This window comes from Phascolarctos cinereus, unplaced genomic scaffold, assembly GCF_003287225.1.
Source record: "Phascolarctos cinereus isolate Bilbo 61053 unplaced genomic scaffold, phaCin_HiC Scaffold_2;HRSCAF=192, whole genome shotgun sequence".
Classification (NCBI taxonomy): domain Eukaryota; kingdom Metazoa; phylum Chordata; class Mammalia; order Diprotodontia; family Phascolarctidae; genus Phascolarctos; species Phascolarctos cinereus.
The window spans coordinates 252728711-252972503 of NW_027555625.1; the positions used below are offsets into that span (position 1 = coordinate 252728711).

Sequence of the window (243793 nt, forward strand, 5' to 3'; positions counted from 1 at the left end):
ACAAAGAATTTTTTAAAAAAGGAAAAAAACTGTTTAGCAAAATCAACCAACACATAAATGAAGTCTGGCTCTATATCCATATCCATATCCATATCCATATCCATATCCATATCCATATCCATATCCATATCCATATCCATATCCATCTATCTATCTATCTATCTATCTATCTATATCTATCTATCTATCTATCTATCTATCTATCTATCTATCTAGTGTTCCACATCCACAGTCTTCTCCCTCTCCCTGCCCCCAACCCAAGACTAAAGTGGAGGGAGAGTTGACAAGTGACTTTTGGTTCTCAGTTGATTGTACACTCAATGCAGTCTCTGAGGCTGAGATACAACAAAGTATGGTTCAATTCTCTTGCTTGTGCTGATCTTGGCCTAATAATTAACACCATCAAATAAACAAACAAATAAATAAATAAATAAATAAATGGATAAATAAATAGATGAATAAATAAATAAATAAAAGATTGATAAATAAATAAATAAAACACCAAGAAAACAAAGTTTATCCACCAGTCAGCCACCACATCACCCATGCATGGAACCATCAGTTACAGGAAATGGAGAAACTTTGAATGCTATGGATAAATTCACTTACCTTGGCAGTACACTTTCCAGGGATGTTACGCATAGATGATGAGATTGAGGCATGGATTGCCACAGCTAGCTCACGTTTGGGAGGCTCTGAAGGAAAGTATAGAAGAGAAGAGGAGACTGCTTACCAAGCTATTGTGCTGACCTCATTGTTGTCCTGTTTTGGATCAAGACTGATGATTATAGTTACACAGCATTCAGTTTTGATTTTTAAAGTTATTGTTCTTTCCATTTTCATTGTATTCATTATGTATGTTGTTTATCTGGAAGTGGGTATCATGCTTCATCATGAGTCCTTTGGAATTGTGGTTGGTCATTGTGTCAATCAGTGTTCCTAAGTCTTTCAAAGTCAATTATGTTTTCAATATGCTTGTTATTACTGGTTCTGCTCACTTCACTTTGCATCTGTTTATACAAGTCTTCCTAAGTTTCTCTTAAATAATTCTTGGCCTGAGCTTCTGTCCCCTTATGTCCTTCTGCTACTTTCACAGGTCAGATTGGGGGCTGATCTGGAATGAGGTCTGTTTGCTAGTTTGAACTACCCTGCTCTGAGCACTGAAAGTTCCTGACCCAGCTTTGGGCCAGTTTGTCCTTGGTTGGTAGTTTTGATAAGCACCTGCTGGACTTGGTTACTATTAATTAACCCACTGAGAGTCTCTGTTGGTTCAAAGCAACTGAATTGCTGGCTCCCTTTTGGTCTGGGACTCCTGCCTTGGTTATTCATTCCATTGAAGGCTTACATGCTAGGCAAAAGGTTAGAATGAAGTTCTGCTATGCTTCTAGGATTGGAGCCATACAGCCACTATTTACTTCTGAAACTTATTCCTTATTTAGTATACAGCTAGGGCCCATGTTTGTGACCACCCTTTTCTATCTTGGATCTGTGACTCAGAACTGGGTGGTGGGCAACACAGCTCCCAGATGATACCTGTTCTTGTACTCATCACTTGCTCAGGAGTCCTCAGGCTCCTCTTTCTGCCCCAGTGCTTCCTACTCTGGTGTCCCATCTCAGCCCTTTTTTAGTCCTTGGGTACTGGAATGTTCCCTACCATCGTCATGTATGTCTTTCTGGCCAGACTCCATTCCCAGTATCCATAGACCTCTCTGTCTCCCTAAGCTACCCTAGGCTAGAAAAATGACTCACTGTGACTTATTCTGGGTTTTCCCAATTAGAATTCAGCCTGGTGCATTTTCTAGATCTTTTCAATGAGCTATGCTGGGCAAACCGGGCTAATATGTCCCTTCTCTTTCTGCCATCTTGTCTCTATCTCACTCTCCACCCACGTACCAAAATTTCCATTTATCTCTTGCTCTATATCAGCTTTGGATTACTCATGCCATCCGTCTCTTTTGTTCTTACTCACAAGCTGCTGAATGTAGCTAGAAGCAACCATGTTGACTAGGTACATTACATATTCATGTTATTTAATGTCATACTGGCCCCCACGACAGCAAGGCAGCCCTTTTATTCCTCCCCATTGATAACCCATGTCTCTCTCAACAGAAGGTGTTCTAAACTTTCTCCTCCCTCCTTAAGGCTCCCATGCTTTCTCTTCTCTCCCCTTTGACAACTTACTTCTTAGGTTACTGACAAAATTAAATCTATTCAATGTGAGCTTCCTTTTGTCTCATTCTCCTTATCTCAAAACCCCTTGATATCATCCCGTTTTTTCTTTCTTTCCTCTGTCTCTGGCAAAGAGCTGCCATTCTCCCTGTCAAGGCCAACTTTTCTACATGTATGCTTGATCTCATTCTCTCCTGTCTGCTCCAGCAGAATACATTCTCAAAAATCATTCTCTCATATTCTATTTCTGTTGTTTCTTTCCCTACTGCCTTCAGACATGCCCAAATCTCCCCTAAACAAAATCCTAAAAACAAACCAAAAAAAAAAAACCCCAAACCCTTTCCTATCATCTTCTGTCACTTCTGGAGCTGTCGTCCTATATCTCTATTCCCTTTCTTGGTGAAATTTCTTGAAAAAGGCACATAGTAAGCACTTAATAAATGTGTGCTCTTTCTCTTCTACCCTTTGCCCTCATTCATGATCTGTTTGCAATATAGCTTCCAACCTTATCACTCAACTAAAATCACTTTCTCCAAAGTTGCTAGTGATCTCCCACACTCTGAGATCCAGCCAACTGACCTTCATTCTCTTCCTTTCCCATGGCAATCTCTCTCCTGTTTTGGCACTGGACATGCTACGTAGTTTGACTACAATCCCTCCTTACTTTGGCCTCTCTTCCTTAAAATGAGGCTCAAACACATTTTTCTGCATGAAGCTTTTCCTGATCTCTCTAATAGCTAGTTCTCTCTCTACCAAGCAACCTTGTATTTAACTACCTTGTATATATTGGTAACCATATGTCACTACATTAAGCTCTTATCAGATGAAAAAAAAGATTTAAAAATGGCTCAAGTTTGTAGAATTTTATCCTTGGAGGTGTGGTTACAAAATGACTTATTATCAAGCCCTCATTTAGAGATCAAAAATTCTCTAACAATGGGCTGGATGGTTGGGGGCTAAGGCAGTGGTGGTAGAATCACAATTGAGATCTCAGCCCTGCACTAGGAAAGGTCTAGTGTGAACTACTGTGTGGTTTCTGGAGTTATCTCAAACACTCTTCAGGAGGCCGAAGACAGGGTTAACCACCGGTGTTTATGGGGAAAAAAAGACAAAATCTATGAGATATAGTCTTTAGCAGAACTGTTAAAAGGACACAATTAAAAATAGATGTCTGTAGTGCCCAGCCCTTGCTGAAGTAAGGGTTGGGGAGGGGAGGAGCAAGGATCACCATTTCCTCCTTTTTTTCTCAGCATTCCAACTACTAAAACAAGCTTCCACAATTAAAACAAAACAACAACAATAACAAAATAACCATAGTCATATACTTCTCCATTTGTCTTTTCAGAAGTCATGTCTCATGGGGCAGCTAGGTGGCACAGTGGACAGAGCACTGGCCCTGGATTCAGGAGGACCTGAGTTCAAATCCAGCCTCAGACACATAACACTTACTAGCTGTGTGACCCTGGGCAAGTCACTTAACCCCATTGCCTAGCAGTCATCTCTCATGGTCTAACATGGAGAGTTGGGATTAGAAGGGGGACTGAAGCTGATCAACCTCCCTTGTAGCCTTGTTGCTCCATGTGTTGAAGGAAGCCCCACTACCTCTCTCTTTCCTCTTTGTCCTCTCTCCAGAGAGCCTCAAAATACTTTCTCTACAAGGGAAAAACCCTGCTCTTCAATCTCAATCTCTCATTAGCTTCCACTCTTCCCAAACCTGGAAGAAATATACTTTCAGATTCTTTGTGGCCATCCTAAGCCGGAAGAGAAAGCTGTTGGATAATTATATTTATTCACTTTGTATTATGCTGTGTGTATTTATTGAAGAACTTGCCATCTGTTCCAATTGAATGTAAATTCCTTGAGAGCAGAGATTGTTTCATTCTTTGTACTTGCATCTTCAGAATGCCTGGCACAAAGTAGTTGCTTCATTTGTATTTGTTGATTGATTATTGAATGATGGACATCAACTTTGTTTCCAGTTCTTTGTGACTACAAAAAGTGAAGCAGTAAGCATTCATTCTTAGCACCTACTTTTCAGAACCATCTCTTCCCACACTCCAGGCCTGAGAGTATTCAAGTTCACGTGTCCCAGCAGCCCATGCTACCTTCTGTGCATAGTGATTCAAGCTAGGCAGCAGAGTGTACCAACTTGAACATCACGCAAACACAAAAGCCTCAAGGACTGGTGGATGGTGCTGGTGTTTCAGTGGCTGAAATGAATTGCATCTTGGCATTAGAACTGTGAAACTTTGAAGCTTGTAAGCACGTTTTTTCAAGATGGGATCTACAGCTGGATGAAACCTGGAGTCTATAATACCACTGCCTTAATGTCCAAAAGTAGCTGCTGTCATGATCCAAGAAAATCCTATTATTATTAGCAACAGGACTTAAATAAAGCAAGGCAGACTCTTAACTAAGTGTCCATCTTGCTTATCGCTTTCACTTCTTTTTCTCCTTGTTTTCTTCCATTTCTCTCCAGCCTCAGTTTAGCTTTTCTTGAAGCTTGTCTGGTAACCCCTTTATGAATTTGCTCCCAGTCTCCCGCTAGGTACTCTGCAAATACTCCCAGCCAACTGGAGTCTCTACAGGGGCTGGGTGGGTTCATAACCTACTGAGCTTGTGCCTGAGTTTGTGAGGGACTTAGTTATCAAAGAGAATATGTCCTCTGCATGTTGAGAAGGACCTTAGCACAGCTGAGTTATGATAACTCCCTTAGGGACCATTGTCCAGGCTCTGAGTCTAATTGTATCCATTTATTCATACATGCCTAATTAAACTTATGTGGGGGGCTCCCATCATTTGCTAATGCTGTAGATTTTCAGTGAGACTTTTAAATGTAGCTCTTGTATAAAGACATTCATTGCTACTCTAAACTCCATCATCATTATCAACTCCCTCTCTCCTCTTTTCCTACTCAACTCAACCCCACTGCCAACATATACAGCAGATAATCTACCATCCTACTTTTCTGGGAAAGTTGAAGCTATCTGCCTTGATATCTCTTAGCCCTACCTCCTTATGTCTGGAGGAAAAACCCCACAGATCTGCCTTTTCACCTAATGTATGTTTTCAATGTATGACTTGAAGTGGGAACTGTACTATCTACTGTACTATCATTCTTCTGCCAGCTTACAGGAGAAGTGCCAGTGGCTAAGAACACTTCTTAGTATCCAGATAGTTTAAAATATTTGAGAGTCTCCCTGCAAAGACACACATGGGGATTATATGAGCATAATAATACTCTTTACACAAAGATAGATCTAAATAATTGGGAAAATATTAGTTGCTCCTGGGGAGGCTGAGCCAATATAATAAAAATAACAATACCATCTACATCAATTAGCTTATTCAGTGCATATGAATTAAACTACCAAAGAGCTAGAAAAAAAAATTCATCTGAAGGAGTAAAAGTTTAAGAACATCAAGGGAGGGGGCAGCTAGGTGGCACAGTGGATAGAGCACCAGCCCTGAAGTCAGGAGGACCTAAGTTCAAATCCCGCCTCAGACCAAACACTTGACACTTACTAGCTGTGTGACCCTGGGCAAGTCACTTAACCCCAATTGCCTAAAAGCAAAAAAAAAAAAAAAGAACATCAAGGGAATCAATGGGGAAAAGTGGAAAAGAAGAGCATCTAGCAGTACTAGATTTTAAACTTCATTACAAAGCCGTAGTCATCAAAACAATTTGGTAGTGGGAACAAATAGAGAGATTGGTCAGGGGAACAGTTTAGATATATAATATAAAGAAGAAAATGAGCAAAATGATCTAGTGTCTAATAAAGCCAAAGATGCCAGCTATTGGAACAAAAACTCACTCTTGTACTGGAAAACAGTCTGTTAAACTAGGTATAGACCAATATCTTATACTGCATTCCAAGAAATACTCCACATAAATAATGTGATTTAGATACAAGAGTCAACATTATAAACAAATTAGAGGAGCATGGAAGAAAATATCTGTTGAATCTATAGATAGGGGAAGAGTTCATAACTACACAAGTGATTGAGAGGTTCATAGGAGGTAAAATGGACAATTTTTAAATTTTTTAAAGTTTTTGCACAAACAAAACCAATGCATCTGAAATTAGAAGAGAAGGAAAACATTTTAAAAAAAGAGAAGAGAAGCAAGGAATTCGGAGAAAGTTTTTTTGCAGCAAATTTTTTTTGATAAAGATATTATTTCTAAGATGTATGGGGATTGAATTCAAATTTATGAGAATAAGAACCACTTCTCAACTGATAAATGGTCAAAGGATATAAATAGGTAGCTTTCATAGCAAGAAATCTAATCTATTACTAGCCATATGAAAAAATGCTCTAAATCACTATTAATTAGAGAAATCCAAATCTTCACCAATGGGCTTTGAGACAGGAGTTTTATCTGTCTGTCTGTCTGTCTATCTATCTATCCATCTAATGTCAGAATTTGTTTTCCTTGACCATACATGTTTATAATAGGTTTTGCTTTTCTTTCTCTCTCAATGTAGGGGGAGAAGGAGGTGGGAAAGACAGAATTCAGAACTGAAAATAAAATAAAATTGAACTTTAAAAATAAAGGAAAAAAACTCTTAAAAAAGAAAAGAAAAAAAGAAAAAAATCCTTCTCAACATCATCACTCTTAAAAAAGAAAAGAAAAAAATCCTTCTCAACATCATCACTCTCTCCATTACTCTGGTTAGAGTAAAAGAGGGATCCTTGCTAATGCCTCTTCCTGTATCCTTTATCTCATTTTCTCTCTCTTTCTTTCTCTCTCTCTCTCTCTCTCTCTCTCTCTCTCTCTCTCTCTCTTTGGTTCCATTAGTTATCCTCTCTCTCACACATCTTCAGTCTTTCCCTCTCCACTGTCTACTTCCTGTCTATAAATATACATTTTTTGGACTAGATCAGGTATTTCATTGGTATATGAGATTCCCAGGGAGGAAATTCCTTATACCAATGCGAAAATCATCAACTGTGCTGCAACTTATAACCTTTTCATGCATTTATTTATTATTCTAAACTTAATAAACACCAAGTAAAATGGATATTTCCATATGCATAGTAGAACAGAAAAACACAATTGTACATGAAATTACAGGTCTCTGTTATGTACAGCTTACTATTCTTTTAAAATATTGTAGTAAGTTCAACCTGTGGCTTTCAAAGCTGTCTTGCTTTTTACGCTTCTTTCTGGCCTTCTTTCTGTTTTCTTCTCTGCATTTTTAAAAAAACTTCAAGGAACATCTTTTCTTTTCTTTCTTTCTTTTTTTTGACATGCTGTTCCTGTTCTCCTCCACTCTCCAAATGCCCCTCATCTTTTAAAAAGCCCTTGGTAATGAAAATGTACAGCTGAACAAGACATTTCTACATTGTTTGTGCCTAAAAATATGCACTTTGTTCTTAAGTCCATCACCTCTCAATTAAGACATTTATGGAATGTTTTATCATTAATCATCTAGAATTGTATACTTTATGACTAGGGCTTTGAGAAGGTAAATTGCGCAGGATCATATAGCCAGCATGTATCAGAAGAGGGATTTAAACCCAGATCTTCCTGACCCCGAGGCCAGCTCTCTACCCATTACTCCATTCTGCCTCTCCTAGACATGCTCAGGTTTCCTTGATCAAAATAGAAGGCTTTCCTTTGACCCTTCTACTCCATCTGACCATTGTGCTATTTCTTTCCTCCACTTCACCATATAATTTCTTGAAAAAGTTGTTAATATACAATGCTATTTCCCTCCTCTCTCTTCGATGTCTTTCAGTCTGGCTTCTGACCTCATTACCCCACTGAGGCTATTCACTGAAAGATTATTGATGTCCCTCCCCCCACTCAATTGCCAAATCCAAAGGCCCCTTTTTGTCCTCGTCCTTTTTGACCTCTCTGCAGAGTTTGACACAGCTGAGCACTCCTTTTTCTTTGGATGCTGTACTTTCCTGGTTCTTACCCTTCCTCTTTAGCTATTCCTTCTGTCTCCTTTTCTGACTTCTAATTTTTTTCATGACCACTTAAGATGGCTATTCCTAAAGGGTCTCTTTTTGACCATTTTATCTTCTCTCTCTGCATTCTTTTCTTTGGCAATCTCATTCACTCTCATTGCTTCAACCACCACTTCCATAGAGATGACTCCAAGATCATTATCTCCAGCTCTGGTCTCTCTTCTAAATTCCAGACGTGCGTCTCCAACTACCTACTCGTCATCTCTACCTAGACATCCCACTAGAAATTGTCATGGAAAAAGACTGATTGCTTACAATTTAGGGCACTTGTAAGTGAAAAAAACCCTTTGTTTTATTCATAGACACAAACCATGGCATGAAAAATTATTACTTAACCCAATGAGAGAAGTCTCTATGGAGCAAGTAAGCTTCTAAATACGATCCATTTTCCAGAGGCATGTGTGGTATATAGAAAGCACATATAATGATACTGGGTCCACAAATGGTCAGCCAATGATCTGGGGCCAATGTGCTACATTCTAAGGAAGGGGAATAATACTTCCTAGTATGGTAGTGTGTCATTGGTCTTGAGGTCTAAAACAGATCAGATTTTGTCTTCTGCTCTTATACAAAAACCAATATAGAGGAAGATGAAAACATAGGAGGTGGACATGACTTTCTATTTATGATGAACTGGAGACTAATTCTAAAATAATTATTGATAAAAGAGGAAAAATACTATTGATAAAAGAGAAAAAATATGAGAACCTACCCTGCTATCACACACCTCAAACTCTTCCCCTTTTTATGACTACTATTTCCATTCACATCACCTCTCACATTCATACCTTTGAGAGTATCTTTTACTATTTTCTCTGATTCCTTTCTTGTAATGGTCCAAAAGATCTAGTCAGTGGACCTCTCTAACATCCATAAGGCTCACTTACAGAAGATTACCTCTGCCTTGGACACACCTATTCTTCCTGCAAAATACCCCTACCCTGTCACTGTCTGGAAATTTTCATACCCCAATTGATGGACTCCCTCTTTGGTCTAGCAGTCAGGGGAGGAGAACCTGTGGCTTTGAGGCCACATGTGGCCCTTTAGGTTCCCAAGTGTGGCCCTTTGTGTCCAAGTTTTATAGAGCAAATCTTTGTATTAAGGGGATTTGTTCTGTGAAGTTTGGATTCAGTCAAAGGGCCATACTTGAGGACCTAGAGGGCCATATGTGGCCTCAAGGCTGCAGGTTCTCCACCTAGTTGGTTAGCTTTTGGACACCTGTGACATGAAAAAACAATCAGCACCACCTGAGAAGGAGCCCAGCCCTTCTCTATAAAACCTTCAGCTACTTAAGGGAGCCGCTCTTCTGAGTAGGCAGTTAGGACCCTGGCATTTGGCAGGCTGCCTAGGAGGAGATGATGGGGAGCCCTGCCAAGCTGGGTATACGGAATCTGAAGGAAACTTTCAATGACTATTGCTGAATTCTCTTCCTTCTCCTGCTTGGAGTCTGAAGACCAGTGCATCAGAGGCTCACTGACTGAGCTGATCAGGACCATAGATTCATCACTGAAAGAGACCTTAAAGGCCATCTGGTCCAACCTCTTCATTTTGCAGATGAAGAAATGAGGTATGTAGAGGTTAGTGACTTGCCCAATGGGAATCACACAAGTAGCAAATGTGAGGCAGGATTTAAGCTCAAGTCTTCTGACTCCAAATTCAGTGCTCTTTCCACTGTACCATCTTTATCCCTGTTCCTCTTTGCTCCTACCACCTGTGTGTTTTGTTTTAGGCCCTGAGGCTCTCCTCATGTGAATTAAAATGTCCTTTAATGCAAATGTCTATTACAGTAATAATCTTTTCTCAATCCTCACCCTTCTTGACTTCTCATTCCTCACAGTCCTCCTCAGCTCAGTAGCAGGACTGCCTTGTCCATGCAGTTTCCCAGGCAATATGAATCTGGTCCCTAGCATTTTCCCATCCTCTTTTATAGTTTTTCCTTTTGCAAAATGAGGATTTAAAAAACCCAGCTCCTATGCATGCCTTCAGAAAGCTACCATTCCTTACCTCAGGTCACTCAAGCCTAACAGGAAGATAAGACAGAAAAGACAGATCCAAGCATCTGCTACACAAAAGTAAAAAATTAATTGCAGAAAATGAAATAACCAAAGTGCTTCTTAAGAGAGCAAAGCAACAAAAGACTACATCAGAGCTTCAGACAATGGTCCTCACAGCTTGTCATGGGAGAGGCTATTGTTGAGTAACCTCGATGGACTGAAGCCACACAAAGGACTTCTCAATGAACCTGCTCAGGGAGCTGCCTATCTAACTTTCTTTTGAGTTAGAAAGCTTCAATACTCTAGAATGAGTTATTACTTTGAGCTATTTCCACCTAGTTTATAGCTTGTTTTTTAAAAAAGCCAGTGGTTCCAATTTAAGATGAATAATCCCACTATTTAAGGAAACATTCTTATGTGTAGACTTTATTATTCCATTTCCCTATATTTACTTTAAATAGTAAATATCAGTATACTCCATTCACTGGAATGAAATTTCTCAAATGATTAACAAAACTCAAGCATCTCCAAATGCCAGGGACACTTAATTCTAGCATCTCTGGCCTTCTGGAATTAATCCTACAGTGCTTCTAGGATCACTCAAACTCCAATCAACTCCAGGATAAAATATCTTCCTTTAAACATTTTTATTTTGTGTAAATTTAAAAGGCATGCAATTATTAGCACAGTAGTAAACACACACACACATATACATACATATTTTAAAAATAAATAAACATACAGATATTAGGGGTCCATGCTCAAAAACTTAGGTGGTATGGTGGATAGGGCACTGGGCTTGGAATCAGGAAGACTCATATTCATGAGCTCAAATTCAACCTTAGACACTTACTAGCTGTATGACCTTGGGTAAGTCACTTAAACCCATTTACCTCAGTTTTCTTATCTGTAAAATGAGCTGGAGAAGGAAATGGCAAACTACTCCAGTATCTGTGCCAAGAATACCCTAAACGGGGTCTTGAAGAGTCAGAAACAACATAAATGACTGAACAACAACAAATAAGATGAAAGAAGTTTGGGGACTACTGTCCTACGATATATCTAAAGCTTTCTGAAAACATTTTCTATTTTTCCCCCTTTTTATGGAGATATTGGGTAGGAGAGAGAGTAATTAGGGGCCAATTTGTCTGCTGTATGTCTTATCCTCATACCTTGGGAAATTCCAGTGCAATTCCTTAGGGTATGCTCTAAAACCAACTGCTTCTGGATTATTCACATAATACTGCCTCCTTTGAAGCCCATCAATCAATAAAAAAGCAATCATTTGTTGTCCTACTATATTCTAGACATCATGCTAGAATACAAAGGTTAAAGTCAAGTTGACAAGCATTTTTTAAGGGCTTGCTATGTGCTAGATGCCGTGCTAAACACTGGGATTATGAAGAAGGGCAAAAATAATCCCTGTGCTCTTGAGTTCACAGTCTAATGGGGAAGAGAAGTAAACAACTATGTATATATAAGATATACACACACATATGTGGTAAATTGAAGGTAATGTCAGAGGGAAGACTAGAATTGAGGGGGACTGGAAAAGGCTTCTTACAGAAGGAGGGATTTTAGCTGAGACTTGAAGGAAGTCAGGGAAACTAGGAGGCAGAGATGAGCAGGGAGAACATTTCAGCGATGGGCAGCAGCCAGTGAAAAAGCTCAGACAAGAAGATGGGGTATTTTGTGTAAGACACAGTAAGAAGGATAGTTTCATTGGAATGCAGAGTACATGAAAGAGGGTAAAGTATAAGAAGAATGGAAGTGACCAGGTTGTGAAGGATTTTAAAATAGAGCATCTTATATTTGATTGTGGAGGTAACAGGAAGCCACTGGAGTTTACTGAATGGGGGTGGTGGTGGTAATTATGTGCAATCTACATTAGCACAGTGATTTTGGCAGTCGAGCATAGGATGGACCTGTTTAGGGAGAGGTGGCAGGAAAGCCAACTCAAAATATGTCACATAAGTTCAGGCATGAAGTGATGTGGGCACAGACCAGGGTGGTGGCATCATCAGAGAAGAGAAGGGGGCATATGTAAGATATGTTACAAAGGCAAAATAGGCAGGACTTAGCATCAGTTTCGATATGGAAAACGAGAGAAAGTGAGGAGCTGATGAACAATCAATCAACCAATAAACATTTGTTAAAGTGCCTACTATGTACCAGGCACTGTCCTAAGTGCTGGGAGTACATAAAGAGACCCAAGATAGTCCCTGCCTTCCAAGATCTTACCATCTAATGATGAAACCTGAGTTGCAAGTCTAGATGACTGGATAATGGCAGTGCCTTCAACAGTAATAGAAAATTTAGCAACAGGGGAAGGTTTAAGGGGGAAGAAAATAATTTAGCTTTGGACATGATGAGTTCAAGAAGTCTGTGAGACATCCATTTTAAGATATCCCATAGGCAAATGAGGGGGCAGCTGGGTGGCATAGTGGGTGGAGCACTGGAACTGGAGTCAAAAAGACCTCAGTTCAAATCTGGCCTCAGATACTTAACTAGCTGTGTTATCCTGGGCAAGTCATTTAACTATGTTTCCCTCAGTTTCCTTATCTGTAAAATCAACTGGAGAAGGGTATGGCAAGCCACTCCAGTATCTTCACCAAGAAAACCCCAAATGGGCTCACAAAGAGTTGGACATGACTGAAACAAATGAACAATAACAATATAGACAACTCAAGACATGAGACTGAAGGTCAGGATAAACTAGAGGTTAGAATTGGATAAATATATCTCATGATCATATGCCTAGAGATGATAATGAAATCTATGGGAGCTCATAAGATCACCAAGCAAGATAATATATTGAGGAAGAAGAGAAGAGGGCCCAGGATAGAAACTTGGGAGATACCCCAGATTAACAAGTATGACCTAGATGAAGATCCAGCAAAGGAAACAGTCTCTTCTCCCAAGGAATTTACATGTAGTAGAGGAAACAATGAGTAGGTAATATCGATGACTGCCCAATCCTGGAAGCTTGTACAAGTGGCTCTCTCTGATGCCAATCCACATGGTTCTTTGTGGAACCTGCTTCTGGAAATTCATGATGACATAGAATGGAGAAGCCTAGCTCTCCTTGTTAGAACACACACACAGTTTGTTCTGCCTGGTGACAACCCACAGAAACGCTTAGGGAGCCTGCTTCTGGAAAAGCAGAATGGAGGACTGTCCTCCATGTCACAGCATTGCACAGGTATTCTGTGACTTTCTTTTTTTAAAAAAACATATAATGGGTTTATTATTTTTTAAATGAATAAAATATTTTTAAAAGTGTATCAGTTTTAATATCGAATATGGTAAATATTAATAGATATAACTGGCATAAACAAAAGCTCTTTTTTATCTTTAATAATTTTCAAGAATGTTAAAGCGTCCTGAGACCAAAAAGTCTGAGAAGCTCTGCCTTAGAGAGCTGTCATGAGAACCAGATGTGATAATGTATGTAAAGTATTTTGCAAAACTTAAATCACTATATAAAGTCATTCTGTGATTTTCTTGTTGGTTAACTCTGTAATGTTGGAAAACTTTTTAATTGGCTATTGAGACAGAACTAGGTGCTCATACATAATGCACCAATACAACAAATCTCTCTTTCCTTCCTTCTCACCATAAGGTATTAGCAGCTTAAGGACAACTTTCTCAGTCCAGAGGGCTGGTGAGAATGGGATCTTTCTTACATCACTGTTTGAGCTGGCCTACTAGTGTATGGTCTCTTAGGCAAGTCTTTGTCTAGAATGGAGTCACTTCCTGTTTTTGTCTTCATTCTTTGGACATGAAGCCATACGAGGTCTCGCTGAACCAAGGAAAGAACCAGTCCTGAGGAGTGACCTGCTTGACCCAGGCCAGCAGGGGATCAACCCAACAGCTAAGACACTTAGTTTTTCCAATGAGGAACCAAATTGTCCATTGGCACCCAGAAGTGAACTTGGTGGTGTGAAGAATGTGGCTAACATCATATACAAAATCGATGCAAGTTAATCTTGAATGGCAAGGTGCTAGCAGCCAGCTGGGCCAAGAAAGGACTCATGGAGAGTTGATTCAACCTGAGTTGAATCATGAATCATGAAAAGGGCTTATAAGAGGCAGAGATGAAGAAAGGGTATTCTAGGCATAGGGAACAGCTAGTGAAGGGACACAGAAATGGGGGATGGAGTGCCCCTTTCTTTGAATCTTCCACTTGATAATTCCAGGACTTTATTTCACCAAGGGCATTTCCTTTGGGCATTCTTTGACCTCCACCCCCCTCCACCATGACCCCTACCCCCACCAAGAGCATTAATTTATACCTTCCTTGTCTAGCACATGGTTCCTGGTTCCAGTATGGGACCATCTGCTCGACCATCAGCTTAAACAAACCATAAAAATCTAGTGTTCTGCTCAGAGAAGAGTTGAATTAATGTATTTTCTCTATAGAGGATGTTAGAAGAAGCACACAGAGTTGAGAGCCTTCCTTTGGGGTCAGGTGAGAGAACCACATCTGTAGGCATTAATTTTGCATGTGGGTGTGCCTGGGTATGCATGTGCATGTCGTGTACGAGTGTAATTTTTACTTCTGAGAAATTGTGCTGAATCATGCATTCAAAATCATTCAATATCAACTCTGGCCTTGACCTTTCCCCTAGATGATGTGGTTTTCTCCCACAGTAACATCAGCAGATACAGGCAATGTATGGTCATGGAAAGATGACTAGATTTAGAATCAGAAGACCTGTGTGTGAACTCTAGGTATTACCATACTTACTAGCTATGTCACAATGGTAAGTGACTTAACCATTTTAGACCTTAGTTTCCCACTCTGTAAAATGAAGAGATTGAACTAGATGACTTTAAGTTTGTTTCCAGTTTGGAATCCTGCAATTCTGACACTGGGCTTAGACTTTTCCCGTAAGGGAAAGAGACATACAGGTTGTCCCAAAAGCCTTAGTGCATTTTCAAACTTCAATAACTCAAACTATCCTGTATTTTGGAGGAAATTAGAATGTGGGATGTGAGGGCAGTATTTATTACAGCTCTCAGTCCCAAGGCTAAGAGATTAGAGACATAACCCTTTTCTTCATCTAGGACAAAAACAGCTGGGAGTGGTGATGGCAGCAACAGTACAAAGGATGGTCTGACCATAGGTTCATGCAATACAGGGAGAGGAGGTGGTTTGGCCTTTGTTCCCATTGAGGTTGGAGGCATAGGATCAAGGAGCCTAGGAAAGGGATGTCATAACCATAGTACTTTGGGGATGGGGCCTCAAAGTCAGGCATAGGAACATGATTGCTATAAGGAAGAAGCTTATCCCCAACCTAGGTCAGTTCCCTGGAGCAAATCCCCACTCACCCTATACTAGTCTTGGCTTGTTTCTTTTTGAACTCTGAAAAACTTAGCCCTTTGGCTGACCTGAATGACCCTGGATTCATGTATTTAACAGTCTGGCTAACCAACTATGTCTAGTAAAATTTGAATTCTTTCTAGTATGTCTGGGCGAGAATTAAGCTTTCCCAATCATGCCTTTCAGTAAATGATTCTCTTAGACATTTAAATGAGTCAAGGGAGTGAGAAAGAGCGACATGGAAAAATATTGACCAGATCTTTTATGCCCATTCACAGATTAGGGATTTGAGAGAGTTAGGGCAGCAACTGTAAATATTGTAAGTCACTGTTAAACCCTGGCAGAATGTTGAGGTAGGGAAATAACCTAAGTGAGGAATATATTGTATGTTATCCTATAGCTCCTGGGGAGTTCTTGGAAAGTAAACTGTAATCATCAAGGGGTCATGCTTATTTTGTGGGGTACTACGGGGAAATGAGCTGGGCTCTGGATTCTGCTTTCCAATCCTACCTCTGATGATTATTTTCACCCAACACAATATATTTGTGTGATACTGGGCAAGTTTCTTACTCTCCTTGGGTCTTGGTTTCCTCATCTGTAAACTAAGGGAATTGGACTAGATGGTCTGGGGATTCTATTCCAGTTCTGCATCTATGAACCTATACTTTTCCTTCTCCAGCATCACCAGAGCCCTCTTGGGGAAAGTTGTTACAATATCTCCCTCATTATGAATTTGAATAACAGCCCAGGAAGCCTCTCCAAAGGTACTAGCCTTATTATCATTTTTGAACTGTCTCCTCTAGGACTACTGTTGAAGGCCTCCTGCAGGTATGATTTTAAATAGTAATGCCCATGACTTGCCTTCCTTACTTAACATTGTATTTTATGTTAATGATCAAGAAAACATCACATGCTTCCTTCCAGCTATAAATCTAAGATCTTACATGGCCACATAGAGTTATCACAGCCTATGCAGATAAATGGTGTCATAGGCTTATTCTTTTGGGGATATAAGAAGGCAAGGGTATTACTTTGATTGCTCTCATAAGCCACAGATAGTTGAGACAAATTAGTTTCCCACCCAGGATCCCTGTTTCTCCAAATACAGGCATAGTCCAACCTGTGAGCTTAAAACGTTAGGTAGTGACACTAACCACACACAGGACTAATCAGGATAAAACCCCAGGGTCCTCATAAGTACAGAAGCTGAAAATCCATAACTCTATCCTGATTTTGAATAGGGTGGTTGGGAATATAGGGACCAGACCACTGGACTTGGAGTCAGCAGAGATAGAGGTTGAAATTCCTCTGCTGACAGTTTAGTTATACACGACCTTGGACAAATCATTTCAAGCCTAAGCCCTCAGTTTTCTTATTTGTAAAATGGAAATAATAAAACCTCTGCTCCTCACCCCCAGAGGCTGTTAGGGCTCAAATGAGATAAATTATGTAAAGTACTTATCATATTTAAAGTGTTACTTAATGTCACAGGGAACTTGGTGCCATCTAGTCCAGCCCCTTCATTTATTGATTCATCAGTTCATTGATCTGTTCTTTTTTCTATTTTGTTGATGTAAGAATTTAGAGGAGTACATTTTTCCCTAAGTACTGCTTTGGCTGCATCACATAAATTTTAGTGTATTGTCTCATTGTGTCATTCTCTTTAATGCAATTATTGATTATTTCTATGATTTGTACTTTGACCCACTTATTCTTTAGGATTAGATTAGTTTACAATTAATTTCCACTGCCCTTTGTTGAGTGTAATTTTTATTGCATTATGATCCAAAAAGAATGCATTTAATATTTCTGCCTTTCTACATTTGATTTTGAGGTTTATGCCCTCTTACTTGGTAAATTTTTATGTAAGTGCCATGTCCTGCTGAGAAAAAGGCATGTTCCTTTATGTTCCCATTCATTTTTCTCCAAAGGTTTGTCATATCTAACTTTTCTAATATTCTATTTACCTCCTTAGTTTCTTTCTTGTTTATTTTTCGCTTGAATTTATCGAGTTCTGAAAAGAGACAGAGTTGAGGTCTCCTTTTAGTATAGTTTTGCTGTCTATTTCTCCCTGCAACTCACTTAAATCCTCCTTTAAGAATTTGGGTGCTATCCCACTTGGCACATATATGTTTAGTATTGATATTGCTTCATTGTCTATGGTACCTTTTAGCAACATGGACTTTCCTTCCTTATCTTGTCTAATTAGGTCTATTTTTGCTTTTACTTTGAGATCAAGATTGCTATCCCCACTTTTTTTTTTCACTTCAGCTTAAGCATAACAGATTCTGCTCCAGCTCCTTACCTTTATTCTGTGTGTGTCTCTCTGCTTCAAGTATGTTTCTTGTAAACAACATATTGTAGGATTCTGGTTTTTGATCCACTCTACTATCTGCTTCCATTTTATGGGAGAGTTCATCCTATTCACTTCACAGTTATGATTACTAACTGCATATTTCCCTCCATCCTATTCTTCCTCCTGTTTGTCCTCTCCTTTTACCCTTTCCTTCCTCAGCAGTGTTTTGCTTCTGTCTACACCTCCTCTGATTCACCTTCCCTTCTGTCAGGCCCTCCACCCCTTTACTTAATCTCCTCCCCTTCTACTTCCCTGATGGGGAAGATAGATTTCCATACTCAACTGATTGTGTATATTATTCCATCTTTGAGTCAATACTAACGAGAGTAAGGTTCAAGCGACTCCCATTGCCTATATTCCCATCTTCCTCTGCACTGTAATAGGTCTTTTGTGCCTCTTCATGTGAAATAATTTACCTGATTCTACCTCTCCCTTCCTTCTGTACCCAGCGTATTCCTCTTTTTCATCCCTTAATTTTTTTATGTCATTCCCTCAAGTTCACCTTATACCCACACCCCCGTCTATATATGTGTGTGTGTATGTGTGTGTGTGGTGTGTGTGTGTGTGTGTATGTTCCTTCTAGCTGTACTATTAGTGGCACAATTTTTAAGAATTATGAGCATTCAGCTCCATTGAATCCCTTACGTTTTCCTTTACCTTTTAACTGTTCGTGCTTCTCTTGGGTCTTGACATTGGAGATCAAATTTTTGGTTTAATTCTGGTGTTCTGATGAATGCTTTAAATCCTTCTATTTCATTGAATAGCCATTTTTTCCCTTGATGTAGTTTGCTTAATTTTACTGGGTAAGTGATTCTTGGTTGTAGTCCTCATTCTTTTGCCTTCTGGAATATCATGTTCCATGACCTCCAGTCTACTAATGCTGCAGCTGCTAAGTCCTGTGTAATCCTGATTGTGACTCCTTAATATTTGAATTGTTTCTTTCTGGCCCCTTGCAGTATTTTTTAGTTGACCTGATAGTTCTGTAATTTGGCTATGATCCTCCTTGGAATTTTTATTTTGGGATCTCTTTCCTGAGGTGATCAGTGGATTCTTTCAATGTCTATTTTGCCCTCTGGTTCCAGGATATTAGGGCAGTTTTCCTTGATAATTTCTTGAAAAATGCTGTCCAGGTCCTCCTTTTGATTATGACTTTCAAATAATCCAATAATTCTGACATTATCTCTCCTGGATCTATTTTCCAGGACAGTTAGTTTTCCCATGAGGTATTTTACATTTTCTTCTATTTTTTAATTCTTTTGAATTTGTTTGATTGATTCTTAATGTCTCATAAAGTCATTAGCTTCCACTTGCCCAATTCTAACTTTTAAGGAGTTTTTTTCCTCAATTAGCTTTTGTACTTTCTTTTCCATTTGGCCAATTCTACTTTTTAAGCAATTGTTTTCTTTTCCCAAGCTATTGACTCTTTTTTTTTTCATAATTCTCTTGTGTCACTCATTTCTTTCCCCAATTTTTCTTCTACTTCTATTATATGATTTTAAAGTTCCTTTACGAGCTCTTCCATGAGTTCTTTCTGGGCTTGAGACCACTTCCTGTTTTTCTTTGGGATTTTGCCCATAGGTGTTCTGACATTGTTGCCCTCTTTTCAGTTTGTGTCTTTATCTTCCTTGTCACCATAATAACTTTCTATGGTCAGATTCTTTGTTTGTTTGTTTTTTGCTCATCTTTTTTGGTCTTTTTCCTTTCTTTTAAATTTGAGTTCTGCTCCCAGGGTGGAAAGAGCACTGTCTCAGGCTTCTTATGCCAGGGGCTGCAGGCTCTGGTGGTTTACTTGGTGCAGCACTGATGTTGCTCTGAGGCCCTGGGGGAGCCTTGTGTCTGGTGCTACACTGAGGGAATGGGGTGTGGGGTGGCTGGTGCTGCTGGAGGCTGTTGGGGTTTGGCAGCATCACCTGGTGGTGATGTCTGAAGTGTGCTGAGGCCAGTTGGGTGTTTCTGCATTTCCCTGATACGCTGAAGCACTAGAAGTCTGGCCACTGGTGGCTGCCTGTTTGCCCCAGGCTATGCTGAAGCAGGTGGATGTCTGGCTTCTGGAGGTTGCCTGTTTGTCCAGAGCTATGCTAAAGTATGTGGTGGTTTTCAGAACTGGAGTCTGCCCATTCTCCTGGTTATGCTGAAGCACATGTGGGGTCCTGGTGTTAGCGTCTGCTGCTCCACTGCACTGGGGCTCAGGATCTGCCTCTGGTTTGCTGAGATGTGACTTGCTGGGATGCTTTCTGTCCTGGACTGAACTCCCCTTTTATCCAAGTGAGACAGACCTTTCCTTCAGATCTTTCATGTTTCTTGGGTTCAAAGATTGTTTCACTCCATCTTTTTTGCTGGTTCTGCTGTTCCAGGATTTGGTTTGGGGTGCTATTTTATGGTTGGTTGGCTGTGAATATGGGAGAGTTATGGCAATTTACTGCTTACTCTGCCATCTTGACTCCCAGAAATCCAGGATCCAAGCTTTTCTGCTGAAACGCATTGCCTCTTTATAAATGTCAGTCATATTTTTAGTCAGTCAATGAGCATTCGTTAAGTACCTACTATGTGCCAGATAGTGTCCTATGCACCAGGGATACATAGAAAAGCAAAAGATAGTCCCTGCTGTCAAGGATCTCACAGTTTTATGGGGAGACAATGTGCAAATGGCTATTTACAAACAAGCTATATACAGGATAAATTAGAAATAATCAACAGAGGAGAAGGAAGGCATCAGAAATAAGGGTGATCCAGAAAGACTTTCTGTAGAAGATGGGTTTTTTGCTGGGACTTGAAGGAAGCCAGGGAAACCAGGGATTGTGGGTGAGAATCCTAGGCATGGGAGACAGCCAGAGAAAATGCTACCAGGAGATGGAGTATCCTTTTTGAAGAACACCAAGGAGGCCAGGGGTCACCGAATCACCAAGTATACAGAGCAGAATAAGGAGTAAGAAGACTGAATAGGTTATTATAAAACTTAGTTCTCCAGACAGAAAATTTTCTGTTTTATCCTGGTGGTGATAGGGAGCCACTGGAGTTTAATGAATAAGGTAATTGCCATTATCCATGTGGAACAGCTGATCCAGTCTGACTTTCCTAGAACAGAGTGAGCTGAATCACCAATGTCGACTGACACCCTTTCACTCCCTTACAGAGCCCTCCTTTCAACCAATGACCCTGGAAAGGGATGGGTAGCAGATGTGAAGGCCACTGAAGCACCTGTACCATTTAGTGCCATTATATTATCCAAGACATGGGGGGACACTCTTGCCCCCTACATCAGCCCAGGAAGGGGCTGTTCCCTTTGAAATCATGGGCATCTCTCTATCACCTAAATGAAAGACTCTTAATATTTTTTTGATTCATGGATCCTTTTGACAATCTGGTGAAGCCTGTGGACCCTTTCTCAGAATAATTGCTTTAAATGTATAAAATAAAACACACAAGATTACAAAGGAATCCAATTCTATTGAAATAAAAATGTAATTTCCTTTCCCACCCAAGTTCCTGGATCCCCTGAAATATGGTCCATGGATTCTAAGTTAAGCATCCCTGGTCTGTATGAATACATTTCCCCTTCATTGCTGCTCTTTTTGCTGCCATAGAAAACATGACTCCTGGCAGGACTGTTATATGCCTTGTTGTACTTGAGCAGGGATTCTCCTTCTGTTATGCCTGCTGGGCCCCTGTTCCCACACCTCCTCTCAGGAAGTGCTCCCCCCAAAGCTGCATCAGACAAAGCCTTGTGGCTTCTGCCCACTGTAGTCCATCTGGCGTGATGGCTGATGGGCCCCATGCCCAAAACTGTTTGTCCTACTGTCTGCCTGAAATCCCATAATTTCTTTGGGTCTTAAAACTGTCTCTACTAAAATTCAAATACTTCTAGAAGGGTCAACTTCCTAAACATGATTGGCCTTGGTTATATAAGAAGATAGCAAGTATGGCAAAAGAAAGAATTGAGCATTGGGCCTAGAGTCAAAAACACCAGAGTTCAAATTTGACCTCAGCCTCTTACTAACTGTATGATCCTGGGCAAGTCACTTAATCTCTCTCTGCCTCAGTTTCCTCATCTGTAAAATGAAGATACTAATAACATACCTACCAGAGTTGTTATGAGGATAAAATAAGGCAATATTTGTAAAGCACTGTGTACACCTTAAAGTGCTACATAAATGTTAGCTATTATTATCATTATCATTATTATGGTATTTAGGAGTGTCTGGGGCAGGGAAGGAGGAATGAGAAATTCACCTCTTTCACTTGGGGGTAATCTTGGCTATTGAAGACTGTGTATCTCTAAAAACATTGCTAAATATGCAATTACTTGTGTGCTAACCTTTGTCTGTTCTTCAAGGTCAGGCCATCTCATGTTCAGCATGATGTTTATCTAATATTAATGAGAAGAAGGTGCAGATTGTGGAAAATGTGATGTAAACTGGGGGTAAGGAGTGGGGAGGGAGGGAGATTTACCATATTAGTAGTGAGGGAACTAAGTTTTATTGATGCTTTTTTTTTGTAGCAGATATTTCCAATATATGCCCACATCCCTCATTGAATCCTCACTTGTAAGAAAAGATAAATTAAGCAAAACCACTTTAAAAAATTTTCTCATTTGGTCTGACACAACCCAACTTTCCACAGTCTAACACTATTTACCCAAAGGAGGGAGATATGTTTCATCATCTAGTCTCTGGAACTAATATTGGTCATTATAATTCATCAGAGTTTGGCTGCTTTTTAGTGCTGTTTATATTGATATTATTGTCATCAGTGTACAATCTACTGATTCTGCTTACTCTAAACTGCTTTTTTTTTTTTACAGATCTCCACATATTGCTCAGAACTCATTATATTTATCATTTCTTAAGAGGTGATGGTGTTCTGTTAAATTCATGTGACTGAAAAAGCAGCCATATACGTATGAGACCTTTTCTGAAACAATTAACATCAGCAAAGTTACAGGGCATAAAATAAAACCACACAAATCATCAGCATTTCTGTATATTACCAACCAAACCCAACAGGAAGAGATAGAAACAGAAAAACTATTTAAAATAACTGTAGACACCATGAGATATTTGGGAGTCAATCGGCAAGACATATGTAGAGGTATATGAACATAAGTATAAAACACTTTTTATAAAAAAGACAGATCTAAATAACTGGGGAAATAGCAATTGCTGATGGGTAGGCAGAGCCAATATGATAGAAAATGACAATATTACTTAAATTAATTGACTTATTCAATGCCATATCAATCAAACTACCAAAGAATTCCTTTATAGAGCTAGAAAAATAATAACAAAATTCATCTGGAGGAATAAAAGGTCAAGAATATTAAGTGAAACAATGAAAAAAATGGAAAGGAATGGGGCCTAGCAGTAGTAGATATCAAACTATACCACAAAATTGTAGTCATCAAAACAATTTGGTACTGGATAAGAAATAGAGTAGTTGATCAATGGAGTAGATTAAGTACACAATATTCACAAATAAACGAACACAGTAACCTAGTGTTTTATAAACCCCAAAATCCCAGTTACTGTGGCAAAAACTCACTATTTTACAAAAACTACTGGGAAAACTGGAAAGTAGTCAGGAAGAAAGTGGGCCTAGGACATTATCTCGCACTATATGCCAAAATAAGCTCAAAATGGATACATGGTTTAGATATAAAGGGTGATATAAGACAATTAGTGGAGTACAGAAGAAATTACTTGTCAGATAAATAGATAGGGGAAGAGTTCATAACCAAGCAATAGATAGAAAGATGCATGGGAGGTAAAATGAATAATTTTGATTACATAATTTTTTCAAAAATTTTGCATAAACAAAACCAATGCAGTTAAAACTAGAAAAAAAAACACCAGGAAACTGGGGGAAAAGGGAATCTTTGCAGAAAGTTTCTTTGATAAAAGCCTAATTCCTCAAATATATGGAGAAGTTGAGCCAAATTTATAAAAATAAGATCCATTTGCCAATTGATAAATGGTCAAGTAATATGAACAGACAGTTTTCAGAAGAAGAAATCAAAGCTACCAATAGTCATACAAAAATACTCCAAATTACTAAATAATTAGAGAAGCACAAGTTAAGCAACTCAATTCTGAGGAACCACCTTATACCCATCAGATTGGCTAAGATGACAGAAAAGGAAAATGACAAGTGCTGGGGGTGGGGTTGCTGTAGGAAAATAGTGACACTTACATATTGTTGATAGATCTTTGAACTAGTCCAACCATTCTTATTTTTTTTTATTGGTAGGCAATGGAGTTAAGTGACTTGCCCAGGGTCACACAGCTAGTAAGTGTCAAGTGTCTGAGGTCAGATTCGAACTCAGGTCCTCCTGACTCCAAGGCCGGTGCCCTATCCACTATGCCACCTAGCTGTCTCCTGGTCCAACCATTCTTGAAAGCAATGTGGAACTATGTTCAAACAACCATTATACTATATGATGCCCAACCATACTGCAACTAGTTTTATATCCCAAAGAGATAAAAGAAAAAGGAAAAGGACTCATACATGCAAAAATCTTTAAAGCAGCTCTTTTTTTTTTTTAATGGAAAGAATTGGAAATGGAGGCAATGTCCATCATTTGGGCAATGGGTAAACAATTTATGGCATATGAATGTGATGAAATACTATTTTGTCATTAAAAAAATGATGAAGGGAATGATTTCAGAAAAACCTGGGAAGACTTATATGAACTAAAGCAAAGTGAAGTGAGCAGAACCAGAAGAACAACTTACACAGTAATAGCAATATTGCACAAATAATCAACTATGAAAGGCGTAATAACTCTGATCAACACACTGATCCACCACAGTTCCAAAGGACTCGATGATGAAAATTCTATCCACCTCCAAATAGAGAACTTACGGACTCAGAGTGAAGCTTGAAGCATATTTTTTCTCTTCCTTTTTCCTGTTTTTTCTTTCAAACATAGATAATATCGAAATTTGTTTGGCATGACTCCATATTTGTAATGGGTTTTATAAATTTAAGACCTTTCCCTTTCTCTGAACTTCTTTGAGGGTATATGACCAATTGTGAGAATACTGGGTTAGAGGCTATGAATAGTTTAGTGACTTTTCTTGCATAATTTCAAATTGTTTCCCAGAACCGTTGGACCAAATCACAGAGCCACCAACAGTGCATTGGCCCCTCTATAGTCCTTCTAACATCAATTCTGTCTACCTTTTATTATCTTTTCCAGTTTGATGGGTAAAATGAAATCCAGTTAGGTAATTTTAAAGGGTCAGGGTAATAAAAATAGTGGGAGTGTCCTTAGATGTTTTCATAAGACTTCCACTAAGCAAGTCTACAGTCACATCTTTAGGTGATGCCATATGTCTATGCCTATAAAAGCCCCCAAAGTTGGTGACTTTGCATACCTGTGGAAATCCTGAAGTGTAGCTAAGAGAAAATTGCCATTCAAGAAGCTATTGTCCAAGAGCTGGGTATGGAGGAATTCCACTTGGGCATCTCCCTTCTATTCCCTCATTTGATTGACCAGGGCCTACTACTCAAGCAACCCTGGTTTGTTCTAGTAGTAGACCAGTATTATTGTAATAAGGATATTATATAAGTGTGACATGAATTGTGTCAAAAAATAGATAAAGCACAAGCATTTTTTAAAGTGAGGTCTCTTATAACAAAGCAAAACAAATAAAAATAATAATATGGTGACCATATCTGAAAGTGCCCACAAGATTTCACATCTGTAGCATTCCTTCATGTCTCTCTTTTTTCAAATGAACAGAAATCCACTTCCATTCCATTAAAAAAGAAAAAAATAAAGAAATTTCCTGTTACAAATTCTTCCAATAGCTATGTATAATACATACGAATATATTTCAATATACACAAATATACATGCATATATCATTCTACACTCTAAATCCATCACCTCTGTATAATGGATATGTGTTATCATTGGTCTTCTGAAATTATGGTCGTTGTATTGATCACAGTTCTCATAGTTTTCAAAGTCTGTTTTTTTGCAGAGTTGTTTTTATTATATAAATGATTCTCTTGGTTCTGCTCATTTTATTCTTCATTAGTTTGCAAAACTTCTCAAACCTTTTCCTTTTAATTATATTGATGTCATAGCATATTTTTTTTCTTTTGGTTCTGCTCTTTTCATTTTGCATCAGTTCATATAAATATTTCTGTGTCTTTTTGAAATGATCTTTTTCTTCATTTCTTAAAACACAATAGTATTCAATTACGTTTGTATGCCTAACTTGTTCAGTCATTCCTTAATTGATGGGCATCCCCTTAATTTCCAGGATTTTGATGCCACTGCAAAAAGACCTGCTATAAATATTTTGTACATAAAAGACCCTTTCCTTTTTCTTTGATCTCTTTTGGGCATAGGCCTAGCAGTGGCATATTTGAGCACTTACTGTTTAGTAACTTTTTTCATATAAGTCTAATTGCTTTTCAGAGTGGCTGTACCCATTTACAAGGCCACCAAGAGTGTGTCAACACACAATATTTGAAAAGGCTAATTAGTTGTTGCCGCAGCCTTTAGGAATATGCTAAGAATTCAGATTCACAATAACTTGGTGAAGCTCTTCAATCAGTATGATACCTGGCCTTGAATCTGGCTGATTCACAACTAATTGCATTTCTAAAGGTAGATAAACTAGAGCTTGGAATGGTTGCAAAAGAATTCTTCATTGAGGACTATCCAATAAAGATATCCCAATCCAAATGTGATAGCACTCAGCTTACAATGATGTACATGAGAATATCCTGTCTTCCATTGCCACATGGAAGAAAACTTTAAATACTCTATTGAGAAGAAACCTGTAAGAGGTAACATTTATTAATTAAATTATTTCTAAATATTTCTGCTTAGAGAGAAAATCTAAAGCAGGGGTTCCTAACCTAAGGTCTATGAACTTGCTTTCTATAATATTTTGATAATTGTGTTTCAGTATAAATGGTTTCCTTTGTAATCTTGCATATTTTATTTATGAATTTAAAAACATTATCCAGAGAAAAGGTCCATAGACTTCACTGGACTGCCAAATGGGTCCATGATATAAAAAGGATAAGAATTTCTGCTTTAAAGAGACAAACATCAACATGTCCAAAACTAATCTCATTATCTTTCCTCAAAAATGAGTACCACCGTCCTCTGGAGCAGGCACCCAGATTCACAACCAACATGTCATTCTCAGCTTGTCATTCTCTCTTGCCTCCAATATCCAATCTGTTGTTGAGTCCTGGTGATTCTACCTTTGTAACATCTCTCATATATACCCCTTCTCTCCTCTGACACTGCTACCATCCTGGTATGGGTCCCTATACCTTACTCCTAGTCTATTACAATAGCCTGATAGGTGATCTCCCTGCACTCTCTCTTTACTCCAGTCCTTCCTCCACTTAGCTGTCAAACTGATCTTTTTAAAGTTCAGATCTGAAGTCATCTGTTATTCATCAAACTCCAATGGCTCCCTATGACCTTTAGAATAAAATATAAAACAACATGTTTGGCTTTTAAAGCCCTTTATAACCTACGCACCCCTACCTTTACAGGTTTTTTTTTAATTTCCTATCTTGCTCACCTCCACTGTACTCTGTGATCCAGTGACACTGGCCTCCTGACTACTCCCCACTCCAGGCATTTTCTTTCCTTTTTTTTTTTTTGTTTAGGCAATTGGGGTTAAGTGACTTGCCCAGGGTCACACAGCTAGTAACTGTCATGTTTGGTCTAAGGCTAGATCTGAACTCAGGTCCTCCTGACTTCAGGGCCAGTGCCCTATCCACTGTGCCACCTAGCTGTCTACAACTCTGGGCATTTTCGCTGGCTGTCCTCCTTGCCCGGGATTCTCCTCCTTGTCTCCACCTCCTACCTTCTCTGTCTTCCTTCAAGTCCCATTGAAATCCTCACATTCTACAGGAATATGACTTCTCCTAATTCTAGTACTCTCTGTTGACTATCTCCAATTTATCCTGTATATAACTTGTCTGTACTTAGTTGCTTATGCATTATCTCCCCCATTTGACTGTAATCCCCTTGACAGCAGGGAGTATCTTTTGCCTTTCTTTGTATTCCTAGCTCTTGGCACAATGTCTGGTACATAGAATTGCTTCATAAATGCTTGCTGACTGACAACTATCCTGCCTTTGAAATTCTCTCAGATGCAAGTCATTTTAATAGTATCTTATTTTCCCCCAATTACACGTCAAGACAATTTTAACATTCATTTTTACAAGATTTTACCAAATTTTTCTCCTCCCTTCCCTCTCCTCCCCTTTTTAGAAAATGGTAGGCAATTTAATATAAGTTATAAATGTGCTATCATGTAAAATTCCATATTAGTCACAGTTGTGAAAGAAGAAACAGATCAAAAGGGGGAAAGAACCATGAAAAAGAATAAAGTAAGTGGAAAAAATAAGCTTCAATCTGCATTCAGAGTCTGTCAGTTCTTTATCTGGATATGGATAGCATTTTCCTTGGTAAGTCCTTTGTATTTGTTTTGGATCATTGTGTTACTGAGAAGAGCTGAGTCATTCATAATAGATCATCACACAATGTTGCTGATACTGTGTACAAGGTTTTCCTGGTTCTGCTCACTTCACTTTGCATCAGTTTGTACAAGTCTTTCCAGGTTTTTCTGAAATCTGCCTGTTCAGCATTTCTTAATGCACGATAGTATTCCTTTACATTCGTATACCGTAGCTTGTTCAGTCATTCCCCAATTTATAAGCATCCCCTCAATTTCCAATATTTTGCCACCATAAAAAGACTGCTACGAATATATTTGCACATGTAGGGCCTTTTCCCTTTTTGATGATCTGTTTGGGATACAGGCCTAGTAGTGGTATTTCTGGATCAAAGGGTATGCACAGTTTTATAACCTTTTGGGAATACTTCCAAATTGCTCTCCAGAATGCTTGGATCAGTTCACAACTCCACTAATAGTGCATTAGTATACCAATTTTCCCACATCCTTTCCAACATTTATCATTTTCCTTCTTTGTCATATTAGTCAATCTGATAGGTATGCGGTAGTATTTCAGAGATGTTTTAATTTGTATTTTTCTAATCAAAAGTGATTTAGAGCTCTTCTTCACATGCCTGTAGATAGCTTCAATTTTTTCATCTAAAAACTGCCTGTTCATATCCTTTGATCATTTATCAATTGGAGAATGGCTTGCATTCTTATAAATTTGACTCTGTTCTCTATATATTTGAGAAATGAGGTCTTTATCAGAGACACTCGTATAAAGATTGTTTCCCATCTTTCTGCTTTACTTCTGATCTTGCATTGATTTTGTTCCTACAAATGTCTTTTATTTTAATATAATCAAAATTTTTTATTTTACATTTTGTAATGCTCTCTATCTCTTGTTTGGTCATGAATTCTTCCCTTCCTCGTAGACCTGACAGGTAGACTATTCCTTGCTCTTCTAATTTGCTTAGGGTATCATTCTTTATATCTAAATCATGTACACATTTTGACCTTATCTTGGTATCTGGTGTGAAACGTTGGTCTATGCCTAGTTTGTATACCATTACTTTCCAGTTTTCCTGGAAGTTTTTGTCAAATAGTGAGTTCTTATCCCAAAGGCTGGGTCTTTGGGTTTGTCAAACACGAGGTTACTATGGTCATTGACTACTGAGACACAAGTCATTTTGAAGTTACAATTTATAGTATTCCCAAAGACAAATTTCCATAATAAAATAAAAGTTGTTACAGATTTCAGGTAAACAATGTTGATTCACCAAACAGAGCAATGGTCACTTAAAATCTTATACATCCTGGGCAACAATTTTCCTAAACCACTCAGTCCTGGCAAGGGTTAGAGTACAGACAGATAAATGGTCCTAAATAGTACAAAATGTTCTCACTCTAAGGCCGGTATGCAGTGGATAGAGCACTGGCCCTGAAGTCAGGAGGACCTGAGTTCAAATCCGGCCTCAGACCAAACACTTGACACTTACTAGCTGTGTGACCCTGGATAAGACACTTAACCCCAACTGCCTAAGAAAAGGAGGGGGGGGGGGCTGGTAACTACCCTGATCTGGTTCCTCAGAGCATAGACTTCCTTCTTAAATTTTTATCCAGTGTTCTCTTCAGAAAGGGGTTAGACCTTTGGTAAGGGGCAAAAAAAATTTTAGTGCAGGAAATAATTTTCCTAGGAGTCTGTTTAAGTACTGATAAGGTTCTTTTTTTGTCAGGTAAGTCTGGAAAGGACTTCAGACTGAAGTGTTGCCCTTATATTAGTTTGTAATATGTAGCCTAAAGAGTGAAGGACTACACAGCTACACAAGTAATATTTGGGGTTGTCATTGTTGTTTTACTATGAGCCAAAACCTGGGGTATGATCACTTGGGTAGTGTATTTGTTTTATTGTAAGCCCATCATTGCATCCAAAAGCAAGTGGGTGAGCTATACTTTAAAATTTCAGTGCAACCCACCCATACTTTCTCATCTTGTCTGGTACCTCCTATGAATTATTTACAGGGGGCGTACCCAAAATTCTGGTGGGGGGGGCTTTTTCTGGATCTCTTGATATTATACAGGCACTGATTGATTACAGGGCTGCTTATTGGTAATTCTTCTTGTCTTCTTTGTAAACTAGCCCACCTCCCTTCCCATTTCTACATCCCTCTAATTTTATCCTTTATGCCATTTATTCTGCAAAACTCTTTGCTGGTAATGTAACCTATGGCCTAGGATCCACTCCCCCAAGACTGTAGACCCACGTGGATTGAGTCTAATCTTGGATGCTGACCCAAAAGGATCATATCCTCTTTGGCTCATTGCCTCCACTTGGAATTTTCTAGGGGAAAATCTCCAAGAATGGCTCATGGCTAGTTTCCACAAAAGAAGATGCTGAGTCTCCAGCTCCCAGATTCAAAGAAATCACAGGCTCTCATAAACATATATAGAAAACACAAGATACTCAAAGGCCTCAACTGAGACTGTAAGCAGAAACTAAAAATACATTAAGCACTAAGAGTAGTTCTTTTGGAAGGAGATGAATTTGGGATTACTATTAGGGTAACTCTGACATTCTAGTAAATTTCTTTCTAACATAGAGTCCCATACAACCCCCACCCCCAAGATTCATTTACTTTGTAATTTAGATCCCCAGAAAGCAACCATATTTGGGGATTGATAAACAAGCAACATTTCAACATTGCAGAGTCTTTTAACTGGAGGATAGAATTCAGGTATACTATCCATTAACTTTTCCTTTTAGCCAAACATGTCTGCTTTTCTCATGTGCTTCTGCAGGAATTTTAACACTGTTCCTGCTTTTGCCATCCATTGGACTGGGAAAGGCCTTCATTAGATCTCTGTTTCTCTCACCGGTGCTGAGAAAGGAAATAGAAAGGCAGAAGATGGCCAGGACTCAAGGTCCAAGATTCTCCCTCACAGATCACCTGGACATGAACATGCAGTCCTGGCAGGGGCAGTCCCAGTCACCGAAAACCAATCATGAGTTGTCTTCATTCTCTCGGGACGGCATCAGTAGGCATGCCCATATTCTGTATGGGGAGAAGTATATTTACACATTGGCATCTTATACACTCTAAGTGAGATAGAGTAAGCTTTTTCATACTGATCAGAGAGAATTTCTCTGATCAATCCTCCAGGACAGTATTATGCTGCAGCCTATTTGTGCTGACTATGGGTCTCTCCATTCCCCTTTGGTTGAACAGTGTCCTTGTGTTCAATAGTCTGAAGTTCCCATCCTGCAGACTGAATGGTAATATATTTAACTCCAAAGGGGTCAAAATCTATAGATAGTCTCTCTTCCCTTGGGACCTCCACAGCTTGAATATCGGGTTGGAGGGGAATGACCTTCGTAATAATCCATCCCACCCCCTATCTGTACAGAAGTTCCCATCAGATAGAGCAGGCTTGTAATTTCTCTCCAACTCCAAATGGACTACCAGAATTTAGTCCCTTCTTCATCCAAGATTTGACCCAGATCCTCCCCATATGGGCCACTGTTTGGTGCCAGCTATCCATCTGCAAGGGGCAGATGGATCCTTCTCAGGGATTAATCCCTCAACTTTTCTGTGCATCTATCCTGTTTAATGACTGATCTCTCTCCCTCATTTGCAAAGTTGCTTGTGAAGTATTTGCCTTTTATGGACCCCACTCTGTAATGATTTTGTAGACTGGTAGATTACCTAGTCTCATGAAATTGGAGTACAATGGCTCTTCACTGATCTGCTAACTGGTGTTTCTCTGGGACACTAAGATTTCATAGCTGGACTCTATCCCTTGGCTGAAGTTCCTGACAGTGAATTCAAATGTTATTAGCCTTGATTATTCATCCACCTGCTCTTCTTAAAAAATGTTTATTGATATCTACTGTTTTTTACATTATCATGGTTATCTCAATTATCCCCCTACTGCTCCTTCCAAGAGAGACATTCCATATAACAAATATTATTTTTAGAAAGAAACATCAGCACAATTGATAGATGCATATAAAAAGTCCAAAAATATATGCAATATGTAACACCTATGGAACTCCCACCTCTATGGAAGGGTGGGTTGAGGATGTCTTTCTTCATTCCTGCTTGATCTTTATAATTTTGACAAATTTACTTGGATTTTTTTGGTGTGTAGCTGTTATTTCCATTTCCATTGTAGTTATTGTTTATATTGCTTTCTTGGCTCTGCTTACTTCACTCTGCATCAATTCATATAGATCTTGCCATGCTTCTCTGTAGTCATCACACATCATTTCTTATAGCACTATAATATTCTATTACATTCATGTATCACAATTTGTTTAGCCATTTCCCAAATGATGGATATCTCCTTTGTTTCCAATTCTTAGCTATCACAAAAAGTGCTACTATAAATATTTTGTAGCACATGGAGACTTTCTTCTTATCAATGACTTCCTTTGGGTATAGGCCTAGTAATGAAGTCTCTAGTTCAACAGATCTGGGCATTTTAGTCACTCTGTTTGCATTATTCCAAATTGCTTTCCAAAGTGGTTACACCATTTCGCTGCTTTACCAACAACATATTAGTGTGCCTATCATTCCACAGTAACTCCTACATTGACTATTGACTTTTCTTTGTTATTTTTGTCAATTTTTCAGAGTATGAGGTGAAGCATCAGGTTGTTTTGATTTGTACTTTCCTAATTATTAGGGATTTGGAGCATTCTTTCATGTGGATGTGAATACTTTGCAATTCTTCTTTTGAGAATTGTTTGCCATAGCCTTTGACCACTGATCTATTGGGGAACAGTTATTGGTCTTAGTTTATTAATTATTTATGTGTCTTGGATACAAAACCTTAATCAGAGAAGTTTGATTCAAAGCTTTTTCCTCTCATTTGAACACTTTCCTTCTCATCCTAAGTGCATTAATTTTGTCTGTACTGACAAAATTAAGTTGAAGCTTTTCAGTTTCAAATAATCAAAGTTATTTGTTTTATCTTTTGTAATTCCTGCTATCTCTTGTTTGCTTAAGGATACATCTCCTTCGCATAGCAGTGAGAAGCATATTATCTTTTTGTTTCTAATATTTATAGCATGGTCTTTAATATTAAAATTGTATATCCATTTAGACTGTATTTTGGAATATGGTGAAAGGTGTTGATCGAACTAAGTCTAATTTCTGCTAACTTGTTTTCCACTTTTCCCAGGAACTCTTTATCAAATAGTTTTTTCCCTAGGTAATTCATGTTTTCTACTTTATAAACAATGGGTCATTGAGTTGTATTTTTTAAAATTCTCCCTTGTCTAATTTATTGCAGTGATCTACTTATTTTTTTAAACCAATACCAGGTGGTTTTGATGTCCCTGATCTTCTGAGCAGAGGTCATAACTTGGGGGAACCTCAGCTCTTCTCTCAGCTGAATGACATAGTTGTAAGTTACTAAATCTTTGCTATCTTTGAAGACTGCAAGGGACAGGTAAATAGACAATCACAGCACTCCCTGAAACATCAATATATAGGAAATAAAATCAGTGGAATTGTAGGCATATGTATCTCATTTGGTCAATACAAATCTGTGAGGTAGGTGTTGCTACTATTTTTATAGGTGAATAAACAGGCTGAGAGAGATTGTGACGTGGTCAAATAGTATCTTCCAGCTTCAGGGCTGTATCATTATAATATAATGTTAAGATGTTTTAATTTCTAATATGATAAATATCAATAGAAATAACCCACACAAGAAAAGTTTTTGGGCGGGGGTCCTCAATGATTTTTAAAAATATAAGGGGTCCTTAGACCAAAGGTTTGAGAAGTACTGTGTTGTACTACACTGCCTCTCAGGTAGAATTGTGCATACAAGATGAAGTGGTCCTTCACTGCTAGTTATTATTTGGGTTCTAATCTTCTCCCAGAGACAACCTCTATGAACAGCAGCACCCAAACCATGCTTCTGTTGATATTCTCCAAGTAAACAGCTTAAGTTAGTATCACTTTCCTTTGAACAAAACAGGCACTGATCTCACACTTGTTATAATACATTCACCACTCTCTGGAACCAATAAGAACCCATTCCCCACCAGATTCAGGGTTCATTTTTCACTCAGGTATCCAAAAACATTATGGAAAGGTACCATAGCAGTGAATTAGTAGGCTTTGTGTAATGCTAATTATTTTTTTCTCATAACTTATGTAACTTCTATTGGAGTACAATGCAATATTTTTGTATTGGATAGAAGATTCCAACTTTTCTATATACATATATATATATATATTATATATATATACACACACACACACATACACATATATATACACATATATAGACACACACATATATAGACACATATATATATATAAAATGTGTGTATATATATAATATAATATATATATATATATAATGTGTGTATATATATAATACATATATATATAGAAGCAAAAGGACTTCAGAGGTAATATAGTTTAGTATCCCCAATTTACAATTCACGTATTGCTACAAATCCTACCCATCTTTAGCTGGTAGCATCTTACTTGGTGATTCCCAATTGTCTTCTGTATCATGCCTATGAATTGTATGGATTGCAGGATTTCATGATGATGCCATTGAGTTTAGATCATTCCTGATGACCTACATTTGAGAGAGAGCAACTTTGTAGGATCACTTTTTAAACAAGTTTGGAGTTATGGAGATGAATTATGTGGATCACTTCACAGGCACATCCCACATTTCTCTCATACTATGAAAACAGCTTAGCACTTTCTTCCTCAGATGATGCTTTCCTTTGTAGAGTCTCTGAAGTGGAACTTCGCTGGATCTACACTTGCACTGTAGAGCTCATTGCTTCCTCTGCCAACACGAAGCTCTATCCTTCTGAATAGGAGGCATAGATAATAAGGGTGCTCAGGTACCAAATCACAGCCTGCTACCTGCAGTATTCTGCAATATTATACATAGACTAGACCACATTTAATCTGCAAAATCCTATTTGGTTTCTTCAGGTGTACTGTCTCGTGCCATCCATAAGGTGGGCAACATTGTCCTCTGAACCAGAATCATTTTGTTCCTCTGGGAGGAGAAACTTTGAAATATGGTCTAAAAGACAGCAGACAGGCCCTAACTTCTTTGTGAGATCGCTCTGGTCGAGGTAGGCCTCTACATTGGTGTCATTGGTCTACCCCTGAGGAAATGTCCTAGAGTCACTGAGGGACCATTTTTGCATCTTCTTTGACTGTAAGATCTACCTCTACCTCCTTCTCCCAGAATAGCTGGGGCATGGGGTGGGATTGTTACCCTGGTTCAGGCAACCATAAATGCAACAATAGTAGATTATATAGTCTCTCAATTGCTTGAGTCAGCCTAATGTGGTTCATGTACTCTCCAGACATTGCACCTTTGATCAAAGCTCTCTGTTCTAGTCTCTCCAAATTTGGCACAAGTGTGAAGCTTTGTTTTCTTTGTCTTGGGAGGTTCAGTAATTAGGAACTTCACATACAGATGTCCTCTGTTCTCTCAGTGCCACCAAATTGGCTATCCAGCAACAGCAAACATTTAAGTACTGTGACCTTAAGGCAGTTGTATCTTCAAGGTGTTTATCATGTCAAAGACAAGTTCCCTAAGCTCTCTGGCAACTTCCTACATCTCTCTGAATCAATTCCTTGAATTTTATCTATAGTATGCTGTAACTGGGCTCAAAAGTTTCCTTTCCAGGTAAGTGGACATATCCCTCTGAAAATAATTGTAATTGTCCATAATGGGTTCCCTGTGGCTGTACAGCTTGATTGACAGCCTGGCCCACAGTCTGAGTCCATGCCTTTGTTGATGACAGATTGTTGCCTGGAGGAAAGTGTCACACATCAACTGTCACCTTACGTCTTCCATAATCCATCCTTGTCTATGATGTACCTCCGTTTGTTTAGCAATTCTTTGCCAGAAATAAGAGCTTTAGTAACTAATTTCGAAGTACTCCCCTTTCTGGATAGCTCTCTGAGGATCTGGGAAAGTTCTGCATTATTGGAGAGCCCATACAATGAAGTAGCTACATTGTCTTCTTTTCAATTCCTTTCTCCATGTCTTATATTATTCCTGAAGGGTGCATAGCAGTGTGCAAAGTCCTTTCAATGGTGCCTTCATCATAGTTCATAAGCACCACCAATATTAATAATCCATAATGAGAGTTTACGACAGAGGTTCTTAAACTTTTTCATATTATTGGACCCCTTTGACAATCTGGGGAACTTGGACTCCCTTCTCAGGATTTTCCCCAAAAAAATTAATAAGGAAATGTTAAATTTTAGTTAGATGTTACCAAAAATAAAGACATACTTTTTTCCATCCAAGTTCACAGACCCCAGGTTAAGTACCCCTGCTTTGTGCACCAGCCCTTCAATAACCAAGCAGTCATGTTGGACACTCATACCCAATTCAGTTGCACAGTATTCTCAGTATCATGCCCTTTTGGGGGATGCTTTCAGGGTTTGTATTGACTAGTTTACTGGTAGTCATGGGAACCTACCAGGAGAATGCCAGTACATATAGCCTGGAACCTTTCTCTTCCCCCCACCCCGACCCCGCACACTAGTCATCATCCTAGATGAATTCCTAAAATATAACTCATGGCTCAGAACCACAGTTCTGTTCTCACACAGAACAGGTTCAACCTTAAGGGATTCTCAGTAATAATACTCTTTGGCATTTGCCTCAACACAGAAATATCCCTCTGGAAACATCTAAATTTGGGTTATTTCTCTCATAGACTCTCCAGCCCTGGAAGTAACAAGCTCCCAGAGCATTAACATAGGACACTTTTATTAAGCAACAGAGAAAGAAAGCAAAGAGACATATCTAAGCCTAGTTAGCCATAGAATAGTCTGCCTTCTTGCAAGTATCATTTCCTTCCCCTGCTACTGCAGTCACGCTTACCACAAAACTCATAGCACTATTAGGTAAAATCCAAGTAGCATGAATGGAATTACTCCTTCCAGGGCATGTCTAGAGTCTCTGCCTCCCTGTCACCTCAGTCTTTTTTGGGATCTTTAATCCATTTGCACTGGCTTCTGCTGCCTTCTTCCTATATCCTGATTACTGCTACCACCTATTCAGTGTCCTCCTGCTATCATTTAGTATGGCACTATAGCTCATGGCTAGTGTAATGCCCCTCAACAGTCAGTAATTTCCTCTATCTGCTGCTCTTTCATGTCCTCTTCCATCCAGTATATCTGGGAGAGGAGGGAATCACATATTTGTGGAACCATCAGCTCTTTTCAGTATTAATCCTCTTAGTGCCTGCCGACTTCATGATGATGATGATGATGATGATGATGACAAAGAAGGAGAAGAAGGAGAATCAACAATCATTTATTAAACACCTACTTCGTGCTAGGCATTATGATAATGATTACTCACACACAGATATTTCTATAGATATAGTGCCCCAAAGTTTTGATTTAACATAGCTCTTCTCATTTTAGTCTCACAATAATCCAGTAGGTAAGGCAGGGATTATTATCTTATTTTTTAATGAGGAAAGTGAGGACAAGATTGGTTAAATGAGTAGCCTGAGGTGACACAGTTATTGGGCAGCTAGATAACACAGTGGATGGAGTGCCAGGCTTAGAGTCAGGAAGACCCCTCTTCCTGAGTTCAAATCTGGCTTCAGACACTTACTAGCTCTGTGACCCTGGGCAAATTACTTAAACCTGTTTGCCTCAATTCCTCATCTGTAAAATGAGATGAGAAGAAAATGGTGCACAACTACAGCATCTTTGCCAAGAAAATCCCAAATTGTGTCAGGAAGAGGTGGATACAACTGGAAAAATTACTGAACAACAAAAATAAGGTTTCCAAGTGGCAAAGCAAGGTTTCAAGATCAGGCCTTCTGACTCCAAATCCATTGTTTTGTCCACTATAGCACAATTTGTATCAACTTTACATGGGCATTTCATTTTTCTGAACACTATATTATTCCTGCTATAGAACTAATTTTGATATCAACTTACCAAGTTGATTCTTTCTTGGTCCTAAAGGACAGTTTACCACATTCTATGAATGGCAAAGAATTTTATCATGGCAGGATATGATTCTGGGAATGAAATGAGGTAGCACCACAAGATATAGTAGCCCTGCAGAGAAGAAAATGAAAGAGATGTGTTTTCTTCTGTCAGCAACTGTCATGAACTAATAGGGGTATTCCCATTGTTCCTGGTGTTGAGCTACGGAACCAAACTTTTTGGAAAAAAAAAAAGGGAAAGCTCACGTAGCCAAGCCAAAGCCAAAGCTACTAAAAGCCTTTGGAGAATTTCAGTTTCCAAATTAGGGGTAGGGGAGTGAAGGGAGTCTGAAGGAGAGAGTATAAAGAGAATGAGAGGTTGGAGAAACAGTCAAGGTTTGTGAGACAGGGGCTTGGATGATGGGGAAAGGGGACAGGATAGTGAGTCCATAGGTATAGCAAGAGCCATTCAAAGGAAATCAGAATGGAGGGGAAAGAAGGAGGGGAGATAAAGGGGGTTTACAGGGAATGTGGCCCATTTGGGTAGGATGGAGGGAGCCTGATGACCAGGTAGAATTTTTTAATAGGGAATAGACCAGGTGATAATGGTTTTAAGAGGAGAGGGATAATAAAAACATGTTAGGTATTTGAAACCTGTCAACACTGCATAAATTCTTGCCATTTCCCATAGAGTCACATTACTTTTCCAGATGATCTAGGTGACCCACCCTTCTCCTCTTCTCTCAGCCTCATAAAACCTAGGTCATCTGTGGCACAGGAGAAAATGTTAGTTTTAGAGTCAGAACACCTAGGTTTAAATTGTAAAACTACCTAAGGATCTCTGTTTCTTCATATAAAAGAAGAGGATTGAACAAAATGATCTCTAATGTTTCATCCAGGTTTATAGCCAGTGATCCTATGATCATTCCCTTGATGCACAAGTGATCCTTCCCTGAAGGACTTAGCCCCCAGAGAATTCCCTATAGATGGTCATATAGCCTATAATGAAGAAATCAATAACTACAGTTGCATCCTAGCCATAAGTATGACTTATTCTTCAGTAGTTTGTCAGTGTGTGTACATCCCAACTATCAGCTGTAAGTGTACTTCAGATATCACCATGAGTACCCCTTTCTGTTAGTAAGATGGTACTTCATCAGTCAGTGTGTGTTCATCATGCTAATGGTCAGGGTATACTCACACTGATAGGATGAGCTCCTACTGACAGCTATGGTATAATCATTCTGCCAGCTAGAGTGTGTGAATGTTGATGGCAGGGTGTGCCCATGTTGATGGCAAGGACCACCAACACTGATGGCTGGAGCACTCATATATTAGGATGGAATGTTCCTACTGATAGATTGTACTGATAGTATAATCAAACTACTAGTTAGGATGGGATTACACTGATAGCTAGGATGTATTCTCACTGATAAATGATTCTGCCTGCACTGATGGCCAAAGTGTGCTCATGCTGATGGCTGTAGTATGCTTGCATATTATGATGTGCCCATTCTGTTGTCTGGGAGGTACTGACACTAAATTCCAGGGGTACCAAAGCTGATGGTCAGAGAGAGTCCACACTAATATCAGAGCATGCTAATGCTTACATACATGCACATCCAGGACTTTTTTCCCCTTTTTTCCTCTTTTTTTCTTCATTTACTTAAAGTTGCATATGCCCAGAAATAAATAAGCAAACAAGCAAATAAGTATATAAATAAATCTGAAATCTGCTTTTGAGGAGAGTTCACAACTCTGATGAAATCCGCAACTATTCCTGACCCCATTTGGGGATTTTTTTGCAAAGATACTCGATTGATTTGCCTTTTCCTTCTCCAGCTCATTTCACAGATGAAGAAACTGAGGCAAAGAGTTGAGTAACTTGCCCAGGGTCAGAGTTTGCTCATACTGATAAACAGGATATACCTATCATGATGCCTGGAACTATGGATATTTGTGCTTAGGTGCTCAAATTAATGGACACAACCTACCCATGCTGACAAAAGCAGATTGTACGCAGGGATGGCTGGTGTGTTCATGTCAGCATATTTATGATACGTGCACACTGATGACAGGGTATGCACATTAACACACAGGATGCACCCACTCTGCCAGCTGAAGTACACCCACTCTGTGAGCCAGGAGGTATCCTAACTGATAGCTGGAGTGTGCTTACATCAATGAACATGTGCTCATTCAAATGTCAAGAATGAACTCATGCCTGGACTTTGCCCATGTTGATAGCCAGAGGCAACCCACATGATGACTAGGATATGCTTACAGTAATTGGCTGAGTGTGCCCATGAGGACAGATGGAATGTTCCCACATTGATGACCAGAGTGAATCCACACTGACATCCAGGGGTACACATGCTGATGACTGGAGTGTACTCACTCTGGTATGCTCACAGTGATGAATTGGGATCATCTATACTGATGGACTGGTATGTCCACATTGCTGGCTGGGGTTATTTATACTAATAATAAGGGTCATCTATACTAATGAATGGGGTGTGCTTGTGATATCACCCATGTTGACAGCCAAGAGTATCTACACTGAATGTTAATATAAATCTATACTAACAGGCCTGGGTATCCACACTGAGGTCAGGGTACATTCATACTATTGCATAGGACATACTTATGCTAGTGGCCAGCCCCACTGAGAGTTAGGTTATATCCATGCTGATGGCTATGGTGCATTCACACTGATGGTTAGTACTTTCATACTAATGACCAGAAGTACCCACATTGATAGCCAAGGTATACTCACATTTATGGCCAAAGTATGCTCATGTTGATGACTGTGGTATGTTCAGTATATATTGCTAATACCCATGATTGAGATGTGCCTATATTGACAGCTAAGCTCCACCCATGCTGATCGCTGATGTACTAAAATACTGAAATCCAGGGTTACCTATGGTGACACCCTGAGTGTGGCCAAACTTATGGCCAGGTGTATTAATGATGGTGAATGAAGTGTGCTTATAATGATGGACAGGATGGATTTACACTGACATCCAGCATGCTCACACTGCTAAATTGGAATACTCATCCTGAAGGCCAGGATATCCTCCTGATGATGATCAGAATATGCTCATTCTGACAGATGGTAATAGTCACACTGATGACTTGCACCTGTACAGACCATGTGGATTGACAGCCTTGGTGCACTCGCACTGATGACCAGGGAACATTCATGTTTATGGCCAGAGTGTGCTCCCACTAATGGCTGGACTTCTCCCATGCAGATGACCAATGGTACTCATGCTGATAGTTAGGGGTACCTACACTATTAGCTTGTGTTATTGCCATAATGCTGATCTAATTCTGAGGTGTACTCACATCTTTGTCTACAATATGAGACATAGCTTGGTTGTCTAGTTTCTTCTCATGAAAACACCTTTTAAAAATTTTCTTCTTTAACCTTGGCTCCTTCCCCCTTTTCCCACCTTGGAACTAACCACTACCTAGATTGAGAGACTAGAACAGGGAGGAAAGATGGGGGTAAGAGTTGTCAGATCTGGATTACAGAGGATGGAATGGTTGCCTAAAGCAAAGGGAAGTTTTTCTTTAGTATTTCTTCTCCTTTTGAGTGTTCTTTCACAGCACTCTAATTCCCTCCATCGGTACATAGGAACATAGGTACAGATTGGTTTATCAAGGGAGCTAGTGAAACTTGTCATTCTAACAAAGGGTCTCAGAAGATCTTCTTCCAACTATTTCTTCCTCCCTATCTCTTCTCCTTCTTTTGTTATTCCCTATCTTTACCCCTACTCCTGCACTCTAGACAGAAAAATCCAGAGGCTTGAAATTAAAAATGAAGATGTAGCAATCCCATCCACCAAATTAGTTTCTTTTTTCTTTTTCTCTTTTCCTTCTTCCTTCTTTTCTTTCTTTCCTTTTTTTTTTTTTTTGCAGTTCTTTACTAATCTCATATCTTGTAAACAACCTTTAATCCACTAAAGGAAGACAAAAAAGTTCTGATGTGCTAAATTGCTCTAAATAAACTGCATCTACCATCATCTGTGTCTCCTTGCCCATCTGTGTCTCCACCTGTACCTCCTGAGCTCAGATATCTCCCTCATCTCTTTCCCTGCCCCCTTCCACCAGTGCCTGCTCCTTCCTTGGATGTGATGAGCAAGGTTACTATCAGCTTATCTAAGCTAAGTGTTTATACTAATCAGTTAAGGAGGTGGTTAAAGATAAGGGGTCAGCTAGGTGGTACAGTGGGTAGAGTGCCAGGCCTGGAGTTAGGAAGACTCATCTTCCTTATTTCAAGTCTGTCCTCAGATACTTTCTAGCTGAGTGACCCTGGGCCAGTCACTTAATCCTGTGTGCTTCAGTTTCTTCATCAGACAAAATGAGCTGGAGAAGGGAATTGTAAGCCATTCTAGTATCTTTGACAAGAAAACCCCAAATGGATTCACAAAGAATTGGACATGACTGAACATGACTGAAACAACAACAGAGAAAGGGTAATAGGTGAACATATCAAGGCCCTATGGAACACAGTCAAGGAGAGGGTCTTCCATATTCCCTCCAACTTCTCACACTGGGGAAGGGGAGGATATTATTGGTAACTCAAGTCATTCCTCTCCCATCTGGGAGGTTAGTCCTGGCCCTACGAGGACCTCCCAACAGTGGGTCCTACCATCTGTCTTCAGAGCCACCCACCTGACCTCTGACATTTGAGCTCTCCCTGCTGTCCCTAGCCATGTGAAAGGTCCCAGAGAGGTTTAGGGTTTGGAGTCTATCATGTTCCAAGCTCCCCTGGGAGAGACTAACTTGTCCATAGTTGCTTTATGCCTGATTCTGAAACTCCCCTTCCTTGGGAACAGGAGCTCTGAGCCCCAGGGGAAGGGTCAAACCCTAGGCCTCTGACAAGTTAGACTTCATGTGGCTAAAGACTCATTCTTAGTCTGTGACCCAACTCACTGAGGAAGGAAAGACCCCAGTATACTTCCCCCCCCCAACCTCATTACAGAGACTGTCAAAGGTGCCTGCTCTTTAAGGACACCAATAGATATCTAGTATTTAAGGATATTTGAAGGTTTGCCCACACCATTCCCCCATCCTAATTCCTTCCCTACAACATTCTTCCCAGTATCTCTATCCCGACTTTCCCCTACATTGTAATACTCTCTTCATGCCTCCTGTACTCTCTCACTCCCTGTCCTTTTCTTTCCCTATCTACAATGTTTCCTTGACACTGTCTCCCTATTCCATCCTGAAAAAATGAAATTGTGACTTAGGGGGACCCATAGCAGTAATATAGTGTCTGCTTAACCCTCCTATCTTTCAGTTCCTTCTCCCATTCTTTCGGCTGCCTACCTTTATTCTCCCTGTCTGCCCCCACCACTTCTAGCCCCATGTCTGTCGTCCTCCCCCGGCCCCCCCCCGCTTTGCCTCCTGACCCCAGTCATTTTCTTCTTTCTTCTCCTTGCTCCCTTCTCCTTGACTCCTGGCCCCTGCTCCCTTCCCCCCATCCCTGCTTCAGCCTCCTGTCTTTTGCTTCCTGCTTCCCCTTCCAACCTCCTGCACTTTGCTCCTTTCTTCCCGCCCATAACCACTAGCCTGCTTTCTGCTATCCTCTGCCCCTTCCCCCTTTCTCTTGCCTCTAGCTCCATGCCCCCTGCCCCTACCCCCTGCCTCCCGCCTCCTCATCCTGGGCCAGCTGTTTTTGTGTGTGCATGTGTGCGTTGGGGGGGCAAGTGGGTGGATTTTCATTGTCTCCCTCAGTCCCTATTGTGTGGGCTCGTGAGCTGTAGGCCCTCATTGGCCGGAGGCCTGCTGCTTTGATCTGTAATTATCAGCTCCCTGGGCTCTCATTGGATGGGCTGCAACTCTCCAGGCCTCTTAGACACATAAGTTTTGCTCTTGGCAGCAACTTTTCCAGGAATAAAATAAGTGGTGTCTGGGCTGTGGTTTGAGCAGAGGTGGCGCCTGAGCAAGCAGGAGAACAGAGCGAGAATGAAGCTGTGTGGAGCTTTCCTGGGTTCGTAAAAGTTTCTCTAAGCTCTCTTGACTCTCTCCCCTCCCCTGCAGCTGTTTCTTCTTTGGAGCTCCCGTCTGTCCGGGGTCCATGTTTCAGCTCATCTCAGCAAACAGACCAAATGAAATTAATTAGCTGAACTCAAGTCAGGCTGCCTTCTAATTGTTGTAATGTCTTTTTCTGGAATAGCGATATAGGTCCAGGTGCGGGCCAACCTGGGGACTGAGGGGGTAGATAACTCTCTCCTATATTTCCTCCACAACTGAAATTTGTATGACAAATCCCAGTTGAAAAATATATCTGTTTTGAAATCAGACCTTGTGTAATGGTTTAAAACTTTCATTTTCCAGACTAATTTGTATATGTTTGTAAATATTTTTGAATCACACATCTATCTTCTCCGCATCTCCCCCTCCCCCAAACACATTGTAAACTGAGACCTGGTGTCTTAGAAGCAATCAACCTGTGGGTTCAGGATTCAGGTTCTGTTAGTTTCTGCTAGGATCCCCCATCCATGTGGCTACAAAGTTAGGGAACAACTCCAATTTTTGCTTTTGGCCTTCCAAGGCTTATTAATTCACTTATACCAGCTTGAAACCATTGCCAAGATACTGACGTGGATTAGGCTAAAGGCAATGACTGCAATAGCTATAGGTGATGCAGTGAGTTTATTCCAGCAGAGTGGAGACAGCAGGGCTGTTGTCACCAACCTCTGCTTTGGTGCAATGAAGCTGCTGAAAAGATCAGATTGGTGTTAATATACTTGATTCTCCTCAAAATAGTCCATGGTTTGGGAGAGTGCAAGTGTCACTAAGGTGTCCAATTTTACTTTAGTGGTAGATTAAGGAGCAACTCATGGGATATATATTGTGTGTGTTTTGGTGTGATACAGTGAAAGACAGCCACACAATGTGTCACCGATTGCATGTACTAAGAAATGTTAATATGTTAGTTCAAAATGTATGTGTGTCCCTATCTTTGTGTACATATGTATGTGGGTAATGAGGTATTTGTGCATGTGCATATGTGCGTGTGTGTGTTTTAGTTCAAAGTGAGAGACATTCATATGATTTTAGCCCAAAGGGTATGGTGTGTTTGGGGGCAGGGAGAGGTGTCTGTGAAATGGTTCACAGTGAGAGGTGTTTCTATAGTATTACCTTGAAAGATTAGAGTGTATCTCTCTGTCTGCATATGTGTATGTGTGTGTGGTGGGGGTTGCAGTGAGATATGATTATACAATGTTAGCCCAAAGGGCTAGCGTGTGTGGTGTAGCTCCTTGTGAGAGATTCAGTGAGAGACATTCATACAGTGTTAGCCCAAAGGGTTAGTAAAAGTGGGGTTTTTTTTGTTTTGTTTTGTTTGCTCCATCTGCCAGGGGCCTGCTTGAGGCAGCTCCTCCCCAGCCCCTCAGCTGTTCCATATACAATATTAATGCTGACCATTTCTGTTGGGCACACAACGGCCCTAATTGTAGTCTGCAGCTTTAAGGCAGGCAGCCCATCTGCAGGGAAGCTTTCAAAAAGGAACAAGAAAAATCTTCACCCCCAGCTGGTCACCGGAGAAGTTGGTGCCAATTACAGATGCATAAAGTTTAGACTGAAATTACTTGAAAGAGTTTTTATAAAGCAAATGAACTGACACTTGGAATCCCTGTGTGTAGATTTGCACAAGTAATTAAACTTTATTTAAAATGATCTTCCCAGCCCAGCAGTCATTATGCAGGTTTTCATTCGACAAGTTTGCATCCTGGAGTGTGTGGTGGGACAACCCTCGCCCCCACCCCCAACTCACACAAAGCACTTATTTAAAAAGCACGATTATAGCCTCAAGTTTGGGTTTTTGCAAATCTTCCCTCTTTCACTATAGTGTTAGCACAGTGATTGCTTCTAGATCTATTTAAATCATAAAATGAAAAAGTTAGACAAGTCTTTCTCTAGTCTCTTATTTTATACTAAATCTTTAAATGAATGACAAATTTCCACTTGTGTCACGGAATTACCTTGTGACATGAAACATGGTTTACAATTTTAAAAGCTAAAGAATGTCTGTACCTTTCTTCATGACATAACATTCCTTTAGTCATTTTTGTATTAGAATGTGTTGTTGTTATTTGGAAGTGCTACGTTCAGGGGCCTTTTTTTTTTTTAATGCCTTGGATTCTGAATTGGCCCATCTCACATTATAAAGGCAGCTCGTATTTCATGGCTGAAAGACTTTGGTTAACAGCTCTGGTCTCACAGTGTTTATCCGAACTTCCAAACTTCTGTAGATAGAACAAAGGATCGTAGACACCCAGCTCTGGAGGGAGCTGTCCGCAGTGCTGACTAGCCAGCCTGCAGCTCAGCTTTCAGGCTGCATCGGTTGGTTTTTCTCCTAGGTGGTCAATCCATGTAGGAATGGTTTCCAACTTTCTAAATGCATTGGCCAAGTTCATCTTAGTGCTGCCTTTTTAGGAGTTCACTTGTATTGCTTTATTTCTTCCCTTGGCAAATGGTATCAGCCAAAGAGGTTGAGCTCAGACTTTCAAAGTCATCGGGCAATTGTTTAAGTGACATTTACAACATATTACCAAAAACTCCAGATCCCTTCCGAAAATTCCATATTTGTTTGAATTCCTTTGAGATTTTGAATAAATTTTGAATTGCCTATTAAAAACATTTTAAAGTAAAGTAGAGAAGGTGAAACAACATAGTTCCAACTCCGGCAGATAAATATACCTTAAGGTGCCAGTTGTCATGAATAGAAGGAAAATATTCTTGAAATACTTAAAATTATATAAATATTACTCCTGGCACCAAGAAAAATAATTTTTACATAAAGCTGTATTATACATAGATTCCTCCCCCCAACACACCCATGCATCCAGTTTTCCACTCCATCTGGTTTGTTGTTGTTTCTTAAGTTTGACTATTACATATATGAATTAAATAGCATTCATGTAACATGGGGGCATTGTTAAGAGAATAAGGCTGATTCAGCACGGACCCTCCCTTTGATTCTATCTTCAATGCAGAACAATGGAAATGCTGGGTAGCGCTGGGCCTGCTGACTGGCGATAAGAGTTTAATAGAATTTCTGAATGCCAAAGGTTTAGGATGTAAAATATCCCTGCACTCACAGCATGTCCAGAGGAGATAGAAAATGGCTTTTCAGGAGTGCTCTCAGCTGAATATGTCCTTTTATGCTAATGGATATGAGCTCACGAAAGAGCCAAAAAATGGTAGACAGTCATTAAAATAGACATTGCAGGAGTTTCAGAATATTCTTATGTGGCTAATTAATATTTTATTGTAAGCCCGGCCATTGCAGCTTTGCATTTATGCCTTCCCTACACAGTCTGAGATCAGGTCTTGCCTACATTTCATGCATTATTTTGCAAAGAAGCCACATTTGTAAGTATTTGGATTGATGTGAAAATGTGGGCTTAGAAATTGGAAGCAAAATTAATTCTTTCACTAATGCTTAGGTTGAAGCAGGTTGGTAATAAGTAATACAGTAGGACACACTGTGTGTAATGAATAAAAGGTGTGCATTTCAAAATATAACCTAAGAAGAACATCAATACTGCAATCTGTCTTCATGTTTATGATGTCTTGAGTTCTTCAGTGCCAATTGAGTCAGGGGCATTTTATTTCCACATAATTTTTACCAAGAAAGATAATTTAAATATGAGTTTCAGCCCCTACTGTGAACTTTTCATTTGGGTCTTTCTTAGCTATGAAATTGCTCTGTAATTAGTAACATTTTAGGAAGTATTTGAAATTTAGTCCCTTGTCATTCCAGGCATATCTCCTAAAATCCTGATTATGACAACAGAAACTTTATTTCTTCTACCAGGGACAAAGAGTCCCACCTTTTGATGGGACGATTTGAATTGTAATCAATATTGTTGTTACTTTCACTGCTAACTCTCCTATAGTTAACAACTAGGCAACTTGGAGTGGAAAGAGTATTTGACCAACAGCTTATTCAGGAAACCGTAAATGGCAAATGGAGAGACACAAGTTTAGTGTAGTGGAAAGAGTCCCTGGGTTTGTAGTATAAGGACCTGGCTTTGAGTCCTGGATCAGTCACTTTACCATCTGCATGACTTTTATCAACTCACTTACCCCTGGGGGTCTTTTAACCCGGAAATCCTATGAATGTGAAGAAACCACAAACTTACATGCAAGAAACATAATATTAGGATTTTATTATAGAATGGGTGAGAACTTTTATTAAGCATTTTATGGATCCTTCCCCTTGCTTTTTATTGGATAGACTATTTCAATGGAATTAAAATAGACCAGGATAAAGTCAAATTAAAAAAAAAACACAACTAGAGATGTGTATCTCTCTGGATGGAAACAGTTTATTTAGAGACAGAATATTTTCTTCCTAGGGAAAAGCACCTTTGCTTCTTAGATGGAGTTTATAAATACTTTAACAACGAAAAAATTTGTCAAAGTGAAAATGTAATGAGAGGAAACAGTCTCTTCCCTAGCCTTTTACTTTAAGGATCTTTTTTTTTTGTACTTTTTTGCACTTTTAAAAAAACACAGACCTTTTAAGTCACTGGCACTTGACTATGTAGATGAGCTAATATGCAATGCTACCAGTTTCATCTGGACAATAAATTTTGCAGTCTGTTCTTTATGATGATAGGTCATATTCCTAACCACCAATAAATATTGTAAAGTACTTTCGCTGCAGCTACGCTAACCTAGGGCATCTGTCATTCCCGGGTTGCTGCTATTAGGAATTATTGGACTGTACCACTGGGAGAGAAGACAGAGGGGGATGAGGATGGCAGTTGTAACACACTCTGCCCTTTTGTGTATTTTGCATGAAAGAACCTCTGATCATTCTGCATATTAATTATGAATCTGCATGGGTAAATTCAGTCGCCTTCTGTTGACTTGTTCTCAGAAGACAGGGACTGAGGCTCTTATGAGGCCTCGATACTCCCCTCGCTCCCAAAGTCAGCAGATCCATCTTTTTGATGCTATACTGTAAATTTATTTCACCTCGGAGAGTAAACAGATATATTGCAACCCCAAGGGTTCATGGGTAGTGTATTTACAAAGGCCGCCTCCGCCAGCCCTGTGCCGTTCCCTTTAATGAGAGCGGTCATTAAGTAAATGAGACATCCCCTTTAGCAGGCTTAGGAGTTCACACACTGAGGGGGAGCAGATATTTAATTGAAACCAACAAACAATCTTGCTCGCATGTGACTGGTGTAAGCGAAGTGGCTGCCCTCCAACTCCTCCCCCCACCTCCATCCACCCAGCCCCCCATGTAAATTTCATGATTGCTTTCCGTGATGTCATTTTGAAAGGGGAAAGACAATAGCTGTGGGGAAAGGTAAGTCAATATTATGTTCTTTCGCTGACAAAGGCAGATATCTAAGGCTGGAGCTTTCACCTTAGACTGATCAGGAAAAGGGCTTCCGAGAACACAGTTAATTTGTCAGATGAAGGCTTTCTTTGCAGGAAGAGCAGGTCTAGGGGTTGAATCTTTTAATTGCATTGGAGAACTGAGGGATTTGCTTCTTCTTCCTGAGTCTGTGTGGATTTTTTTTCCTCCTCTTTCTCCCTTCCTCCTCCCCCCCCCTGTGATATTCTAGTGGATATGTTATGCATCTGACAGAAAATACATTTACCAGGGGGGGAAAAGCCTTGTATCCAGCCAAGAAACTTTCTGAATATTTCTGGAAGAACAGCAGATATTATGTCTATGGCCACAGGATTTGGTGGCTCTCTATCTGGAGGAAACTCTACTCCTTTGAACAGAAGATCTCTCTGAAGCAAGGGAAAAACAAGATTCACAGTTTGCCTCCCTGGAATATCTCATATGGTAACTTCCAGTCCAAGGTACTGAACAGTGGTGATCGAAGTAAGCTTTTGATCTCTTGGTTGCCTATTTCTAAAATCCTAACAGAGGGCTTTAAGAAATCTACGGTGGGGGTGCTGGGGGTGCACAGAACACCTAACGGAACACTGCTTAGGTTTTCCTTTCAGCCAATCTTCAGAAATGCGGTTCTTTATAGGGATTGTTGTGAACAGATGTGGAAAGACAAGTAGTTTTTCTCTTTTAAAAACTAAAAACTAGGTTTTTCTCAAAGTTGAGTTTTGAGCTACATGACTTCCCCTAGTTTGGTGTTCTCTAGGATGAGAGACTTAGAGGTGCTGCCTTCTTGGGCTAAATTTGCTTTCCTTTTTATGGACAAGGAAAAAGACAAGAAAGTGCATCTTCCCCCCCCCCAGTAGGAGCTGTTTGTCATTGCAAACCTGCCCATGCTGATGGCAAGAAGGATTTTCTAGCTTTTTCTTTATCACATTTAGGATTTCACTCTGCATAGCACTACTACTAATTATCTGGGCTTGACCAAGAAAAGTAAAGTTGGGAATTCAATTTCTAGAGACAAAAAAAAAATGCCTCGTGAGTTAAGTTGAAAGGTTAGCTGAATGTGGGTTCAAATTCCAGGGTGGTCTGCTTGACCACAGTATATTAATTATCATTTGTATCATCATTACCACCTTCATCATCACCATGATTTTCCTTTTGGAAGAAAGATGTGAATAATTTTGCCCTGATTGGGGATGGGGGGTGGGTAGGAGAGACAGAGAGAGAAACCTCAGTTACTCTCTGTCATTGTGAGTGGTCTGAGTAAACAAAGGAGCCAATCGCAATGTACTGAAAACAAACCTTGGGAAATGCTTGGGCTGTCTGTGCTTAGCCAAGCTGAGTAAAGCACCCAGACAGGGGAGTCACTAGGAAATGCCCTTTTGACTTTTCCTTTTTGTAGAATGAGGCAAGTCCTTTTATGTTGAGACGACAACCTTCTTTGGGGTCTGTGGGCAAAAGTATTCTGGCTGCCTCTTACTTTCCTCTTGCCTCTGTCTTGTGTAGGAAAGCCGGCCATTTGTGAGATGCTCAGACAGAACTTGTGGCAGACCACAGTGCCAGAGGACACAAACACACAGGCTGGGGCTATGCTCACTCTCTCATCTATTGTTGGCTGAACTCTGCCAGGATCCCCTTTACTCGGAGCTGTCGGCAGAAGCCACTTCAGCCACGGGCTCCTCATAGTCCCCATTCCCTCCCTCATTGGCTCCTCAGCTGCCATTATCAGCTTCTTCCATATGGCCACTTTAATTAATGGCAAACAAAAGAGCAGGAATACAGGGATCTCAGCTTCAGACGATTTGTCTATTCCACTGTTATGGAAAGGAAGGCAGGCAGGATGAAGTCTCCTTTGTCCAGTTATGTTGCATTTATTGTTCCCTGAGCAGCAGGGATTGTGACTAAGAATACTTTGTTTGGAAAGAAAGAGAAGATGGCATCAAACAGATATTTCTTTCAACAACAACAATTCAACAAACATTTATTAAGTGTAAGGCCCTGTGCTCAGTGCTGGGAATACACACATGAAAAATGATACAGTTACTGACCTCAAGGAGCTTACAGTCTACTGGAGGAATATGGCATATATATATATATATATACATATATATATATATATATATACACACACACAAACGTATACATATATATGAATAAGTTTAATATAAGGTGGAGTGTGATAAACACAATGGAGAGGTCTAGGAAAGTGCTATGAGAAATGTGAAAAGGGAACGATCAATGTTATCTCTGGCCTGGTTGGCTAGATATCTAGGAAGGCTTCATGGAAGAGGTGGCTCCTGAGCTGAACCTTGAAGGGAGGCATTTCATATAGAGATGTGGGTTGAGAAGATTCTGTTTCTAGCACAGCTGGGAACATGAATAAAGACAAGTAAATGGGACAGTGCAGGACAAGAAAGAGAGGGAGGAATAGTCTATACATAGTTGATAAAGGAGTAGAAAGAGGTAAGGCTTCTCATTCATCTAGTGCCTACTATGTGTCAGGTACTGTGCTCAGTCCTTTACAATTATCTTGTTTGATCCTCACAACAGCCCTGGGATGTAGGTGCTATTATTATCCCCATTTTATTGATGAGGAAACTAAAGGAAAGTTAAGTGACTTGCCCAGGGTCACACAGCTAGTGAATGTCTGAGGCCAAATTTGGACTCAGGTCTTTCTGATTCCAGGCCCAATGCTCTACTCAGTGTGCTATCTAGCTGCCCCATTCTTGTTTCATATCTCTTATAGTTAGTTCTAAGTCCTATGATTTTTTTGTGTGGTCACTTCAGTTCTCATCTGATTGCTTTTGTGACTTGCATAGCCTTCCTTGGGGCTATCCTGCATTCTAAGCAGAAAAGAACGTTCAGAACCTGTTTGGAGCCCTGCTAATGGCACTTTCCACAGCATCACCTTCCACCTTTCTGGAAAGAAGGGGCCAAGTGGGAACCACACAGAGTTTGAGCAGACTCACAAAAAGGTGTCTCCAGGCTAGAAACCTCAAGTGCTTCTTATTTCTCCTGTTGTGGTCAGATTCAAGAGAGCTTCTGTTTTGAAGCAGAAGACCTTTTAACAGTTCCAACATCACTGTTGTTTCCTCCTGAGGCCTTCTGGGTCTTTTTTTGAATTGGATGTTACATCTGGGGGGACTCTGTAGCTGGTGTTATGTGAGATCTCCCATGACTTGGGGGCAAGGGAACCTGCTTTCCTGATGAACCTGCTCAGGGTGTCAGGGACCAGGGTTTCAGAGACAGCAGAATTGCTACGTGTGCAGAATTTCTGACCAACTAGGCACTGGAACCTCAGACTAAAGCAGCTGTTCTTAGCAACCATTTGACCACCTCTGAATGACCTGCAGGAAATACCTTCAGGGAAGGGAGCTGGGCTGAAGGATTTGTCCAATCATCAAAAATGTACTTGCAATAATGGGAGCATAGGAAGCATTTTCACCAGCCATTCCAAGGGGAATTTCCACTCCCATCTGGGCAGTAGACACCTGGTAATCTTCCTCATTTAGGCCTGGCTCTTAGGTTCTATTATAGACTTAGATGCAATATCAGTATCCCAAATACCCACTTTCTTTACAGCTAGACAGGTGGCCTAACAGTGTGAAATCAAGTTATTTTATTCCAACACTGATCTTTGCTCTACCCAGCCCCTTCTTCTCAGTGCTAATTATCTTCTTATTCCTCCCTGTCCTGCTTCAGGATGTGTTCAGGATGTGTGAGACAAATGCAACCTTAGTTACCTATTGGATAGTCCAATAAGGGTGACTAGGAAGGTGATGGACCTCAAAACCATGCCATAAGAGAATTCATTTAATTTTTAAAAAAACCTCTGGGGAGGTATTTAGAAGTGAAATATGATAGTTACCTTCAAATATTTAAAGGGTAGTCGTGTGTAAGAGTAGTAAGACTCATTCCTAGAGGATTCAACTAGGAGTAACAGGGTGGGAGTTGCTAAAAGGTAGCTTCAGCTGCATATGACGGGGAAAAACCTTCCTAATAATTAGAACCAACCTAAAGTGTACTGGGTTGCCTAGAGAGGTAGAGTTCCGGGTCTCTGAGGCATTTACAAGTTAGATATTTGCCTAAAGGCTATGTTGCAAAGGGGATTCCTGAGGTTCCTTTCAATGCTGAGACTTAAAAAAAAAAATTCTCATGCTGCTGAAGTCAGGGGCTCCGATTCACCTTGGAGCGTCTCTGCGTTTGTAGGGAGTCGCAAATTCTACTCAAGTTGACATTGACCCGGGCTCTAAAATCCCGACAGCAGGAGTTTTTCGGTCATTCTCCGTGGCTAGGGTCCCCATCCCCTTCTCTTCTTTTCGCTTCCTCCCTCACTCCCCCATCTTACTTTATGTATTCATGGCTGGGCTTTATAGCTTCCCTTAATGAGTTTGTGAAATGCTGATTTACATGGGTAATCACCGAGGCTGGAGCTGGAGAGGTGGAATGGGGGACGGGCAGAACCAGGTGACTTCTAGCTCGGAGCCCAAGGAAGTCATTATCCCAGCGAGTCTAACAGCTGGTCACTTAGGGCCCCGCTCTTAGGGCAGGAAATGCAGGTGGGGGTTGGGAATAGGAGGACCGGCCGGGGAGTTAACTCCGCCGCTCAACTCCGAGACTTGGATTGGAAAGTCTTCTTTGGAAGACGCACCCAGAACTATCCTTAGCACTCAAGCCCCTAAAAGGGCAATTGGAGGACAGAAGTTTCGGAGCCACTCACACTACTTTGGGTGAGGGGGAGTCAGATAATTAGACCTAGGGCCACAAGCTTGGGAAAGAAGAGCACTTGGGAAGGGCAGAATGAATCTTGACGGGAACAAACTGCTCTCGGGCTACTTACGGTCGGATCAGCAAGGATAGCTCCCCAACTTGGGGCCGCGCAGAGATTAGAGCGGCGCGACTCTGAGGGAGAGAAGGGGGTGCCGGAACGCTGATCCCCGGGATTTGAGTCCCGCGAGGTTCTTTGCATGGGGTAAGGGCCAGCGTTCATTGCCCCCATCTCCCCCTCTCTTACCCCCAGTGGGAGTATGCCTCCACTTTCCACCCGAAGGCTCTTAGTGGACTGGATTCTGGCCCCGGAAAGGGGCAAGGCAGTCCTGGAGTTATTCCTGCCGGTCACCGGATCGGGATCTGCTGAGACTCTGCGGGACGGCCATTTTATCCTGCTTCTGGAAGGACTAATCCTCTCTCTGCCGGGCTGCTGTCCCCTGATCTGTTTCCAAGGATTGTCCTGGGACTTTCTGAATCGGTTTTGGTTTTCTCTTCTCCCTTCCTTAGGGTCTTAGGATGAGGAGGGGCGGGGGGCGGGGAAGGGAGAAGAAACCGTGGTAGAAAAACTCAATTAGAGAGGCCTCCCGGTGTCGTTCAGAGTGTACATCGGAAGTGAAAGAAACTGGGCTCGGATCTCGCTTCTGCCATTGACTAGCGGTGTGACCCTGGATAAGTCGCTAGGCCTCTCTGAGCCTCAGTTTCCTCGTTTGTAAAATGGGAGGATCTATCTCACAGGATCGTTGTGAGAAAAGTGATTTGTGAGCCTTTAAGCAGAATAGAGATGTGAGCTATTATTAAGTTGACTAAGAATGTGTCATTTTAAAGTTAGTGCTTTCAGAGAATATAATGCAACTTCTTGCCCTCACTGCTCCTTTCTCTCCTTTTTCTGGGTCCCTCCCTTTCCCCCTGCTTTTCCTTTCCCTTCCCCTCCCTCGGGTGACCAGCGTGTCCTTGCCGTGAGTTATTGCAGGAGTTATTACCTAAGGGAGGACCCACACATCCCTCATAAATAAACCAGAAATTTGGTTTCTTAAAATATAATTTTAAGGGAAATTATGTAACGTATATTTACAGTAAGATGATGTGTGGGAAACAGCATCATCAGGAGTTAACTCAGTCCTAAAAGTGCCTTGTTTCCCAGAAAGACTGAAATCAGTCATTGCTGGGCGTCTTGACTCCATTCCTCTTGAAAATCTTCACCCCTGTTGTCCCAGGCATAGCAAGTCACCTGGCTCCAGAGATAGAAGTTTGTGTAGACAGTAATGCTGCTGGAGAGGATTCTGATTCTGGAGAACCAGGATCTAGTAGACTTAATATGGGAGGCTGGCTTGAGGATCCCTGCTTAGGAGTCTGGCTATGGTCCCTGTTTAATCCATGAATAAGTAGGTATATCTAACCTCTTTCTCTCTAGAACGGCCAAGTTTGCCTTGGAAGTGTAGTGACTGAGGTGTGGCCATCTGGCACTTAGCCTTCCAAAGGACTGGGCATTTTGTTTGAATAAAGCACAAACTCCTGTCATTTAAGGTTTTCTATGCCTTAGTCCCCACCTGCCTTTGCAGTTTTATCTCCCACTGATCCCCTACCAGTTGTGAGGTCCTTGGGAGCAGTTACTGATGTTTGTCTTTTTTTCCTCTCTCTCTCTCTCTCTCTCTCTCTCCTCTCTCTCTCTCTCTCTCTCTCTCTCTCTCTCTCTCTCTCTCTCTCTCTCTCTCTCTTTTTTCCACTAGGCAATGGGGTTAAGTGACTTGCCCAGAGTCACACAGCTAGTAAGTGTTATGTGTCTGAGGCTGGATTTGTACTCAGGTCCTCCTGAGTCCAGGGCCAGTGCTCTATCCACTGTGCCACCTAGCTGCCCCTGTCCTTCATTCTGTCCCCAGCTTTTAGCTTAGTGTCTGTGACATAGTCACAGCACTTAATAAATGCTTGTTGACTGACTGTTACTGTTCCCGAACACACTCTGGAATTTCCTATTTCTTGGCCCATGATCTGGTAAAATGTAAGTTGTTTGAGGCTGTTTTTCAGTTTGCCTTATCTCCTCAGTGCCAAACACAGTATGTTGACACTGTAGACACCTAAGAAATTCATTTTGAATTGTTTTCAATTGTTGGAATATTTTGCTCTCCCCACCTCTCCAGTCCCCATCAATACAGGTCAAAAATCCTTCCTATCCTTCAAGGTTCAGATCAAATGCCATCTCCTTCATTAAGCCTTTCTGGATTCTACCACTCCCTAATTATGCTATTTGCCTCTCTTATGATACTTTTGCTTTTTGTTGACTCTAGAGATTTTTAGATACTTCACTTATCCCTCCTCTTAGTGTAAGCACTGAGCTAGATGGTGTTATACATTTTGGGATCCTTCTCAGTATTTACTGCACACTCAATGACTAGTCATTTAGGTTAACAGAATATGGGTCTGCCACAACCAAAGGGCTCAATCCTTCCAGGATTACATGAATATTCTATTGAAACCAACATATACTAGCCACCAATTATGTGGAAAGCACTGTGCCCACTGGTGATACAAATACAAAAATGAAACGATCCCTTTTCCTGGAGGTGAGAAGAATAATGGATTTAGACTTAAAGAATCCGGGTTCAATTTCTGGCTTGGTTACTTAGCTACTTACTTGTGGAAGCTTTAGGAAATCACTTAATGTCTCAGTTTCCTGGACTGGATGATCCTTGGGGTTCCCTTCCAGCTCTAAATATATGATCTATCGATTCTAGCCAAATTAGCTGAGAGGATGGTCTTGCTGAATAGGGGTAAGAGAGTGGGAAAGGGGAACTAGCATTTATTAAGCACCAACTGTATGCCAGGCACTGTGCTAAACACTTTATAAATATTAACTAATTTGGTTCTCACAACAATCCTGGAAGGTAATGCTGGTATTATCCCCATTTTATAGTTGAGGAAACTGAGGCAAACAGAGATTAAGCGACTTGGCCAGGGTCACACACCTAGTAAGTGTCTGAGGCCTCAAGCCTTTCTGACTCCAGGCCCAGAGCAATGATCTGCCTAGCTGCCTTAGGACAGAAGTTGGTAGTATTTTATTTGACAAAGAAATCTTTACAGGTTTGGAGCTGGTCTTGGGAGTTGAAAGGGTAGCTTCGGAAAAGTATTGCTAAGGCCTTTCTAACATCTGGACACATACCCCTTCTATAACTAAAAGCTGAATTTCCCAAACATCAATTTTTTTATCTCACAATAAAAATGTTAAGAAAGCAGTTTCACCTAAATTAAAATGCCTTTGATCTTAGGCTTTCATTGAACTCCTAGCTTCATAGAGAATAGATTAATAAACACTTTCAAGTGGAAAATCCAGTTTGAAAAGGTCTTTATTTTTTATCTCTGGCAGCTTTAGAGATAACCCGGGTGCCTACCTCACACTGCTGCCCCCTTTTTTCTCTCTTCTTTTTTTTGTGAAGGAGAGGTAAGCATAGGACCTTCACTTGCTGTTGCCTCTGCATCTTCCTCGTTCATGTCTAGGTTAGAACAGAAAGAAAATGCAATGTTATTTTAATCAGATGGGCCTAAAAAGCAAATCAGAGGAAGTATTTTAATCTACCCCAAGCAAGGCTGCCTAGTACATCTGTCACCATGGGGATTAGTGCAACTCTTTAAAGATGTTGAAGACTTTCTAAAACTAAGTATTAGATATTTGTGACCTGGTTTCTGTCCTTACCAGCACAGATTATCACCAGAGCCCTGGGATGGCATCCATCAGAGGCTCGGTTATGGCAGCTCAGGTCACTAAACAAGAACTGATGTGTAACTTTCACATTCTTTTTTGTCTATATATAAAACATACTTTTTTAAAAATTAAAAATTCAATTTCATTTTATTTTAAATTCTGAATTTTCTCCCTCCCACCTTCTCCCTCACCCATTAAGAAAGCAAGAAAAACAAAACCTATTAGAAATATGTATAGTCAAACAAAACAAATTTCCTCATTAGCCATGTCAGGAAAGAAGAGAAAAGAAAAGACAATACATTGAGTCCATTACCTCTACCTGGAGATGAGCAGCATGCTTTAGCTAAATCCTCTAGAATTACAGTTGGTTCCATTGTATTGATCAGAGTTTCTAAGTCTTTCAAAGTTGTGTAACTTTCACACATCTTTTCCCTTCTACCCAAAGGTGTCAAATGAACCATTTCTGAACATATTTACGTTGAACAAAAATATGTGTGTGTATATATGTATGTAAATTTGTGTATGCATGCATGTGTGTATGTATATGTATGTATGGACACAGATACAGACATTATATCTACATATATGTATATGTGTGTGTGTATATACATATATTATAAAGAGTAGGTTGGGGCAGCCAGGTAGTACACTGCATAGAACACTGGGCCTGGAGTCAGGAATCCAGCCTCAGATGCTTTCTAGCTGTGTGACCCTGGGCAAGTCACTTAACTTTGTTTGCCCCAGTTGCCTCTTTAAATGATCTGGAGAAGGAAATGGCAAACCACTCCAGTATCTTTGCCAAGAAAACTCCAGATGGGATCACAGAGAGTTGGACAGGACTAAAACTACCCAGCAACAACAAAAGAGTAGGTTTGCAACAACCTGTTAGGTTCTGTTAGGAATGATATCAGAATTAGGACTATTTTATGAGCGAACTAAGTCCAAAATATTGCTTAAATCCCAAAGAATAAGCCACTTGAGAGTGAGGGTGGGTATAACAAGAAGAAGCATTTTTTAAAAGTGCCTACTATGTGTTAGGCACTGTGCTAAGTTCTGGAGCTGTACGTAAAGTCCACAAATTCCATTAAGTTGTAAGAAGGGGAGATAGTGTGATATAATAGGAAGAATATTTGTTATGGAATTATAGGACCTAAGTTCAAATGCCACTCCAGATGGTCCCTTTGTGTGTGATCTTGGGCAAGTCACTTAATCTCCATTAGCTTCTCTGTAAAATGAGGAGTTTAACTAGATGACCTCAGAGGTCCCTTCCAACTCTCTGTGATCCCTCCATAACCCCAATGACTAGCTAGCTGCTGTTGCAGGAAGCTCGATATCCTCTTTATGCTAGCTAAGTAAAATGTTAAGGAGGGCTTGTCCACTTTCAAGTCCTGGTGGGAAGTAGAGTCAGCAGGGAGGGGAAGACCATATGGTGCTAGCAGGCTGATGAACCTTTCCTACTCTGCTGCAAAACTGGCCTGCCCATGCTTCATGCCTGGCTGCTCAACTTGGATTGTCTTAAACATTAGTGGGAGGGCTCCCAACATAAGCAATCTGTGACTTCTGTTCCTCTCTTATTTTGTTACCTAAGAAATGAATGGGAATTGATGCTCAGGTGTGAGGTGTGGCCAGAGGAACAGTACTGCTGCTTCAGCTTCTTTGGGCTTCCAATTAAACTGAGTTATGGAGGAGGGCAGATGGACCATCTTCCTGTCTCTGCCCTCTTTCTCCTAATTGTAGTGACCCAATGGAAGCCCCAAGACTGGTTTCATTGAAAAGCTGGCCCTGGGAAAAAGCTTATTTTCTTTGAAACAAGGGAGAGAGAGAGGCTTCTGTCTTATTTTCTTAAGTGTCTTCTTCTGGCTTAGAATAAGTGGAGCACGTTTAGCTGAAACAAATTTCAGATTCCTTTAGAGAACAGTCATCTTGCCTGAGGTTTGTGGGGTACCTAGGTTGGGTTTCCAGATATGGTCTCTAGGACCAATAGCCTTGCTGGTTCAATTATCGTTGCCCCTGGTGGGATCTCCAACTAACATTTTGACTTATGCAGGCTTGCCACCTCTGTGATTTCCATGTGAAGTTTGCTGAGTTTTCTTGTCAAAACACTTATGTTTTAACACCTACAAGGTCTATTTAAGTCCTGGAAAGAAAATTGAGTTCCAGCAGCCACACTTTCTCCACCTGCCTTCAGTGGCCTAAAGCAGATGGTGCTGCCTATTTTCAGCACAAGTGATACCTCACCTGACCTAGGGCCTCTGTCTGTTAAATAAATAAAAGTTGTCCAATAGGCTGGGAATCTTGATCCTACAGGAGTTTTCACAAGCATTTGGTAACCCAGATATGGAAATAAAAACCAAGAAAGTTCCCAGACTGAGCCCGCTTAAATAAAAACAGAAAAAAAAATTTATGTGTCCTAAGGGCCTAGGCCAGGTGTTCTTAACCTTTTTTGTGTGTATCATGGACCACTTTGGTAATCTGGTGAATCCTATGGACCCCTTTGAAGATTAATGTAATGTTTTTAAATTCATGAAAACAAAATACATAACATTGCAAAAGAAACCAATCATATTGGTTATCAAAATATTTTAAAAAGCAAATTCAAGGACCCCAGATTAAGCACTCCAGAGGCTTGAATCTTTTTTATGATTCAGATAGGCCATGTGGTCTTTTTGACAGTGATGGCAAATCACTTGACATCTCTCAGCTTCCGTTTTTTAAAAATTTATTTACTTATTTGCCTAGGCAATGGGGTGAAGTGACTTGCCCAGGGTCACACAGCTAGTCAGTGTCAGGTGTCTGAGTCTGGATTTGAACTAAGGTCCTCCTGACTCCAAGGCCAGCACTCTATCCACTGTGCCACCTAGCTGCTCCACAACTTAACTTTTTCAACTATTTTCCTAAACTTAACCAGATAGGGAGATGAATGTAGATTCCCTAGCCTCAGGCTTTGTGGATCTCTTCTACCAATCAACTGGAAAGAGCTTTTGTTCTGTTGTTGGAAGACCTATCTGGGTTTAAATTCCATCTGTGACATTTACTGGGTGACCTTGAATAAGGCACCTAACTACCTGTGCCTCAAATTTTCTTTTCCTTCTATTTTTTTCTTTTGATAAGGCAATTAGGGTTAAGTGACTTGCCCAGGATCACACAGCTAGTAAGCGTCAAGTGTCTGAGGCTGGATTTGAACTCAGGTCCTCCTGACTCCAAGGTCAGATTTCTATCCACTGCACCACCTAGCTGCCCCTGTGCCCCTCATTTTCATTTCAAAAATGAGAGAATTGGGCTAGATGCCCTCTGAGGTCCTTCCAACTCCCTATCAATGGTCCAAAGGTTACTTTCATTATAATTTTATAACAAAAATCACATTTAATATGTTGGATTCCTAAACATATCACACCAGCCTTTCCAAAACATCTGCAATGTCCTTTAGCTCTCAACTTATCATCAAATCCCCTGTCTAGCCACTACAAAATCAAATCATTCCAGCCACCCTTGTGGAAACATTGAACATGCAAGTGTAATTTTGAAGGAAGTTTTAAAAACCTGCTCTTAATTCATTTCTGTCCTTGAGAGGAAACATGGTCCAAATTGGGTAGAGAATTGAAAGTCAAGACACATAGTCTGCATCCAGCCTTGAGAGGTGACTTGCTCTTCTGGCAAGATCTGTGAGGGCAGGATTGTGCAGGGGTCTCACTGGGCCTCCACATTTGTGAGCCGTACCACTTTGGCTCCTATAATTAACTGCATATGCAAGACAAAATTGCCTGCTCAATTACTAAGTTGCACCTGCTAATTGAGTGGTTAGTTGGCTAATCAGCCAATTTGCACATGGAATTTTTCAATGGCTCACACATTCTTCATTTACCAAAATAGCCTTTGGGTCAAAATGGGGACTATAAATTAGTGAGGGACCTCTTGCAATTACACTCATTCTTTCTTTGGGCTTGAGTCTTCTCATCTGGAAAATGGGAATGAAAGCACCCATCTGGTTTTCCCACATGAGAGGTTTGGATAGTAGAGTAGTATTATCTGTTACAAACAAAGACTTGCTCTAGTGAAAAGGGCCAAAGTCACAAGTGATGAATGGACCCAGTAATAAGTGAAAATATGTGCAAGCTTACTAAAGAAACATATAATCTTGGTGCTTTTCTGGGAAGAAGTGTGTTTCTTTCTAACTGTGAAGGTCTGGTCTTTTTGTCATATTAAATGCTGGATTGGTTGTAATGATTGAGGATTCCAAATCTAAAATGGGCTCAGAAACCATGAATTGGAGAGTGAAATTGCCTAAATGACTGGGTTGAGAAAATTTTAGTTTGATTCAACTTGGAGATGAAGGATAACAGAATTCTTGCCTTCAAAAAGCTTACACTCTCCTGGAGGGGAATGACATACAGATAAGTAGGTCATGGGAGGCAGGGCAAGGTTGGGGCAGTGGAGATCCAGAGAGTGTTCTAGGAAATTTCCAGGAGGGAGAGAACATTCAGAGATAAGGGATTCTTATAAGCTTGGTTTTAGATGCTTCCTAATAAAACAATTTACTATCTTTTCATTCAAGAAAAAATCAGAACTGGGCAGTCATTGTCAGTCTGTGCAATTCAAGCCAACAAATGTTAAGTTTACAAGCATTTATTAAACATCTTTTATGTGCTGGGAACTGTAAAGTTCCCACTGGGAATGGCAAAAACGGTCCCTGCCCTCAGGGAGCTTACAGTCTAACGGGAGACAACATGCAAAGAACAATATGCAAATAAAATGTGTACAGGATAAACTGTGGATAATCTCATAGGAAAGGCACTAGGATTAAGAAGGACTGGGAAAGTCTTTTTATATTTTATTTTTTGGCAGAAGTTGGGATTTAGCTGGAATTTCAGGGAAACCAGGCAGGCTAGGAGATGGACATGAGGAAGGAGAGAGTTTGATGTGGGGAATAGTCAGTGAAAATGCCCAGAGTCAGAAGGTAGAGTGTCCTTGTGCAAGAAAGAACAAAGAGGCCAGTCATATCACTTCTAAGTGCGGTGGTCTCGGGAGTGGGTGGTGGATGAAATAAATTGTAAGAAAACAGGAAAGGTGGGAAGGACCAAGGTTACAAAGGGCTTTAAAAGCCAGGCTGAAAGGTTTATCTGTCCCCTTTTTATTTTTTAAAAATAAATTGTTTCAATGCCTTTTGCTTTTGTATCAGCCATTTCTGGAAATCCCTATTTCCAGATTGAATTCTCCATTGTAGCAAAGAAAAATGAGTGAGCAAAAACACTTTGACTGCTTCTGACAATGTGTACAACATTTTATCCTAGTGGTTCCCCACCCCTCTGCCATAAGAAGGGAAAGATGCTTCCTTGTCTGTTTTCTGGGATTATTATTTCTTCCTTTTCCTTTTAAAAATAAGACAAGTTTTATTTTTCTTAGCCTGAATTTTCTGATCATAGCTTTCATGCAACTTCTTATTGCTTGAGTAGATGAAGCTTCAAACTCACACTTGAGAGTGGGGGAGACAGTGGACAAGAGCCTGGTTTGCCTCCATAATTTCATTCTTCTGTTGAACAGAGGTCAGCTACAGGAAGCTCTGAAAACAAACTGAGCTGCATTTTAAAATGACAGGCTAAGTGGCCAGCTTTCCTCCTTGTCAAGAAAAGGCTTCTCAGCCATTCTCTCCTTCAGCAATTTCATTCTCTCTTTACATAAGGTGGCTACATTAAAAATGGAACCCTGAGCTTGTTAGAAGATTGCTCATTAGAAGATTGGGAAAGGCTTTGCCGTGTTAGGAAGTCAGAATTCTAAATGAAATAATAGCATCAAAGGAAAAGGTACTTTGCATTTAAATTACATTTAAAAAACACAAAGATTTAGCATCAAAGGACCCAAGTTCTAATCCTGCCTCAGCTATTTATACAAGTTTTGTGACTTTAGGCAAGTTGCTTAACTGCTCCAGGCCTCAGTTTCCTCATCTGTAAAACAAGATGGGTGAGCTAGGTGGTCTCAAAGGGCTCATTCAAATAGCAATCCTATGACTTTTTTCTTTTGTAGTATTGCTAAGCTGCCTGGGTGACATATTCCCTTCCAATTCAGTCTGTGAGTCCAGTAGCTAGAGAGAACTCATCCTGCTGACTGTAGGAGACCCTCCTTTTATGGTCTATCTAACCCAGGAATCTTTAACCTTTTTTTGTGTTATGGACACCTCTGACTATCTGATGAAAACTGAGGACCTCTTCATAGAATAAATGCACAAAATAAAATGCATAGGATTACATAGGATACTAATTATGTTGAAGTATAATTATCAGAATATCTATTTTGAAAAACAAGTTCAATGATCTGGTGTTTTTAAACTAGTTGCCATCACTTGTCTACTAGGCTACTAGTGAGTATGGGTTTGTATATTTTAGAGACCACCAAGCCTCCTGGAAGCCTGGGTCCCTCAAGCGTACTGTCCACTTACTACTGGGCGTTTCCCCATGCTACACCACCTGAGTACCACACTAAGCCTTTTAAGCAGGTTTTTTTTTTTGTAAATTTTTAAAAGCTTAAATATAAAATGAGAAAAGAAAAAAAACATTGTCATGTACACAACGGACCATAAGAGAGGATTCAATATAAAACAATAAATTTCTATTTCAAGAAAACCTACATGATAAATACTACACGGTGTTTTCAAAGCTGCCCAGCTTCTTTCTTTTTGCTTCCTTGTTGGTTATCTTTTGTTTTCTGCTGTGCTTTTTTACTTTATTTTTCTCCTCCCTCCCCCTACCATCCTAAACAAGGCTGCAATTAAGCATGGATATGTATATATATCTCCATATACACATGTATATACAGATATCTATAAACATACACACACATACACATACACACTCATACACATATATGTAAGACTGTTCTATGCTTATTTCCTCCTATCTGTTTCTCTGAAGGTGGATAGCATCTTCCTTCATAAGTCCAAGTCTTTCCATGTTTTTCTAAATCAACCAGCACATCATTTCCTACACCACAGAAATATTCCGACCCAATCACATCCTGTCTGAGAGATTGTCTATGAAAGTTCCCTCCTCCCCAATTTTTTGCATTCCTTCTATTCCTGAGCACATATGTTTTATTTATACAAGAAAATTTTAATTTAAAATAATGGAAATTATCCTTTTTATACTTCAACAATTCTCTCACCTCATAATACAGTTTAAGGTCTGATATTGCTGAATCTACTTCCTTTGCATCTTTTCCCCCTGGTTTCTTTGAAGTTCCTGAGTTTGTTCTTCCAAATGAACTCTGTTAGTATTTTTTTCTCAGTAAAATAATTTTTTAGTAATTTAATTGGGATGACATTGAATAAATAGATTGGTTAGGTAAAACTGTCATTTAAAAATTATATTCGCCTTACCTACCCATGAACAATACATATTACTTCAATTATTTAGAGCTTATTTCTATAAAAAGTATTTTGTGTTTATGTTTATATAGTAGTTCCTGTGTCTGTTTTGACAGGTGTTTTATAGTGGCTTTCTTTTCAGGGCCAGCTCTTTCTCTTTAAAGCCAGTTGATGGACTGCTAAACGGGACATACACCAAAAGAAGGATATTAGCAAAGTTTCTTCATTTTATTCTACTTTCTCACTTTCCCCCTTTATTTCTTAAGGCTATAAACTGAGCCCAGTAGCAATGTTCTTAGTTGGCCCACTGAGGATGATCACAATCTGAAAATCAGGCAATGGAAGTCAAGTCTACTTTTTAATGAAGACTCTTTATGCATCATCTCACATCTCTTTAAGTCTTCCTAGAGGCTTAATGATGCTCCTAAAATCAGCTTAGAGGCCGGGAGGAATATATGCTGATTGGTCATTCGGCATTCTGAAGGAGGTGTGAATATTCAGCTCTGGCGTAGCAGTGTAACAATAACTGGGGACAATTAAAGTGATTTACTTGGTGGGGAGAGGGTATTGTCAGTGTTACAAAGAGGCCACAGTAAAAGAAACTGGGGATAGGGTGTAGGAAAATTGGGTGTTTGTCCAGATATTAACTATTCCTTTAAAGGATTAGTGTTGACTGGAGCTGAGTTGAAACAGCCCTGTAGGAGGAAGGATGGTCTCACCTACAAAAATGTCTCAGTGCTGAGATCGGTTTGGCTCTGGGGGTTATGGGTGGTACCATACTTCTCTGCTTTCAAAATGGGAGGAAAGTTGAGGTTTCGTGGTATGTCATGAAAACAAGCTTATCAGCTTGGAACATCCCAGTAAGGCCTTGAGCTTGGGACAACTGGACTAACAGTCAATGTGTTCTCTCTACTAGTCCTGTGGGCGTGTCCTCTTCAGACCCCTGAAATGCAGAATGGAATTGTGCTCTTCTTTTCCTCTTAAAAAGAGAATGGCTTTTACAGACTAAAAGAGGCCGTTCCTCTGTTCCTGGAGGGCCTGGGAGGAGGGCTGCCCTAGCAGGACCTCCTGGGAATTCATTTTAGTAATTTTCTTTTCTTCCGTTTTGGGTAACAGAAGGCTGGGGTAGGGAGCAAGAGAAGGGCAGAGCTGGATAGCTGTTAGAACTATTATCAGGTGTCTGAAGGGCAGAAAAAGGAAGTGTTTACTTTTCATCCTCTATGCAGGGGTTCTTAACTTGTGTAGGCTTCTGTAGCAGTTTGGTGAACCTATGGATTCCTTCTCAGAACAACATTTTTAAATGCGTAGGGTTATAAAGGAAGTGAATTATATTGAAATACAGTCCTCAAGATTTTTTTTAAAGTCCAAGAATCCTAGGATTATGAATCCCTGTTCTATGGGGAGGGGAAATGAGATTCAAGCTGCACTAAGAGATCTAAGAAATTGAGGGCACATGTTCTCTGAGGGAGTATTTTCTCAGCATAATAGAATTGCATAGCCCACCAAGAAAAGTTTGGACTCTGTAAGGAAGAGAAAGCAGCCAACCCTCAGAGGACCCATTTGGATGGTAGCTGAGACACAGGTGATAATCAGAACAAATGCCACATGAAATTGCTTTTAAATTTCTTATTTTGTTTCCTTCTGGCTAGGATTTACCTGGACCTGGATCCCATCCCCTCTAATAATCATTCCCTTCTCTGTCTTGTATCTTTCCCTCTGCTATTCCTTTGGCTCCTTTCCCTCTGCCTACAACCATGTCTAGCTCTCTTTTCTAAAAAGCCTTCCTCCTAACCTGCTATTCACATAAGCTTCCATTCTGTTTATCTCTTCACTAGTAAACTTCTAAAGCAGTTCTCAGCCCCTTGCAATGTGGCTTCTGTCCTATCACATCAGTAAAAAAATGCTCTCTCTTAGGTCTCCAGTGACCTCTTTAACTGTTAAATCCAATTACCTTTTTCATTCCTCATATTGAATTCTCTGCAGCTTAAAAATGTGTTTTTATTATCAAGTTAATAACCAACAGAAATAAATACTGAAACATATAAAACAAGAGGGAAAATCTTTCCCCCAAAGCCTTAGCCTTTTAGCTGCCAGTTAGCCTGGCTTAAAATCTAGAGCTATCATTGACTCTTCCCATTCTCCTCTCTCTCTCTTTCTCTCTCTCTCTCTCTGTCCATGTCCATTCAGTTGCCAAGTTCTGTAGGTTCTGTACCCACAACATTTCTTAAATCCATCAAGACTTTCTGCTCACACTGCTGCCATGATTTTTATTGCTGACTAATTGATGTCTCTGACCGCAGTTTCTCCCCATTCCTATCTATCCTTTCTAATGTTCAGAGCAATGTTCCTAATACAAGGTCTGACCATGGTACTCCTTGGCTTAAAAACATTCCTACTGCCAACAGGAAACAGTATATAATCTTGGCCGTCAAGACCACCCACCTTCTGATTGTAACTTATATTTCCAATCTTATTTCATTATACTCTTCACACTTTCTCTATGAGTTTGTTCACTCTCTCTCCCATGTCAGGTTTCCCCTACCTCCATCTCTGCCTATTAAAATCTCTCCTTTTCTTGAACACTGAGTTCAGGCACCACCTTCTCCATGAAAATTTCTGTGATCCTTCTCCAGGTAGAATGGTTTAATCAGCAAACATTTATTAAATATCTGCTGTGTCAGACTTTCTATTCGACGTAGAGACACAAAGACCTCCCCCCCACACACACACCTGCCAATGAAACAAATAATCCATACTCTCAAGGAGCTTACCTTCTATTGGGAGAGACAACTTATTCAGTATATACAGAATAAATGCAAATAAGTGATTTTTGAGTATGTTGAGTTCAGGGAACAGCTGATAGTTCAGTTTAGTCTGACTATAGATTTTGTGATAGAGAATAATATATATCTGGAAAAGTAGGCAGAAGCTAGATTATAGGGGACTTTAAAATGACAGACCAAAAACTTTACATTTTATCCTAAAGGCAATAGGGAGTCCTGAAGACTGTTGAATAGGAGAATGACATGATCAGGCCTGTGTGTTAGGAATATCAATTTGAAATCTATTCGGAGGATGGTTTGGAGAACTCTGGGCTTCGTTGCAAGTATTTCTACAAATTCATTTTGGTTTTCTTACTGCCATGTATACTTTCAGTCAAAATAAATCATAGCTCAAATTCTTTAATAGCCACATGTGTACATTTTTGCTTGGAAAATAGGACCTAGATACTCACACCAAGATGAACTGTCCAGGAAAGATGTTGACTTTCCTTTGAATTACTGGGAATTGAATTCTGTGTTACATATGCACCTACCTACTTTGGGAAAAGCTCATTGAAAAAGATTTTTTTTCCCATTTCACATACTTTGGCATCCAAGGGAAGTGCTTCGTTTCTGCCCTCTCTGCCTTCCCTTTCTCCTGCATTTACCTTACAGCAAATGGGGCAAATCCATTTTTTCCACTTTTAATTCTACTCATTCTTTCAGCCTGAATCTGCTTTCCTGTGGTTGGCAAGCCACTTTGGGATCCATTATCTCTTCTCCAAGACTGCCCTGTATCTGTTCGGAGCTTCCCCCTCACATCTTCATACCTTCCTGTGCACATCTCCTGCCGTCTCTAGCCTGCTTATCTTTGCCACGTTTCCCTACCTCAACCTGTGCTGCATCAGGTATCATCACCAGTGCCCCCTCCAAGTTCTCTTTTCCCAACTCTGCTTTCTCTTCTCTTGGAAATCTCATAGGGAAGTCAGTCCTTTTCTCACCCAAAACATGAATCCTGTCTTCAGTATCCTCCACAAGTGGGTATGGAAATTGTCCTAGGACTTCAGCCTTAGTTATGGTCAAGCATTCTGGTACAACACCCTCCTCCCCCACCAAAGAACAAATGCTATTGGCAACTTTCCCAACAACCTCCACTTGAAGATCTCTGCTGATGGGGAACTCACAGCCTGTTAGATGTTAATATATTGTAAAGAAATGTCTCTTCAAGTACAAGTTTGGGCCAGATGATGTCTGAGAGCCTTTAAATTCTGAGGTTCTGTGATTCTGTTACATTTTTCCTTAAATTATGGAAAAAATGTGCTTCTCTGCAACTGCCACCCAGATCCTAGTTCTCTGCTTTGGGGACAAGCAGAGAAAGTCTCAGCCCTCTTCCACATGACAATAATTCAAATATTTGAAGACAGTTCCCATGTCCTTCTATCCCACTCTCCAATCCCACTCTTCAGAAAATGGATTGTATTTCCTCATAGCCCCATTAAACCAGTGATACCACCCTTCCCCCAACAAAATCTTCTCTTTTCCAGGCTGAAAATACCTGTTCTTTAATCTTTCCATGGCATTGTCTTCAGTCCCTTCACCATCCTGGTTGTCTTTGTCTGGATATGTCCTTCCAAAAATATGGTATTGAGACTGAACGCCATACATATTAGCACATGGGATGTGACCAGGACATGATATATCAGGTCTACCACCTTTCATGCTATGACATGATGTTTCTATTATTTCACCTTAATGTTTAATAAACTTTTAAGCTAATTTATCATACTGTTGATTCCTGTTGAACCTTCAGGCCACTAAAATATTTTTTTCATGTTCTTTCAAATGAACTAATTTATACCCACATCTCCCTTACGTTATACCTGTTCGGCCTATGCTTTAAACCCAAGTGCAGGAGTTTCTATTCATTCCTATTAAATTTCATCTTACTAATGGCCCCCATTAGATCTCTCTCCCAGTTGACATTGGATGCTGAATAGGATCATAGAGCTTGGGAAGTTGAAGAAACTATAAGGTCCTCTGGCCAGACCTCTGATTCTGATTTTTTAAAAAATTATCCATCTCAAAAAAAAAAAAGAAAAGAAAATTATCCATCTTACATTGCCCTATCTTGTCTACAGGGATTGTCAGGAGAGACTTTGTCAAAGGTCTTGCTGAAATTCCATTATACTATCTTCAAACCTGTTTCAACTGCCTTGCTCTGGAGTCCCAAGTCTCTAAATTCTGTCTGCCCTGTTTGGCCTGGACAGCTGGGTAGAATAGAAGAAGGTGTTTGTCTAAGACTCAATTGGCTAGCGTAGCCAGGGGCAAATGAGTGAAAGAGTCCCTTTCAGAACCAAAAAGCCATATTACTATGCTACAGATATGCTATCTCTCTTTTGAAACCTGATAAAACATATTTCTGGTGCTAGCCTATGTGTGCTGAATGAAATACATCTTTACATATTGGTCAACACAGTCTATATTTCTCAAATCTCTCCTGTTTTGTGATATGTTAAAATTTTAATACACTATGGAATGTATTATGCACACAGGTGGTGGAGTTCTGCAGAAATTATGGAGTCATAATTTTCCCCAATGTGACATTGAAATACTAAGTCCAAGGCCCTTCCATTCTCCCAGGGTGATTTACCCCAGTAACCCCTGCGGTGGTCGTAGGTCTGGCATACAGCATCTTCTGTGAAATCCACCCTTCCCCAGCAGGGTGAATTTGCCTGCTACCGCTGATGGCACACACTGATTCTGAAGAGCCTTGTGATTTGGTACGGAAAGTAATTATCACTGTGGTGTGGTTTAGCAGTTGTTTCTGCAGTGCTGGTTAAAAGAAATAATAATAATAATATAAAAAAAGACAGTCAGAGTAACTGCTTGAAACGTGCTATTTGCATTTTTAAGGAAATACTTCTTTGAGACAGCCTGGGTGAAAGGTCAGTATTTGCATATAAATGGAAAAGAAAGTGTCTGATGCTGGAAGTTACATCTATATTATTTTCTCAGCTGCTGTTTGAGAGATTAAGGGACATGCCTTGCATTTGGCTTTTATTGAATAGAGAAAGTACCAGTGATGCTGAATTAGAAGCAAAATAATGGGCAAAATGTGCAGAGCTTTAAAATTACCAATTCCCCTTCTCTCTCTCTCTCTCTCTCTCTCTCTCTCTCTCTCTCTCTCTCTCTCTCTCTCTCTCTCTCTCTCTCTTTCTCCTCTCTTTCTTCGCCCTCTCTCTTCTCTATGTCTCTATCTCCATATCTATGTCTCTATCTCTGTCTCTCTTTCTCTTTCTCTCATTTTCAACCAAACTCAGCCAAAACAGATTTCTCTTTGCTTCATTCAGCAAATCTTCATTTTGCTTCCTTGAGTTTTAACTGAAAAAAAATCTACCAGAAAGAAAAAGAGCCATTTGTCTTCCTTTTTTCCTCTGGCCTTGTGTGCCTTCCTTTCAAGGAGTCCTTCTAGTTCTGGGAAGGAAAGCCCATTCCTTCAACCTTAGATTCACTAGACTAAGGAACAGAAATCCCCTGATGTTAAATACATTCTCTATGGGGTGTAGAGCTTTCAAAGAAGAAAAATCACCATATTTAAGAAAATGACATACATAAATAGTGCCACCATATGTGGGTGGCATGTGTTTTGCTCTTGAGGACCATGTGAGTGATATGAATGAATATCAGGCATTAGAAAAGAGAGGCCATTTTTAACCTTTTACAACCACTGATATTTTGGTCCTACTAGAGCAAAAATGACCCTTTTCAATATGCTGATGTCTGTGTTAGCTAAGAAGGATGTACTCACCAGGAATGAAGCAGACAGCTCTAATGAGCTCGGATCAGCCTTAGTCTAATGGTGCAGCAAAACTCCTTTCATTTCCCTTCCTACCACCGACATGAGACTCATCAGCCTGTCCTATTGCTTTGTTTGGATGAGAACTGGTTTGTTCTTTGCCTGTCACTAAAAACACACCTTCCCAGAGTTTCTAGCAATATCCATTGCATCCAAAGGAGCAAAATTCTTATGTGAACAAACATAGTGGTTACTAGACAGCTGGTCTCTGGTGTGACTGGGAGCTTAAAACAGAGTAGTTGGTTTTTTTCCAATTAAATTTTAGCTTTTTCTATTAAGAAAAATCTATTTCCCCTCTGCCCCCTCATTTAAAACAAAAAGAAAAAAGAAAAAAGAAAAAGAAGACCCTTGTAAGAAATATGCATAGTCAGGCAAAACAAATCCTTTCTTTGGCTATGTTAAAAAAAAAAGTCTCAATTTATACCCTGAGTCCATCAGCACTCTGTGAAGAAGTGGGAACCATGTATCAGCCCTCTGGATTTATGGTTTGTTATCCCATTGATCTGATCTTGAGTTTTGCAGTTATTTGCCTTTATAGTGCTATTATTGTTCTCATGGTTCTGTTCTCTTCACTCTTTATCAGTTCATACAAGTCTTGCGAGGCTTGTCTGAAAGTTGTCTCAGATTGGCTTTTCTAGGTTCATAGCCTGGTTTCTAGTTATAAGTTCTTAGGATTGTAGACGTAGAGATGAAAGTTGCTTTGGATGGCACCTACTCCAGCTCTGTAAGGTCAAGAAAGCTGAAGTGATTTGTTCAAGGTCACTAGGACTTCAACTCAGGAGAAAAATATAATTAACAGTAGAAAGAATTCTGATTTGGCACAAAACCTGGGTTCCAACTGAGGCTCTGCCATTTATTACCTATGTGACCTTAGCATGTCACTTTATCTCTCTCTATGCCTCATTTTTATCATTTGGCTTTGTGGAGTTATAGGATGAGGTTTAAAATCCTAACTCTTTATGATAACTATGTGTGGGACCTTGGGCAGATCACAACTTTTCTGAGCCTTCTTCTCATCTGTAAAATGAAGACATTGGTTTAGATGACCTCTGAAGTCCTTTCTAACTCTCAACACTTCTTCTAAACTTTACAATGCTATGACCTATGGCTTCTGATCCCAACAAATACTAAATAGCAAAGCCTGGTTTCCTTCCATCGGTTTGAGTCAAAGACAGAACATGGTGATGATCCAGATTTTGTTCTTTCAGGGACAGTTTCTCATGCCATTATCATATTACAAAGGGTTGCTGGGTTTAGGGGTGCTGTGAGCATCTTATTGGAAAATGCAACACATTTTCTGGAAATCACAAGATTAGTATACCTCCAGGATCCTTATATGATCTAAATTTTTTTGGAATTATCAAACTCTGTTCAAAAGTCCCTCAAAACACACGATGTATCTTAGATTTTACAATTTTAAAATAAGCCATAGATATATGGCTTATTCAGATGGTATACCTTTGCAGAGGACCATAAAATAAAGCTAGCTTTCTCTAGCTCCCTCTTAGAGGGGAAACCTAAGCCCACATTTCTGCCTTGTCTGTTCACTATTGATTTAGAGAATTAATCCTAGAGCTGTCAAGGCCACATCATGGTAAAATCTTAGATCTGGAGTCTGAGGACCAGCTCTGCCACTTAAAACCTATGTGACCTTGGATAAGTTATTTTACCTCACTGGACCTCAGTTTCCTCCTCTGTAAAATGAGAGCATTGTACTAGATGACTTTGAAGGTACCTGCCAGCTCTAGATCTATCTATCTAGATCTAGATTATATGTAATTAGAAGTCTGGGCTGGGCTAGTGAACAACTGTGTGAATCAGAGGATCTATAGAGAGAGGGATTATTCTATAGTGTTTGCTGGGGGAGGAGTAATTTAAAAATTAAATTACTTAAAGTGATAGAAGTCTATCAAATCCCACCTCAAGGCCTCCAACTATACATCTTTCTTCTTGGATTCTTTATTGTCACAAATGGAATGGGTCTGAGCATAGTTTCTAAGGTTTATAGGAAACAAAGACAAGTTTTGTCTTGTTGTTGTGAGGGTTGTGTGTGTGTGGGTGTGTGGTTTTTTTTAAAGAGAAAAACAGAACTAGAGAAGGTAATCATACCTGGAAATTTAGTCTCCTAATTATATCTTTCATTTAGATTTAAAAGCCAGTGATTGTGTATGCAAATAAGGGCTTGTTGGTTTTAAAATGCATATTTACTGACAACAGTAATGGCTGTGCTTGTCTTTTCCCATTGTTGCACCTACATAAATATGTTTACAAGGCTAATTATTATCTTTGCACATTCAATCGGCACCCTGCTAAAGCCTACCTTCACTGCCGGGTGGAAAATGCAATCCCAAATTTCATACTGCAAGTCACAATGGAGGGGGTGTTTTTGTGTGTTTCCATACACCTGTCCTCAGAGGCACTTTCTCATTCTCAATGACTTGAAGTACAGACCTCCCATCAAGCTGGTATCCTTACCACCTCCCCACTCATATAGCTCATCCCCTAGAGGAGCTTTAGAATGAAGCACTCCAGGACCTAGATTAGATCAGCCTGGCAAATTAAGCTGCTCCCAGGCTTTTCCAACCCACAAAGAAATTGTTTCCTAGCATCCTCCTTCCTTGGAGAGATGCCACAGGGAAATGAATGGTGTCACTGTGCCTTATGCCTCACCCAACATGAGTCATTATTCTTGTGGGGTAAGTAGGTAAGCACCGCAGAAAGAAGGAGAGATAGATTTTGTCTATTGAACAACACTTTGAACTCAGGTAACCCTTGACATGTGGGTGAGAAAATTTCCAGAAGAAAGATACAGGATTTGATTAAGGTGACAGCATCTCGAGTTTACATTCTCATTTTGTTGGAAGTGACATTGAAACCCAGAGAGATTCTCTGACTGATCCCTCAGTGAGTTAGTCAAAAGCCCTGGGAATTGGAATCCTATTGATTTTATTACAAGTTTATGTGCTACATTTTTGACCTCACTCTCACTAAAGTCAAATCTGAAAATCATTTCTCTGTTTGTACTTCCTAAGAGCAAAGTATGGAGCTGGTAGGAAATGTTGATTTTGTGTGTGTGTGTGTGTGTGTGTGTGTGTGTGTGTGTGTGTGCCCAGACTGAGTATTCATCTCTTAGAAGGTAAAAGCAGCAAGGAAGAAAAGTACTATTTAGGACCTGATCTTGAACCAGGAGGAGGAGCTAGGTGCTAAAGTAGAAAAGATGAGTGCCTTGGGAGGCAGTGATTATGACAGTTTGTAATAGATAAGGAGGGAACCAAAAGATATTTTTATATGTGTGTGTGTGTGTTTTATACATATACACATACATATACATATATACACAGACATGTATGTATACATATATACAGACTGTATATACATAAGTACACATGTGTGTATATACACACATACACATGAATATATATATATATACATATATATATATGCACACACTTATGTGTCTGTATATATAAATAGCTATCAGAATCTCTCTATCTATGTATCTCTTAGATTTTGGGAGAGCAGATTTCAAAGATGTCAGAGAAAGGGTAGAAGGTTTCTGTGTCCAAAGGGAAGTAAGCTTAAGAGGATGAAATGTTCTTAAGAACATCTTAAGAACAAATCTAGAGATGCAAACTCAAATAATTCCAATGAAGAAGAAAGGAAGGAGCTTTCAAAGATGCTGTAGATGTGCAGGATCAGTCCATATGTGTTAAAGACATATAGAAGATGGAAGCAAGGGCAGTTAAGTGAGGATAAAAGCAACATATTTCACAGATGTGTAAAGAGATGATCTCCTTGTGATGAATGCTAATGTGACACCTGTGAACTATATATGATATTTAGGGTACTGTAGTAGTAGCACTAGAGTATAAGCAATCCTGACTGTTTTCCATACTCTGTTCCTCAAGCCTGCAGGAAGTCAGTGGGCTATGTCAGTATTATCCATTGAGAGAGTACAATAGCTGTGTTGTCCAGTAGGTGGCACTCTCTCTGAGCCACCACCTCAGTAGCCCTTCACTTCCCTTGGAGGACATGTGTGGTCCAGCCTCCCATACAGAAGCAGAGACCCCATTGGCCACTGGTGAATTTTCAGCCAGCAATCTCTTGAGTGGCTCCTCGACTTCAAGGTGCACAGCTTCTTTCAATAGAATTGAGCAGTTTAAAACCCAAGATGGCTATGAAATTATAATATCCAAGCCTGGACCTGGAGAATTAAGAAAATGCATTTTCCTCTCTTTATTGCAGAAGCAGAGAGCTGGAATATCACAAATATTATCAGAAACAGTTGATGTGTTGGTTGATTTTGCTGAAGTTTTTTTTCTCTTTCATTTTAAATCTTTGTTACAAGGGAAGGCTCGCTAGGTGAGAAGGGAAAGGGATATATTCAGAAGTGAGTGTGATATAAAAAGGAAAAGGAAAACAACCAGCTGGCTTGTGTGGAATTTAAACTAGATAATTATGTGAACTATTGCTCAAAAATAATAAAAATGGGAATTGTGATTCCAGAGACCCTACTCCACATCTGGAGCTTCCTCTCCCAGCCCAAGTTCCCCTCGCCCCCACCCCACCCCCCTTACTCAACGTGTTGTAGCCACATAGTTTATTGAACATAACAAAAATGAAAGAAAAAAATGTTAGGTGCCCCTACATGGAACCCTCTGCTTCCAACAATCTTCTGAAACATCTCGCTCTTACCCTTCCAGCTCTTCAGGGTCGGCCAGGAAATTCCCCCAACTAGATTTGCCTGTAAGTGGTGGGAAGGGGATAAGCAGGGAGGGATACCTATCTAGGACCTTAGTTATAGGTCATATAGGAAAAGCACAGGGCTCCTTGTCCCACCCCCACCCCCAATTCACCAATTCACTCAGATTTATCACAGCTTTTAGTCTTACTTAGGACTTTCTCTTGTCCTTGTACTCCACTCCCTACCTTTATTTCAGGGTTTGGATGACCTCTGCAGCGTTGGCTTTGGATCTTCCTACTCTAGTCCTTACCACTGATAGGCAGATGGAGTCTTGGACAATGGCAACTGCGACCACTGCCACTTTGTAGCCCCTGTTTCCAAAGTTAGCTGTGGGGGAACAGAAAGCCTTAGTCTGATAATAGTGGCCCTGTACTCTCTGTTCCTAATATGACCATTGGGAAATCTGTACCTCAAACACAAAGGAAGCAAAAAAAGGAACTCTAGAAATAAGCAGAAGGTTCCGAAAGTCTTTTTTTGTGAGGCAATTGGTGTTAAGTGACTTGCCCAGAGTCACACAGCTAATAAGTGCTATATGTCTGAGGCTGGATTTGAACTCGGGTCCTTCTGACTCTAGGGCCAGTGCTCCATCCACTGTGCCACCTAGCTGCCCTGGTTCCAAAAGTCTTACTGCAACTTTAATATTTAGTAGCTTAAGCTTTAGAAGCTTGAAATGGCCCTAAGACCTTTGGGACGCCCTGTATATCTGGACACCGATCTTATCACTTCTCTGTCCTCTTTCATGGCTTACCTGTTGCTCTCAAGGTAGCATAGCTTCCTGGTGTCACTTTCCAAATTTCACTGTGAGAATCTCTTGACTCCTTGGGTCCTCAGAGAAATAAAATAGTCCTGTAGAAACTTATGTGACATTTTACTGAAAAAAAGGACTTAAAAAAAAACTCTGTGGGGGAAAAGAGGAAGAAGAACCTAGGGATAAGTCCACTGTTTGGGATGAATTCAACAAACAAATATTCATCAAATATTTATTATGTCTGTCCTATGTGGAGCACCATCCTAGGCACTGGGGGGAGATACAAATTTTACATGATGTTGCACCTGTGTTCATGGTACATAAAAATGGCCCATAAGATAATATGTATATATATGTGTGTATGGGGGTGTATAGGTATATATATGGGGATATATTTCATGTCATCTAGTCCAATCCCCTCATTTTATAGTTGAGGCCTAGGAAGGTCAAGGGACCCAATGTTACACATCATATGTCAGAGTTGAGATTTGGATACAGACCCAGGTTTCTCTGCTCAATGAGAATGATCTTCAGATTGAAAAGAACAGTGCCAAGATTTTTAATAGGGAGTCAGAACCCAAGATAATTGTGGAGAAGATAAGAGGGAACTCAGCTACCTCCAGTAAGAGCACATTATCCAACTTAAACAAACCATATCCCAGAGTTCAGAAAGGACTCACCAATACACCTTCTGAGCCACCATCAGAGATCTTTTTCAAATCCTGGAGGACAGCAGAGATGCTTCAGTAAAGGAGGAGCAGAAGTGGTCCCAAAAGATGAATTCTTCAGGCTATAGACTGTTGAGTTTGATCTTGGCCCTCAGCAAAATTCTAGAATATAGTGTTTTTTTTAAACATGGCTTGTGAGCACTTAAGAAAAGAAGAAATGATTATAATGAGGCAATATAGATTTATCAAGAACAAGTCACATCAGTCTCTTTTCATTTTTTGGGGGGGGGCAAGTTTGCTAGACTGGTAGAGCAGAGGAATTCTAGAAACAAAGTGTACCTGGATTTCAGCAAGGTATTTGACAGAATTTCTCACAATATCTTTGTGCACCAGATGTAAAGATGTGGGTTGGATGATAGTAAAATGAGTTGTATACAGAACTGGTTGAATGATTGGACCTCAAAAGTAATGTGATTTATGTATCAATGTCAACCTGGAAAAAGATCTCTAATGGGCTCTGTTCCTGGCCCCAGGGCTCTGTTCTTGGCCCTATTCTGTTCAACATCATTATCAGTGACTTGGATGAAGGCACAGATGTCTTGTTTACTGAAAATTGCAGGCAGCACAAAACTGGGAAGAATAGTAATTGCATTGGATAACAGTATTGGGATCCAAAGAGATCTCAACAGGCTGGAATTTAAGATGTAAAACATCTTCTTTAAAAGAAATTAGCTGCATGGGATGAGAGGGAGGTAAATAGACAATAGGCCTGGGTATTTGTAGACAGACTGTAGACTCAATGTGAGTTGGTAGCGTGATGTGGAATGGTGTGGTGTGGCACGGCAGCTAAAAAGCATTAATTCAATTAGACGTTGTGTTAACGGAACTACCATGTCCAGGTTGGGGGAGGTATCAGGTAACCACATCTGGGCCCCACATTTTAGAAAGGAAATTGGTAATCTGGACCAAGTCCAGATGAAAATGGCCAAGATGGTAAAGAAGTTGCCAAACGAGGATTAGTATAGTACAAAGAGCACAGGCTCTGGTGTCAGAGGACCTGGGTTCTAACCCTTCCTCTGATGCTTACTGTATGTATGACCTTGGGCAAATCACTTCCTGTGCCTGGACTTCAGTTTTCTTAACTGTAAAAATGAAAGATTTGTATTGGATGGCCTCTGAGGTCCCTTACAAGTCTATCTGATCCTGTTTGGTTAGAAAGACTACAGATTTTTAACCTAGATAAAAGTCTCTTCACTTCTGAGTCCCCAGGCAACTCTCTAGATTATAAATTGCAGAAAAAGTACTGACCTGCTTTGTTTGAGGATGTTTCCTGAGCTGGGAATTCCCTAGCAGAGGTGTCAGACTTGTAGCCCTCACTGAGTATGCCCTGAACCAGATTAAAATGTAATTGGGAAGTGTTTAGCAAAATAAATAAAAGTACGCAATGTAGATAATCTCAATCTGTGGTTTTCTAAGTAACTACATGGTCTTCGGGACACATTTCTACTGCAGTTTGATACCACTGCATACCAATGGAATCCCAGCTCTAGGCCCTATCTCACTTCCTATCCCTAAGAGAAGACCTGGGGGGAGAAGGGGGTAGAGAGGACTGGGGATAGTAGTTTTCTTCAACCGTTTGAAGGGCTGTTATGTGGAAGATGGATTAGCATTAGTGAATGGAAATTGCTAGGAGGCAAATTTTAGCCTCTTATAACTTTCATAGCAATTTAGAGGGGGCTGCTTCTAGAATGGGCTGCCTTAGAAAGTGAATTCCTATCACTGGGGGTCTTCAAGATTCGACTGAATGACTACTTGTCAGGCATGTTTAAATTGGATTCTTGCTCAGGTACTCTTTAGACTAAGTGATCACTGAGGTCTTTTTTTAACTCTGAGGTCCTATTACTTTATTCTCCCCAGCACAGGCTGGCACAGAAAGATCCAGATGATTGACTATTCTTCACCTCCCCAGAGTCTCAAACTTTTAGAACCTGAGGAAAATAATTTGAATTCCAGCTTTCCTGGAAGAGCGAGGTTGCACATACACACTCAAAGGCTAAATAGATACCTAGTAGCATTGCGATTGCCCCAGCTAATCTGTGTTCCCTGGTGAAGAGACTGAACTACAGGAAGCCATAATTAGTCACAATACAGTCTGTGCTCCTAGCAATGGGACCCATGGGCTCAGCTGGGCTTGAATCTCGAAGGTTAAAGATACATTCTGGTGACTATCCTGCCATGCATCTTACCTGTTGGGATGTCTGTTTCAGACAGTGATATAATGTCTATAAGCAGGGGCTTGTAAGGGAGGGAGGAAACATGCTGGACATTGTAAAAGGCATGGTCAAAAGGAACCAGATCTTCACCCCCAGGACATAATAAATAGTAAAAGTTATGGGAAATTAAGGATGGAGACCTTTCCCATATTCAGGTTCCCGACTCTCAGTAATGTTGGCTGCTGTCACTATGTCCTAGAGACCACAAAAGGTGGAAGATCAGACTGACGTGTGTGGTCATAAGTATCCAGAGATTGTTGATGGCCACAAGTACTTTTTTTTGTACTTTTTATAATTAGTCACATAGCAGTGAGCTGAATTCCAGTGAATTCCCTTCCATGCCCCACTTCCCCATTAGCTCAAATCTGTAGGTGATAAAGGCTAAAATATAAGCTTATTGGAAATTGTTCTTTTCCTCTATGGAGTTCTTAAACAGTTTAGGAAGCCTGTAAGAGAAGGCCTGTTTTCATCCTTCTTCTTGATCAAATGATGGCCCTTCTGTGGGAAATTGTGGTGCTCCTCTACAACCCCACCCCCACACCTGCTCCTCCACCCCAAAACACTAGTACAGGATTTGGGGGTAGGTGGGCTTTGGCAGCACTTGAACTTAATTCTGGTCTGAAGCCCACAGAAAATGTCCAAGTTCAAGTTTAGAAGTTGTATCTCCTTCCTCCCACGTTCCATTTCCTACTCATTTCTGATTCCTCCATGTCTGACTCTTTGGTTATAGTTCTTCATGATTTCACTTTTTGAACCTCATTCATCAGAAAACCTTGCCCTCGGCCCCTGTTTCTCCCACTACACGTCTTCCTAGTATGACTTGGCCTGTGTAGTCAGAATACTGATAGAATATCCTCAGAATAACACTTTGACAATGGCTGTACCTCTCCAGGTTTACAATGCCTTGTGGGACCCTAATACCACAGTTCACATACTGTTCCCCTTTCCCAGGTTCAGTCCCCAGGGAAGGATCCCGGATCTTCCCTACACCCCCGTACCTGAGGCAGAAAAGTATAGAATTCTAATATCTACTACCTCAATGCCTAACAAAATCTACCCACTTCAGGGCTCAATGGAGTGCCATTATGTAGGCAAAGTGGAAAATAGTTCTCCCAATATTTAGAATTCACTTCCCAGCCTTACTGGCACAAGGGAAAGAGTACTGACTGGCTTTGGAGTCAGAGGACCTGAGTTTGTGTCTCGACTCTGCCCTGACTACCTCTCTGACTCGGGACTCAGTTTCCTCTTCTGCAAAATGAAAGGGTTAGACAAGACAGTCAGAAGGCTCCTTCTAACTCTAAATCTATGACCCTTGGGCCCCCTGGTTACAGAAGCCACCTATTTCTGGCCTGAGCAACCAGATGGATTCTTGACCCAAGTCTAATTGTACCTCCAGTTTTGCACCCCCTCACCCCTACCCCCAAATTCCCCATTGCTCAAACAATTAGTGATTTACCTCTTACAGGGGCTTCCCTACCCTGGGCGGTGCCACTGATAACAAAAGAGGGCCCCCTGCTGGATGCCTTGAAGAATTTTGTGTTGAGTTCTAGAACTCGGAGGAGGTTCGCTTTCTGGGGGTCCTGTATCCTCTCAGCAGTGGGACTTGGCAGGCAGGGAACTAGTTGCCCTCTGGGTTGGATTGGCCTCAAAGGTTGGAAAAGGATGGGTGACAGTTTGTTAACATGACTAACAGCTCAGAGGCACAAGATCCTTCAATACATATAGCCATAGGGCAATCAGCCAAAGTCCTGAGGGGCAAGAGAGGAGACTTTTCCCTCTTAGACTAGCAGGCACTCAGCCCGAAGAGACTAACAACTCCCCAAGAGGGGTTTGGATTGAATAGGCGTTCAGGTGCAAAGTAATAAAAAGGTCAATAGCCTAGAGATAAGCTCTGTGCTTCAGTCAGACACCGAAAGAGCTGGAGGCTTATGCCTTCCCCTCCCCTGCCTCAGCCTGATGAGACACAGCCACTATTTCAGGCAGCAGTGGACACAGGCTGGGACCTCCCACAGGTCAACTCACAGCCTGGGGCGGTTGGAGAGGCCCCAGCTCAGGCACTGTCCACTTCAACCCTCCCTGAACAATGAGTCAGCACTAAGCCTGTATTAAATCCACTCTAATGGACCAATTTGTTGAAGGGCTTATAGACATAATTAAAGATGAACTCTGGAGTGGAGAGCTGGCCTCATATTTGCCTCTTTATTGGCAAAAGGAGCATCTTTTTTGAGACTTTGGACCCGTTCTCAGAGGATCAAGTACAGTGGATCCACCTTACTCCATCTTGACAAGACCTCCTCAGGAAAGGCTCAGAGGAGTCCATGTAACTAACTAGGTAGGGTCCAGTTCCATTTGACTTTATGGGACTAGGCCAGGAGGCTGGGTTGAGGACTATGTCTGGACTATGGATAGGTAGGCCATATCTGGACCAGTTGGCCTGCTGATGGATAGAGGATACAATGAGGAGTGGCAGGTCAGACCGGCTACCTGATAATGGAACTATTTACTAGAACAGAGTGGAACTACCTGCTTTGCAAGATGATAAGGGTTTGCTGACAAAAAAGGCTTCCTTTTAGACTGCATCATCAGCTCAATGGAACCATAAATTTAGTGAGTCCAGAGGCAGTGTGGCATGGTAGATACTATATAGTGCTGGAGTTATGAACACCTGGGTTCAAATCCTACCTGACATACTTACTATGTGACCCTGAGTAAGTAACTTAGCCTTTCTAAGCATCAGTTTCTTAATCTGTGAAATGGGGGCAATAATAGGACTGACCTCACAGGGTGGTTGTGCAGATCAAATAAGATGAAACATATAAAGAATCTGGCAGACTTTAAAGTACTATATAAATGTCAGCTATGATTGCCCATCTGAATATCGAACATTTGCACACCCGGAAACTCGATAAAAGACAGATCCAGTGATACCTAGTATTAGGGACAAATTTGGCTTCTGGCTCAAGGTTGGCAGAATCTCAAGCCAATGCCTTGTGATAGGGCCTGATCCCCTCCACTGTACACACAGCAGCAGTCCTCAGACCTGAGAACATGGTAGCTGCTCGGCTGCAGCCAGAGATAGTGGGATGAATTTGGGGAAGAGAGCAGCATCTATGACTTGGCTGACAGTCAGCAAGTCAACAAGCACTTACTGCATGCCAGGGACTGTGCTAAGCAATGGAAATCCAAATACAAGCAAAAAGAAGGTCCTTGATCTCCAGTATGTTAATGGGGGAAGACAACGTATACAAGAGAGTTGAAAAGGAAGGAGGAAGGAGAGGTTGATTCTCCCCAAGGAACATGCTGGCAAGTCCAAAGAAGAAAAGATCACCAGCCTTGGCCTTCCTCAAAACAGGAGCTCCAGGAAGAACAGTGAGAGAAGGGGGCCACAGGGGCTGAGGGAGAAGGAAACTGAAGCCTCGGGGCAAAGTCCCTTCTGCAGAGAAAGCAAGCAGCTCTGATGGGTTCACATACATGCTTCCTTTTATTTCTTTGCTTGCCAGAGAGAAGGTAAGGTGGTGGTGGGAGGAATGCTATGATATAATGCACAAGGCATGTGCTGATGTAGAAAACCCTCTTTCTCATCACTCAATATTTTTCTGATGGCAACAAGTCTGGCATAACGTATTATTTACATCTGCTTATGTACGGTCTATCCCTTGGCCAGAAATCTCATTGGATAGCCCGAAAGGGAGGAAGCATGGAACAGTGAATAGGAACTGAAGAAGATGGGTTCAAATCCTACCTCAGGCACTTACTAGCTGTGTGACCCTGGACAAGTCACATACCTTCTCTGTCCTCATTTTCTTCACCTGTGAAGTGAGAGAGTTGGACTAGGTGGCCTCTAAAATCCAGCTCTGAATCTGTGGTCTTACGATCCCTTGACCTTGGTCCTCTGCAGCAGTGAATGTTTCAGAATTTCCTTCCTTTGTCAGAACACTCACTATCAGGGTGATGGTAGGCACTTTGACTAACATGGCCTCATTCCCCTCCTGTGTCATTCTTCCTCACTGATGCAAAGGCTGAAACAGTAGTTTCTCCGGGAGAAATTCTAGCTGTACAGCCTTCCTCTTCACCTTATTTATGACCTTGAACTATAATTCATTTCTCATTTCTGGCTCACCTTCTTCTCTGCCTTGCACATTAGGGATTACCTTTCCACCATATATCACCCCAGACTGAGAGTCTGGTGGAAAGGATCAAGGATCTCCAACAATCCATTAATTGTTGTCAAGTTCCCTTCCCTGCCCCCCCAACACCCTCCCCCACGACCTGTACTAATGCTGAACTCAATATCAACAATGCCATTTGTGCCTCTGCTCAAAACATGTTTTTTTTCCTTTTCAAACTCTGGCTTCCATCATTACTTCTTTCCATCCCTCAGAATTCAGAGAGCACCATTGTGGTGGGCTACTGCTACATGGAAGTATTGGAAGCCAGTTAAGTAAACTTGAAAAATCTCCTTAGGAGAGACTAAAGTGAAGCATAGACATGTGGTCTTCATTCCTCCATTTGGTCCAACACATCACCTGAGCAGGAATCCCCTCAACATCATCCTTGATGAGTGGTCATTCAGCCTTATCTTGACTACCAGGGATGGGAACTTTACCATCTCCTGAGGCAGCCTATTCTACTCTTAAACTGTTCTAATTATAAGGAAGTTTTTCATTATATGACATTAAAATTTACCTCCCTACAACTTCCATTCACTGGTCCATACTCCAGTCAGTCAATAAACATTTATTAAGCACCTACTATGTGCCAGGCACTGTGCTAAGTGTTAAAGATATAAAGAAAAGCAAAAGACAGTCCCTGCTCTCAAGGAGCTCACAGTCCAATGTGGAAGACAACATGGAAACAACTATGTATAAACAAATAGAAATATTTATTTAATATATTATTAATTAATTTATATAATTACATTTAAAATTTAATTTAGTTAATATAATATTTAAATAGATAGGAATTTTTATAGGGATAAATAGCAACTAATCAACAGAGGGAAGGCATTAGAACTAAGAGGGACTGGGAAAGACTTTTTGTAAAAGGTGGGATTTTAGCTGTGATTTGAAAGAGGACGGAGAAGCCAGGAGGCAGAGGATGAGGGGGAGTATTCCATGCACAGGGGACAGCCAGTGAAAATGTCCAGAGTCAGGAGATAGAATGTCTTGTTCTATCAGACCCATTGCCATCAGACACCTGGCAAATCTTAAAAATTTTGGGTTGGGTTTTACTATCAACTAGGAACCTCCACATACACTAACCCTCCTGGACAACGGATGCCCTAAAAACTCAGTTCCTTTATGATAACGATAGCAGTGAGTTCAAATCTCAGATTTGACATTTACTAGCAGTGTAATCTTGGGTAAGTCATTTAAAGTCTCTCAGGCTGTTTTCCCAACAATAAAATGGAGAAAACAAAACTTACATTGTTTGTCACAGTGGTTTGTTGTGGGGAAGCTGCTTTATAAACCAAGTGTTTTAATGAACTTGAATTATTAGCCTTTGTTTTTTAAAAATATTGGGTCTCCCTACCTTATACAGGCTAGAAATATATAGGGGCTAATCACAGGCTTAATCCCACTCTGAGAAGCCCAGGAAATTTGACCTGTGCTCTTTCCAACTTGGGCTGGTTTGTCTCTCCTTAAATAACATAATATGACTTGCCATATTAATGCTCAACTAGATGCTAACACAGAATCAGCATAGCCCACAACAACTAAGAACTCTCTGGCTCAAGGAATGCACTAGCCTTAGCTTCTCCAGCAGTTGGGATTACAGGTATGCACCAGCACCTGCCTGGCCATTATTAAGCTATCAGACAAAGCAGAACCATTTGGGAATCATCTAGTTCCTACTCCAGAAATCTGGCAAGGACTATAATCTCCACTCCTAAACCCTATAATCTCCCCTGACAGTGATTAGTCATTAGGTTAAGTCTAGATGATACTGGACTCCAAGCATTGGCAGTACCTCATTACCTAGAATCTCACAGACTAGGAAGGCTATGGTCTGGATGAGTATATGTGGGAACCCCCCCCCCAAGAACTTCCACAGTCTTGATCAAGAATGTGCTTCCAATGTCAATCACCTTCAATAGCCCACAATCTTAGTAGTCCAAGGAAGTCACCCCAAAATGGTGAATAATATCCAGGTCTCATTTCAATCCCAGATACTGGACTTGTGGCATGGTGGGAGTATGCTTGCTCATGTGAACAGCTCAGAGGCCACAGGACCTTAATGCATTTCAATTTAGGCTGCCGACAACAATAGCTCCTGAATCCTATTTCCTGCTACATCACCCCGTGATGTCATTGGTCCTCTTAGAAAATGAAGGACCGTCATTATCAACAACAACAGCAGCAACAGTTATCGGTTCTTCTAAGTCTCACTCGTTGGCTACTACTTTTCTTTATCACTGAAAAATTTGTGCCCAAACCAGTTTCTACAGAGGAGGTTTTTGGATCATGGGCCGTTAACCTTTCAGCAGCCTTTCAGACAAAAATGCTTGCATTCTGTCATATCCAACATGATATACCCTTGGCTCGAGACAGCTAGGTGCTACAGTGGATAGAGCACTGGGCCTGGAGTAAGAAAGACCCAAGTTCAACTCTAGCCTCAGACATTTACTAGCAGTGTGTCCTTGGACAATTCACTTAATCTCTGTTTGCCTCATATTTCTTATCTATAGAATAGAGATGATAATAGCACCTACCTCCCAGAGTTGTTGTGAGGATCAAGTGAGATAATAATTGTAAAGCACTTAGCACAGTCCTTGGCACATAATAAGTGCTATATAAATATTACTATTATTATTGGCCTCCGAAGCTCCCCAAAGTAGATAGACTTTCTCCTGGGAGGCATCATACGTCCTTACTTGGAGTAAGGAAAAGAGGATCAGGTTGTGCTTCAGATAGTTATTGGTGACCTCCAGAAAGTCATTTAGATTATTTTGGCCTCAGTTTCCTCATCTGTAACATGAGAGGGCTAGACTTGATGGCTTCTAAAATTCCTTCTAGCTCTAAATTTAAGATTCAATGATCTTATGACAAATTTGAAGCCAGAACAACCAAAATACCAAGAGGAGGCATCGGAGAGAATATTGTCTCTTATGGCCTCACCGGGGGTGATTTGAATGGGGTCGGGGTGGGGTCAGGGAAATGAATGTAGACTCAAATTGGAACTGGAACCAGATCACTAAATAACATGAGCACATGATCTTGACCTCAGTATCTTTTTCAGAAGTTATCTAGCCCATTCTCTGTGTGAATAGGTGTTCCTTTATGGAGTCATTGACATGTAGCCATTTAGCCTCCGCTGGAAGACCTCAGGTGAGGGAAAACTCACTAACTCCAGTGGCAGTCCATTCTACTTTGGACAGTCCTAATTATTTAGAAATGTTCCCTGCTAGCAAGCCTAAATCTAGCTGGCTCTACCATGTCCACTGTGACCATGCAGAAGAAGTCTAAAACAGTCCTTCAAATGGTTGAGGAGAATCATGTTTCTGCTAAATCCTCTCTTTTCCAGGCTAGATAACCCTAGTTCCTTCAACAGATTCTTGAATGGCATGGTAATCCAGTCCCCTCACTACCCTCAGTACCTTTGTGCTCTTGTTTGTCAACATCCTTCCTGAAATGTGTTGCCCAAACTGAACATTCCATCTTGTCCATAAAGAAAGCTTTGTTAAAAGCTTTACTGAAATTGTGATATACTTTCTATAGAATTCCTGTGCTCTATACAAGCTTCCAAAAGTCACTCTTGTAGAGGAGCGGGTATCTCAGCCTCACTAGGTCCTACATAAAAGCCACTTTGCCTAGGTGCTTAGCTCATGGTTTTGGAGAATCTGTGCCTTTCCTCCACTAGAGGCACTTCTATAAGGAGGGACAAAACATAGAAATTCATTTGAAATAGAAAGCTCATTGAAATAGATCAATGAGCACAGTCTGAACCATAGGCTTCCCCACTAGGGATGCTGAAGAGCACCAATTTCTTTACCTATAAGAGCCCAGATCTACCATTTCATAGGTATGTTTTAGACCAGTCAAAGAAAAATACCTAACATTTCTGTAAAACAGGATTTCTCTCTTCAAAGTGGAACTTAAAAGCTAGAATCCTCATGATTGTTAAGGAAATGTGCTTAGAAATAGACATGTAGGGGCAGCTAGATGAAGCAGTGAATGGAGCAATGGCCCTGAAGTCAGAAGGACCTGAGTTCAAATCCAACCTCAGAAATTTTCTAGCTGTGTGACCTTGGGTGAGTCACTTAACTTGATTGCCTCCCTCACCTCCACCCTCCAAAAAAAGAAAAGAAATAGATGTGTACCTGAACAAAAACACTCACAAAAACATGGAGGCAGTTAGGTGGTACAATGGATAGAGGCATGACTTAGAGAGGAAGACCAGAGTTGAAATCCTGCCTCAGACATTTATGAGTTGTGTGACCCAGGGCAAGTCACTTAATCTTTCTCAACTTCAGTTTGTTCATCTGAAAAAAATGGGGATAATAGTGGCACTTGCCTCAAAAGATTATTATGAGGCTCAAATGAGTTAACACGTAAAGTGCTTTCCAAACTTTAAGGTCCTATATAAAAGCTAACTATTACTATTGAGCATTCACACTTAGAGATACTCTTGTACTCACCGGCAGTAATTAAGAGAGGATAGAACTGTTTCTGCCTTCCTCTTCCATATGGTCATCCTCTCAACTATGGCCATACCTTAAGTCAGAGCATACAGATTGGGTTTTTTAAGAGTAGAAAACATCTACCCTAGTGAATACATAAAGTGTTGTCAACTTAAGTACTGGCTGAGCAGTGAATGAACAAATCTGATATTTGGAGATATTCCTGTATTCTTGAAGAAGGAAGAGTGGCATAACAGCCTTGAGGTCAGATGCCCTGGGTTCAAATGCCCCCTCTGATCTCCACTACCTGAATGACCTTGAGTAAGTCACCTAATCCCTGTGAACCTCAGTTTCTTCATCTGTAAAATAGGAGGGTCAGAAAACAGTTTCTGAGGTCCCTTCTAGAACTAGGATTCTGGGTTGTCGTTTTTTTTTTCCTTGAGTGACAATAAGGAAAAGTCCCATTCCTTTATTTCAGCAGCAAGTGTAACATGATAAATGCTATTTTTAAATGCTCTGATGTCACAGACAGAATGATTGGAAGTTTCCATCCCTGAGAACTCATATGGTATTAAGAGAGTAGTCAATGTGGCCTGAGGCTGGGGAGGAGGAAGAAGAGAGAGGAAAAAGAAAGGAAAGGAAGTAGGAGGAGGGTCCTAGTGCTATTGCTCTTGTGCTAGAATCTAATTAAGGACAGTGTCTACTTAATTAAAAGACTACCCCCTGCTTTTATTTGGCATGGAGCCTTGAAAGTTGTTTATGATTTTCCTGACTTTCCTTTTCTTTTTGAGGCTCTCTCTGACCACTGTACAGTAAAAACATTGTTTCACTTATGACCTTTCAGAACCACTGTCCACAGTGCTGAACTGTGTCCCCAAGTAGTCAGGGTGGAGAGAACTGAGCAATCCACACTCTACTAGTCCCCTTGGGGCCAATGGAACATATCTGAGAGAACGATGGCTGAAACTGTGGCCCCATTAGCCTTAAGCACTAACCACTTGGTGGACAGTGAAGGGTAACAGAGTAATCAGCAATTTAGGATCAGTAACAACTGATCCAAGTAATTCAGGCCTGAAGTTGCATATGTTTGCTTTAGATTTAATTCAGTTTGATTCAACAAACATTTATTGCCCCATTCACCAGGTAATTGCTGTGGAGGCAGGCCTATTGCCAGTGGCAAATGATTTGCTTTGGTCTCAAAGGCTACATAATACTTGCTGCCCAAGCTATCTCTCAAACACAAGCCAATAGCCTCCCATTCTGTGTTAAAACCTCGTTATTCCTTTGTGGACCATCATGTCCTGGTCAATTGAAGACATGTTGTCCCAGAGAAATCAGGGTAGATCCTCTATCATCCAGAGTAAGATCTACATAAAACATTGCACAGAGATGATAATTAATAACTGAACTCAAGGCAGATGATGGCATTACCAAGGGAGAGCAGAAGGTTGGTCCTGGACAGAACATAGTGGGCAAGAGGATAATGATAATCTATCTAAGGAGACTGATAAGGAGCAGTCAGAAAGATAGTAGAACTAGGGTAGTATGATGGAAGCCAAGGTGAAAAAATGTCTAAGTTTGTGTGTGTGGCCAGGAGGGATGGTGGTGCGGCAGGACTGGCTAGCCAGTAGTGCAAAAGCTACAAAGAGTCTGGTAGAATAAGGTTTAGAATTAAGATGTTGCTGGTAACCTTTGAGAGATTCTAGTTGTATAATGGGGTCAAAAGCCAGATTGTTAGGAGATATGCTGGCCACTTCCACCTTGGCCTCATTCCCACCCTGAACATGTTCAGTCCAGCAACAAACATTTATTAAGTGGTTGCTATGTGCCAGGCAGTGTGCTAAAAACTGGAAATACAAAGAAAGGCAGAAACAGTACCTGTTCTCAAGGGGCTCACAATGGAGAGATGACGTACAAACAACTATGTAGATTCAAGATATAAACAGAGTAGATGGAAAGTCATCTGGGGAGAGATGGGGCAGAGCCTCCATCAGAATGAGACAGTAGCCCAGCTTCTCCATGACCACAGCTCCCTTGATCAGAAGTGGACTTATCCTGAGTCAGGAGATCTAAGGCGTGAAATTAGCATTTTTAATTAGCTCTGCTAACAAAGCCTCACAACCTTTGGCAAAGAGCTTAAAACTTCGCTTATGAAAGAGTACAGTCCATCCCTCCTCTCCCCCCACCCCCACCCCCACTCCGCCCCAGCCTGGAATGCACTCCGACTCTAAATTTATGATCCTGTAATCTCTTCACATTGTGGTTTTTTGAAATTTCCTCTCTTCAGCTGAAGCAATATCTCTTCACTAAAGCCTTTTCTGATCTCTCAACTGAAAGTGATCTTTTCTTCCTTATGCGTCTTAGACAACATTCAATTCAGTTCAACAATCACTTTTAAAAAGCATCTACTATGTGCCAACCCCATGCGTGGAGCTGGAGATACAGAAACAAACAAACAAAAAATGAAATGGTCCTTATCTCCAAGAGTGTTCTGCTGGGATGATTTTATTTGTCTAAATCTAATGGTGGGATCACAGATCTATCCCTGAAAGAGAACTTCCAGGGCATCTAACACAACTCCCTTATTTTACAGGGAGGAAACTAAGGCCCAGAAAGGTGGTGACTGGCCCAAGGTCCCACATACAATAAGTAGTAAGTGGCAACATCAGGATCAGATTCAGGTCCCACAAATCCACATTTAGTGCTCTCTCTACTGCTCCATGACCTTTCCTTTGGCAATATGATTTGCCAAGAAGGCAAAACCTTCTTGGTTGTGTCATATTGATTTAGTTGAAGGCAACACCATCCTTTTTGTCATCCAAGTTCACCACCTATACTCTTTTCTCTCCTTTGGCCCCTTTACCCATACTCATCAATCCCATAATATCTCTCTACTACTTTTCACATACAACCTCTCCCCTAATTCGGACCCTCTTCACCTCTTGCCCATATTATGTGACATTCCATTCCTGACCTCCAGGCCTTTGTATAAGGGCATGAATCCTCATGTGTGGAATGTACTTGCTCCTATTCTCCACCTCCTAGAATGCCCCCTTTTGTTGTCAGTCGTGTCCAACTCTCCATGACCCCATTTTGGGGTTTTCTTGGCAAAGACACTAGAGTAGCTTGCTAATTCCTTCTCCAGCTCATTTTACAGATGAGGAAACTGAGGCAAATAGGGTCAAATGACTTGCCCAGGGTCACACAGTTAGTAAGTGTCTGAGACTGGATTTGAACTCATAAAGATGAGTCTTCCTGATTCTAGGCCTGGTGCCCTATCCACTGCACCACCTAGCTGTCCAAGAATCCACCACTCCAAGATTCCTTTAAATCACTATTCCAGTGCCACCTTCTACATGAGATCTCTCCTGCTCCCCCAACATTCTCTTACTCTTGAAATTACTTTGTATTACTGTGTATGTCCTTCGTATTGATTCTCTCATGTACCTACTGTAACTTCCTCCAGTGTAATTTAAGCTTCTCACGGGCAGGGACTGTTTTTGACATTTCTTTGTACCCTCAGCACCCAGCACAGTCTCTTGCACATGATTAGTGGTTAATAGCTGTTAATGGAGTTGTTGGATTGAATATGTCAGCTGCCCTCAACAGATTGTAAGCTCCTTGAATGCAAGAACTGTCACTTTTTTAATCTTTATGTCTCCAGTGCCCAGCACATAGTGGGTGATTAATTAATGTTTGTACCATTGCGCCACTCTGAATTAATACTTCAGCCTCAAGTAGCATCTTTCACTCTAAGAAAATGTTGATGATGAACAGAATAATAGCTGACATTTGTGTAATGTTTTATGGTGACAAATCACTTCACCAATATGATCTCATTATCTTAGGATCTTGGAACCAAGCAGGCATTAATTAAATAGTCATCTCAGTGACTGTGGAACCTATGTCTTTGTGCTGATCATCAGACTTTATCTTCTCCCTAAGGGAAACTGAGGTAGCCAAGACGCCTATAGTTAGATGATGCTCAAGTTTTTGTTGGAGTTAGGCCCTCTTACCCAGTGCTTTTCCCTCTGTTAAGTTTTTCACTTGCTCCAAAATTTTCCTATCCTCAAAAGAGCTCAAACAAACAAAAATGGCAATTTTTAGCATAATGCTTACAGAAGCAAAAGCCGCTACCCCACTGGGGCCTCCAGTGTCAGCACTTTCCCAAAGTGGTCGTGGTTTGAGTAACAGCTCAGAGAGAAGAATCAGGTGGGCAGAGCTCCAGGGCTCCTTCCAGCTGATGACCCACCGCACTTCCCTCTGTTTCTATTGTAATCTTTTCCTCTGCTTCACTGGAGTCCAGTTCAGCCTGAAGCAGGGAGGACGATGAAAAGTAGGACAGATTTCCCTCCTTTCTATCAGAAGATACAAGTACTATATCTTGCATTTGGTAGGCACTTAAATGTTTGTTGATTTGAATTAAATTGTTTATACTGTGATCACAAGGCCTGCCCTTTGGGTACAGGTGTGCAGTTTATATTGCTGAAAGGAGACAATGAAATGCAGATTAAAGAAATGATTGTCAAAGTCTATAATATGCAAGAAATTAAGGCAGCTAAGGAAGGATTAACAGCAGAAAAGCCTCAGATACATAAGGCATATTCTGAACAAGCAAAATATTGGCACAGTGAACTGATTGCTTATGTGTATTATATCCCAGGCTGGTTGCAGAAACCAGACATACAAACAGGATAGAAAGGCACAAGCCCTTATTAATAATGAAAAATAATTGGCTGCAAACCACCACCCATTCTTGAAGCTCCCTGGACTGAGCTGGGTGGTTACCATTGTTGACACATTCTGATATGGAGGCTGGCAGTCTTTCAAATGACAGTGCTTGCATTTTGCTTGTTTTTATAAAGCCTCCCTGGTCATCTTAAGTTTGTATCCCCTTCCTTTGCTGAGTGCATAGGTTCCTTCTGTACTAGTGTTGACATCTGATTTTATCTATAGTTTTCTCTCTTCATTCCCCAGCTAAGAACTCTCCAACAGAGACAAGGACAGGAAGGCAAGGGGGATGACAAAGAAAGTAGCAATTTGATGTGTTTACTGAGTGCCTACTATGTGCAAGGTCCTGTTCTGTGTTAGGCTATGCCATGCAGAGAAGCTAAATACTGCTGAACAATTTCACTTAAACATTGACTTGGGCCTGCCAAGTTAAGACAAAGAAAGAAAGACCTACTCTTCACCCTCAATGAGTTCATAATCTAACTATCAGGATAAGGAGAGGCACTGTACTATAACATAAAGAATACAGGACCTGGAATCAGGAGAGATGGGTGTGAATCTGGGCTCTCTAACTTTTGAGCTATATTACCTTGGGTAAGTGATCTAACTCCTCTGCACCTCAGTGTACTCATTGGTGAAATAGGTATAATATTTATACTATCAGTCTCATAGGGGTGTGAAGAAAGCATTTTATAAGCCTTAAAACACTATAAAATATGAATTATTATTGGAGGATAACCATAGTACAAGGCAGAAAGTAAAAGCACCTTTAGGACAATAGCCAGAATGTGATTTCCTAACTTCAATTTTCATGAGCCCTTTCATTGCCATTTGTTAATTCCAAGGACTTCTCAGTGTGTATAAAGACTTCAAACTCTTCCTCATTTGATTCTTTGCTTTCCCATTGCTAGAGACCTGGGTACCATTGGGTAATGGAGCTGGAAAGGGTTAGAGGCTTAGTAAATTAGTACACTTGCTTTGAATCAGTCCATCAATATCATTTTTTGAGGCATCAGAAGTGAAAACCATGGGGGAAGACACAGGGAGAAGGAAACAGAGTTTCTATCCTCAGGGAGCATCCCATTACCTAGAGGAATCAATGGTCCTCTCCTTTAGGCCACTGTGTGATAAGGAAGAAATGATCCTTGCCTTCCAGGAGCTTAGTTCAGAAAAACTAAGGCCTCAAGATAGGAAATGATTATCCAATATATGTCTTGTAGGTCATAGCTAGGAGTGTCCTGGAAAGTAGTGAAAGAGGAATGTCTTGGGGACCATGTCTATGGGACATTGGTGTGGATTGCAGGAAAGTATCTATGGAAGAGAAAAAGGGGCATCCCAGAAATAATTTCTGCAGAAGATTAGAGAGTCCAGAGAGATTGTCTGGGGGGAGATGGAAGACGAAGTCTTTGGGACCATGTTTACAGAATATGGAGGAAGGTGGTACCCTAAGGGCAGTGTCTGTGGGCCATGGAAGAGAGCGTCCCAGAGAGTTAGAGGATTTAGAGCTAGAAGTTACCTCAGAGGCCATTTAGTCCAACACTCTCATTTTACAGTTGAAGAAACCGAGGCCCAAGGAGGTTAAATAATTTGCACAAGATCATATAGATAATGAATATCAGAGGTAGAATTTGAAGCTTATATCCACAGTCCAGAACTACTACTACTACTTCTACTACTACTACTACTACTACTACTACTACTACTACTAATTTCCTTCTTAGGGGATAATGGAAGGACATGGAAGGAAAAAAATAGGAACCTGGTTTTTCTTCAGCGAAACCTACTTTCTTCTTTTCTGCAGCCCCTAATGGCAAAATTTTGAAAATGTGGAAGAGGAGACAATGGAGCAATGTTGGAAGGATTAGAAATTTCTGTGCTTAAAGTTAGACAGAGTCATGGCTTGTAACAACCAAGGCAGCCAATGGCCTGAGAAATGGCAGAACGCAGTCATGTTTTGAATTTTTATGAATATTTTACCAATCTGCTTCCTGGCTTTTTTTCAGACTTTTTTTCCCCTGGAATTTTGGTAGGGAGCTACAGACACCAATTATACCCTTGGTGGTAGTGGTTTCATTGGGAACCTGCAGGAATCCCCAGAGTTCAAAGCTTGAGGTCTTATACTTGTCACACAACATAGATCAACGAAGTGGAATGGGAAGACCTGCCTCTTGATCAGACAGATGCTGGCTACACATTGGAAGTGGAAATATGTGTAGGGGCTGGGGAGAGGAGAGCTTGTTTAATAGAGGGGAACCTTGCATGTGTTTGAGGATGAGATGATGAAGGCCAGGAAGACTGCATGGTATAGTGGAAAGAGCACTGGATTTAGAGCTAGACTCAGGCATGTACTCCTATGGGACTTTGAGCAAGTCATTTCTGTCCATGCCTCAGTTGCTTCATCCATGAAAGGAGGTGGTTGGGGCTATATCTCTAATGTCCTTTCCACATATGACATTCTGTGAATCTATAGAGACAGGGTACCCTGAAGGTACTGGAGAGGGATGGGATAAATGAGAGGAAGGTCCAAAAAACAGCATAAAGGATAGACTCGAGGATATAAGTGAAGCGCTCATTTTTAGAGAAGAAGAGAGGCATCTCTTCTGAGTTTGGTGAGAAAGGAGGATCTTAGTCTTCACAGAACTAAAGATGACAGTGCATGAGGAAGGGTTAAGTAGGAAATAAAATGATCAGCTAGAACTGAGGGTGGGTAGAAGAACTGACTGACTGACTGACTGACTGAATGAATGAATGAATAACACATCATTGATTAAGTTCTAACTTTGTGCCAGGCACTGTGCTATGCATTTGGGATACAAATATAACAGAAACAATCCCTACCTCAAGGAGCTCATATTCTAATGAGGGAGGCAATTTATCTAGGGGAATTATGGTTAAGGAAGAGGGTTTTGGTCTAGGAAATCACAGGGAGCAATAAGACAGTCAATTAACATGCCCTTTTCAAAAGCAATGGTATTGTTCATTTGACGTGCATGCTTTTTGACAGAAGTGTCTATAGGGTGGATACAGAGTGAAGAACAGGGTTCAGGTGAAATTTGAAATTGGAAAATTTAAACATTTCAGTGATTCTTTTGGTGGTGGCTATTTTGGGCAGGGTATGTGCAGATCTGCAAACTGATGAAGGATAGAAAAGCAAGAGAAGGGAGGATATCTGATTTTGTGCTCCCCCTGATGCTGAACTACTTGCCTAATAGGAGATTATTCTCATGTGCCTGGTTTCCAGTCTGAAGAATCAGTCCCGAGCCTCTTGGTGAGTGGTACAGTGTTTGGCCCAGGCTTACCAATTATTATGCAGCAGTAACCAAGAGTCCCATCTGGACAGAGCCTTAGGCTACCTGTACTAAAATATTTCCTCAAATTTGATTGGCAACCAGAATCCTAAAGTCTATTCCCAACATGTCTGAGAAGGCAATTTGGGGCAATAATGAGGACAAAGACTGCAGCAGTGATAGAATTTGTGTGCTAGAGTGAAAAGAGCGTGGGGAGTTGCAGTTAGAAGACCTGGGTTAAAATCTATGTTCTGCTACTAAGTAGTTACATGATCACAGGTAAGGCACATCTCTGAGCCTCAGTTTTTCCATCTGTAAAGTGCAAGGGTTGGACTAGATGATCTCTAAGTTCCTTTTAGGCTCTCAGCCCTTTAAATCCATGATGAGTATTCACCAGAAGGCACAACCGGAGGCACAAAGCTTTGAGATCTCTCCAAGAGAGGAGCCTGAAGCTTCTTTGCCCTGACAGAAAACTCAGCATGACTGAGATGTTAAGCATTCTAAAATGTGCTCCATAGGAATAGACATTTTCCCCTCCTGGCGACTATCCTCTATTTTCTTGCTGTTTTCTTGGCTAGGTGGGGATAAGTGTTAATGAATCAATATGCTATTCCCCCTGTTGGAAGAAAAAATTAAATAATCCAAGAATAGAAAAAAACAAAAAGAAGTCCGGGCTACTGGTAACAAACTACCGTGTTATTTTGTATTCACAGAATCCCTGCTTCCCAGAGTGAACTAAGGTACATAGCCAGTTTAAGATACTCCCTCTTCTGCAGCTAGATTGTATAGTGGATAGAGAGGAAAGACCTGAATTCAGTTCTGGCCTCAGATGCCTACTAGCTATGTGACCCTAAACAAGTCATTAACTTCTGTTTGTCTCAGTTTCTTCAATTGTAAAATGGGGTTAAATAATAGTCCTATCTTGTAGGGTTATTGTGAGGCTCAAATGAGATATTTGTAAAATTCTAGCATAGTACTAGACACATAGTAGGTGCTTAATAAAGTCTTATTTCATTCCTTCCTATTCAGAGCATGCAAATCAGGGTAGATCATGGGAATGTCGTATATACAGTGTGCCAGGACTCCAAACAGACACTTGATATAGTTTTATCACAATATCCATGTGGATAAGACAGAGAGATATAGACTAGATGGTAATACAGTTAGGCATATTTTGAACTGGCTGAACAGCTGGACCAGAGTGATGACTCCTACAGGGGTGTCTTGAATGGAGTGCCATAGGATTCTGTCCTCTGCTGCTTAATATTTTTATCAATGATTTGGATGAGGCACATAGCAAAGGTACAGGTGACACAGGTTTGGGAAGAATACCTAACATGTTGAAAGGCAGAATTATAATCCCCCAAATATCTCACCAGACTAGAAGGATGGCCCAAGTCTAATAAGGTGACATTTATTAGGGATGGCTGAAGCGTTAATCTATCACTTAAGTGTGATTTCAAAGTATAGTCTAGGGATCACTGGTGGTCTATGAGACCTTTTCGGGGGGGGCATGAGGTAAAAATAATAATACTAAGTATTTGCCCTTTTAACTTTCATTTTCTCATGAGTATACAATAGATAAAATCCACAGAAACAAAAGCTCTTTGGAGTCCTCAATAATTTTTAAGAATATAAAGAGATTTATACTGCTAGTTTAAAGTAGTACAATTTGGTTCAAAGAATCAATTGCCCAAGTGCAGAATGGACAAAATAATTAATATTGAAAAGATCTAGGGTCTTTAGCTGATCACAAGCTCAATATAAATCAGCAGTCAAAAATATAGTATGATTTTAAATTGCATTATTAGAAGCACAGCATCCAGGACAGAGAAAAGATTGTCATTGTCCTGTGCTCTGGTCAGACCATGTCTGAGGTGTTCTTTTCAGTTTTGAGCTTCACAGCTTGTGAAGAATAGTCTAAGTTGGAACATTCAGAAAAGGGCGGCTAGTAAAGGAAAAAGGACTTGAAATCTTGTCATGAAGAGTAAATGACTCTTCATCTTCCCACTTAAACCTGCCCCTTCTCCCATTTTCCTTGTTCCTGCTTATGACACCACCATCCTCCTTGTCACCTGGCTTTGGGGGCTAACCATTACAATAATGCAAATTACAACTGTCTACACTTTCTCATCCTATGTAAATCTTGCCCATACCTGACTAATAAATCCTAGATAAGTGATGGATCCAATTTACCTGAGGCCTCCTTTTAGGTCTTTTAATATTGCAGGGATGTGAGTGCAGCAATCAGGCTGCCCATTTGTTGTTATTTGCTTTCTTTTTTTTGTAAATTTTTTATTCATTTTAAATTTAAATACAACATGAGAAAAGAAAAAAGAGAACATTTCACATACACGGAATATGAGGATTCAATAGAAAACAATAAATTTTCATTTCAATAAAACCTATATAACAAATACTACACATTGTTTTCAAAGCTACCCACCTTTTCTTTGCTTCCTTCTAGGTTTGTTTTGTTCTCTGCTGAGTACTTTTTATTTTATATCTTTCTCCACCCCCAAGGCTACAATTAAATATGAATATATATGTGTATCCATATGCATATACATATACACATGCATAGATATCTACAAACCCACACATATAAGTGTGATCATACTATGCATGTTTCCACTTGTCCTGTCTTTCTCTGGAGGTGGATAGCATCTTCCTTCATAAGCTGTCCATTTGTTATTCCTTGGTAACCTGCCCACCATCTCTTCCAGTCAAAGATTCTCTCAATGATATAAATTTCACCAAGTGTGAGATAACATAGAGTGCTCGTCTGGGAAGTAAGAAGACCTGGATTCAAATTCTTCCTCACCCTTACTATCTGTGTGCTAGACAGTGAACAAGTGTTTATTAAGCACTCACCATATGCAAGGCTCTGTGCTAAGCACTGGGGATACAAAGAAAGACAAAAACCCCATCCTTGTTCTCCAGGATTTCTTATTTCAGTGCACAAGACACATGGAAGATATATTTTGTTGTTATTGTTGTTCCGTCATTTTCTGTTGTGTCTGACTCTTTGTGACCTCTTTTGGAGTTCTCTTGGCAAAGATACTCGAGTGGTTTGCCAATTCTTTCTTCAGCTCATTTTACAGATGAGGAAACTGAGGCAAACAGGCTTAAGTGACTAGTCCAGGGTCACACAGCTAGTAAGTGTCCGAGGCCAGGTTTGAACTCAGGAAGAGGAGTCTTCCTGACTCCAAGCTCAGGACTCTGTGCACCATGGTGCCACCCAAACATGAGCCACAGAAGAGATATAATTTAAATAAAAGGCAGTCTCAGAGGGAAGGCATGAGAAGAGAGGATGGAAAGAATTGGGGAAAGCCTCCTACTGAAGTGGGGTTTGAGCTGAGCATTGAAAGAAGCCAAGAGGTACGGAGGTGAAAATTCCAGACAGGAGAAATAGCTAGGGAGAAGTTGTAGGAAGGAGTATGACCAATAGGCCATACCCATACTTGTGTATCATAGAAAGCCTTGAGGGGAGTAAGATATAAGAACAGGCCTAGTTGTGAAGGGTCTTAAATGTCAAATAAAGTATTCTATATTGGAGCATGGAGGTCATAGGGAGCCACTGGAGCTTGTTGTGGGAGTCAGATCTGTACTTTTAAAAAATCCCTTTGGTAGATGAGTGATGGATGGACCGGACAAGGGAGAGGCTCGAGGAACAGAGACCAAGCAGAAGGCTATTCCAATAGTCCAGGCGTGAAGTGTAGAGAGCCTGCGCCAGACTGGCAACTTGTGAGTGGAGGAAAGATAAAGACGTCTTTATGAGAGATGTTGGAAATGAAACAGAGTGGAGTAAAAGTGTGAGAGATGAGTCAAGAATGACACCGGTTGTTAGCCTTGGTGACTGGGCAAGTCACCTAACCTACTGGTGCCTTGGGCTGCAGTTTCCTAGTCTATAAAATGGGGATAATAAAAGTACCTTCCTCACAGGGTTATTTTAAGGATCAAATGAGATCATGTATGGAAATCGCTTTTTAAACCTCAAAACTCTGAATAATCATCATTGTGCCACTTCTCTCACTTCTGCTCCCAAAGATGACTCAAGGAGTCATCATTTGTAATAATTTTACCCACTATACTTCATCTTTCTATTGCTCTTAGAATCACCCATACTGCGGCATATCTTTCACCCAGTTGTCAGAATAATCTGGCTGAGGCACAGGTTCATTCTCCTACTCACAAACCTTCTGGTGCTCCCTGTTTTCTCCAGATCCCTCCTTCTTTGTATATGTGTGATTTGCTTGACATAGAGAACACATTGTAAGGAAAACCACCTCTACTGAATCGTAACAACAACTAACGTTATATAATGCTTTAAAGTTTTCAAATGAATGAATTAATATTCATTTGTAAGGGAAGGGAAAGGGGTTAAGCATTTATAAAGCACCTGCTGCGTGCAAGGCTAAGCACTTTTTACTAATATTTTCTCTTTTGATCCTCACAACAACCTTGTAAGTTAGGTACCATTATTATTCCCATTTTACAATTGAGGAAACTGAGGCAAACAGAACTTAAATAACTTACCCAGGGTCACACAGCTAGTAAGTATCTGAGGCTGGATTTGAGCTCGGGTCTTCCCAACTCTAAGCCCAGTGCTCTGTGCGCTATGGGGCCACCTAGCTGCCTCTGTTGTGTTAAGTAAGCATTTACTATATATCAAGCACCATGCTAAGCTCTGGAGATCAAATAGAAAGATTGAAACAGTCTCTGCTCTCAAGGAGCTCACATTCTAATTGGGAACAAGCAGTTTCTGCCTCCAAGTATTTGCCCAGACTATTTCTCATGTCTAGAATTCATCCCCTCTTCATCTTTGCCTTTCAAACTTCTTACCTCTCTTTGAAGTTCAGTTCAAACATCACTTACTTCATAAAAGCTCTGCTAGTTCTCCAGCTGAAAATGTGCTCTACTTCCATCCTCACATTTCCCTAGAACATTTTGTCTGGCTCCCTCTTTGCCCTCATCAGACCCCACATTCTTGTACAGTTATCTGCATGCTTGCCATGTTCCCCTCCCATCTCCAATAGAATGTGAGTTCCTTTGGGGGCTGGAACTGTTTCATCAAACAAACAAATCTTCAAATCCTACTGTACAGCGCCGTTTTTTTGAATATAGCAAGCACTATGCTTGATACATTGAATTAAATGGAATAAAATCATTCGAAGAAACATGGCAAGTTTTACCTGTAGGAGAGCGGATTTAGAGAAGCTATAATAGCTACATTTGCAATGCTGCTATGTGGAAGAGGGATTACATTTGTTTCGCTTTATCCCAAAGGGCAGACCTAAGAACAACGGGAGGGAGGTGGAGAGGCAGACTTAGATGTGATGTTAGCAGGTTCCCCCCAGTGTGGATTTTAAGGTGGAGGCTGGGTGGCCACTTCTCAGAGAAGATGTAGAGAGGCTTTTTTGCACACGTGTGAGTTGACTTAGATTCCCTGATTGTCATTTTCAGGTTCTTAAGTTGCGTAGGTTTTTGCCAAGGTACATTCAGGATAAAAGCAGTATGGTTGTCATAATAAACATGATAACAATAAAAATAATTAGCCTTTATATAGAGCTTTACAGTTTACAGAACTCTTTACAACTTTCATCTCATTTTGCCCTCATAACAACCCCGAGAGGTAGATGCTATTAGGATTCCCATTTTACAGATGAGAAAACTGAGGCAGACAGAAACCAAGTAAGGTGCCCAGGATCACACAGTTGTTAAATGCCCGAGGCAGGTTTTGAGATCAGGCCTTCTTGACTCCAGATCCAGACTCTGTTTCACACAGTAATCAAAGTAGTCATACAAAACACTTCAGTGAGTTTTGGTTGTCTAATTGTTTACATGAAATGTTTTGTACATTTCTCCTGGCTCTTACAAATGTTATTTCTGGGGTGGGGGGAGATGTCAGAGAACAGATTGTAAAGCCATATGCTCATTTTAAGAGAGGAAGAAATGTACTTTCCTTGGACTAGATCAAAGGTCCTTAACCGGGGGTCCATGGGCCTGCAAGATGTCTGCAAATAGATTTCAGGGGAACCTCTTAATTTGGATAGGAAAAAATTACATCTTTATTTTCACTGATCTTTGGTTTCCTTGGTAATCCTACCATATTTTATTTATGCATTGAAAACCTTAAGCTGAGAAGGTGTTCATAGGCTTCACCAGACTGCCAAAGGGATCTTAGACAGAACAAGGGGAAGCATCCCAGGACTGGATGATCTTGAAGGGCCTCCAGTGTTCTATGATTGATCTGTTTTCAGCAAAGTGTCACAAATAAATCCCATTTCTGGGAGGCAGAATATATTTTGAGTTCCCAGATTTCAAGTGCAGGGCATTTATAAGAAACCTGCATTTGGAACAAATTCTAGTACAGAAGATGTTCCTTGGTAAGACTTTCACTTAGTTTCTTTTGGCATTACCACACCACATAGACTATGTCAGAACACTGTCTTCATGTATGTGTGTGTGTGTGTGTGTGTGTGTGTGTGTGTGTGTGTGTGTGTGTGTGTGTTGGAGGTGGAGGAACAATCGTACCCGTGATTTCTTCAGTGCATAAGGAACCCCCAGTAAGGAAACTCATTCTGTTAACATAGATCAGCAATTCTTCATTAACTTAGCTATAGAGAGTTGCCTGAGGCTCTGACAGGTTAAGTGATTTACCCCGGATCAAATAGCTAGCATGCATCAGAGACAAGATTTGAATTCAGCTCTTCCTGACTCTAAGGCAAGCCCTCTACCTGTTACATCAGGCTGATGTTTTCATAGAAGTGAATCTAGATTTTCAATATGACTGCCTGAACCTGTTTCCAGGTGGTTGTGGAGCTTGTAAAAATGTGAGCCTGTCATTTGGATGCTCTGATTATCTCCTGGAGACCCCTGGGCTATGACAAGCCATGCAGCTTTTGGAATGTCAAGGCAGGGACAGGTGGGCTTCACGGTCTTTAAGCACATTGTCTGAGCAGGTGTGTAAGATCTCAAAACGGAAATAACCCAAACCTCCCAGAGCTAGAATTGGATGAATTCAACAAATGAAGAGGCAATGAAAATAGAAATAATTAGGGAGGTAGGGAATGGTTTTTTTGGTAAGGTTTTAGTTATCGAACTTGGGGGAGGGTGGCAAAGAGACACTAGGTTAACAATCAGCTTCTGTGGCTGAATTTCAGAATCATAAGATGTGGGCTCATTCTCACCAATGGAAAACTAAAGGTTGCTTCAAAAATGAAGGGCACTGCCTGTTACCATGGTGAGGTGACAAAGAATAGAAGCATAAATGGTATCTTAGATGAAGTACATTCCTTGATGATGAGTCTATAGGAGGTCACTAAAGAAAACATCAGTAACCTCCAAACATAATATGAGAAGATACAGCTTCCTCTCACAACCTGCTCCCTTTGTCAAATAGGGTTGAGGAGTGATGGGAGGGAGGTGCCTAGCCTAATGGATAATTCTCATGCTCTTCCTTCCAGCATTTTTGCTATGATCATCAACATTTACAATTTCACATTTATCATGGAAATAAAATATTTCCATTTGGCCTTTCAAAAAAAGCCAGTGTATAGCTTTGATGACCATCTCCTTTACTGAGATATATAAAAAAGGGAACTAAATCCATGCTGTCGACTTCCTGGCCAGACACAGTTGTGACTTCCCAGCTAGACCAGCTGTGACTTCCTGGCTAGTCTATGGAAGCTGGACCTTTTTTTTTTTTAACCGATGTTGCCTGTTTTCAAGAAGGATTCCAAGGCCCTTTCTGTAAGTTACTATCTGAATCTCGGTGGATCCTTGTGGATGTAGTTATACAATACACGATTCCACATAGAATGGAAGCAAGTATTGTCATTTGCCTCCTGTAACATCCCATTCCTTGAACCTAGACCATCCTGTCAGCCTAGCTACTATTCTTCATTACCTCTTCCCTGTATTTGCTGATTTCTTTCTTTCCCTCCTTCACAGGGACTTTGTAAACAATAATTATAATAGTCAGCATTTATATAGTGTTTTATAGTTTCCAAGGCACCTTAAATATGTTATCTTATTTGATCCTCATGACAATCCTTTGAGGTAAGTGTTATTATTGCCCCCATTTTACCGATGAGGAAACTGAGGCTGAGAAGTCAAGGGACTTGCCCAGAGTCACCTAGCTAAATAACTATTCAAGGCAAGATTTGAACTCAGGTCCTCTTGATTCCAAGTCACTGTGCTATGTGGCTACCATCTAGAGTAAACTTTGCCTTTCGGGAAAGGATGTATTGCTCTTCATTCTCCCTCAAACATTGGTACACAGTAAACAGTAGCTCATCAGTCACATTTGTGTTGTTTCGTTCTCATAATGTGGTGTCTTCTTCTGGATGGTTTCTAGGGATTTGTTGAATTGAATTGAATTGAATTGAATTGATTCCTTCTCCTCTAAGTTTGTCTGTGTCCATATCGTTGGTTTGAGAATGTAAGTACCCAGAAAGTCATCTTAATAATAGCATTTATATAGTACCTACTTTGTGCTAAGCACTGTACTAAGAGCTTTACAAATATTATCTCACTTGATCCTCACAACAACCCCAGGAGGCAGGTGCTATTATTGGCTTTGTTTTATAGTTGAGGAAACTGAGGCAGACAGAGGTTAAATGACTTACCCAGGCTGGATTTGAGCTCAGGTCTTCCCTACTCTAGGCTCAATGCTCTATCCACTGCATTGCCTAGCATCCTCATCTTCCACTTCTATGACACACTTATCGTTCATCTAGGCAGATGTTTCAGAAATGCCACTAGTGTTGCTGATTATGCAATGTCTGTATTGAAGGGATTATTAATATTATTGTTATTTATTATTTTATTATTAATTATATTACATATAATTTTATTATTTTTTTATTAATTATAAATTATTAATACTATTAATTCCAATCTGTATCTGAACAGGGATCCCTCTATGACATCCCTGACAAAATTTTGTGATTCCATAATACTGTGACTTCCATTCACTGAGGGCAGTTAAGGACTGTATTACCTTCTCTCATATATTGAGTTTCAATTTAAGATAGGTTTTAGTAGTTCTACCTCTTTTGAACTTGTCCTTTACCAACACTTTATTGGAGCAGTGGTCTTATCCCTGCCTTGATTTTCCTCTTATCCCAATATAGGGTCTTTTGAAAGTCCTTTTTTTTACTCTTTTAGCATTCATTGCTAGCCAAAATTTATTCTTCTCTTTCATGTTCCTGACACTATTCTTAATGGGGCTGTCCCATTCTTTTTATGCATCCTCCTCACCTGGCCTTGATTCCATCTTCAACAGGGATATTTAAAACATTTATAGTTGATGAATTTCATGTGAATCCACATCAGTACCTTTAGATATCCCTTTTCTTCCTCATTGGGATCCTTTATATTTTGTGTGGCAGTAAGATAGAGTGAGCAGAGAGCTATCTGTTTGTGTTGTTTTTTTTTTTTTGGTTATCATGAATGAAGTAGGTATTGGTCATCAGGTTTGAAAAATCTAGGGAATCTGTCATGTCCCAGATACATGCCACAGGAAAACAATTGACTTTTATGATGTTGCTGAGATTGACAAATAGCTGCCTCAGTCACCTTCAACTCTACCAATTTATTCCTCTGACTGTTATCAAATTCCCCACCGTAAGGCAACTATGGATTCACAATATTTACCCCTTGGAGTACAAGAGTGAGCTTCCTTCCCAAAGAGTCTAACTCTCAACCCTCTTTCATATTCAGTCCTTCAGTTAGGATTCCCCTTTGTTTCTTCAAGATTATTTTTGGAGTCAAAGGACCTGGGTTCCAAACCAGCCTCTGTCACTTACTGCCTTTATTACCTTGGACAAGTTATTTAACTTCCTCAGACCTCAGCTTTTTCGGTTGTACAATGAGAGGTTTGGACTAGATACTCTCTAAGGTCCCTACCAGTTCTAGAGCCCTGGTTCCCTGGGATTTAATCCTCTCATTTGTTTTCTCTTTGAAGCACTCGTTCTAGTCTTTCTTTTTAATATCTCATTTTTTCCAATTACATGTAGAAACAATTTTTAACATTCATTTTTAAAAAAGAATAGGTTTCAAATTATCTCCCTCCACTTTCACTGAGAAGGAAAGCAATTTGGTATAGGTTATACATGTGCAGTCATGCAAACCATATTTCCATATTAGTCATGCTGAGAAAGAAAACACAGACAAAAAACAACAAACACAAAACAAGGAAAATCAAGAAAGTGAAAAACAGTATGCTTCAATCTGCATTCAGACTCTACCGGTCCTTTATTTTTCTCAATAACTCAACTTTGTATATAAGAGGAGATAATAATGCCTATGATACAATATGTAACAGGGTATTGTGAAGGTTAAGTGAGAAGAAATCTCTTTGCAAACCTTAAAGCATTACATGAGACACTGAATTGACTCAGTGGATAGAGTACTGGGCCTGGAATCATAGCCTGGAGTCTGAATTCAAATCTGGCCTCAGATACTTACTAGCTGTGTGACCCTGGGCAAGTCACTTCACCTCCTGTCTGCTTCAGTTTCCTCATCTGTAAAATGGGGAGAATAATTCCACCCACATCCCAGGGTTGTTGTGAGGGTAAAATGAGATATTTGTAAAGAGCTTAGCACAGTGTCTGGCACACAGTATATACTGGATGAATGCCTGTTTCCTCCCTACATAAATGTCAGTGACGATGGTGGTGGTGGTGGCATAATTACAGAAGTGTTCCTTTAGTCATTCACGCGTTCCTTTATTAGGGAGAATAACCTCTACTTTTTGCATATGTCGCTGTTACTTGCTACTAACATAAATGTAATCATAATCTATTCTCTGGATCACTGATAAATTCTTCCAGTCCTCTGTACTCACTGGAAGCAAGATCCTCAATTCTCTGTGATTCTTTTTGTGGCTCTCATGGCTAACTCTCATGGAAAACAACTATGAAAATTGCTTGTTTGCTGCACTGGGGGCTATTAATCTCCATAACCCAGCCTGACGTTGTTCGCCTCTTAATACATTCCTCCCAAACCTTGACGCAGACAGAAGCTACTGTCCGCTGCAGTGTATAAGATAATTTCAAGTAGAACACTTCTTACTGCCTCTTTCCTCTCAAGCCTCAGGGACTGATGTTCCCAGTGAGGACCCCGAGAGCCACAGCCAAAGTCACACGTCTTCTTTGACTTAATATGTGAGGCCTGGAAGCTTGTTCTGAGGTAACTATCAGTACATAGCAGAGGTGAGAATGAAGAGTAAGAAAATAAGAAGGATGATCATATATGTACCTCATCATTGTTGTCGTTCAGTTGTTTCAGTTGCATCCCACTCTTTGTGACCCCATTTGCGGTTTTCTGGGCAAAGATACTGGAGTGGTTCACCACTTCCTTCTCTAGCTCATTTTACAGATAAGGAAATGGAGGCCAACAGGTTTAAGTGACTTGCCCAGGATCACACAACTATTAAGTGTCTGAGGCCAGATTTGAACTCAGGTCTTCCTGCCCTAAGCCTGGCACTTTATTCACTGTGCCATTTAATTGCCCCGATGTACTTTGTGTATGTGCCTTAGTCATCTACGGCAGAGCCAAGACTACACTTCCCCTGATTCTCTTGACATTTAAATTTAATGATCTTGCAACATTGCTCTTCAATCTTCTGGCCAACTAAGTCTGACATTTCATCATTTTTGTATTTCCTTAATTAAGAATGAGGCATCCTTAATGCAGTTAAGTACATTTCCATGCATCCCAAATGATGATTGTTCTGTGAGTCCCACTGTGAGTTCTTTAGGGACTTGGGGCATGGATATAGTGGGCTAGTGGGCAGATCAAGCTAATTGTGATAGAAATAAAAACTGCTGAAGACATAAACAGGCAGAGCGGTGCTGCACCTGACTAGGTAAGTTAGTTACTTTCCCAGGTACCAAACCCACTTTGCAGTGGTGAGGAAGGCAGGTGAAGAGGAAAGCTCAAAATGCAGGAATATTCATTTCCTGTTTTTATTGTTGGTTCCTTAATGACCTCCTTTTCAAAGCTGCCGAAGCAAGCCAGTTGTCATGGAAACGTGGATTGACGTGCAGGGAATAGGTACACAATGTATTTCTTTGTCATGTCCAGCCCGATGGGCTTGTCCTCTGCTCAGATGTGTGAATTTATGTGAAGAATTAAATATTAACCAGATGCCTTAACCTGAAGAGAATCAGAAATACAGAGTTAAGGGGGGAAAAAGGTTCTAAAGTGGATGGTGGAGATGTTCAGAACACTCTGTTGTAGGGAGGCAATGGCCTGCCCAACTATTAAGAGGATTTTAATGAGACCCCACTTTTCAAGATAAATGTGTTCCCAGAAAAGTTATAGGTTTACTAAATTTTGTAGATAGGCTAATATTTTTTAATTGCAACAGTCTCCTATTTAAAGGAATTGCTCAGATTTTTTTTCTTTTGAAGCAAAGAATCTATTTGTAATATGAATAACTGCCTCCAACTTCTTCATTTGATAGATATGGGTTTTTATAAATTGGGTTGTTTCATCCAAACCTCCTAGGGTCCTAGGAGTATGACCCTCTTTTCATTTTGGGGGCCTATTTGCCTTTTTTTGCTATTGTTGATATGCAGAATTCTTCCAGGCTCCTCAAGTACTCCTTTCCTGACCTGATTTTTAAATATTAGGATCATAGATTGTTAGTGCCATAAGGACCTGTAGAGGCCATATTATCCTTCCACTTAATTTTACAGATTAGAAAACTGACATGCAAAGTAGTAAAAATGAGATGATGAAGATCATCCAGCTAGTGAGTAGAACCAGGATTGTAAGCCTGATCTCCTGACTCCAAGACCAATGTGATTTCCATTCAACCACAATGCACATTACAAATATCCCCAGCTAAAGAAATGTGAAGGATCTGTTGGACTCTTCTCTTGCTCTGATGAATTCTTCTAGTTAGACAGTAGAACCAAAATTCAGTGGGCCTGGGGCCTAAAACTCTTGTCCCAAGGAGACATAAACTGGATTTGGAGGTGGAAGACATGGTTTCAAATAATGGCTCTGCTTTAATCTCTCTGGGCCTCATTTTCCTTATCTATTAAATGAGTGGTTGGACTAGGTGACCCATAATGCCCTGTATCAGTATAAATCTATGATCCTATAGCTTTAATTGGAAAGGCTTGACTGAAGGCAGGGTTGAGTCACTGTTGCCCTGCTCTAGAGCTGGAGAGGGTCTTGTGAGGAGGCAATGAGGCCTCAGACCAGCCACAGAGTTCCTGAACTTGCCCCCCTCTCTGTTGGTAAATTCCTGATGGGTGAGGAGCCTCTGACCTAGTGGATGGACTCCTCCATTTCCTAGAAGCCTGGTCCAGGTATTACTGCTGCCTGCCCTGCTTCGGCACCTATGCTGAAGAATAGGGGGGAGGAACAGCTAAATCCCCGACTAAGTCAGCATGGCTGGCAGTCCTATGACTTGTTTTCATGTCCTGACCCTGTATTTTCTTAAACCCTCAGAAAATGAGTTCCGGGGTGAGCTGCTGAGTCAAAGGTGGACCCACGGAGAAAAGATCAGCAGCTGCAAGAGCACAAAAAGCATACCCGGCAAACTGAGCAAGGTGAGGAGAGGAAGATGGAGGGGACACCCATCCTAGAACTCCCCGAGCATGAGAGAAGCTCCCTGGGGCCCCCTTCACAGAGCGAGATGTCCCCTGCCAAGGTCCTCCTTCAGATCCCTATGGACGAGCCATTTTTTTGGTCCGGCCAGGGAATAGCCCCAGTGTTATGGAGAATGACCAAAGGGCAGTGGCATGATCCATGAGTTCAGCACCTTTTGAGTTGAAAAAGGACCTTTGAATACCAAACAGTAATAACACGTTCAGCTGACAGTAACATGTTCATGTTGCTTTTCAATCACAAAATACACGTAGAGTGAGAAAGGTTTGGTAGATTTCATCTTGTATATCCCCCTTCCTTAAGATAGGGTCCACTCCTAAGCCATGCCAACACATTTCTTTCTGTTTTTAACCTCCCCAAGGGAAGAGACCCCATAGCTTCCATTAATAAACATAGGAAACACCCACAATCGATGTATAACAAACCTCTGATAAACCTACACAACTGAAGACAAATTTCACTCCTAGATACTTCTTTTCTAATATTTGGCCATTTCTAAGTATGTCTTGTAGATGTGAGGCAGGTTGGTGGCATACTGAATAGATCAATAATCAATCAATCAATATGCCAGGAGTTGGGCTCAGGACATCAAGAAGCCCTAAGCCCAATTCCTGGCTTATTCCTACTAGGTATACAACTCTCAGCAACTCTCAGCCTCAACTCTTTTGTAAAGCTTAAGGCATTATATAAATATTAGCTTTCATCATCTTCTTTATCATCATCTTCATCATCATCATCTTCACCACTCCTACCAGTGATACAGATTTCAGCAAACCATCCATGTCTGCATGTCTGCCCAATCAGTGTGACTTCAAATCCTGCTTTTGACCCTTAAACTATCGTATGACCTTGGGCGAGTCACTTGATCTCTTTGGGCCATGTTTCTTTATCTGTAAAATGAGGAAGTTAGACTAGATGATCTCTGAGGTTCTTTCTAGTTCTAATTCCACTATCCCATGATCCTCCATAATTCAGCTACAAGAGCTGCACTCAACATGCTGTGAGCTTTCCTGTAGCCTTCTTGACCCAGAAAACAAAAGAATTTCTTGTCAAATCTGAGACCCTTGGGCCATAGGATGTGCCTGCTTTCTCTTGCTGTGAGAAAAATATTCACAGCAGCAAGAGTCAAAGTCTGCTCATCCCCAGGCTTGGTCACGTTTTATGTCCTGAGATTAGATCCCTAAGAACTTCCTGGCTTTCCCTGTGGAATTCTAGTTCAGGGGCATCCATAGAATTAACAATCTCAGAGTAAAACTGTACTTTCCAATATTATATCCACCTCTATCTTTGTTTGTGTGATATGAGATTTCTGATAAATTCCTTTCCCAGGCCTGCCAGTGTAACATCCTTTAACTCTTTACAGCCACTGCTCACAAGCAGCTCTTCCTCATTTTGGTTTGTTGTTATTCAGTCATTTCAGTTGTATCTGACTCTCTATGCCCTTATTTGGGGTTGTCTTGGCAAAGACACTGGAGTGGTTTGCCGTTTCCTTCTCCAGCCCATTTTACAGATGAAGAACTGAGGCAAACAGGGGTAAGTGACTTGCCCACGGTCACACAGCTAGTAAGTGTCTGAGGCCAGAGTTATACTCAGGAAAATGAGTCTCCCTGATTCCAAGTTCACTGTACCATCCAGCTTCTTCCCCTCACTTTGGTACTTCATTCTATACTTCAAGGAAATAAGATTTATTCTGCACAAGTGTTTCCTTTCTAGATGCAGACAAATCTCTCCACACCTGAAGAGATAATTTACTACTTTACTGAGGCTTCTTCCATCCTCTCAATCCCTGCCTTCCTCCAAAAAATAAAAGAAACCCAAATTATAAATTTACGGCTAATCCTCTGATGTCCTCTCTGAACTTGAATAGGCTTGTACGTGGATGAAGACATACCATACATCTTTGAGTCCTTCTAGCCTGGCAGCACCTGCCAAAACTTGGCCACAAGGATCACTTCATCAAAGGAAATGAAGTTTGCTTTGATCAACCCAGAGACAGCTAGGTGGCACAGTAGATAGAGCCCTGGGCCTGGGGTCAATAAGACCTGAATTCAAATCCCCCTACAAACACTTGGTACCTGTGTGACCCTGGGCAAGTCACTTCACCTCTGACTCCATTTCCTTGACTGTAAAATGGGAATAATGTTCGCACTGAGAGGAACAAATAAGGTATTTGTAAAACACTTAACATAGTGTCTGACACATAGTAGGCACTAAATAAACGCTCATTTCCTTCCTTCCATACTAGGCCATGATCACCACTTTCCTAAGTGCTCAAAAACCACCCCCTTAATAGGGTTCTTCTTGCCAATATGAAGCATTTGACTTTCATTTTCAAAACAGGCTTCCTTTCTCTAGGATTGACCCCTTTCTCTTGTGTTAGGTGGGGTGGAATGGTAAGAAAGAGGGGGAAAGAGATACTGCCAAAGATAGGAAGAAGGCTAATAATTCCCCTGAGGAGAATTTATACTTGCAATAGACAGGTCATTGATATTGCTGAGATATGAATATAGTCATGCCTTGAAAATAGTAGGTGCTTAATAAATACCCCTTGACTGATGGAGTATTGCACAAAGCAACCCCTTGCTTAAACTTGGACATTCACTTTGGGAGAGAACTGTTTGAGAAGGAATGAGAATAATAGCTAATTACCACTTAAAACAACAAAGTGGCTTTGGTGATGGGGGAGATTGAGCATAATGCTTATGGAGGTTTTTAAATATATATATACATATATGTATATATACATATATGTATATATGTATATGTGTATGTGTATGTGTATATATATGTATACACTCTATATATGTGTGTGTGTATGTGTATGTATATCTATCTATATCTATATCTATATATCTATATATATGTATATATGTGTGTATGTATGTATGTATGTATGTATGTACGTATGTATGTATGTATGTATGTATATAGGGAAATGGAGTAGGAATCACCAGAAAATAATTAAGGCTTTTTTAAACCTCTGAGAACAAAATATTTGAACAGAAATTTAGATCATTTCCTTAGAAGCCAAAGTAGAATCATTGAATTACACTTTTGGAAGAGAACTCACTTTATAGTCTTTGCTCCTGTCCATGGGCTGAACTGCTTCCATACCCTCCATCCTGGAATTCAGAACTCCAGGTCCACTGTGCTATCCAGCTGCCTCTAGGACTGATCAAGAACAAGTGTTGCCAGCTTAACTTCATTTCCTTTGATGACAGAGGTACTAGATGAAACCCAGGGTCACTTCCATCGAAGTTCCCCTCCAGTGCTTCATCTTGGCATGGAAGTGATCCTGGGTGGCCAAAAGTTATGTCGCTGGAGCTCAAGCTTTGGCAGGTGTTGCCAGGCTAGAAGGGTTCAGAGATATATTGTATGTCTTCATCCAGGTAGAAGCCTATTCAAGTTCAGAGAGAACATCAGAGGATTTACTATGAGTTGGTAATTTGGGTTTTTTTGGGGAGGAGGAGAATGTAGGTTTTCTGCTGATTTCATAAATACCCACTGAGAAAAATGTTTCAAAGCCAGAAAAGGAGGCAAGGCAGGGATTCTGGTCTCTTACAGGAAAGATAACTTGACAGTTCAGTTGTTTTAGCTGAGGGGACTCAGAGGATAGAGGTGGAGTTCGGGTGTGATAATGGGGAACTGACTTCCTTGTGTGTGGTACTTCACAGAATCTCAGAGTTAGAAGGCACTTCAGAGGTGATCTAGTCTAATCCACACATGAACCCATATCTCTACAATATCCCCAATGAGTTGTCATCCAGTTTCCCCTTGAGGATTTCCCATGATAGAGGGCCCAAGATAACTCTTTCCACTTTTAGAGAGTAACTCAGGTTTACCACATTGATTCTTCCCTCTTTCTCAAATCCTTCCTCCTCCTTTCACATTGAAAAAGTTGCCACGGTCTCTCTCCGTGTTGTCTCTTACAACTGTTACTTTCTCTCCATGTACATTGCTACCACTCTAGTTCAGGTCCTCGCAGCTTGTGGCCAGATACAATACTATCCTGATTACTGGCTCTCCTCCATTACTTACGGGTTTTATGGAGCCATCTTCAGCAGTCTCTCAAGAGCCTAATTGTTAGATTTTCAATGTGAGCAATTATACCTCAGAAATCAGCAAACAATACAAATCAGGGTTTGATTTATTGTTTTGTTGATTGTTTAGACTTAACAAAATGATGGTGAAAATGTTAATGATGATTAAACTTAAAGGGATGTCATGCTCCACTCTCCCCGCTTCCAAGAGGTGGTTGTTAAACATTTACCGACACACCCCTGATTACAATCTACCTTCAAGAAAACTGCTAAAATAACCTTCCCAGTAATAAAAAAAAATTATTTTATATATAGCACAATTCTGACTACATCACTCTTCTGCTCAAAAATCTTCAATGGTTCCCTATGGCCTCTAGAATACACTACAAATTCTTCAGCCTGACATTCAAACCCCTCCACAATCTGGCTCTTACCCACCTTTATGATCTTATTTCATATTACCCTAATTTAATCCACATTTCAGCCAAAATGACCTACTAGCTATTCTTAAACTCTGCATTCCATCTTCTAACTCTGCTTTGGCTCTGGCTAACTCCCATGACTGCAATGCAGTCCTTCACGTTTAACTCTTAGCAGCACCCTTAGCTAAACATTAGACTTGGCTTGAGCTCCTACACATGCAGAGCTTTATCTGGCCCCCTGTTTATTCATCTTCTCTCTCCCTCCTACACTTGGATACTCATCCATTGTATCCCCCATCAGAATGTAATCTCCTTGAGGAAAAGGGCTATTTTTTTTTAGGCAATTGGGGTTAAGTGACTTGCCCAGGATCACACAGCTAGTAAGTATCAAGTGTTTGGTCTGAAGCCAAATTTGAACTCAGGTCCTCCTGACTTCAGGGCTGGTGCTCTATCCATTGCACCACCTAGCTGCCCTGAAAAGGACTATTTATCATTTTGGTCTCTGTATGTCAGTGCCTGGCACAGTACTGTGCACATAGTAGATATTTAGTGTCTGTTGAATTGAACTGACACATTAGAAAGTTTTCTTCTATATCAAGTCAAAATCTGCTTCTCCTAAATTTCTCCCCATGGCTTCTAGTTTCCTGGAGCCAAGGAGAACGTTTTCATCCCTGTTCCACAGGACCTTCTTTTAAGGATTTGATGATAGCTACCATGAGCCTTTAGGCTGAATACTCTTAGTTCCTTCAAATAATCCATATGGGACCCAATTCGTAGTCTACTCATCATATTCATTGCATTCTACCTTGTCAGTATTCTGTCTAAAACATAATACCTAGGACTTAACATAATACCCCAGAAGTGGTCTGACCAAGACAGTACAGAGGGAGTCACACCCTTTACTCTGGACACTCTACCTCTATCAGTGAAGCCCAAGAGCACATCAGTTTCTGGGGAATTGCATGTCACATGGGTTAACTTGTTTTGAGCTTATAATCCATTAAACCCCCAAGTTCTTTTTCACTCAAATTGCTGTCCAGCCATTTACCTAAAATATTACAATTCTAATGTTATAGGTAGGTGGAGCAGTGAATAGAGTGCCTGGCCTAAAGCCGGGAAGACTCATCTTCCTGAGTTCAAATCTGGCCTCAGACATTTACTAGCTGTGTGACGCTGGGCAAGTCACTTAACCCTGTTTGCCTCAGTTTCTTCACCTGTGAAAGGAGCTGGAGAAGGAATGGCAAGTCATTGCTGTATCTTTGCCAAGAAAACCCCAAATGGAGTCACAAGGAGTTGGACGTGACTGAATAACAACAACAATTGTTACAGAACATTGGGATGGCTAAATGATGCATTTGTGCCATTAGTTTTAACAAATGACAACTGACAGAGCAGGTTCATTAGGGCATTTATTATACAGCTGTAATTTTTAAATTGGTGTGTGCTGTGATCTCACACTTTAAGATGTTAGGAGAAATCCTCCCAATCCGTGAATTAAAGAGTACCACACAAAGGTGTTCTTTCTGCAGCTCAAGGAGGAAGCAAAATATCTCCTACCTTATTCAGCTGCAAACTGGTCTCACAGTGGGTGCAATGTCAGGAGGATTTAAATCAGCAAGCAAGTAGTGCCCTAAAGGAAGTGAGGAAAACCACAATGTACTTACAGAATAGCAGCCAAGAGAAGCGGATGGCAGCAAAGATTTTCAGATACATCTGCTTTTTCAGGAAAAAGAGATGTCCAGCCAGTGGCCAAAGCTTTCTTTTAGCAGCTATGGAGGGATAAGGGAACAAAAGACATTATACTTGTAGAAAATATTTGTTACTAAAAATATTCATAATAGACATGAATAGCTTTAAGATCTCTAACCCTAATTCTGTTATCAAGATCAAGGGAATAGACAGAGCACCAAACCTCGGGTCAGGAGGATCTGAGTTCAAATCCAGTCTCAGACCAGACACTTGACACTTACTAGCTATGTGACCCTGGGCAAATCACTTAACCCCCAATTGCCTCAAAAAAAAAACAAGATCAAGGGGGAAAAATTGGAGAAACTATTTTGGAATATAGAAAAGGGGACATTGTGGGTTGGGGCTAATAGGATCATAGATTTAGACCTTAGACAGAGGTATCAAACTCATGACCACTGTGGGCAAATGACCCTCAAAACTCCTGAGTGCTGAGAACTAGATTAAAATGTAGTTGGGAAATGTTTAACAAAATAAATGAAAATACAACACAACATAGATAACATTAATTTGTGGTTTTCTTAATCAATATGTGATTGGAGGGATCTGTTTCTCTTTGAGTTTGATATCACTGCTTTAGAGGACATCGAATTCCACCTCATTTTACAGATGGGGAAACTGAAGACCATAAAGGCTAAGTAATTTTCCTAAGGTCACACAGACAGTGACAGTGCCAGGATTTGATCCTTGGTCCCCTGAACCCCAATGCAGTGCTCTTTCCATTGGGAAAATACAGTAGAGATAGGAAACATCATCACACACACACACACAAATCACTGAATTTGAAATTAAATGACCTAATGACATATTGAATAAAATAGATGGTGCCTTGTCTGCAACAAAGAAACTTCATAATCAACTGAAAGACGTTTTCTTGAAACTTGAAAATGCAAGTCCTTGTACGCTGGTATTAATATGTCCTCAAGCAATGAGGTCATTGCCATAGCTCCTTCTTTAGTTACAATATTTAACCAGTAGCAAAGGCAAGCTCAACACCACTGTTTTCTCCTTTTTTCTTTTTTGTCATTTTGCTCCCCTGGGGAATAGGATGGTTGAAGCTGATGGTCATGCAAGCAAAGTCCTAATGTCTTTGATTAACGGACGATGGCACATCAACGTCTTCTAACCTCACTCTCTGCTAATGTCTCTGAGGCTCACTTGTTCTTCAGTCCCCTGCTGTCTTCCTCACCAACAGAAGCTGTCAATTATAGCCATTTGAAGAATGACTTAGTAATTGGGACACAAAGTCCCCCTAGAGTCAGGAGAATGCATCTTGCTCTTTTTATCTTCTGACCCTAATACTTTGTTACCTTGTCTACTGAGAAGAGAGGAGGTGCCACACCAGGACTCTCTTTTGGATTTGAGGGAAAAGTAGTATTGAGGATATCCAGTAACACACAGAAGACAACATTTGGGAAAAGGCAATGACATCGTTGGTGCCTAAGATGGTTATATACCAGTTAGCAGAATATGATTTAGTAACAAATTGAACTAGAGACCTTAATGGAGGTTAATTTAATCTCATAGGTTCCCTGAGGCTTGCTAGGTTATACGACTGGTGTATGGAAAAGAAAAGTTATCTCTTGTTCAAGAGGAATAGACTAGGGTTGAAAGGTGGTAAAGTGGCATTGTATTTCCACACTGTGAAAATTCACTCATTTAAGATGGGGGTGAAGTGGGGAGTAATATGGTAAATAGCATTTCAGTGGGAAACAAGAGAATTAAATGGTATTGTCATCAGAGTAGCTACATACTGCTGGGTCAAAATGAAGAAATGGATGATGATTTACTCCTGAAGATTACAATGTTATCATGGAGGCAGGATATAGTTGTGATAGGAGAACTTCAACTATTGTAACTTATTGACTTTCTCTCTCTCTCTCTCTCTCTCTCTCTCTCTCTCTCTCTCTCTCTCTCTCTCTCTCTCTCTCCTCATAACAGAGTTTTTGACAAATTCTTGCTTTGCCTTGCTAATAATTCTATTTTTTGTGACAAGTGACAAGGGGGGGGTTGCTATTCTGAGTCTGATTCTCACCAATACAGAGGAACTAGGTGAAGTGAAAATAACTGGAACCTCAGAAGGAAGTGAGTGTACCACTTTAGAGTCAGTCAACAAGTATTTATTAAGTACTTACTATGTGCCCAGGCACTGTGCTAAGCATTGGGGGTAGAAAGAAAGGCAAAAGACAGTGCTTGCCCTCCAGGAGATCACAATCTAATGAGGAAGACAAACGAATATATATAAACTTTATACAGGATAAGCAGGAAAAATTAACAGAGGGAAGGCACCAGAATTAAGAGGGATTGGGAAAAGCTTCCTGTAGAAGGTAGGATTTTAACTGAGACTTAAAGGAAAATACTTGGAGCTAAGATATGGAATGTCTTGTCTGTGGAACAACAAAGAGACCAGTGTCACTGGATCAAAGAGTACATGATGGGTGGAGTGTATAAAGAGTAAGAATACTGAAAAGGTGGAGGGTGGCTAGATTATGAAGGGCTTTGAATACCAAACAGGAGATTTTTTTTATTTCATCCTAGAGTTGATAGAGAGAACCCCTGGAGTTTGTTGAGCAGGGAGTAACATGGTTAGACCCATGCTTTAGGAAAATCACTTTGGGAGCTGAATGGAGAATGGACTGGAGTAGAGAGAGACTTGTGGCTTGAAGAACAACCAGCAGGTTATTGAAATAGTCCAGGCATGAAGTAATGTGCCTGCACTAGGGTGGTATCAGAGCAGAAAAGGGAACATATTTGAGAGATGTTGGAATGGTGAAATCAACAGGCCTTAGCAACAGGCATGTGGCAGGGTGGGGAGGAGAATGTGAGAGATGGTGAAGAGTCAAGAATGACTCCTAGATCATGAGCCTAGGAGACTGGGAAGATGGTGATGCCCTCCACAGTAATTAGGAAGTTTGAAAAGGAGTGGATTTGTTAGGGGGAAAGATAATGAGTTTAGTTTTGAATATGTTGAGTTTAAGATGTCTACTGGACACCCAGTTTGAAATGTCTGAAAGCCAGTTGGAGATCCAAACTTGGAGTACAGAAGAGAGATTAGGGCTGGATAGGTAGATTTGAGAATCATCAGCATAAAGATGATTAAATTTAAATCAAAGGGAGTTGATGAGATCACCAGTGAAGTCGTATAGAGGGAAAAGAGAAGGAGGTCCTACACAGAGCCTGAGCTAATTTTCTGAAGTGGGACACCCATAGTTAGTGAATGTGATCTAGATGAAGATTCAGCAAAGAGGCAGAAGTAGTACTCTAATAGGTAGGAGAACTAGGAGAGAGGGGTGTCATGGAAACCTAGATAAAAGAGACTATGAGAGAGAAGAGCATGATCAGTAGTATCTATCATAGGCTACAAAGAGGTAAAAAGTTTTAAAAAAATTAAAATTGAAAAAAGGCCTTGGATTTGGCAATTAGGAGATCGTTGGCAACTTTGGAGAGATAATGAAGTCAAAAGCTTGATTGTAGGGGGTTAAGAAGATAGTGAGAAGAGAGGAAGCATAGACATCTATTGTAGATAGCCTCCTCAAGGAGTTTTACCATGAAGGGTAGAAGAGATAAAGGAAGATAGTTGAGATGAAGTGATCCAGTGAGGGTTTCTTTTGAGTATGAGGAAACTGTGAGCGTGTTTGTAGACAGTAGGGAAAAGCCAGTAGACAGAGAGATTAAAGATAAATGAGAGGGCTGGGATGACAGAAGGGACAGACTATCTATTGGAGGAGACAAGATGGGATGGGATTGCAGACAGATGGATAAGTAATAATAGAAGAAGGCATCTGAGTAAGATATGATGAGTAAGAGGAAAGAAGAGGAAGATCTCAGTGAATGACCTCATTTTTTCTTGTAAAATATGAGGCAATGTTGTCAGCTAAGGAGGTATGTATGGGAAGCAATGGGAAGTTTGAGGAAGGATGAAAAGGTTTGGAAGAGCACTCTTGAAAGTGGGAAAATGAGTTGATATAGAAGGTGTAAAAAGATTGCCTAGATGCAGAGAGGGCCCACTTGACATTATGTAACATAAAATTTTAATCAAGCCAGCCAGAATAGTTGCATGATTTTCTCCACCTTTATTCGGCAACACTATGTAGTAGCAAAGGCAGCATATGACGGTAATGATTGAAGACTGAGATTTGGCAGGATGTTAATTTAATGGTATGAGAAAAGGGCCAAAGACTCAAGAGAAGAGGATAGTGTAGAGTTGAACTGGTTCATTAGAGGGTCAAGATGGGGGAAAGAGGAGAGAGTGGCTAGTGTAGGAGTGAGAAAACCAGGCACAATGTGACTTCTGCCTTGAATTTTTTGAAAGATGTACAGATGTAGGAAGCAAGGACAGATAAATGCAAAAAAGAAAAAGAAGAAAAAACAAAAGATAGCATAATCCCATGAAATAATATCAAGAATGGTATCATAAGTGAGGCTTGTGATCAATGCCAAGAGTCATCGAGTTTTGTTTTGTTTAACTATATGAGTAACAGGAAGAATAACTGAGATAAGACTGTTGCTGAGGGGATGATCATAACTAATGATGAAGAGTAACTATTCAACTCTTATTTTCTTTCTGTTTTGTTTTCTTCCAAGGAGTGTGATCCTAATACTGGGAAAGATATGATTAGCAAGGTCTTAAATTCCAAGATAAATAGTAAGGGAGCATTTAGATTTGAATGACTTATCACCAAGAGCAGTGAAAGAACTTGCCGGCTAATTGCTAGGCTGCTATAAGCGTTCAAAAAAATCCTGAAGAATTGAAAAGGTGTTACAAGACTAGAAACTGGTTAATGTATATGTTTTCAAAACAGTGGAAGAATATAGTTCCTTCTAATTAAGGATACAGAGCTTGATTTAAATTCTTGGCAAAAGCCTAGAAATCATAACTAAAGGCATGGTTTCTAAACAGTTGAAAGGTTTCCTTCTGCTTAACTCCTTCCACATGACAGCCCTTCAAGTATTTAAAGACAGAGATAATTCCCACCCCCATTCTCTTCTCCAGGCTAAGTATCCCTAGATCCTCAAACAAAGCTTTGAAAACTACCACCACCACCACCAACAACAACAACACCACCACCCTTAGCCTCTAGGACCTAATGTAGATTTCCTTGACTCAACTTTCCCATCCTTGTTACCTTTCTTAAGCCTCCTTGTTCAATTCCTTTCCTGACTTCTCCTGTTCCATAACAGTGTGGCATTTTTAAAGGCTCAGTCTAGGGCTCTCTTCTTTTCTCACCGTACATGATCCCTTAGAAATCTCTTCCATTATCATGGATTCAAGTCCAACTCTTCTTAAACTGTGGGTACAGTAAAAGGTTTCTGAACTTGCAACGACCAAAAATTAATTCAAAATCAAACTCGAAATGAATCCTAGGTATTTATGGCAGGTATTGAACTTGCAGCGCTGCACAACTTCACTGCAGCCTTGGTTTCGAACAAACAACAGGCAAACTTAGCACTTTCCATGCTGTTGCAACCACACAGCGCCAACGAATGTTGCCAAAACACGAAAAGGGGTCTCAACTGGAAAAAGTTTAAGAAGCCCTGGATTCAACTATCACCTCTGTATAAACGACTGCTAAATCTCAGAAACCTAGAATCTTTAGAGGTGGATGGTTTATCAGAGACCATCAAACCTAACCAAGATCCCTCAGCATACTTGATAAATTATCAATCTGCTGCCTGAAGGCCTTAAGCAAGGAGAAACCGACTACATCCAAAGCAATGAATTCCAGTTTTGTACTACTCTATTATGAAGGTACTCCTTACTTCAAACTAAAATTCACATCTCTATAACTTCCCATATATACATTGCTCTCTGGTTCTGTTCTCTGGAGCTCCAAATATTCTCCACGTTGTTTTTCCGCTCTGGTTTGTGGATTTCCTCAGATGAGGAACCTTTTCAGATCATTAGATTTAAAGGTGAAAGACGCCTTAGAGATCCACTGCTCCAGTGCTATCATTGGACTGATGAGGAAACTGAGCAAGGCTTGATCTGTAGCTGATTTTTCTACTTTTTTTCCTGGTACGTCTTGCCTTTTTCTCAGATATGACATTGGCTTGCTCAGCTGCCTTTGAGGTAGATAAGAAGATTTCTGCCCAAACTCTAATGTAAACAGAAGCTGCCCTCAGCAGTTGTCTGAAAGATCTTAGATATATAACTGCAAGCTATTTTGCTCCCTCCAGTTACTCTCCTCTCGTCCCCCCACTGAGAAGATATCTGGTACCTTTTACTCTTGTCCTGTGGTTTCACCAGGTCAGTATCTTCTGGGATCAGGAGGGGCTCATAGCAAAGCTCCACTTCTCACAGGGCTCCGGAAAGCTAGTGTGGGTCTTATTATTCCTCTAAATAGAGGAACCTCTCTCCCCCTGGTCCTCTCTGGACAACTTTGGAAGGGGATTTGTTTCTTCTGGCTGACCTCACATGAAAGAAGGCTCACTCACTTACCTGAGGAAGTGGGAGGTAGTTCAGCTGAGGGTGGATCTTGATGAAGTGAGGTTAGTGCTCTAATGAGGACCCTTGAGTAAAACAAAGTTTCAAAGAAAAAAAAAAGAACTTTTTCTGGGGGAGGGGAGGAGAATATACTTAAACTGCAAATAAAAATATATAATTCATTAAACTCCCTATGTTTTATAATTATTTGAACACGCAATAGTACAACTCAAGCCAGACTACAAACAAGAAACCTTAGAAAAGATTAGTTATTCAGTTCAATTCAACAAATAATTATTAAATGCCTACTGCATGCAGAGTGCTTTGATAGGCAATGGATGGGGTTTTTTCTTCAAAGTTTATATAGGAGAGTAACTTTTTTCATGGAGTAAAGTCCAGTTGGAACACAGGGCACACACATTGATAAGTATAATATTAACTAACACATAAGTGCTTTTTTTGTTGCTTCAGAGAGATGAAAAAAAATTTTTTTTCTACTCTTTTGAAGCATTGAAGCCTAATGAAGAGGAGAGATATCTTTCTCTCTATGACTGGGGGGAAGGGAGAAAGTAAGTGATTGCGATAATAAGTTTTGAAAAGCAAAGTAGGAAAGATAAGGGAATTTCTGGTAAATTACCAGTCTTTTCAATGAAGCAGAGATCATCATGAATCAATCAACAATCACTTATTTAATATCAGCTATCTTCCAGGAGCTGTGCTAAGTACTAGAGATTTTTTTGAAGTCATCTTCTGCATGAGTTGTATGTAGATTGGGGATCATGTTGAAAGTTCAAGAAGAGAGGAAAAGATTTAGAACATTGCTATAGAGAATGAGAGACAGTCAGTCAATAAGAATAACATAGAAGGATTACTGAAGTACAGTAAAGATTTATAGCTAAGTCAACTCAGTTTCATGATCTTATACAGTGATACTCAAATACGGGGGGGGGGAAGGTAGGAAAATAAGATGGTGGAAATTAACCAGGAAGGAGGATTGGCAGGTCAGGAATGGCAGAAGGTCAAAGAATGAGGGTTTCTCGTTGGTGAATAAAGTGGAAGACCATGAGGTTGGGGGCTGTATACCGACATACTTGAATCCAGAGTGAGGGAAAGGACTGGAAAAAAGGAAGGCCTTGGTGAAGTTTAAAAGCAGTTTGATTATGCCTGAGAGAGTGATAAAGATAGTCAGGTTGTAGGCTATGGTCAGAGAGTGGAAGTCTCATATCTTGGAGGTGGTTTTGTCCTATGAAACAGTGATGTTTGAAGTGTGAAGAGATTGTCCGGGAGGTCTACATTCGTTGGGACATCAAGAGCTGGAGGGTTGTAGGATGTTGGGGAATGATACGTATTTCTAATAGAAGGCATCATTTAACCAGTCAAGCATTTATTTAGAACCTACTATGGGTGATATAAAGGATTGCACAGACTGTAGAAATGGAAATGTTATTTTGATTTGGAGGCACAGGAATGATTTGGCAGCCTAGTGTATTATGTTTTGAAAGCAACAGTGGGGAACAAAGAATATGCCAAACCTTCCTCCTGCACTATTAGTTGGAGGTTGGGGGTGGAGAATGGAGGAGAAGTGGCTTCCCATAAGAAAGAGTCCCAAAGGATGTGGTGGTGTCAAGTTTCAGGTAAAGTGAGGAGGCAGAAATGTGTTAGAGAATGTTGGAGAACTTGTTAACAATAGGGTAGGGGTCCCTTTGCAGATAGAGCACTAGAGTTGGAGTAAGGAAAAATTGAGTTCAAGTCCTGACCTACATGCTTACTACCTTTGTGGCTTAACCTCTCTCAATTTCTTCATTGGTAAAATGAGGGTAGTAATAATTCCTGTGTTGTGGGGCTGTTGCAAGAATCAAGTGAAATAATGCATGTATAGTACTTTGCACACGTTCAAGTGTTATATAAATGCTTATTGTTAACATTAATTATTATCACCCAACAGTTCTTTTTCCCCACCCTCATTGTCTTTGGAAGTAAGTAAGCGACTAATATGAATACCTGGACTAAATTTAAGACATTTCCCTCCCAAATCTTTGACTAAGGAAATCAAAATACAGAAAAATAAAAGAGCAAAAAAGACTAATTTATAACCCTGGCAGGTTATTCGGCATCTATTCAAACATTTCCAGAGATAAGAAATTCACAAACATCCTGTTACATATTTGAATGTGTCCAACTTTTAGAACATCCTTCCTTACACTGGGCCAAAATTGGCTTCCTTGTAACTTCAGTCCCTGGCCCTGGTCTGGCCCTCTGCAGCTGCACAGAATAATTCTTGCATAGTGCAGCCCATCAAATACTTGAAGGCAGTCATCATGGCACCATAAATTTTCTCTTTTCCCATCTAAACATTATCATTTCCTTCAGTAGCTCCTCCTCTGACATGTTTTTAAACCCATCACCACATTGGCCATCCTCCTTTGGATGTGTTTCATCCTGTCTGCCTCCCTCTTAAAGTCTAGCTTCCAGAACACAGAATACCAGATGTCTGGCCAAGGCAGAAGACAGTAGGAATGTCGCCTCACTCATTCTGAAAGCCATACTTCCATTGAAGCAGACTAGTAGTGCCTTAGTGATCAGGTCCCAAGTTCTTACAATTCACATCTCCCATATGGCTGTTTCCTTTTCCATTCCCCCAGTACTAGCCCTTATTCAAACCCCCATTACTCTACACTTTAATTGTGATTATTCCTAACTGATCTCCCTATGTCCAGTCTCTCCCTCCTTTAATATGATCTATATACTTTATGGGGAAACAAGTTACTGCCCACTCCAACCCAAGAGAAAGGGCCTCTGACTACCCCATCGTACCATTCCTCCCTCTTTCCTACCTTACAGCAAAGAAACAAAAACCCATGTTGAAAGTCTCCTCCAATCAATTTCTCCTTTTCCTCTGTTGCTCTTAGATATTCTTAGTGCTACCATCATTCTAGGAGAAAAGTGGAGAGATTTCTGCAACAAAGCCTCAAACCCCTAGGTCTCACCTTTCCCTACTTTCTCTTCTTATCCATTGGTTATGCAACAGTATCTTATCTTTGCTGTCAAGTACACATAGGTCAACTGCACAAGTCTGTTTTACTGAAGTGAAAAAGATTGAGATTTTAAGCTACATATGAAGCCTGCATAGGGATAATGTCATGTTACCCAAGTGGCCTGGTGTGTATTTATAGTATTAAAGGATTCCTTCCAGGTATGCCCTGATTCTTAAGTTTGCAGGTTCTTTCTCTAGACCTTGACCATCAGAGCAACAGTTTTTTCTAAGTCACTTTGTTTTTACCTCTAGTTTCAAACTGTTTGCCCCATGTTTGGTCTCTAGAAAGACCAAAGCCATAGGATATTGGATTTGGAAAGGACCTTAGAAGTCATCTAGTCATAAGACATAGAATCATAAATTTCTATCTAGAATGGACCTTAGAGATCATCTAACCCAACTTTATTTTAGAGATGTGGAAACTGAGGCTCCAGGAAGTAAAAGGACTTGCTCAAGGTTAGTCAGGTCATCAGTGCAAGAGCTAAACTTCCAATCCAAGGTCTCAGGCTCCAAATCCAGAGTTCTTTCCACTGCACCAGTCTGCTTCCTTTCCTGTCTGGATGCCAGGACCACCCCTTTTGGTTTTCAATCAAGTCTGCTGTCTGGGCAGCCCCATCTCTTGGCAAGTAAGCTGGTGTTCCCCTGGCTCCACCCCTGGAATTCCTTTTTTACTCTGGCCCTTGCTTTTTGCCTATTTGTATCAGCTGTCTAACCGTCCCTTCTGGTCTGGATCAGCTCATCTTTACTCTATCCTGATATCTCTCACTACTAGAATCCTCTTAGGTCTTCACATCTCTGTGGTCCCACCTATTATATCATCAAGCAGCTTAGGTTTCCTCCACCCAAGAGCAGCTAGCATAGATCTATAGCCCTCTAAATGCTTCACAATACATGTTAATGAAAATATCATCTTAATTCCCATTGTCCTCCTCATAAATGTTTAAATGTTTAGTACCCAACATCTAGACGTTAAGAGGCAGTGTGATGTAATGGATAGCAAGTTCAAACTAGGAAGACCTGGATTCAGGTCTGTCTTCTGACACACACTGGTTCTGTAACCCAAGACAGTCACGTAACCTCTAGGGCTCTAAGCTATTTTCTATGTTGCATAGAAGGTATTGCTTTGGTAGAGAGAGTTTCCTAACGCAGGAGCTTCCTATACCAAAGAAATTAGATGTCTACTCCTTATCCTTATCCCTAGACAGACTTTAACATCTAAATTTTTGGTCCCTTGTCTAGGGTTGCTCTTCAATCATAAAATCACAGGATTTCAGAATTGGATGGTATGTCAGTGGTCATTTTGTCCAACTAATGCCTGAATAGGAATTTGTTCTTTCACATACCAGAGCCATGTCATCCATTCTCTGTTTAAAGGTCTTCAGTATGGGGGAACCCACTACCTTCCAAGGTGGCTCACTCTACTTTCAGATAGCTCTCATTGTTAGAAAAATTTTCTTGAGTCAAGCCTAAGTTTGTCCCTTTGTGACTTCCACCCATTTGCTCCTGGTTCTGCCTCCTGGAATCAAACAAAATGAGTCTAATCCCTTTCCACATCACTGTCCTTCAAATACTTGAATACAGCACTCATGAGCCTCCACACCACTCTCAGTCTTCTCTTCTCCAGGCTAAACATCCACAGGTACTTAATAGAGCCTCATGACATGACATGGACCCAAGGTTTATACCATTCTAGTCACCCTCTTCACTATATTTCCAGCTTACTGATGCTCCTCTTAAACTGACTCTCAAATTTTGAACTGAATTCTCAAGATGTTGTCTGATCAAGACGGAGTACAGTGGTACTATTCCCTTTTTATTCACAAATACTATGTCTGTCAAAGCAGCTCAAGATTGCAATGGCTTTTTTTTTTTGGCTACCATATCACACTACTGACTCACATTGAGCTTACAGTTAAGAAAAAAAAAACCAGATCTCCTTAAGATAACCTACTATTGAATCATTCATTCCCCATCTTGTATATATGGAGTTGATTTTTTAAACTTAAATGTACTTATATTTATCCCCCTTAAATTCCCTCTCATTAGATTCAGCCCAGTCTTCTCATCTATAAAGATTTATTTGGATCCAGCTTCGGTTATCCTGTGTGACATCTATCCCTGTTAGATTTATGTCACCTGCAAAGATGATGCTTTTATCCAAATCATGGACAAGAATTTTCAACAGCACAGCACCAACCATAGATCCCTGGGGCACTCCACTACAGACTTGTTTCTAAGTTCATAGAACATAGATTTAAACCTCAAAGAAATGCTGGAAGTGATGTAGTACAAGCCTCTCTTTTTACGGGTGAGGAAACTGAGACCCAGTGAGATTAAATGACTTGCCCAAGTTACAGTTAAGTGGCAGAGATAAGATTTGAACCTTGGTCTTCTGACTCCAAATCTAGCACCCTTTTCCATGCTATCTCTCGACACTGAACAATTAATGAGTACTTTCTAAGTCTCTTCTTTCAGCCAGGCCTGAGCCCATCTACTTATTCTAATTGAATAGCCAATATCCAGTCGCTTTTTGGAGAATGATCACTGATAGGTTAATTTTCCAAAAACATAAAGGAGTTGGCTTATATTCCTGAGTTTTCTTTGAGATATGACATTCTATTGGAATGATTAATAATCTATGAAAATGAAACTGTTGTGCATGCTCATGCACAAACACAGAGGAAAAAAAGGTTCAACTACTCCCTATTGCCTATGGAATGAAGTATAAATTTCTCAACTTAGCATTCAAGGACCTCCACAATCATCTATAAACTACATTTCCAGTCTTCTCTCCCCATTGATCTTCTATAGGCACCCTCTACTCTAATCATCCTTGTCTTCTCATTTACCTCTGAATTCAGTCCCTCCTTTGTCCCTTTGCTTATATGATTCTCTCCACCTAGTAATACATTCTTTTCTCATTTTCTATGCCTAAAAATCCTGCTTTCCTACATGACTCAAGTTCCATCTTCTCCATGAAGACTTCCCTGAACTCCCCAGTCCACAATGATCTCTCCTTCATCTGAGCTCACAGCACTTATCTTCTTCACAACACTAATGGCTCCTAGGATATCCTGCTGTGAGATATCTTCATGCAGTTGTCTTGCATTACTAATTAACTCAAATTGATTAACTTTTCACCTATGGGTATCTTATTTCCCTAAGAAGATTGAGTTCATGGAAGGCAAGGACCATAGATCATAAGTTCCTAGAACACTGCTGGGTTCAAGAAGTAGTAGGTACTCAATCAATATTTGTTGAATGACTGAATAAATGAATTGAGCAGAATGACAGGTCAAATAAAAAAATCGAGTTGTGCCATAAATCTAGTGAACAGAGCCCAGCCCAGGGTTTAGCTGTGATACTGATATTTCCTCAGGACATAGTCTTGTGAGGGGCATTAGTTTCCTTTCATGCCTACCCAGGATAATCTGTGGCCTGTGACTGCTTTCTGTATTCTTTTCTTCAACTTTAGAAGGGCCAAAATTATTGCAAAATGCCTCTGATGTTTTTGTAGCAATAAAACAGTTTTCTAAACTCAGAATAGGTTACTATCCATTTATACTAGGTTGTTTTTTTCTTGGAAGACAGAACTATGTCACTTTTTCATTTGCTTACATGTGAATTCTATACTTTCATCTTATGCCTCTTTCATGCCCCCTGCCCCCAACTTCACCCCTACCATCCACTGGGAAATTTGTACCACTTTGCAGACCATTCTCTTCATTCTCTCAAGCCCAATGACTCTTCTCAAAGTGGAGTGTTTTCTCATGAGTTCCTTGGTGCTTATGAATATACTGAGAGCATTAACACTGACCCTGGAGAATACTAGCTTGGCTTCTCTAATGGATTTTCATAGAGTTGTCAAACTGACAGAACAGATTTCAATATTACAGTCATATAATATATACCACAGACAGCATGGTATAATGGAGAAAGTGCTGGTCCTAGAGTGAGAGGATCATAGATGTAGAGTTAAAAGAGAACTTAGAGGCCACTGAGTCTAAGGCATTCATTTTACAGATGAGGAAACTGAGACACAAAAAAGTGCCTCATGTCTAGTGCCATATTTGGGTCACATAGCTGCTAAGTGTGAGAGGTGGGATTCACATTGAGGTCCTCATTACTCCAGGTCCAACACTGTATCTACTATGCTACCTCACCTAGTTGTCTCAGCATCAGAATGACCTTGAGTCAAACCCTATCTCACACATGTCTTAGATGTGTGATCATGGACCAGTCATAACCTCTCAGGTCCTAGAGTGAGAGGATCATAGATGTAGAGTTCAAAGAGAACTTAGAGGCCACTGAGTCTAAGGCATTCATTTTACAGATGAGGAAACTGAGACACAAAAAAGTGCCTCATGTCTAGTGCCATATCTGGGTCACATAGCTGCTAAGTGTGAGAGGTGGGATTCACATTGAGGTCCTCATTACTCCAGGTCCAACACTGTATCTACTATGCTACCTCACCTAGTTGTCTCAGCATCAGAATGACCTTGAGTCACACCCTATCTCCCACATGTCTTAGATGTGTGATCATGGACCAGTCATAACCTCTCAGAACCTCAATCCCCTTGTCTTAAAAATGGACATAGAATACCTATAATGACTACCTTTAGAGGCCAGGTAGTATAGGCGATAGAGGTATTAGGGTCATGAAAAGCTTGGTTCAAGTTCCATGTCTAACATATACTGACTATGGGACTCCAGATAAGTCACTTACCCTCCCAGTGCCCCAGGCAACTCTCTAACACTCTAAGTTGCACAGGATGTACCAACCTACATTGGCAGAAGTTTCTTTATTGAAATGACAGGTAGGCTTCCTTCCTCCCCTCCCCCCCGGGGAAAAAAAAGCTTACCATCTATCTCTAAAGCTTATTGTGAGTCAAGCGAGATAATATGTGCAAAGTGCTTTAAAACTTTAAATGACAATATCAATGTCACAATTTTGTAGGCACATATACTTGATTGTTTGTAAATAAGGCAGGATAAGGTCTGGTACCAACCACATGCCTCGGATTAAACAGAGTCTCCATATCTACCTCTTAGGGATGTCATAGGTGGGATTTCCAAATAGGTAGTTGTATTATCTGATGTCTAAGGTAACTTCCAACACTTGGGATTCTGAGATTTTAAACCACAAACCATGTAAAATTCATCAATATTGGGCCAAATAAACACAGAAATTTAGACTTCTGAGTCAGCCTTGATTGGACTTTATCCTAGATCAGATGAGTTTGCATTCTGGGACTACGCATGTACTACAAGCATTCAATGAAGGGAGTATCGGGAGAGCATTGGCCTCTAGGACACACTAACCTGAGGTATTTGCTTTGACTTCTATTCTTGCATTAAAATGGCCTTTCATGCCACTGTGGTCCCTGGAACTGTTATGCAGTGGAATCTTGCTAAAATTCAACTTGCTAGTGTGAGAGTAGAGTTCCAACCCCACCCCAATCAATCATGCAATCAATTAACAAAATAAACTAGATATTATGGAAGTTTAATATAAGCCACATGTGTAGATAAGCCTTTAATCAATGTGAAAGGATCATTGGAATTTTGACCATTGGATGAAAGGCAGATGATGCTACATAAGAAAAAATCTTGTGATTAGTTGAAAAGATCAAGTCCCTTATCTGGGCTACATATGAAAAAGAGCCATGGGTCCTGTGGTCAGTTGAGTCAAGCTGTGGATCAGTTCAGCAGTAGAAGATTCTAGTTAGGCCCCTTGAGGTGGGGGGAAGTAGAGAATTTCTCTCTGACTTCCTTCCCTGCTTCTACATTGGCCATATTATTAGAGAGACTGAACCAGTGGGAGACAATGCATCCAGATAGGAGCAGAGACACACACACACTGAGGATTTCCTGAAAACAAATAGAGATGAAAAAACATAGTTGGGGGCAGCTAAGTGGTGTAGTGGATAGAGCATCAGCCTTGGATTCAGGAGGACCTGAGTTCAAATCCAGCCTCAGACACATAACACTTACTAGCTGTGCGGCTCTGGGCAAGTCACTTAATCCCAATTGCCTCTCCCCTGCTCCCCCCCCCAAAAAAAGATAGTTACCTAAAGGAGGAAATAATTCCAGAGAGCATGATATGCCATGGAGAAGAGAAGTGCCAACTCTGAACCCTACAAAGTCACTAACTATTGGAGCCTGGAAAAGAGTTGCACCTGAGTGGAAATTCATGAAAACTTTATGCAAGGAGAAAAGAACTTCCAGTAACCAGGAGTTGTGAATTGTCTCTTTGCACATGTGTTCACTACATGTTTGTCTCACTACCTTTGCACTTTGATTTTATGCCTACTTTCCCCATGAACCTTGTAAGAGAGTATCTCCTAGACCTTTAGGAGCATGTTTTGTACCAACTATTCTTACTAGAAAATATCTTTGCCAAAACTAAGTAAGGCTATTGACTAATAATCATAGAGAAGCATACCAATGGGGGTTTGTGAGTGACAATAATGAGAGCCCAATCCCTCAGGGTTACCTTTAAAACCTTGAAAGACAGTAGTAATCAACTGTCTGCTTGGGACTCCAGACTGTGAGTGAAAGTCCTAAATTGGAGGAATTGCCCCAGTGATGGTAGTGCTGCTCAAGAAATCAGAATTCTATATCTGATGAGTTCATCTTGGGCCAAAGCAGCTTAATAATTGAAATAGGCTATAAGGAAATTTTTTTCTTTTAAGTAGTCTCACATTATCAGTACTAGGGGCAATGCTATAGAGAGACTTTGGTATATAAGGAATTAATTTGTGATGACAGACAGCTCTCCATTCTCCCTGAGCAACAGGAAGTAAGAAAGGGTCATTGAAATTTGCAGATGATCCAAAAACTGTATTTCAAGCCTTTCCTTCTTTTGCCTTACCTGATGTTCCAGTGCCATTTAGCAATTTCAAAAGGCAGAGGAAAAGCAGGAAGTAGTCCATTCCCTGGATCACTGCTCAAAGGATGAAGTAACAGTCATTGTGCTAAGCTTCCAGCATGAGAAAGTAATGTAGGACTCATGACAAAAGACCTCTCAGATGGTGCTAGGTACCTGGTAGCTGATGGGACCATTCATTCAGGTCTAAAAATTTTGGTGAGGGGGAGAAGAGAGTCAACCTAGGAAACCAGGAACAGCCATTAGAAGATTACAAGTTGAAACACACTGATCTAAGCTACATCATATTGCCACTATGGGCTTAAGGATGAGAGTTCCCTCAACCCTGGGAATCAGTTATTATAGCTCTCACAGTTATTACAGCTCCTAGGAGACAAACTTGCTATGGTTTTCCAACAATGAAAACACCTTCTAGGGTTTGATCCTGATATATTTTCTTCTCCTAAATTCCATCCACTTTGCTGGTGGCCACAGTACAGGTTGGTCTCCTTAGCCACAGATTCCAAAGGAAGTAAGAACTCAGCATTTAGTACCTATATGACCTTGGACAAGTGGCCTAACCATCCTCAGCTTCAGTTTCTTCATCTATAGAATTGGGGGGGGGGGAGAAGAATAGATGGCTACTGATAGCCCTTCCAGATCTAGGTCTGTGCTCCTGAGATCCTATGACATTGCTCTAAGGGGAATAAAAATAAGCTATGGATAACAATCTGGCAATGGGATATCAAGGAGAGTCATCAATGACCTGAACCCAAGGCTCCCAGTCCCAGCAGAGCTAAGCAACTGGGGAGGGGAGTTGTGCTTGTAACAAGGGGGCAAAAAGGAGAAAGGAAGAAAGAAATGTAAGAGTAGCAAAAAAGGGGAAAAGTAGGGGGGTAGAGAAGATTAAGAACACTGTCTATGGGCCTGGATATCATGGCGCCAACAACAATGGCCTTTGTGGTTGGACAATTTACCAACTTCCAACAAATGAGGCAAGGTTAATGAGATTGGCCAACAGTGTTCCTTTTCTTGAGACCTGGTGAGACCTTTTTCTAGGATCATGAGTCTTTGGGTCTCCATGTCCCATCAAACCTAGGCAAGACTTGAGGGCTGCCTCTTATGAAGAGGCAGGGAGAAGAAAGATATAGGGAAAACCCTTACTAGCCCTGAAATATGCTAAAGGTTTGTCTACTAAGATGCTAACTTTCCCTTCTTAAAGACAGGGGAGAATTTGATTCTATATTTGTAGATTTTGAAATTTCTGTTCACTGTGGTATGTCGGGCAGATGGAAGTCCTTCAGGGGCCAGAGGCTATTTATGTCAAGTCTTCTGCTGGCCCCAGAGTTTGCAAAAGAAATAGAATGAGGGAATCAGCAACAGCGAAAGTGGTATGCAGATGGGATGGAACGGAAATAGTCTGTCTTCATAACCACGCTACAGCTTGGTTAGAGCTACAGAGTGAAGGGAGCACTTCCTTTAAAAAGAAATACATGATTAATCCTGACTTCAGTTAAAAAAATCTGACTCATTAGGCTACTTTAGAAGGGTCTAAGAAAATATGTTAAGTGTATGAATGAAAAAACAATTTTCTCTTATTGAACTGCATTGCAAAAGGTGATGTATTTGTATTAGTAAATTATTACAGCCTTCTTCCTCTGATACTTTTCAGTGTCTTCTGTGGAAGGGAGAACAATTAAAATATTAATTAAAGTGAATAAATGGTTTCAGGAATACAGGAAAGATGTAAAACATGATGTAGATGGCAGCATTAAGTTAAAAGGCCTATTCCTTGCCTTTGAAAACAGAAAAATACATCTTGGCTTCCTCAGAGGTGGCAATTTACATCCATGTCTGGCTAGAGAAGTGGGTTGCATAGTGAAGGTAGTAAATTGAGGTTGTGACTGATTAGTGAAAATAGTTAAAAATATGTGGTAAAAAAAAATAATCAAAGGATTTGGTTTTTATTCCTAGAATTGACATAATTTTGGGTAGAGGCTGAGCAGTATGTGTACGTTCATGGAACTTTTCCCTTGCCTTCCATCTACTCTGTCTATATCTTACATGAGCCTAGTGATTTACAGGGTATCTCCCCCCATTAGAATATGAGTTCTGAGAGGACCAGGACCCTATTTTTCACTTTCTTTGTATCCCCACTGCTTAGCAGACAACCTGACAGAGACAGAATACTTAGCAAATTCTTGTTGACTAATAGGTCTAGAGAGTAGGATGGTTGTACTAAAGTTTTTCTGTGTCTGCATTGATTCTATTTCCTTCATTAACATTTATATAGAGCTTACTATGTGCCAAGCACTATGCTGAAGTGCTTTACAAATATCATTTTATTCGATCCTCACAACAGCCCTGGGAAGTAGGTGCTATTATTATCCCCATTTTAGAGATGAAGGAACTGAGGCCAACAGAGGTTAAATGACTTGCCCAGAGTCACACAGCTAGTAAGTGTCTGAGGCTGGCTTTGAACTCAGGTCTTTCTGATTTCAGGGCTGGAACTTTATCATCTATGCCACCTAGCTCAATGTTCATTTATCATTATTATTATCATTACTGTCAGTAATAATAATAGCTAGCATTTGTGTAGCACTTGAATGTTAATCCATTTGAATTTATTTATGGTGAGTACTTAATAAAGGCATCTACTATATGCAGAAAACTGTGGTAGATGTTGGAGAGAGACAAAGGTTAAATAATCAACAATTATTTATTAACTAAATACTATACATGTGGTGCTGTGCTGAGGAACAAAAATGAAACAATTTGTGCACCTAAGGAACTTGCCTTCTATCCAGACAAGAGATAGTCTTTGCCCACATGGAGCTTATAATATAGTAGGGGACTAAGACACACTGAGATAACGATAATACACAATCAATATAAGTTTATGAAAGAATTGTAATTCAAAATTCTATATGACATACCTGGGAGAAGGTTATTACCAAGAAAGAGGATTGGGAAAGGCTTCAGTGAACTGTTCATAGCATTTGAGCTGGGCTTTGAAGAATGAGTAGAAGAGAAGGCTAAGGATGATCCTTGGGATCGTCCACATGGAGGTGAGAGGAAGAGGATGAGGAGCAAGAGAAGAAGCAGTTTATTTAAGAGATGGGAAGCCAAAGGAGGAAAGAATAGGTAGAACTTATTGACAGTGTCAAATGCTGCAGGAATTAAGGGTAATGAGAGTTTTTAAAAATAATAAAGGCCACTGGATTTAGTGATTAGGCTTCCATGAATGGCCTTTGATTCCACTGTAGTAGTGGGTTGAAGAAGATGGCTTTCAAGTCTTAGGATCAAGAAGACAAGATCAAATCCTAATCAAATATAATATGTATGGGTCATGCTATTTCACTTTTCTGAGCCTAACTTTCCTCATCTATATAATGGGTATAATAATATTTGCAGCACCTAATTTGCAGAGTTGTTGCAAAGTCCATAAGAGGAAATGCACATGAGTCTTTGGCCAATCTAAAAGTGCTCTAGAAACATCAATTATCATTATTTTAAACTATTGAAGACACAAGCCACACTACAGGGTAGAAAAGTGAGAGTCTGAAGTGAGAAATTAGACACTTTTGGTATTGGGCAACTTTCTCAAGACCGCTTTGGCAGTTAAGGGGAGGAGACACATGTCTCAGGAGCTGAATCAAGTAGAAGGGTCAAAATAAAATGTTTTTAGGATTGTTTGGGGGATGGAAAGATACCCTTTACATGTTGGCAACCTAGTAGTCAAGTGCAAAAAAAAAAAAGGGGAAGTAAACTTGAGATCTCTTCCCTGTCCTGCCAAAGATTCATCATGTGGCTTGAGGCATGTCACTGAACTTTTCTGTGTGTTAGTTTTCCAAGCTATGATAATCAGGAGAATGATTCCTGCCACCATCAGCCTCAAGGTTGTGGGGAGGACAACTGAAAAACCATATTTGAAAAGCTTCAAGTTCCTTTTGAAAAAGAAAACTCCATAAATTCAAATAGTCTTAGTGTTATCTGTGCTGCACCACCTGCAGTCATCAGATGCCACGACTTGGGTTCACCACTGCTAGTTTCAAACAACTTTGAAATCAAAGTTCGTGTGCTTCATTGTTGATAGCCCAAGCCTTCCATTGCTTCAAAAAATTCACTATCATATTTTAAAGCCCAAATTTTCATTCTGTAGCTCAGGTTTTTTCCCCTCTTTAAATCAAAGCTCCATGCACAGAAGAGAAAAAAGCACTTGCTTGTTGACCATTTGATGCAGATAAATTGCAAATGGAAAGGTGCTCTGGAAAATGAATGCCACAGCTGTTAGCTTCATCAATAGAAGCTAGCAGTGTGCAAGCAGCGCCCATTACGCATCTCTGCAACCCTCCCCATTCTCTGCTTTTTGAATAATTTATCTGCAGGAAATCCAAATTGCCAAGGCACGCTTTAACCCAGCAGAATGCTTGCCAATTTCCCTGGGAAAACTGACAAAAAAAGAGCTGTAGATTGCATTTCAGCTGAATACGGGCGCCTGGCAATCAAACGTATTAGCTCCATTGTGCAGCATGCATCGGAAGGCATTAGCTCGGGAGCTCAGAGCACAGCACATTTGAAAGGCTCATAAATGTAATGAAGTCCCTTTGACACCTGCTCCTCTCTGCACTTTCAATGTGAGCCATTGGTCCATAGGGAACCACGGCTTTAAAAATAGAAATTATAGTAATTGTCTTCTGTGTTATTGGGAAGGTTGCAATAAATGGATAGCTCATAATACTGTGGCACCACAGACTGGAGTTGACAGGATGCATAAATTACTCCAGGTTTTGATTTTTCTTCCTTAACAAATCACATAAATCATTGTATGTTAGTGCTGCCACATGGGAGAGGTACACTTTGAAAATTTCATCTCACTGAGTTGTGAAATTCCTTTTTCTTTCTTCATAGGTGGTACCTTAGAGAGCTCTGTCAATTGCTGGCTTTTAAAAAAAACTAAGAACCCTATTTGTGAAAGGGGCTTTGTAAACAATAGTAATGCCAGGTCTTTCTTTAATTCTTTCCCTCCCTTCCTTTAATATTCTCTCTCTCTCTCTCTCTCTCTCTCTCTCTCTCTCTCTCTCTCTCTCTCTCTCTCTCTCTCTCTCTCTCTTTCTTCTCTCTCTCTCCCCTCCTCTTCCCTTCTCTTCTCTTTGGTTGTTTCTTCCTTTATCTTTCTTTAATACTCTACCCCCCCCTTGCTTCTCTTCCCTTCCCTTTCCCTAACTTCCCTTCATCTCCTTCTGGTGCTTCCTTTCTTTTCCTTTCCCTTCTCTTCCCTTCCAGAGCTTTTCTGTTCTCTTCACTTCCCTTCCCTCTTTTCTTTTTCTTTCCTTTCTCTATTCCCTTACCTCTTTCCCTCTTCCTTTTTCCTTTCTCTCTTCCTTCTCTTCCCTCCTCTCCTCTCCTCTCTTTTCCTCTTCTCTTCTCTCCTTTCCTCTCCTCTCCTTCCCTTTTCTCTCCTTTCTCTTTCTTTCCTTTCTTTTCCCTATTTTTCTTTCAAAGAAAGAAAGAACACAAAACAGACTCCAGGCTCCTGATTTCTATGAGCTCAAGGAGGAAATTGTTATTAGCAAGGGGATATTCCATGTATTTCCAGAAGGATGTAATTATGGCAGCCCTTCACTTCCATGTAAGGAGTATGAGCCTTCTCCATGGCTTTATTCTAGGGAGCCTTTGGAGGTTTCTGTTTGTTAGTCCTTCCCCTTCTAGAGGCCCTGATGGGAGCATGAATCTTTCTCTGGGATATGCCAGCACTGTGCTATGTCCATTTCCTTTGCTCTTGCTAGGAGCATAGGTTTGAAGCTAGATGAGAATGTAGCCATCTAGTTCAACCTCTTCATTTAACAGATGAGGAAAATGAGCTCTTCCCCATTCTCCCCCCAACCAAGGTCAAGTGACTTTGTCAATATTATGAAGATAGCCAGTGGTGGAACCAGGTTTCTAGCCTCAGTCTGTGACTCCAAACCCACTTGTCTTTACAGCACTGCTCTGCCTTCTGTCATTGACTGGTTTCTTTGCCAGAGCACCACTCACAATGTTGAGCTTTTGCAATTGTCACTGTCCATCACAAATCATCACCCTGCCTGCCCTGACATTTCATTAAGGCTGGTGCAGAATGAGTTTGCTGTGGCAATGATGCCTCATCCCTAGAGATATCCTGTTTGTCATGGGGATGTTTCCCTCACAATAAGCAGGTCAGAGGAAGGGTACTGTGAGCAGATGTGGGCTCATGACCCTGAAAGTCACAGGCACCATGTTTGCGCGTTGGATGCAAGTTCACTTGAGATTTGGTAGAAAGGGCATCCCTAGCTTCATACCTGTCTCAACTCAGGTTACTGCTCCTCCCTTGTGGGAGACCACCTTACCCCAACCTCATCCCCCTGGACCTGAACACCTTGATAGTTCTTTGGATCATTTGCAGTTATCCCATACAGATTCAGAGCCATTTTAGGACAGGCTGGGTTGAGATTCTTGGTTGTCATGTTGGAAATCAAGCCATTTTCCCAGAGGCTGAATCTAACCTAAGATCCGGGGCATTTTCTAGTGGTCCCTTCTGTCTCCTGCTAGCCTGTAGATTTCAGATTTTGCCTGGTATTTTTGGAGAAGTCTTTCTTTCAGGCACAGTATTTTTGTAGTGATGGTACTGTCATATTGTTACTGCACTTGTTCTACTTGCGTACATTTTGATATGTGTTTATTTCATCGATGTGAAAAATGCACACGCAGATGCCTGCTGATATATGAACTTGGTGCTTGGGATTAGAAACAACTGTTTGGTTGGTTTTTATTTATGTAAAATATCTTTCTTCCAGTTTACCCATGAGTAAAAGGACAGCCCTTTAATTCTGAAGCCTGGGACCCCAGGACTCATGAGAGAATGGTGCATTTCTAATGAGGCAGACCACTGCTATGTTAGCTCACCATCTTTCTTTGTCTTTTTTTTTTCATGGCTAGTGTTGTTCTGGAAATAACAGAAAAAGTGAATAAAGCAAATACTCCTGGTTCAGGGATTGGCAGGGTACAGAGAAAGGCAGGACAGCTCATAATTGTCAACAAGAGAATACAGGCACGGCAAGGCTTCTCTCCACAGGCCACTAAGAGATAGAAGGAAAAAAAAACAGGATGAATCAGACCAAATTTCCTCACTTCAAGATTCTGAATTTCTATTGCTTAATTTTCACAGGAAGAGGAATCTCTCATTGTACAAATCCATTCTGTACTTGGGGAATCTTCTACTCATTATCCTTGAGTAATTGGTCTCTCTCCTTCAACCAGGGATGGAACCATTCAAAATGAACTTGACAGAATTAATAATAGGTGGTACTTGAGATAGATTGTTTGGCCTGAGATATCTTACCTGGTTTTAAATAACACTTAACCTAATCACTGATGAAGATAAGATTGGGGGAAAATGATCTCTTTTGTTAAACTTGTTTCATGCCTGAGCCAAATCAGAGAGTGGGAATATGCTGAGGTTGTGCTAAATGGTGCAGTGAATAGAATATTGGGCCTGGAGTCAGGATGACCTGAGTTCAAATCCAACCTCAGACATTTATTAGTTGTTATTACCCTAGACAAGTCATTTCACCTCTGTCTGCCTCAGTTTCCTCAATTATAAAATTGGGATAATAATAGCACCTACCTGGCAGAGTTCTTAGGATCAAGTGAAATAATATTTATAAATCACTTAGCATAATGCCTGGCACATAGTAGGTGCTTAATAAATTCTTGTTCCTTTCCCTTTCTCCTAGTGAAGAGATTTGGGGCTTTCAGTGAGCTCCCAGGCATTGATAGCTTCCTAACTTGATCTGCAAGAGCAGCTCAAGAATCACTTTTGGGGGAAGGGCATCTAGGTGGCACAGTGTATAGAGCTCTGGCCTTGGAGTCAGGAGGACCTGAGTTCAAATCCAGCCTCAGACACATAACACTTACTACCTGTGTGACTCTGGGCAAGTCTCTTAACCCCAATTGCCTCACCAAAAAAAAAAAAAAGAATCACTTTTGGGGTTGAACAATTTTTGGCAAATCACAACCACATTTCTTGTAATATATCAGATCCTGGTCCCAGGATCTGTTCTCTTAGCCAGGTGTTTTAGAAACCCAGAAGTATCTTTGGGTTTATCTGGAATACAACTTCTTTTTCTAATAATGGTGGATCTTAATTTCCAAAGTAAAAGCAACGGCCTAGGGATGTGTTTATGACTTGGCAACTATGTTTAGTTAGTCTATGACCACCAACTCCCACTGTCCCTCTACCAAGTAGCCTTTAATTGACTCCATAAGAGCCTAGATTTAGAGTTGGAAGGCACTAAGCAGCTCACACCATGGTCCAGCCAGACTGGCCTTCCTGCATGTCCTTCTTCACGACACTCCATCTCTCGTCTCAGGGTCTTTGCACTGGCTAAGCTCCATGTGTAGAAGGCATTGCCTCCTGACCTCTGCTTCTTAGAAACCCTACTTGCCTTCAAGGCCCAGCTCAAGTATCACCTTCTGTATGAAGCCTTTCCTCATCCCTTGAACCTCGCATGCCTTCCTCTCAAAAGTATTTTGTATATACCTATCCCTGTATGTGTTATCTACTCCAGCTAGACTATAAGCTTCCTAAAGGCAGAGTCTATTTCACAGTCATCTTTGTACTCCCAGCACCTAACAGTGCCTGGCATGTGACAGATACATATTGTTCATAAATTCATGGCATCATAGATCTGAAGGGACTCTGAGACCATGTAGTCCAACCCCCTCATTTTATAGATGAGGAAACTGGGACCAGAGAAAGTTGAAGCAAATTGCCCAAGGTAGTAAATGGTAGCTAGGATTTGTTCCCAGTTCTTCCAACTGCATAGCCTATTGATTCTTTGTGCTGCACCAAATATTGTCCCACAGACAGTTGGGAGGGGCAGCAATGAGACGATTTTCTCTCCTTATGTCCCCAATACTGCCAGCATATGCTGGAGTGGAAAGAGAATAAGATTTGGAGTGAAAAGTTCTGGGTTCTAGTCCCAGCTTTGTACCACCTCCCTTCTTCCCAGGTCTATTCCTTTGAGAAAATCATTTCTCTTTTGGCCTCTCAGTTTCTTCACCTCAACAGTAAGGAGGTTGGACCTGATGACTAAGCTACTTCCACTCCAACTTTCTAACTTCTCTTCTAGTTTTAGCAGAAGGAGTTTATGAGGAATTTGAGTATCATCAGCTCAGGTTTGTTACCTTGTACCTTAAAAAAAATGTTCTCACACCATGTTAGAAAGTGGCAGGGTCATTTGTGGCTAGAGTGGAGGGGGCTTTTTTAGAGTGATTTCCATAGTTGCTATCAAAGATCTTTCCACCACCTGCCTAAGTATTTACATGGTGGCCTTGTGCCTTTGTGATTTGACTTGTCTTACATATACATGTGTACATTTGGATTTTATATTTATGCACATAGAAAAATGCACATAGAAATGATTGCTCAGACAGACATTGCTACCAGAATAAGTCAAAGGGGGAAGGGAAGAAAGTAAGAGTCTAGGAGAATCATTGTATAAGTTCAAAGGACAGTCATGGGAGAAATGAAGAGATGGCTGACCTGGGCACTCTCCTTAAATGGAGGGTTTGGGAGGAACTCTTGGCTCTGCCCTCCACTCAGGAGGGTCGTGGGGCTGAAGGCAATGATGAGATGTGAATATCAAAACTGATGAAATTGTGAGGCTATCCAGACACTTAGGAGGTATCAGATGATCAGCCTCGCTCTGAACCTGTGGCTATACAGGTGGTCTCACTAACAGAGTTTTCTCCCCACATGCAGAATTGCTGTCACTTATTGTCAGTGTCTAGGACCAGGAGTTATTCCCTGCTCTCTTTGGGGCAAAGAACTCCTAATCAAAGGAGATAAGATAATGCATGTAAGGCACTTCAGAAACCTGGAAGCACTATATTAGTGCCAACAAAACCAAACCAATCCCAAGCCTGTTGTTAGCTCACCTAGCTACTAACTACTGCTCACTGAGCTGAAATGAACATCTCAGAGGCAGGCAATCAATAATAGTCTATAAATATTGATTAAGTGCCTACTGTGTGCCAGGCACTGTGCTAAGCTCTGGTCACAGTTTGTCAAACGTACTTGCATAGGAATCCTCTCTATAACATCCCTTATGAGAATTGGTTTTACTCAACTATGCATATTTGTTTTGTTTTTCTTCTTGGGGAGAGGGGAAGAGAAAATAAATGCTTGTTAATTAAAAAAAGTTTAGATTTAAAAAAATCATTGATCATCTATTCTTTGCTTAATGACCTCTAGTGACAAGGAAATTCAGAGCCAGCCCATTTCACATAATAATGTCCATTTTTAGGAATTTCTTTCTTAAATAAAATTAAAATTGCTCTTTCTGTAGCTTTTAGACATTGCCCCTACTTCAGCCCATTGGAGCTAAGCAGAACAAGTCCAGTCTCTTTTTCACAGCATAGCTCCTCACCTGAAGATAGCTCTCATGTTCTCCAAACCACCAACTCCCAAATACATACATTTAATTAATACCAAATCCACCAAAATTGTACTATCAATTAACCCACATATTTTCATCTTGTCTACTAGAATAACTTAAAAGACTGTCCTATACTTTGTTGACATTTAAGTCATTTTTTCCCAAGCTAAACATCCCAATTCTTTCAACTAATTCTTATATCACATGGCCCCAGTCTCCTTGCCATCCTGGTTACCCTCTTTGGGGTGTGTTCTGAGGCTCTAAGTTCCTAAGTATGATCAATGCCCTTAAAATTTCCATCCAGCTCTAAACACAATTCTGCAAATGCGATCTGTAGTGAACAAAATTATCACCTCTCTTTTCCTGACACTTAATATAGCCTAAAGATTGTGTTTGCTTGAGCAACTGTCACGTCACACTACTGACTTATACTGAGCTTGCAGTGTACCAAAACCCTTAATTTCCCACAAATTATCTACTCACATCTTTCCCATTCTATCATTGTGCAATTACATTTTTACATCAAGTGTAGGATTTTCCATTTACTCCCATTTTCATCTTCTAGCTTAATGTAATTGTTGGGGATCATGATTTGGTCATTTAGCATTATCAACTTTACCTCTCCATTTCACACCATCTGTAAATTTCATAAGCATGCCACTACATACACTCTCATTTGAATCACTGACAAAGATGTTGAATGACACAAGGCCAAGGACAGATTCCTGGGCCACTCCACTAGAGACCTCCTTCCAAGACACCTTAATGACTTGGTTCAATCATTTAATTCTGAATCCACCAAAATTGTACTGTCAATTAGCCCACATAGTCCATCTTGTCCACTAAGATAATTTATAAGACTGCCCATGCTTTGCTGACATTCGGTTGTCCAAATGTTCCTTGTTTTCCTCCTGTACCAGTCCAGGAATCCTATCAAAAAGGAAGTGGGGTTAGTCTTGCCTTATTGGATTACCAGGATTATAATTTGGTCCTTTCCTTTTACTCAGTGCTCTGGGTAGGAGCTGGCTGAGCATTCTTGTTAATGATTTTCTTATTATTCTTTTATTCCAGATGAGCTTAGAAAATGATGACAAGAGAGCTCGCACAAGATCTAAGGCAATACGAGGTGAGCATCTGCTGTCCCTCTGGGGGTTCCCTGGGTGAGCCCAAACCCTCATCAGGCCTAGAGAGAGTCTAGCAATGGGCATCTGGCAATATTGCTTTCAGGTTCAGAGTTTCTTCCCTAAAGTTTCCAATACTACCCTTGCCAAGTACTCCCTCCTTCCAAGAACAAAGGCCAACAAACACTTATGTTCCTTGCATTCCATTTGTCCCCTACCCCCATCCTCTTTAAACCTATGTGCTTAGTTTCATGGGAATTTTGATAGCTTCAGATCAGTTACAGTGGCTTTCATCTATGTGCTCTGCCAGGAGCTTTGAAGTCGGACATCTGAGGGAAGTTGGCTGAGGGGTGCATGCTGGGAGCAAACAAAGCTGCCTGATACAGGGGACCCAGGGACCAGGGATTCGTTCATTCAGAGATTGATAATCATTTGTTTCCCAGCTTGAAAATGATATGCAGCAAGCAACGTTTCATTCATCAGCCTTTTTTTCTTTCCCCAAAGCAAGCCTTAGATTCTAGACCCATATTTTGGAGGGTGTGGCATAGGGAGACATGGTGTCCAAGAGACAGACGCAGGAGAAATAATAGTGAGAGAGGCATCGTTTCTTCAAGTGTCCTGAAAATATTTGTCACATAAATCCTATGCTTGTATGTTTCCCTAACCCAGAGCCCTGTTCCTGTCCAAGATGTTCTATAAATATCCTAAAAGTAAATATCCCTCACATTGCAAAACTAACTCCAATCAAAAATTGGCTTTGTGATGTGCATGGCCAACTATAAATAGGGATAAAAGACCACTGGCTGTGGAAACCTGCCTTAGATGCTAAATCCTAGGTTGCAGAATAGATATACAACAATATGATCATCACATGCAGTATTTATTCTCCAACTTAACCAGGTTGGTTAGGGTCTGTTTCAAATGAAGGTCATTTCTTGCACCCAGTAATTAAGCCGCTGGTTTGTCCTTTCACTTGGATTTGAGCATCCAGTTATCATAAACAAGTGGCCACTTAGCCCCTCTCTGTTCTAGTTTGTATCTAGTAGGTCATGTTTCTGGCAAGTAAAGGGTGAATGATGCCACCTGCAATCAGAATCATAAATACCATTACCAGCCCAAATAACAGGAGCCTTGGCAAAGCCAACTCCAGTTATTGGTTTGATTCCATCCTACAGAATGGCCAGCTCCCTAGCAGGCAAGGACAGGCGCACAGGTGTGGTATGAGCAGAAGGGCTCGTTCCTTTGGATTTCAATTTGCAGAGCTAAAAGGAAGATGTCACAAAGTTCGTAGACAAGAATGGTTAAGTTCTATGGACTTTGGTTTTAAAGGGAGAAAATGTATCAACACATTCAGAGTTAGGACAAGTAAATTGTTTCATTGTTCACACATTTGGGGAAGGAGGAATTTGATATATGAATAATAGACAATCCTCATCCTCTGGTGTACATTTTTGTACATTTTGCAAAGCTATATACATCCTGAGAATCCCAGAGTGATGTTCTACTTTTCAAGCCTCTAATGAAGCAATGTGTATTTATTCTTTTAACTCTTCTGTTTTTCTTTTCTGTTTCTCCCATTCCTTTACCCAGTGCCCACGGAACTCATAGGACAGGAGGTGAGGTAAGAGATGTTCCTTGTTGACCATCTATGTACATTCTGAGGAGGCCATGGAACAAGCATCATTTCAAGTGGTTCTGGTTGCAGAGTTTTTTGCTGTGCTGGGAAAATTTGGAAAGGTTATTAACTAAAGCAGAGAATCACCTTCCTACTAATTCAAAAGTTCATCTACATATCCAGGAACTATAGCTATAGAATAATACCAAAGCTTAATTCTCTCCCTTTTTTACATAGTGAATTGACTTGGAGTCAGGAAGACCTGAGTTTGAATCCCATCTTAGATACTTATTAGCTATGTCCCCCTGGGCAAGTCATTTAACCTCTCTGAGGTTTACTTTTCTCATCCGTAATACTTATTTCTATCGGGTTGTTGGAAAGATCAAATGAGATAATGTATAGAATGTATTTTGAAAACCTTCAGGCACTATATAAGTTGGCAGTAGTGGTATAAAACTCTCTCCTATACCCCAAATCATGATTTCAGTTGGGAAATTTCTTTATACCTGCCTGCCTCTAGCTATCTAATTTTTAGGTCAGGAAACTGAATTAAAAGTTCAAAACCAGCTTACAGGTCAAAATGTTCCCGGTATGACAAATTGTCTCCCATCAATGGCTCCCAGGACCATGGCTGCCTACAAAGACAGCTCTAGCATCAATCCTTGGTATGCATGCATGCACACACACATGTTGTTATGGTAATACTTACATTAGAGAAGGAATAAAATGGCCTAGTAACATTAATTATACAAGGAAATTTCTGTCAGAGTGTCTGAAGGCCAAGTTGAGTCACTCTGAGAGGAGAATAGGTTCTATTCTAAGAAGTACGGCTTCTAGTGACTTAAGACAGAAACAGTAATCTTGTTCACTAGTAAGCAAGTGCTTTGACTAAACACAGCTGTATTCCTTCTGTAATTATCTTTTTAGATCCCAGGTAAAGTCTTGGACATCCTAAAAAGTAGAAGCATCATGCCTTCAAAGTGGGAGATGAATTATATTTTCATAGGAAGAGTGGCTCGTTTTTCCCAGAATGTTTGGTTTAGGGTAGGAGAAATAAGAAAACAAGCCCACTGTGCTGTGTACAGGAGGCTGTTTTGTCACTGTCTCAGTGTCCAGATTTAGGAAATCAGACTGGAGGAGATAGGAGTGAAACATGGCCACTTCTTAACCTCCATGTTCTCTTTTTTCTTACTTCAGGAAAAATCGTGCTGGTGAAAGTTAAATTCATACAGGTGTGAGTCCTTAGATGCCCCAGGACTTTTAGAGATTTGTTTTCAGAATTTCAGCAGAGCCAACTGCTGATTCAATTTAATTCCACAAAGAATGATTAAGTATTCACTATGTACAGGCCTTTGCTAAGCATTGAAGATACAAAGAGAAAGAAAGAAAGAAAGAAAGAAAGAAAGAAAGAAAGAAAGAAAGAAAGAAAGAAGAGAGAGAGAAAGAGAGAGAGAGAGAGAGAAGAGAGAGAGAGAGAGAGAGAGAGAAAGAAAGAAAAGAAAGAAAGAAAGAAAGAAAAGAAAGAAAGAAAGAAAGAAAGAAAGAAAGAAAGAAAGAAAGAAAGAAAGAAAGAAAGGAAGGAAGAAAGAAAGAAAGAGAAAGAAAGAAAGAAAGAAAGAAAGAAAGAAAGAAAGAAAGAAAGAAAGAAAGAAAGAAAGAAAGAAAGAAAAAGAAAGAAAGAAAGAGAGGGAAAGGGAGGAAAGGAGGGAGGGAGAGAGAGAAGAGAGAGGAGAGACAGAGAGAGAGAGAGAGAGAGAGAGAGAGAGAGAGAGAGAGAGAGAGAGAGAGAGAGAGAGAGAGAGAACAGGACTTTCTATAGAGGGACTTACATTCTATTGGCCAAATATCAGACAGTTGGATTAGATGCCCTCTGAGCTCACTTCTAGCTTTAGCTCAAAGATCCTATATACATAAATAAGTAAATGCAAAGCAGGCACAAAGCAATAAAAGTATGACTTCAGGAGGGAGAGAATGCTAATAGATGAGATAACCAGCAGGCATCCCTTGGACCTATCAATCTGATGTCTTAAGAGAGAGAAGAGGCACCTATGAGGACAGACTAAAGGAAGAAGGGAGAGATGTGACACCTAATTTAAAAAGCAATTCCACTGAATCTCTCCTTGGCAGGAATACATATTCTCTGTTGTTTCCAGCACTAGTCATTGCAAATAGACACGACTAAGATCTTTTTAAAAAAAAAAAACTAGACTGTGGAATCTTGTGGGTCTGAGTTTTTCTGTGTTGTTTTCAATCAAATAACAGATTTTTCTGTTATTTTCAGTTGTTGAGTTACCTAGCGCTCACCATGATGTGTGCTAGTGAATAAATAAAGAATGCTAATGTTCATCTCATTCCGGGAGGAGGAAGATGTATATAAAACTGTATCATTTTTCCTGTTCTACCCTTTTTCTCTAAATGGTTTTTATTAGGTATTTCTCATAGCTATTGGCAAAATCCCAAACAGGTAATAATTGCATTTTGGATTTATATTGACTCTTTTCCTTCCCCCAAAGAAACTAAACATGTTCTTTCTGCATCACCTCACCTAGTATTATGATTTATCTATGTCCATATGTGTGTGTGTGTGTGTGTGTGTGTGTGTGTGTGTGTGTGTATGTATGTATGTTTGGAAATAGAATTTAAACTTCTAGAGGGCAAGGAATGTTTTGGTTTTGTCTCAGTATCCTCAGTGCCTAGGACAATGTCTAACATGCAGTAGGAACTTACTAAATGCTTGTGAATGAATAAAAAAATTGTCAGATTGAGAAAAAGGAGGCCCAGAGAGGTTAAGAGTAACCTAAGGAGTCATATTGGTAGCTAGGTGGCACACTGGATAGAATTCTGGGTCTGGAGTCAGAAAGACTTGAATTCAAGTCCAACCTCAGACACTTATTAGCTGTGTGACCCTGAGCAAGTCACTTAACCCTGTTTGCCTCAATTTCCTCATCTGTAAAACAAGCTAGAGAAGGAAATGGCAAACCACTCCAATATCTTTGCCAAGAAAAGAGAGAGAAAGAAGGGAAGGAAGGAAGGAAGGAAGGAAGGAAGGAAGGAAGGAAGGAAGGAAGGAAGGAAGGAAGGAAGGAAGGAAGGAAGGAAGGAAGGAAGGAAGGAAGGAAAGAACAGTTGGACACAACTGAAATGATTGAACAGCAACAAGGAGTGATACAGCCAGTAGCAGGGCTGGAACTAGAAGCATCTCTTTTGAGCAGTAACTAGTCAAATTATATATCATTGTGTACACTTGCCTCCTGTTTCTTTTTGAAGAAAGACGGTACATTACAGAAAGTAAAACATTGTCAAGAAGGCCCCAATTCAAATCCACCTTCTTACATTAGCTTTATGACCTCAGGCAAGCTACTTATCCTCTCTGAGCCTCAATGACCCTCCAAGACTATAGTAAACATGGACTGTGATCTGCATCAGGGAAAGGAATTCCCACATGGGGAAATCACCCAATGACAAAATCAAAGATCTTTGATGTATCAGCGTGAGCACATGTCCACGCTACATAATCAAGAGAAGACTGAGCATAAATGTTAGATTAATGCATTCAAATAAAACTTATGCAGAAATTAATCTGTCACATTAATGTTGTATATAACAGTTACTATGTACATCATAATTCCCATAAATGGAAGCTAGTTCTCATAAATGACTGTAGTTAACATGAATTTTACATAAATACTAGAAATTTTTCATTTTTGTCAGTTCTATAGCTATTTATAAGAAGCATCAATGCTGACAATTTCTCCTAATGACAAAATTCCACATACGTGCTCACATTCACACTCAAAATAAAGCAAAGGTCTTGGATCCAACTTCCCAACCATAAGAGTTTCCTGTAATCTTCCAACCCCATAGCCAAGGCCTGAAGCTCCCTGTGTTGCTTCTGCCACATCCCTGAATCCTCCACCATTATATATCCTTCCATCAGAGAAACCTTTGGATAGAAGTCCTATGGTATTCCAATTGCAATACAGAAGGACTTGAGTGAAAGTTCTGGGTGCTACAAGGCTCTAGGTAGCAGATAATGTGGGACACCTGGAGGCAGGTAATCGCTATACCTGTTAGGGAAGAAGGTGGAAAAAGGATTGGCGCTGAGCATGGGACAAGAAGAGGCCATGGTGATAATGGGTCCTAGCTCCTTAGCACTGTGCAAAATTGGAGAAGTACTGTAGGTCTGGAAGTAAATGAACATTATTTAGATTTTTAAAACTAGGAAGAAGATAGCCTTTAAACTTCATGTCAGTGAACTTGACTCAAATTTCTTTTTTTTAAATTTTCTTATTAATTAATTTATTTTTAGTTTTCAACATTCACTTCCACAAGCTTTTGAGTTTTAAATTTTCTCCCCTTCCTTCCCCACTTCCTTCTCCAAGATGGCATGCAATCTGATATAGGCTATAAATATACATTCCTATTAAATGTATTTTCACATTAGTCATGTTGTAAGGAGGGATTAAAGCCAGTAGGAGCAATCACAAGAAAGAAGAAACAAAACAAGACAGAAGAGAAAAAAAAGAGCAAATAGTATGCCTCAATATGCATTCAAACTCCATAGTTCTTTCTCTGGATATGGATAGCATTTTCCAACGTGAGACTTTTGGAGATGTCTTAGATCCTTGCATTGCTGAGAAGAGCTAAGTCTATCAAAGTTTTGACCTGAATTTCTAACAAAATACTAGTATTATCAAAAGAATTGTATGTGACCATATAGATAGGAAAATGATGATTCCCTAAGAGCTAGTTATCTTCAGTTAATCAAGAATATGAATTGCTAGACTAATCTAACTTCCTTTTTTGATATGGTTACTGGACTAGTAGATTAGAGGAGTATTATAAACATAGTAAAGACAGATTTCAGTAAAGCATTTGATAAAGTCTCTCGTCATATTTTTAGACATGATGAACAGGTGTGGGCTAGATGTTAATAGGTGGATTCAGAGCTGGTGGAGTGGCTACATATAAAGATTAGCATCATTAATGGATGGAGATGAAATTGGAATGGAAGGTCTCTAGTACAGTGCCCCCAGGGAGCTGTCCTTGGTCCTATGCTGTTTAACATTTTTATCAATGACTTGATAAACACTGACAGTATGCTTATTAAAGATGATACAAAGCTGAGAGGGACAGCTAGCACATTGGGTATTAGAGTCATGATCCCAAAAGACATCAAAGGGCTAGAATTATAAGACAAATCTAATGTTATGAAATTTTGTAATTATACATATAGAGTCTTAGGCTTGGTTTAAAAACAAAACCAACACAAATTGCAACAAGTACAGGATACGAGAGATATGGTTAGAAAATTATTCTTATGCAAAAGATCAGGGTTGGGGTATGGTGGACTAGAAGCTAAACAGTGGGCAAAAATAAGGCAACACAGTAAAAAAAAATGCAATCTTACTTTAACACTTCAATGGATTTTTGAGCCCAGAGGCATGTATGATCCCTTTACCAATGCATCTCTCAATCCATTCATGTCTTTTCATTCTACTTAGTTCTTGTCCCTGTCCTTCCATAAATCTTCCAGAGAGGAGCTATCCAATGTACTGGAGACTTTCCTCTGTATTTTCTTTGGGGGGGGGGATATTTAATGGAAGCTGCCCATTCATTATTCCTTACTTTTGCTACATGACTGATATCACCAAATGTTCCCATATGACATACTCTTGAACAAAAGTCTTTTGCATAAAAGTCATCACTGGTAAAACGCTGAGACTCGTTTATACCCACAATGCATTTCCTATCATCCTTTTAATCACCTATAATTAACAATGGTGCTTCTGGGTTCCTGGTGTTCTATGAATCACAGCCAGCCATGTAATGTTAGCGGGAGGATAACAGTATTAAAAGATAGGCTTTTGCAGCAGTGAGCAACTTGGAACCAATGAAAATATTAAGCAAGTTCCCAATTATGTTACAGTCTGATCTTCTCTTATTCATTTTTACACTTAGTTCAGTTGTAATACTGGTTCAAGGCATATGTGAAATAACTCAAAGACTTGACTGTCCAACTGCATGCCATAATCTGAACATTATGCATCCTTAGTTTGTGTGTTTGTTTTGCTTTGTGGATTATGAGGCTGATCTCCTGAGTAAACATTGAGCTCATTGGGAAGGCTTTATAGCAGTGGTGTCAGATTCAAATAGCAATGGATCCTGGCAGGCTGTATATTGACTTTTTAACTCCCTCACAAATTATCATTATATATGTCATCTTGTATTTTTATTTTTTTAATTTACCAATTACATTTTAATCCATTTCTGACTGCACTGGTTTGACACCTCTGGTTTCTAGTATAATAGCTCAATGAAGTCAACATGACGGCATCCAAAAAAATAGGAGAATCTGTAGAACTTCTCCATTAATAGGGCATCTCTCTTCCATGTAGACTTTGCACAGACATCCTTAATGTTACTGGTAAACATTTTTGGTTAGAATCCACCCATGATTGTGTCCAAAATAAAGAGGATAATAATAAAAATAACACTTGCGAAATAATAATAACTAACGCTTATATAGAGCTTACCATATGCAAGGTGCAGTGCTAAATACTTAACAAATATAATCTCATTTAGTCCTTACTACAACCCTGGAACAAATGGTATCCCCATTTTACAGATGAGGAAACTAAGCAAACAGTGGCAACTTGTCCAGGGTTGCAGAGCTAGTAAATATCTGAGGTAGGATTTGAATTCAGGGCTTCCTGAATTCAGGCCCAGAGCTCTATCCACCGAGGCCTATTATACTTTCTTGGATCATAGAATCATAGGACAAAGAGCTGGGGGGGGATGGCCTTAGAGATCATCTAACTCATCTTCCCCATTATATAGATGAAGAAACTGAGGCCCAGAGAGATTAAGGAACTTGTAAAGCTTAAACAGATAATGAGAAGCAGAACTATGAATCAAATCAAGGCCCCACAGATAAAGTTAATGATTCTTTTATACAAAGAAAACAGGTTGTTAGTTTTCCACTTCCTTTGTTACTTATACAGTTATTAATATACCACATCACTGTTGATGCTATCCCTTAAAGTCAGTAATTCTTACACATACTTAAACCTCATCCTAAGATCTTATAAATCCTTATCCTAATAAATAAATCCCATGTTTCCCCCTCAATTCTACTTTGGTCAGACCGGCTCTGAAGAATTCTGTTTAGTATTGGCAAACTGTAACATACCCAGAATGGATAACCAAGAGGACTGAAATTCATGCCATACAAAGATCAGTTGAAGGAAGTGAGACTATATAGCCTGGAGAAGAGAAGTCTTGGAGGGATTCCATATTTGAAGCAGATTAAATTTATTTCACTCATCCCCAGAATTAGGAGCAGTAAATAGAAATTGCAGAAAGGCTAATTTTAGCTTGATTTAATGAAAAACTTTGTAAAAAATTAGAGCTACCCAGAAGTGGAATGGGTTCTTTCCATCACTGCAAGTCTTAAAGAAGAAGCTAGTTGGTCACTTCATAGGGATGTGGTAGAACAGAGTTTTGTTCAGTTATGAGTTGGAATCTTGAGAGTCTTTACCACAACAGACAACTTGCTAATATATATTTTTGTATATATGGGTCCTTTCCATATATCTTTGACCCTTTGGGGATATCATACCTAGTAGAGGTATCATTGAGTCACAAGGAATGCATAGGTTTAGTTACTTTTGGGTCTAGTTCCAAACTGCTTTCCAGAATGTATGGACCAATTCATACCTCTACCAATAGCATTAGGGCTCCTACACTCTCAGAGATACGCCAGCAATTGTCATTTTCCTTTTTTTCCTCATCTTTGCCAATTTGATAGGTGTGAGTTTTTTTTCTTTAATTTGTTATTCTCTGTTTTCTTCTCTTATTATCCTGTACCTTTCTTGAGAAGCAATGCAGCTTGGTGGCTAGAGAGCTGGCCTTGAAGCCAGGAAAACCTGGCCAGTGGGAAAGTCCCTGAGAGTCAAACAATTTTCTCAGGTTTTAAAAGAATAGAAATAAAAATAATTTTTACAAAATGCTTGTTTTATTTTAAAGCCTTAAAAAACTACATAAAAGAAGGAAGCAAAGAGGTCTCCAGAACATTACGTGGACCCTTATGGTAAAGAACATGGACAAGAATCATACAGGATGAGCAGGCGTGGATGAGATGTAATCTGTATTGTGGGAGAGACTTTCTAAATCAGTGAGATCACAGATACATAAGTATTTGAGCACTTATAAAAGAAGAGTATCACATGTTAAAAAAAATCTATCACAAGTATCCATATATAATGTAACTAGCATTGAATTTGAAGTGAAAGGATCTGGGTTTAAATTCTGACTCAGCTACTTACTACTTACATCATCTTGAGCAAATGACATCACTTTTCTGTGACTCAGTTTCCTCAAATGTAAAATGAAAAGATTGAGCAAGGTGATCTCTAAGGTCCCTTCCCATTCTAATCCTAGTATCCACTATACCGTGGGTATAACTTCATTCATAATATCCAATGATGATATATGTGTTGACAGCAAAGCTCAGGTCATCATAACTAAAGACAAAATTATAATCAATGACATACTGTATTTACACACACAATCCCACTCTACCCCACTTTTTACTTCATAATGAAATGGGGCAGGACTATATAAGTACTTGGGTCTTTGACCTCCACCATTCTTGGCAACTTTTCCCTAAACTCTGAAAGTCTTGTATCTATGTATTTACTAAAGAACAGTGACTTACTCAACGTTGTACAGAAATCAGGGGCAAGGATAACTGATACCTCAGTTTCCTACAAATTCTCCTTTCTTACAAAAAATTTTCAGGTTCCTGAGAAGTACTGTTTATTGGAGAGGCAGACACTATCTTTATTCTTTTATTAGAGAATATGTATTCTCTAAATAGAAGAACCAAGTTATAGTGAAAAGGAAGGATTTTAAACTATACACTATATTCTGGACTAGATCATTTTGACTCCCACTGTGAAACTGATGAATGTTCTTAGAACCCTCAGGAAGCCCCCATAGGCAGCTGTGGTTGCTATTTTAAAGCAGAAAAAAAAACGCCAGGAGGAATCATTTGGGGGAAGAGGTTGTTTTTTTTTTTTATTAAATTTTCATGAAATGGAGGAAAGGGCTATTTTGAGGATTAAATTACATAATAGATGTAGAGGGCCTTTCAAACCTTAAAGCACCATATAAATGTAAGTTATATTTAAATGATTAAATGAGAGAGAGAGAGAGAGAGAGAGAGAGAGAGAGAGAGAGAGAGAGAGAGAGAAAGAATAGGATATGTGATGAGACAAATTTATGGTTATATCATCAAACCATATTTTTACCCCTAAAGCATAAACGAATTATATTCAGAGGCAAATATGATTACACTGGCTTATGGGATTCTGTTCAACTCCACTGCTTCTTTAGCACTTTAATTTTGTGGTTTTCCCCACATTTTTCCTTCAACTCTGATATTAAATATTGGAGGTGGAGAGTTGAGGTCAGGGAGGTGGTTTCTGTCTCCAGCTCTTGCCCTCTCCCATGGTAAAGGAAACAATTTTTGGTAGCAAATGATAGCAATAACTGTTGTTTATATTGTATCTTAAAGCCAAATTTGCATATACTGTCTTATCTGGTCCTCTCAACAATCCTGTGAAATAAGTACTACAGTTTTTTTTTACAGATTAGGAAACTGAGTCTTGAAAGGTTAGGTGACTTGCTCAGGATCACACAGCCCCTCATTTGGATTTGGATCCAAGTCTTCCTGACTCCAACTCTACTGTTGAAGTAATTATGCCACAATTCTACTGGAAGAAAAGAATTATCTGACTACAATCTCTGGCCTTCAGCTGGAAATACATACACAGGAGAGAAGGGAGACACATGGGTGCCTCATTTTCCCAAGCCAGAGGCTCAGTGCTGGGATCAGCTATGAGATAGCTTCCTACCTAGTTAAGAGGAAAAGACTTTTGGCCTTGTCTGCAAAGATGGCATTTCATAAAACTGTACACAGCCCACAAATGTTGGGAGTCAATAGTGAGTGGTTTTCCAAGAATGGAGCCCTTGATATCTCATGGCCATATTCACTTCCTAATTTTGTATATTCAGTTCAGTATTTATATACTACTGGCACAATCCAAGCAGTCTAACAATTCATCCCTTAAAGGACAATGATGCTTCTGCCTTGTCATGATTCCATTTAACATTCAGAGACACTAGACTTGTGGAGCATGAGCTAGACGACAGGGACCTGCACTGATGGTCAAAGTAACTGCTTCCAGTTTCCCCTCTAAGAAAGTGTCCCTTATCCTAGTGTGCCATCCTAAACGGGCTTAGTTCCTTGAGATTTGGGCTTGTCCACATTCTATCTGTAATTGCTCTTTGAAGCTGGCTTTAGGAAACTCTGGACCTTCCTGATGCCTCCATTTTATGGCTGAACACATGGGTAATTGAAGCAGGTGACATATTTCAGGGGCAGCATGCAGCGTTCCACAAAGCCATCATTGCAGCTGTCACCTAATTGCCTGATTAACTGGACGATTAATTGACTAATTGGAACCTCGGCATTGCCTGCACTAGAACAAGAAGCTTTTTGTAAAAAGTCTCAAAGCTAGTTCTTGAGAGAATGAAAGAAAGGGAGCAATTTGTAGCATAGCGATTAGAGCAAAGACGGGCTTGGGGGGAGGGGAACAGGACAGAGAGAACTTGATTCAGAATCATTCCTTCTGTTCTGGTTGGAAAAAATCAAAAATGCAACACGGTGAAGCTTCTGCCAAAATGAAAATGAACAACTTAAGTTAGGTGTTAATGCCATCTCATAGGCGAATTTCTCGCGGGAGGGAGGGGTCACCGTGTAAGGATGTGAAAAGAGTACCAAGGCCGGTAAGGGGCTCATCAGAGCGCTCCTTGTTCTCCCCAGATAAACTCCCCATTTTTGTTCCCAGGCCTTTGCTACCACAAACACTGCCCCACTTCTCTGTGATGCTGTCAGTGAAAGTGTGTCTGGAGCAGTCGAACACAGCAATCTCTTTCAGTCATGCCTGCAGCCAATTAAAATGAAATGGGCTTTAAGATTATTTGCACAAAGGGTAAGGGAGGGCGAGAGAGGGGAGTGTTCTCTTCTACTTACGCACATTAAAAAGAAGAGACTTGCTTGCTGCCTCTGGAGGACTTTGGGAGAAGTGGGAGCTGCCCAGCACAGCATTCCTCATACGAAAGTGAATTTCTCACATAAAGACCTTCCAGGAAAAAAAAAATAATAATAGGTAGGTTTGACTCAGTGTCTTCCTGACAAGCTAGGTAAATGTAATCTTGTCTGTAAAGGCAGACGATCCTTGTATAATCCTGGATTTGAAATCAAGAAGACTTGGGTTCAAATCCTTCCTCTGACACTTTTTAAGCTGTGTGACCTTGAGCTTGTTGCTTGATCTCTGAGCCTCAAGACCTGTCAGCATTGTAATGAGGCTTACTTGAGAAAACAGGTTAAAGTGCTTTGCAGTGCATAGGGTGGTGGGCCTGAAATCAGGAAGATTCATCTTCCTAAGTTCAAATCTGGCCTCAGACACTTACTAGCTGTGTGACCTGGGCAAGTCACTTTACTCCATTCACCTTAGTTTCCTCGTCTTTAAAATGAGCTGGAGAAGGAAATGGCAAACCACTCCAGTATCTTTGCCAAGAAAATCCCAAATGGAGTTAAGAAGAGTCCATCATGACGGAAAATGACTGAACAACAACAAACTTTAAAGAAAGCATATAAATATCAGTTACTGACTCACTTGAAACAATATGTTATAAAGTGCTTTGCAAACTTTAAAGCATCGTATCAAGGTCGATAATTGTTATTTAATTCTATTGATGCTATTGGCCACTCAAGAGAGCTGAGCTGAGCTCAGTCAACCTGTGAGGCAAGCTCTTTGTAAACTCTAAAGTGTCATATAAGTATCAACTAGCAGTTGTAGTAGAATTGTGATGGCGTGTTATAGGGCAGATATGTCAAATACACTGCCCCTGGTCACCAACCCTCCTGAGAACAGCCCAAACTGGTAATGTAACCAGTAAATATTTAACAAAATAAATAAAATACAATACAATATAGATAATGTTAATATGTGGTTTTCTAAGTCAACATGCAGCCTGTAGTGATCCTTATGTGTGGTTTAGTGGCCCCCTTTTATATTTGAGTTTGACACCACTGACATAGGGGCTATAGGGGTAGCTCATCAGGAAAACCTGGATTCAAGTCTCCATCTCTAATATACCCTGGCTTTGTGACCCTAAGCAAGTCATTTCACCACAAAGTATTCTAGACAACTCTTTAACATTATAAATTACTAAGAAAGGGACAACCTAAATTTGCAGAAAGAGTTTCCTCACCAGGAATTCTCTATACTAATGAAGTCATAGCAAGTCCAGGTTAAAACATAACAGTAATTGTATGATACTAGGTGGTGCAGTGTCTAGAGCTCTGGACCTAGAGTGAGGAAGATCTGAGTTCAAATCCAGCCTCAGATATTTACTAGCTGTGTGACCCTAAGCAAGTCATTTCACCTCTGTCTGCCTCAGTTCTCCCAACTGTAAATTGGTCAATATAATGGCATCTACCTACTAGAGTTGTTCTGAGGATCAAATGCATACATACATATATATACATATATATGCACATTATATATATATATATGTATATATATATATATATATATATATATATGTATATATATATATATATATATATATATATATATATATATATATATATATATATATATATATATAAGTTTAAGGATGGCCTTTATTTTTTAGGACTACAAATTACAAAGGAAGCAGATCATTACAGTAGAAACCTATTAGATAGATATATAATATCTACATCTACATAAAACTTAACATGTACTCCATTCACAAGACTTTCAGTTATAATGCTCTTCTTTATAAGGATATTATACTTTAGCTTCAAATTATATTTATATTATTATATACTTCATTTCGTATTAAATTATATTATATACTTCATTTCCTCAGTGTACTATTAATTTTAAATACCAAATTCTTGACTCTTAATGGCACATGCTAAGATAGGGAATATTTCACTGATGTCCTGGTAACACTATTTCCAGTTCAAATGAGATATATTTGTTAAAAAAAAAAAAGTTAGTGCAGTACCTGGCACTGGTGTGTAATAAATGTTTGCTTCCTTCCTAAACCCTAAAACAGGGGTGAGGAACCTGCAGCCTTGAGGCCACATATGGCCCTCTAGGTCTTCAAGGCTGGCCCTTTGACTGAATCCAAACCTCATAGAAGAAATCCCCCTAATAAAAGGATTTGTTCTATAAAAATTGGACTCAGTCAAAAGGCCACACCCGAGGACCTAGAGGGCCATGTGTGGTCTCTAGGCCACAGGTTCCCCACCCCTGCCCTAAAACATACAAAGCCTAAATGCTTCAAATGAAAAAGTGTGAGTGTTGTCCACCTTTAGACTTGAATACCCGGCAGATTATTCCTCAGAGCTAGGAGAAGTCCAGGCAATCTTCTTGAATAAGTTTTGTTGGCCTTAAAAGAACCTGAGGCACTAATGTTTAAACTTCATCCTTTGCAATGGGCTTCCTGGAACTACTACCTGGCAATTCTTGGAAGCCTTAATCAGTATGGCTGCCAGGGAATAGCTTCTTGCCGCACAATCAACACCTAAGGGAAGAAGCACCGTGTCAGGACAAGCTGAATTTCTCCAGGTCAAAACATTTCCAGTGAGAAAGGAGGTGAAGAGCTTTCTGCAGTGATTCAATCAAAGTTTGCCCATTGATGGGGGGTTTGGAGGAGGACAGATTACATCAAAAAATACAAACCTCAGATTCTCAACTTAACCAGGGTGGGAAACCTGCAGCCTCAAGGCCACGAGGCTAATGGCCAGAATGCAGCCTTTAGCCCCCAGCCCCAGCTGCAAGAAGCCAAATCTATAGGGAAACCAAGACCCCAGTCACTGCTGTCCCAACTGCATCTTCACTAACTTTTCCATCTGGTCCTGGAAACCAGGAAGTGATATAAAGAACTTAAAAGAAGAGCATTTGTTAGCTTTGCTTCCCTGGCTTAGCTCAAAGCAATCACTTTTCTATTCAGTCTCAAGTCACAATCCCTGCTTTTTTTCTTCTACTGGCTGTTTTCTGGGTTGCAAATGAAGCATATGTAGACAGTACTCAGTCGGCATCTGTGAGTCTACTAGTTATCAATGCCTTAATGCATCTGGGGCAATCCCTAAAACTTAGAAACTGAGTTCTTTAGGTCTGCCTTAGCATGGGATTGAGTAGCCTCAGTGAGTTTTTATTCAATAGTTTCCAGTAGGAAGGGGATGAATATACAGGGCAGAAATTCCAGAGTGGGGCAAGCTGTATTTACCCCTGATTTCATAGGATCATTGATCTAAAGTGGAAAGGAACTCAGAGGCCATCTATTCCAAACCCCTCATTTTACAGACGAATGACATCTTCAGAGTCCTGGGTGATGATGGTAGAAAATTTTACCAGACTGTGTGCCTTAGGGAGGCCTCTCTGCAAAATGCAGATATTCACAGGAGGTACAGACAACATCAAAAGGGGGTGACTGTTATTGACTGCATCTTAAATGTGGCTCACAAATCACTGCAAAATTCTGTGTGATGAACAATTTAAAAAGAAGTGGCCGTGTCTATTTCTGCAACTGTAAATATGTATCCATGGGGAAGGGAAGCAAGATACAGTAGATGACGGGTTTTAAAAGACTTGGTCTTACACATACAGATCTTTAATTAAACATACTCATAAAACTATAATGAACCATTCATTTAATTAAATGGGGTGAGTCATTTCATTAATTTTTAGCAAACTGCAAGCAGCAGTTCTACCCTTCTTTCCTAGTTGGAATGCAAAGGGATGAGAATGACTTAAATGAAATTATTTTCTACCATATAGATTTTTGGAGGGTGGGGGGTTGTTCCTTAAATGCAGATTCTTCTTCATTCTAATTAAAACCAAGCCTCAAAGTCACCCCCAAGTTTATATTGTTGTTTGTTTCCTCCTCAAGCTGCCCCACACCAGGATGCAATGGTTCAGGGCACATCCGTGGAAAGTATTCAAGGCACAGAAGGTAAGACACCTTTGCTGGGAAGTGAAAGATTTGCAGAGAGGAAGGAAAAGGCCAGATGGTTCTCATCTGGGTATGCTTTTTCTTCCCTGCTGGATCAGGAAGGAGATACATCTGTAACTAGGTTCAAGAACTAAGCTGTTTTAGGCTTTGAAGGTATGTCCCTTGATCTACTTGCTCCAAGATGCATTCAATGGTTTAGAAAAAATCCAGCCCTTACCAGAATCTGCGCTAGAAGTGGCATGGAGAATTTTGCGGCTCCTGGTATCTGCGGCTGATCAATGTTGCACAAATTTAAATAGGCCATAGAAGTTTAGAGCCATGATTTTATAAAAAACATAGGATTCCGATCAGGAAGGAAAGAACCTTAGAGATCATCTGGTCCTCATTTTACAGATGATGAAGGTCACTCAGCTAACAAGAGCCAGGGCCCAGGATTCAAACCCAGGTCTGCCAAATGCTAATCTAAGGATCTTTCCACTACACTGTCTTAGAGAGAATGACATGGAGTCCTTTCAAGTCTTGTGCTCTGGCTTGCCAATGTCTTTCTTAAAATGTGACACCCAGAGGCAGCTAGGTGGCACAGTGGATAGAGCACCATCCCTGAAGTCAGGATGACCTGAGTTCAAATCCAGCCTCAGACCAAACACTTGACACTTATTAGCTGTGTGACCCTGGGCAAGTCACTTAACCCCAATTGCCTAAAAGCAAAAAAAAAAAAAACCTGACACCCAGCACTAGAGGCAATAATGCCATGTGATTTGACCAGAGGAATAACCACAGGATTCCCCATCTCCAGTATACCCTCCATCCACCCACCCTGAGGAAAGAACAGGGCCCTCAGATTCCTGACCTTCCACAAACAGGGACCAGGCTACTCCAGAGATGATGAAATGCTTCCATAAGCTGCCCACTGAGGATGATATTTAATCATCTGCTCCCTCCAGGAATAGATCCTGGACTGCTCCAGAGGGAGATTATGTTTCTATGGGACCTCATTTCTGCTGGAAAGAGCAGGCTCTAAAAGAGCCCCAGGGAACTGTGGTGAAAAGATGCAGTTTTCTCTTGACCGGTGATACTGTCCAAGGAGACAGTGCACTTCACCATCCTGGGAACCCCCAAGCACAAGCTGGTCAGTGGAATAAGCACAGCCCAGAAAGAATGTGGTCCTTAGAGCATGCCCACTGTCTCCTGGGAGCCATGGCACAGGGAGAGCCCATTCCTACCCACTCTCTTCACTGGCCTTCAACATCACTCTTGCCCTCTCCAAATGCCTACCTCTCCTCCCCCTCTCTCAACACCAATAGGGGCAAGAGGTAGTAGAGAACCACAATGCACAAGGCATGGAGAGCACAGCCTCCAGATCGTCATCTCCTAGAAACAGGACCCCCCATTGTTAGAAGGGGAGAGCCTCCGCTGCTCCCCCTGCTCCCATTCTAGCAGCACTCAGTCTGACCAGGTCAGAGTTTGCAGGATTACAGCTTCTCTGCTTCTGAATGCTATGCTTCTGTTAATGATGCCCAAGATCACACTAGCTTAAAAACTACCAAGTAACATCATTAACTCACATCATACTTTAGGTTACTAAAATCCCCAGGTCTTCCTCACATTAACTTTTCCTAACTATATCTTTTCTTTCCTGTACTTGAACAATTGACTTTTTTTAAATCTAGGAACAGGACTTAACCTTTATCCCAATTAGATTTTACCTTATTTGCTTTGGCCCTTTGTTCTAGCCTGTTGAGATCTTTCTAGATTCTAACTGTGCCATGCAGCATCTGTGTCTCTTAGTTTCGTGTAATCCATGAACATAATGGCTGTCATCTATACCATTATCCAAATCATTCATAAAAATTTAGAATACAATAGGGCCAGTGACGGGTCACTAGAGCACTCCACCAGAGATGCCCCATTCTAGACTGACCTTAATCCATTAAATACAACTCATTGGAGCCAGCCATTCAAGGAGGCCCAAATCCTCCTAACTTTATCATCATGCAGTCCACAACTCTCCATCTTGACCATGAGGATGTTGTAAGAGAGACTGTGCTAAATGCCTTGTTGGAATTCGAGTACATTATATCTACAGCATCCTAGTGACAGTCTAGTGATCCTGCCAAAAGGTAAAGGAAGTGGATGAGGTATAACTGTGTCTTAATGAATTCATGCTGGTGCATAGTGATCACCTTTTCCTAAGGGCCCATGAAGCATCCAATTAATCACCATTCTAGAATTTTGCCAGTTGTCATCGTTGGATTCATTGGCCTGTAGTTTGAAGGACTCAACTTTTGCTTCCATTGGGGAGGTGGTGTGGCCCAGTAGAAGGAGAGCTGGACTTAGAATCAGGAGGATCCCATGTTCATGTCCTACTTCTGACACTAACTATGTGAAAATGGGCAAGTCACTTAAATTCCCTGAGCCTCAGTTTTCTAATGTATATGTATAACAGGATGGCATTCATATGTGTAGACCTTACCTGATAGGACTGTTCAGAGGCTCAAATGGGTTCAGGTACAGCTCTACAAACCTTAAAGCCCCTCACAAAAGGCAATTATTATCAGTAATATTACATTTTGGGAGAACATCTGCCCTTTGCAACATTTACCCTACTGCAGTACCTCTCCCATGGCACCTCTCCCATTTTCTGCATTTTGAGAAGCGTAGACTGGGTTGAATTTTCTTTCCACAACTAGAATGTGGCTCATTTTGTGATAATTTTTCAGATAATCATTACATCATTCATTCATTCATTCTTTATTCAACAAGCATTTATTAAGTAACTAATATGTGCCAGGCACTATGTCTTGAAAGTACTAGGAATAAGATAAAAATGAAAAAACTGTTGCCATGAAAGAGATTATATCCAATCATCATTTTTGTAAGGTTTATCAAAGTCACAAGATTAAGGTGAGTACAAACAATGAATGCAACATATTAGCTAGCATTTATTTTAGGTTTACAAAATACTTTACAAGCATTATCCACACAACAACCCTAAAAAGTAAGTAGCATTAGTATCCGCATTTTATGGATGAGGAAACTGAGACAGAGGTTAAGTGACTTGCCCAGTGTTGAACAACTGGAGGACAGAAGGGAAGGAAAGGAAAGTAGGAAGAATAAAAAAAAAAAAGAAGTTTGTCTCAACTGGTATTCCTCACAGTCATCCTAACCTAACCTGAGGATAGAATAAGGAGATGGTTTTGTAATGTCATAAGATATTAGGGGTGATATTCAGGAAAGGGTTGTTCTGATTGTGAGAATGTTTAAACTCTAGGAAGACTGGCTGAAAGGGAGTGTACAATCAGTCCTCTTCCCCTAACCTTGGAGGTATTAAAAACAAAACAAATTCTCGTCTGCATGATTTGGCTGCTACAACCTGGGCAGGAAAATGGATGTGTTGACCTCCCTAGGTCCCGTCTATCTGTAGACTTCCTTGTGCCTCATGCTGAACTGAGTCCTTTCTTCCTTCCAGTTTACAAAGCTGTCCTCTAGCGAAGAAAAGAAAGCTTCAAGACACTGAGGCGGAGCACCTGGTGTCCAAGAGGAAATCTCATCCTCTGAAGCTGGCTCTTGATGAAGGCTACAATGTAGATAGTGATGGCAGTGAGGAGACAGAGGTGAAGGAGGATTCTGTCTCCGATGAATCGGAAGGAACTTTGGAAGAGGAAGAGCCTGAACCCATAGAACAGGAGGAGATTCATAGCCCGGAGCCAGCTGAAGGTGCTTTGTCAACTCTGATTAGAAAGTTTGCTTTTTCACATTTTGAACAAAGGGTATTTAGTGTTTTTGCAGAAGAATTAGAGTCCCTATGAGTTCTAGTTTGGGGCGGGGGGGGGGAGGCGGGGAGAGGATGTCAAGGGAGTCCCATGTTTGAAGGAGCATGGACACTAGTTTGGCTCAGCCTCCCCAAATCAAGAGCTCACACAGCCCTTCTGAAAACAAGAGGTTTCTTGTCCTCAGGAATGCTGGGAGGCTCCCCCAGAAAGGGCCAATAATTGACACGGGGCAGACACCTGCAATGGTGTGTGCCTTCCAGGGTTGCCTGAGCCTCCCCCTTGTAAATGCCCTACTGGCTTGAGCTCAGTATAAATAAAAAATTATATGAAAAATGACATCTTACAAAACATAAATTACAAAGGTAATTTAACGAGTAAAGGATTCACTGCAAGTCTCTTTTTTAAAAGTGTACTCTCATAATGCATTTAAAATGAGTCAATTTACAAACATTTGATTTAGGCATGACAGGGTAAAGTACATTTTTAATATCTTATTATGAGAAAGAATTATTCTAACATGGCAATGCTGGTTTCATTTTTTAACATGGGCGTATATGAGCCCTAACCTAAAAGAAATGAGCCTGGATTTAAAGGAAATTAGACAAAAGAGACACTTTCCTGTATTTGTTTTAGTGAAATTTTTCCTTGATCTCTGAGTTAAGGTTGCAGGAATACATCTTTGCTGCAGGAGAAAATTTGGGAGGTTAGGGAGAAGAAGAGAATGATATTGGAAGGTGGTAGGGAGAAGCGGGGTGGAAACTTTATAATGAAGTGATATTAAGGGGCCTGGTTGTTTCTGAAAACTCTTCAGGCTTTTCTGTTAGTTTGCATAATTACCATTTATTCATTAAACATTCAATAAATGTTGGGGCAGGTAGGTGGCACAGCAGATAGAACTCCGATGTTGGAGTCAGGAGGACCTGAGTTCAAATACGACCTCAGACATATTACACTTACTAGCTGTGCGACCCTGGGCAAGTCATTTTTTAAAAAAACTTTTTTTTAGGCAATTGGGGTTAAGTGATTTGCCCAAGGTCACACTAGCAAGTGTCAAGTGTTTAGTCTGAGGTCAGATTTGAACTCAGGTCCTCCTGACTCCAGCGCCAGTGCTCTATCCACTGTGCCACCTAGCTGCACCCCTGGGCAAGTCACTTAACCCCATTGCCTCATTTCCCTCCCCCCCCAAAAAAAGCAAAAATAAAATCATTCAATAAATGTGCATTAAACACCAAGTATCTTCAGGGGCCTTGTGCTGAGGGTGGCTGCTGGGAAGGGGAAAGATACAAAGATAAATACTATTAGCTTTGGTACTTTCATGGAGTTGAGATTTTACTAGTATGAATACCCTTACCACTAGTACAGAAAACAGTCCTACCAAGCATCTCCTGTGCATATTTCTTATCCAGGTCTTTCATAAATCCTCAAGAGGGTCCATTCAGTGTTACAGAACCTTCCTTACCAATTTAATACTTGGACTATTAGTCTTCTGACTCTCATTCTCACAATATGTCCTACCCACCTCCTTTTCTAGTCATAAGTGTCTATCATATTTTTAAATTTTTTTTTCTGTTACTTAATTTGTGATTTAATTGGGTGAGAGAGCTCCTGGTGAGGAACTTTTATTTTACCAAAGCTGAGGCACCTTCTCATTGATTTGTAGTTTTATTTAGAATTGCCAGGGACCCCAAAAGCAAGACTTGAACCCAGGTCTTCCTGATTTAGAAGTCATTAACACAAACTGCCTCTCTTCTCTATAAATAAGACTGAGGTGTCTGGAATTCAGGGTTACTACTAGGGGAAGATAATGCAAGTATAACCAATAAATAAATGCAAATTAAAACAAGAAAAGTACAAAGTGCTAACCATCTGTTAGTGGTACTTTTGTTACTATCAGATCAACTCCCACTTATTCCTGGGAAGGAAGGGGAAGTGTTCATATCTACAGTCTCTCTTTGTGCAGGAAGGAGCCCTACCAAGTCCCACTACAGACCCAATGCATCCAGTGGTCCAACCGGCCCCTCCAAGGCCAATTACAGCAGCTATCAGGAAATCATTGCCACTTCTCTCTTAAACCTGGGACAAATAGCAGAAGAAACCCTGGCTATTGAGGGCCAGTTGCCTGAGAGCCAGGGGCAAGCTGCAAAGTCCGGAGCCAACATCGTCCACCTGGTTCAAGAGGGGGCCCGTGAGGGGGCACCCGGGGAAGAGGGAGACAAGGAAATCTTCATCCAAACAGAAGACGCTGAGGAAGTCATTGAGGTCACAGGCGAGAGAGGAGGAGAGCTGTGTCTGGAGCCCCGAGAAGGCCTGGCCAGTCAGGACTCCCGCAAAGCCCAGACTGGGGCACAGGCCACCGAAGAGGAAGAAGAAGATGAGGAAGAAGACGAGGATGATGAGGATGAGGACGAGGAGGAGGAGGAGGAGGAAGAAGAGGAGGAAGAGGAAGAGGAGGAGGAAGAGAAGCCCCCTGAAGTGGTCTGCGAAGAAGTCCCCCATGTCTCCCAGGATCCCCCAAAGCCTCACTGCCCCAGCCAGCTCAGCCCTCAGCCTGAATACTCGGTCATCGTCGAAGTGCGCTCTGACGGCGACAAAGACGACGATGCACACTCCCAGAAGTCCGAGGTGACCGACGAGTCGGACATGTACGACATGATGACTCGGGGAAACCTGGGCCTCCTGGAACAGGCCATCGCGCTAAAGGCAGAGCAAGTGCGGGTAGTCCGGGAGCCCGGCCGGCTGCCATCTGAAGCGGGGAAACCGCTCCAGACCGACGGGAAGCAAAACCGGCCCCTGGACACAGTCCGGAAAAATTACTACAGCAAAGGTAAGGCTGGTCATATCCCGTTGGGTCCCTCCCGCCTCGAGCTGCCTCTTACAGACTTACCCTGAAGCCTGCCTCTGCTTGCCGGCTGGCTTTGATCCAGCCTCCTGCCAATCAGCAAATATTCATCAAGCCCCTACTATGTGCTAGGTACTTGCCTACCCTCACTTCCTATGCTCCCCATTTCAGTCAACTACTGAACAGTTTCCCAGGGCACTGTGCCCCCAGGTACGACTGTTATCGCCTGGATTACTGCTCCCTCCTCACCCCAACTCTCCACGGTTGACCTAGCCCCTTCTCCCCATCCTCATTCCTTACTCTTCATGGCTGTTTCCTATATGGGTCCTGTCCCAGCTCTTTACCCATCCCGGCTTTTCCAGGCTCTATCTATACTGTCTCTAGGTGAGGCTGCTTTCTAGGTTAGCCAGGTGCCAGCTCAATTTCTAGGCTGCTTTCCTAACTCAGTTCCCCTGCTCTTAAGCCAGGCCCTGACTTTCCTACAAGAAGGATTTTAAATGTAAAAGAATGTGAATGTTACTACCCACATACAACTGGCCCTGTGAAATGGAATCTAAGCTGCCTTAAAGATGGGACTTCTTGGGTGTCCTCTTTTCCTCTGATATTGGGTGGGTAGCAGCCCATAGTGAGTGATAGAAAAGTGGAAGGTGGGAAGATCTACCATGAATCCAGTAAAAAAAAAAAAGCTACTGCTGAATTGAAGGATAAACGCAGCTTGGTTCTATCCTCAAGAAGGTGTTAAGGCTGATGTGCAGTCAGTTGGTGATGAAAACTATTACAGATTCTGCTGATATCAGTTGACGGGAAGAAAGTTGAGGGCTAGGCAGAGACTGACTCTTCAAGGATTGAATGAGAAACCAATGTCAAGTACTCTGTAAACCAAATGTTCAGTTAGCTAAAGAAACTTTATGTTCTCACTGAGGGCCTATACTTCCTCCCAAATATCTTGAGTGTTTTGAGATTTTATCTAACCACTTTAAAAAATGTTTGAATAATTAGATTTTTTGCAGATTCTATCCGAATGACAGATATAAATGGCCTTAAAAATTTCAGGGTCCCAGACTCAGAGAGTTGGAAGGGACCTCCAACATTACCTAGTCCAACCCATACTTGAACAAGACTATTTCTCAAAGACATCCCTAACTAGTGATGATGTAGTCTTTGCTTGAAGACCTCCAGTGAGGAGAGTCTTGGCTTAGCACTTCCCCTGACTGATCATTTGGCCAGGGGTTGGGGAGGAGTGGAATGAAAGTACTCCAAGTACTTAAGAGGCACAGATTGAGGAAGAGGATAGACCCTTTTTCATGTATGTCAGTTTGGCTGTGGAAAAGTTCACTTCATAATGTAAAGTAAGGCTGGGGATATAAGGCTGAAGTTATCTTTAGGAAATTGATTCTGGCCTAAGTCGTTAGTTAGGAAGAGTCTAGCCACCATCCAGCTTAGGAGATCAGCCAAACCTTATTTTTACAGGTCTTTGTGACCTCAGATAATTAACTTCTATTTTCCTTTCATGAAGTGTATGGCTTCCATAGTTTATCTCAAAAGTTCATAGATGAATTGGAAAGGAACTAGATGATCTAGTCCTACCCTTCATTTTACAGATGAGGAAACTGAGGCCCTAAATATAAAGTGACTTGCCTGAAGTCATACATATAGGAAGTAACAAAACTAGGATTTAAACCCAAATCTTCTGACACCAGACCAACATTCTTCCTACAGTACCATGCTAAAGATCTACCTGCTTAACTACTATGCTCCCCACCTCTCCATTGGCCTGTCTGTTGACAGAGGGAGTTGATCTGGTTCCCAGGCCCAGTGCCATCCCATTTCAGATGGGTTTCTATTGGGAAAATTTTTCCAAAAAAAAGATCAAAAAGAAAATTCAATCACCTGTCTAGATTGTTGTCAAGTTGTGTCTGACTCTTCATGATCCCGCTTAGAGTTTTCTTGGCAAAGATAGTGAAGTGGTTTGCCATTTCTTTCTCTAACTCATTTTACAGATGAGGAACTAAGGCAAACATGATTAAGTGACTTGCCCAGGGTCACACAGCCAGTAAGTGTCTGATGCTGGATTTGAACTCAGGAAGATGAGTCTTCCAAACTTCAGGCCCAGCACTCTATCCAACATACTAGCTAACTGCCCCAACTATCCAGATACTTTTGTGTAAAAGATACTAAGCACCCTGGACAGAGTCAAGAGATCCAAGTTCTAATCTTGGTTCTCTTCCTCACTGAATGAGTGACTTTGAACCTGTCAGTTTCACTCTTTTGCCCTTAATTTCTCCATCTGTCTAATAAAGAGGTTAAACTAACTGATGTCCAAGGTCCCAGCCCTACTTGTCAGTGAGTGTATCCAGCCCTTTGGCTGGAAATATTTGGATCATTGACTGAAATTTTCAATTTCTATCCCAATGGTTGGTGTTAACAAGAAATGACTTTCCCAAGTCACATTTTATTCTAATTGAACATTTGGGTAGTATGGTTCTAATCTCAAGAAATCCCTATGTCACCTTCCATGACCTCATTCCTCAGCTCCTCCTTCTCTGAACAGCAAACTAGTGTTAGGTATTGTAACCTTCCATTTCTTATTCTTCCTTTATCTGAGGCCAACTGTCCATAACTCCTAAGTCAGAGGAAACTCCAGTCTTCTCCCCTTACATTCCTTCCTAGACGCTTCAAGAGCTGAAAAGCGTGAGATCAAATGCCCCACTCCAGGTTGTGATGGAACTGGTCATGTCACAGGATTGTACCCTCATCATCGTAGTCTGTCTGGCTGCCCCCACAAGGACAGGATTCCTCCAGAGAGTGAGTACTCTTCATAGTGACTGTTTACATTGGCCCATGACATTTGTCCAAACCTCAAAGCTCACAATGCATTGCTGTCATTCAGCAGGACCAGCAATTCACTTCAGGCCAGGTCTCATGGTGCCTTGGGCTGTCAGACACTTGCCCAGTTCCTCCAATTAGCCATAGGCTCCAGATCCAGTGGCATACGGACTGCCTACATAAAACATTCCCCATTATCAGTCATTGATCTCACAATTACAACATGTCAGATGTGCCTGCAGATAGCCAGTGGGTACATGTGGACAATGCTGTAGAAGACAGGCTATAGTTTATTTCTCCTTGAGTCTGAAATAGAATACTCTTGAACATAAATAACCATAATCATTGGGTGTGTGGGATAATTGGATAATGGCCAAATTGGCCTTATCTGTCATTCCAAAGTTTGCAGGCTTATAATAAACACAGAACTGCAGGAATTGGGTTTGGGGGACAAGGTGCTAGGAGGATGAGAACAGTCACCTTCAGAGTAGCTTGAATTCAAAACATACAAAAAGAAAGTCTTAGGAAAAAAATTATTTTCTTCATGTTTAAGGTTATCACTGCACAAGACAGATTATAATTAGATGGAAACCACAGCCCATCTGAAGGATTAAAAGCAATAATGCCAGGCACTTTTTCCTTTTGCCATAGAAAGGAAGAATTCAAAAGAAGTAGGAGATGGCTCACTCACCCCCTCTACCTTCTGCACAGACCACACACACACACACACACACACACACACACACACACACACACACACACACACACTTCCCCCATACTTGATACTTGACCTAGATCCCATATCTGATTTAAGAGTGAATGGTTATAGCTCTTCCTTTCCTATAGACAAACCCTAAAGGAGTGTTTCTGTTTGCTCAAGCCCTAGAATGTGGGTTGTAGAATGATTTGATTACCTGTCTCTTTATTTCAACTCTGCCTCACTTCTTCCCTTCTCCCCCTCCCTGTCTCTCCTACAGTCTTGGCCATGCATGAGAATGTGTTGAAATGCCCCACTCCTGGCTGTACAGGGCAAGGTCACGTAAACAGCAACCGGAACACACACAGAAGGTACTTGTCACGAAGCTGATAGGAGGGTGGAGCCACCAACCAACTCAGGGGGCTTCAAACTGCTAACAACCGTGTCTAATGTAACAATAGCCCATTGGCCTATAGCCTGAAAGAGTCAGTCCCTGGGGCTCTGGGAAAACCCAACAATTTTTAATTCTCATTCACTACAAGCTTGGTTTTCCTGCTTGCCAATGATTCTGAGGGAGACACAAGATGGGAAGGGAGAGAGAAGAGGACAAAACTGGAAAAGGGGAGATGTGGGATGACCAGTACTGATGTCAGAAGACAGATGGAAATTTGGGGCCAGAAAATTATTTGCAAGACAGAAACTGAGTGTCCTTTTCTTCTTAGTTGAAAGATAAAAGGGAAACTAAGGGGGGAGAGAAACCTCAAATTAGTCAATTATTTTCTTTCTGAGAAGTCCAAGTAAAAAGAGGTCGAAATTTGGGTCATATATGGATTTCAATCATCTACTCCATGTCTGTTCCTCATGATGAAGATAATTTAAAACTGATTGAATACACCTACATAACTCTCACCCAAGTGCATTAATTTCTTGTGTTACCGATGATCACACTCAATGAATGACGTGAGTATTTGTACCTGGACCAGTTGGACCTTATATTGTGCATTCATTCATTCATTCATTCATTCATTCATGTAATAAACATGTATTAAGTACCTACTGTGTGTAGAGCACTGTGCTAGATGCTGGTGGAGATAGAATTTAGTTAAGATAAGAATTTAGTTAAGTTAGTTTAGTTTCCACTTCGTTCATGGAAGACTTATAGTCTAGCAGTGTTACTGAGAAAGCCTCCAGTCTAAAAAACCAGATAAAGTTAAATTTAAAACTTGTTGTAATTACACTATAACCTCTCCAAGCCAGAATTAGTAAATTAAAATACTTTATTTTGTACTCTACTGATGTTAACAAGTGCATATAGCTCTCTCTGTCTCTCTGTTTTCACATTATCCAATGTCCATTATCTAGAAGTCTTTATAGAATCCCCTGTCACTGTTTAATTTATGGACCAACCAAGACCCTTTGCAAGGCTAGGTATCTTAATGAAAGGTTATACTGGGTGGCCATGGTAAAACCAAACCAAGTCTCATATCTTTTGACAGTCAGGCCACAGTGTCTTTCTTCCCTTCTGGCTACTGGTGAGCCCAGGGCTAATGGTGTGTAAAAATAAGTTATGCTCACACACACACACACAAACACACACACACACACACACACACACACACACACACAGCCCTTATAGAAGATGAGCAGCAGAGAAGGCAGGAAGGAATCTACACTGGTGGAGTCAATAATGAGCCCTTTCCCTGGTTGGACTGTAACATATGGTGATCGTCTAATCTCACTGACCGGCTCATTTAGAAAATGGATTTAGAGAACCACCTTCCATGATCCAGTCTCCCTCTCCTGGGTGTTGAGGCTGTGACAAGTCACCATCATTGTGTAGCTCTGAGTTTGGAGTCAGAGGGCCTGGGTTCATTTCCTGGTTTTGCCACAAATGACTAGGCAAGTCATTCAACCTCTCTGGGTCTCAGTTTCCTCCTCAGTTAAAAAAAGAGGTTGATTAAATGATCTCAAAGGTCCCTCTTTAGACCCAATAAGCTAGCAGGCTTGCCATCGTGGCTCAGTTTTGGGTCAGACCCAGACAACCAGAATAAGAGTGTGTTCTTTTTCAAAGAATTCTTAAAGCTCTTGGGAGGGTAGAGACACCAACCAAACCAACTCCATACCCAAAGAAAGCAAACAACTGTACAGAGGGCAATGTTGGCCTCCTGGCCCACAGCCTGAGATTTCCCTTTTCCTTCCCTTTTTTTAAGACAAATGCTCTAATTACAGTAAATTCCATTGCTGACTTGCTATTTTCTCAGAGCATCTACTGTGTGGGGCATATGGTAGCAATCTGTGGTGCTACCCTTTCTCAGAGGGTAAGGAGAGAAGTAACTCCAAAGAATGTTTGTTGAAGACCAGTGGGCAAGATTTGGATTTCAGCAACAAATTCAATTCAACAATAATAACCTACTGTGTGCAAAGCACTGTGCTCAACACTGGGGATATAAAGATGAAAAATAGTCTCTGTCTTCAAGGAGTCAGTAGCCTTGGCCTAACCCTAAGGTGGACATGACATTTACAAAGATAAATATAATTAAAGGTAGAGTATGATAAAATTTAAAAAGATTCCAGTTAAATGTTCTAAGAAAACTGGAAGAAGAGAACACTTTCAGGAGGATGATTGAGGCAGATTTCGTGGCAAAGGTGGCCCCAAAGCCAAACCTTAGAATGAGAGAAGGACTTTGGTAGGTGGTGATAGAATCTGTGAATGCACGGAGGCTAGGGAGGAAATGCTGTTTGGGAAGGAACTAGCAGTCCAGTTTGTCTGGAATGGAAAGTGCATGAAAGGGAGTAATGTGGAATAAAGCTAGAAAGGTGGGGTGAGACCAAATGTGTAAGGCCTCAAATACCAGAGCAAGGATTTCGTATTTTATCCCATAGATGATAAAGAATCACTGAAGATTTTTTTAACAGGAGATCAGCCTGTGCATTAGGAGGATTATTTTCACAGGATGGATTGGGAAGGATAAGAATTGGATATAGGGAAACCATTTAGGAGGCTAGTATAGTCTGAATTAAAGATGGTGATTCAAAGGAGATAAGGCAAGAGAAGTTCATGTTAGTAGAATCAATATGCCTTGGCTTCTGAAAAGGTGAATTAGAGCCATATGTGTAGGGCTTCAAATCGGATGAGGAGCATCAGATATGGCAAATGAGAAAGAGTGAAAAGCCCTCCAAGAAACCCCAAAGTTTCTAACCTAGGTTCATATATTCAGAGTTTCATAGATTTAGAGCTGAAAGGGGACCTTAGAAATTTAATCCAATCCCTGCATTTTACAGATAACTTAAGACCCAGGGAAGTTAAGTGACTTTTATGCTCATGAACATTGTCAGATGACATGACCATGGTTCCCAAAAAATAATGGTGGAAACATCAACTCCTCTCTCTAATGCCCACTACCTCTGTAACCCCTGGCAAGTCACTTAACCTTTCTGGGCCTCAGTTTCCTTAACTTTTAACTGAAGGGCCACAAAGAATCACAGAAAGCAGAATAACTTTAAAACATGTAGAATTTATTGCCTATCTAAAAAGAAAAGCAAGTTGTGTATGATAGAGATTCACATTATCCAATGTTCTTTTTCTGATCTATTTTGCATATGGAAATGTTCATTCTATTTGTGTTTGTTAAGTGCAGAATAAAATAATAAATAAATAAATAAAATAAAATAAAATAAAGGGAGGAACTAGATGGCCTCTAAGTTCTCTTCTAGCTCTAGAACTATGATTTTGTGGTTTTTTATTGCTTTGGGGCACATAATAGCCATAAAAGTTGACAATGATGTAGCACATTAAGGTTTACTAAGTGCTATACATAAATTAGCTCATTTGATCCTCATAACTCTCAGAGGTAGGAACTTCAGGTACAATTATCCCCATTTTACTTAAAGAACTATCTCTTCCAACTCCTTTAATTCTCTTCTATGGATGGTGGGTGCCATCATTAAGAAAGGGGGAGATGAGAGGAAGAGAGCATTAAGGGAGGAAGATGATGAGTTCATTTGCAAACTTGTTGAGTTTGAGGTTCCAGGAGGATTTAAGTTCAGATGTTTATTGGATCTAGTGAAATTCAGGAGTGGACTTGGAGAAAATTCGTGCTGGATAAATACATTTGTGAATCTTTTGAATAGAGGTGATAGTTGAACCATAAAAAATGGATGAGAAAACCAATGAAGAGTACAAAAAGAGAAAAGAATGGAACCTAGAATAGAGCCTTTGGGGACACCCACACTTAGAGAGTGGGAGGACAATGAACCAATGAAGGAAATAGAACAGTGGTCAGGCAGAATGCTTTCCCCGGCTTAGAATTTCTTCCAGATGTTTCTTCATTGTCCTTTCCAGTGGCCCCATCCCATCACACCTGTGGAGCTCTGTGAGTGCTCATGCTTGGGGGGGTGAGATGGCAACAGTAAGACCAAGACACATTCAGTGCAAATCCTGAGCCAAGGGAGAGGTCTCCCTGTTGCTTATGCTCAGTTTTTCCTCCTTGTGTTTTTTTCCTTAGTTTGTCTGGGTGTCCCATTGCTGCAGCTGAAAAATTAGCCAAATCTCATGAGAAGCAACAGCCGCAGGCGGGCGATCCTTCCAAGAGTAGCTCAAATTCTGATCGGATTCTCAGGTGAGTGAAGTAGAGAGGACAGAAGCAAATATCATTAGTAAGAACCCACTCTTATTAATTGGGACTCAGAGGACTTCCCTCGGTGTCCCTTGATGACATGCTCATATCCTATGGCTCTGTTGCTTTGGTAATGAGTCCTGTTCTTACATCTTTAAGTCATTCCAAGATGGGTAGATAATTCATTGATAATTCAAGATTGTAAGCTCTTTGAGAGCAGAGACCACGTCATTTTCCATCTCTGTGTCTCCAGTGCCAAGTACTGGGACCCGCACATTTTAGGTGCTTAATGTAAATTGGATCAGAATGAATTCTTAAACTAGTGGAAAAGGAGAATCAAAGAAGGGGTAAATAAGACTGCTGCTTGGGTGAATGGGATGAAAATAACCAATGAGAAAAGGCAAAGCTGCCCAGCTGTTTTGCTTCTGTTTCCTCTACAACATAGAATGACCTTTGGACTGGAAAGGGCAGATCAAAAAACAGTTAACGTGGAGTTGAAATGTAATATAAGCAGAGAAATAATGACAGAACCTAGCTGTCTTTGATGAGATAAAGGCTCCAGGCTCAGGGAAGTGAAAGAGGTTATGGCTGTGATTTTGGAGCTTGTCAGTGATCTTTGAAAGATTGGGGAGATAAGAAGTGCCACACACCTAGAGAAGAGCAAATATTCTAATGTTCAAGACAAAAAAGAGAGTCTTCAGAGTATAGGCCATTAAGCTTGACTACAATTTCTGACAAAATTTTTAAATGAATTATTAAAAGGATGGTTAGTGAATGTCTGGAAAAGGAAGCAGTGATCAAGAAATAGCCCAGCATGGTTTCAATAAGAGCTGGTCATGCTAGATTTGGGGAAATGCTACAGTTACTCTAGATCTTAGTTAAGTATTTGACAAAGTCTCTCATATCATCCTTGTGAACAAGAAAGACAGCTGTGAACTAGAAGATAGCCTGAAGACTAGTCTTTAGTGGTTCAATGTCAACTGAGAAAGAGCTCTCTCCTAGAATACTCTAAGTTTCTGTGGTTGATCTTGTGCTGTTAAACATTTTTATCAGTGAACTGGAAAAAATCCTAGATTTATCAATTTTGCATGTGACACAAGGTGTTTTACTTGGAGTCAGGAAGATGTGGGTTCAAGTCCTGTTTAACATTTACTGGCTATATGATGGTAGGCAAATCATTTAATCTCTAAAAGCCTCAGTTTTCTCATCTGTAAAATGAGGAGTTTGTACTCTCTGGCCTCTAAGGTCCCTTCTTCCAGCACAAAATCTATGATCCAATGATCCTCTGGTGACCAGTACTAAAGATGACATTTAGTATCTACAAATATCTCAGTGAACTTAGCAAATCTAATAAGATAAAATTTAATGAGGATAAATGTAAAGTTTTATATACATTTTTTAAAAATCAGCTTTACAAGTATAAGATGGAAGAGGTATGGGCAAATGGAAGTTTGTTGGAAATATGCTGGGTTGGTGAAGATTAGTGGATTGCAAGTTTCATATGAGTCAATAGGGAGATACTGCAGCCAAGAAAAGCTAATAACATCATAGGCCACATTAAAAGACAGTGTATCCAGGACTAAGAAAGGAGGCAATAGCTTAACTGTATTCTGTCCTGATAAAGCTGCATCTGGAAGTATAGTGTTCAGTTTGGGGTGCCATATTTTAGAAAGAACGTTGATAAACTGGAGAACAGCCAGGTGAAGGCAGCCAGGATGGTCAAGAGCTCCTGAGTTGATCCCATGTGAATTTCAGTTGGAGAAACCGGGGGTATTGAACTAGGACAAGAGAAGGCACACAGAGATCCATGATAATTTCCTTTAAACAATTTGAAAGACTCTCATGTGGATGAGGGGTAGATTTGCTTGGCCCTAGAAGACAGAACTGAGAGCAAAAGGTAGAAAGTGTGCAGAGGCAGGTATAGGCTTGACATAAAGAAAAAGAAACAACTTCTAAATAATGTGAGCTCTCAAAAAAAAGTGAAAGGGGCTACCTCAGGGTACAGTAGATTCCTTTTTCATAATGGATCTTCAAGCAGAGCCTGGATGACCACAGATTACATATTTTGGGGAGGAGATTCTTGTTCAGGTACACACTACATTAGATGGCCCCAAGGGTCCAATTCAATTCTGACAGTCACTGTTTCTACTTCTGTTAATTTATTCGAATTGAATTGTTCATTTCAGGGAGCACACACAGGACAATAACATACTTCTGCAGCACAGCATAATGCTACAGCCCTGGGCCAAGAGAGTTATGGTGAATCTAAAGACATCTCTGTGGATTGCTTTCGAATGCAAAATGCATAGGAATTATTGCTAATGCATTAGCCAAGCCAGAGGGATCTTTTCTTTTCTTTTTCTTTCTTTCTTTTTTTAAACTTGACTGGGAATGATTTTGCTGCCTTTTCTTTGCTTTTTCTTATAGCAAATCGCCTAGCGACTTTAAGTCTTAGGAAATTTTTTGAAAGGAAAGGTTTTCAATTACTCCCATACATATTATTTCCTACGTATAACATCAAATACTGTTCTAAATGAGTGACTTGGGTGGCCAATCACTGTCCATCCTAGGAAAAGAAAGAAAAAAGGCCATGCACAGAACTTAAACTTCTATTTTCTTATATAAAGAGATTTATTGAAGGGAAATGCATAATTGGAAGAGAAGACAGGCTGGTACACGGTAAGGGTAAGGGATGACAGGAAGACAGCCACAGTGCTCCATTGGTATCCTCATAATGTTAGGAAAAATCAAGAAAAGCCTCTACAGAGTAGAGCTCTTGAGGTAGCAAGTTTATGAGAGACATGGACAAGTATCACACAGGGTGGGCAGGCATGGATGGATTATAATCTGCATTGTTGGAGGGAATTTCCAAATCAATGAGATCATAGATCCATTTATATATTTGATAATTCACTACAGCTGACCAAGGACTCAGGAGGGCCATAAATTGGAGATCGTTAGGTTAGAATCCTGAGGTGGGTCTCACTAGCCCTTTGGGCTACAGTTGTGAGAGCTTCCGCCTGCAGCATCAAATCATCCTGGGGTGGAATCCAGCATCATAGAATGGCTTTCCAGCTTTCACCTTTTACATAGGAAAACCCTGTCCCTAATGTGCTTCCAGGATATTTCACCAGATTTCAGATTTCTTCCCTTCTCAGGAGTTCCAAGAAAGTAATTGATGGGACAACAAGGTTCTATCTCTTTCCTGCACTCTCAGATCTAAACTTTGGGATCTCTGAGCATTATAATTGTTTAAGGGCCTGAAGAAAGGGGAAAAGAAAACAGGAAGAGAGATCAAGTCACCCTGTGGCTAACTTTTCTAATGTATAGTCCTGACCGTTCTCAAAGAGAAATAGGCCATGATTTACGTGATTGAACATGTATAACTTATATCTGATTGCTTACCATCTCAGGGAAGGGGGAGGGGAGGGATGGAGGGAGGGATAGAATTTGGAACTCAAAACTTAAGAAAAATGTTTTAAAAAATTTAACATGTAATTGGGGGGAAACTAATATGTTAAAAAGAAAAAAGAAAAAAATAGGTCCATGCCTCTGACTGGGCCCTGTGAAACATCTATCTGAAAGTTTCCCAGAGCACACGGGCTCATCTCTCTGCACAGGTGGCTATTAGCTCACAAGGGGCAAAACCTAGAACAAAAGTGCCATTAAGTTTGTTCATGGCCTGGATTTCTGGCTTAACTCTTTATCATCCGAGATGATTTCCAAACTCTAAAGTATGTTTTAAATGCAACAAACAAGTTAACATTCACTATAAGTTTTTGTTTAATACCACCTAGATTGGGAAGTCTTGCATCTATGAGATGGGCTAGCAGACAATCACTGGGAGCCAGAATAGCCTCTACAGCACCTGGCTCTAAAGCCTGTCTTGTTAGTATTTTTATAAGATGTTTGGGGATTTGCCTGTTTGTCCAGTAAACTCCATATACAAGGAGGAGTACTGTGCTAAGAACTAAGAGGATCAGCCTTTCCTTTCCCCCTTAAAGTGATCAGCTAAATGATCTCTAAGGTCCCTCCCTTCAGGTCATGATTCTAGGACATGCCACTACAATCATTAGTGAAGTCTCATGATAAGAGTAGAAGGAGAATGGGGACTTGAAGTCAAAAAAGACCTATTTGAATCTGTGTACATCATATAACCTCTCTGCCTCAGTTTTGTCATCAATGCAATGGGATTTCTAAGGGATGGGGAGAAGGGGAATGGGGTTGGTGGTCCGGATTATGTATGTAATCTCATCAGTGTGGGGAACTCCTGGTAGGGAAACTCCACTGGTGAAGATTGGTGTCTTAGAGAGTTGCCTGGGGGAACTAAGTAGATTATCAACTTGCCCAAGATTACACAGCTAGTATGTGTCAGAGGAAAGATTTGAATCCATGTTCTCCTTACTTCAAAGGATCACCATCTATCCACTAAACCACACTGCCTAAACATGCAATGGGAGTAATAATACTCATACTATCTACTTCTTAGAGTTGTGAGGAAAGCAAATATTGGCAGGCCTTAAAACATTACAGAAATGTGTGTGATCATTCTCACCCTTGTGAGAGAGAATTTGGAGGGAGAGTACTTACCAATACCCATCTAACTTTCCTGACACCCTGAGCCAGCAACAGAAATGTGTGCTTGTCTCTCCGTGGAAACAAAGAAGGGATTATCTGGAAATCCGGCCCCAGCATGTATGTGCATGTGTGTGCATTTGTGTGTATATGTGTCTGTGTGCATGTACCTCTGTGTGTGTGTGCCCATGCTCTCTGAGTATCCATCCCTTGTCCATGACCTTAACCTAGTGAATGCCAATTCTTGACCTTAAGATTTCTGGGTTTTATTCATAGGAAATAGCAGTAGTCTGGGCCCTGGCACTGCCTCTAATGTTAATTTGCTTTGTGATTCAGGGCAAATTATTTTATTTCTTCCAACCTCAGTTTCCTCATCTATGAGAAGGGAAATAATAATACTAATTGTTGTAGCTGTTATGAAAAGACAGATTGCAAAGTATTTTGGGGGGGTATGGAGGAAGAAGGGACAAGAATACAATATTAATTTAGGTTACTGTATCATGGAACTGGGTTGGAATCCTGCCTCTGATGCTTATGTACTACCCATGTGACCATAGCCAAGTCATTTCATGTCCCTAGGATTCAGTTTCCTCAACTGTAAAATGAACAGGTCAGACTAAATAGTCTCTGAGATCTCTTCCAGCTCAAAATCTGTAATCCCTTGACAGTTAAGCCAGATAATATCTATAAAAAATATCTACATGCATGTACATTAAGAAAGATATATGTACAGTGAATGTTTTCAGGGAGCTGGGTAGGTGACGTTTATATCTATTTATTTTTGTATGGGCCTGTGTTGTGTAAGGAACTCTCTTTACCAATACAGATTTTTAACTTGTTGGCAAATTATAGGTTTGGTGGTCTGGTGACTTGCCCCTGGTCACACATTATGTATTATGTGTTGGAAGAACTTGAACCCAGATCTTCCTGACTCTGAGCCCAGCACTAACAATCCTCCAGATAACTTGTAACGTACCTTTTATCAGATTTTTGGGGTGGTCACCACAGTGGAGAGATGATGCCCTGTCCATGGTACTGTACTGTGGTGAGTGAGACATTCCTCACTTCTCCGTCATACTGTATTCGGAGAATCCCTCATTCTGTGAGAGAAGTCCTGTCTCACTATGTAGCTAGTGGAAGTGGGGAGGGGAGGGGAGGGGGAGTCTTTTCTCAACCAAAGAGAGGATTTCTACTCAGAGTAGGAATAGGGAAAGAGAGCTATAAACCCAGAATTCCAAGTTCTAAGTCAGAATTCAAGCATTTGCCTATAGAAACAATGTTATACATGGTGGTTAGATTCCCAGATCAATCTATAAAAATCTGTCTAGGTGGCGCAGTGGATAGAGCGCTGGCCCTGGAGCCAGGAGGACCTGAGTTCAAATCTGCCCTCAGACACTTGATACTTACTAGTTGTGTGACTCTGGACAAGTCACTTTCCCCAATTGCCTCGCCAAAAAAAAAAAGTCTATGTAGCCCCTAATGTAATTCAAATAAAAAAATGCAGCTATGACTAAAGTTATGTGTCCCTGAGGACCTTCCATCCATCTTTGCTTTCACTGATCTCTTTGTCTTGTCACCCACCCTCTAGGCCTATGTGCTTCGTCAAGCAGCTGGAAATTCCTCAGTATGGGAGCTACAGGCCCAACATGGTCCCAGCCACACCCAGGGCCAACCTGGCTAAGGAGCTGGAGAAGTACTCCAAGGTCACCTTCGATTATGCAAGTTTTGATGCTCAGGTTTTTGGCAAACGCATGCTTGCCCCAAAGATTCAGACTAGCGAAACCTCACCTAAAGCCTTTAAATGTAAGTTGGAAGGGGATTGAGACTACTTTGAATAATTCTTTCAGATTTTTCTTTAAGCTTCACATCCAGGACTAGCAGGTTGTTCAAAGATGCAGGATTGGTGGGGGCAGGAAAGGAATGAGAAGATGCCTGGGACTCCTTGATTCAGAGCCTAATCTCCCTAGGTCTAGCATCACAGTTAAAACCACACCTAGCATAGAATACACTTAGCCCCCAATGACTTCAAATGGCAGATCTCCAATTCAGGCCTATTGTTCAGGCTGAGCTGACTCAGGTACTTGGGAAATACAAAGTCGCTCCTTCAGCCATCAAAACACAGATGCCTAGGTATAGAGTCTGTGTTCTCCGTCCCACCCCACTCTCATTATCACCATTGATTGCACCTAACCCCACACTCTGGACAACCCTGGTTATCACAATATTCAACCTTTAAGACTTTAATAAGCCCATTAGGACATGCACTGTCCATCTTTGAAAGCTTTCTTCAAAAATAAAACCCACGCTCATATATGATGTGTGTGTGTGTGTGTGTTTAAAGATTTAAGAAAACAGTTTGTAGAAGATGTTGTTAGCCCCAAGAGAGCTTTCTCTCTGACTAATCCTGAATTCAGAGTCCTGTTTAATCCTGACACAGCTGCTCTCTAAAAAGTGCTCATGTTTAAAAGCATCCCAGTTGGCTCCCCATGATGGAGGCTCCCTTTATTCCTGGGCTAAATCTGTAAAGGATCAGACAATGGAATTGGATGGAGGCCAGTGCACACAACTGCCACTGCCATCCTGGGTTAGCGCTGATGGGAAAGTAATTTGTTTCTCTGCACAAGTGACTCTCTTGCTGAATAGATTGTGTTATTTGCAATATTAGCAAAGAATTTTCAGGGTAATTGTACTGACAAAAATAATTCCCGCAAACCCACTAGGATAATCCCTTCTATCTTTTCTCATCACTTACTTTACTAATTTGCTGATTGCAAGTCCATTAGTGCTAGAAATACTTATGAAATGGAAAAGCATCTCTGAGTGTACAGTGTGAAATTGAAATTGGCATTTCACCCTCATGAATGTTGTCAGGTTGTCCTCTGAACCCCTAAACAGGGATTAGACTGGACAACACAAGAAGGAATGAACTACCCAGGACATGTGTGTTTATCAGAAATATCATTTTAAGAAGATGGTCATTGTGCAGGAATCACCGTTTTCATGGAGAGAATGTATTTTCTGGGAATCATCATCCTTAGTGTATAGTCTTCCAAGATAACAAGCACTTAACTTCCCATAAGATAAGCCAGAGTGGTTCATAGTGAGATGAAATAGAATTCAGAGCAAAAACACATGAGTCCTGCTGTGTTCTGGGCTTTCAGTCTTATTGGGCACATAAAAGAAATAACTGGACTACTAAGAAATATTATATTTGACTGCTAACCCATGTGAAAGCAATTTCATGGCCGCAGTATAATTACGAACAAAGTATCATTGTTTTGGGTCTGAATTTTTTGTATAACATGTTTTTCCTCCAACTATAATGTAAATCTATTGAGATAATGATTGTTGCTTAGGATGCCAAAATTAAAAATTAAACATCTGAACACAATGTGAGTCTATTTAGAAGTTTTCACTTATAAAGATTTTCTCAATTGACGTGTTCAAATATTTAAGTGCTATCTACATGGTAATAATTTTCCATTTGCTTTCTAAGGAGAATTCAAGATATATGTGTGTATGTATATATGTACACATGTGTGTATATGTGTGTGTATATACATACATATATGTACATGTGTATGTGTTTGTATATTTATATACATATATGAACTAGACTCTTGAAAAGGAGGATTTGAGGTTAGGGAGGTGGGAAGAGAGTTAAGTGTGGTTTATTGGGTGGGTTTTCTTGCTTCTCTCACCCTCAGGATCCCTGAGCATCCCTAAGACCTAAGTTCACATAAGTACCAGTTACACCTCTACCTAAATGCCCAAATTTATGAATAGCTGCTGTCTCTCTATTAAGTTGTGTGTCAGTCCATGTTATTCCCTTTTTGCAGCCAAACCTTTTCCAAAGGCCTCTTCCCCCAGGCACAGCCCCTCCGGTAGTTATGTGAAGAGCACGTCATCTTCTTCCGCAGGCTTCGACTACTCCCATGATGCCGAGGCTGCGCACATGGCTGCCACTGCCATCTTAAATCTCTCCACCCGCTGCTGGGAAATGCCAGAGAATCTCAGTACAAAACAGCAAGATCTCCCCAGTAAGGTCAGTTCAGGAGGGTGTAGAATTAAAGGTACTGAAGGAATGGTGGGGGCTTCACAAGGCCAGCTGTGCAGGTGCCTGATATGCCGATATGAAGGATGGGTAAAGCTGGGGTTTAGGGGACCCACTCGCTGAAGAAATGACTCTTCATTTCTAGTTTTGAGGGTATAGATGCTGACTTTGTGGAATGGGCCATTAAGATAAGCTCTGTCTAGCCAATCTTCCCTAACATCTCTCAATATGGAAAATGGAATCATTTGGGGAGGGGTGGAATGGAACTGTCTGGTTTGAGACTCTTTGGTCCCTCTATTGTCCCTGCCAAATCAATGGCCCCTGCAGAGCTGAAAGTTAACGAGTTTCCTCCAGATGAATCCTTTACCCTGTCTTCCTTAGGGCTAAAGACCATCACAGTAGTGGTCTCCCTATAGCATCCTGTATTTCATGTCATATTTATACCAACTCATTTCCCACATAGTTGTACTGCTTTAAGATTTATCCAACTTCTCCACCATGCTATGGAAGCGGGTACCTTCCCCCACTCGATTGCAGTTTAGTTGTGTGTGTTGTCTTCCCCCATTAGATTGTAAGCTCCTTGAGGTCAGGGACTGTCTTTTTTTTTTGTATTTGTATCCTCAGCACTTAGCACAGTGCCTGACACATGGTAGGTGCTTAATAAATATTTCTTGACTGTTATTATTTACTGAATGTTTCATAGCATGCTTAGCACAATGCCTAGACTATAGTAGGCACTTAATGTTTATTGAATTGAATTGAAAAGTATCATCAGATTATAGATTTAAAGACTTCACCTATTCCAACTCATTTTATAGATTAGAAAAGTGAGGCTCAGAAAAAATTAATTGGCCTGTCCATGGTCACCCAGGTTATCAGGGACAGGGACAGAATTCAAATCCAGGTCTACTGACTCCAAATCCTTTCCATTGTCCTACATTGCTTTAGAGGTCAGTGTCCACATAGATTTGGCTTGGTACCTGTTTGGGCTATGAAAATCAAGTAATGAATCCCCATGGGACTCTCAAAAGTTGGTAAACCAGGAAATTTCCTTCTGAAATGTTGCCTTATTTAGGTCTGTGGAATTGACTTCCATTATCATCTCACAAAGGGGATGTTTTACTAAGGTCATCTGGAGTACATAATTCATTTTGTCTAATTTACCATGCAAGATGCCCTTGGGATAGGGAGCAGAATGACTAATGAAAGATTTCATCTTTAAAATTTCAGTCTATGGACATTGAGGTGGATGAAAATGGGACTCTGGACTTAAGCATGAACAAACACCGAAAACGGGAGAATGCCTTCCCGAGCAGCAGCAGCTGCAGCAGCAGTCCCAGTGTCAAATCCCCAGATGTTTCCCAACGCCAAAACAGCACCAGTGCCACTAGCAGCACCATGACCTCACCCCAGTCCAGTCAGACCTCACGGCAGGATGAGTGGGATGGCCCCATTGACTATACCAAACCCAGCCGTCAGCGAGAGGAAGAGCCTGAAGAGGTGGGTGACTGAAACATGCACGTTCTAGGTTTTGATTTTGTTAGCCTTCCCTGTGGATGGAAGGAAGAAATGAAGACTCAAGCAGCCCTATCTCCTTCTGAGGCCAGTATTGGGAAGACAAAGATTGCTGGGATTTATTTTCCTCCTGATCACTTAAAACTTTTTCCATGAATAGAACACCAGCCCTGAAGTCAGGAGGACCTGAGTTCAAACCCGGTCTCAGACCAAACACTTGACACTTACTAGCTGTGTGACCCTGGGCAAGTCACTTAACCCCAATTCTCTAAAAAAAAAAAAAAAATGAAAAAATGAAAAACCTTCTCCAAGTGATGGTTTTATGTCTCTGTGGCTTTCATTCAGGTCCTCAGGAATGTGAGCCAAATCTGGGTCCAGCCCCATGAAGGCCAAACCATTACCTTGAAGCCCTATTCTTGCCTTGGTCTTAGGGTGACTGCCAACACCATCAGTCAGAGAGAAGCTGGGTTGGTTTTTTTGGTTTTTCATTTTTTTCTCATTATACCATAGGCCATCCTTGAATTTGCCCAGTGTTTCTACTGTCCTAGGTCAAGTCAGTGGTGATGACCCTCTCATATTCCATAGCCAAACACAAAACTTCCTCAAAGTTGAGTGGCCAGAGCTTTGGAGCTGAAGAGTAAAAGGTTTTCTAAATGGGTGGATTCTGACTATAATAGTATGCAACAAGCAATATGTAGTTTCCCAAAAGTCCTTTAGCATTGTGGGCACTATACTGACTTCAAAACTAGCCCTGACGTGCCCATGATAATGTTATCTTTGTCCCTCATATGGCTCCAATGCACCAGTTACAACAAATGAATTTATCATCTTTGCCACTCCCCTGGCATAAACAGTGATCAGCCTAGACAGGTGGGAACAAGGAAGGCAATTGGCAGAGTGGGCTGGCATAATCTGTTCTGAAGCAGGTTTCCAAACACTGGTGATCCAATTGGGCACAAAGCTTCCTAAAGAACAACAGTCCTAATGAAGAATAATAAGCCTAGAAGAATTGCCGTAGAATTCTAAGGAGTAAGTCTGGCTCTCTTTCCTTCTAACCTATATGCCCATCTGACCCAGAAGGCAGCACAGAATAGGAGAAAGGAAGGGAATAAGCATTTATATTATATGATTACATTTACATTATGGCCTACTTTGTGCCAGGAACTGTGCTAAATGTTTTGGGGTTTTTCCACAAATATTACCTCACTGATCCTCACAACAATTGTGTAAGGTTGGTGCTATCATTATTCCTATTTTATAGTTGAAGAACCTGAGGCAAACAGAAGTTAAGTGACTTGCACAGGATCATACAGCTAGTATGGATCCGGAGTCAGGAATAATCTGAGTTCAAATCCCAACTCCAGCACTAACTGTCTAACCATAGACGTGTCACAGCCTCTGAAGGACACTCCACTTCTGCAACTATAATAATACTTTTACTCTTTCCTCATTTACAAGGATGTTGAGAGGATCAAAAGGGCTTATGTATGTTAAGCGTTTTGCGAATGTTAAACTATGGGTTTCCTCAATGTTCCATGAGGTAAAGTTGCCATTTGGAAAGAGAGTGGATTTCTCGGCCTCTGAATGCTAATGCAGGTTCATTAGTTCATAACTGGTCCTCCCAGGAGCTGATGGAATCTTTAAATATTGACTAAAGTCAAATAGTGGGAGATAATCTCATCCCTGCATCCTATTTCAGTCTCAGGCACAATATGTACCACAAATGCCTCCTTAAAGCACATCTGTTTGTGCACATGGGGGTGGTTGTCATAGCCACATATTATCTTTGGCAAAGCTAGGCTGGAGAAAAAAAAAAGCTTCCAGGGATGAAGTGAAGTGACCCAGGGGAGGACAGATGACTTTACCCAGAGCCATTAGACTGAAAACTCCCTGAGAGCAGGGATTCTCTTTTGCCTTTCTATGTATCTCCAGCACTGAACAGTGCCTGGCACACAGTAGGCACTTAAGAAATGTTCATCCATTGACTGATGGAGCCATTGGGCCTCCTGGTCCTGCATCAGACTGTAGGAAGGCATTCTGAGACACAGAAAAAAGGATGAAAGAAAATTTGCTTCCAGATGAGAACTGGGAAAGAAAAGGGCCATATAAGCCTCAGTAGAGAGGCCTGTACTCATGTTTCATAGCAAAGAGTGATCCCCTTATCTCAAAAGAATGGCAGGACAGGAGGGTGCCAGCTAGAGGTACCCCTTCCTTGACTTAAGGCTGCAATGAGCTGAATCTGCGGGTGAAGTGGAGGTACCAGGTCCTCATGATTATGCTATAGAAAAAGACATCTGTTAACAAATAATCACTTGTTAAGCACCTACTATGTAACGGGACTGTGCCAAGCACTAGGGATATAAAAAAAAGGCAAGAGAGTAAATAAGTAAAAATAATTGTTTTAAAAACCCAGTTTCTTCTCTCAAGGAGTTCACAGTCTAATGGGGTAGACGAAGTGAAAACAATTGTATGAAAAAGATAAGGATAAATTAGAGGTAATCTCAGAGGGAAGGGACTAAGATTAAGGAGAATTGGAAACGGTTTCTTGCAGAATATGAGACATTAGCTGGGATTTGGAGGAAACCAAGGAAGCTGGAGGAAGATGAGAAAGGAGAGAATGCCAAGAATGTGGGACAGTCATGAAAATGGGAGGAGTTAAGAAATAAAGTGTCATGTACGAGGAAGAGCCAGGAGGCTGGTCGCTGGATTTCACTGGATCGTAGAGTATATGGAGGAGAGTGAGGTATAAGAAGATGGACAAGCAGGAAAGGGCCAGGTTAAGAAGGGCCTTAGCAGCCAGAGGGTGGATTTTATATTTGATCCTGGAGGTAATAGGGAGCCACTGGAGTTTACTGAATAGGGATTTTAGGAAAATCTACCCCTTAGGAAGATAATTTTGACAACTGAGTAGAGGATGGATGGAAGTGGGGGGAGATGTAAGGCAGGCTAATGCAATAATCCAGGTGGGAGGTGATGAGGGCTTGCACCAGTGTGGTGCCCATCCTAGAAGAAAGAAAGGCATATATTTGAGAGATATTACGAAGGAAGTAATATTAGAACTTTGGAACAGATTGGATATTGGGAGATGAGAGTGAGAATTTGAGGATGACCCCTAGGTTATGAGCCCAGGTCCCTGGGAAGATGTAGTACATCTGATGTGAATAATAATAACTTATCATTATGATAGCTTATATTTACAATGCACTTTATGTTCATAAAGCATTTCATCTCAGTCGGTCCTCATGGCAGCCTTATGTGAACATCATTATTCCTATTTTACAGATGAGGAGACTGAGACTTGAGAGATTGGGCAGCTTTCCTAAGGTCACACACCCCGTAAGTGTTAGAGCTGAACTTGACCCCAGATCTTTTGATCCCCGACGCCAGTGCTCTTTTAATTATACCACTAATGTTATGGGCTATTCCCACTAATACAGGCTTCATTTTGTACAACATCTGTTGACCCAGGGAGATATTCCCACATTCCAGGAGCATTGTGAAGTAGGAAGAACGCAGGGACCTAGGTTCAAGTCCTAGCTTGGTCACTTACTTAGACAAGTCTCAGTTCCTTCATCTATAGAGTAAGATTAATAGGTATTTTTTTTGTTTTACATAAACAAAACCTTTTTATTTGACCCTCTTTCTCAAAATGTATATAGAAAGCAAAATTACCATTTAATCAGTCTTCAATTACTCTAATTCCAAGTATTGTGTTTTCCTAGAAATTTTTCAAGAAGTTTGTATCAGTCTTTAAACATTAGACTTCAATATTCAGAGGGTTGTTGTGAGGGTCAATTGAGATTAATGGATCACAGATCTGGCACCAAATGGGAATTGAATTGAACCCAAATCCTCTGACTACAGAAGTTCTGAGTGCTCTTCCCTCTATACCAAACTGCTCCCCTAATAATAATGTATTTGAGAAACTTTAATGGTCATAAAGTGTCAAACAGATGTCAGCTATTAAACTCTCACTTGTCCTGAACAGCTTCTCAGATTGGGATTTAAATGCTTGGGGTCAACATCTGGCATTCTGTCTGGTGAGAGAAGCCAACGGCTGGAGAATGTGCCTGCATTGGCCAGCCCCAGAGAGAGATCCAATCCCTTGTTTCTTGCCCCTGAGAGCTCTGGCTAGGAGAGATGGTGCCTTCTTCCTTTCTCTTTTCAGGCAATAAGGCCCTGAAAGCCCCACTTTTAGGAGAGCAGAGGAAACAATAGGAAACTGTCCGTGCAGTCTCTTCAAGCCAGATCCCTGGACCTGGCGGGCTGCTCTCTGGAGGGTTCCTCCAGCCGCTCCTTGCCAGCATTACTGCTGGTGACTCCCCAGCTGGTCAGTAAAAACTTTCCCTGCTGGTTTTTTGCAGTCAGAGCCAGCAGCAAATTCTTTTGCTTCCTCTGAAGCAGATGACCAGGAAGTTTCAGAGGAGAACTTTGAAGAGCGAAAGTATCCAGGGGAAGTTACCTTAACCAACTTTAAGCTGAAGTTCCTCTCCAAGGACATTAAGAAGGAGCTGCTCACGTAAGTCCCCCTCCCTGGCTGGCAAGAGCCCCAGGAGAGTTTACCCAAGTTTGGGGAAAAGAACTGACATTATTTGAGAGTTGTAGATGCTTGGGGCTTCCTTCTATGCCATTGTCATGGACATGTGCCATGAGTGGGCTATTCCCATTTTGTTGAACGAGGTCGAATGGATCTGCTGCCTTATTGTTTCCCTAGGAGTATTTTCTCAGGCTGATTTGTTATTGCTGTTGTGGTTCATGTAGCTGTTGCTAGCACCCTGTGTGTGCCCCATCTCCCAGGGTTCTGGTCCTAAACATGCCTCACTTTAGGCAAAGCTAGGAAGCAAATCCAACAGCCGCTTTGAATAAGTTAACCATGGTCCCATGGTCCCAAGTCATCCTGAAGGAGATGGGGGAGATGGGAAGGGAAGGACAAAGACTGACTCTTTTCTACTTCCTTATTATTTATCACTCTTAATTATTCTGATTTTGAGCTTTTTTTTAAACACTGAAAGTCCTTTCTAATAGCATGGAATCTACCAGGCAAGAACCTTGTCATTTAGAATGAGAAGCATAATATGGAGGAAACCTAATTTGCTTGGTATGGCTGGCCCTTGGGAATTCTAGCTACCTTAGAAGGACGTGGCGGTCTCTTGCTCCCTTCTTCTCGGTAGAACTGACCAAGCTTCTGAGCCCTGGGAAACACAGGATAATGCCGGACTCCAGATTTAACTATGGATACATTTGATTCTCAATTTTCCACACATGCATTATCCACATTATAAGTCACCCCAAACACATTTCTAATCCCAGCATGCTTCTGGAATACTTTACCTCCCCCCTCCATGCCCCTCCCCACAGTTGGTATATGCTCAGAGAATGCAAATTTATTCAGTATTAACTCAAGAAGGGCATAATTAGGAAAGTAAATCCTCTCTAAAGAGATGGGATGTATTCATAAGACCAAATGTATTTGGAATGACTTTCAGATTATCTGCATCTCAGTGCCCCTCCTGGTGATTAGAATATGACTTTGTCTGGCTGACAGGGTGATTAGATCATCTCATTCCAGTATAGTCTTCAGAGATAAATTCTGAGCTATTCCCACTGGAACTCACTACGTGAGATTTGCCTGTATTACAGCCTGAGTCGCTCCCTCAGGGCTCTAGTGAAGGCCCTGGATTCAGGCTATATTTGGGTAGGTGGGGAAGGTGTACAAGTTTGCTTTGCTCACCAATATGGCAAAGGACAAAGCATTTTCCTCTTTGTCCACACACAAACATTCCAAAGAAGCAAGCTTACCCTAACTAGCCAGCGTCTGAAGTTAGTTCTCTATTGGGGCTTTAATTTTATTGGGGATTTTTCTCTTATGTTCTGATCTTGGTGATCCTTCCTTTAAGGGAAATAAAAGTTTGCACTAAATAAAATACAAGCTAGAAGGGTCTGCTATGTTCTGGTTAGGAGGTAATAGGGTCTAGTAGAAGGAACACTGATCTCGGAGAAGGAGCAATCTGGGTTCAAACCGCCATTCTGACCTACAGTAATCCCTTCCCCGACAAGACTTTCCCCGTTGAAGTTTTGATATAATGCTGGTCAGCATAGGAAATTAAATGGGAATTTGGGGGGAGTTTTGTGGAAGCTGCAGACATGTGAAGGCCAGCAGATGATGCAGAAAAAGTTTAGAAACTCAGAAATGCATAAAATATATGTATAGTATTATAATATCAACATATTTTATCTTTTAATGCCATAATAATTCAGACTTGTTCTCTGAATCAAAGGGAGGGTAGATTATTTTTCATGGATTTTCCAGATCATGGGGGAGCCCCATACCCCTAATGCCTGCCATGTGCAAGGGATAACTATAGTTGTCTTACCATGGGCAGGTCACTTAACTTCTGGAGGAGAGTCCATTTCCTCATTTATAATAATATCTGCATTTTTTTCTTTCTCACATGGGTATTATAAGGATCAAATGTGATAATGTATGTAAAGCACATTACAAACCTTCATAAACGTGAGTCATTGGTGGAAATAAGGACTTCCAAATAAGAAATTGCTCCTGGAAGGCTTGATTAGGTTTGGCTGCCCACATCTCTGTTCCCAGCTGCCCTGGGCCTGCGTTGGAGAGGGAGGGTTTCTCATCATTTTACAGGAGGACTCACTTTGGTACAAATCTGTTTCTCTCGGGGACTGACACTTTCTGTTTCTTTGTTCAGCTGTCCCACCCCAGGCTGTGATGGCAGTGGACATATCACTGGAAACTATGCCTCCCATCGCAGGTGCGTTGCCTTCTGATTTCAGGTTCTGACTCTTAAGCCTATTTTACGTGTGGATGGTTTGGTACTTCTTTTCCCTCCCTCAACTCACCCCTCCTGCCCCCCCTTTTTTTTGGCCTTACCCAGATATTCCATCTCTTCTCTTTCAGCCTTTCTGGTTGTCCTCTTGCTGACAAGAGCCTCAGAAACCTCATGGCTGCACACTCTGCTGACCTCAAGTATGTTTGCGCTCAACTTGAATCTCCTCTGGCCTGTGTTGACACCCTTGCTTTCCCTCTCTTCTTCCATAGAGGCCTCAGCCAAAACTCATCTCTCCAAAGGCCTGTGGGCCTGGGCCAAGCCCAGAGGGAAAGCTGGGGGACACCCCTTACTCTAAAAGGAGAAAATATTTGCCTGTCTGCCTGTCTGCCTGTCCGCCTGTCTGTCCGCCTGCCTGCTTTGGGGGCTTTAGACCTTCAGGAAGAGCTGTTTGGGGCTGTCTTGGGCTGCTGCTAGTGCTGCTATTACTGCTACTTCTTATAGCTCATTGCCTCAAGCTGCTTGGTCCATGTGATATCCCCTTGTTAGGCTAGGAGAGATGCTGGTCAGACGCTTGTGTCCCCAGGCCAGCCACCTTTCAGGTGGGCAGGCTGTTCAGTCCAATGAGTCATTTGGGCTTCTGGAGCTGAGATTCCAAGAGGAGGATACAGACAGGACCAGCCTCCCCTCAGCCTTCCAAGGCTTCCAAACTTTGCTGCTCCTTCTCCCCATCTGGTCCAGTTCACTAGCCTCCAGTAACAAAAAAAAAAGTCTTCAAAGAGTGTGGACTCTGGGTAGGGTTCACTGCCCCCTCGATATTTAGGAAAAGCTGCAGGGCTGCCCATGGAATGGTTCAGGGGGTAGCAGACCATGTGGCTTTTGCTAATTGTGAACTGGAAGCTGATGATGAAAGAAAATGCTATTCCTTTTTCCTTTTTTCTTGATACTTAAGCTGCTTCTGGACAATGACAGAGGCTCCTCAATCAATTCCCTGAACCTTCCTGTCCCTTTCTTCTGCTCCTCCTTCCCATCCTAACTGCCTTCCCTAACAGATGGATGAGGTCACCATCTCTCCTCACCTGCTCAAGGATAGCTTCACAGATGAGTTACCAAATGCCCAGAGGTTTCCCAGACTTTCAGTGCACATTTAGAAGGATGCAGTGCATTCTTTACAGTTATCCGTTGGGATCATGCCCTCAAAGAAGCTAGAACCATTGCTAAGAGCTGAATTATGGTGGGAGTGGGGGGAACATGAAAGGAGACTGCACCAGTGATATGACCTTGAAGGCTGGCCATTTACATTTTTCTCCTTGGAGCAGCAGGATTTGCTGGAGCTAGGCTATATCATCTTGCTCAGAAGCTTGGTAGCTTAGAAGGAATCAAGGATCCCCAACCTATCTGCTGAGAAGACCTAGGTTTGAGTTGCAGTTCCAACACTTGTGAGCTGTGTGATATAGGCAAATCAGTTAAGCTCTCTAAGATTCAATTTCCTCATCTGTGAAATGGGAACAATATTTGCCTTGTTTACATCAGCACAATGCCAAGAGGTAATGGGGGATGGAGCTGGTTGAAACTAGCTCCATGAGGACTGTGGTTCAGAAAAGTGGTTGATTTGGTCTCAGCTTGGTTGAATTGCACAATCACTTGAGGAAATATAAGGGTGGAATTTAGGGGAACTTTTGGAATATGGACAAGTGGTGTCTATTATCAGTAGTTATTTTGACTGGTTGTGATTGTGGAGCATATGGCCAAATTCGATTGTTTGCAAGAAAAAATAAAAAAAAAACAGGTACAGGTAAGTCTCCAGGGTTCAACCAACCAACTGGTATGTATTAAGCGCCTACTATTAAGTTCATAGGTAGCATAGTGGATAGGGTAGTATTTTTCATTTGAGTGCTCTGCAGCAAAGGAGAAAATATTGGAGGCATTACCAATGTTACCCTCATAAATAAGGCAAGAGCAACGTTTCCATTAGACTACATTTTTAGAGGGGCAGCTATGTGATACACTGGATAGTGCCAGGCCTAGAGTCAGGAAGAACTGAGTTCAAATCCAGCCTGAAACACTATCTGTGTCACCCTGGGATAGTCACTTCACCCTGTTAGCCTCAATTCTCTCATCTGTAAACTGAGCTGGAAAAGGGAATGGCAAACCACTCCAGTATCTTTGCTAAGAAAACCTCAAATGGGTTATACATAGAGTCAGACACCATTAAATGACTGAACACTATTAAGTGCCTACTACATGGAAGATGCTGTGCTGGGTTTCAGGGATTCAAGCACAAAAATGAAACAGTACCTGCGCTCAAGAGGCTTAAAATCAGGTTAACATTACAGAAAGCAGTTTCGGTTGGGTGAGGAGTTTGGAAGCCAGACTACAAAGGGTTGAAAAGTGAGTGAGAGGGGGAAAAAAGTGGAGGCAACTAGTATAAAGAGCATTTTCTACAGGAAGAGCATTTTCTTCTGAGAAGGAGTGGTGCTACATTGTTCAGAACACTGGAAAGTTTCCTTAGAGGCTATAATGAAAAGAGTGCTGGATTTGGATTCAAAGCTCAGTTCTGTTACTTGCTACTTCTGAGATCTTAAAGGGCTCCTTATGAGCCTAAGGTTCCTAATTTGTAAAATGAAGGGGTTGGACTAGATGAACTCTAAGGTCCTTTTCAGCCCCAAATCTATGATCCTATGTTTCTGGTATTCCACCCTATGGGAAAATCACCCAGGGAGCTGTATTTTGTGAGTGAATTTTCCATTCCTCTGAGGGATTTACTGTGCAGTGATTATGCTTGGTGCTTTTCCAGTAGCTAGGGATTAGCCTTCTAGTGTAAGTGAATTTATGATCATAAGGCCTTTCTGAGACAACGCTGGTGCAATGACTGTTTGAAACTTCCCCTCCCACCCCATCAGTCTCTAGGAGTCTTTGGGAGCTCCAGACATAACAACCTACCTTATGGGTTATTATGTGGAAAGTGATTTGTAAACTATAAATTCTTATATAAAGGTGAGCTATTATTATTGCCTCTTGGGTAAGAATGGTGGGAGGTAGCATCTTTTCTTTAGAAAATCATAGGTTCCCAGAATTAACAGGGACCTCAGAAGCCATTTAGTGTGACTCTTGCCTAAAGTAGGACTCCGCTCTACAGTACTTTCAACAAGTAGAAGTCATATAACCTATGCTTGAATATATACACCGATGGGGAATTTACTTTCCAACAAAGTAGTCCATTCCATTTTCTTACTGCCTCAAATACTGAAATCTGATTCACTGTCATTCCTACCCACACATCCTCTAGGGTCACACAGAAAATGCCTAATCCCTCATGCACATGACAGTCTTTCAAAACCTCAGTTAAATGACCTCTACTGAACAGTCAGGATAATTGGTGAGGGAGCAGGAACTGCAAAAAATTAAAGCTATCCAAGTCCAGTGGGGGCAAAAGCACCTGCTTGTTTTCCTCTTGGGGGCAGCTCCAGTATGCGACCACACGGAATCCTTTCTGTGGCTTCTGCCAAGTCATGTCTTCCACTATGAGGCAGCTGATAGAAGCTAGAGAATTCAGTATGCATCTTTCCTATGGACTCTGGCTTTCCTGAAAGCAGAAATGGGTGGGTGACTGTGGCTTAACCGGAAACAGGAACCATGTTCCAAACATCATTATGATGGAAGAGAGATGACTCTGCCCTCTGAATCCACAGAGAGGTTTGGGATCACAGCTACCCATCACAATCAGCCATTCAGCCTACAACAAGAAGAAATGGGTCAAAGTTGTCCATGTTCATTTCCTCTTGGCTGAGACATCTTCTGACCTCCTCATTTTGAGAAGTACTTTGTGGCAAAAGAGAAAAATATCTGAGGGATTACCAATATGTTACCCTCATAGATAAGGCAAGAGCAACATTTCCATTAGACTATATTGGGGGAGCAGCTAGGTGATGCAGTAGATGGTGCCAGGCCTGGAGTCAGGAAGAACTGAGTTCAAATCCAGCTTGAAATACTTACTATCTGTGTCACCCTGGGGTAGTCACTTAACCTTATTTGCCTCAGTTTCCTTATCTGTAAAATGAACTGGAAAAGGAAATGGCAAACTACTCCACTATCAAGACAATCCCAAATGGGGTCCCAAAGAGTTGGACACAACTGAACAACAATTGTAATTGGATCATTTTAGGAGCTAATAACTCCAAAATAAACATTTTCTGGAGGCTATATACCACCATAGCAGGTGTGGGTCTTTCTCTCCTATTCCATTCTCAAATCTGCCCTTCTTCAAGCCTTCCTGTCTTTCCTATTTTCTTCTTCTTCTCTTTTGTCTCTTTTCCTTCTCCTCCTCCTCCTCTTCTTCTTACTCTTCTTATTCTTCTACTACTACTACCTCATCCTCTTTCTCCTTAATATTTTGAAATTCTTCTCACCTCTAGCTATTTTTTGAAATGTGGTAGATGAATTCTTTTAAAACTTAGGAATAGCCACATAACTTTCCAGCTCTGACCTGGGTGAACTTTGAGAACAATAGTGTGGAAATGCCCCAGGACCTTATCCAGAATATAAACCAATGCAAGGTAGGCAGTGTAGAGTAATGGATAGAGCACTGGACTTGGAGTTGGGAAGACCTGAGTTTAAATCCCACAGACACTAGTTCTGTGACCCTAGGCAAGTCACTTAAATTCTCTAGGCTTCACTTTCCTTGTCTGTACAATGAGGGTGGTTGAACTTGATAGCCTCTGAGATCCCTTCCAGCCCTATATCTGTGATCCTAATTAGTTCCTGATACTGCCCAAGGGGAAACCTACTAAGCAGTCAGAGCAGTGCTCTCTTGGGTGATTAAGGTCTTTTAAGATGAAAAACCCATAAAGCATGGGAAGAATGCTCGCTGGGATCGGAGAACTTAGTTGGAGCCCTACAACCATCACTTACTACCTGTGGGACTTTAGACAAGTCACTCATTCTCCCCAAGCTTTGGTTTCCTAAATGAGGAGATTGGACTAGATACAGTCTAAGGTCGCTTCCAGGTCTAGAGTTATGATCTAGTGATCCTTGGACTTCTGGATTCAGAATATAGCCCCAGAGAGGTAGATGGAGCTGATGGGAAGCTTCAGAATTCTGAATCCTCCCAAATCTCTACATCACTCCAGTTTAAGTAGGGATGTGAAGCTCCTCTCCTAATTCCCACTGTTCAGGTGACTAAGTTACTCCTTTCCTTTCTTGTCCCTCTTCTTATTTTTCTAGCTCCACATTCCTGCCCAAATATAGTCACAAGAAGTAGATGGGCTATGATATGTATAGTTCATTAGCTCTAGAGGAGCGGTATTTAACTCTTGTGTGTCATGGATCCCTTTGGCATTCTGGTGAAATCCATGGACTCTTTTCTCAGAGTAATATTTTAAATACATAAAATGCACAATATTACAAAGGAAATCAATTATACTAGAATGCCATATATATGTATACATATATATGTGTATATATATATACATATACATATTTACAAGTCCATGAACTTTTAAAAAGTTAAGAACCCTTGGATTAAAACAAAGTGTAAAGTTGTTCAAATCCAGTCAGGGCAAAAGTACCTGCTTTGTTGTTGTGCAGTAGTGTCTGACTCTTTGTGACCTCATTTGGGGTTTTTGTAGTGGCATTGAAATGGTTTGCCATTTCCTTCTCCAGCTCATTTTACAGATGAGGAACTGAGGCAAACAGGTTTAAATGACTTGCCCAGGATTTCACAACTAGTAAGTGTGGGAGGCCAAATTTGAACTCATGAAGAAGAGTCTTCCTGACTCCAAACCCAGTGCTCTACCCACTGTACCACTTAGCTGCCCAACTTGATTTGCCTTCTTGAAAATTGTTTTGTTTAGTGACCCGTATTTTGTGCCAGAACAGGCTCAGGCTTCCTTTTCTGGGATTCTAATGAAGCTGGACTCTATAATACCCAGACTTTCTAGAGGAATCATTGAGCAAAAGGCTGTAGCTTTAAATTGATCCATGTTACGCTGATTTCTATGTAACAGATTCATTTCTGGAGGGATATGTTATACCAAAGAAATCTTTTTTAAACTTTTCCCCTTAGAAATTGGAATCATATTTTTGCCAAGATTAAATGAACTTGAACACTTAGAGATGGGGCTTGGCTCAGGACTTCAGTCTCACAAGGCTTAAGCAGCTTTATATTTGGGCCAAGTTCCTGTCTTGGGAGATGGGGCACAATATGCTTTGTTGTAATGAGGAATCTGGAAGAGCTTTGTAGCAAGAGAGACTGACCCTTCATTGAGGCCCACTTGGAAATCCTGCCCTTCTCAACATATACCCCATTTACACCTGAATTATATAATTAGAGATTACCCTGTAATTAGGGAGTCACAGAAAGGCTGATCCTCCCAGCCTGCAACTTTCCTACCTGCCCAGCATGGAGAAAACTACCTGGGGACACAGTGAGCAAGTGGGCTTCACCTTAACTCTCTCAGTGAGTCTGGGCCTAACCAGATTGCCCTTTGAAAACCTATGCACAAAGGAGTTGGTTTGCAGAATGCATAACAGTTGAACATGAGGACTCACCCTGGATGGGGAGAAACCAGAAAGTCCTTCAAACAAGCCACAGGTGTGTAGTACAGCAGCAGGTGCAGACACTGAGCAGGCGGAGGGAAGGGGGGAGAAGTGACAGAGTATGTCCCTCTTGTGAGCAGCCACACATCTGCTGTTTGTAGAAGCCTCTTGTGATATGTTTGCTGAAACAAACACATACATGCTACAACCATTAGTCTGTGTTTGACAACTAGCATTCATTTCTGTAGGATGGCAAGGGATGTGTTTCCGCAGTCCATAACGTCTGCGGCTTTTGAAGGTGGAGTGTGGGCTTTTGCCGTAACTTACCCACTTTCATAAATATCAGCTTTGTCTCTCACCTGCTCAAAGAAAGGCCTTTCTGATTCTATGTGAGTTCTTGGGCCCCAGACAAGGTAACTTGAGCAGCTGCAGATACAGAGGGATGCTGTGAAAATTCAAACTGCATGGTATAATTTTTAATGGCTAGAAATATTTTCCAAAGCACAGGATCTCTAACAAAAAGAGTTCAGAGCAGGAATGAAGAGACTTGCAGCTCTACTGTATGCAGGGATATTGGCTCCCTCAGAGCCCCATGGTGGGCTTGGTACCAGTCACAGCAGTTGTTCCTCCTTTGTTCTCGAAGAGACCATGACATCAGGAAGGTGATGCCATGACTTGCAAGTGAATGGATTTAAGTGAAGGAGGGCTGTGCAAAGCCACCAGCCTCACTTTCTCCTTCAGAGACATCTGGGTCCAATGGCAAGATACAGATCAGGATGACTGGAGATGGCCCCCAGCCACAGCAGTTGAAGCCTATGCAAAGGAGCCAATCTTTTCTTTTCTCACCAAACCATGAAATACTCATCACTTCAACTGGAGTAATCGACTGTCAAGACTTTGGGGGTGGGAGCCTCCTTCCCTTTCTGTTTACATGGGGTCTGGCATCTTTCTGCAGGTGTCTGGGAAACCCATAAGAGAATAAGTAAAAATCAAAAGACAAGGCCCTTGCTGAGGGATTCATAGGCTTATAGATTTAGAGATGGAATGGACTTCAAAAACCATCTGGTCTAACCCCTTTATTTTACAGATGAGGAAACTGAGGCCCAGAGGGGTTAAATAACTTCAATATCACAGAGGCAAATAGGTTGCTGAGTCAGGATTCAGACCTAAGTCCTCTAATTCCAAATCCTGGGAGATTTAAGTTAAAGTACCGAGTACTATAATTGTTCTTGTTTTTATACTCAGATACTCCAATGGAGCTGTGACTTCCTCAAACCGGATAGTCCCAAAAAGGAACATGTGGCAACCCACCCATGTCTGCCCCATCCTGTACAACCCATGTCCATGTCCTCCCCTAAGTTCACCACCAGGGGCAAACTATTATAGAATCATAGATCTAGAGCAGGAAGGCCATCTAGTCCAACCCTCTCATTCTGTAGATGAGAGAAATTGAGCCCAGGGAGGTTAAGTAAATATTACAGACAGTATTCATTTTATGTAAATTTGCGTTATGCAGATTCAACTGGGACAAGCTACAGGACCCCTAGATGGCTGGTGGTAGGTCTCCTGCTTCTGGCAGGAACTGCAGTGGGCTGCCAGTACAGCCCCAAGCCTGAAATCCTCTGCTGGCTGTGGGGATTAAGGGAGGTGGGCAGGCACTGAAGCCACTCTGGCTATGGGGGCCACAGGTAGGGATGGCCCCACCTGGGGAAGAGGAGGGCTGGGGAATGGTCCATTTATGTTAAACGAGAACTGGCTATATCGTGAATTATTGTTTTAATTTTTTTACAAGTCACATACTTCCAGACTTCAGTGGGAATATTTGACCTTAGCAATATATAGGAATGCATTTCAATGGTGCTGTTCACAACCTGACCCCATCGTCTCATCCTGTGTCATCCTTATCTATGTCCTGCCATAAATCTTCCCAAGATCTGCCCTTCTTCTAGTTCTTTTAATATTCTGTGAGTATCAGATAATAATTCTCCTTATCCACTTATCACAAGTAATAACCTCACAGATTTGATCATAACCTCATCTGGATGGATCAAGGATGATCATGATGTATACTGGCTTTCAATTATGTAATCAATCAACAAGAATTTATTAAAAGTCTATTTTATGCCAGGCACTGTGCTAGGCACTGGGAATACAAAGACAAAATTGGAACAGTCCCCTGCCCTCAAGAAGCTTACATCGCCTTCTTGTTAAGAAAGCCTCACCACAAGGCAAAGAACGAACTTGCCAACAGGTTTATATGAAGGAGGAAGAAAGGATGGATATGGAAATGAAATAGAGTCACTTTTCTGAAAATTTAGTTTATAATGAAGGGTAAATGGACTGGTTTGAGACAGTATCTAGAAACTATATGAAACATAGAGGTAAAGGAAAGAGATTAATTCATATTTTTATGAGAGACCCAAGTTAGCTGGGATTTAGATGTATGCAGAGGCAGCAATTTCCAGCTAAAATGAAGAGGCAACTTTTGGAACTAGATGGAAGAGTTCGAGTCACATTTCTTTGGTGGCTGTGGGAGTGGATAGAGGGAGAGTGGGTAGCACTGAGGAAGAAAAAATGTGCATACAGACCAAAGGAACCAAGTTCCAGAGCTAAGAGAATGACCTAGTTATCCTGGGAGTAAGACTTAAGTAACTTACCAAGTTATCCAAGAGGTGCCCATTTCAATAACAAAGTTATTGCCTGTAAGAAAGAGCAGCCTGAACACTGCCTGTATCTACAGGTAAAGCGCTCTTATGTTCTACACTGATTGTTGAGCATATACTGCGCTAAAAACAGCAAAGGAGATGTTGCATGAAGAAAAAGCCAAAGTCCACAATGGGGAAAATTGTGGAGAACTCCCCCATTCTTTTGAATAGGGGAGGAAAAAATGTGATTGATAAAATACCAGAGGGCCTTTTATGTTAACATTTACCCTGAGTCCATTACATCACATGGATAAATCTTGTTCAATGGAAAAAGCCTTTAGATGAGAGTCAGAAAACCTGAATTCTAGCATGAAATTTTCCAGAAGTTAACCTCAGCCATATTATTTAAACTCTCTGAGCCTCAGATTCTTTATTTTTAAATGAACATGAGCGTGTTTTGCCTAACATATCGTAAGACTGATGTGAAGATAAAGTATGACAATAGCTGTTAAGCACTTTATAAAATAATATAAAGACCATAGATTTGAAACAGGAAGGAATCTTACAGGTCATCTAGTTGAATAGATAAGAAAACTGAGGCCTCAGAAATGTTAGGTGACTTTTCCAAAGTCACACATGTATTAAGTGGTAAAGCTAGTATTTGAATGCAAGTTCTCTTACTATAAATCCTGTGTTATTTCTATCAAACAATCCAGAAAAAAAATGTCATAACAAAATAGGGAATGATATTTTGTCTTTTTTTGGTTTAAAAGTTATTGAGGTACTGGTTACAGGATAACTCAGAAGACAGAAATTTGTTTCAAAAGGTTTCAAAATTCAATTAAGTGACCACAAAGCCAATGTGCACAGAACTATAGTTATTCATTGAGTCTATCATGAAATCTCTGATATTCAACCTGCTGAGAAGAGAAACTCTCTGTCATTTAGTATTTGGTGAGCTAGAACTTTCTGTTATATTAGTTCAGATAGCCTTTGTTTGTAAGCCTTTTTGTTAAATCCATTTATGCCTATAAGAGTGAAAACACAAAATGGCCAAAAAAAAACCCCAAACTGCTATAATGATAGCACACATCCCTCAAACGAACATGATGAAGTGATTCTTCACAAAAATATATTTTCCTACCCCAGGCCATCCCACAGGAAAAAAAAATTGAAATTAAGAAATAACAAAAATTTCATGAAAGCCTATTCTTGCAACCCCATGGCAGACAGGCTAATTTTTTATAATGTGGAGAGTGAGAGTTTAGGATTGGGGGTTTTTCCCCATTTCCCAAATAGCAGAAGCTGTAATCATTAGAGCTATTATTTTACATTAATTCCAGAGCTTATAGCTTTTATTTATACATAAATAATAGCCCCTTCTCAGGGGATTTTTAAGGCATCCAAGAAAGATTAAATTATGCTTAGTATAATTTTAGTGTTAATTTTTTTCCTTGAGATCTGATTTGTTGAAAATTGTTGTTCCATAGGTATATATGGCAATTCTATTAATCTTACACATGACACTCCCCAATCCTGCCAAATAGCAGAATACTTGGCATATTGTTATTATTAACATTTCCATTGGCCAGGCAAATCATAATCCTAATTTAATCTTGAGATCAGTATCAAAATTCAAATTCTAGATCCTCAAATAAAAATCTTAGGGAATGCCCCATTACCTTTTTTATTAACTGTAAAATACATAGTTCTATAGCAAAGAGTGAGTGTCTCTTTTTTGTGGGCCTTCCTATGATGCAGGGGTCTGCTTGAGCAACATTAGATCTATGGCTGGCAGAAAAAAAGTCTGATTATGTAACAAAATCTAAAAGTAATGCTTTGTGATTTGGCATAATGCTAAGGTTCTTGTAGGATGGCTAATTCAGATAACCTATTTGTTATCAGGACACAGGTCAAGGGGAATGGCTTGCTTATGTTTCACCTTTTCCCCTTTTTGGTTCTTTGTATCAGTGAGGATCGGATATGAGGATGTCACAAGGTGGGTAGGCCATCACCAAAATTCCATCAAAAACATTTCCATTCTGGGAAAGATGAGGGTGGGGGAGAGAGAAGAGGAGATATTCAGATGCTGCATTGGGGAGATATTCTAAGGGTGGGTGCATTTGGCCCATTTTTATTTTCACCTGCTCAGGTCTTTTTGTGGAAACCATCTCATTGGATTAGGTCAAGTGTATATTCATTTAAAAGATAAATCTTCCAAAGTCTGTTCACTGATCAGAGCCCTTCTAACCCTGATTTCCCATTCCTTTGCAGGTGCCCAACTCCTGGATGTGATGGTTCTGGTCACATAACGGGAAATTATGCATCACATAGGAGGTAAGATCTGCATAGAAATTATTTAGTTTTAAAGTTAGTGAAGATGGGAAAGGCACCATATTGGGGGAAGGGTAAGATGGATATGGGGTGGACAATGTTATAAAATTATGAATAAAACATTGAGGTTGCTAACAGTTGAAGTCTGTTTTTATCTCTTTAATATGAGATATTTTTTTTTGGTGTTTCTGGCATTTGATTAGGTAGCTCTTTTTAGTAGAATACAAGGACAGAAGGTCAGATTTTAGTTAATGTAATGCTCCTCTTAATAATTCTGCCTATTTATGACTTCTATTATTGCTTTAGAACATTAATAGGGGAGGTCTAATGCTCTTTTTTTTTTTCAACAAATCCATCAAAATTACAGTCTGTTAGCAGGTACCTAGACACCATTAATTACAGTCTGTCTCTCTACACATTCTCATCACATACCCCCCAAATATGGGCTTAAAAACTCCACTTTCCTACACTATATGAATGATGTAAGACATTGTGGTAAAGTCAAGAAAAAATGAATGAGCCAAATGGTTATAAGAAGTTATACTTCATGGAATAAAATGGTATTTTTTTTCTTTTTAAAAAACATAGTTTGTCAGGCTGCCCTCGTGCCAAGAAAAGTGGAATAAAAGTAACACCTACAAAAGATGATAAAGAGGACCCAGAGCTGATGAAGTAAGTCTTCCTGAATAACTAATTAATTCCTCTAAGAATTGAGTTAGTTTGTTTTGTTAACTTTAGAACAGAAACTAGGATCTTTCTGACTCTGGGAAAAAAAGGCATCAGTAGATTTTATTGAAGATTTTGGTCATTGGTAATCACTAGTAACATTGAAAGTGTGTGCAGTGTCTGACATCTAATAGACTAATTAATTTAAATATGAAAAAGAAAGTACACTAAGAAATTTTGTAAATTGACCTAAGGATTTCAGGAAGGAAGACTCTTCATAATATAATAAGCAGATAGGGAGCACAGTGGATAGAGTTAGGGACCTGAAGTCAGAAAGACCTGACTTCAAATTAGCTTCAGAAACTAATTAACTATGTGGCCCTGGTCAAGTCACTTAACCCCTCTATGTTTCAGTTTTATCATGTGTAAAATGCAGATAATAATAGCAAATGTCTCTCAGTGTTATAGTAAGGTTAAAATATTTGTAAAGGACTTTTCAATGCTAGCTATTTGTAGTAGTAATCTGGAAAGAACACTGGATTTGAAATCAGAGGACCTGGGTTTGAATCTTAACTCAGCTATTTACTATTACCTATGTGATCTTGGTCAAGTCACTTAACCTTAGGCCTACATTCCTTATTTGTAAAATGAGGGGGTTGAATTAGATGGCTTCTTAGTCCTAAATCTGATCCTTTTGGTCCTAATTCTATGATCCTATGAATCCAGAATTCTCAATATTGCATTTCAAAATGAAGCCATTTGATCAATGTCATCCTTGTAAATAAACCCAATAAGGATGGCCAAAGATGGAGTTATATTTTAATATAACCAATAACAACGTATATGTGTATGCATACAGCTTTGAATACTGATAGAAGTCATATAACTGCCTCAACATCATGAACTTTTCAAAAATGCTTTGAATTTTGGAATTTACAGAATTAACTTCTTGGGATAACATTTACAACACACTGTTTTCCTAGAGAATACTTGCTGCTAACAGGAAGGAAAGACATATTTAAAATAAATTTTGGATTTAACCAGGGTTTTTGGTAAGGAAACTAAGCCCATGAGTCTTTAGAGAGCACAATGGAGAATCATCTCCACAGGCAGAGAACACACTTTTTCTCTTGTTATAGATTACAAGGGTACAAATGCATACACACACAGGCAGAAATGACAATGAATGACCAGCATGAGAGGTGTCTGCCTAGCAGACTCATAGCTTAAAATAACATAGATGGCTCAAGCCATCTATCTTGAACCAAGCCCTTGACACTCTCGTGTTTAAAAGAATCTGACTCATAGAATGAGAAATTAGCAGAGGAGGGATCATTCTTTGCTCTAAGCATGCTAATTTTGCACCAGAAGACAAGATGGACCCCTGCTGTCTTTTTGAAAGCCCAATAACAGGTCTAGAGATAAGAGTGGGAATGTGTTACAAAAAGCATCAGGTCTCTGGGCCCCAGATACTCATCTGACTTTGGCGTTGCCCCATGTTATGTTTGCTTCAGGGTATAGAGGTAGCCCAAGGCTTAGCTGCCTTTTACTGTTAGCCTTTACCTAAGCCTTTATCTTTACACTTTCATGTCCTCCATTAAGTCCTTGTATTTCTCCATTCTCACTTGATTGCATCTAGAACAATAACTTGGGAGGTGGGGACTATGAATTAATTTAAAAGCTCTCACAAATTCTGGGGTCCAACTCCTCATTTCAGAGAGAGAGAGAGAGAGAGAGAGAGAGAGAGAGAGAGAGAGAGAGAGAGAGAGAGAGAGAGAGAGAGAGAGAGAGATTAGGCCCTCAGGCCCTCAGAGTTCTCCTTTCACCTGGAAGCAAGGATTGGGGGTGTCAAGCTGGAGGGAAGGAGTGGGTAGAATGCTACTACTGGTTTGTATGGTAACTGCAGTGCTGTGAGCTCTATGGAGGCTAGAGCTGCTCTCTTGTAATTGAACAGCTTTGTATGAGGGCACTCTGTACAGTAATTGTGCCCCAAAATGGGCACCTCAGATTGAGGTAATAAATTCTGGCAATAAACTGAAGTTTGTTGTAATGTACCCTATTCAATTCTGGTGACTCAGAAAAGCCTCCAAGAATCAGCTTCCGGATAAATAAATGAGAGCTGTTAACTAAAATTTAGAATCAGGCAGGTACAACTTGACCATCCACTCTTCCATATCTTATAAATTTGAAGCTGGAAGAGACCTTAAAGTTCACATCTATTCTAGGAGTTCTTAACTTTGTCTATGTCATGGATGTCTTTGACAGTCTGATGAAGCCTATAGACCCCTTCTCAAAATAATCTTTTAAAATGTAAACCAAAATATATAGGACTAACAAAGGAAAACATTTATATTGAAATGCAGTTATCAAAATATTTTTAAAAAACAAGTTCATAGACCCCAGATTAAGAACTCCTAATCTAGCCCAACACTACCTACTCCCTCATTTCCAGCCATTTTATTCACAAGAAACCTGAACCTCAGAGAGATTAAGTGACTTGCCTAAAATCTCACATATAGTAAGTAAGTATTAGGGCTAAGCTCTGAACCCAGTAAGGGACTAATGGAAAGAGCTCTGGCTGTGGAGTCAGACGACCTGGGTTCAAATCCTGCCTGTGATACTTACTCTATGTGTAACCTTGAACAAGTCACCTGACCACCCGAGGCCTCAAGTTCCATATTGGTAGAAATAAAAATTTTTTTAAAGGGGGGATTGGACTGTATGGGCTCTGATGTCCCTTATAGCTCTAGATCTGAGGTCCTCTGCCCTAAAAGCCAATGCTTTACCCACTGTACCAAGCTACCTTCCCTTCCATCTCCAGAAACTGGGACCAGTGACAGCATCTACTATAGTAAAGGTTCTTATCCTTTTTTTGTCTTAGATTCCACTGGCAATCTGGTGAAGCCTATGGACCCCTTCTAATAATAATATTTTTAAATGCATAAAATAAAATACATAGTATTATAATAGAAACAAATCTACTGAACTGCAGTTATCAATATATATGTGCATGTGTATATATATCCATATAACTGTTATCAGAATACATACATATCTATATGTGTGTATATATATACACATACATATATGCATGTGTGTGTGCATGTGTGTGTATGTATATGAAACACGTGTTCCTGGAACTCATGTAAAGGTCCTCTGCCCCCGTTCCCTTATAGCCCAGGAAGCTCTCTGCACTCTGAAATGCTTCAGTATTCAGGTGTTCTAGAAAAGGGAAGGAGCAAAGGAACCCAAAGCTGAAGTACTAGACAGAAGCTGACCGGACTCCACAGGGGAACCGCTCTGCCCAATTCTATATGAATGGAGGACAAGATGATCAGGACACAGGGAGCTTGTTCCCAACAACAAGGGGGCAAATTAGCAATGAGGACAAGTGGTTCTGATGCTGCCAAGTGGCCCAAGTCTTTGGGAATATGGCACTTTGTCTTCTCTAACAAGGTCAGCTCTGGGAAGGGCCCCAGCAGGCTCACATTAAAGCCGCTTAGCAGCAATTCCCTCCATCTGGGACCAAGAGCATCTTGGAACAGGTCCGAGTTGCTCTTGTCGTCACTGAGGAGAAAGCAATTTAGTACCTGTTGTTTTGTTGTTCATCCTTCAAGTAATTTACTACAGCTGTGATTGAATGGATCGCCTTGACCTCGAGGTCACCCAGGCGTACGCGGGAGGCACGGAGGATGGCAGGCAGCTTAATGGACCAGCCATCACGAACACTTCAGTAGGGGAAGAAATAGACAAAGCCAGCTGTTTTGCACAATAAGGCTTTAGTTTATTTTTTACAATAAAACTGTAATGAAAGTTAAATTAACAGTGTAAAATATGTCATGGTGTGCACCATAAAGGCTGCTGACTAAATGCTGGGGTATAGCGGTGTTTTAAAATTTTGTTAGGGTTTTTTTTCCCCGCTCCTGAGGATTTGATAATTTGTTTGTGATCTTATAAAAGCAATGCTGTTATGAATTTAGCAAGGACCCTGATGGCAGGGATGTTATAAGTGAATTGTGCTGCATTTGCAAATGATTAAAATCAAGATCAGCATTTTTCACATTAACTTGGAAAAGCAACTACCCTGTTTCGATGATGCTGTCAATTTGGCTTTTTTTTCTTCAAAAAAAAAAGAAATAAAATAAAACGTCTGCAGTGAAGGGGATATGGTGACTTTCAGAGACAGTTCAGCAGGCATTTTCTAGGGATGGATGATGAAGTTGCTAATTGCTTCCATGCCAAGGCTAGGGAGAGCGGTTCCCATTTAGTACCTCTGTTTTATAGGGTCTCCTCCCCGGAGCCATAAACTTTTAACAGTATTTATAATTGACTAGCATCTTTAAACAAATGCAGACCACAGCAGAAACTTTAATAGATGCACCAGGTTTTGTTGAATGGCTGAATCTAGTTAGCATGCTATTAGCTGGTGATTTGGAGGGGGTGGGGAAGGAAAAGAGTTTCTTTTTTTATGGTGTCACTCCCCCACCATGGTGAGATTAGGTTGTGTCAGCATTTGATGCAAATCCCTTTTCTCCCAACTTTATGACCAGCCATAAACTTTTGTGGATACCTTAGGCTGCAGAGTCCTAAGTCAGGCCCTTACCCCAGGACTGCTGACCACCACTGGTCATCTCCTCTGCGAAGGCTGTCTAGGAAGTCAATCATTCTTTGACAGCACTTTTTCAATGATGTTCTGCTGAGTATTGTAGAGTCATAGACCTAGAGAAGAAAAGGCTATAAACTCCAGTTCCCTCATCTTACAGTTAAGGAAAAACCAAGGTCCACAGAGTCTGAGTTACTTGCCCAAGGTCATACAGGTGCTAAGCATCAAAGGAAGGATTTGAACCTCTCCGGGTCCTCTGGTTCCATACACTCTTTCCACTGTGGTATGCTTCCTCCTGATGGCAGCAAAGTTGTTATCCATCATATAAGATTAGAGATCTTCTCATCCACTGGCGTAACTAATCCTTTCCCCTCAAATGCCCAAGATTGTGGGGTTTGGCAAGTGGTCCTATGCACAGGCCTTTACTGTCTGGTAGTGATGAATACTCAACGTAACCCATACTCAGATTAGGTTACTCCAAAATTGTAGATGACAGCAATATGTAAACATCGATTTACATAATGAACCATAAAGGCTTAATGGACTCAGTAGTATGTGCTGCACATCTTTTAATTGAACAATTTACCTGATAGCTCTGAAGATTCCAACATTCTTGTCTTTGAGGAAAACTGTACTATGCACAATTGGAAAGCTGAGTCTAAATGCAGCTTAAAATGTCAGTCATTTCTTTTAATGATTGGGGAAGGAGCAAAGAGTTTCATTAAGGATGCAAGTAAAAGCATTTCAGATCCAATCAAAAGGCTCTGTCCCAAAGTGATGGTTCACTTATTTTGTACTTTAGTTCCAATCACAGATGAACCCATATTTTTTTCAAGATAAGGGCCCTTTTCTATCTTGAGCCCTGGTACCAGACTCAGCTGTGCTGTGTGGCCCAGGTATGTACTATGTCCTCAGACCAAGCCCATTGGAGCTTAGTGAGAACATGAAGCAGCCAGTCTCTGTCTAATCATTGGGGTTCCCAGGGGTTCAGGGGGGATGTTGCATATTCACTAAATGAGAACAATCTGTTGCAAAGTAGCTATAGTGGACTCAGGTAGATGGGGTGGGGAGAAGAGGTAGTATGGAGCCACAGCTGGGCTACTATGGGGTAGCTTAGAGGGTATTGACTGATGGGTCCAGGATGGAGGCTTTCAAGAAGTAACTTCATTCTAGGCATTTTATCTTGAGCCTGTTAAGAATGATCCACAGGGCAGCTAGGAGGCACAGTGGATAAAGCACCAGCCCTGGAGTCAGGAGAACCTGAGTTCAAATCCGGCTTCAGACATTTGACACTTACTGGCTGTGTGACCTTGGACAAGTCACTTAGCCCCATTGCCTAGCCAAAAAAAAAAAACTATATAAAAAAAGAATGATCCAGAAAGTGTCAGCCAAGAACAGCTACCAAGGAAATTCAGTTGTGGGGGAGGCTGTTGTAATCAGGGAGCTAGGTCAGCATGTATAGGTTCAAGGGAACTTAGGGAACAGGGAAGCCAGAAGTTACTCCAAGAAATCAAGAGACCTCCATTGACAGAGAAGTCACTACTTGATCTCACTTGGTAGCTCAATCCATTTTTGGACAACTCTGAGTATTAGGAAATTCTTCCCTATACTGAGCTGAAGTATATGTTTAAACCTCTTACAACTCCTGCCCACCAGTCCTAATTCTTACCTCTGGGCCAAGCAGAATTATTCTTCTACAGAACAAGCCTTCAGATCATGTAATCACAGGCCAGAAGTTAGAAGGGACCTCAAATGCCATCCATTCTAACCTCATTTTGCAGATGAGGAAATGGAGACCCAGGGAGGGACATGACTTGTCTAAACATGACATGTGAGAGTTATAAGCATTTATACTCAGATCCTTTGACTCCAAAACCAATGTTCTTTTTACTCTTCATGGGATTTTCACTTTAAAAGATGTTAACCACCAAAGAGAAAATCCCAATTGAAGAAGCATTGGTCCAACTATGCAGCTGGCTTCCCCTCAGGCAGAATCAAACTAATTGCATCACATTGAACTCTAGATGAGGCCCTGGGGGCATTTTTACATTACTGCCCTTAGAGTTTACCTCTATCATAGCTGGAAAGACATCCTCCCAAAAAAATTATCCACTGGTTTAATTTTTTTTAAGCTATGAAAGTGAGAGGGGCTCTCACTTTCATTAATACTTTCACTATATGTCTCACGGTAATATATTGATGGTTAAATGAGATAATGGATATTAAAATGTTTTGCAACAGTAAAGACATCAGCTTCTATTTTTAATATTATCATTATTGTTATTATTATATTTGTGAAGGAGGCAAAGCTGGGTTTATTGGCCCCATTAGACAAATGAGAAAACTAAGGCCCAGAGAGGGGAAGTGAAAATAGCACTATCCTGAGAATTAGGAGAATAGAGGCTTCTCTTCCATTCTTCATTGTGTTACCTACTTGAGGATCTTTTCCAGTAAATATGCTTTGACTAGGGCCATTTTGCCTGAGAATGTAGGTAATTCTAGGGAGAAGGAGAGGGGTTGAGTCACAGTCCTCATTTAATCTGGACCAGGAGCTCATTGAGGTACAGAAAACCTCTCTAGCCAGAAACAGCTTACCAGGGAGAATATGCTCCAACTACCACCAAAGTCATTTGTCCACTCCCTGTTTTCTTCTAGTGAAGTCAGTAGCTGGTGGGCTCCCTCAGTAGAGCTAGAAGGGGAGCTCATGCTCCCTGACAATGGTACTTTAGTGAACACTTGTGAGTCCTCCATAGAGAGGCTGTTTTGCATGTAAGGGTTATGTGGGTTGTACTCTTTGGGGACTTGCAAAATATGGAAGATTGGTGGGGGATGGTTTGGAGGACATTGGCCAGCCAAGAGAGGACAGCATATTTCAAAAGACAATATTGGGGCAGCTAGGTGGCACAGTGGATAGAGCACTGGCCTCTGAGTTCAAATCCAGTTTCAGACGCATGACACTCACTAGCTGTGTGACTCTGGGCAAGTCACTTAACACCAACTGCCTCACACAAAAAAGAGAGAGAGACAATATTATGCTGGAAATTCTGGGCTGTGGGGAGCACAGGTGGAGAGTATCTCCTTCTAAGTCTGACAAGGAGCATGCCTCCAGGGCTAGGAGCTAAGACCAGGGAAATCCAGGTAAGGGGAGGCAATCTGGCAGGTGTCAGGGGGTCAGGTGTCAGTGCATCTGATCAGAGGCAATCTAAAAAGCAGCAAATTAAGAGCCAAACTGAGAAGGCAAATGCAATGAGGAAGTCCAACACAGGAACAGAGATCAAGAAGCAAGCTGATTATGGCAGTGGCCAAATGTCATGCTCAGGGTTTCATAATTCATAAGTTGCTCTTATATGCAATGTTCTCATGTCCAAAGTCACGTAACAAGGTGGCAGAAGGTGGCGGGACTCAAACCGATGACTCCTGACTCTCAGTACATTACGATTACATTCCATGTAATTTAGTGTGGGGTAATACAAATGTCACTGTATTTGCAGTCAGAACACCAGGGTTCAAATCCCTAATGCTATGTACTGTCAGCATGGCCTTAGTCAAATTATTTCATCCTTCTGGGCCTTTGTTTCCTCATAGGCAAAATTAAAGGATTGTATGAAAGAATCTCCAAGGTCATTGCCAGCTCTAGATCCTATAGTCATATGTACCTCAGTTTTCTCATCTATAAAATGGGAAGGAGAATGCCTACCCCATCCCATATATCCTGGGTATGTAGTAAATAGCTAGAAATACCATGTATGCTGGAAGTGCACAATTATGGGAAGCTCAGAGTGACAGTGAACCTGTGAGTTGCTAACGAAGCAAGCTTCTACGCTGGAGACTGGACTTTGGATCTTTGGATAGATTCCACTGCCATATCTGGAATGCCAGCTACCTCATCTTCTCTTGCAGAGATTAGAGGTAGCACTAATTCCACCCATACTCTCTGTTTGAGCTTACCAAACCTTCACTACATTTTGTTTTGTTTTGTTTTTTGGTTTAACTACCCCAGAATGATCTTGAGCAGGGCTTCTATCCTATTTCCCTTTGGTGCTCTTTACCATTCAAACTGAAAAGAAGGCCAACCTTACTCTCTGTAATACACACACAGACACACGCACATACACACACCGTCCCTACCATCTAATCAATAAAGCCACAGTCTTTGTTGGACGTACACTGAATGTTCCAGGATGTTCCAGATACCAAAGGAGGTGTGTAGGAGATTTAAGGCATGTTATTTACCTTTAAGGAGTGTACAATATAGTTAGGAAGGCAAAAATCACTGGTAGGAAAGAGGGATCAATGAAAGACTAACCTGCATGTACCAGGTGTAAGTGTAAGTCCAGGAAAGAGACATCAGCTTGGACTGGAGAATCAGAAAAGACCCAATGGAGGAAGTGAAACAAGTAGCCATGTAAACAATCTCCCACACACATTATTTTACCAAAGCAGATGTTTGATGGTCATAATATGGCTTTGTATCATCATCATCATCATCATCACCATTTAATAGTTTTAGTATCTGAGCCTCAGAGGTGTTTGTAAGATAATAGGACTTAAGTATGAAAGTGGCCTTAGAGGACATTGAGTGTCATTTTTACAGATGAGGAAACTGAGGCACATCAAAGTTAAGTAACTTGTTTAAGGTTACACAGATTTTAAGCATCAATATCAGTCACCAAAAGAGTCAGTTATTGTCACTAGCCTAAGGGTAGATTCTCTGATTTCGCAGATTCATGACTTTGAAGACATAAACTTCTTTTTTTTTCTTTTTCTTTTTTCTTGAGACTAGTCTCCTTATCTCCAAGTGCAGCAACCACTCACAGGCCAATCCTAATGCTTATTGGTCCAGAAACCTTAATCTCTGTTTTCCACCTAGGCTGGTTCACCTCACTTAGGCAGCCTAGTGGCCCTCTACTAGGGGCAAGGATCACCATATTCATGCCTGACTTGTCTAATCAGGACACCTGAACAGCTTTTGCCCTACTTCATCTCAGGACTCAAATGATCCATCACCTTAGCCTTCCCCAGTAGCATGGATTACAGGAACATGCTACCATGCCCAGCAAAATCATGGACTTTCAAGCTAGGAGTGACCTTAAATGTCATAGGATTATAGATTTAGAGATAGAAGGAGCTTGGGGTCATCTAATCCAACCCTTTCCTTTACAGTTGAGGCAACTGAGACCCAGAGAATTTCACTGACTTGACCAAGGTCACACAGGTAGTAAGTAGCAGAATTCGGTTTTGAATCAGGTCCTCTCATTCCCAGTCCATCTCTCTTGATGCTGCACTATGCTGCCATTCAGAGAAATTGATGAAGAGGAGGAAATCATTTTCCTGGTGTTTGCAATTTTCATGTCTGTATAGTTTTTACCTGATGCCAGCTTTCTGAGGTTTATCAGCCTATTTCCCAAATGATACTGTCATTTCAAATACCGTCTAAACTCTTGGGCTTCTAAATCAGAGACAAAGAGGATGAGGACCAGCAGCTGCTAAATAAAAGTCTCCAGATCGCAGGAACCTTAAGCTCTTCCTGGGGCTTTTGCAAAGCATCACCAAAGGCAGCTCAGTGGATAGAGCATAGGGGCAACAGTCAGGAACACCTGAGTTCAAATCCAACCTCAGATACTCACTAGCTGTGTGACCCTGGGCAAGTCACTTAAACTCTGTTTTCCTTCATCCATTGGAAAAGGAAATTTTCTTTTCCAAGAAAACCCCACACAGAACCACAAAGAGTCATACACAACTGAACATCTGAACAACAACAAATTGGTGGGTTACATATGAGACAGCTGAACATTGTTTTTTAGGAGGGTCCCTTGTATCCCAAGTCTATCTTAAAAATCTGTATTTACAACTTTTCTACAAAGTATGAGCTTTAACACAAGAAATAGAATCTGAATTGACATATACAGTCTACTGGACTATTCTATTCTAACTCTACTTTGATGTGATGGATGGAGTTGATATTAACTAGAGCATTTGTTCCATGGTATGTTTCCTGGGCTCCCTCACACAGCTCTTTCCCTGAAGCACTGCGATTACCTTGGCAGGAGAGGTTCCACCTTGTAGTACTCAGCAGCTTTGTGGCTCCTGCTGAGACCACTGTCCTGCCTCTGATTTCACTTTCTATCTTCCAAGACGTTCTATTTCTAATCACAGAGTCCCTTGGTCAGGGGGATGGCTACCAAAGCCATATCCCATCCCAACTTTCTTTATCCACCTACTAAGGACAGGACCTCTTCTAGTCTCTGTATTTTAAATACAGCTGTTCAGGGCTTTGAAGATACTGAGGTCCACAGCCAAATCACACAGGTGGCTATCAGGCAGCAACTGGGCTTTATTAGCAGCTCTCCAGAGGCCTGGAAAGATCTGTTGTATGGACAATAGTACGTGGCTCCCTCAGTCAAATCCAAGCTAAAGGTTAGTAAGCAGACTAGGAGAGTCCTGGAAACGCAGCAGCACTAACAACTAACATTTATTTTTAAAAATTATATATTATTTCACTTGATCCTCATAATGCCCTATAATTTAGGGGCTTATATTATCCCCATTTTATAGATGATAAAACGGAGACTGAAAGGGATTAAGTGAATTGCCCAGGGTCGCACAGCTAGCAAGTGTCTGAGGCAGGATTTGAACTTGGTTCTTCTTAACCCCAAGTCCAGGATTGTACCCGTTTTGGCCATTTTTGACTCAGTTGCTACCTTCAGCAAGGGACATTTGAAGGTCCCCATGCCCTCCAGAATATATGTATTTGGTGTAAAGGTCCCAGAAATTTTATAAAGGAGAGGTTCTGAAAAAATGAAAGGATCCTGTCAGCTGTCTCCTTAGATAGTGGTCATGCACTATTCAAAGAAACGGTGAGCAGAAATAGGGATAGGAGGCCACACAAAGTTGGGGGGCTATAGGATCATAGATTAAGTGCTGAAAGGGACCTTAAAACGAGTCAAGCCCCAGTCTCTCATTTTACAGATTATGAAATTGAGGCACAGAGAGGTTAAGTAACCTACCCAGGTCACACAGCTAGTGATTTTCTGATGTAGGATTTGAATTCGGGTATTCCTGATTCCAAGTGCAGTGCCCGATCAATATTTTTCACTTAGAGCCTTTCATCTCTGCCAGGCATAACTTCTTAGGACTCAGGCACCTTGATATCCTTGCTGCTGAGATTGCATGGTGCAGTCTGTAGGGTGCTGGACTTGAAGTCAGTTCAAACTTTGCTACATTCCATGTCAGGCATTTATTAGTTTTATGTTTTATTTAACTTTCCTGTGCCTCAGTTTCTTCATCTACAAAAGGTAGATTCAATGGCCTCTATGATCCCTTCCAGCTCTAAATCTATGATGTTATGATCCTCATGCTAAGTGATAAAAGGCCTGTTCTAGAGACAGAAATGGCTAATTCCCAAGTACGTTGCTAGGCCCATTCATATTCGTGCCTTGTTTGTCTTATTGCCAGGAAAAATCAGGTTTTTCCCCCTCCTTAACAGTAGGAGTTATCTCCCATTTTGCCTACTTCCTTTTCATCTAATTTTTGACCTTTTTTTTCCTTTTTGGGGGGCATAGGTGTCCTGTTCCAGGCTGTGTTGGCCTTGGACATATCAGCGGCAAGTATGCCTCGCACCGCAGTGCATCTGGGTGTCCACTGGCAGCCCGGAGGCAGAAGGAAGGATCACTTAATGGCTCATCATTTTCCTGGAAATCACTAAAGAATGAGGGGCCCACCTGTCCCACTCCTGGCTGTGATGGCTCAGGTCATGCCAATGGGAGCTTCCTCACACACAGAAGGTAACAACTCACCTGCAATCAGAACACACCATGCTGCTCACCATTGCATCTATGAGAGAGGAGGACTACATATCTGGGGGGAGGGAGGAGGGGGACAGAAGGAAAGCAGTAACATGCAGGCCAGGGCTTAACACCAGCTGATCAGTCTGTCCAGATGCGCAGCCACTAACATCGACACAGGAGCAGGTGGAAGAATACCATGGGGGTCTCAGATCTTTTCATTTTCTCTGCAGAAATAAGCATCAGTTTCTCAAGGGTAGAATGCCTTCTTTATTCCGCAACGGATGACGATTTGAGAGCAAATAGCCATAACTGGCCTGGAGGAAGCTATAGAAAATTACAATGGGTTTTGTGAAGCAATGGCATTTTCATCACCTGGCATCTGCTCATGGACATAAATCATTCTTGATTTAGGAGTGTACACTTTACTGAACTTTCAAATTCTAATGGAAAATGTTGGATTTGATAAAGCAAGAGGGGAAAAAAATAAGCCTATAGGCCAATAATCTCCCTCTTTACTCAGAAAACATGATTTTCTTCACAGTGCTTAGTCTCACTTTGGGTTACTTTCTAGAGGAGTCCTGAGGACTTCCTATTTTCCAATATTTCCCAAGAGCACATGTGCTAAGATGCTTTCCTACCTCAATGCCCAGTTTCCCTTAGAGCACAACTCTTTAGCAGAACTCTTGCTCATTGAGAACAAAGGTAGGGGGATTCCTGAAAAACTTTGCAGTTAACCTTTTCATATTTTCAAATTTGTTTTTCTGTGACCAGTTTAAGCTTTAGAAGAAACTAAGGTTATCAAATGATGTAAAAAGGAATCCTGGGTCTAACTTTGATCACTACTTTTTTTTCTCACTTTCTCTGCCTGTAAAATGGTCATAATCACATTTGTTACTGCAACCTATTCAGCTCACAAAGATTTCATGCCATGATGTGATTTATTGTTGATAATGGTGCTAAGTTTTCATAGAAAGAAACTAAGTACTAAATTGTTGACAGGTACTCCCATAAATATTTAAAATTTGGGGACCTTCTAATTAATAAGATACAGTGATTACTAGAAACCTCTTTCTGAGTTAGTTTTTCCTTATTATAAAACTCTTTGAAGTGGTTTTTAAATTGAAATATTATATGCCTATTATCCATATTCCCAAGTCACCAACTACTGGAAATAGACCTAGCTGTTCTTTGATTTCCTTATTCCGTTACTGGTTATCTACTAACCTGATATCTAATATCTAGCATCTAGCAATCTGATGTTTGATTCCTTAAATGATATAAAGTTAAATCCTTTGTGATGAAGAACAGTAACTGTAACTTTAGAAGAAAAGTTTTGAATCCTCTTTACATAGACCTTCATGAAAAGTGGCGCACTCAATGCCAGCATAGAGAATGCAATTCCCAGGCTCTTCAAGTCCCCTTGTGTTCACATGGATTGGTAACTACACTGTGACTGTTTCTCAGTTAATACCATCTCACTGACGAGCATTCATTTTCATTTGAATTCATTTGAAAGTGCCATCTTAAACAGCCCCTCCCCAGCTTGATTCAATGCCATTGGTTTTATTTTTTAAAAAGCTTTTACTGAAGCAGAAAGATGTAGCCCCCCTACATGTCTACATGGGATGAAGCTCTCTTCCTTTGCTATATTCCCTGTTGAAATGAGAACTAAGAAAGACCTTAGCTTAAAAAGGCCAAGGTCCTGGGCCATCTCCAGTTGTCCTAATCTATATCTGGCCACTAGACCCAGATGGCTCTGGAGGAGAGAGTGAGGCTGGTGACTCCCTCGCTTAATTCCAATCCAATTGCAAGTTATGGCATCATCTTCCTGATGTCATAGACCTTTTCAAGAACAAAGTATGAACCATACACAATCCTGTTAAAGTAGGGATGTTCAAAGACCAGAACTCAGGATTTCCCAGAGGGCTGAACATTCTCCCGGGAGAATATAGTTATCGCTTCCACATTGTGACTTTCCTCATTGCAGTTTCAATATGTCAGAGATCAGCATAAGAAATTAAGTGGGAATTGGGGGGAGTTTTTCAGAAGCCACAGATGACACTAGAAGGCCAGCAGACAACAAAGAGTGTATGACCAAATACTTAATACAAATTTTATAATAAGGTGCTATAAGCACCCCATAAAAGAAAAAGAAAAAGAAAAAATTCTGACTTCTTCTCTGGTACAAAGAGGGGGAGGGGCAAAAAAATTTTATGTGGATTTTCCAGATTGTGGGGGTGCTGTGCCCCTAACCCCCATGACATGGAAGGGATAATTGTAATTTGAGATGAAGGAGCTAATCCAGATTCTGAGTTAAATAACGTGCAGACTCTCGGGGTTGCCTCCATGGGATCAAGCTCAGTGTCTGAAGACATTCTCACTGGATCTGGGATTGGACTCCCAGGGCAGATCCCTCAAGAACTGCCCTTTGGGCAAACTCATGGGAGTCAGGTTCCAGTTCTACTCACACAAGTCTGGCTCCAATCCTCAGTGAGTTCTTACTAGAGCAGAGATGTCAGGATGCTCTCGTTAGGATCAGTATTAGGGCAGTATCACCATAGATTCATAGTGTTGGAAGGGAGCCCAGAGGTCAATTCTTCTAACCTTAGCAGGAATCTTTCCTATAACTTCCCTGACAAGGAATCATCCAGTCTCTGCTAAAACATAGAACAACCTGATCTAGAAAAAGTCCCAGAGCTCCAAGAAGTAATAAAGCAGAATACGGAAAGTTTAAGTCTTGTAGAATAAAGAAATTTTGAATGCATCTCTATTCCTTCCTCATCCCTTCTCTATTTTGAAAATTGGGACAACATTTGTCTATCCCTAAGCCAATAACATATCTCCCATTTTCCGTAGTTTCTCAGAGATCCTCAGTTTCTAAGCTAATGCTTAGAAATGATATCCAAAAATCCTTTCAATAGCCTAGGATCTAGTTCATCCACCTTGACCTTTTGACTTGAAGTAATTGAAGGCAGTCAGTGCTCTCTGGGCTTGAATTTCAATTTCCTGTTAATCATTTTTGTTATCTCCTTCTAAGTATGAAGATCATTCTTCTTGGTAAATGAAATAGAAACAAACATCCTTTATCATCTTCCTATTTACCTCAAGAAGTATCTCTGTCCCTTCTTTGATCTTTCTTCTGGTCCCAACATTACTTTTTTTAAAAAAAAAAAAGTCCCTTGTGTTATCCTTAGTGTCCTTGGCTCAAGACAACAGAGAATCTTTGAGTTGGAAGGAGCCTGAAAGGTCACCTAGCAGAGATGTCCAACACTAGGCATGCAGCAGCAGCCACAATACTCCCAAGTGTGCCCTGAACCAGATTAAAATGTAATTGGGAGGGATAGAGCACCAGCCCTGGAGTCAGGAGGACCTGAGTTCAAATACAGGCTCAGACATATAACACTCACTACCTGTGTGACTCTGGGCAAGTCACTTAACCCCGATTGCCTCATAAAAAAAGGTTTAAAATGTAATTGGGAAACATTTAATAAAATATTTAAAAATACAATAGAACATAGAAAATATGAATATTTGGTTCTAAGTCAACATGTGGCCTAAAGGGATCCTTATGTACTGTCAGTTTCTATTTGAACTTGACACTACCAATCTAGCACAACTAATACATGAATAGAAATTCACTCTACAACATTTTCAGCTAGAGGTCATCCAGTTTCCACATGTTCAATAATGGTGAGTTCACTACCTCTAAAGCAGGAGTCTTAACATTTTTGATACTACAAACCTCTTTGGGAGTCTGATGAAGCCTATGGATCCTCTCTCAGAATAATGCTTTTTTCATGTATAAAGTAAAATACATAGGATTACAAAGGAAACCAATTATATCAAAATAACTATTATGAAAATATTTGAAAGACTAGCTCATGGAACCCAGGTTATAAAGCCCTGCCTAGTGGAAACCCATCCCACTTTGGGATAATTTTTAGAAAGTATTTCCTTACTTTAAACTGAAACCTGTCCCTTTGTAACTTTTACTCTCTGCTCCTAGTTCTGCCCTATGTATCCCAGCAGAATAAATCAAATCCCTCTTTCACATGTGAGCCCTTCAACTACTTTAAGACAGTTATATCTTCTAATTCTTTCATGCAGGCTAAATGCCTATAGTTCCCTCAACATAGCTGTGAGTGGCTCAGTCTTCAGTCTTCTGCTCACCTCATCTGGACATGTTCCAGTTTGTTCCTAAAATGTAGTGCCTGGAACTAAACCCTATTCTATATTTGTGCTAATCCAAACAAGGGGATTTTACCCTTCCCTATCTCAATGCAGCCTAACATCACAATAGGGTTCATTTGGGTTTTTGGTGGCTATTTCACACTGTTTATTCATACTGAGATCCTAGTCTGATCAAGTACCATTTTATTTTTTTGACATAGACTGTTGCCTAGCACTGCCTCCCCTAACCTACACTTGTTACTTATACTTACAAAATGAATCTATTGATTTGCTAGAGAGAGGGGTAGGCCTAAAATCAAGAAAAACCTGAGTTCAAATTCAGCCTCAGACCCTTACTAGCTGTGTGATCTTGGGCAAGTTACTTAATTTCTATCTGCCTCAGTTTCCTCAACTATAAAATGGAGTTAATAATAGCACACACCTCCCTGGGTTATCCTGATGATCAAATGAGGTAATGTTTGTAAAATGCTTAACACAGTACCTGACATATAATAGGCACTATATACATGCTAGCTATTTTCATCATCACCATCATCATCATCATCATCGTCGTCGTCATTATCACCAGCATCATCATTATTGTTATTTTAACCTATGAGTAAGATTTTGTATTTATCTCTACTAAATTTTTTCCTTATTAGATTTAACTTATCAATCTAGCCTATTGAGATCCTATTAGATTCTGAATATGTCATACAGTGTATTAGCTTTCCCTTCCAACTTTGTGTCATCTGAAATTTTTAAAAGTATGCCATAATTACCTTTATCCAAATTATCAATAATAAACATTAAATAACAAAAGGCAAAGAGAGATCACAGGGACACTCTATGAGAGACCTCCCTCTAAGTTGAAATTGACTCATTAATGACAATTTTAGGGGTTTGGCCATTTGAACTCTGGTTCTGATCCCATTGAGACCACATCTCTCAACTTTGTTCATAAAGATAACATGAAAGGGTTTATCAAATGTTTTCCAGGAAGTAATCATTTTGACAATCTTCATCTTTAGTTACTCATTCCCTTTTATATCTTGCATATGTCCTATTAAAATCTCAGCTAGTTGATTATTTACCTGTTTAACAACATGTTTCAGTTCTTAGATCATAGAAATCAATTGTAACTGCATCATCAGAACTTCATTCTTAAAGTCTTCAATAGTATTGAGATTCAGCCTCCCTGTTCTCTTAAGTTGATTTACCCTTTAGTGTCAGGTCATAAGAGCAGCTAGGTGGCTCAGTGATAGAGTGCTGGGCCTGCAGTCATGAAGGTTCATCTTCTTGAGTTCAGATCTGGTTTCTGATACTTGCTAGCTGTATGACCCCAGGCAAGTCATTTAACCCTGTTTGCCTTAGTTTGCTCATCTATAAAGTGAGCTGGTGAAGGAAATGGTGAACCACTCCAGTATCTTTGCCAAGAAGATCCCAAATGAGGTCACAAAGAGTTGGACACAATTAAAAATGACGGAACTACAACTAAACTCAGATCATAGGATGACCCCTGTCCTTTCTTCCAGCTCTGAAATCTATTTTGCCAAAGTTGAGGTCTAATACCCATTAACTAGACTCTGTCTGATATTCTCCTTATTTATCACTAGTTCTGATGACATGGTCATTGCCTCCCAAGGCTCCTTTCATCTTTTCTTTATCAACTAGTTCTTCCACTGACAAGAATCAAGTCCAGGATAGCAGTGTCTCTCACCATGTTCCTAAACTTTAGAAAGATGAAACTATCAGCAAGGCATGAACTTCAGCTGCTCAGCATTTAGCCAAGAGAAACCTCCAAGAGATGTTTGAAGAGTTGAAATCATAAAATGCTGAGAGTTAGAGCTAGAAGAGTGGTGGAGGTGAAATTGGAGATCAACTTTTCTTCTTGCCACTCCAGAGCTCTTTTCTGTTATATCACACTGCTTGTGGTCCTCCAAGGTCAATCTACCAGGATGATCTCAGAGTTAGTTGTAGCCTAGGACCGTAACCAGTACTTGAACAAGACTACCTTCTTGCCTTCTATGACCCCAAAATTGATACTGCCTCAAATTGATTTCTTGGGGGTACCAAAATATCAGCTGCCAACTCTTCATGCTTACTCAGATTTGTTGTATTTTCCTGACCTTGCTCCATTCACCCACTATCCCTCCCATCTATCAGGCCATTCCTGCCAGGCTTAAACTCTCAGCCACATGGGCACCTACATGGACTCTCCCTTCTTGGACCACTTCCAAAACAAACCATCTCAGACCAAAGCACCCCACTCAATTATTCTCACACATCCACAGTAACCAGGACTCTTTTGCATGCTGCTCTGGGCAAACTGAGATACAGAAATGCTAAGTAACCTGCCTGAAGTTATACAGGTAGTAAGTGACAGCGGTAGGATTTGAACCCAGCTCCTCTGACTCTTTTTTTAAAGCTATAAATCTTTCAGTTTTATTGATGTGCTTTGTTTCTACATTATATACTTTTATAAATTACTCCCACTTCATGAGAGGTAGCTTGTAACAAAGTAAAACTAATTATACAGTGACTTCATCTAAACATGACTGTAACATTTCATATCTATACACTCCCACCTCTCTATTTAAAAAAAAACAACAACAAACAAATCTATTTTTTCTTCCTTCCATCCTCTACCACTTTAAGAAAAGAACATAACAAATTTCTTGTAACAAATATGCATAACCAATCAAAACAAATACCCCCAATGGCCATATACTATACATATGTGTTATATATGTCTGCATACATACACATGCATATATACATACACACACAAATACACACACATACACACACACATACACACGTATGTATACAGGTATGGGTTGTGTGTCTCATTGCCCTGTCTCTAAATCCAGTGCTTTTTTCCCCACTCTAGGGCACTGCCTTTGCTCTTCCAAGGCAGAATTATCAGAGTGATCTCAGAGTTGATTACAGCTCTGTGATACTGCTCCCAGGCCAGGAAGGAATCCACACAATTGACAGTAGTCATTTAACCCTTACTGGAAGGCCTCTCATAAAGAGAAATCCACTGTGAACCAAGGCAGACCATTCTCCTTTGGAACAGCTTTCATTATTAGGAAATTTTTCTTGACACTAAACCTTCATTTGCTTTTTTCTAACTTCTACTCCTTGTTCCTAGTTCTACCCTTTGGGGACAAATAGAACAAATCTAATACCTCTTCTACATGATAGCCCTTCAGATATTTGAACACATTTGTCATTCCCCCCCCCCAATCTTCTCTTCTCTAGGCTAAGCATCCTCAGTTTCTTCATCTAGTACTTATATACATTGACTGAAGGTCCTTCACCTTCCTGGTTGTTCTCTTCTGGATCTTCCCAGCTCAGCAATGCTCCTCTAAAACTATGATATCAAGAACTCCAGATGTGGCCTGATCAGGGCAGAGTACAAATGGCTATCATTTCTTTATTCCTGGAAGCAATTCCTCTCTTCTCTAGTTATCTTCTAACTTTTCTGTTTTTATTGTGTGTGTTCTGATTTATATATAATAATAATAATAATAATAATAATAATTTAGTAATAATTTACATATAATCTTAAATATAACCTCCTTGAGGGTAGGGACTGCTTTTGCTTTTTCATTATATCCCTAGCACTTAGCAAAAGTGAGTGGCACAAAGTGAGCACTTAATAAATATTTGTTGGTTTATTAACAAGTAGCCCAAGATTGCATTAGTTTTTTTTCATCTGCCTCTTCATTCTGATGACTCATATTGAACTTGTATTCCACTCAAACCTTCAGATCTTTTTCAGAACAAATGCTGTCTATCCTTGCCTCCCCCATCTTATATTTGTGGACTTGATTTCATGTGTGCAAGTACAAGACTTTACTTTTATGCCTACTGAGTTCTATCTTTTTGGATTCAGCCCAATGCTCTAGCCTTTCAAAATCCCTTTGGATCCTGACTCTTTTATCCATTGTGTTAGCTGTCCCTCCTGGCTTTGTAGGCAGTGTCCCTGGTATTGGGTGTTAGGCTCTCAGGGCATTCACACTGTGACTAAAGGTAAAGCCTTCAGGGTATTCCCACTGAGATTAGAATCAGAATCTCAGGGCCATCTCCCTAAAGTTGGGTTTAGGTTCTCAGGACACTCTGTGGGATCATGACAGGTAGCCTTGCATAACGGATAGAAGACAGGATTTGGAGTCAGGAAAATATGGATTAGATTCCCACCTCAAACACTTGTTACCTATGTGACCTTGGGTAAGCAGCTTAACCTCTCTGAACCTCAGTTTCTTCATCTGTAAAATGGTGATAATCATAGTACCTACCTCACAGGGTTGTTACAAGGGCCAAATGAGGTAATATGTAATATAATAATGTAATGAGGTAATTTTTTGCGCTTTACAGATTATAAAACAGTTTATGAATATATGGTGTTCTTCTAGGGTGATGACAATGATGTTCTTATGGCTGCCTCAATGGGAGTGGAGTGAAGTTCTCAGGGCTCTTTCCATGGGGTTGAGGTCAAGCCCTGAGGATCATCTCGTTGGTTTGGGGGTAATATTCTTAGGGCTGTCTCCCTGGAGTTGGGCTCAGGATCACAGAGACATATTCATGATGACAACTTTGTGTTTATTTATTCCTAGTTTGTCAGGCTGTCCCAGAGCAACTTTTGCGGGAAAGAAGGGAAAACTCTCAGGGGATGAAATTCTCGGCACAAAGTTCAAGACCAGTGACGGTAAAGATCTTTATGATGTAGCTATTCCAAAATTTAACTGCTCATTATATACATCACTATTTAAGGGTCTAAATTGCTAATTAATTTATGGAATTATGAAATGGTGAAGGCATGCCCAGTTCTTTGGGTCCTTGCAGGGAAAGACCATGATGGCAGCAGGAAGTAAGGCTTCAATCACACTTTAATAAGACACAGAAGGTATGCGGGATGGGGTGAGCAAAGGTGGGGGCAAATGGCACAGAAAGTACAGAGACAAATGGCACAAAGTGGGGGGGGGGAACAGAGGCAGACATCATGGGACAGAGATAGAGTGGTATAGGAAGGAGGGCAGTGTGGGGATGAGAATGAGGAAGGGAAGAGGAGCGCTCATTGGCATAGACCCAAAGGGAGAGTTGTGAGGGGGTGGGAGTTTTCATAGTGTTTTATTTATTTTATTTTATTTTAGTAAGGCAACTGGAGCATAGTGTTTTGATAGAGGACAAACTAACTCTTATCTGTGCCACTTTGAGTTTAGTTCATTAACATCAACATCATCTCACGGTTATCAGCAACATTTGGTGTTCTGCTGATCTCACTGCAAATGTCTGGAACTTATCTGAGATTTACATATCATAAGACCAAAAGTCCCCGGCAGCATGGCCCAATGACTTCCCCAGATTTAGCACATAGTCTCAAGATGTGATTTTTGGTTAATATATGATACAGTTTGCAAATTATGCTCCTTTGATCTTTCAAACAGTCTCTACACAAATTCTAGGTTCCCCTTTGCAATCTTACTTCCTGCTATTGTTTCTTTATATTAACTATTTATAAATTTACTTACTATACTGACTCAGAGGGTAAGAAGATAGTCAGGAGGACTAGAGTAAGATACACAGAGACTATGGAAGGCCTCAGGCCATGGCCTAGTGTCATATGTGTATTTGGGAAAGGAGGGCATTTGGTCTATTTCATAAATAAGTATAAAGAGAGTAATCATGGCACAGTGGATATAAACCAGGTCCAAGTCAGGAAAATCTGGGTTCAAGTTCCCATCTCTGACACACTGGCTTTGTTACTCTGAGCAAATCACTTAAACTCTCAGTGCCCCTGGCAACTTTGTAAGATTATACATTGCTGAGCAGGAGTTAATCTGCTTTCGTAGAGGGCATTTCCTCACCAGGAATTCCCAATATGATATTAAAATCATAGACTTGAACAACAACCACAGAATTATACACTCTGTCTGATGGAATTCATTATGAAGAAGTAGATGCTTTTCAAGAGATGGAGTTCTCTCATTGGTTGAGGTGGGTCAATAATAGAATTGGCAGAGATCTGATTATTGTTCCATAGCTAGGGGAAGAAAAAGAGGAGGGGTGGAGAGGTTTGGACTAGACATGTGATTGATGTCATTGATATATGGGACTACAGGGAGGAAGCTCCCTCTTCCAATACAGATCAACATGGTTTTAGAGTTAAAATTGTAAAGTGTTGCCTGGGCAACTGAGAGGTTATATGACTTGTCCAGGGTCACACAGCTAGCATGTATCAGAAGCAGGTCTTAATCAGAAGTCTATAGCTATTAAACTCAAGCCTTTGGAATTCATATCTTATAAGGGAGTTCATTTTTCAATATGAAATCCCAATTGTGCCCCAACAATTTGTTGTGTAAATTATTAGTATTTATCTCTGAGTCCTAAAAGCTGTAGAAGTCGACTTTCTCATTACAAACATACAAAGTTCCTCTACTTGGCTGCAGAGGTCCTTCATGGCCAAAGGGAAAAGCTTGCTGGATTTGGAGCCATCCGAAAAATTGTTTTTGTTTCCGCCTCATATAGATCACTGCCAAAAATAAAATTATAGAATGAAAAATGGTCACTGGATTTTTCAGCTATTTCCTAGTGACCAGCAGTGAACATGAATCAGAGAAAACTAACTAGGACCTGCAGTCTCCACAAAGGAGTTTCGGCTCTTTATTTCTGAACTTCACCCAGATTCTTAATCAAAGAATTTCAGAGTTGGAAGGGACCTTAGAGGTCATCTAATCCACCCTCCCTTTCAATGCAGGATAATTGTATTAAATGTAACTCTATGAAAGCTTCTGAAAGGCAGGAGTTGTGAACTAAATTAAGGTGTCCCTGAGCTAGTCCGGTGCCCAGAGAAACATCCAGACATCTCAGGAAAGCCCACTTCTTAATCTGTTCACCAATTTTGCCTGCTTGGCTGTAAGCTCCTTGAGGGTAAAGACTGTATCTTCATCATGATATGCCCAGAGACAAGCACAGGACCCTGGTCAGAACACTCAATAAATGTTCTATTTATGGAATTGGGTTGAATTTTAAGCATCAAAGCAAAAAGCAAATGACATATGTCAAATGATAGGGTTGAATCTCATGTTCTCTGTCCAGCTCTGAACATATGGTACAATTTTTCTTTCCTACAGTGCTTGAGAATGATGAAGAAATCAAACAACTAAATAAGGAGATCAGTGAGCTAAATGAGTCCAACACAGAGATGGAGGAGGCCATGGTGAAACTGCAGTCACAGGTAGGTATTCTTAGCCCAGCTTTCTAGGCCTCCCTATCCTTGGCTTGGGATGCTGCTCTTTCATCTCTTGAGAGTCCCTCATCCCATCTCGTGCCACCTAAACCCAACAAATTCTAGGAGCTTAGATCAGAGAGGTGATTCATGAGGACCAGACGAGCTATGTGACAAGCAATTGTGCTGCCATTCTGGCAGTTTGTAGAAACTTTGGTAGCCAGGGTATTGAATGAAAAGGTAGGCAGTTGACAATTAAGCCAACTGCAACCTTCCTCATTGACTTTAGGTGGATTTGGCTGTCTGCCTGTCACCTAACATATCACTTGGCATGTATTAGGGACTTCCAGTCTGCTTGGTTGTTAACCTTTGTGCTTGAAGAGGACCAAAACGACATTCTGTGTCAGGGTCAAGGTACAGTGTGTCTGACTGTGACTGATCAGACTAATACAAACTCAGAAGGCTCTACCACAGGTCAGGTACAAAGAGTCCATATGAACATTGGGAGTGGAGATGTCTTTAAATTTGTATATCTCACAGTTCTTTTGAGCTACTTCAATTCTGCTTTGCTCATAGAGCACAGCACCCTCTTTGATACGGTCATGCCACACTAGGTAGTCCTATGCCAGCATTTCCCATGTCTCATAATCATTTCCAAAGAGACCTTGAGAGTGTCCATGTATTGCTTCTTCTGATTTCAGTGTGAGCACTTGCCTTGTATGAGTTCTCCATAAAATACTCTTCCCTGAACACCTGTACACCTCAGTAGAAACAAAAATAACTGTTTATTGACTGATTAATGATTTATGGTAAAATTTTCAGTGCTAGGGAAAGGTGTACCTTTTTGGTCTGGGCATTTAGAGAAATTTCCCTAATGCAGAAATACCTCTGTGTGTTTTTCCTTATGTGCTGCTCAGACAGTAAGGGAAGCCTACTTTCTTTCTCTCAGATATCTCATAGGTTATGGCTAATCTTGGTACCTCCCTCCAAAGGTGGGGTGAGGGTGGGGAAGAAGATCTGTTTTCCAATAAAGGCTGAGTTTTGTGATAGACCATTTAGATATTGCTCAGGCTTCATTACAGTAATTGTGGAGATTCATCCTTATTACCCTATAGGATAATACACAATAGGTAATAGGTGCCCTAGACGTAACAGCTCCATTGGCCTAATGGAAACAATAAAACAATCAATCAAAAAGCATTTATTATTTGCCCATTATATGCCAGGTACTATCCTGGGCCCTGGGAATACAAAGACAAAACTGAAACAATCCCTGACCTCAAGGAAGTTATAGTCCATCAAGGGAGACAACATACAGTTATGTAGGTTTATGCAAAATATATACTCCCCCCAAAAAAAAGTTAATTTTGGACAGAAGACACTGGCAGCTGCAAGAATCAAAGTATTACTACCTAAGGCTCACCAAGGCTGGTCCTTCCTGTTCAGGGGAGGAGGGGATTAACCTGATGTGGTGGTTCAGGCAGCAACCAACAGGGAGACCCATCAATGACAGAGAAAGAAGTATAAGGGGTGCATACTAGGCAATGTAACTGATTACATATGGCACAGTAGATAGAGTGCTGGACCTGGAGTCAGGAGACACTAGCTGTGTGTCCTTGGGCAAGTTACTTAACCCTGTTGGCCTCAGTTTACTCATCTGCAAAATGAGTTGGGGAAGGAAATGACAAACCACTCTAGCATCTTTGCCAAGAAAACCCCAAATGGGCTCATGAAAAATCAGACGTGACCAAAGTGACTCAATAACAATAAAAATGTCTACTTAGGAACAGGTGATTAGGGCCCAAAGTAGAATGAATATGTAAAGAGGTACTAATTGGTTCCAGGGCCTCAGGAAATATTAACCTTTGTCATATGAATTGTGTCTAGCTAGACCTCCTCAGCCTGACACTTATGCAATTGATTTTTTTGAACCTGTATAGGACTTTACGTGTGACCCTACTAAATATTCTTTTACTGGATTTAGACTAATAATTTAGCCTATTAGAATCTTTTCAAATCCTGGCTTGGTCAACCAAGGCAGTGTGTTAGCTCTCCCTCCCAGCTTTGTGTCATCTAAAAAGTTGCTAAGCAAACCATTTCTGTTTTAACCCAAATCACTGGTAAAAGTGCTGAACAGAACAGAGCCAAGGGCACATCACTGGGATACTCCATGAGAGACTTCCCTTTAAGCTGACATTAATCCATTAATGACACTTTGGTTTCAGACATTCAAACAGTTCTAGAATCCACCTAGCTATTCCATCACCTAGCTTATGTTTCTCTACCTTTTCATTCTTTTAACATATATTTATTAAGCAACTACTACTGTGCTTAGAGTGCTATGCAATGTAGGAGATAAAAACTTTAGCTAAGACATGTTCCCTGCCCACATAGAGGTTTTATAAAGGACACAAACATAAATAGCTGTAAATTAATACAAGATACTTGATAAGTGCATTAGAAAGTTGCACAATGAAGTGCACTGGGGGTGGGGGTGAGGGTCCAAGGGTCCTCTTTACATATCAGGGGGATCAGAGGGGGTTTCTTCAAGTAGGTAGCGTTTGTTTGCAAATTTAAAAGATGGATAGGAATTCAACAAAGAGAAATAGAAGAGCATAGGGTAGAGGCATGAGCAAAGACACTGCACAAAGCATGGGTTGTGTTCAGAAGTCAAGGAGTACTCCAGTTGGTCTGGAGTGTAGAATTCATAGAAGGAAGTAGTGCTGCATAAGGCTAGAAAGGTAGAATGGCATCAGATTTGGGGAGATCTTACATGCAAGGTGCAGAGGAGTTAGTGCTTTATTCAGGAGGCCATAAGGAATCACAGAATGTTTTTGAATTAGAGTAATATCATGATCATAGCTTTGCATGAGGTATATTATTTTGGCATCAGTGTGAATAATGTATTCATAGAGGATAGGGGAAAAAGATGGAGACAGGGTCATAGATTTGGAGCTGGAAGGAACCTCAGCATCCATACTACCATTTTAAAGATGGGGAAACTGAGGCCCAGGGAGGTTAAGTGTCTTGCCAAGGGTCACCAAGGAAGAAAGTCACAGAGCTGGGATCTGAACCAGGTTGTCTAATTCCAAGTTTAATGCTCTTTTCACTATACCATAGCTGTAAGTAAGCTATAAGCATTCGCTATTATATATGGGATACATAAACTATAAGTATGCTATATCAGTGTGATAGAAGTGGAGATTAGGAGAAGGAGGTGTATGTAAGAGTTGTTGTGGACATAGAATTGACCAGACTTAGCAACTGATTGGATATGAGAGATGGGAGAGAAGGAAGAGTCTAAGATAATCTCTAAGGGGGCAGCTAGGTGGAACAGTGGGTAGAGCTCTGGCCTTGGAGTTAGGAGGACCTGAGTTCAAATTTGGCCTCAAACACTTGACACTTACTAGCTGTGTGACCCCAGGCAAGTCATTTAACCCTGATTGCCTCACCAGAAAAAAAAAAAGCAAAAACAAAAACCAAGAGTGAGTGGTGTTGGCACTGACAGAAACAGTGGAGTCACACAATGATAAGTTTAAGGAGAAAGGTAACAAACTCTGTTTTGAATCTGACAAATTTGAGGGGTTAGTAAGACATCCAAGTTATTATCTTATAAGCAGCTGAAGAGGAAGACATGGATTTTGAAAGACAGTTTGAAGTTTACTAATGTAGAAGTGATCCTGAGAAATTTTGAGGGATGAAATGGGGCAAGTGAGAGGGCATGCCTCAAATGGCCACAATTCTTTCAATGAAGCAAGAGGCTAATAATAATAGCTAATATTTATATAGCGCTTTAAGATTTGCAAAGTGCCTTGCATATATATGTCTATATATACATATATACATATAGACATATATATAGTCACTTGATCCTCACAACAACCTTGTGAGGTTAGTGCCATTATTATTTCCATTTTACAAATAAGGAAAACTGAGGCTGAGAAAGATTAAATGATTTGTCCATGGTCATAGAGGTAGTAAGTGTCTGAGGTAGACTTTGTATTCAACAATTCCTGACTCCGAGTCCAATATTCCATCCACCACACCAAGCTATAAGTATAGGGATTAAGGGTGATTTTAGAGGCAACAGATGTGAAGAAAAGGTTTGAAACAGTGACTTTGGTGAATGAGCTAGGAAGTTAATCAAAATAGGCTATAAGAATTATGTAGCAACAGCAAGGGCTTGGTTATACAATGGATTGTGAATTTATAGTGGGTAAAATCCAACTGAGTTGGTGGAAAATCATTAACTAAAGAAATTCAAGGATTCTCAAGAGCTTTGAAGGAAGAATGGAAATGTTGGATATTGGAAGTAACCCAGTAATTGGGATTTGCAGGCAGAATCCTAGCAGAAAGTCAGGGCATCAAAGGATTCTACAGTAGTAGCTAGTGAAATATTAAAACACCAAACTGTAGTGTCAAGGGTGGAAGCAAGTAAATCCACAGTGATGAACAGGGAGGTTATGAGGGATCAAGGACCCAGAAGCCACAGTGTGGGTGGAGGAGCCTTATTGTGGGTGAGAATGGAAGATTATGGTTGAAGGATAAGATTTCATAGATCTGAATCTTGGAGGCGGTACAGTTCTTACAGATGGTGAAGTTTAAGATACAGCTATGTAGGTGTGTGGCTGAATAGAGTAGAAAGGGTGGTGGGTGGAATTAATAACTGTGGGGTTCAGGTTGTCAGAGAATTTGTTAAAATGAATATTGAAGTCTCCAAGGATGCTGGCAAGAATTAAGTAGAGAGGAAAACAATGAACCAGTAACTAAGGACATTAAGAAAGTGGGGATAATGATCTGGAGGTTGGTAGATGACAACAACATGGGTAAGGAGAGGATGATAGAAACTTCACAGACCTCAAAAAAGGAAATATCATGGAAAATCAATGATGAAGAAATGGTTTAAAAGTGGTAATGAGGCTCAAGGAGCATGCCCACACCTCCTGCTCCTAGAGACTATGGAAAGTAGGAAGACTTGGTTTCATTGGAAAGAGTTGCAAAAGGATGTTATGTCCTAAGGAGACAACCAGGTTTCTATTAAACCAAGTAAGTGAAAGGAATCAGTTGAAGAGTTTGAGGATGCTGAGCAGTTTTTTGAAAATATAGTCTGGGCTGTAAATGGCCCAGTAGAATGGATTAGGAAGTTATCAAACCAAGTTGGAGTGGGATGGGGAGGGGTAGACCTAATGAGAAAATGATGAGAGTTTGTCCATCAATAAGCATTTATTAAGTGCCTACCATGTGCCAGGCACTGTGCTAAGTTCTGGGGATACAGATACAAAAATGAAAGACAGTCTCTGCTCTCCCCTAGCATCTTCCCCTTTCTAATGGAGAAAGATAACACACAAAGCAGAGGTACCTGGCATGGGGGCATGACGATGTCCAGTCCAAAGAAGTATATAGCCGGATGGGAAATGAAGAAATGGCTGGCCCAAGATCCCTCTTTAGGCTTTGGGCTGAGTTCTTTGCTCTGCCCTCCAAACAGAGGGACAGAGAGTACTGAGGTGTGAGTACCAAGGCTGTTGGAATCTCAAAGAATGATAGGTTTTCTGATGATGCATTTCCTGGGAACATGATAGGAAGAGATTGTATGGACATGTGGCTTGTACCTAAATCAACAAGAGGCCATGTGGCATAGAGGATAGAGAGCTTGGCTCAGAGTCAGGAAGACCTGGGTTCAAACCCTGCCTTTCATACTTACTGGCTATGTGACTGTGGCAAATCATTTAACCTCTCAGTGTTTCAAGCAACTCTTTAAGACTATAAGTTCCAGAGAAGGTGACAATTTGTATTGATAAAGGGAGGATCCTCACCTGGAAATCCCTACAACAATGAAGTCATAGGTCCAGACCCCCCACACACGCCCAAAAAACAAAAAACAAAAAAAACAGTGGCCATGCTGCCCTCATCCAAGGCAATACCACACAAGGTATTGTGATCACAAGAGAATTTACCATGTATCTCGTTAAAACCCAAACATCTCATCCTGGGTGATTACTGAATACTCTTGCTGAACCACATATTTCTGAACATTATGCACTTTGCAAGACAACTTTTTTGAAGCCATGGGGCTGAAGGTCACCCAGGGATCTGCCAGGGAACTCCCACCTCCCCGCCCCCAGCTATGCCCATCTCACTAAGTATTTATGGAAACCTGTGTGGTGAGAATAGGGCCTAAATCCAAGAACAGGTCTCTGAACAGTAAGAAGAAGAAAAGCAGGTGGTAGAAATAATTGAAGCTTTTGCAGGGAGGGGAAATGGTAAATAACTTAAGTGTGGCTAATATCCATCTTGTGAGCCGTTGGAAATGTTTGTGATCCTGGAGAATTTTTCAAACAATGTCTCGGGCTCCCCTCAAAGACAAATTGAAATGCATAAAGAATATGCTGGCACTATGGTATTTGCAAGTAATCTCATAGATGGTCCTTCTTTACTCAACAGTCTGTATAAAAATGGTTCCCCTTAATTAGCTTTATGAAGGGTCTTAATCAATTATAGAGAAGCAGAAATAAGACCTGTTCCTGGAGCTCTCCAACCAGAGTCAGGCACTCCTCCAAGTCTGCTCATTTTCCTAGGCTGCATCTTCCCTAAAAGCTTTGGAAATATTATAGTTCAGGAGCCAGAGAAAGAATTGTAAGTAGCAGCAGCAGCAGCTCAGTGCTATCCAGTCTTTCAGCATCTTTAAATCTTTTTTGAGGCCCCCTGAAATCTTCCCTAACTATAATGGCCTCAGATCACATTGTGTTATTATAGTACACTGCCCTGGAGAAAGCGAGTGTGTTACAAAAGACCTCAGAGGTCAAATAGTTTAAGTATAGATCAAAATCTCACACCATAAACCAAAATAAAGTCAAAATGGGTTCATGATTTAGATATGAAGGCTGATACTATAAGTAAGCTGGGAGAGCAAGGAATAGTTTACCTGTCAGATTTATGGAGAACAGAAGAATTCATGACCAAACAGGAGATAGAGAACATTATGAAATGCAAAATGGATAATTTTGATTACATTAAATTGAAAAGTTTTTGCACAAATACAGCCAATGTAACCAAGATTAGGAGGGAAGCAGAAAACTGGGAAAGAAGTTTTACAACCAGTGTCTCTGATAAGGGCCTCATTTCTAAAATATATGGAGAAGTAAGTCAAATTTATAAGAATACAAGTCATTCCCCAACTGATAAATGGTTGGTCAAAGGATATGAACAGGCAGTTCTCAGATGAAGAAATTCAAGCCATATACAGTCACACGAAAAAATGCTCTAAGTCATTATTGATTAGAGAAATATAAATCAAAACAACTCTGTGGTACCACATCGCACCTATCAGATTGGCCAACATGACAAAACAAGTAAATGATAAATGTTGGAGAAGATTTGGGAAAATTAGAACACTAGTGCATTGTTGGTGGAGTTGTGAAATGATCCAACCATTTTGGAGAGCAATTTAGAACTATGCCCAAAGGGCTATAAAAATGTGCATACCCTTTGACCCAGCAATAGCACTTCCAGGGCTGTGTTCCAAAAAGATTGTAAAAATTGGAAAAGGACCCACATGTACAAAAATATTTATAGCGCTCTTTTTGTGGTGGCTAAGAATTGGAAATTGAAGGGATGCCCATCTACTGGGGAATGGCTGAACAAGCTGTGGTATATGAGTGTAATGGAATACTATTCTACTATAAGAAATGATGAGCAAGCAGACATCAGAAAAACCTGGAAAGACTTGAATGGACTGATGCTGAGTGAAGTGAGCAGAATCAGCAGAACATTGCACACAGTAACAGACATGTTGTACAATGACTAACTTTGATAGACTTAGCCCTTCTCAGCAATGCAAGGATCTAAGACATTTCCAAAAGTCTCATGTTGGAAAATGCTATTCACATCCAAAGAAAGAACTATGGGGCTTGAATGCAGATCGAAGCATACTATTTGCTACTTTTTCTTCTGTTTTGTTTTGTTTCCTCTTTCTTGTGGTTCCTCCTATTGGTTCTAATTCTTCCTTACAACATGACTAATGTTAAAATATGTTTAATAGGAATGTATATGCAAAGGCTATATCAGATTGCATGACATCTTGGAGAGGGAGGGGGAGAAAAATTTTAAAGTCAAAAGCTTATGGAAGTGATTGTTGATAAATCAAAATAGATTAATAAAAAATTTTTTAAAAGAGCAAATAGTTTGAACTCTAGTAGGGCATCATGGGAAAGGTAGTTCTGCATACCTATGTTCTTTCCATTGCACACTATTCATCTCATTCCCATGTTGAATTAGATTGTGTTAACTCTATTCCCTAAGTTAGATTACTGGTTTCTAATCTCTACGCCATGGTTAGGATACAGAACACCAGTTTTAATGTAGGGCATGATAGATATGGCTAGAATAAAAATTCATGTGAAAAAGACTTAGGGGCATGGGTGGGCTGTTGAGTACTATAGGCTCCACATAAGTTAACGATGTTAACATAGTAGCCAAAAAAATTAATGCCATCTTAGGTTGCAATAAGTCAAAGCATGAACTGCGGAGGAATCGACAGGTTAAAAAGCATGGGGGATAGAGTACTCAACTTGGAATTAGGAAGGGCCTCAAATACTTATTAGCTGTGCAACCCTGTAAATTCACTTAACCTTTCAACTTCAGTCTCTTCATCTATAAAATGGGAGCAGTAATAGCACCTATGTTCCAGGACTCTAGGGAAGGTCATGTGAGAGAAGATACATAAAACACTTGGGAAAATTTAAAGCACTACATTGATAATAGCTCATATTTCTAAGTTCCCAGTCATTAGAAGTCTTTAGTTAGATTTTAGATGGCCACTTTTATGCAGTGTTACAGAGGGGCTCATGTTCAGACATGGACTGGACTAGATATCTTCTGAGGTATCATCCAACACTGAAGTTCTCTGAGTCTAAAGTTAAGCAGGTTTGTTATGCTAATAATTTAGATACTGTTCTTTGCTTTTAACACCTTCAGGACCTTAAGGGACACTTAAGTTTTTCTGAGTTTCCAAATGAACCCACCTTTTCTTTAGAGATTGCAAAAATGATAAAAGTCTACTTTACTATTTCTAGGATCTGAGGCTCCTTGTTCTACTGACACAGATTGTAACCCCGCAATACCAGAACTTGTGGTCTGAAATCAGAGCCTCCAACAACCCGGTTTCACTCCCATGACATAATGAGGCCTGTTTTAGTTAGGTTAAAAGGAGGTTAAAAGTCTAAAATCCTAATTCTAAACTTTCTAAATTCTGTAGAAATATTGTTCAAAAGATCCAGTCAAAACATGGAGTACTTTTCTGCTGGAAGATCATTATTGTCCTATCCCCTCCTTTCACTGCACCCCCTCCCCAGTTACCTGGTGCCCTGAACTGATGCTTAGGAAAACAAGTTTGAGGTATTTGTTCTAGCTAACATTTTTTCCTCCTCTCAGCATTTGAGGTCACAGAATAACCAAGGTGTCAGACCATTAATGATCGTCCCAAGGAGGATACCTTGAACTCACTCACTTGTTCCTAAGGGAGACCTGGGTGAGCCGGAACCAAACCCTTTCCTTTCTTTGTGAAACCAGAGGGTGCAGGACTGTATTTCACATTCAGTGAAAGCATATAGATGAAGAATGTGAAAAGAAATGAAAAGGGGAGATGATTGATTTTACCTCCTTTTGTTTTCCCTCACTGACATAGATATCCACCATGGAGAAAAATCTCAAGAACATTGAGGAAGAAAACAAGATTATAGAGGAACAGAATGAAGCCTTGTTCCTGGAGCTTTCTGGCCTAAGCCAGGCACTCATCCAAAGTCTAGCCAACATCCGCCTTCCACATATGGTAAGGAGCATTCACAATCACTCCATCCATTGGAATTGCACAATTCAGGAGTTAAAGTAACTACAGCCTATCTCTGCATCCTACTGACATACTTTATTGGTACAAATCTAGGCTCCCTTCCCCCATAAAAACTTCATTTCTATAAAATCTAAATGTAGCTTATAATTGGTATTATTTTTCAGTGTATGCCTATGTATTCTTCCCCTTTCAAAGACATCTGAGTTTAGAAATTTAGCCTATGTTATGGGGCAACATATATTTTGGCCAAGACAATGCATCTCTGCCTTTGAGGTCATTAGTACATGTGTATCTGGAGCTTATAGAGAGTGTCCCTTTTGTGTCATTTCTGCTGATTTTTTCCTTACATCCACTGTTCTCTTTTGGGGCCAATGATTACAATCAGCAAACAGGGCATATGGGGCCTTTAATCTTAGATGAACCAAGGGGAGCTGGGGAGGGATTAGAATTCTGCATCATCAAGGTCTCACAGTTGCTGTTAGAATGGAAGTAGCTCCTATTCTACTCTGAAAAGCTTGTAGCCAAAAATATAATTAAAAAAATGGTTTTAAAGACAGCATGTTTGGCTTAACTTAATGAGGTCCAACAGCAGAGACCACGTTGCCATAGTGTTGCTACAAAAAGAAAAGATGAGATCCTATGAATTAGTCCAAGTCGGGAAACATAAGGGGCTGCTGGCTCTCTTTTCTCCATTCCTAGGAAATAATTTTCACTACGTGGGGAGGGGGAAGGAAAAAGAAAGGGGAGAGGAGGAAAAAGAACTGGGTTTTTTTTGTTTTCTTTTGTTTTTACTCTCAGCAGACACTGAAGACTTACGCTGTGGTTTGTGACTGAGGTTTTGAGTTTCCTGTCCCCTCCATTCTTTATGTTTTCTCCACCTCTATGTTAACGATGCCCAGAAAATCACTGTAACCTAGTTTGGGTGGGTGGAGAAGAGGCAATAAATATCGATGTCACAGGTAACTTGGCTTTGTTTTGTGTTGAAATTAGGAGCCAATCAGTGAACAGAATTTTGATGCTTATGTCAACACCCTTACTGACATGTACACCAACCAAGAGTGCTACCAGAACCCGGAAAACAAGGACCTGCTTGAGAGCATCAAGCAAGCTGTCAAGGGGATCCAGGTCTAGTACTTCAGGAACAACACAGACCCACATCAAACGATCAATGACTAACTAAAGGCTATTAGAAGATGAAAACCTTCACTCCCAAGTATTCAGGTTTACAAGTTGTGAAACTTGTTTAATGAATGAAAAGGACCAAAACATAACCGAGAGGCCATTTATAAGAAGAACTGAATCAAACTCCATTTTATTATTTACCTCCTAGTCCCTCTTGCAGATGGTAGGGGGTTTTCTTACTCATAGCAACACACTAGATGGGCATCCAAGATGGCACCCTATGATTGGCTGAAGAGCTTGGGGGACTTGAGGAGAGAGGAGGGCAGAGGGCATCCAAGGTGGGGAAGGTCTGCAGTTCAGTATTACCTAAGAGACTGACCAACTTAAACACCCATTGTCTGTGACTGTGAAGATACAGCCCCCTCCCCCATTCATCCACAATCCTGTGCTGATGTAATGCAGCACCAGAGCTGCAAGTAACCTTTTGGCTTGAACCTCCTCAAGGCTTCAGACCCTGAAGGTACTCAGATAGCCAATGGGTAGAAACTGAAGTATTTAAAAAAAAAAAAAAGTCCTTTATTTTTATTTTCTAAAAGAAATCCGCAGAGCAGTTCCGAATCTCCAGTGGAAAGCGCAATGGAAAAGGTTCTCAGGGAAGCTTTTGGAGTTTGCAACTACAGTATTCCTTTGTCTGTCGTAACCACGAGAAAATAGCTGTTTAGGGATAGACCAGCACCAGATATTTCACACCAATGCTCAGTGTGTCAGGGTCCACTGTCTTACACTCTGGGAGCTCTGCTTCCCTAGAGTTCTGGTTCTGCTACTTGTCAAGGCCATTCTGCTGGTGGGAGAGATGACATCTCAGCACCAGGAAAATATTTTTAGACATGGTTAAAGATACAGTGTGCAAAGACCCAAACGGGTCCAGCAGAGACTGTGTCTCTGATTGGTAGCAGATTGTGTTATTTTTTTTAAATTTAATTTAATATATAATATATAATTTTTTGGCAAGGCTATTGGGACTAAAAGCACTGTTCCAAGAGAGAAAAATTTGGGTATAGATCTTCCAAAGAATCCCTTTAGTCCGCCACTCTATGACTGTAGCCCACTGCTCACTTAAAGAACTGAAACCACCACAATGTTCCTGTAGGGATGACCTCTAGTTTCACATTCTTAGGAGCAAAGAAGGATCAGAGGATGGTTCTTCCAAGGCTGTAAAGAAATGCTTGATGTGTTGGCCCAAAGCCCACCCTACTCTCTACCCTTCACACCTCCCTAGGCTACAGATAGTGCAGGCACCCAGAATCTACCACAATATAGAGGCATTTGCTGTCATTTCAGAAGTTTAAGAGGGATGCAAAATTAGAACCCCACAGAACCACAGTGTATGACATTCTTTACCTTTTCAGGCTTCTCTGAACAGCCACTGTGATCCACTGAATAGCCAAGCTCTTGCTTTCAGGTAGAACTGATCTCTGGGCCATAGGTGACAGGGTGGTGGTGATGGATGAAGGGTAAGGGGATGAGGGAGTAGGACGACATTAGATATGTCAATAATTAAGTTCCAAATACAGTATCACAAATATTACACTTCTTTTGAGAATCCATTCAAGGTGCAAAAAGAAAAAGAAAAAGAAAAAAGGAAAAGAAAATTTAAATGTGTTAAAAACACAATGTTCTTAACATGTAAATAGAGTCCAAATTGATGGTGACTGCAATTCAGAGTTAGTATTTAAAAGTAGAAAATTGCACTTCCTGGAAGAAAAAAAAAGTAGTTAGTTTGATTATTCTGTAAATTATTTAATTTTGGCAAGATGTATGTAATTTATATTCACAACACCTTATGTTAACATTTGCTATTTATTTAACATTTTTTTATTTATTAATTTTATACTGTTTTAAACTAGAGACCATACCAGGGTACCATGAGAAGGAAATAGATGGAAACAAAGAAAAATACAATGTTTTGAGCATAGTAGAGTCCACACTTGCAAAACAAATCTAGATATGGCTCCTAATTGTAATTTTGATGTGACCAAGTTATTTTATATATATTTTGTTATTTATTCTTTTAATAATGGGATTTTTTTAAAGATATTTTGTAACCGAGAAGTTTTGATAATTTGGGGTTTTTTTCATGGGAGGGGTGGGACCTGAGAGAGACACTTTTTAGTTTTCCTTTTTTTCCCCCCCTTTTTTGAGTTCCTCTTGTTTCAGGCACTGATAACAGGAAATGAAGATGCTGTATTTATTATTTATTTAATATTTAATTCAAATGAAGTGTGCTCTGGGTGTATTTATTTTGTCATGTTTGTGTGTCAGTTCTGTGATGACTGAGTAATTGTTTCTGTGAAGGAATACTGTTGATATTTCAATAATAAACAGTCCCATTGAAAGTAATGGCAGGCTACCTGTTATTCTGTGAACAACTCACACTATGATCTTCCTTCCTCAGGAAATGTATTAAATCCACAGGACTTCATGATATATTTGCAGGGTTGTTTCATAATAAAAGCCCAGTTCTCTTTGTGAATTTAGTGGCCCTGGTCTTTTTTAAAGATACGTTAACAATATAACCTGATACTTACCCAACTTGGTTGCCAAAGCTATGATAAGATGCCTTTACAGTGGAATTCAACTTTATTGACTCTTTTCCTGTGCTTTGTATGAGGGAGAGGAGTTCAAGGTCTTGTGTGTGTTCAGAGAAGGCTGCCATTTACAATCTGCATGGTCATCCTCTCTGAGACTCATTATTTTCATTTCTAAAATGTGGGCGTTCGACTAGATGACTCTTGGGGTTACTTCCATAGTTCTAAATCTCATATCTTGACACAGCTAAGACCAAAGCAGGAAAGAAACCTATATTTAGGTTTTGGAAAAACTTATTTTATCTTTGCCTTTCTTCCACCCTACTTCTCCCTGACACTTCATTTTCCTCCCAAGTCCATCTGATTTAATGTCAGAGACTTGGGGATAGGAGAACCAAGTGTCTATCCACTCAAGAGTACTAGCCTCATTTCCAGATCAGATACAGCACTGAGACAGTTAGACCCCAATGGACTTTTCCTTCAGGCCCTTTTTGACTCTTTTAAGCCTTAGTCCCTACAATTAACTGTAAGGCTTTGCCCCAGGTAAGAGCTTGAAACCTCAATCAGAGATCTCCATGTATAAAGTTCGGAATCCCTGTGCTATATTTTTGCACATGGAAATCCTCATTTAACCTCCTCAGATTGCTGTAAATCTGAGTAGAAGGTTGGAAAACACAGGATCTGGAAAGCCCAAAAATTTGTTTAGTCTGAAGAAGAGAAGTTTTAGAAACTATTTAATAGTGTTCTCCAATGTACAGGGGAGTTCTGTCCAGTAATTCCAATGAGATTAGGTCAAGAGGAAATTGATCTAAGAGTGTGAGATTTAAGTTAGAATGGAGGAAATTTTCATGGAAACAATAGTAATAAGCATTGGTATGACTTCTTGACAGTGGCTGTGGGATTTAGAAATAACAGATTCAATTCAGATCTAGAGGCCTACCTGGAGACAAGGACTTGAGTCCTTTCTAGCCCAAGGACATAACGCTACAAAGTGGGGCTATG

The 243793-nt window shown here is 40.6% G+C and overlaps 1 protein-coding gene and 1 long non-coding RNA gene across 2 annotated transcripts; both read left to right on the forward strand.

Annotated features, from left to right (window-relative positions):
* Window positions 1-110600: 110600 nt before the first annotated feature.
* On the forward strand, window positions 110601-146491 carry LOC144455883 (uncharacterized). Its single transcript, XR_013484708.1, has 3 exons — window positions 110601-110697; window positions 144821-144875; window positions 146461-146491. It is a non-coding gene; the product is annotated as an uncharacterized LOC144455883 (long non-coding RNA).
* An 11934-nt stretch (window positions 146492-158425) lies between these two features.
* On the forward strand, window positions 158426-240516 carry MYT1 (myelin transcription factor 1). Its single transcript, XM_078149163.1, has 19 exons — window positions 158426-158499; window positions 165039-165286; window positions 167303-168166; window positions 170852-170986; window positions 171985-172075; window positions 176210-176323; window positions 182484-182698; window positions 184735-184940; window positions 186180-186449; window positions 190829-190983; window positions 193181-193243; window positions 193390-193458; window positions 204715-204777; window positions 205363-205446; window positions 217606-217827; window positions 226626-226717; window positions 229143-229246; window positions 238920-239063; window positions 240072-240516. The coding sequence occupies exons 1-19, from the start codon at window positions 158426-158428 to the stop codon at window positions 240210-240212; spliced, it is 3354 nt and encodes a 1117-aa protein (XP_078005289.1). The 3' UTR covers window positions 240213-240516.
* The last annotated feature ends 3277 nt before the right edge of the window (window positions 240517-243793 follow it).

What these genes read in the sequence shown, in the direction of transcription:
- MYT1 (XM_078149163.1), top strand. Translation starts at nt 158,426, where the DNA reads ATGGCGTGTTATAGGGCAGATATGTCAAATACACTGCCCCTGGTCACC. An exon ending in GCACACTCTGCTGACCTCAA is followed by an intron (nt 193,459 to 204,714) that starts GTATGTTTGCGC and finishes ATTCCTTTGCAG; the next exon opens with GTGCCCAACTCCTGGATGTG. An exon ending in AAAGTTCAAGACCAGTGACG is followed by an intron (nt 226,718 to 229,142) that starts GTAAAGATCTTT and finishes TCTTTCCTACAG; the next exon opens with TGCTTGAGAATGATGAAGAA.